The 288,358-nt window shown below is 37.3% G+C and overlaps 8 protein-coding genes, 1 long non-coding RNA gene and 2 other non-coding genes across 32 annotated transcripts in view; 7 read left to right on the top strand and 4 right to left on the bottom strand.

Moving 5' to 3' along the window:
• LOC143895184 (uncharacterized) overlaps nucleotides 1-1,028 on the bottom strand; it is a 7,792-nt gene extending 6,764 nt beyond the window's left edge. The window contains exon 1 of the long non-coding RNA XR_013256242.1: nucleotides 815-1,028. This is a non-coding gene — a long non-coding RNA (uncharacterized LOC143895184). The remainder of the gene's footprint in view (nucleotides 1-814) is intronic.
• Nucleotides 1-41,712, top strand: part of Ntan1 (N-terminal amidohydrolase 1) — a 48,659-nt gene extending 6,947 nt beyond the window's left edge. The window contains exons 2-8 of one of the 6 annotated variants that reach the window (XM_077402133.1): nucleotides 19,194-19,319; nucleotides 34,878-35,068; nucleotides 36,746-36,811; nucleotides 39,166-39,348; nucleotides 39,714-39,922; nucleotides 40,198-40,359; nucleotides 40,494-41,712. In XM_077402133.1, the coding sequence (XP_077258259.1) occupies nucleotides 34,879-35,068; nucleotides 36,746-36,811; nucleotides 39,166-39,348; nucleotides 39,714-39,922; nucleotides 40,198-40,359; nucleotides 40,494-40,619 (936 nt within the window). In that variant the 5' untranslated portion in view covers nucleotides 19,194-19,319; nucleotide 34,878 and the 3' untranslated portion in view covers nucleotides 40,620-41,712. Of the gene's footprint in view, nucleotides 1-19,190; nucleotides 19,320-30,699; nucleotides 31,361-31,747; nucleotides 31,875-34,877; nucleotides 35,069-36,745; nucleotides 36,812-39,165; nucleotides 39,349-39,713; nucleotides 39,923-40,197; nucleotides 40,360-40,493 lie in introns of those variants that run through there. The other 5 variants (XM_077402132.1, XM_077402135.1, XM_077402134.1 and 2 more) reach the window with 5 other exon arrangements.
• Nucleotides 41,713-46,297: 4,585 nt separating this feature from the next.
• LOC143895178 (GTP-binding protein Di-Ras2) lies at nucleotides 46,298-137,820 on the top strand. Of its 5 annotated transcripts, none has more exons than XM_077402138.1 (10): nucleotides 46,298-46,436; nucleotides 58,890-58,997; nucleotides 70,509-70,544; nucleotides 118,666-118,764; nucleotides 119,370-119,598; nucleotides 121,709-121,797; nucleotides 122,033-122,323; nucleotides 123,612-123,757; nucleotides 124,052-124,317; nucleotides 126,203-137,820. In XM_077402138.1, the coding sequence occupies exons 7-10, from the start codon at nucleotides 122,137-122,139 to the stop codon at nucleotides 126,399-126,401; spliced, it is 798 nt and encodes a 265-aa protein (XP_077258264.1). In that variant the 5' UTR covers nucleotides 46,298-46,436; nucleotides 58,890-58,997; nucleotides 70,509-70,544; nucleotides 118,666-118,764; nucleotides 119,370-119,598; nucleotides 121,709-121,797; nucleotides 122,033-122,136; the 3' UTR covers nucleotides 126,402-137,820. The 5 variants fall into 5 exon arrangements, with proteins under 5 accessions (XP_077258264.1, XP_077258266.1, XP_077258263.1 ...); XM_077402140.1 differs by adding an exon at nucleotides 119,033-119,208 and having other exon boundaries at nucleotides 118,666-118,768; nucleotides 121,709-122,323; XM_077402137.1 differs by having other exon boundaries at nucleotides 121,709-122,323.
• A 79-nt stretch (nucleotides 137,821-137,899) lies between these two features.
• Nucleotides 137,900-145,977, bottom strand: Bulli (regulator of MON1-CCZ1 complex protein bulli). 2 transcript variants are annotated; one of them, XM_077402119.1, is made up of 13 exons: nucleotides 145,166-145,977; nucleotides 144,855-144,900; nucleotides 140,849-141,140; nucleotides 140,467-140,772; nucleotides 140,206-140,380; nucleotides 139,967-140,126; nucleotides 139,786-139,891; nucleotides 139,561-139,714; nucleotides 139,383-139,446; nucleotides 139,077-139,296; nucleotides 138,811-138,980; nucleotides 138,454-138,729; nucleotides 137,900-138,384 (listed from the first exon to the last, which is right to left on the bottom strand). In XM_077402119.1, the coding sequence occupies exons 3-13, from the start codon at nucleotides 140,975-140,977 to the stop codon at nucleotides 138,123-138,125; spliced, it is 2,022 nt and encodes a 673-aa protein (XP_077258245.1). In that variant the 5' UTR covers nucleotides 140,978-141,140; nucleotides 144,855-144,900; nucleotides 145,166-145,977; the 3' UTR covers nucleotides 137,900-138,122. The 2 variants fall into 2 exon arrangements, with proteins under 2 accessions (XP_077258245.1, XP_077258246.1); XM_077402120.1 differs by lacking the exons at nucleotides 144,855-144,900; nucleotides 145,166-145,977 and adding an exon at nucleotides 141,278-141,415.
• A 1,113-nt stretch (nucleotides 145,978-147,090) lies between these two features.
• LOC143895022 (ribonuclease H2 subunit B) lies at nucleotides 147,091-149,240 on the bottom strand. The gene is made up of 5 exons (XM_077401777.1): nucleotides 148,947-149,240; nucleotides 148,539-148,777; nucleotides 148,167-148,452; nucleotides 147,752-147,978; nucleotides 147,091-147,460 (listed from the first exon to the last, which is right to left on the bottom strand). The coding sequence occupies exons 1-5, from the start codon at nucleotides 149,032-149,034 to the stop codon at nucleotides 147,365-147,367; spliced, it is 936 nt and encodes a 311-aa protein (XP_077257903.1). The 5' UTR covers nucleotides 149,035-149,240; the 3' UTR covers nucleotides 147,091-147,364.
• A 1,636-nt stretch (nucleotides 149,241-150,876) lies between these two features.
• LOC143895026 (protein KRTCAP2 homolog) lies at nucleotides 150,877-152,910 on the top strand. The gene is made up of 3 exons (XM_077401788.1): nucleotides 150,877-151,042; nucleotides 151,298-151,516; nucleotides 151,802-152,910. The coding sequence occupies exons 1-3, from the start codon at nucleotides 151,039-151,041 to the stop codon at nucleotides 151,975-151,977; spliced, it is 399 nt and encodes a 132-aa protein (XP_077257914.1). The 5' UTR covers nucleotides 150,877-151,038; the 3' UTR covers nucleotides 151,978-152,910.
• A 253-nt stretch (nucleotides 152,911-153,163) lies between these two features.
• Stoml2 (stomatin like 2) lies at nucleotides 153,164-155,692 on the bottom strand. The gene is made up of 7 exons (XM_077401787.1): nucleotides 155,048-155,692; nucleotides 154,857-154,970; nucleotides 154,538-154,685; nucleotides 154,188-154,436; nucleotides 153,895-154,050; nucleotides 153,481-153,725; nucleotides 153,164-153,391 (listed from the first exon to the last, which is right to left on the bottom strand). Exons 1-7 carry the CDS (start codon nucleotides 155,249-155,251, stop codon nucleotides 153,200-153,202), a joined length of 1,308 nt encoding a protein of 435 aa, XP_077257913.1. The 5' UTR covers nucleotides 155,252-155,692; the 3' UTR covers nucleotides 153,164-153,199.
• A 221-nt stretch (nucleotides 155,693-155,913) lies between these two features.
• Nucleotides 155,914-228,368, top strand: Gw (trinucleotide repeat containing adaptor protein gawky). Of its 8 annotated transcripts, none has more exons than XM_077401779.1 (21): nucleotides 155,914-156,061; nucleotides 171,386-171,435; nucleotides 171,962-172,074; nucleotides 172,854-173,034; nucleotides 173,481-175,808; nucleotides 176,183-176,541; nucleotides 176,754-177,081; nucleotides 178,768-179,292; nucleotides 179,449-179,822; nucleotides 180,415-180,612; nucleotides 181,176-181,334; nucleotides 182,264-182,710; nucleotides 182,793-183,116; nucleotides 183,311-183,537; nucleotides 183,617-183,995; nucleotides 184,113-184,440; nucleotides 221,914-222,164; nucleotides 222,543-223,362; nucleotides 225,257-225,415; nucleotides 226,525-226,781; nucleotides 227,121-228,367. In XM_077401779.1, exons 3-21 carry the CDS (start codon nucleotides 172,006-172,008, stop codon nucleotides 227,949-227,951), a joined length of 8,544 nt encoding a protein of 2,847 aa, XP_077257905.1. In that variant the 5' UTR covers nucleotides 155,914-156,061; nucleotides 171,386-171,435; nucleotides 171,962-172,005; the 3' UTR covers nucleotides 227,952-228,367. The 8 variants fall into 8 exon arrangements, with proteins under 8 accessions (XP_077257905.1, XP_077257909.1, XP_077257912.1 ...); XM_077401783.1 differs by lacking the exon at nucleotides 155,914-156,061 and adding an exon at nucleotides 169,240-169,964 and having other exon boundaries at nucleotides 183,320-183,537; nucleotides 227,121-228,368; XM_077401780.1 differs by lacking the exon at nucleotides 155,914-156,061 and adding an exon at nucleotides 169,241-169,638.
• Nucleotides 228,369-231,184: 2,816 nt separating this feature from the next.
• On the top strand, nucleotides 231,185-284,162 carry Thw (chitin-binding domain protein thawb). Of its 5 annotated transcripts, XM_077402262.1 has the most exons (12): nucleotides 231,185-231,199; nucleotides 231,886-231,974; nucleotides 232,519-232,564; nucleotides 233,527-234,286; nucleotides 234,573-234,620; nucleotides 269,764-269,819; nucleotides 273,057-273,097; nucleotides 274,870-275,044; nucleotides 275,135-275,182; nucleotides 276,397-276,512; nucleotides 276,897-281,259; nucleotides 281,898-284,162. In XM_077402262.1, exons 6-12 carry the CDS (start codon nucleotides 269,789-269,791, stop codon nucleotides 282,179-282,181), a joined length of 5,058 nt encoding a protein of 1,685 aa, XP_077258388.1. In that variant the 5' UTR covers nucleotides 231,185-231,199; nucleotides 231,886-231,974; nucleotides 232,519-232,564; nucleotides 233,527-234,286; nucleotides 234,573-234,620; nucleotides 269,764-269,788; the 3' UTR covers nucleotides 282,182-284,162. The 5 variants fall into 5 exon arrangements, with proteins under 5 accessions (XP_077258388.1, XP_077258389.1, XP_077258390.1 ...); XM_077402263.1 differs by lacking the exon at nucleotides 231,185-231,199 and having other exon boundaries at nucleotides 231,841-231,974; XM_077402264.1 differs by lacking the exons at nucleotides 231,185-231,199; nucleotides 231,886-231,974; nucleotides 232,519-232,564; nucleotides 233,527-234,286; nucleotides 234,573-234,620 and adding an exon at nucleotides 245,747-245,875 and having other exon boundaries at nucleotides 274,870-275,023.
• Nucleotides 268,053-268,125, top strand: Trnaf-gaa (transfer RNA phenylalanine (anticodon GAA)). The gene has a single exon. It is a non-coding gene; the product is annotated as a tRNA-Phe (tRNA).
• Trnaf-gaa (transfer RNA phenylalanine (anticodon GAA)) lies at nucleotides 268,215-268,287 on the top strand. The gene has a single exon. It is a non-coding gene; the product is annotated as a tRNA-Phe (tRNA).
• Nucleotides 284,163-288,358: the final 4,196 nt, after the last annotated feature.

The following is a 288,358-nucleotide window of genomic DNA, read 5'->3' as shown; positions in this document are numbered from 1 at the left end:
ATACATATAGGTACATTTGTTGTTGCATATTTTTAATGGATGTCTTTAATTGAATTTTTGTATCTCTTTAATCGGCGATTAAAGGAACTTAATGTAAAAATACAGAGTGCATCGCACGCTCGTTATAAATCACGACGGTGAATACATACGCGATAGCGTATACGATACGATCGGAGTTAGGTCCTTTTTCTCGCGGCCCCCTCGAGGGGACGATAACTCGCGTTAATTTGACAGTTAATTAGCGCCGATCGGATCGATCGTACGGTTCGCGATGCACTTCCGCGATTAGCCTTTTTTCTCGAAGCTGCTCGCTGCGTTTACTTTGCCGTTTGCGACTCGCTATTAATTTCGCCTCGCTATGACGGCCTGAGTATGCTGTAAAGATGGATGCTTAATGTGTCATGTCTACATCAGGCTTATTCGCAGATACCGCAGAGAAAGGCTGTCTTCGCGCGCTTTAAGAATTAAATCTGTTTCTATAATTAAAATTTTAAAATATCTATGTGTTACACTGTGGTAGGTCTCAATAAATTTTTAGTTTTCGACATTGCGACAAGCAATTTCCGTCTTCGGCAATCTATTTTAATTTTTTTGCTACGAAAAAAAAATTAAAACTTGAAATTTTTTTACAAGATTTATTTAAAATGGGTTTAAAAGATTATCGTATCTATTTCCTAAAATAATTCGAGCGGAAATAATTTTGGCGTTTAGAAACGGATGATGTACCTCGCACTAAAGAAATGAGAGAAAGGAGGATTTATTTCGATAAACGGGACTCTCGGCTGATACTCTTTAATTAATAAAGTTAAATCACCTTATCTGCCGGCGAATTTATTCGCTCGGCGGTGCACACGAGATTGCGAGATTTCTTCGATACGGCGCACGATACCGCCGCCGTGAAAACCGTGATGCGGTTGGCGCGCGGCGGCGCGTTATAGCAATCCTGAAAACTTCCGTCATCGCGCGCCCGCGGCGGGTATTAAGAATGTCGTTGATTAATCTTACGCGTTGCCTTTTTTTCAGTTTTACACTCCACCATTCTGTAAATAAAAGGCGCCGCCGGCGCCGGACGCGCGCGGCGGCGGATACTTGAGCCGGTGGGTGTGCGCCTCTCTATACGCGGCTCTCCATTTTCACCTCCTCGTCCCGTTTCCCACCTCGCACCTTCTTCGCCGAGAAAGCACTCCGGCAATGGGAAAGCAACGATCGCGGTTAGGATCATCGGAATTTCTGATCGGAGAAATTCCCCGGGATTATTATGAGAATAGATCAACGTTGAAACGTACGTCAGAATCCGGGATGCGTTTAATTAACCTTCGCGTCCCGCGTTGACCTTATTCAACATTGTAAATCTAACTCGATTACGAAAATTGGGGATCTTTCTCGTTGCGCACCCTTTCGTACGTTACCAGGAGGTGCGTTGTTCGTTTTAATCCGCAATACTCGGAACGCACTGCCACGGGTTAAAAGGAACAAGGTGGTTAAAGATTCAAACGCTAATTACATGTGATTTATTTAGCGGAGTTTTAAGACCCTAATATCAGCAGGATGGCAAACATGTTTATTGTTTTATTCATCGGCCCGGCAAACGCGCTCGCTGCCGTGATCGACGTTAACAAATGATACCCCATCACTGCGAAGATCAGCGTCGGCAATCCGACGATCATAAACTTGTATCATTCGATTTCGGACGTAGTTTGGATTAATGGAGGTAAATTTATGCCTATAAAGTCGACTCGACTTGAAATTATAATGGAAATCGAATGATATAATACATTTATTTATTCGATATTATATTTCATCTCATTTTGATATTATATTTCTTTATTGGAATCTCGCTTCTCTCTGAGACAAAAATTAATTCAATTTTTTCAATTTCAAGGATCGCTCTAAAATCTTTTAAAAAAAGTAAATTATTGGACTCCTCAGTTACGCATATAAGAAGTTAATAAACGCTAATTGATTGGATGATGCAGGTTTGCATTGTGTTTTTCGAATTGCAATTATGAAAACAGGATATTACATTCATTTTCTTGGGCATTCTACTTTTCGAAATGTGTTAAGAGATTGTATATAGTTATTCGGAAAATTCAAACTGGTGAAATTTATAAAAGACGCGATTTATCTGACGTATATGAACTCTGACGATAATTAATGTGAAATGGTAAACGAGTGATATCGGAAGATAGACCGTGCGTTACATGAAAAAATAAAATGTTCAGCCGTCAACTGATGGTCATTTACAAATTGTCATTATTTCCCGCATGATTCAATGTTGACCTAACCCGGCCGGCCACCCGGAGGCGTTTGTCAAAAGTTCAATCTTTCAAATTGATTTACGATTGTTCTCATGAATGTATGCCAAACCGGTTCGGGGGCCTCCAGAACACTTAGTCGGTCGGAAAGTTGATAATTATCGATTCCTTGATTTATCTCTCGTGCCGTGCGCTGCCGCGTTCGTCATCAGGAAGCGTAACGGAAAAACGTGCCATGCGAGATTAACGGTGATATACGCGGTTCGCGCCCGTGAAAAATTTTTTAATCGGCACGTACTTGTCGTCCTATAGACGAACGACGAGAGGCGCGCGTGTCTGATCGGATCTCAAGCGGGATCTCTCTCGCGACGGCAATAAAATAGGTCCTTCGACGATCCTCGGTTTGCGCGAGCTCGCACGTATCCTGGGCCTCACGAGAGCAGGGCCTCTCCTCGCCGGACAAATCACGGCTATTACTTTCCGATCACCCTGTACATCCGTCTTTTTTTATTCGACCACACTTCTACCTGCCTCGTGTTTTTATTTCGTGCACACATAGAGCCGGTCCACGTGCACCGGGGCCCTTGCATATACGTGCGCGCTTGTACAACCGGGGGACGGTAATGAACCGGGTTGCTAGCTCACTCGCGCGCGCTCGTAATCGTGTAAACTAAGAGCACATCTACACAAACACGCATACACGTGCACGGCGAAACGTGCGAGACGGTGCACACGTAGACACGATGCAAGACGAGGCTCCAGGCGCGGTCAGATTAATGAAACTCATGCGAGCAGCGGCTCTCAAGTCCGTGAGATACTGAGAAGAAAGCGTTCGTGACTATTTCTTCCTCGCTATTGCGGTTAATTTTTAACCATTGTCTCTCAAATCTCGAAATGAAAGAGAAACAGCTTTCGTCAAGAAGCTTAAAGCTCCTTACGTTGAGTTTCGGGGAGAAATGTTTCAAAACTGCAGACTTGAAAAAGAATAACAATGCTCTCGCGCTAAAAAGATAATTTTGGGAATATTAGACATAGAACTGAATTATCTATCTTTCCGAAGACGGAAGGTCTTTCTCTTTTTGAGCCTAAATGTTCGATATCGAAATTTGAGATACTCACTCGAAACATCTCATATGTGCCTCAACTCATCTTTTTTATATATCATCTGTTAACGCTTAAATAATAGTGCGCGACATAAATGACACTCTAATACACGTTCTATACTCTACAACGGAAACAGTTTCACAAATGGCCGATGCAGTTATACCGTTATGCATAAATTTTGTGACGGGACTCTTGTGTGCCGCCTCAGAAAACACTCAGATCGGCAGGTACTCTCGCGATCGCGTGGAAACCGTCGTGATCGTTACAAATCTGTACATTGTGAGGTAAACATATACTGTGTGCCGCGCGAAAACGGCGAAAAGACAGCGCGCCGTGTAGAAGACGTCCATTATTGTCCCGTGCATCCATTTCCCGATGATGTGTTACGTGCAAACGCGCCGCTTTATCTCGTCCGAAACGGGCCGGTAATTGTAATTCAAACTCGCCCGAGAGACTCGCCGCTACTCGCGCGAGCGAGTAAATCACGCCGGCGCGCTGTACGCCGCTCGAGGATTCGAGATGTTCCGGGAACGTCATTATCCGCCTCCTTATAGAACGTTTCGGCGAAACCGCTCGTAGAGCTGTTCTTGCAACGATCTGGGCGCGTTTCGCGAAAATTGCAAGCGCATCCGCAATAGCGACCGCGGTTGAAGTGCATATCAATATTTAGAAATAATTTAGGGAACGTGATCGTCGATTTAAAGCAACAAATACGATTTGCGTTTTGTTTCAATGATATTTTTTAAATGATATTTGCACTATAATGTTTACTTCTTTATAAGTCTCACAAAAGTACACTTTATATATAAGATTTATATTTCTTGTGTTATTAGATTTTTGTTGACGGAATCTTTGCGAGTCCTTCCAGTTTGTTCCTCTTTGCCGTGCCTGTTTTACCTCGATTCGGTATACAGAAACGTTCCGCTTCAATTTCGAGAAGATATCACGTTTTCAATTCCGGACAGTCTCCTCTTATCCGTAAGCCTATACTAGTGTATACGAATATGGACGCCCCTGCAACCATAACTGTATACTTTCACGTGGCCGCCGACTTTAATCGGAAGGTACTTAACCGAACCACGGTATAGAATTATAACCAATACCTCCTATTCCCATACTCGATGCTCGCTTGGAGAGTTTCCCACGACTTTGGTCTCCGTTCCTGCTCGTCGACGTTTCCTAACGAGAGACAGACGAGCGAGAGAGGTATACGCGAATTTTTTGGAATTCTATCTAAACCCGGCCAACACGAAGTGCTGGAAGCACAAGTTTCACCGAGAAATAGCAAATTTCCTCGCTGTCACGACACTCTCATCGGAGAATTGCTAAAAAATTGTCTCTTGCCATTTGGACATATATATATATATATATATATATAATCTTTTTTACATACATATATTTCTATTACTTAAGTCCACGATATTTCATCGAAACGTCTAGTCATTTGGGAAATAGAGAAGTCGCGTTTTTCACGATTTCAAAAGTCGAAAAATTAAAGCCTTTATACGATTCATGGAATTGAAATCTTACGTGAAAAATCAACGAATTCAATGAAATAAAAAACTATATGTATATTACTTTCCATCGACGTGATTCCGTAAAATTTCAACCTTCGTCATATATCACTTCTCACTTTTATAGGTTTTAAACGCTTCGCAAATAAATGACAGTACGTTTCAAACAGCGTTTCGCTTTTATCGCGTCTCGCCGTGACTTATCGGAGCGCACTTCGTCGATACTTTCTAATAAAAGAATTAAAGCATTACATTGTCGTAACGCTCCCTGCGTAATTATTACTTGTACTAGTAGCGTAGTTATTACTCGCTTATATACTTGAGTAATCTCGGTGTCAGTTAGTCATTACGAATATTGGGCGCGTTCTACCATCATAATATTATCTCCGTTCCGCCGTGATCGATAATTTATACTTACAGAGTGATCAATCGATTAATCTTTAAATTCCGCCAATCATAACTGTCCATTAACCATCGGGTGTAACAGAATTTCAGCTAATCGAAGAAATTCGCATATTAAGACGCGCTCGAACGAGCTCGAGTTCGAGAGAGAGAGAGAGAGAGAGAGAGAGAGAGAGAGAGAGAGAGAGAGAGAGAGAGAGAGAGAGAAAGAAAGAGAGAGAGAGAGAGAGAGAGAGAGAGAGAGAGAGAGAGAGAGAGAGAGAATTTGAAGTTTCGTTTCAAATCCGAGTTTGTGAATGATTGCTGCTTTTTTTTCCGCCATACAATAAAGAATCACGACTGTTTTGCACGAGACGCGAGACATTCAGATGGTTGAAATTGAGCGAGCGAGCAGAGCATCCTGTCTTTTCGCGTCTTCTTCCCGCGATCCTCGTTGGAATCCTCACGAAGTGCAGGCGTGCACGCGAGCCGCTATACGAAAGCGAAGGAGGGCTAAGCCACGTGGAACGCCCTCGATCAGGAGGTCTAATACTACATCAGCCGGGGACGAGCTCTTCCCCGGCGCTTTGAACTCTCTCGAGCCAGTCGGGGCCTAACTGAGTTAAGAGACGCTGTTATAGGGCCGGCTAAAGAGAGGGTGTTACCTTCTCTTCCGCTAGCTCACCTGCGACAGCTACTCACGCCGGGCTCTCAACGGTCAACGGTTACGCCATCGTTTTCCGTAACGTTTCAATTCGATACGCGAGCCCGCATCGCTTCCCTCGTTGTCCGCGCGCCGCCGCATCGCGAAACGCCGAATTCTTTTTACGAGGCCCCCGCGATCACTTTGATCGGCGAGTGAGCGGACGTATCTCCCGGGATGCTCGATGTACTCGGAAGCGGGATAAGCTACCGCGCCGAGTGATTGAGCAGCTCTAAAGACTTAGACGTTACATCGCTGAGCTGACGCGCGAGACGAAGAAGTGAGACGAGAGGAAGGTATGGGATATTAATTCTTCGACTGACACGGCAAACATGACAATTTTCACGGACTGGAGTAGGGTAGGACGAGCGGAAAAACTTTTTTTTATTTTAGGGAAACGCATAAAAAATCGCGCTAGATGAATTTTACCTATAATTGTAAAATTCATCAAACAGTTTTGGATATCAGATTAAAATATAGAAATTTTTTCCATATTTTGTTATTGAAATGATTGACTCGGTTTCCTTTTATACTTGTCAGTATACTTCCCTTTTTGTATTTACTGCTTTTATAGCTTTTATGTCTGAACTAACCGACTTGCCTCCTCCGCGTAAGAGAGAACGGAGCTTGTCTAAGCACGTCATTATTTCAGATGCAAGTAAGTTTGTTCACAGACCTTTTTTTCCGCAATCACCTGTCTCAGATTCGAGGCGAAGCGAACCTCCACCCTTTAATCGTCTCTAATGATTGGCTCTTTATGCTCTTTATGCGCACGTCGGAATTCGAATACGCTCGCGTGCGCATGCTACTTTGCGGCAATTGACAGGTTCTTAGATAGAGGCTTTCGATAACATTACCGGACCCGTGTTTCTCTCTACTCGTCTGCGCGCACGAAGATCGATTAACGTGCCGGCGACCAACGATGAGAACGATGATATTCCGATGAATTTGACGAAGTAACGTCCGGCGTGCACGCGTGTCTCTTCATACGTCGCAAATACGATGATTCATTGCCCGAGGAATCGCCTTTTCGCCTTACGAAGGATTCTCTCGCCACGGGGATGTATTAAATTTAAATAGCTTAGGTAATTCTTAACGTTCTCTGACGATTACGCGCGTGTAAATGGCACGTAATTGATATAATTGGAAACGAGTAACTTAGATTTTATTTAAGAAGAACACGAACGTGTATAAGATTTATTAAAAAGTTATTAATGCTTCGACGCATCTGTGAAGTTGGCATGACATTCTACGAATTTAAAAAAGATGCTAAGAATTCAAATAGCATTTTTTATAGTTCTAATACAGTTCCTGATAAAAATTAAAAAAAGTTCTGTATTCTTTATGTTAAAAAATTGAAATTGAAAAAATGTGCTCATTTCGCGAATCTAGCACGACACTCTCTTTTCTAAAAAGTACGAAAACGAATTGAGTATTATAATTTATAATATTTGACAAGAGTTCCCAATAGTTTTATTCGAGTACCACACATATTATCTATACAATTTCACCAATTAACAGATATTTCACCGCAATTAACAGTTTTTAAAAAATTTTTAACAGTTACGTCCAGCACTCAGTGAAAATGTGTCGTGTTGATGATTTTCCGCAGTTTGAACAATTATTTTCGACAGTTCTACGAGTTCTGGGCGCCGACATAAAAAAATTGTTTAAAAATTGTTGATTGGAATATCGATCTGAAATTGTATATATGTGTGAAACTTGAATAGAACTATCGGGCACGCTCATCAAATATTATAAACGCGTTTTGGTACTTTAGAGAAGAGAATGTCGTGCTAGATTCGAAGTTAGCACATTTTTTCAATTTTGATTTTTTAATATAGGCAATGTAGAACTCTTTTTAATTTTTATCAGAAACTATAGAAAAGAAGCGACTCCAAATTTCGTAACGAATATCGCTGTCTATTTTCCGCTAGCGCGGAATATCTTGTACAACTTGTGTCGGTTTCTACTTTTCAACTCGACTTATTTCGAAATCCTCAGCTTCGCGCTATCTATCGCGGATTTTAATATACCCCCTCCGTAATCACGCGAGATCTTCGTATATACTCTCGGCAAGATCGGCAGGAATTTTCGAGCCGGCGGCGCATCGACGAGCAATTTACGTTATCCGCGGCTGAATAGTCGGCATTTTAAGCGCAATGCGCGAAATCTTCCGTGTGCCGATTTCCACGTTCCGCATTTCGCGTATCAAGGGACTCTACATCGGACTAGGTTAATCCGGTTGGCTTACGAAGAACCGCGGCGCAGAGAGAGAGAGAGAGAGAGAGAGAGAGAGAGAGAGAGAGAGAGAGAGAGAGAGAGAGAGAGAGAGAGAGAAACACAGAGAAAGGACTTATATATCCGGAAGGCACACACGAGGAGAGCTTCTCTACCGTGTATACAGCGTGGAGCATGCGAAACGAACGGCCATGTATCCGCGCATAGACGTGTGTCTCTTATAGCGAGATCTGAGAATAGTGAACGTACGCGCTGTATGGACCGTACAGCATTTACGGATTCAAGCACTAGATTCTGCCGGTCAGAACAAAACCGCCATACCTCGTACCTATGTTAATTGATATAAATCCTCTGCGCCACGAAATAAGACTTCAATCGTGTAATCACATTTGTCGAAAGGCTCTATAGTTGCTTGAAATATGAAATCCTTCCCCGGTATAGCCATCTGTGTTTCTGTCTTTAATTAAAGAGGAACCCTTTATTGCATAACAAATCTCTCTCACTCGATTTCTATTTTTAACTTGAATCAATTAATTATTTTACGTTCTGAATTACTGAGACTCGTCTATACTTTATCTTCCTCTTTTCCATAGGAATTTAGATTCATTTAACTCGATGCATTATGTATAACAAAAAGTTGCAATTATGATCTCTTTGTGTCCTGATGTGATTTGCAAACATTACAAATTGGAGGCACATAAAGCAAGCGAATAAAATAATTTTATGCTTGATACAAAGGTACGCGTGATTCACGCTACTCCGATTAAATGCCTAAGGTACAACATATGATACGACGGTTTTATTTGCTCGGCAGATATATTTAACGCGTTTAACATGAGTACGACTTTAACATGGGTACGTGAACTGTCGAGGAACGCACGTGTGTATATGCGTGCGTCTACCACGTGAAAATTGTTATACAGCACGCGCGCGCGGAGAATTCACGTGGAATGCAAATCAAGGTTAAAAAATACATGGCATCTGGACGCTGCATGTGTGTCAGTAAAAGTCACATAATTCATGTAATGCAAATTCGAATAAATGCGGGGTGAAATTACGGATAATGAATTAGGTATTAATTATCTTTTACATTGTATGATTTTTGCGAGAACACATAATCAGTGGCTTTTTAAAGACACATGTGAATTTGCATTTCTTTAATTATCCAAGATAATTTTGTAACAGGAAATTACAACGTAAGTTATTGTATCTAATAACAGCAAAATTAGATATAAAATAAAAGATTTTCTTTAAGAGTTCTTTTATACTTTGTTATTAATTATTTGAAATATGAACAAAAAATCCTCGTCTATTGTGATGATTATTTGCGCCATAAAAAAAATATTTGAACGTATATTTAATCGGATTATTAAATATATAGTGATATTTATTCGAACGTTTGGCAGGAAACTTGGCCGGCTCGAGCGGTCTTGTTTCTAGCGCGTATACGTAAACTATACGTAAAGTAGGGCGTAGCGCAATAGCAACTTTAATTATTCACTGGCCTGTGAATTTCGCCGTTTAAGCCGCCACTTTTTCGACGCCGCCGTGCACCTGCGCGATGCACAAGTTGCAAGTGCATCCCCATATATAGCGAACCGCGATTACGCTATATCTTAAGTGTAAGGCTCCGTCGGTGTTACCGCAAGAATTCGTATCGCGTGCATTAATCTTTATTGTATAAACTTCGTGTACCTAATAATTTCATGTTGCGATTTGCTGCGCGAAGATGCATAAGTATAATCATGTCTTGCATTTCGCGGCAACGTGTGTATTATGTATTTACGTGTACATGCCGTGTCTTTAATACGAGACAGATAATATCGCTTCTCTTTGATTACGCGCGGCTAAAACACCAATCTTATGTGACAATCCATTTAAAACTTGTATAATATTTCAATATTTAAAATATTGGAATGCTGTAGCACAACTCTAAATTTTCGAATTCAATGTTTAATTGAATTAAGTGATATGTTTTTTATGTTGATATAAGAATAATTTGCTCTTTTAATTTGCTACATTAAAACTTACATGTAATTTATGTTATAAAAACAAACGTGCAGATTAAAGCTTTGGTATAGATTCTGACAAAATAACGAATTTCTTCGATAATACTAATATACATATATAATCTTATCTTAATTACACTTTCTGGAATTTATTGACGCGCTCGTTCTCATCGTAAGATCTACGATTACGCACACTTTGCAAACCTAGCTCATCACTTTCTGTTGCTTACAATCGTGCCGTGATATTCTCACGTGACGTATTGATCTCCTAACGAGGTGGCGTTCCAACAATTAACCATCAACCGTTGTATCGCGATCTAACGTCAAAGTACTCGGTGGAATCAGCGCGTCCCGCGTTTCGACACGCCTCAGCAAACGGTTTTCATCTCTCACGGCGGACAAACGAGTGGTCGTATACCGCGCTCGAAAGTCGCGAGCGCATCCATCCCGCGGGGATATAGAAATCCGCACCCACGCGCGATCTCAAACGCGGCTACGTATACTGGATACTCTCGGGACACTATACACTACGTACAATACATATACGTGCACACGTACATACACAGGGCACACACAGACGCGCGCCAAGTGCGCGTTTCTGCGTACTGGTACACGGTACGGTGCATGCACGTATGTAACAAGGCGCGCGTCTGTGTCGGGAGAGAAGACCTGGCAACTGGACTCCCCCCCGGGGGCCCACATAAATCAGAAACTCAGGTTCAGGCCTAGCCCGAAGCACGGCCAAACCAGAAATTTAGATGCACCGGGTGTCCCCGAAGTAATTTCCCCGCGAGGCGGAGCGAGTGGCCCCACGGAATTGGGAATTAGGACGGTACGCTCACCCCCGCGTTGTGCTGCTCATCCCGTTGCGCGCCGGAGAGTTTCGTATACGATAATTTCAACGCGCCCTCGTTGCCGGCCGTAAATCAACCGGTGTGGGTTAGACACACCCGATAGAATCGTGTGCGGTGACGCGGCTAATTTTTTTTGCTGGACATCTCGTTATTTGCGCGCGCCGATAAATATTGCTCAGCTGTGGTACGCTACACGTGTACCTCCGGTACTTATCTCATTAATATAATTAATCTCACCTCTAAATAGCTTCTTATTTTGAAAATGACTAAACATAGTTGAACTTTTTCGCGCTAAGAAAAACTTTACTTATTCTATTATTGTACGTTTGTAAATCAATGTAATCGTTGTTCAGTCAAGGATTATATCGAAGCGAGAGAACTATACTTTTGCGTATCTTTATTTTGCTGTACCGAAGAGATTGCTCGTCGAACATGTCTAACCAGTTCTCACATTCGCCCGGCTTTCCTGCGTAATTTCGCTCTCATCCGTGTTTTACGCCTGATGGCGTTTCGTAATTTTGTTCTAACCGCAGGTCGCAATATCGAGATGTTCGGTGCGACGCGGCTCGCGGCGGCGATGTCTATCTCGATTTCACGCGGCATTGATCGGTGAACGAGAGAATGAGCGTTGCGGATTTAACACCGTGGTAAAAGAAAAGCAGCTCTTTCAGCGTGTCGAAAGACACTTTCATGGGATGGTCAACGATGCTCAATGCGAGTTGTGCGATATCGACTTTGCGGATATCTAGTAATCCTAGTAAGTTCTAGTATACACTGCACACACGATTTAACACAATTCTGCAGACCGTAGCGAACAGTGTCGCACGCGCGTTTTATACCCTCGATTTTCATACATGTTTATGTGCTACGAAGTAATAAAAATTCTCATCGGTATTTTTATACAAAAAAAAAAATGATGTGCGAGAGACGTAAGTTTGATCTAGCGATATCGATTCCATTAAATCGATAAAATCCGTCGCAGCAGAGAAAAAGTGAGATTGAACTCGAGTTTTAAAAGAGGTTTCCAGCGCATTCTCTGAATTATTGATTATTGACTATATGCTACTTCCTAGTGATCTCCCGCGCGCGCAAACGATATCTCGCTACAGCGCGCGAACGAGTTCCGCGAACGCATAACATATCCGAGGGATAAATGCGGACACGTGCTATCGCGGAATATATTCCGTACCAAAAGAAGCGGGATGCGCGCACACACTCTGTTTTTGCCGGTTGCACCGCTGCACCCATCCTCGCCGCCCATCCTCTCGCGCGATAGCGTATACCGTTATATTATCGTCGGTATTGCCAATAAATGCAATTGTCTCGTGACTTCGTTGCCCTATCGCGTATCGTTAATTCGTGGAGTACCGGAACAATCTTTATTCTCTGTTACAGCCGTCATTGTTGCACCGCGATGAAGCTTCGAGATCGATTAAGCTCTCTCTCTCTCCGGGAATTGGTAAAGCGTGCGCAATTAAAATTTCTTTTTCGAAAAGCGAGTCTTAATAGCAAATTCCTCGGCAAGCAATATTGAAAATACTTCTGCATTTATCGAACATTTTTATTAAGGCATCAGTTTCCTTTGGAAGTAAAATTATCGAGCGGATGAAAATCAAAGAATGCATAGTCGTTATAGTTTTACCCTTAGGCTTTATATCATTTCGCTTCCTCTTCATGTCTTTCTGATTATATATAAATACTTAATAAAGCTAATTAAGATTTAAAAATGTTGAAAATAATAATTACGAAATGTATGCGTAGGAGAGACCGGGGCTATATGGCTGAGGGGTATGTTGTCTATGTGCTACTTTCTAGTATTTATCTTGAGAGGAACAGAGAGTGATGGATAAAAAATCGCGAAATGGATTTTTAGAATCTAAAAGTATCATTTCAGATTTTTTTTCCACTGTTCCTCTCAAGATGGACAACATACCCCATATAGCCATATAGCCTCGAATCTCGCCTATTTGTTGACCGTATACGAGCTCGAACTACAATTTTCACTTACTCACTCATTAAAAAAAAAAATGTTTGTTTGCTAGACTCTATGCTATTCTTGATATTCTTCGCCAAACATTGGTTACAATTATCGAATTAAATCGAAGTTTATACGATTATATTGAACTGCATGAAACTTCTAGGAGAGAGAGGAGAGGCTCGTTACACTTATTCCTGGGAGATAGAGCTAGTAGTTCAATCAAGAATAAATAGTGGAAACTGCGGTATTAACAGAACACTCTTGGAGGAGAGTCCGTCATCCAGGATCGAAGGGCTCGCTCGATTTTTTCGTGCGCGACTTTCGATTTCGATCGGCGCGGCGGCGGCGGCGCGGGCGCGCGCGAGCCGGAGGGACGCGAGGAAAAGAAAGAAAAGAAGAGTAAGGTAAACGGCCCAGTTATAGGCACCTTTATAGCAGCGGCCCTGATTTTCTATTATTTACGAACGCGATATATTGTTAAACCCCAAACAAACTATTTTAACACGTGCATTAAAGCTTTCTGAGTAAGATTCACCTATATTTTTAGTTAAATCATTCAGTTCTAATAAATAAATAATTATTTTTATAATGCTCGTTACTGCCGGCGTTTTTGGCACTATCGAAGTGCTCTGCCGCACTTTATGGCACCAACGGGCCCAATTTTCGGCACTTCGAGACGTCACAGTTACTTAAATTGTCCTGCGTATAATTTTAGCTGTAATAATCAATGTTTAATTACTAATTAGCTCTCTTGTAGGTATTATATTTTGCCAACCTCTATGCAAAAACTACATATAATATAAGATATATGAGATAAATTAGCTACCTTCGAAGAGTCCAAAGTCTCCATCACTTTTTTCTCTATCTGTGCTTACTCTGTTACAACAGATTTTTATATATTACATTAAAATACAAAAATAAGATAGGTGAAAATAAAACACAGAAAACAAACTTTATCTGTAGCGTAAAAAGTGTCAAAATGTGTTGAATAATTAATAAATTTCAAACAAACATAAAAATTTATTAGAATTATTTTTTTCATAAAAAATGTTTTTATTATAAATTTTCGAGTTACAAGTATCAATAAATCTACCTCAATTTCTATAATAATAAAGCAAAATTGATGATGCAACATATTACAAACTCTGTGCCAAAAAGTGAAACATAACCTTCATTACGTGACGCACTTCTTGGCATCGGGAATTTAAGGGAAAAACTAACATACAGATAAACTATTACTTATCTAATCGATAATGTGATTCGTGCTGAACATGTTCATATAACCATTATGACGTTTTAATACTTACATAATACTAAAAATCAGCAGTTTGACGTTCGCTACCACTAAGGTGTGTCACCTAGGAATGCCCTTCGGGAGCCACTGAAACGCGCGAGTCGCCCCATTCACTGTCGGTAATTTAAGTACGAAACATTTAAAAAAAAGTGTTTATGCAATAATCAACAGTAAAAAACGCTCTTTAATTTGCTTGTAATTTTTTTAATATTTGACGAAAACTTTATTTATTACAAATATAAATGTACCGTCGGTGCCGGAAACTAGGACAGTGCCTGTAACTGGGCCGTTTACCTTATAAGAGACCCCGGAAGGCCATCTCATCTTCCGCGAATTTGCCGGGCCACTGACTTCTTCTTCGTTCGTTGCATAACGCACCTTCTCACTGTCGGCGGGCAACGTCGTCGCCCATCGTCGTTCGCGGATGAGAGCCGCTGAATCGTGCGGTGTACCGGTTGTTCCACTCGTGGAATGCGGACCGGCGCGCTGTGTGCGTGTCCACACCGGTGTATGCATACACATTACCCACACAAGGCAACGCATACAAACAAATGCGTAGTGCTGTAAGCTATTCCCTGCGGTATACCCCGACTGCTCGTCCCGACTTTTGTTTAACCCCCATTAACAGCCATCGTCCCATTTTTGAAGCAAGAGTTTTGCGCGTTATGAGTAAGATAATTTTATACTGAAAGACAATCTGCCGAACGCTACCTGGCTTTATTGCCAAATCGCGAATACGTACGTCGTAATTAGAAACGATGTGCGCCGCAGGGTTATTACGCCGCTGCATATGTGCTCGCGTGCCCGCACCGTGCATACGGACGAGCGAAAGGGATGCGTCTTTCACGTGTGCCGTGGACACAAATATTGTTATTATTGTTTACGATCGAAGAGGAGGTGCATCTCGGCGCGCACGGTGCGCGCGCCGCTCGGTTCTAACTCACGTTAAGAAAGCATTGTTTGCATTTCATTGCCTATGCGCCTTTGCGTAACCGCAATACCGCTGCACGCAGGTCGGCAGCTGCTCCGACGATCCTTAATTCCAAGCGACGGAGCAATGAGACGCGAATATCGAGACGAATTTTTTGAAAAGCAAAAGAAAAGACTATTTTGTCTTTATGAGAAGATAATCATAGTAAACTGCGGTTAATTTACTTGCCCAGAAATTAATCAAATAAAATTGAATAACGCTCTTATGTGTATCGCGATATTTATAATCTTGTATATTATTCCAAATATGAATTTCAGAAATCCTACCTATATGGATATCAAATGCAATTTTTTGACTTCTTTAAAGACAAGGAAGCGAGCGTGAATAAATGAACTTGGTTCAATGAGTGCACAGTTGAAGCAAATTGTTTATTTGCGTTTGCTCGCTCGCTTGGATTCGGCTCAGGAAAGAATCCATAAAAATTATCTAAAACTGGTGTATATAACAGTGAATTAATTATAAAGATAAAAATATTTCGAAATTTTAACGCTTTTATAAACAAAGATCGCGTGTGCGATCTTTATTTATAAAAGTATAGAACAGAATGCGGTTTATTAATAGCAAGATTGTTGCAGAAATAAAGAAGTAGAGACTAGAGACAGAGTGTAACAGTGTATACATAAAGAGAAAAATGTATCTAATCTTTGCGATAGAAATATTACGGAGGGTGCCTCGGATTGCAAGCGAAAATTCCCGTACAAAATTCCATACAATTCCAATCTCTCTGCACGCATCGCGACATACAACCGGTCTGATTACGGCATAGAGCGACGATTCGATTACCGCGCTCGTAATGCTCGCGTGAATTTTCTAGTGCGCATTAATCAAGGGTATAATGTCGCAATCTGTCTTGCGGTTAGAACTTTTTTTTCGATTGGCCGCGCCGCGCCGCACGGGTATACCTACTCTCTTAATAGACACATTAACTTTGTGCCGGTAATCGACGATGGAAATTAAATCTTACGTTCCAGTTATAAATCATCCGAGTAACGTGTCCTCGGGCGCTAAATAAAAGACGCGATTATTCATCCGATGAAGCTCGGGCAAGAAGTATATAGAGTAGCGGCCGTAATCGATGAATCTCGTTCATGGAATATTCATAAACGCGTCTCGCAAACTTTAATTGATTCGCTCGAATTATCGCGTCTAAGATCATGTCGTTCGTTATCGATATCGTATTTAAAAAAATCCTTGATTAGCCACATATATTTTTTTGTATTTTTTTTGTATTATGTAATAGGGAACTTTTGCGTTTCGTGTGCAATTACGAGAGTGGGTATTTAAAAGCATTTATTTTAAATATCTTTTTTTATAATTTCATTAATAAACTTTTTTGCCTATAACGCGCACGATATACTTCGATCATTTTTCGTTTATCTGTTATATAATCTATAACTTTTGAATTTTACTTACTTTACTGTGAATAATTTATATTATTTGCCTTTGTGTCGAAATTTATCAGCGATTTCAGCGCAAAATTATGACCGTAGAATGACGATGTTACTTATACGTAGCTACAAACAATCGAAGGAAGTCGTATCTCATAAATATTACGGCGGCGAGGCCCGACAGTCAGTTGCGGCCACTGTATGCAAATTTGACCGCTGCATATTTCTATCGCTGCTTACGTTCCAATCGAGCATCCGATATAAACAACCCTCAACTAACCGTGCTGATCTTGACGCATCAAGATCTTCGATATATTTTACGATTGTTTTTAAAAATAGCATTAATCCGATTTTAAATTATTTAAACCTATTGAAGTGTCTATATTAAATGTTATTAGATTGTCCACGTAATTGATGACTTTATATTGCCCCTTATTCAAAAGTTTTTTAAATATTTATAACAGAAATGTTTCAGGCAGATTAGCTATTTCTAGCATTATATGTAGATATGTATGAATAATAAAATTTATTATGACATATTGTCATTTTAATTTTATGTCATGCAACTTTTATTATTTTAAAAATCCTTTTTGTAGTTTTGAACGCAGAACAAATCATTTAGGTATATAAATACAAATTTGAATAAATATATTAAATAAAAATGGAATTTTGCTCTATTTTTTTTACCTTTTTGAGTATTAATCAGTTGAATCGGTAATCGAAATAACATAAAATTAAATCACATAAATTTAATATGAATTGGATATCAGATATACGAAGAAACGATTTTTACCAGGTGCACGAGCGACATAAAGTGACGGATTTAAAATGATTTCAACGATTTGCGTCATAAAGGTGAGGTTAAGAGATCTAAATAAAGGGTTAACGAGTGCAAGTTCGATGCAGCTTGTGACTTTTGACACGCGAGTGTTTCGGCTTAGTAAATTTACGATTTCCTCGAAATCCGTAAAGGCGGAAGGAATTTAATTTGCATATTCAGGAGGCAGTCTGCTTCGCGTAAACTTTAATCCCAGAATATTTTGATCGTGTATTTTCTTATGCTCTTTTGTTTTTAGTTAGTAAATAGTCCGTTTATTTTGTGTGGAAGTACTCACCTAAAATGACTCAATTAACAATTTTAAAAAATTAAAAACTTTATCGAATATTAGCATGATAATCAGTTGGACATTCGGTAATATAATAAAATTGATACAAGATAATGGAACTAAAGTGTGCATATGATTGTAATCACGGAAAAAATGCGACGTACTTACATTATAGTAGTCGTAAATTAAATCGCTAAAGATTCTCGGCGAGCGAAAAGCTGTTAATTAAGGTGGTCCTTTCGCGGACCCAGCTAGTCAAGTAACAGTCCGTCATGAGGTAATTGAAAACAAACATATTGACAAACATTACACAACATCCCAATAATTATAATAATATAACATGATTTTACACACACGCGTTAATCGTATTTAATTATTTACTAATTAAAAAAATATCACAACAGTAGTGCGGTTGGACTCGATTTAGGTTAGGTCAGGCATTGACAGTACGAGTAAAGCAATATGCGCGTGGATCCACTACTTATATATTTAACCTCGTATATCAGAGCAAAACATTCGGTAAGCTCTTATTTTCAAGGTATGTACGAAATCCGGAAACTTCAGGGAATATTTTAAGACATGATTAATGTATTCATCTCTTACGCTCCGCGAACGCATATTTAGAATGACTTATTTCTTGTAAAGTGTCGGTAACCTCACTTGATTTTTCGTACACATGCCCCTTATTACTGTATATTTAACATATATCAACGTTAGGTACCTATCTAATACTTGTTCTCACGAAAGGACCACCTCAACATGGTGGACCTTCGCACCTGTTTTTGAGACAGCTGCACTATCTTTTTTGGGAAAGATGTAAAATATTAAACCTATACAATCCTTATATGAGATCCTCGAGATCATTGACTTCCCACGTCATTGTGTCAAATCGACAAAAACTGAAGTGGTTTAAGAAATATATAAATGTCACGATAAGACGTTCTTAAATATATAATCAGCGATAAGCCTATTATAGATACACGTAGTGTCGACTGTCGGACTGGAAAAGTATCGAAGGGATGATTTGTCATCGATATTTTTCTCGTGCAACCACTGGATGATAGTCAGATTTGAGATTAATCTCGCTTATCGCACCCTCATTCGCGCAACCCTCATAACTCGTTCAATCGCCATTAGTCTTTCGTCGCGAGTTTTAGATATTATTATACTAATGTATGCCAAGTTTTATATACACTATAGTTTTTTACGACTTTTAAAAAATATATGTATACGACATCCAAATAGAAATACTTCTGTATTGCATAACTCATGAATGTTTTAATGAGCAGCTTTATATTACGAAAATCTATCTACACTCGACTTTCTTGAATCGAATCTTTCCTAACCATTTTCGATGTATTTACTCTTTCAGCAGCATCCCGCGGAGCACGTGATAGTAGCGCGACGGATGCACGTTCGAAGAGGCGGAAGTACCCGTTGACCATGGCGGCGGGAACGTGCCAGTTCGCCTGAGAGGACAGTATCCGCAGAAATCCGCAAGGTGAGTCCTCTCCGGGTCCCCTGATGCGCTTCCGAGCTCGGACCCGCGACGTTATTAAGAGATTTCAAGAGATACGGGAAATAAATTAAGCGGGTAAACGAGCGGAAACCGCTAAGGCGAGCTCCGAGATAAATCGAGTGGCGGAAGACGAAGACCTATGAGAGATAAGGGAGAAGGGAGAGCAGGTCGCGTTTTTCAGAATTGCCCCGGAGTCTCAGCGTCTATCCTCGCCGATAGCTTCCAATAGCGAACGAAGATAAGCGCGGCGATGTCGCTTCGTGAAGACACCGATCCTGACCAGAGAGAGAGAAAAAGAAAGCGAACTTCCGCGATTAAGATGTGCGACGAGGCCCATGAATCCCGTCTAGATACATATCTGATTTGGCATTGTCACCGTCGATAATCTACTCGTTCTTTTTTTCGCGAGGAATGCGCCGAATGGAGATGTTAACTCTCAAATATACTCGCGTGGAAAGATACACAGATACGGCGTAAACGATCACCTCTCTCTCTCTCTCTCTCTCTCTCTCTCTCTCTCTCTCTCTCTCTCTCTCTCTCTCTCTCCCTCTCTCTCTCGCTTCCAGACGGATTTAGGAATTTAACAACTAATCTTTTATAAAGAGGAACAGCAGAAACCGGCCTCACATTATGACTCTTTTATTTTTCTTTATAAAATAATACGAGAGCAGAATTTTGCTCACACATTCGAGAACTGAATTGACCGACGCGAGTATTTAAGAATTAATGATTCTTTGTCGATGAGGGTCTTTAGATAATAACGGCCGATTGTTATGTATAGAGATCTTGAATAATAAAGATTAAAGTACCGCGCTGACCGAGTCAAAGTATCGATAATGGACATTTTATTACTCAATCGAGTCGCTTCTTAAATCTGCGCGAGCGCATTCGATATGAAGACACATCATATATAATAATAATAATAATAACGGTAGAGTATTTAACTTAACATAGTATGTTTTTTCGTCGAGATGTAAGCACGCCTCGTAAGCATTTTCACGACGGAAATTCGGCGCTTTATCGCAGATATTTAATATTTGAAAATTATTCGCACAACTACGGCGATTAGCGAATACAAATCTACGTTGAAGTAAATTGACAAAAAAAGATTATCCTATGGTTCGAGTATATTGCGAAGTTACGGCTCTATCGGTATACGCACGCAGCTTGAACGTCGATATGTATAAATAATAATTGATTATTGAGTATCTTGACATTCGCACGCGGCATGAGAGATTACGTCGGAGCAGTTCTTTGTTGGATTCACGGGAAACACGAGCGTAGCTGATAATTTGCATATTAAATTAAGCGAGGGCATGTTTTTCTTAGATACTCTCTTCAGGAAGTTAAATGAAGAGCGAGTGTCAATATTCCTGCTTGAAAATGGATTAATTATAAAGAAAATATCTAGATATACAGTTTAGATACAATCTATGCAAATATTTGCATTTTTTCACGTTTAGCTGGATTACATTGATTCGCGGATGTCAGACATAACAATACGATATAGTTGCTATATACACTATATCTTCATGTTTTTATTTGAAGCTGATTCATAATTCTAATCTAATGAAATGGAATTACAAATGGAAGAATATCTCTTTATACACTTTTCTAAAAAAAAAAAAATAAGCAATTAAAGAGATTGCGCTATATAAATTATTAACTAAATTATTATCAAATAAATATTAATAAAAATAACTGCACTCTCGATTATATCTGCGCGTTGTCTACCTGTTTGAATTTAATTTAATCTCGTCGTGGTATAATATTTTAAAAGAACTTCCTGGGTAGTGTAAGTCCCGTGGTCCTTAGACCATCGACCATGGGTAACCTTCCACGGTATGCATGCATGGGCCTCGTTTATCGCGAGGCCGTAACTTATGCGTCACCCGTTATCTGGGCGCGCTTATTATGCATGTTATCGTCTCCCCCTTCGACGAAGGGAGAAGCCATAAATTTAATAGTCCCCGCCCGGTGTGTGGAGGAATCTTCCTCCTTCGGCATGAAAATCTGAATCGACTCTCTGGGACTCGTTTTCGTTCTTGTTCTCGAATTTCATAATGTCTTTCAAGCTTATTCGTACATGACGTAAATACCTTTCAATATTAACGCGTATGATTTATACGTATTTCAGAAAAATTGTATATGCGTCTAATTCGTCAGTTTTTTTTTATGCAGTCCTTTTAATATCACTCACAATTTTTCATTTTGTCTGACATTTTCGATTATCGCGAAGCATTCTTTGTCTAGATACATTAACTTAATCATCTTGAACAATTTGCTTGCCGTTAAGAATTATTATCGCATTGCATTAAAAAATAATTTTCCGCGATAAACGGAAATGTTTCAAGCTACGGTACGTATGCGTGCATACGGTGTGTACATGCATATATGTGTGACCGCCTGTCGGCAAAACTATAGTTATCGTGCTCCATTATTTGCAACAGGGGAGCAGTTCAGCCTGCGTCGGACAGTGGAAAATTTCGCGCCGATCTCACGACTCTCGTATCGCGGAGAGGAAAACAGATAAATCGCGGGCGGCAGCGACGCCGTGTTTACGCGGAACACGAGGAAGCAAAATAAGAAATCGACCGAGAAATCAAATCGTCCGTCGCGATAACGACGATGCCGGGCAACGAGCCCGACGTCATCGGTCGGACTTCTCTTATCATCGACAGAATTCTCGGTTGTTGTGAGCGATACGGCGATCGATTTTTTATTGCCTGGGCATCGCTTCCGGGGTAATCTCGATTTCCCAACCCTTTGATGTTGTTTTGTTGGACGCATTTCTTTCTACTTCGACCGAGCAGTCTCGAGATATATTTGAACACTTTTACAGCGCATATATATTATCGTCATGTATCCCCATTTAACTTGTTTGTACAAAATACTCCAAGTCTAGTACGTCCTCTTCTAAATTCTAATCATGAATTTCTTAAATTTATAAATATAGAGCTGAATTTATTACAGATATTGTTTGGGAAATTATTGATATCAATTTTTTTTAATTTTTATATCTAAAAGCGATCTAATTTCAGATTAATTTTGCATTAAGGTAAAATTAAATATAAAAAAAAAACACTTTTACTATTTATTTATTATTCCAAACATTTTCTGCCTTTTCCAACCACATTTCCATATGAAAACCAGGCTAATTTGAAGTAGTTTTTCCTTGTCCAAACTAACGATGCAAAATTTCCTTGTTACAAAGAATAAAAAAACCAAGAAACTTTTCAAATTAAGTTTCAGGGATGAAAATGGATAAACGTCATTCTTTGTATAATTTTAAATACACGCTTCGCTTAACGAAAATACTTTAATGTTTAAAATTATAGAATTACTTGGAAAAAAAACGAACGAAAGTTAAAAGCTAAAAGTACATTGATTGAGAAGTTTACTAATGAGAAACGGTACGTTACGATGTACCTCGAATATCTTGTATAGCGGTAAGAACGAAGCTGTCTTTTTGCAAGTCACGTATTGCATGTCGTAAATCGATGCAAAGTGACCAATAAAACCGTGGCGGCCACATGCATCGCCCACATGCACCGGTAATGGACACGTGCGTTTTTCTAATTACCTGTACTCAAATCGCCCTAATCGCTCGCCGTCAGCCCGAACGCACTTGATGCCTCCTCGCCGTCTTTTTCCGTCTGGGTGGCGCAAGCGATTTGCCACGTGAATTAAACTAATAACGTAAACGGCCTTGAATTGCCCTTTATCTACCTCCAAATGCAAGGTTCTCCGTGTAAAAAATTCGACTTTTTCAATCAGCACCATTAATATTTTTTAGATCGTTCGTCGTTCGTATAATCGTTTTATCGCGATAAAAGTAAGCAAAAATATACGTCAGAAAGCTTCTAATTAAAATTAAAATTATCGGAATTGTTCTTTCTAAAAGGCAGACAGTAGGAATTGAATGAAATTATGTCGTAAATAATATTTCAATATGGAAACACGGCGCGATTTTATAGAGATTCTGGTATATTCTTATTTTCAAGCAATCGCAAAAGTCCTCCGCAGAAAAGTCTTTCCATCGGAAAGACAGGAACTCAAGAGATCGATAAATGATGTGGGAGAGACAGGGGCCCATTGATGCTGGGAACGTGTGTCCACCGACGAAAAAGAGAGTTTGCCGGACCGATGCCAGGTCGAACGGATAAAGGCATTATTGTCGATTGTCCTTTCACCAGCAGATCGGCGCGGCGGCTTATTCCGCCGAGTAAAAAACGCAACGAGCGATTTCCGTTCGCGATTTCTAATCGAACTGACGAACGGTACCGTCAGATTTCGTCGTCGAATGCGGAGTAAATTTATTAATTGTGCGATGTACACATAAATATGACGTAATGGGTAATTTTCACCGCGAATAATTTTGCATAACGATCTCGAAATGTCGACGATCGGGTCGCTGTGGCGGTGACCATACGTCGTGTCCAGTCCCCGCATACGGCGCGCTTAGTGATTAATTAACCGGTTTAATTAGACCCCTAATTACCACCAGATACGGATCTCGCCATCGGGATAATCAGGCTCGAGGACCGCGACCGCGAGACGACGTGTACGTATTATATACGGCATAGTGATGCCCGATACCGGGCATCTCGGTTACATCCGTCCGCGGCTATATCCCCTCGTGTTTCGAGACACTGGAGAAGACGTCATTTTAACGCGCATTAGAGTTTCCGCAACGTCCCCGTCCGCGGTCATCATTCACACTCTAATGAACGTGAAATCTCCGAGGCGCTATATACCAACGCGTCTCGTCCAACGAGAAAAAGAGCGTTTAAATCGGGAGCGATCTTTAATCCTTTCGCGTTAATCTTATTTTCAGCGTAAGATTTATTAATACGCACATACGTAGGATACACTCGATTTTAATTTTAACGATAGATTAAACGTAAGTCTCGCGACAGCTTTTACGATGATTAATATCCAAGCGTGTGTTGAGGCATTTATAAGTCTCGCATTTTCTACTGGATCAACAGAACACGGGCAACACGGTATCCAGAAAAGATGCCCGTGACTCTCGCGATACAAACTCTATCTTCGGGGCCGCCGGCGGAATCGCCGGCCATTAGAATACCGACATTGCGTGGAAAGAAGGTGACTCGCGAGGCATCCGTTTAATGGCTCTTTTGCACGCTTAAATAAATAACTGCGCACGGAATGTAATTGCGCCCGTGTGCGGGTACGTGGCACGAGTGATGCGTGTCGTGCGTGCATGCGTGCGCGTATGCGTGCGCGTGTATACGCGCCTAGAGTGCATCCTGCGAGTAATAGTCGCGCGAGGGAGGTAGAGGGAGGAAGAAACGGACACAAGAGTGCCTTCTGGTATGCACGGGTCTGTAAAATTACAATCTGAAAAGGACGGGGATCGCGGATAAATCGGCGTTTGTTCGCTGTCAGTCGCAGATTCGCTTGCGTTTACGCCTCTCGCGTGTATCTTCCTCGTAACCGATGGACGCGTAAGAGATGCGTGTCGGTGGATCGATGAATGTATGATGACAATCATTAGTCACGAATTTAAGACGATCCGTCTAAATTTGTAAAGACAGATACAGAAATCTTGACAGATTTATCTTTGCAGATTTAATCTTTTAGGGCTGATGTGTGTGTGGATGAAATTCTAATTGTGCACGAAGTTCGCTAAAGCGAGATACTAAAAATAGAGGCGGGAAGGCGCATTAAAACGAAATCGAAAGGTGAAAAAAAAATGCATACGAAGTTCGCTCGGATGTATCGGTTCTTCACCGGCCGCCGATCGACCCGTGCAAAAGCATCGTGAATTACCGGCGGTACGCTAACTTGCCCCCGCAGACTCTCCAGCACCTTCCCTCCCCCCTGCTTTCGATAGCGTTGCATTATGAAATAGCGTGCAACAAAGTTGCGCGGCGCTGCACCACCATTACCGCTAATTCCTTAAGTGAGCGATGCCTCGGCTCGATCGGGGGGCTTTTTCGTTGATCCTTTTGGATGAGAGTCTCCGCTCGCTCGAGGAGCCGGCATGGTGAACACGTCGATACGCGGTTATTAAAGCGATCTACTCCCGGATCATCGATCTCCTCCGCCTGGTTTTAATTACCTCGCGCTTTCCCCGCTCTCTCGATCGGAAGGATACTCTGAGTCGATCGCAATTAATTCGCGAGGATGCACCACTTCAGTTTTCTCGCCGCGATTTAAGTCTCGATCGTCGTGATTCGCCTTTATTTCCGCTGATTCAATTGGCCTCGACCTCCTTGGTCCCTTTAGCTGCGACATATTTCTGCGAGCATTGATACCTCTTCGATTGATTAGAAAGTGGAATCGGATTTTTATTTTCCGTCGAACGGGTCGTAATTGCAAAAGGATATGATAGTCTTTTTCGATTAAAAAAAAAAAACGCCAAGATCGCTTCGTGCGACTGTAGTAATTTTTTGTAGTTTGTTAAAAATAAAAGTAATATTAATTTTTTAGGCACAGAGAGCTTTTCTAATCGAATCGTAAATCGAGAAGCTATATTTATCTTCTTCGATCCCGCGGCGGGAACGTCGCGAAGAAATCCCGAGGATTTTCGGGATTCCCTCGGCGACTGGTACTGAATACGCGGAATCCCGCGTATCCCGAGCCCCGCCGCGCCGCCACGGCCTCTTAGAAAGGCCAATAATTAAGGTAATGGCTACTTTTCAAGTGGATTTCCGTGTGGCTCGATCCGAGCGGCCTCCTCCCGGTCGGCCGATTACGGTCACGAAGGGCCCCGCCATTTTGCTCTCAGGCCTCTTTCTGTCCTCTCTTTACCTTCTTTGTACCCCGAACGGGAATAGCTTCCTCTCGTCTAACTCCTCTGTCCATCCCCCTCAATAATTGTGTATACTCATCGCTGATTTTCGATCGATCAATATCGCCGTAATTCCATCCGCTCTTCTGTCGCGCCCCGGCGATTTTAAATCACGACTCGCGATTAAATCCGACGCGGATGAAATAATCTAAGCGAGGAAATTTTAAGGATCAACACATTTGTGCAAACTTTCTTTTAATTGCGTTATTATCGATATTTTAGCTTTTCTAGCCACTATAAGATAAATTTAGAAAGATATTATTTTAAGATTCAAAAAATATTGTCGAAGCAGTAACTAAAGATAAAGAACATTAGTTATATATAGCACTTCGATCTATCTGAATTATTTACGATCAACACGGATTTCGACATTATTCTGCGACACTTTTTAGCAATTTAGATAAATGATTGAGAGAGCGAATTACAGCGAGAAAGATTGTAAATTGTTTTTGAATACTCGCGAAGTGAGATAAGTTCGTTTTCAGACTAAGAATAATTGTCGCTCGCGCGTATATCTCAGAGATTCGATAAAATTCCCCCGCTGAATGAGAAGAACGAAATTTGATAATTCGCGAGCATTCGGGCTGACATATTGCAAGCTCGCCGCGAAATCGCTGTTTACGCTGACTTTTTTTTTTTAACTGCAAAGCCGATTTATCGAACCGGATTAGCCGCCGGAGCCAGTGAGTCGTCTTAACGGAACTGTATATATTTCGATCCTAAGGCTCCGCGGTGCTTATCTCTGCTCCAGATACTTGCGAGAAGACATTTATGCCCGACGCTATCTCAATGACTTTGCTTTCTCGATTTTTCTATCGCTCTCGTTTACATCGCATATGTATATGTATTATCTTCCGATGGTGCGAAGTAAAAACTCCCGGCGTTAAATCAAGCGAGACATTCAAAATAAGTGTTCTCGTTGCAGCGCATTACAATATAGAGTCTGGTTTTCTCCGCGACTGTCCCTCATTTAAAATTAAAATTAAGAAGTGTGAAGATTTATGAAGTCGTAAACCATTGAATTTTATTTCATTTCTTAATTTTAACGCAGAGAGAGTGAGAGAGAGAGAGAGAAGCATATTTCCCTTGCTATTATTTTCTATAATAAAATACGTGAGCGAAATGAGTAATGAATTCGCAAAAAAAAGAGAATCTGAACTCAAAAGCAAATGTCTCATTGCATAAAACGGTACGATTTCGACGATATGACACCGGCCATATGAAATCTGACCTCGTGTATCGAAAGCGAACACTCAGAAGATGACGGGAGGGAGATGACGATGACGACACGAGGACGAAGACGACGTAGAAATTCTACCGGCGCGGCGTGGCCGGCAATCTGATACAATGGATTTTGAACAGTGTAATTTTCGTCGGCACACAACAATGGCCATACCTACCTACCGCGCCATATAATCTCATCGTCCGCGCGCGCGGCGGTTCTAATTTTCCGCGCGTCATGGGAATCCTCGCTCTCGCGACTCGGCGCTCTCTCTCGAGTCTCTTGTCCTCGTCGCGATCGGAAGACCGCGTTTTTCTCTTCAATTTCAGGAAATTTTTACGAGCAGCGAAATCTCACTTCTAATCATTATTCTACAACAACGGTCGCATTCTATATCCAGTTGCGCGTAAAACACCGAATTCTAATGATACCAAATATCAGTTTTCATAGTGAATAATTGTAATTTGTACATGACAGATGATAAAGATCGATTGTTGTTAGACAATATTGACCAAATATAAAAAGAATTTAATTAAAAATTCAATTATAATATTTTATGGATTGTTTTCCTGATGTAACTTTGAACTTTGCACCACCAGAATAAATATTTTTTCTATGATTTATTGCCTTCTTCTTAATAAAAATTGTTATTATATATAAACATATATAATCGCGCGAATGGCATGTATTAATATAATTTTAAGTAACAATATGTTATATTGATTTGAAATTTTAATCGTGAAATTTTATTGAAACCTTTTACGCACATCTTTAACACGTACAGTCTCTAAAACATTAAAGTACCATAAATTAAATCAAATTTGATGTACAATTTTTTTTTTTCAAAATTGAAAATAACTTGGAACGAAGAGAATCAAGCATTTTCGAATCGGCTCTCATAGTATCCGATGCATCCGAGCTTCGCTTCGAACGCGATAAATTCAGTTCGCACATTTACACGGAAAAGTATACGGCCGGCATTAATCAGCGACGGCGAGTATCGAGTGTTAACCGTCCGAGAGGGTTAATATCTCCGTCCTTTCCTCGCGGCCAAAGAAATACTGCTCGACATCGCGGGGCGAGGCGAGGCGAGGCGAGGTGAAGCGGCGCAGGGTGAGAGCGCGCGGTCCTCTTGATCGTCGATCAAATCGATCCCCGCCGTAAATCGTTCGGGATCGATCCGGGGAACGAGGGGGCGTTCCGGCGAAAGAGTTGCTCCGCTTCTCCGTCCCGGTATCGTACCGGGCACCACCGCGATTCGTTCCGGCGAGGATCGCGGAAGATCCGCGCCCGAGATTCCGCGCCTTATAATCTGATGTAAAGGCATTTCTTTCCCCGCCCGTCCGTCTGTCGATCCGCGTCCGTAAGATCTCGTCGATAACGTTTCCTATACGCGGCCTAATCCCACCGTGTCGAGATGATATCGGCGTCCCCGAGGTCGCCCTCCGTCCACGTCGTTCGCGGCCTCCCTCGAGGGTGGCTGATGATTGTCTCGGGGTGGAGATCTCCGATCCCTCGATCACAGTCGCGATTACGCTCGGAAGGCTGTCGTTCGCGTTGTCACGACACTCGTTTGTACGGCAGGACTCCTCGCGTGGCAGCCGCGGTCTTTCGAAGGGTGAATCTTCTTAACCCCTACTTGGTATTTATTTGAAACGTCTCTTGACGGAATAAATTTTTATCTTAATGATCTTGTATTCCTATATTTGCGGCGGCGTCGCTTAAACTTCTTGTGCTTATGGACTCACATTAGGCTGTTTTCCAAGTGTCGTTGACGTCACGGGGTATAAAAAGGTGCGTCGCGTATTCCGAAGCGATTTTATCGACGCGCGACGGCTCGAATCGAACAAATACGGAATAAGTTTAAAAGGGGAAAGAAATTAACATAGGCTTAGGTAGACTAATGACTTGAGCGGTGCGATGCCACTGTTCAGATAGCTAAAAAGGAGAACGCGACTTCGTATATATTTGAATGGATTATTTCAAGTAGAGAGAGCCCAAGTCAACGCTTTAGAAATGAACCAACGGGGAGAAAGGGGAGAAAGAAAGCACCTCACTGCTTTTACGTCCAATACAATTCAATGCGTAAATCGAATAAATTGAATTATAATCAACAAGTTAAAATTTTATTGGGGTTTAACCGACGAAAAAATAAAATTGCAGCATTTTGCGGTAATCGTCGAACTAGACGCATCTGTTGCCTTATCCCGAGAATCAACGAAGATTAGGTAGAGTAGAGTTAGTTAATCGAAGTTATTTTACCTCAAGATCTTTCTTCGGCTACGATATAAAAAGAGTAAGAGCAAATAATGAGATAAGATTAGAATTAATCGCCGCCAGTAAAATCGAACCCCAAGCGCTCGATCAGAGGATAATCTTCTTTTTCTATTTAGACCACAGGTTTCGTTCGAGAATTTTACTCTATCACCAAGTGAGAGAAGTTGGTATTTATATCCCTTTTTATTCTTATTCCATGCGCGATCTTTAGTCCAGATTGAGTCTGCAGCTGCTTATTCAGGTCGTCCAGGTATCTCTCGCTTCTCATTGTGAAAATATATGCAAGTTGACCTCTGTTAATATATCTACATATATTCAGATGCTATCGTGTCGCCCGTTTCTCCACTCGGTCGCTTTTTCACGGAAAGAAAAGACTTTCAATACGCAGTCATCTACTATAATTATACTCGCCGGAAAGCTTCCAACGTCCAGCACCGTGGAACAATTCAGATCCTATTTCATTATTAAGTTTACCATTTCAAAATCCGTGTAAATAATTAGTATAATTTTGTGAATTAAATCTAATGTACAGACTTTTTTTGAATTTGTTACAAAATACTTTTATTCAATAATTATTATAACTTGTTTAAATGTTTGTCACCTGCTATCTTTTTCCGCTCATCAAATAATTCTACTACGTATTTTAATATCAACTTTTGGCTGCTAAGGCTAGTGAACGATGGCGTTTTTTGCGTGAGTTTGATTTGCAGTGATCTAAACTTTTCGACTACCCCGTAAACCTGCTCCCACGAAACACCGCACCAGTCGGCCGGCCACCGGCGCAAACAGAAAAAGTTTTTTAAAAAAAGGAAAAAGAAATAAAAAAAAAAGTGGGGCCGAGGCGATTTCGATTCCTAAGCCCTGCCGACAGAGCCAAACATGTTATTTTCTCGTTCGCGGAGCCCCGATATCCGATCGACCGGCCGGCCCGGATTGGTCCCTCTTGGATTTTAACCCGTCCCACCGCGTCCACGAAGCCGTCCAATCGCCGCGCCGGCTGATAACAGAGGCCATAATTAACGCGACTTGTTAATGAGCGCCGGGACAGTCGACGACGACTTAATGAAAACTGCGCGGACGAATTTAGTCGCGGCTCAGCTAGATCTTGAATCGACGCTCGTGAGATCGACGCGAGATCATCCCGTTTTGTCGTTTCGGCTGCGTCTCTATAAGCCGGAAGTGATTGCGCGTTCAAAATATCCGGCAGAAACTCCGAAATCCGGGATTTGTTTTGTCACGGAGCGTCACGCGATCGATTCACAGACAGTGCGATTGAGAGCAAATCGCATTAAGGTGCGGACCGAATGATTTCTGATTCTTAATCTCCGTAATACCGAGGATCAGCGTAGCTTAAAATCGCGATAAATCGGTAGGATCGAGATGCTTCTTGAAATGACAACGCTCGTGCAAACGTACGATGGAAGATATTTGTGAATTTGAGAACATTGCGTGAGAGAAATATCGGCTGATAATAAAAGTGAGAAAGAAAGTTGTGTTAAAATTTTTTCTCGATGAAAGCTTGTAGAATTCTAATAACGGAACGTTTCGATAGCTTAGTGTAACAAGGACTGTAAGTTTGAATAAAGAGACGCATATTCCTGCATGAAAGATACATCGAGTGCTATTTATATATTATCCCATTGCACCTGAGCGCAATCGTTACGGATAGATTTTATTAGAAGAAAATCCATTTAAAAAAGTAAGGTGAGTTGCTGTCAGGTCGTAGAATGAGATACGCAAGTTATTTACACGTCGTATAATGATAGTTTAAATAAACTAATATTTAATCTCGGTTTCGATAAACCCATGATCCGTTGATCGTTCTCGTCTTTTGTTTATCATGCACCCTAACGTATTATAAGTTATTTGATTTCGACGCAATCCGTCCGATAATCGTGTGATAATAGCACGTACAAACAGCGTGCCGCAATACGCCTGTTATTGATGCGATATCGCACCGCGAGAAATTGATATAATAATGTCGCGACATGATAATTCGCGTGTCTGAGTGGTTTTCCCTGAATAATATTCATAACATAAAACAACCACGTACATCGTGTGCACGGATGTCACCGCGCGATAGTGTCGGTTTCTCGCGAATTATGCGTCAGCATAGCCGCAGCCTCCACGTGACAGTTCGCGATCGGAACCGAGCGACACAGCCGCACGTTCGTCTCATTATTATACGAACAACCGCCTGTGACACAATTAATCACACGTAAGCTGTCTCTCCTGCGGCGTGCAATAATTACGGAGACGAGAGTATTTCGTGCCGCGTATTTCTTGCGTTTCGTTTAGCGTGTCACTCTTAATTTCGCTAAAACTACGCGTTTAAGTACCAAACGCTGCTTTTCCGGCATGATAGTCCATTTCGTGAGAAACGCTAGAAAGATAATTATCGCGTAAGCCAAAGTTTGCGAGGCAATTATTTTAAAACGAAAATATCGTTCTGACAATAAGAAATTGAGAAATTTATCCGAGACTTTTAGCAGCGAAATTTCGGCGTTTTATTTTCCGTTAATTTTACAATTTTTGCAAAGTATGCCACGTGAATGGAAGTTTCAACTGTAATATATATATCCAGAAATAAAATAGCAAATTGTAATAAAATAAGAAGAAGGGTTTGACGCTAAATGGATGGAGCTGATGTGCTTTGCATAAATCTCCAAAAATTCTAATTACCTCGTTGAGTCCGTTGCAACTCAACAACGGAGCAAATGGAGGTTTTTCACGCGGCGTATACATCACTTATGGAACGAATCGCGCAACACAAAAGTTGCTCCAGCGAGCAAGCAACGGAGCGGTATGCATCGCATGTCGCACGCCGTATAATTAAGCCGCGATATTTCCACCGAATACAAAACATGCAATTATCTCATCCGGATTACAGTACCGCGCTCCCCTAATACCGAAACTTACGCGGCTCGCGGGTAAGATACCGCCGGGCTGGTCGCTGCAATTTTCCGTTCCTTCGTTTCTAGAGCGGCGCGGAGAGAACGCGAGATATAATTACGGATCTTATACAGGGGACAGCCATTGAAGTCGAGTTAACCGCTAGCATCGCGAATGCAAAGTGCACGCGCGTACTTGGGATTTATTCCAAGTACGCATGAAACTTACGCGTTCGCGTGTTCCTTAATTAATCCTCTAATTTACGCCAGTCTGTACGTCCTCGCGGCAACCTGAAAGATTGATTGTAATTTGCACCTTCGCGTCGCGTTATGATAATGACGAACAAATAATCGCAATGCGTCGTGATTGAAGAAATAATAGATTTATTTACAGCGTATACGCGTGGTTAAATTTTACAGACATTTTTCATAGCGTATTACAGTTACGCTATGAATAAAAATTGAAAATTGTCGCGGAGAAGTGATACGAGTGGCTTTGCCGTCACGCGTATTTCTGCGCGTTCGCAGAAGCAGCTGCACGACACGCGGATCGTAGGGATCTATTTTAGTCCTTGCCACGAATCGCGCCGCACACGGAGGACGCCGCGCCGCGACGAGTTTTTGCGAAAACCTCATATTTCTCGTGGCGTTCCTTTCATTCTGCGAGCGCCGTCGACATAATTGACGATTATTCTGCATTTAAACGCGTGGCGCGCGCGCGCGCTTTTCGCAGAGCCTGTCTCGTTTTTTTTTCTTACTAATAAAAGAAAACATGTTTCTTGTCATCCTTGCGCGAACTCTTGCCAACCAGGATCGAAGGAAGATCGATGACGATCAATCATCGATGCTTTAATTAGCGAGGCGATGATTTTTTGATTAATAACACAACTCGGCAATTTATATTAATAAAAAGACATGGGGAGGGTGCGCGATTAGAGTTTTTAAAGAGACACTTGTCATCCAAGTTGTCTTGTTTGGTAATTGGATTTTGTTTTGTCGAAGATTTTTTTTAGATTTAACGTCGATATTACAACACGAAAAAAAAGGATTATAGCTGCTACTATATAGCAAATCTAGTTGTAAAATATGTATAACATTTTTTGCAGCAAGAGCAATATTTTTTTACAGCGAGAGGTATAATTTAGCAATAGTAACAAAACAGTTCTTAAAGTTTTGCTACTATTGCTAAATTATAGCTCTGCTGCAAAATAGCTAATCCTTTTTTCCCGTGAATTAATAATGTCAGTGTTATAATATCGAATAAAGCAACATAATAGATGACATAGTAAAAAATCGTGTGTATAGCGGTCCATATGTTAATTGAAATTACGTTTTATTTTTAACTGTGTAAGTTAAGTCGTTGAGGTTGAGTTTAATGTTGCAATTTGTTTAAACAACGGCATTTGCTGTCGCGATTGTTAACACTACTAATGACTGCGCCCGGTACCGACAATGCGATCTCGAGTCCGATACTTTACCCGACTTTGTCGCACAATGCCCAGTCTCGATCGTGTATGCGAGATATGCTTGAGGACCTCATTGTTAAGATCGAAATACGAGGGTAATTTACCCTCGTACGAGCGAATTTACCACTCGATAAGCCAGACGTGCAACACACCCGCCTTTTGCGTCGCGCGACGGCTACTTTGCTTTATACGGTTGCCGTAAATTGATTTTAATGATCCGCCGGTTGTGATTTATCACGCGAGATCACGTACAACCGGGCCAGTCACTTTGCAAATGACTTACAGGGAGGTGTACGCCCCAAGTAGAACGAGAACGACCGCGTTTCGATCAGAAACCTTTGATCGGCCTTAATTTTTTGACTAGACGCAATAATTTCGCCAGGATTATTGCAATTTGAAGTGCGATGATTGCCGCTAACTACCACGTTGCGAGAATCAAGCTGCGCTTATATTCGAGGCGTTGCATTAACATATTTTTTATACGATAGGATAAAGATGGGGAGAACGAAGGAGATACGTATAGACAATCGCGGAGGAATTTATGAGATATACGTTTTTTCAACGCACTTCTCGGACAAATTTGAACTTTGCCCGATAAAGAAATCTCGCGTCGTCGGCGATTTCTAAGATCACGTGCGTCAATGGAGGAATAAAATGGGAATTAAACGGCGAGGAATGGCCGTCGCTGCGGCATAAATTATTAATCGTTCGCGAGCGTATTGTTCCGCGGAATTAATTTCATGCACGTTGAACGTGTGCGCGACGTGCGCGCGCGTCGTCTTTCAGTGCGCAACACCTCAAGCGCGATAAAACGTTTGTTTTTCTATCTCGCTGTATATAATCGCTTTCGTTTCGCTTTCGCAGGATGGTGCTGGTGGTGGGCGGGGTGGTTCTGCAGGAAGAGATTCCTGCGGACAGCAGGTCCTTGTACGCGGCCCATCCGGTGTACCGCGAGAGCGCGGCCCAGCTGCACTCGATGCCGGCGAAACTCGTGGGCCCGGTGGGCCTCCTCTACGTTCAACAACGAGAAATGGCCGCGACGCTGCCGCACGACAGTAAGTGCAGCGCATCTCGATGCGCCGCGTCAAGCTGGATCCAAGAAAATGAAACAGCGGACGAACGAACAACTTGCTTCAATGAATGCCAACATCGGCCGCCGGCAAACGTTTTTTCGCGCTCTTTCCTTGATCTGGATCCAGCTTTAAATGAACCAATTTTGAGGACAGAGCAACTTAGATAAATTCAGAGACTATCCTCGTGAATTTCATGGAGTATCATACAAACAAATGTAATTAAAAAAAAAAAAAAGATTTTATGGTCAAGTCATTGCGTCGTAAAATAAGGCCACTCTTTTCATGTATTTTAAAGTAACAAAATTTTTCCAATAATTATGTTATTAAAATATGCGATAAAATTATTAAATAATGCTTAAAAGTCAGAGAAATATACTAGTAAATATACTTGACTACTATTTCAAAGATGCAATTTTTTTATATATAGATAGAAATAATGAGATTCAGCTATCATTATTCTACACCATCTGTATCAAATGCGTCTATATGGTTTTGTTCTAATTCTTCTTTTTATTTTAAAATCAGGTATCTTGCTTTCATTTTTTCCTGAAACGTTTATTACACTGTCGCTCACAAAAATGTGTGTATGACGTGCATGTAAATGTATGTAAGTGTCCGGCAGTGGCGGCAGTCCATTGAGCTCGGATCCATGGGTTCGCTAGACCCAAATGACTGCGCGGATCAGTCGTCCCTGCGCGGGAGAGAGGAACGTAATCTTCTCGAAAAATAATCTCGGTACCTATCAGAGAGAATATGTTACTGATGCAATAGTCACGCGATCTCCTGGTTATCTCTTAAAGAGATATCGAGTGTTACCGGTTACTTTTGCCGCGATATCGCGGGATTGACGCAACTCGTCAACGTACCATATAGCTGTGATTGCGCTTAATTATGAGAACAGAAAAAAAAGAAACAGCCGCGCGCGAGTGATAAATCAACCGGATGCCGGGCATTATTTTGCGCGTTATCGGACACAACTGTAAATTATAGTCCAATTTTTCTGATGGTGTAACTTTCAAAAATAACCGAGATTCGTTATTATGCTGCAATAACAACGGTGCGGTAAATCTCGTAACGAGACGTATCTTTCCACGTGCTTCGCTGGATAAATCTGGTAATGCTTCGCAATGGGAGGTTTTCTTATCTTTTTCTCGGAATGTATAATAAATCTTTATCAGCAATTTTTGTCGCATAAAAACCGACCGTTATTCTCGTGCGTAACGTAGCATAATATAGTGTAGCATTTTATGTTACAGATGTGTGCTAAATCGACAAATTGTGCACACGTAGCTAAATTATCTTAATTTTTTTTAAAAGAAGAGCATATTTTTAATTTTACAATTTTTGCGACGCGTGACGTGCAATAAACATTTGTGAAAAGATAGAAGCGATATTGAACTTGATTTAAGAATAATAAGAGGAATACGAGCAAGAACGCGTTGTTTCTTTTGCGATATCGTGAAATATCTTAATACCTTTCTCCGTAGAATAACCATCGGCAAAGGTACGTTTGAAACACGAAAAAATGTTTCTTATATAATTATGGAAAGTCCCTGCACCGTATCGCAATAATCCTATAACAATCCGCAGAGTCTTTCGAAGCACCACCGCGCCGTATATTCGCTCCTCCGTAACGATTATTCCTTTTTCCCTTCGCAGAGAACGTGAGCATCCTCGGTTCGGACGACATGACCACGTGCATAATCGTTGTCGTCAGGCATTCCGGTGAGTATATTTGAAAGTACAATCGTGCTCATTATAAAATAGCTGCCGGTTGCATATAAATGGCCGCTTGCGGCACGACAATGAAAAGAAAAAGAGGTCGGAATAACGCAATGACAAAGCGCGACTGCAGTTTGATCGGTATCGCGTCGTTGGAAAATATTTAATATACGAAACAGAGAGATCTCAGTATCACCGATCTTAATATATTTTTGGACGAAGTTGAAATCGATTTTTAATAAAGAGGGCTTCTTCTTTAAGATTTTTATGTATATTGCACGTGTTTTATATCAAAGATTTGAGAAAGTTATTACAGTTATTTGTTTAAATATCAGAAGCCTAATTTGCGCGAAGATTTTTATTTTAAAGTCAATTGTAATTCTTTGAAATTATTTTTGTTCTGGGATTTTATAGTTAAAAAAAAAATAGATTTTAAATCAATTTAAATTAATGTTAAATTATATAATAATAACTGATGCCAAAATATCAATGAAAATATAAGCATCTCATTTGGAAGTCATTTTATGAGAAAATTGCAAAACAGTTTTTATTGTTGGTATAGATTTTTGAAAGTGTTAAGGAAAGGAAATAAGTAAAGAGTCGAGAGAAAAAAAGACAGGAAATTCATTTACAGTCTGCTTGTCTCGGACTGTAAATTAGTCGCGGAGCTAACGAGCAAAAACTTGTAAAAAATATCGCTAAACGAGAACCTGACGTCCGCGATCGTCTTTGGACTTTCCGTTATATCGCTTTTTATTTCCTTTGTCCCGGCACAAAAAAGATTTTACTTCTCGTTCGCACGATCATTGACTTCTTCGTGATATAACGACTAACGTAACGCGCAAAATGCGAAACGCCACTTCTTTCGCAAAGACGAACCGTTTTAATAGAACCAGTTCTGCCATTCGAACTGGATGGAAAAAGTACTCTGATTCAGCTTACGATTCACGTTCATATTACGAAGTCATTTAAATGCCTTGCCAATCCTATGATATCAAGTTTAAAGAGCTTCGGGGAAATAATTGCGATTTATGGTTCATAAAACTAAAACGACGAGCTCTACTTGCGCAATTTTCCACACACACACACACACATAATGTCGTTTCTTAATATCAGCAATAAGGTATGTACAAGTAAGAACATGTTATAATCTCGCGTGTTCTCGTGGGCGCAAAAAATTTATTCAAATTATCATACGACTATTTTTTAAGCGTATTTCGTCACTTTGATATTTATAACCGATACAAATCATAGGAACTTCTTAGATCTCCGAACGATAACGCGTATTGCAAAGAGCTCCTATTACATTATATTATATTTCTCAACGAAACCGTCGGATAAGTTTCCCTTAGCTTTCTCCTGTTGAGACGATAGTACATCGCGACACGAGCTGGGTGTCTCCGATCGTCTTAAGGTTGCGCGTGAATAACGACCGTGGTATAGAAAGCGACTGCGAAAGTACGTAATTAAGTAACAGTTTGCGATATAAGAGTCCTTTTGTCGCGAGCTCTTTTCGTCGACTCGTTGCTTTGCCATCGTGCAACAGTCGATCGAAATTTATTGCGCTCAGAATTTATTGTTGTAAAAATTTGTTACTATTGCCTTTGTTTGTTTGTTTATTTTTTAATTAATAAATGTAGGCAATTTATGATGCGTCAATCGCATATCTTTAAAAATCTCTTTTAACATTGCAAAAACATTCTCACGTGTTTCCAATCGTTACTTTTTGTTCCATTTTGTTCTTATCCTTAAGGCGACGACCAATTGCATATCTAACGAACCGTGATTAACTCTGGAAGCGCGATGCTCTGAGAGGACTGATCAGTTTGTTTGCGATAATTACTGGCCTGGTAGCGATATTTAAACACTTGAAAACTGATTTCCCTTTTAATCGGCATGTTCTTTCCGAAAGGGAGAAGGGGTAGAAGAGTAACGAGCAGTCACAAAAAGATAATAGCGCGCAAGCGGTGATAACTCATCTCATTTGACCGTTTTAATATTTCTTTCGATTGATCTTTTCAGCAACGATAAATACGCAATTAAGCTCGTTGATCAATGACGTGAATAGTAATGATAATTCATAAAAGTAACAATACAAAGTTCATCCGGTGCATCGCACCGAGAGTAATTCGCAGGCGGATATATTCGTTATTAATATAAATATTTTACGTTCAAGAATAATTTTGGATAAAAATGACGCTTAATATGTGCCCTATTTTCATATAATAAAGAAAAATAATAAAATAGTAATAATTTTTTAAAATAATTATATATAACCGGCCGTAATAAATAACTAGTCGGTGTGCTTGGCTTTAATAAGGACTGCGAATATCGCGTTTTCGAATGTTGGATTTCAGGCTCGGGCGCCGCCGCTCTGGCGCACCTTGACGGCTCTGGAACGGAAGATGCCGCGGCGGCAATAATCCAGAAGGTAACGGAACTCGCCCTCGGATATCCCGAAGGTCGCCTGGAGCTGCAGTTGGTCGGCGGCTACTCCGATCCGAGAAACTATTCCGAGGAATTATTCTACAATATACTTTGTACGTAAAAATCTATTTCTTATGCGGCATTCCTATTATCTTAAGACTCGGAGAATCTTATTTTTAATCTACATATATAAATTAGCATAGAAATAATTATGCCTATTCTATTCCTGTTTTCATTCGTAAACACATCCACTTCAATCATTTACTTGCTTTGTTCAAAATGGACTAAAAAAATAAGCTAAACGGAATAGAACTCAATTTTCATGTCACGATATTATGTTTCCTAGAACATTCAATCAAAGTTAGACTGAAATTAATTATATTTATAGAATTATATCCAAAAATAGAACGAAATTGCCGCCTTCGACTTCGTCTATCTATATCTATATAGGATGTTAACCGACCCGATCGTCTTCTAGCCGCATTTCACAAGCAACCGGTGGAGATCGATCTAACGCTGTGCTGCGTGGGCGAGTTGAACACCACCGTGAGAGGTGGGATTCACTGGCCGTTGATCTACGGTATCGGGCTGAACGTGAAGACCGGCGAGATCTTTCCCGCGACTTTCCCCGACAAGGGTCCAGATCAGGCACTGAGGTGCGCCAGACAATTGACCGGGGGTCAGCAGGTGCGTGTACGCAACTTTGCATTAACATTAACGACACACTATTGCAGCTGAACGAGACTAATGGCTTACAATTGAAACAAGAAAAAATTAAAACTTGATAATCCCACAATCTACAAAAAAATATCAAGTACTAGTATTAAATGAAATATAATAACTCACACACACACACACACAATTGATTAATGATATTAAATAAAATATAGTCTATTAAGCGCGATATTTTATTTAACGCATTCCGTTGAGACTGTACGTGTATATTCTGTCCACGTGCACAGGTTTTGGACATATACGATTGCGCCTTGGGATTACTTAGAATCGGCCCGTTTAACTACGACCCCCTGCGCGGCGTGGATCTCTGGCTGGCGCAAACCGATCAGTTCATCCTGCAGCATCTGTCCACGTCACCGGAAGTGGAGCAACCGCATTTCGTATCGCAGGTAACGCCCGTTCGAAACGCTATGGGACATCGTTATCGTTAGTTCCTCGAGGAGATAGAAGGCATTGAGCGATAAATCGAATTGCGCCGCGTTTCCCCACGCATCGTTAAGCAGCGACGAAATTTCTGTTTCAGGTGCGGGCGACGCTCAAGTATATCCAAGACAATCAATTTCCGGCAGTCACCGTTTTCCGAGATAACAGACCTCATTACTACCGTCGGGACGAAAACACCGGTGTCTGGCAGCCGATACGATATTAAAGGTTCAACAAGCCGCAGATTCGGTTAGGGCTTGCGCGGTGATTGTTTGATGAAATTTTTTTCGAGTGACACGAAGTATAATATTAAATTGCGGGTCGACGAAGAGCGTACGGGGAGAGAGCAGGACGATCAAACCGTAGGAATTTAAATCAATTAGTCGAATTTGGTGCTGCGCCTTCTAGAGATCGCGGTGTCTTTGCCGGAGTTGTTTATAAGTGTCCTAATGAGCCCGTTTTGAAAAAAATCGACTCGCATTTACGATTGGCGAGGCAAATTGCGGAAGTCGGCGTGCAATAATTGCAGCCCCTTCGTCGGCTGGCAATTATCTGTGATCGACAAGAAAAGGACATCCCGATCGGGAGGAAGCCGTGGGATCGAGTATCGATCGAAGCGGTCGTAATCAGCGCGTTGGTCGATGCCTTAAGGCCTGCTCACACCGGAAGACGTCTCGCAAGCCGTATCGAAGCCAAGATTAACATTTGGATATGCATTACCGAATGCGATTTGTAATATTTGCAAATAAAATTATCGAAGAGCGTATAGTTTACTCTATTGTCGTGGAGTGAGCTACGAGAAAATAAAATGTGAAATGAAAGTAATTTTTCGATAAACGATTTTCCGAAAATTTTAGTATGTATTATTCTGCATTGGAACGCAGATAATGCATATTTTACTTTATCGTACGTTTTATATATACTCGATAATACTTTTTTCCAAATGATGTAATACATAAGAAATTGTTCCCGTTGTGCAATTATCGCAGAAGTTTTAGATAATTTTATCGAAATTGTTTTAGATAAATTTTTACGGAAGATTAAGGTTTAATTCTTCAATTAAAGAAGAGAAAATAAAGACAGCTAATAATAACGCGAGTCATATTGCAGATATTAAACGATTCGTTCTTTCTTAAATTTAATTATATACAAAGGATATATTAACCGTTAATTAAAGACTTTTTAATTATGGGCTATTGTAAGAAATTTTGTGAACGACAAAAAACTGCCGCAGCGCAAGCGACTGAAACAATAATCGAACTTAGATTTTGGAAAATCTTACAAAGAAAAAAAAAGAAAAAAATTTTCTAAAACATGCACATATGAACATCTTTCTCTATTGCGCACATTCACTTTCTGTATATACCTTAAAAGTAATATGCACGCATTCGCATTAGCATGCGGCACACGACAACTTCAGTTGTGAATAGGCCTATATGCGCTGAATATATTGGCATTGTTGAATTTTATCTTTTTGTTAGATGCTTACGTGGTCGATTTTTGGTCGTTATTATAAGGTGTTATTAGTCGTACGCGATCGTTATTCCATCGTTGAACGTCTCCGTATTACTAACTTTCTTCGTTGCCAGAATTTGGCGCGCATTTGGCGCTAAATACAACTCATTTCTGTCTTTACATCACATGTGCAATCGTCGTAACTAACTCGATAGAGAATCCCATTTGGTGCTAAACGCGCGACTGAAAGTACGATTCTACGTACACGCGCGAGGACGCTTGTCCTTTTTTCTCTTCCTTCCGGTTTCGTTCTTTCAGCCGGATCGCGAGAGTTCAAGCAACGAATAATTCCGTACTTGCCATAATAAAAGGAAGAAAGTTAGACGAAAGGTAGAGGCGAAGTAGAAGAGATGATGTGTATATATAATATTTTCAGGGTTGTGCCCGAGTCTTTCGGGTGAGGGAAAGTTCCTTTGCCTCGACGCAGTTGGTTCCGCGAGGGAACGCGAATCCTTCCGAAAATTCATCGGATTAGTAATCGTGTACGAGCCGTTGACGTCTCGCGGAAATTTTACCGGGAAAGAGACATCTCTTTCAACCCTTTAGAACGCTCGCAGAACATCTGGGCGATCGCGTTTAATCATTCTCGATGTAGAATAGATGTCCAAGGTAAAGCGTTTCCCCGTTGCGTCATCGAACGACTTAAACACGTGAGAGCGATGCGTACGAAATTGTCGAGATTGATACATAAATGCCTAAAATAAAATGGGTCAATTCGATCACTCCGGAGATTGTGTGAACGTCCGATATAGATTTTCCTATTTGTTGTTAGAAAGCACGGGCGTGCGATCGCGATCGAAGAATCAGAATAACGAGGCCTTCCCTTACCTGTGGATTCATCGATTAAGCCGAAAGGTAATCACCCTCCGGATAGCATTCGAGAGCACAGCTCTATGGCGAAACTAATAGCCAGTCAGAAAGTTTTCATATCTCGACACTTGACTATAGTTTTCATAAAAGAATTCAGAAACTCAATAATTCGATATTATTATTGAGCGTTCTTATCTCTTTTGAGATGAATATATATAATTTAAAGCAATTTTTTAAATAATACTTCAACAAATTCTCTCAAATGCTATGGTCTCGAAGCCTTGGAGTAGTGCGTAAAGGAAGGGTGCGTTCAATTTTCCATTGTTCTAGTGATATATAAGTTAATTGAGGTTGATATTAATAATAACGATGACGACGAGATATGATTATAAATGATACTGCTGATGATAACGATATTTCCTAGAAAAATCGAAGAGATATATTTTTACTATATTATGTAAAAAAAAGAAGAGCGAATGCACTCGTGACGACGAAGCTTTCAGGATCGAACTTGCGACCTGCTTTTCCTTTCCAATCGATCTACGCGAGTAGAAGTATGGCGCGGATAGTTTGCCACTTACTTTGTTGCTTCTGCCAGGAAAATATGCCGGCTTTCCTTGCTTGCGTCATGAAAACTTTCCCGGTGCAGCAATACAAGTTACATATATATTACTTTTTTCTTTTAAGTCCACCATATCGTTTTCCCTTCCCCTGCCCGAACCTTTTCCCTTTTTTTTTTACCCTCACCGTAGCCTTTCCGTTCGATCTCTATCGCATTCTTTCTCGCGTTACGCAGACGCAATCTTACTACATAATATTATTTGGTGATATATTTATACAATAAACGATGATAGATTATAAAGCAACAATTGTGTACATTATTTCGCAACACTATATAATATTAAACGCTAGAAATGACGACCACAACCGATCTTGATCTATCGATCGTTAAGATAATGCCCACATTCTGTCGATTTGTGTTGTTTGACAAATGATTATTTGCTGCTGATCTAATCGCGAAGTGTTTGCGAGTAGCGCGCGACTTTATGGAACCAACTTTCTGAGAAACCGCTCACAACAGAGAGGTAACAACATCGTTTAACAAAGTTGCCGACTGCTACATAGTATGTGTAGCAGTAAACTATTACGTAAGTAAACCGCCACACCGCGAGGAGAAAGCACCGTTCGCGTATTATCACAGCCTTATGATTATTAAACATGAAACACGATTATTAGATACTGAATAATTAATCGGTCAACAGAGAGAGCTTTCATTTAAATATCATTCGAGAAAACGGATAAGCTGTAATAAAATAGTTTGTATTTTAACTTTATAATGATTGAACTATAATACAATTCTTTCTTCGTAATTGTGATTAATATTGTATCCAACTACGGAAGTAGTGTAGAAATTACGTGGGAAAATAAACTGAATAACGCTAAGATAAAAGGTATGCATTGTCTTAATTATCGTAACAGAAAAAGCCATTAAAAATTTGCAGATATCAGTTAGAATATTTTAGTTACGGTATCTTTTAAAAACTGAAAATTCAACCAACATTTTCGGCAGAAATTTTCTCTAGTTTTGCATAACTTTCAAGAACATTGCACATGTAATTTCGTTCAACGTCAGCAGCTTATTACGTACGTGAGTGTGCAGCCTATATCCTGGCACTTGTACGAGGAGTTGCTTGATTGTCAGCGGGTGGAAACTTCCGCTTTCGGAAAGTTCGTTTTGAACGACTTACAAGTTTTCCGACATGCCTCACTCTAAGCACAGAATCCGAAATCTGCAACAAGAAGATAATTGCATTGGAAGATGATCATCCGGAAATAATGTTCGTGCCGAAAATTCTGGAGAACAACTTCAGGCTTTGCGAAATACGTCGACTAAGTCGTAGGAGAAGAAGAAGTCTTTGAAGCGTCTTCCGCTACTATTTGCGAAACTATTTACTTTACACATTGTTAAATTGATATAAATCGAGATTGATCGCGCGGAATAATATCGAAATAGCGTATGCATCGTGAGATTTTTGCACCTTTAAATTATACGTAAATCATGTGACGTGAACAAAGTATTTTTCTTGACGTCACTGTACGAGACATTTCTCAATCATCTGTATTACGACACCTAGGTTCACAGTCAGCCCAAGTTTTATCAAGATTTTATTTTCAGACTTGGATACGAAAGCTTTGCCGTTATCGGAAGACTGCGTTATGCACATGGACAGATGCAAACTGCACCGTTTCTTCCGCAAGTCACACAGTAATGTGTGACGCTCTTTAATATTTTAATCAATAGATGTTAAATAATTTAATACGTACTCGAGTACAGCAACGTAAAATGCACATTTTTTTTAATATGAAAATATATCAAAATAAAAACTCGTAAAAATTTGAAACCGTGATCCATCTTAGAAAAGAAAAAAATGCCAAGATATCAACGCTTCAATATACTGTATTAAAATCATTTCCAGCTCTCCTTGTATTTTCTAAAGGTTCTAGACACTTGAACGCTGCTTCAAATACTCTTACGTTCAAGATGTTAATAATACAAGTACGTTAAAAGATTATAAAATAAAAACTTATTATTCATCACACACACAAGTAGACATTCGAGTTGAGACATTGACTGTACAAACAACTTGTTGCTATAAAATACAAACTAAATAATGACGTGTGAAAGAACTCGTGTATATTATATTAGCCATCTATGACTTGTATAGTCTATCAAGTAGCAAATATAAATACAGGTAGAAAACACAGTTGAGCGACTAGTATTGAAAGCGCGTAAAACTAACGCAAAAACGAATGTCAACAGGTCGCTTAAACCTAATCGTCAATTACAGCAGAAACGAGTCAGTCTTGGTGGTTGGATCGACGACTTCATGCGTGTATCGCGAGTCTCTTGAACGTTGCGTGCACGGCATATGAGCTACAAACGAAATAAACGATTTGCACCAACAGAACTAAAAACTCGAAGAGACGAAAAGCAAAATTGAAAAATATAAATATTTTTCTCATGTTCCACAAGATATTTATAGCTATAGTTGTTTGTATTTTTGTAGTTTTTATGTTACTCTTGAACCATGTTTTACGTTCAAGATCTCGATTTTTCGTAAGTCTACAATAAAATCAATAACATTTTATCGTGCACATGCAAATATCAAAGTACAATTATAATTGACAAACAGTACTTTTGATATAAATTTTTATTTAGTTCTTTAGATAAAAGAATTTTAATGTTACGTTAAGCTACGCTAATAACATTAAAAGACCTAATTGAGGACTTAATCGGTTTATTCATCGAGACTGTGAAGAGAATGAAGGAAAATTTCTTCGTGCCGCAGAAAAACAAGGAAAATTTTTTACTTTTAACAAGAAATATTGGCGCGTACTTCCTATTAGCGAATATTGCGTGTCTTTCGAATTCAAGGAGGCAGGAAAAATGAAAAGAACTGCGGGAGAAAGTGAAAAGAGGACCTGCAGACTTGTAGAGAGCCTGTGTGGGCGGCGAGCACTAACGGACGACGCCGCGCAGACTCCTCGCAAGTGACTCGTCCAGACTCGCAGTAGTTCGCGTCAAGCACTTGGCCCGACACGGTCAGTGCCGTTTCGTCGTCGGTTCGACAACGGTCCATCCCGGGTTTTCTTTCGCGATCGCTCCACGTTTTCGGCAATTGCATTTGAAGAAGGAACTGGAGTCCTCTTCGTCACGGTGAGTTTTATATCACATTTCTTTTTCGAGCATACGATTTTCTAAAATTATCTCGAAGACCTTTCAAACTATTCAATTTTAAGAATGGCTCGTACAATATTTTGAGTGGATTCGATGGTGCGTTTTATACTGGAAAAGTTGCAACGCGACGAGTGTTAAATTAATCATTTTATTTCGGATAGTTTTATAGTAAATCGACGCTGCGATTTATTACGTTTTAGCGAATATGGGCTATGCTCTTTTTGAAGTGATGAAATCTGAATATGGGAAATTTAAATAATATTCTACAGATTTGCAAAAGAAAATCATAAAAAATTAATTTATAATATTAAATTAAGAAATAATCGAATTAGTATTAAAGATTCTGATCCTTCTTATTCTTCCAGTTATTGTTTCCAGTGTTCGCAATTTGTAAATTCCAAGTAATTTGAAAGTAAGAGAAGTAATCAAAATCTTAAAACGAGCGAACAATTTGAATTAATTACACGTGTCATAGCATATCCATATTTCACCGCAATGTTAAATTACATTAGTTTTCTCGGACTAATAAACGTGTTGACGACGGTTAACGAAAGTAATTACTGGCTCTACATTTGAAAATAATACAGCACTAAGTGTATCGTGCTCAGAGATTCGTGCAAACATAAAATATATAACTCTTATAAAATCAAGAGAAAAAAGAGATCTATTATACGTGTGGAAATTTTAATTTCCAATTTCTAATTTATTTTAATTTGCATTCGTTGCATTTTAATAATACAAGTAATACAACGAGCATTAAAAGTGTTTATAAAATTCAAAAGTAGGTACATCTATACGTCGAATTGTACGTGCGCGGCTTCAAATTCTCGTTTCTACATTTTACATTGAACGACGAACGAGTGATATCGTTACGAAATGCACGAGTAATAGTACAGTTCACAAACTCTATTATAGCGGAAGCAACTGCTTCTTATTGCAAATGAGAAAAAAAATAAATATGTTTATGACACATCAGTTTAGGTGACTCTTACATGTTGCGTTACGTGAAATATTCGTGCATAATTGATATTTTACATCAAGGTGAAAAATAAATTCCGGATTTCTTTCGATAATAAGTAAAATTGAAGATAAAAACAGAAAAATTATACAATATGAAATTAATTAATTTTCCCTTCTCCATCGAATTGAAGAATTTCTCAAAAAACTTTTTCCGAATGACGAATTTGTCAGAAAAATTAATAACTACTTAGTATTAATAACTTTATTGAATAACTATACATATATAACAAAACATTTCAAAATATATATGTCTCGTATTTCTAAGTATTTGAAATTTTTTAATATTTATTAAATCATGAATATCAAAAAGAGAATGAATAATGAAATTTGATATTAAAATGCCTGCATTCGAAAATAACTTTAACCATCCTTCCTTGAACAAGTCCTTCAGCTTGCCCTTTTCACTTGAAGATAGTAGATTAATTTCAGAGTACGCTAATAATCGATATCTCTAATCGTCCCGCGAGAAACGTGCTAAAGGGGAAAATCGCGAAAAGCGAGTTGTCGATTGCTAGCGAATCGTAATATTGTTTACCGTTGCTAGTCGCTTGGCTAATCGCGAACGTTTGTGTCGCAAGATCGTAATCGACTGACCCGATTCCTGGAAAACGCAAATAGGAAATTTATCTTAATTTAACTTTTTCTTTCAGCTGGTATATTCTCGAAAGAAAAGGTTGATGAACGAAGAGCGGTTTAAAACATGGGCGACAGGGCCGCGAGAAACGTGCTACTTTAAATTAAATAGAATTGTAAAGCGTATTCGGCAATAGCTGTATTTGTTGCACGTTTCTTGTCAAAACTTAAAGGAAAAATAAACAGTTAGGCATTGTTTCAATTATAACTCTGCAAATGCGGAGTTTGTCATAAATTAAATTTTAGGCATCAAGTAAATAACAATCTTACGTTTTATATAATTCCCAATGAACACCGTTTTAAAAGTATTTCAATTTGAAACGTTTCTCTAGAGGCAAACTACGAGTATATTGGAAATAATAAAATCACGGAAAAAAAGAAACTTAATTAAAATTTAACAGAAGAAAGGGCAGCTCTCTAGATCCAAGAAAATGTGTTATTGTTCTAAAAGATTTTATGTAACAAATAATTATACATTTCTTTAAATGCACACTTGTATCGTATAAGTTCCGAGAGAAGACTTTTATGTAGAATTTTCAAAGAAATATTACTCCCTTTCATAATTTTGCATAATTTTCTAGTGTGTTACATTAGTATAAGTTTTCATCTGATCTCGTAGTGTAAATATATGGGAATTAATGTGGAAAATTTGCGTAAAAAATAATATTTTTAACATACCGTACAAAGTGCAATCTTGAGCTAATGCAATTTCCACGCTAATGCAATCTCCGCGATTTGACGGGCGCGCGAATGGAATTATGTGTGGCGAAATCCGTATGGAGGAAGTGTATTGTGTGGATCCTGTACCTCCGAGTGTAAATCGTAATGTTCGATAACGGTGATAATTTAATAAGCCTTTCCTAAAATATATCATCCCTAAAATATATCCCATCTCTCTAAATTTGCGCGTGTAAATTTGGTATCAAATAATTTAAAACTCGAATAATCAATCCTTACTCGTAAACGAAATCGCGAACGAGAATATTGTTACAAAAAATTGTGAAAGTCTTCAATCAATGTTTTTATTAACTCCTTTATTTAACTTTTTTGCCAATATATATATTTATTAATATACTTTATATTAAATATTAAATCTTGTAAAAAAATGTTAATTATTTAAAATATTTCATGTTTGAGAGAAAAGAGAGAGAGTATATTAAATTTTTTAATATATTTTTTACATATCTTTATGACGCATTTACACAGTTATATATCTGATACGCTCTGAAAAGTTAAATAATTATTTTCCTAGAATTTTGAACAATTATTCGAGGTAAACGATTCGAGTGTTCTTCGCGAGGCACTATAAATTTTACCGATTAAATCAATCGCGATAAATATTTTTTGGTCACGGTTTGGAATCGCCTGTCGCGTAATTTACGATTTTGACCGATTTAGCACGACTGCAGAGATGACACTTTATTAAACGTCTCTTGACTCCATCTTTTTATCTGCCAGTTTATCGACGCGTCGCATAACGCGATGATCGCCCATTCTCTCGCGAAGAGCGCGATATAATTTTTTTTATCCCGGTCATCGACATTGTTGTGTATCGCAGAGGGGACGATTATTGTCGTCGACGATTCGATCATCATCGTATAAAAAAGACGTAATTCAGCAGAGTGGAACGAGCACGTTGATCCGAGATCGATAAACGGCGGCGTCGCGTTTTCCTCGTATAGTGGTCTAGTATAAAAGAGCTTGTCCGAGAATGACGTATTTAATCGGATTAAGGTGAACCTCACGGCCGCCGACTACTTTCTTCTCTCCGAGGCAGGAAGCGAGTAATCGACTTCCAAGAGCGATCTCACCCCTTGGGTTTATTGCGGCGCATCTTGTGGAGCGTCCCGTTGCGCTAGCTCTTCTATACTTCTATACTTCACCTTTTCTCAAGGGAAGAGCCAGGAGCCGATGGCGTATCAGCTGTCGCCACTCCTTGGCGAGTTATTAGCGGTCTAGATACCAATGGTAATGTCAATAAGAAGCAATAAAGAAAGACGCCACGATTGATTACGCTACCCTTACTCAATAAGTCAAGGTCCAAATATTTTTATTTCGAAGATATAAAAACGCAACATGCTCAGAAAACTAAATGAAGAGAGAGAGAGAGAAGCATTAATTAAACTTATTACATTATATTATAGTGTGTTATCTTCATTTATATCAATTTCTGTCTAACAATAAGACATTAATCTTATTTCAAATCCTTATTTCTCTATTAAAATGTCAAAATTCTAACGATCTTCGCGAGTCATGGACGATAGAAAATGAAGGCAATTTCATGAATTAAACTTCTGCCAAGTAATTATATGACAAAGGATCTTATCAATTATTTAATACTGAATGAGCTTAATTCTAATTAAAGATTTAGTCATTAAGCTATTTAACCTTGCGTATTAAGAAGTTGCAGTAATTGATGGTTTTTATCGCGAAATTTTCGGTAAAAAAATTTGCATTAATATATATAATAAATATTTGGATCAATATAAATTATATATAAACATATATGCATACGTATATTCAATGAATAAGAGTTTATTAAATAATTTATTAAAATATATTAAAATATTTTAAATAAATTCTTATTAAAATAACTTTAAAAAATAATATCTTTGAATTACTTTTATACGTAAAATAATTCTTATATTGAATTATTATATTATAAATAAAAAGGATTCCTCTTTTAATAAGCAAGCAAAATGTCAATTAAAGATTAATATCCATGATAATAAAGGGTTATATACATTTCACAGTTTATTGTGTAAATAGAATAGCTGTAATAATAGCCCTCCCTTGCAACGGTAGGGAAAGTTAAAGACACTTTGACCTATAGATCTATAGACAGTTGACTTGGCGGAATTATCTGAATTCTGGTAAGGAGGGTTTTGTCTCGTAATGAAAAGGAGTCTACCGGGCATGGCCGTTGCCTTTGTAAGGCTAGTTATAGATATATCTTAGACAGAAATTCACTTAATACGTTCATTACACTAGCATGCATTTTTTTAAAACTATTCTCCACAATCCATATTTTATTTCAAATAGTTTCATTTTATGTTTGTAATTATTATAATTATAATTATGTACAAAAATTAATTGCAAAAAACAGCGCTGTCTCGTACGTGCAATTTTGACGAATTTGTACTCTCCGAAAATGACTTTTCACGAAATTATTGCGCGCTATAATGATTCTATGATTGTCGCAAGATCTCACGGTATTTAAATACTCTGCTACACCTTCATTGCTAATTCTTTAAGGTATTGAAAAGTCACGCACAATTATTCGCGTTGTTCGAATTAATGCGCGCAATCATACATTCCTCGTTGGTCCTTTATCTCTTCTTCCTATATCCGTTTGAAGCTAGCAATCCTCAGAACAGAGCTTTTTCGGGGTTTTCCGCGATTTGCAGTAAATTGGACGAAAGCTTTGAAACTCGAAACTCGGCTGTTTTGGAGACTGGCATATTTCCCTTCTGTGATAACGGATTAAATTACAATGCCATGCATTTCGAAATTTATTAATTTAGAATATGCGCATAAAGCGCTATATAGATAAAACGCGACTTCCTCAAGGCGATTTTCAGCAAGTAAATCTATTGTACAGCGACTTACTCGTTCATAATAGACTGGCATTTGATTAAATTGTTCTGTCATGACGTCTGGTTGCTAAAGTTTGAAATAAAAAGTTAACAAAATATCTTTAAGAATCGTCGTATAGACGTCGCAAAATAAATTAACTTATTTGAATCCAATTCTACTAAAGATCTTTACTGAAGGTTTGCATACTAAATATCTATGCAATGATGAATAAATTTCAGGGCATGAACTTAAGAAAACTCACGTATAGACTGATAAGAAAATTTCATCACTGTTACAACTCAGAAAGAAGAAGAGAGAAGGTCTATTACACAAAATTTTAAAGAGAAAGCACTACGCAATATTGTTTAAAAATATTTTAACAAAGTGAAGGAAACTTTTTAAAAATGATAATAATAAATAAGATATATAGGACTTAATTATTTATAATATACAATCAATTTGAGAAAAGGCAGTTTACTGATTGTAAGTTTGGAAAATTAAACTACCAAGATTCAATCCGTAAATGGCATGTTCTCTAATTTTTTGAAAATAATTTAGCGCTGCAAATATATGTATATATTTATGTAGAAATAAGCATTGATAATCACATGCAAAATATATTCGTCTAAAGTTGCAGAGAATATAACATTAAACAATAATACGTGATACTGGGTCGATATAAATCTTATAAATAATAAAGAAGTTGCCATTTTCGGTTAGAAACTGGATTTTGATAGCCTATTATAATAATATTTTTGTGTTAATTTTTTGTATACTTTTTACAACTCAGAAAACTGCGCGTCGATTATTTGTCGGACTTGAAACACAGTTTTTTTACAGTAAATCCACATACTTAAATCTATAATGATATAATTAATTTAATTTTTGATACTTATAAGTATTTTTTTTAATCAATGCAAAAAATGTATTGCGAAAAACATCACCCAAGCCAAAATTTGAATCTGGATCTCCCTACAATCTGTAATTGAGCGTCTTTATAAATTCGACTACTGAGACATGGTCCTCGGATAATCATGGAGATAACAATCTTCTAAAAATCTTGTGAAGATCACGAAACGATATCCTTCTAAAGTTACAAATTGAGTTTTAACAAAAAGTCTTCCTACTGTGACTTCTGCGCTTTTGTCGGCCAAAGTTCTTTTATAAAAATCATTCAGAAAGTTTCCCTCGGTCTTTCTTAAGGTTAGCGGATTTCTCCCTTCAAAAACTCATATCCAGCAGATATTTAACATTTTAATAAATACAAATCGCACCCTGTCGAAATAATTACCAGAATAAAAGAATTGTGCTTAAATGTGCTACTTTCTTAAGATTTAGACAATATTACAATATTAATGCTATAAATATTATATTCAATAAAGTATAATATGGTTCTGTGTAGTACAATTGTTAAGCCAAGAAAAAAATATTCTTAAGAAAAATATTTCTAAAAACTATATATATATATATATATATATTATATATATATATATATATATAATAAGCTTTTCTAATCTATACAGTATATGTAAAAGCAATGTATAAATGCAATAAATTTTTAATTTTATAAAGATGATTTATTACAGATCTTTCAGAACAAGTGCTTTTAACCCTCCATAGTCACACCGGGTCAATTTGACCCGAGCCTCAACTTTGCTCGTAAATATCTTGCGCGTGACTTGAAAATTGGCGGGCATAACGCCCTCTAGCTTTAGTTCAAAAAACAAAAATTTTTTTTTAAACAAATTTTTCGCGAATTTTTTTTATATGTTAAAAATTCCTGAGACCCTTCTTTTCTTATAAGCAATCATCTTAGCAATATCGCAAGTGCATTCGAGAATTTTTTCAACACAATCGGTGGATAAATGGTCAAATGGCGAACGGTCAAAGTTCGTCTCGGGTCAAAATGACCCAGAGTGACTTCCTTGTTTGAAAACATAGGTGTGACTATACGAGGGGTTAAATAACTAGAAATTACTTTCAATGATTTGAATAGAATTACGAATGTACTATTGCGGCATATTTTTTCAAGAAGTTCAATATCATCTCTATAGTGCAATATATCTGCTTTAGCATAGCATGTAACAGTGTTAAAAAAAATAGGCCAGCAAAAAGAGTTCGACATTGCCTGGAACTGTCACCGCTCATTACAAGGAGATGAACTTCTTTCCCTTCGCGACAAACGAGCGCGCCGTGACAAGCAAAAAGCCAATTTTACAGAATGAACAATCATTTTTAAGGGTCAAAATCCTTAAGTCTTCCATCTTAGTCCGCGGTCTTACGTACTTTACCGATCTTTTCATTGGAAATAAAAATTTATGATTTCTTTCGTTGTGAATATAACACGATATATAAATGTCGCGAGTCATAAGGTGTTTCTTTCTATTGCGCAAAATAATAATTTACAAAGCTTGAAAAAATTTGCACATATCTTCTATTTATTAAAAAAAAATTCGTTTTTAATCCCTGAAATTTGTTTAAAATTCTATAAATATCAAATATCGTGTAAAGTTAAAATAATGAATATGTCAGCTGAATAATTCATTGCAGACAAAAAAAACCCGGGTACTAACCACATTTCTGTTTTCCAATTCAAATTTATCAATTAACAAAGACGGTTCTAAATGGAACGCCCATATTTGTTTTGTATACGATTTTAGCATATTACGTAAACGGCTTTATTGCGCATTCACTGAATGTATTATTGGCCATAAAACTCTCGCCCATTTAAATAACTACAATATTTTTCACCTACCTCTACAAAGATTCGGAATTTTATTTTAGGGAATCTCGACTTGATTGCGAGTTACATATATTTTTTTTATTCGCACATCGGTGGCTATTAGCAGGTAATGAAATGTTCTGACGCGAGCTATATCTCGTTAGATTTCCATCTATTCTGAAGCTGAGGGAAGCTATGGATAAACTATGCTTTTAACTAATTATTAACAACCGTCATAAATATACTCGAAACAGGGTAGGCTGACGTATACATGCGTATATCTAGAATCGTTCAAAAAGGTGGGCGTCATTCAACGAAGGCCATACGGGTCAGTACTAAAAAATTAGGATGTCATTTAATTTAGAGATTAATTCAACATTTTAGAGAGAAATGTAGAAAATGTACCAAGAAAAAGCACATGCACGTGTCACAATTTCCGCTTGTGACGTCATCTTGCGCTACCTCTGAAAAACTTTCTTTTTACGACGCTGTGCAATGTTTTTTGCAAGAGAGAATATTTCATCTCTCATAATAATAAAAAGCAGAGATATAATTTTGAATAATCACGAATTTGCGTAAAGGCCAGGCGATAGAGAAAGAGAGAGAGAGAGAAGCACTGGAAGATTCAAAATGTTATTTATTCGTACCATATCGCTATATTATTCAATGCTATACACGTAATGAGTAGTAACTGCATTATAATGTTTTCGCGACATTGCGCGATTAAAAGTAATGTAATTGATACGCGCAATAGCTTGCGCCGCGTAGTTGCACGAATTGCTAATTGAATCTGTATACACCATCGAAAACACGAATATCAGATGTAAAAAAGAGTCGTTACGCGGTTTTTATTCGCATCGAATGTGCGATTACGCGCGAAGGATTCACTCAAATATAATTCAAATATAAAAACATTCGAATTATTTGAGCGAGTTATTCGAATGTTGAGGTATATTGAAATTCCAGCAATTCTCTGAGGACACACACACACATACGTAAGCGGTCGCGTACGCAGAATTTTTCAGACTGACGGCGACTAATCGAGAATCGTGTGAAAGTTCTCATAAAAGAGAGCACGCCGCAAAATAAATTCCTTTATCTATGATTCACCGACCACACAACTGCCCTTTGCCATATCATTGATTTCATCAAAATCTCTGAAGTAGTAAAGTGACACCGATGTTCCATCAACATTTATCGACTCGCCAAATGTGTATGCCATTTAGGTAAAATTTATACAATATAATTATAAACATAATAGTATTCACTGCTTAATTAAATACTAGAAAGCGTCTAGAAGCGTGCAATAAACCATTGTTGGTTAGTAATAAACCACATACATATATTATTAATGTCTAATTAACGTAAGATCACCGCAATTTAGTTTAAATTTTTTCCATAATATTATATAATAAAGAGAAGAAGTGTAATAAATACGTGCAATAAAACTTATAATAAAAGAGGTATATTCTTTCGTTTAAATTGTTTCTCTTCATAAATTATTGCGAAGCGACGCTTTCAATCTTTATGAGGAAAGTAATGCTTGCAATATTTTTCTAGAAATTTATTTCTACGTAATTCGTATCTTTATTTAAAGAATTTATCGTATGTTTGCGTAAAGTACAGAGCTGCCAGCCCTTTCATATTATTCTAGGGAGCAAGGTGTTGGTTCTTTGAAATTGTTTCGAGATGGATCGAGAGCACGTGCGTCGGCTCAAAATGCGAAAATTATTCAACAGCTGCCCTGGAGGATAAAAGTGAATGAGAGAAAACGCCGGCTGCCAAAAAACCGGTTCTCCCCCGTGGGTGAACAAACTACCCTTCTGCGGATAGAAACCCGTCACCGCTATACCGTCACACAATAATGCCTGAAAGTATTTTTGAAAAGCGAAAGCTTTACCAATTTTTTTTTTATTTTACGATCAATACAAAGTGCTTTTTGTTATAACTTTTGCATTACTTTTTTTTAATAAATCGATAAGATGTGACATTTTAACAAATTGATATTTTTCCGCGGTAATAAAAATAATCAAAAAATGTTTTCAAAGTTTATTTGCTCTATATGTAACATTTCCCGAAAAAACAATTAAATTGGATCATTTTCTTAAACTGCGTGTCTTGTTTCTTTAATTACATATTATTGTTCGTGAAGTTTTCTCTCATGCCTTTTCATCATTTAATTATTCGACATTCATGCACATTCTAAATATACATGTTTCTATATTGAGGTTTCGTCCGATTAGGCATTGTGCGTCGCGGGCGAGAAAAACGCATCAATGAAAAAGTTTTTTATCCGCTTCGCTAAGCCGAGTGAAAGGCCTTATTGACGCGAGCACTTCTTCGCGACTTTCGTAAAACGCCACACACATTCAAACGTTTTCAATTAAACGTACATCGCCACATATATGTAGATCTGCCGCGTTGCCCATTTTAACTTAATAACCAATTCGCGCGTGAATCGTTTTCGATATGCATCTTCGTCTGCTGTCAACTAATTCGGCAACAATAGAAAAATACTCTTCGATCGAATTTCAATTTAATCCCAATTGAAAAGATCATCTATAGATAAAAATTGAATACATCATATATGGATTAATTAACAAGTACATACATCTATATAAAATTATGCGGCACTTTTTTTATACGTGCAGTCACTTCGACGTAATCTAAAAAGACGAAAAAATAAAGTTAACTATTTCGTCGCCATAATTAATACCGCAGAAGGCGACTGGCAGAATTCATATCTCTCATTAATATTAACATCTCGTATTACCCAGGTAGCAGAATAACATCTTAATGACGTCTAATTGACGTCTAGAGACATCATTAAGACGTTATTAAGACGTTATTTGACGTCACTCTGCGCTACCTGGGTTACTTTTCATATTTCGCGATATAAATTTATGCTAAATTTATGTTGAACACACGCACAAAATATCTGTATATTAAAAAATTTTTGTATACCTCGGTTTCTTTGAATATCGGCGATCGATTTTGATATGTGTTGAATATGCTGAGCTTTTTATATATGTTATTCTCGATATTAATATTTATATTTATTTTTCCATAATCATTCGATGTATCCAATTTGTAGAGGTTTAATCGCTGTGTGTCAACCGCGTTTACGGATGACTTAATTTCGTGTCATTGCGCGACAGATTTTTATAGATCCGACCATTTCAGCAACGATATTAGCAAGAACGTCAGTCATAATTTCGGTTCGTTTATTTTAATAGCGTTGAACGATAAAAGATTGTCGCGATTGTGTTCGTTGACCAAATCATAATGTGCTCTTAGGTAGCCACGAGAACGTTATATCGTTTTAATGGCCAATCCGTAGGCAATTTTTTCGAAATTACTGCTCGTAATCGGATAATGAGACTCGTCAACATAATTCCGACTTGCACGTGTTCGGCTTGTGCGAAAAATAAACGAGGCTGGATATATTTCACGGTAAAAACGGTAACAAAGAACGATGCATATATGTTGGCTGATAAATCCATAAACTTTGTACCGCACGGCGTTCTTTTGTAAATCCGTCCGCTCTTAATTTTAAAAGACAGTGAAGGAGAAACTTCGCGAAACTAGGAATTTTCGAGAGAAAAACTTGCGCACAAACATGAGGAGACGATTACGCGGTTCCGAGTTTCAACGAAAACGTTATATCCTTCGTTATTTCTCGGACGATTCCTTTGACGAGTTTTGTCTAAAATGTAGCTTAGCGAAAATTGTACGTCGGAAACGTATCGTAAAAAATATAAAATTCCAAAACAAAAAAATAAAAAGTAGGTAAAGAAATCATTATACTGACAATATTTAGATACATTGATAATAATAAGCTTTACTCCATTTTACTTATTTACTTGAAAACAACGACATTTTCTCGTGTTTTTTTCTCAATAATAATAAAGATACAAGAAGATAATATCACAATATGATTTAATAAGGTATTATATAATATTAAAAAGTAAAAAAGAGAATGAAAGAATGAAAGAGAAAAAAGAGAGTAACATCTGACCGCTTAAAATGAGCTATTGCACGCTAAACGCTTATTAAATCGATAGTTCGTGCAAAAAAGAATTCGTAAAGTACAAGTGATTAATGACCGCTACCGGTTTCTTCGAACCCTATGAATGGCTGCTATGGTTTTCCTCGATAAAAATGCAAACGATAATGCGATCGGGACAAAAAACAGAAAGAAAGAAGAAGGAATCGGAGAACATTTGGCAACTCGAGCGAATCTCGCATTAAAACGCTATACATTTATAGAATGAAATCAATACGCTATTATGTCTCGCAGTCAATTTTTAATCATTTCGATGGAGTTTCGTTCAGGCAATCTGTTACTTTTTTGCACAAATTTATTTTATATATGTATTTTGATATGTAATGATAACGAAACTTAAATTCTTTATCGTACTAATATAGGCCTATCTTTTACGATGGAAAAAATTATAGCTTGCTTCCATTCTTTTTTGAAGATGTCGAAACACCTTCAACATGGAGAAGAAGGAAATATACTGTTCCATTCTACGTAAACGCGACAAAGGAAAAGCTCTGTGATTTCTTAGAGAGAACAAAGGAAAAGGGCAAGTATCCTTAACTGCAACAGCGCGCAATGTCTAACCTTTAAGAAAAGATAGCGTTCGGCTTTTTGCAACGACTGGCCGCGATAAATCTCTGTGGATTATGGTCGATCGAGCTTGAAAGAAGAAGATTAGAGAAGATCCCGTGTGGCAAATGACATTTGCTCGTCGCATCGCGACGATGTTATTAAAGATAAGAAGTAAATACATTTAAAGATTGCACTATACTGTTAACAATTTTGTGATTACCTGCTACCGCCCGTAAAAAGTTATATAATCGAGTTACGTTATTCGAGAAACTACAAAAATTATTATACTACAAACTACAAATCAAATTTTTATCAAAAAGCTATTTAGAAAATCTTCTTTTACTCTGTAACATTGGTTGAACAATAATTTAAGCTTGACATTCGAAATAAGTGAAAGAAAGCTAAACTATAAACTACTTTTTTACATTCTCAAAATTTTTATCTTTCTGATTCAAGAACAAATTTTAAATAACTACAGTTATTTGCTTTGTCGTTATTAAATTTTGATATTAGCTGATTATATGTATAATAAAATTCAAGAAATATTTATTAAAATTTTCTCATCAGACGGTGCCTGAAAAAAATATTTGGAATAGTAATAGTTTTAATATCTAAACACACCGCGAATAAATTTTTTTTGCAGTTCTCGCAGATCTCTGATATATTTTTTTCGGCTAATGAGATATCTCAAGAACTTTTATTACGTACAGGCGATATTTTCTTACTCGTGCCTCTATGCTTTTCGCTCGAGATTGATAACCAAAGCACATACGTCTTTTATGACGTACAAAAGCTTTAAAATTCTGCACCGAAGACAGAAGAGAAAGCGACGGAATATAAAAACTTCCCTTATATAGGGATTTCTTATTCTCGGCACACTTTGATAGACGCATCAGCATATATTCACACGCGGTTTCGTCTGTCACTTCATCTTCTTTGATAAGTATTTTACTCATTGCATCCTTGTAATTATTATCTGAATTATCGTGATTGATACACAAAACTGTCTTTGAAATATACATATTTTCGCGAAATTATATTTGTTTCATAATATCATAATCTTCCCTTTTTACACAAAAATAATCAGCTCTTTTTTTGTTTTACTTTGAAATTCATCGACCATTAATTTTCTTCGCGTCTGATTTTGCTCTTGTACACTATTGATATATATGTAGAAGAAAAATTTCCGTCGACATTTCATAAAACAACCTTCAGTACTGTCTAGTATCTTTTGAAACGTCTGTGTAACACGATTTCACGGAAACTAGATCTCTTGAAAGTCGTCCTGAAAGAGCAAGAGTCTATTCTTTCTACCACGTTACATTTATTTTTATAAGTACTTTTATTTTACAAGCGCAATATTGTAAATTCAAATGATAATCTAACGTAGTCGTAAATAGAATTACTTTAACCAATATTGCCGACTTATTCTCAGCGTATTTTTGCTAACAAACCGTAACTGGTCAGAATTAAATTCGCAGCCGTAATGGACAGTTTTTCTCGCATCTCCGGAGAATGGAATCTTCTCGGAAAGTCTGAAAACGCATTAGCTAATTGTGAGTTTTAGAGAAAGTTTTACGGTATACATTCGATACAGGACTGCACTTTTAAGAGACGTTCTCAAGGCGTTAATATGATAGATTATATTAAGAAGTCGATCGCAAGTTAAAGTAGCAAATCGCCTCATCCGATTACCAGCCTGCGCATAAAATTCTCGGAACGTTTCACGTTTTTAAGAATAGAATACCCAGAAAAATAGCACATGTGCGAGAAGTGCGAAATAATTTTTGGTATAATCAGACAGAATAATTTGTGTTATAATGAGAAAGTTTTGTACTGTTTTTATCATGTAAAAATTTTTATCACGTTTTCAAGTAAAAGTAGATAAAAATACGAAGATATACATATATATATATGTATATAATTTTGACTTCCTTCTCGTCTCCTATAAATGTAACGCATTGCGCATTAAAAATCTGATGCAAAACGATATTTGTAATAAAAATCTGTCACATGTGAACAAATAAAACGCAATAATTAAACAATAAATTAATCGCAAACAGATGGATATTTTAAATCTGTAGATAAAAATAACCAACATATCATTTTTATCAAAGTAAATAGAGCCGTTAAAATAATTGGTTATTTGTGCACCGATGCATTAACGAGAATCATTGTATTTTATCAATTATCGCGCTAACATGAGTTATAACTTACGTATAAAACATACGGGAATTTATCTGTAAACTGTTTATTTGTAACATGGCTAGTGAAAGGAGAATAAGACGAATTTTTAATGCAAATTATTAAATAAATTGCAAATGAGATAGGAGAGAAGAAAAGAAGATGCAGGAGAATTAACATTAGAGAAAATCTAGTAGCCTATTAATACATTCTATGTCTAGTAAGTCAAATATTACAAGTTATCAATTATCTTTGCGAGAGTTCAGCTAAATCTCTCGACATTTCTCTACTTTCTGCATCAGATATGAAAATCCTTGACCATTTGAGATTATTAAACTGAGCTTCAGATATTCATGTTTTTATCTTGATACACGGCGTTTGGGATTAACTCGCGAATTAAGATCGAACCAAAACGATTGCGAACAAAGCGACTCGGAAATAAAATACATGCGAATATCGCTTTTCTCTTTTTCTCTTTCATATATAGATCATTTAATCCGTTATTATCCGATAACTCGCTGAAAATATTTTCATCGTAATGAAGTCTTGAGGGTAAATTATATTTTGGGTTAGAATTGCGTTATTATATATGAGCGTTGAAATTCCTTATACAATCGCGCGATACACCGTAATACACTCACACTTTTAAATATGCATGTTTTGTTACATTAATTATTTCTCTCGAGAGCACTGGGGAGAAGCCTTTATTAATATTCCATGTTCTTGCATAACTAAACGAATTCTTCTTATACATATATAGCATCATTTACTTCCTTTTAATTTAGCAAAATAAATAAAAAAAGCTTTAGCTTTATTCCGTTCTATCTATATGTCAAATATAAATTAAAAAATAAATAATTCAGTCCTTTATCTTATTCTTATTACATGCAATATTATGCCGTAAATCCGCTTGTGACTCATCTTTACTGCGAACGCTAATCACGCGATTTCACATGCTGCATCAGCTTGCAGCCACATTAAAGCGACGGAATAGTATATGCCAATACTGTGAGAAATGAAACGAAATATGCACTAAATGTGCGGATTGTGTTTCGTTTCTATCTGATGATGACTACTGCAAAAAGAACGGCAATATACTTATCTCAAACCATATATAGACACGCCTAAGGATAATTGTCTGTCTGTGTCTCTCTCTTTCTCTCTTTTAATCTACTTATAACACGGCTTAATAATTGAATTTAATGTTCTCGCAGAAGAGGCTGCTGTCTTCCAATCGATTAAAAAAGACTTCTTCCTCTACGAGATAAGAACAAAATAACTATCTTCAATTTAATATGCTTGTATCATTTATGAACAATATAGCAATTGCTATCATGGAACACGATTTCTTTATATCTTTATTTCATATGAGATCCATGAATTATTTCAAGGGTGTGTTTATCTGTTTAATATTCCCAGCAAACACCAAGTAACATGCAACTTGCATGCAAGTTACAATTTCTTCTTAACAATGTAAATGCATTATAACACATGTGTTATAATGCATTACATGTATTGTTGTAGGGAATTATAACTTGCATGTAAGTTGCATGTTATTTGGTGTTTTTGGTGTCAATCAGTTATAATAATAAGTTTGTATTAAGAGTTAAACTATATTATCCTATTTTATTAAGAATTAAATTGTTATCCTTTTCTCTCTTTTATTTCTGTATTTATGTATTATCAAACTGTCGATATTACATGAATTACACTATAATGTTTCATATATCTGTTTGTGAGCTACTCTAAACTAATCGCTGGATAGCATAAAACTGCGCTATTGCTGTTCATGTCACGAATCAATTTATGATTGTATATGTGCAAAATACTATCTACATACCATTACAATGCTTTAATAACGTATTCTGAAGATTAATTAAGGTAGAAAGCTGATCACGATATAAATTGACATAAAGTCAATAAATATGGATGAAGGAACTATGAAAGATTTGAGTAAAATTGGACGTTATAAAAGAAAATATGAATAATAATTAGTATCGCGTTATTTAATAAATAATTTAGAATCAATATTTATGAAGTGTCTTGGCTTCCTTTACTTATGCTTGCAACATGTACATATTTTTAAAAAACACCAAGTATTCCCTTTTATCAATTCAAGCAATATTTAACTCTGAAAAGATATAGAAAAATCAAATGCAAAACTCTTAGATTTTATATAAAAAATATTTAAGATGGAAAAAGAAGAAGAAACAAGTAATAAATTTAATAAGTAATAATGTTTTCCTGTTTATTATATATTGCAAACAATAATTTATTTCTTTATTAATATAATAACAAATATCTTGTTCCCATTTCCATCGTCCGAAAAATATGAAAATATCATAAAAGATATTAAATTAAATAAAAATTTCATATTCCATAAATATCAGTTTTATATTTTTATTTCTAACATACTATTTTCCTTTCTCATAATCTTTACTATTTCTCTAAATAATGGATTTAAAAATTTAAAATTAATTACAATAATGCATTTAAAATTAATAAAATTAATATATTATACTTTCATGACGTCGACTGTGTTCTGGAAATCTTATCTGTGGAATATAGTGTTTAGCAAAAAACATTAGAGATATTTTTAAATTTAGAATTTGAAGACAATTTAACTTTTACAAAAATTAATATATTATTATGCATGTCCTTTTTTACCAAATACACTTTAGTTATAAAATATTTTGTAATATGTCAATGTAAATGAGAAATGCAATGGATAAGCAAGAGATCTAATTCTATGAGTTTTGTATTTGTGCATTCTTCTATACATAATCGTCATATTGTTATACATGCATGTTTCGGAGTTAAATATTTACGTTAATCCCTATCCAGTCTATCCATCTCAAGACAATGAATCTATATGAGATGTTACATGCGTTTGTCATATTTACAAATATCCATTACCTTAAATTAAATTAAAAGATAAATTAACACTCACTAATACGATACAATAGCAGCAGCTTTGTTCCGTCGTTGAATGGTTCCCAGGTCTCTTTGCATTGCTTTTTTGTTCACACAAACTAATATTTGCAAAAGGGTAGTTATGCCACTCTGGTATATGTATTTAATGTTTTATAATATATTATAATGTTCTATACCTCGCATTTCGAATTATTTTCGAGGAATAAATTATTATCACATATTAAATATCTTACATACATATATACGTTTAAAGAAGAAGATTTATTCATATCGATTAAAAATGTATTTGCATGTTAAACGGATTATATACGGCATTTCCGATAATAATATCGCGTGTGTAACGTTCAATATCACGAAGTACACGAATCAATCATTATGTCATTATTATTATTAAAAAACGATCGCTGTATCACACAAAGATTTTCGTACTTGAATTATTCATTCGTTACTACGTATTATTTATTTGTTACTAAGTATTGTTAAAAAAGTAATTGGTACTCAAATTTTGTAATAAAATAGTGATTTAATAATGATAATAATGCTTATAATCTCCATATCACTTCTAATAATAAGTCAAATAAAAAAAATGCAGGGAATATTTGCAATAAGTAATCATCATCTCGATATGCTTATAAGTCGTAAATTGTAGAAGATAATTAATCGTATAGCTATATACAGTAATCACTAATTGTTAATAGGGAATAATCGCATTTCGGACGATAATAATGTTGCGACACCGGACACGCGGAGCGGACTGGCGCTGAGATATATTAAGCTATCTAAGTTATCAGAACACAAAAAATTTTATATGGAATTAATTTGCTAATTATTTGCTATTTTTTTGCTTTTAAAAGTAATTTTTTTGCTCCAGCTATTAAAAAGTACTTCTAAAAGCAAAAAATAGCAAATTAATTCCATATAAAATTTTTTGTGTTCTGGATAATTTGGCTTAGATAGCTTAATATACCTCTGTTAGTTTTCTTCTCGAAAAGAGACCGAATGATAGTGCGCAACCGATCGCTCGCGAGAAACAATGATTTCGAAATATTTAATGCTTTTTAAAGCAAATATGACTTTAGATATTCTAATCTGGATTTACATTTTTAATTAATTTTGATGTACGAGTTATCATAACACATACAGCATTTCGTTTGAATTCGTTGGTGTTGTCTAATATAATAGCTCCGTTTAGCAGAGAAAACTGCTTTGAAATTGTTGTAAAGTTCATAAATTTGATTGGTGTATACTCTTAGCTTCGGCCAAAATGAAAAGCATCCGATCAGATTCACGAATTTTACAAGAGTTTCAAAAAAGTTATTTTCTGTGCTGAACGCAGCCAATAATTAATTTTGTTTGATATTTGAAAGCGTTTTGAAATCTAATATAACTAGATTATATTTAAATTATGAACATATTTACAATTAATTTTTTAGAATCATGTAAAGTAAAATAATGATCACAATTTAACGAAAAATAATCCGTGACCTCGCTTAAATGTATTTCTATTAGAAAAGAATCATATACAACATGCGGTATTACGAGATTTACTAATTAGATTTACTAATTACCAAAAAAGTATGCAAGTAATCTAATGAATTATTTTGTATAAAAACGTGAAATTTTCAACGGTAGACATCGAGAAATATTTCTCATTGCACATTTAGCGAACATTTGATGTGAAAAAGTACGTGCTTAAAAATTTAAGAATTAAAGTTTCTCGCTCTTGCGCGTTTAAAAATTAATCCGTATGAAAATTTTTGTTCAAGAAGAATTAGTCTAACTTAATTAAGAAATTCATAAATAAAAGAATGTGCGGTTAATATACGTATTATATTTTCTCAAAAATTTTTAACAAATTGACAATTATACCTAAAAAAACAAGGATAAAACTCTCCAGATATACAATCAATTTAACAAATATCAAGTGAAAACAAATGCCGGTGGTCAGATAAAAATAAATTATATATTATACGAACAAATTACAAACGACATACGTTTCGGTCTTTGGTTTAGTAGACCCTCTTCAGTTGGATAAATAAAATAAAAAATGTATAGATAAGAATAGTCTTGTCAGACGGAAGACTATTCTTATCTATACTTCTAACTTGTTTTATTTATTCGACACTGAAGAGGGTCTAAACCAAAGACCGAAACGTATATCGTTTGCAATTTGTTTGTCCTCTTTTAAAAAGGGCATGTCGTAGGTATTGTTGTCACTTCCGCGATGCCGATTGGTTTTCTTGCTGCGCTTACTTCATTTGCAGCTGTCATTGTATATTTTGACAGTTGTGTGTATCAAGGGTTAATAGTGTAATAGTAATAGCATAATGTTAAAGCTAAATAGCGCGCGCGAAGAGCGCGCGTCTGTAGTGTCTAGTATAATATATAATTTATTTTCTTTTCACCACCGGCATTTGTTCTCATTTACCTTTTATTTTATTGTATTAAATTATATAGACCTTATATTCTTAACTATTATGTTAAACACAATCTGTTCTTTTCTAAGCTGGGATCTTTTGTCGTATTTAGATCTACGGATCTCAAAATATGCTTGACATTTAAAATTCTCCTGCAATAAGATTCTCAAATGCATTTTTCAGAACGCAATGCGTTCTTCGATGCGTTTAAAAACAGGGAATCGCGGAAATTCAATCAGTCGAACGTCGGCTCGAATGTTCATCACCGCAATCAGCGGGATTGGTCCGCCTCAAATTACATATTGTGCAAACGGACTGTACAAGCAAACTGGCACCCCGGTGATCAAGTGATCAAAAGGATCTCGATCGAGGCGAATAATAAGACGTCGATCGAAGGGGATCTTGGAGAGTGTGCGGAAGCGCATGCATGCTGCGAAATTACGGCGGATAAGCCGATGACGCATTGAAGCGCAATCACTGGTCCATTAAATTTTCGTATTACCATTTCGTACTATACCTATATAGAGTACTATATATAGAGCCTGCCTCGCGCGTCGTGGAAGACATAATCACAGCCACGAGCCGAGACATACGTCGAATGCCACACCTATACCACATCGGTTAAATACCTCCTTGTCATGTCGCGCGATTCCGTCTCTTCTTCGACAGCCAGCCGTGACGGAAGTCTCTGTACCTCCTCTTCTCCTTTTTTCGACCCTAGCTCTTTCTCTCTATCTCTCACTTTTACGCGATACATGTCGGTTATAACCGTGCGATACACAATGACGGAAAACTCGCGCGCGATGCGATGCGAACTTATAGTACGAACTTGGCAACAGCGAGTCCACGAGAGAAAATCAATAGCGCCTTTTAACCCTCTCCTCTGTGAGATGGAAAAAAAACGCCGCCGACGAGAGTGTCCGAATTGAGTTTCGTCGTTTATTGTTTATCGGTTAATTGTTCGGACTTCTTTTTTGTAATTCAAACAGATATGCGCTACGCTCGCGTGTGAAAGAGAATAGCACTAGTAATCGCGTATGTAAACGAAGCTTATTGATTTACATCCACAGTTTCAATATGCGCGTGTCAAGCATGAAAGCATAATAGAATCCGTCTATAACAAACGATGTAATGAAGTTCTCACTGTTGGTTAATTGAAATGATATTCTCGAAAACATGAGGTCCATATTTCTATGTAGCTGTCTTTAAAATATAAACAGTAAAAATTATTATAAATTTGATAACTTTTACGTATTACGGTTGAAAAAAAAAAAGAAATTACAAAGTTAATCGTTACTAGTTTAAATCGCGGGCCAAGGTGGCCCAGCGATCAAAGAAGACACGTTAGGGATGCATGCGCGAATGACTAGTAATGATAAGATCCGTGGTTCGATTCCGAACCGGCCTTTTTCCCGAAAAAATCGATCGAAAAATGAATGTTTGTCGGAACATCTCTAGGAAATAGAGATGACCCAAAGAACACGCGTTTCGCGATAAATTTTTTCGTGATGAAGGCCTGTAAACAGCAAATGAGCGAAGAATTTTGATACGTTCCACAGCTTGTTGGTATCGAGATGGTGTATTGTGCTGTATGAGTCTTTAAATATTTGCTCAAACAACGTCACACACACATATATACACATATATATATTTTTTTTGTTGATGCCGCAAAATCGACCGGCCAAGAGGCCGGAGAACTTTTCGTACGTGATGCGCAGCAGTCCATCCATGTTATCTGGGATAGACTAAGATTGGTGACGTAACACGCACGGAATAATTTAAGATAAGATCATTCTGCATGTGCTACATTAAGCGCCATTAAATATCAGAGTATACATTTACGCGCAAACATTGATACTCGGAGAAGCGCGCCCGTTCTCCGCTCGTTGATAACAGTAATTAAGCATCAGCGAAAAAGTGTCAATATATAAAAGCGCAATTTAAGCGAGATGCAAGGTTAACGCTCTGCTAACTTGATAGGCAGGGCTGCCATACTAATCGATGTGAGAAAACCGTGGCGAGGAAACGAGGGTGCGGCGTTAATTGAACGTTATCGCTGATTAATCGATGACATTCGAGAGTATGTACGGCAGAATTACGAATATACGAGTATAACGGAGAGCAGAAATTATTACGTATATAATACGTACATTACTGTGTTAAAAATATAACTTTAAACTGCATAAATGAAAAAAAAAACATATCTAATATTACGTTTATAAAACGTCATTGTACAAACATTATTTTTTGAAATTTATTTCTGAACAAAAATATAATTTTAACGAAATATGTGTTTCTGCGTCACGACCGCAGAAATAAATATAGATTGAATAATCATGTACCGGAGCGCCTAAGTCTGGTTTATCCACCAAGAAATTATAAAGCGCTCTCATATTAGAGTCCTTTAAAAGTACACGCTTATGCTCTCAACTCGAAGAATATATATGCAATTTATAAGAAATATCTAATTTTAATATGACAATATTTTATACCCTTCGCAGAATTTATTCTACCAAAGGGAAATATCATGGCAATTACATTGTTATTAGATCGCGAGCCGTTTTTTTATCGGTGAAAGAATTTTTATCTCATTTCCGTGGCAAATGCAAGCTGCCAGTAACGGCAGTTCCCAGAATGTTTATGACGTCTGCTAATTTAGATTGAATTGTCGAGACGCAATTATAAGACCTCGCCTGGCGAGTGATTCAAAATGAGTTTCTCCCTTCACGTAAGACTGTCGTGAAATTTCAGATTACACGTGCAAAACGTTTTCATTAACGCTGTTATGATTGCTCATAATTACAATTTACGTCATACACTTGATGAGTTTTTCTTTTATATAATGTATTGATTTACCGAAACTCCTACGCACACCTCTCCACACTTATCGTTAAACGTTTGCAAGCGGTACATGGGGAAACAAAATTAGAACGTTATAAATCGCTAACAGAAAGATTTTGGAGAAAAATTTCAGAGACCTCGATAGATCTGACAATTCCAATTAATTTAAAATAATAACAAATTTTATTTAAACGATGAAATTTATTTTAACGCTTTATGATCAAGATATGTAATATCGCATGTTAAAACATTGTGAAAATAATATTTAACCAAGTATCCATTTAAAAAATCGCTCTCAAATTTATTGAAAAAGCGCAATTCATATGGTGTATGTACACAAAAAATCGAGTTACTCTGAGAGAGAGAATCAATGAAAAATATTAAATTTCTAGACATAAATATGAAAACGGGGAGTAAGTTAGAAAGGAAGAATTCATTTTATGACAATGACAGCACCTGACAACAACATTATTCAACCTTGTTCGCGTAATTCGTCTGAAAAAGGAACGTTTCACGCTCAATATGTTCAAGACGTTCTCGAAGAACCCACTCACGAAAATCAACCTGTGCGCGATCGCCCCTGTCCATTCTCGGAGATATAAAGCAGAACATTGTTTTACCAGCAAATCGCGAGACAGTTTCTTTCCACTTGATCCGCGAGCTCAACCTTTCGAGGGCTTAGAAGAGCACTGCTTCTTCCGACATTTTTACAACCAGCCTGGCCCGACAAAATAAGTAACCTAGATGTAATCCTACTGTGTAATCTGGACAACATCTTTCTCGCTTTCTTTATTCTTATCTTTAATGCTACTGTATTTCGTGTATGATCTGTACTGTCATTGAATAAAATGTCATTGATCGAAAAATGATAAAAAATGATAAATCTGTTAAATTAAATGCATTAAGATTCTTTTTACTTTATTTTACCAGGATTATGAGTTACAAGATATTATAAATTATAAGCTAAATAAAAGAAGATATTGAATGGTCAAAGATGATTTATATAATATATACATAATAAATATAATTATATATATTTGGATAATATATGTATATAAGTTTTAATAACTTTCTAATATTTCTAACAATTTATTTTCTTTTGCTTACAGATTCAGTTTTCCGCACAGAATATTCTGCATTGAAAGGTAAGTTTCAACATGACTGAGAAAATAAATTGTACGAATTTAAAAACTTAAATTACTGTGTCAATATTTATAAACTCACTTTTATTAATTAGTCAAATTTGATCAGGGAAGAATTTAATAATATTGCATTTAAGAAAACATTTTAAGGAAACAATTTGTCAATGTAAACAAACCAAATATTAGTTCGCGTGAACTAATAACTCTAGACGCTTTGTTAAGACTTACAATTAGCAAAGTTGCAATTAGAAAATTAATTTGTTTAGGAATTAAAGCAATTCTAGAAAAACATCTCATATTATTCGCAATCTGTTATCTCATTCCTATCTATATATTTGCCCTTTTCTCACACCATATCTTCATCAAAGATTTATAACGGCATTCGAGCTAAATCAGTCGCCGCAAAATACATTCGCAACGGTAATCATCATTATCTCGTGTGTAACCGAGTGATCGAGCTTATTGATCACTTTTGCGTTTATTTGGTAAATATTAAAGAAAATTATCCGCTATATTTTCCGCACATATCTGGGACACAAGTCGTAAAGCAGCGTCTTCGGGATTAAATCCCATGTGCAACGTGTCTACGTGTAACGAAATTGACATCGGTCGATTCGCGCGTGAATTTCTTGACTTCGATTGGATTGCGGAGAAAAATTTTACGCGCAGTGCTCACACATCGTTGAACACGAACCGAGATGCGACGAGTCGTAACGGATGCGCGCATGAAATATGCACTGGGATATGCAAGGAAGCTGTCGAGCGAGTTCCGAGATTTCAATTTAGAGAATTGCTCGCGACTGTGCAGTTTTCATTAGACTTGATAGGTGTGTGTAAAAGTCGTTTTATTGTATTTTATTTTATAGTAATTTTATTCGTCTCTAAGCTTTAATGTGGAAAATAAAAAACTTGCCAATATATATATATAATTACCACTTAAAAAAAAAAAATAATGAACATTAAACTCTTTAAATGTGCTACTAAAATGTCTTTGTTTGGCCTGAATGTTTACAATAAAAATTTGTTAGCCAGGCGACAGGTCGAAGCACAGCTCCGTGTCTATTATTAACGGAATCGCTACTTCGTTTTCCAAACGATTGTCTAACTGCTTCTAAACCGAACCGTTCGTTCGCATCGCGAACGTGAATGCCGCTACCGGTCTGTCTGTTTCATACCTACCTGTCCAACTCCTCCTTCCCACTTCGGCTTGCTCGTCCGATAAGCATTCCGACGTGGCTTTAAAATTAATGGCTTTCAACCACGAAGGTTGACGGCGCCAGCTATTGACATCGCGCGCGCCTGTAAACGAACAGAAAGTTGTGCGCGACTCGCATGCGCGCGAAAATAATTAAACTCGAGAACGAGTTGCATGTGCGGTCGATCGATATCTTCCATCAAAACCTGCGTTTTTATAATTATCGAAACTCGGAGCGTTTCCTAATTATAAAATAGTTTTCAGTTTTCGTTTTATAATCAGCGATATAAGCAGTTAGTATTAGCATTTTCCTTTCTTTTTTTCTGAAATGCTTTTACTTTGCCGGAAACGTGTAGCAGCATTTTTTCAAAGAAATCCTGTATTTGTATATGTATATAATGCCCGAGATCGTTGGATATTTCTTTAATCATAGAAAAGAAACTAAAAAGATACAGTGGTTTCCGAGTTGTTTCAATGCCGAGGTAGCAATACTTCTGCATTATTTATGCTTAATATTTAAGTAACGTTGGCAAATTAAATATCAAGTGAACATCAGATGGACAATAGAATCAGAACCATAAAATGTTTCATTTTTATTGATTCTAACTAGGACCTTTCCTTTATATAAATCTAATTATGAAATCTTAATTATCAAGATATCTATTTCTGGAGTTTTAAGATTCATGACGAGTGATGAATTTTAACAAGTTTTTACGCGAAGGAGAGTTAACTTAAAATTTGTGATACAGCATGACTAAAGACTCTCCCAGGAATTCTTGTGTAAACTATATAAGTTAAGATCTATGAATTATTTTCCCGATCGTGAGAAACAACGATGGTAACTCGGTTTAACGAAGCGTTCGCTTCTCAGCGGACGCGAGCTATCGATATTCGCGAGCTTTGAGTGCGACTAATGGCCCGAACCACTTGTTGAAAGCGAATTTACTTGAAACGCTTGCATTTCGACGAGATCTTTGATTCACGTCCATACTTTTCGAACGGGTGAGAAAAGTTTCGCTCTTTTATCGTCCCGGCTACAAAGCAATCTAGCTTGCAAAGCTTTAAATAAACTATAAAATTAAATAATAAAAATTAAATAGTAAAAATTAAATTAAAAGGAAGTTCCAGGTTCAAACCCTGGCTGAGGTAATATTTTTCGCAATGATTTCTTTACAGTTTTTTAGATGCATATATAGCATGCATATATAGCATCAAAAATTAAATCGAATCGATTTAATTAGGTGTAGGGAGGGGAATTTTACTACTCCAACCGGAGCTGTGTTTCAAGTCTGACAAATCTAGTTGGCACGCAGTCAAAGATTGGAAAATATATGTAAAATAAAAATATATAAATAAAACTTTCGCGCATCATTTACCGCGCTGGTTCTTAATTAACTCGGTTTATTCGTATGGATTTTCCATTAAAAACCTATATACTTTGAATTTTAGTAAAAATTAAAATTAATAATAACAAAAATATATATATTTCTATATTTTTTAAATATTAATTATTTATCACACACACACACATTCAAGGAATTATGATCATTATAGTAATTTTTTAATTTGTAAATATTTATAGAAAAAGCTGTTTATATAACTAATGTGTATTCACAAAATTACAAAAATAATTTTTACCAATACAAATTGATATTTGATCGATCGACCTATCTTTGATCGAAAATATTATTTAACGAGAACTTATAGATCTTTTTACAAGCAGGTCACTTTTATCTAAAATTTTGCCATCTTATTTTCTTTACCTAAACAAAAAATGAATTTTTTAATCCAAAGAGTCGTACATCGAACGAACACATTGTCGATTCGTGAACAAATATTTCACTTCAATCGAGGCATTTGGGGGAAGCGGCGAGAATCGTGGAAATAAAATTTTTGCAATGGATCGAATGAAGGAGTAAATTGAAGTGCCACAAGTATAACGAACTACAAGCTGCCGCGTCGATTATTTGCAAATAGTGATCGAAAAACGATTCGATTAGTAGCTTACGCGCACATGGCAGTGTTGTGTCCAATGTGATTTACATAACTACGTTTCCATTGAAGCTTATAACGAATCTTTTACGTTGCAGCTGTTCAAAGTCGGTAAATGTAAAGCTATTGCTACATTACATAAACTTTCTTCCTTTCAATATAAGAGTTAAGGTCCAAAATTATCGATAACAGAGAGCTTTTCCAATGCTCTGTTTAAACGTAGCAAATGTTGAGTTACACGTCTAAAGAGAATAATAAAATAAAGAAGGTAAAAAAAGATAGCATATAAAACACTGTCCAAATCTCTATAGAATCCTACGTCGTAAAATTGAAAAAATAGAAATTTGCACTTGGTTTCCTCATAGAGGAAGTGATGCATGTCTTAAGATCACGGTCTTACATACAGGTCTCTCAACTCTGATGTGTGTATGTGCCAAATTTAACGAAATTTCTATAACTCCAGAACTAATTAACCAAATCTTAACGAATTGTATATGAAATAGGGGTAGAATTTTCCGGGGAGTACTACAGAGTGTATAGTTTTTTGTTACCGATTTTCTGGAAACCGTTTTTTTATTTTTTATTTTTCTAATTCTTGAGTAAAAAAATTAAAAAAAATTGATTTTCAAAAAATAGATAACGAAAAACTATACACTCTATAGTACCCGGAAAATTCTACCCCTATTTCATATACAATTCGTTAAGATTTGGTTAATTAGTTCTGGAGTTATAGAAATTTCGGTAAATTTGGCACATACATATACACATACACACATAAATAGCGATTTTTCGACGTTTTAGAACATTCTGAACACATTGGCAAAAGCAACTAAAAAAATTTTTTTTTACGAAAACAGCTTCCTCTATGAGGAAGCAAAAAAAGCTTTCTCGCGGAAAGAGATCTATCTCTTTCTCTTTTTCTCGCATCTGGAAATAAAATTTTCTATCCGAGGTGAAATGCACAGCGCTTGTCACCGCGTACGCGACCTTTTATGTAGTAATAAATAATAAGGTAACTCTCTCTTTGTCGCGCACGTTTTCTTCTTTCCGGCCGCGCAACGAGATAAAGCGGCCTGATATCCCAACTGCCGCGGACGAGAATAGACGACGGACATGCCGACAACTTCGCGGTATATTTTATAGGGACTGTTATATTATATCCCGCGCATTGCACACCGCTCGTCGTGTGTCGCGTTTATTCGACCGTGTTGTTCTAAACACGGTTCTCAGCTACAGAAATATGCTCTTTCTGAATATGAAACATTACTGTACTTTTCCGCTGCCGTTTACCGTGCAGTATCGTGATTGTGTAACTCTACGAGAGCAGCAGAAAAACTCGTTACTTTACTAATTTTTTAAAATTATTTTTTATCTTTCTCCTCGATTTCGTTCCCTTGCTTTTTCATTGCTTTTTTTTTTTTTTATCTTTTTGCTCATATTCAATTAGCGAGCTGTAAAATAAATGTACGACCCATGCAATTGCGTTTCTACAGAAAATACGATTCGAGCGCGCGCGTCTAACAATCGTCCGACCAATTCGAAAAATAGTTATCAAGCGTTTGAGAATCGGGCATGGTCGAGATCCACTCGACCCTTTACCAGAGGGCTTTGCCACTTTCTTTGCGAGAACTCAAGTACCGACCAGCTGCTAAACTTTTCTAAGAGATAATAATCATAATAGAAATATGTATAACGCTGCAAGGGCAAATTATTCTCATCGGTTTTTTGTACGCCTAAACTAAATACACTATGTCTATAAATAAATATTCCTTCTTTCGCTGTGATCATTGATTGTAAAACGCATGAAAGAAACAAAAAAATAGAAGAAATTATAGGATTTTTTATAATATCCACTTTAATATCCGATAATATGCGCGGATTGATTATCGAAATACACATTATCCAATTATTCGAAAAACTAGCTGTTATTGAGTAAATGAAGATTACATTAATTTAAATTAATGTTATATATGTATACTTCAGTAAACTAATTGTGACAATAATTAATAATTACTGCTACAATTATTATTATAATGTTCTACTTCAATATATATTTATTTAAAAAACGTTCGACTTCTTTTTTACACGATACATTTATGTATACCGAGTCACTTTTTATCGCATAATCAATATCGCTGGAAAGATGCTTCTGGAGTTTCTATTTTGAAGATCAACGTCGCGTTTTTCAAAGCATTACCGTGTGACGCGCAAATTCGCTCTCTCGATTGAAGCTTTGACGAGAGGCGTCGCCGACGTGCGAAATCGCCGGTCAAAGTTACGTCGTGTCGTCGGGTATCGAAAGAAGGAACCTCATTTATGTCCGTGGGGAGGCCTCGTCGAGGACCCCTGACCCGATTTCGCCGCGTCCGTATCTTTGAATCGGCGCTGGAGGAACCTCTATTAAGCTGGACCCCCCACCAGCGCAAATCAAGTTCGCACTAGGTCAAAAATTTAGTGCTATTTAGGTGCTAATTAAGTGCCCTAGTCCGAATTTTGGTGCTCGAACCGTTTAGCAGGAAATCGCGTAAAAAATGGGGGGTCCAGCTTGCCATAAAGCTGGACCCCCCCATATCAGAAAATGGTCCTACAGAGAAGATAAGTACACTATAATTTAGTGCTAATTAAGTGCTAATTAAGTGCTCTAAAAAAAAGATAAAATGTTGACAGATTATAACATTTATTTAAATATACCATTATATATTGAACACAGAACCGTCGCGGTCGACACTAACACTTAAAAAGATTGCTGCATGAATATATTCGTTACTAAAATGATCGAAAACATATATTTCCCAAATCTGAGTTCATTGCTAACAGTAAAACAATTACAATAATTAACTTAGACCAGCCGTTGGCGCTGAGCACTAAGTTCCGTCATCTGATCGTCTACGAATTAGTTGCTCGCATAATTATAATATTAAAATAATTCTCAGACATTGTACTTTAAAAGAATATCACGATTCGAATTTAGTGTTAGCAGCTTAGTGTTGAAATTAATTAATTAATCAATACAGCGCGCGCTTCGCGGATAAACTAATTAATTTAAACGCTATACAGCCAGCACTAAATTCAAATCGTGATATTTTCTTAAAGTACAATGTCTCAGGATTATTTTAAGACCATAATCACGCGAGCACCTAATTCTTTGACGATTCTGTAAGGAACTTTAGAGCGCTGCGCGCGCGCTCCATGGATAAATTAATTAATTTAAACGTTATACAGCTAGCACTAAATTCGAATTGTAATATTTTCTTAAAGTACAATATCTCAGGATTATTTTAAGACCATAATCACGCGAGCACCTAATTCTTTGACGATTCTGTAACGAATTATAGAGCGCGGCGCGCGCGCTCCATGGATAAATTAATTAATTTCAACGCTATACAGCTAGCACTAAATTCGAATTGTAATATTTTCTTAAAGTACAATGTCTTAGGATTATTTTGGGACCAAAAACACGCGAGCACCTAATTCTTTGACGATGCAGTAACGAATTGAAGAGTGCTGCGCGCGCGCTCCATGAGTGAATTAATTGATTTCAACTTTTTGCAGCTAGCACTAAATTCGAATAGTGATACTTTCTTAAAGTACAATGTCTTAGGATTATTTTGGGACCAAAAACACGCGAGCACCTAATTCCTTGACGATTCTGTAACGAGTTATAGGGCGCTCCGCGCGCGCTCCATGAGTTAACTAATTGATTTCAACCTTTTGCAGCTAGCACTAAATTCGAATTGTAATATTTTCTTAAAGTACAATGTCTTAGAATTATTTTGGGACCAAAAACACGCGAGCACCTAATTCCTTGACGATGCAGTAACGAATTGAAGAGTGCTGCGCGCGCGCTAATGAGTTAATTAATTGATTTCAACCTTTTGCTGCTAGCACTAAATTCGAATCGTAATATTTTCTTAAAGTACAATGTCTCAGGATTATTTTAAGACCATAATCACGCGAGCACCTAATTCTTTGACGATTCTGTAAGGAACTTTAGAGCGCTGCGCGCACGCTCCATGGATAAATTAATTAATTTCAACGCTATACAGCTAGCACTAAATTCGAATTGTAATATTTTTTTAAAGTACAATGTCTCAGGATTATTTTAAGACCATAATCACGCGAGCACCTAATTCTTTGACGATTCTGTAAGGAACTTTAGAGCGCTGCGTGCGCGCTCCATGAGTAATTGATTTCAACCCTTTGCAGCTAGCACTAAAATCGAATTGTAATATTTTCTTAAAGTACAATGTCTCAGGATTATTTTAAGACCATAATCACGCGAGCACCTAATTCTTTGACGATTCTGTAAGGAACTTTAGAGCGCTGCGTGCGCGCTCCATGAGTTAATTGATTGATTTCAACCCTTTGCAGCTAGCACTAAAATCGAATTGTAATATTTTCTTAAAGTACAATGTCTCAGGATTATTTTAAGACCATAATCACGCGAGCACCTAATTCTTTGACGATTTTGTAACGGATTATATAGCGCAGCGCGCACGCTCCATGGATAAATTAATTAATTTCAACGCTATACAGCTAGCACTAAATTTGAATTGTAATATTTTCTTAAAGTACAATGTCTTAGGATTATTTTGGGACCAAAAACACGCGAGCACCTAATTCTTTGACGATGCAGTAACGAATTGAAGAGTGCTGCGCGCGCGCTCCATGAGTGAATTAATTGATTTCAACCCTTTGCAGCTAGCACTAATTTCGAATCGTGATATTTTCTTAAAGTACAATGTCTCAGGATTATTTTGGGACCAAAAACACGCGAGCACCTAATTCCTTGACGATTCTGTAACGAGTTATAGGGCGCTCCGCGCGCGCTCCATGAGTTAACTAATTGATTTCAACCTTTTGCAGCTAGCACTAAACTCGAATTGTAATATTTTCTTAAAGTACAATGTCTTAGGATTATTTTGGGACCAAAAACACGCGAGCACCTAATTCCTTGACGATGCAGTAACGAATTGAAAAGTGCTGCGCGCGCGCTCCGTGAGTTAATTAATTGATTTCAACCTTTTGCAGCTAGCACTAAATTCGAATCGTGGTATTTTCTTAAAGTACAATGTCTCAGGATTATTTTAAGATCATAATCACGCGAGCACCTAATTCTTTGACGATTCTGTAAGGAACTTTAGAGCGCTGCGCGCGCGCTCCATGGATAAATAAATTAATTTCAACGCTATACAGCTAGCACTAAATTCGAATTGTAATATTTTTTTAAAGTACAATGTCTCAGGATTATTTTAAGACCATAATCACGCGAGCACCTAATTCTTTGACGATTCTGTAAAGAACTTTAGAGCGCTGCGTGCGCGCTCCATGAGTTAATTAATTGATTTCAACCCTTTGCAGCTAGCACTAAAATCGAATTGTAATATTTTCTTAAAGTACAATGTCTCAGGATTATTTTAAGACCATAATCACGCGAGCACTTAATTCTTTGACGATTCTGTAAGGAACTTTAGAGCGCTGCGTGCGCGCTCCATGAGTTAATTGATTGATTTCAACCCTTTGCAGCTAGCACTAAAATCGAATTGTAGTATTTTCTTAAAGTACAATGTCTCAGGATTATTTTAAGACCATAATCACGCGAGCACCTAATTCTTTGACGATTTTGTAACGGATTATATAGCGCAGCGCGCGCGCTCCATGGATAAATTAATTAATTTCAACGCTATACAGCTAGCACTAAATTCGAATTGTAATATTTTCTTAAAGTACAATGTCTTAGGATTATTTTGGGACCAAAAACACGCGAGCACCTAATTCTTTGACGATGCAGTAACGAATTGAAGAGTGCTGCGCGCGCGCTCCATGAGTGAATTAATTGATTTCAACCCTTTGCAGCTAGCACTAAATTCGAATCGTGATATTTTCTTAAAGTACAATGTCTCAGGATTATTTTGGGACCAAAAACACGCGAGCACCTAATTCTTTGACGATGCAGTAACGAATTGAAGAGTGCTGCGCGCGTCCTCCATGAGTGAATTAATTGATTTCAACCCTTTGCAGCTAGCACTAAATTCGAATTGTAATATTTTCTTAAAGTACAATGTCTCAGGATTATTTTGGGACCAAAAACACGCGAGCACCTAATTCTTTGACGATTCTGTAACAAACTTTAGAGCGCGGCGTGCACGCTTTGCGGATAAACTAATTAATTTCAACGCTATGCATCGTCAAAGAATTAGGTGCTCGCGTGATTATGGTCTTGAAAAAATCCTGAGACATTGAACTTTAAAAAAATATCACGATTCGAATTTGCTGCTAGCTGCAAAGAGTTGAAATCAATTAATTCACTCATGGAGCGCGCGCGCAGCACCCTTCAATTTGTTACTGCATCGTCAAAGAATTAGGTGCTCGCGTGTTTTTGGTCCCAAAATAATCCTAATACATTGTACTTTAAGAAAATATTACAATTCGAATTTAGTGCTAGCTGCAAAAGGTTGATATCAATTAGTTAACTCATGGAACGCGCGCGGAGCGCCCTATAACTCGTTACAGAATCGTCAAGGAATTAGGTGCTCGCGTGTTTTTGATCCCAAAATAATCCTGAGACATTGTACTTTAAGAAAATATCACGATTCGAAATTAGTGCTAGCTGCAAAGGGTTGAAATCAATTAATTCACTCATAGAGCGCGCGCGCAGCACTCTTCAATTCGTTACTGCATCGTCAAAGAATTAGGTGCTCGCGTGTTTTTGGTCCCAAAATAATTCTAAGACATTGTACTTTAAGAAAATATTACAATTCGAATTTAGTGCTAGCTGTATAGCGTTGAAAATAATTAATTTATCCATGGAGCGCGCGCGCTGCGCTATATAATCCGTTACAGAATCGTCAAAGAATTAGGTGCTCGCGTGATTATGGTCTTAAAATAATCCTGAGATATTGTACTTTAAGAAAATATTACAATTCGAATTTAGTGCTAGCTGTATAGCGTTGAAATTAATTAGTTTATCCATGGAGCGCGCGCGCCGCGCTTTATAATTCGTTACAGAATCGTCAAAGAATTAGGTGCTCGCGTGATTATGGTCTTAAAATAATCCTGAGATATTGTACTTTAAGAAAATATTACAATTCGAATTTAGTGCTAGCTGTATAGCGTTTAAATTAATTAATTTATCCATGGAGCGCGCGCGCAGCGCTCTAAAGTTCCTTACAGAATCGTCAAAGAATTAGGTGCTCGCGTGATTATGGTCTTAAAATAATCCTGAGACATTGTACTTTAAGAAAATATCACGATTTGAATTTAGTGCTGGCTGTATAGCGTTTAAATTAATTAGTTTATCCGCGAAGCGCGCGCTGTATTGATTAATTAATTAATTTCAACACTAAGCTGCTAACACTAAATTCGAATCGTGATATTCTTTTAAAGTACAATGTCTGAGAATTATTTTAATATTATAATTATGCGAGCAACTAATTCGTAGACGATCAGATGACGGAACTTAGTGCTCAGCGCCAACGGCTGGTCTAAGTTAATTATTGTAATTGTTTTACTGTTAGCAATGAACTCAGATTTGGGAAATATATGTTTTCGATCATTTTAGTAACGAATATATTCATGCAGCAATCTTTTTAAGTGTTAGTGTCGACCGCGACGGTTCTGTGTTCAATATATAATGGTATATTTAAATAAATGTTATAATCTGTCAACATTTTATCTTTTTTTTAGAGCACTTAATTAGCACTTAATTAGCACTAAATTATAGTGTACTTATCTTCTCTGTAGGACCATTTTCTGATATGGGGGGGTCCAGCTTTATGGCAAGCTGGACCCCCCCATTTTTTACGCGATTTCCTGCTAAACGGTTCGAGCACCAAAATTCGGACTAGGGCACTTAATTAGCACCTAAATAGCACTAAATTTTTGACCTAGTGCGAACTTGATTTGCGCTGGTGGGGGGTCCAGCTTAATAGAGGTGCTGGAGGACTACCTTCCTCAGCGGTGGGATTCATCATCACGTATATAGAAAGCGTTAAGGCCTTGGTCGAACTAGCAAACAAGCACGTAACCGCTTTTGGTAAAATCTGCGCCATCTTGTCGCGATTTCGTGCTGAGAATTCGCAGCAACAGCTCTACTCTGTCATTGTCCGATGCTTCTTCTCTTCTTGCTCTCAAGTCTTTTGTTGCAATCATATAAGCCGGCACTCGCGAAAAGAGATTTAGTTCGCGCGCGTATTAATCACTCGTTGCTATCCTGAAATATTTAACATTTTATAACATAATTTTGCGAAAATATTCTACGCCTCGCGTTTCGAATTGTTTCCGCGATAAATTATTATCATACATTAAATATCTTATACATATACATGTTTGTTTACAGAAGAGTTACTCGTATATTAATCGGAAATGTATTTATAGTGTTTATACGTTAAAATAATTTTTCATGGTATTTCCGATGTTAATCGCACAATTTCACGAAATAAATCAGTAATTATTATCAAGAAACTCTCGCCTCTCTCTCTCTCTCTCTCTCTCTCGATGTATCACACAAAGATTTTTGTATTTTAAATATTTCGCTAATTAACCAAGCCGGTAATTCGCTTGAATTATTACACGTTCTTAATCTGAAAATGGTAATGGTCGTATTATGTTTAAACCGGCGAGTTTAAAGCGACATATCAAATTCAAGAAATAATTGGGGCTCGAATTTTGTAGCAAAATAGTAATTTAATAACGGTAATAATGCTCATTCCCCGTCTATCGCCTCAACTTCTAACAAGTCGAGTAAAAAGCAGGGAATATTTCAATAAGTAGTCGTCATCTTAATATATTTATAAGTCGTAAAATCGTATAAATCGTAAAAGATAATTAATAATAGTGTTAAAATTAATTGTTAATAGGGAATAATCGCATTTCGAACGATAATAATGTTGCGACACGCGGAGCGACTGGCGCTGTAAGTTCTCTGTTCGAGCGTCGCGGAGCGAATGATCGTGCGCAACGACCGCTCGTGAAAAACAACGCGTCGTCCTTGTTTACATACTTATCGGTAGTACGGTGACGCGTGTAAGTTTGAATTAGTAACATTTTATGACTACAACGATTTTGAAATATTTAAAACTTTTTGAAGCAAATATATATGTAACTTTGGATATTCTGAACTGGTTGTACATTGGTTTCGACAAACGCGCTATTGTTTAGCACACATATAGCACTTCGTTTAGATTCGTTGACATGGTCTAAGGTAACGATTAATGTTGCTCTGTATTTCAAAACGTTTTAAAAATTGATATGTCTAATGATATGATTATGCAACAGCATCTAAATTATAAACGCTGTTATCCAATATAAGTTACGGAGGTGCATCAAATGTATACATGAGAAATAGCGAGATTAGCGCGAAATTTAGATAGTTCTCTGCGTTTAAATAATTCGTATTTCTTTATTAAAATATATCAAATAAAACGTGATATTACAAGATTTAATATAACGATCAGGGATTCAAATAATTTGTTTTTCTACTGGGAAAATATCAAATAAAACGCTTTATAATGAAATTTTGTTAGATTTACTGATTGAAGCACGTGATTGAAGCACATAAGAATAGAAAGGTAGTGACTTAATAAATTTTGTATAAAAAGTCTCGTGAACTTTTTGCGATAGGCGTCAACAGTATCGAGAAGCATTGTTCAGTGACATTTAGCAGTAATTTAATGTGAAAAAGTCGAAGTTCTCAAATATCGCGACTTATTTATTTGTTTTTATGAACGTTGCAAAATAACTTTGACCATTAAAGAAATAAATAAGTAATAATTATTTCATATAGATCTTTCGATGAACTTAGACATAATTTTACTTTAGCTACAATATCTGGAAACTTTGTAATATTTAATATTAAGCGTGATGGTAATTAAAATTTAAGTAAAAATTCCGTAAGAATAATGTATTTGACTTTAAATGAGTAATAAGGTTTTGTTATATGATCGTTCTCCAGCAGCGTAGTTTGTAGAAAGCTATTCATTTATAATCAGCAAATAACTGGAAAATTAATGATACTTCGACGTTTCAGTTAAAAGATAAATAGATGGATGGATCGAGAGAGAGAGAGAGAGAGCTATAGATTAATAAAAAATCCTATCATTAAAATTTAAGTCGATGTAACATACTGTAGATAGCCTATTTTATACTTGTTAGAGCATTTCGATTCTAATTATACAATGACACACGATAATATTGTAATGTGATGTTTGGTCGTAAAAATACCGCTAAAAGTTAATTAACAGTTGTCATCTTAAGAGTGCTTAACACAAACAAGATACAAGCGCGCAGATATAAACGGAACTTAGACTGTACCGAGAAATCTCTCTCCGAGAGATACCAGACAATGTAACAAAACGAGCTCGTTTGAAGAAGCCTCGTTATGAAGATGAAACAATAGAAAGGGAAGTCGGATGTATTTTTACCGTATGTGCAACGCTATACATCTGTCAGATTTACAGTTTATTTGTCTGATGCGTGTTATTTAACGTTCATATACAGTAGAACCATCGTGACAGGAAGGTAACATCTTCTACCAATTTGTCATTAAAAAATTAAGATTTTATTTTCACAAATTGTTCTAAATCCGTATTTCACAAAGACCGAGAATATGTTACAAAACTATGAATTCTAATGTATTCTATCTTAAACAAATAATCTCTACTTTTCAAAAATACAAATTGGGAATCTAGTTTAGAAATAACGTCTTATATTGAAACCAAATTACGGGCGCATTTAAGATCAAATATAAAGTTAAATTCGCCAATGTAGCGAATTAATATGCATTTAACGCGTTTCGCATAAAAACGGAAAAGCGCGTGTTTTATGTTAACTGTGTACAACTCTTAAAGGCAACGAAACATAAATCTAATATTCTCAAGTATTTACGACGTGAATTATTTTTACCATTTAATTATGTCGCTGAAGCTAGCAGCGGGAGCTAGCAGCGGAACGTCCCGCGGACAGGGCCGAATATCATATGTCAGTTTCTCAGGGGGTCCGAACGTATCGTAGGTTAATTATTATTAGCCGCTGGGCTTTTCTTAGATATTATTAATTAATGAAAATTAAATTTATTTATATATAAATGTTTTTTACAATATTCAAACTGTTTTTTCATCGGTTTGATATAAAAACATGTTTTAATTATTATAAATTATTCGACAAATATATATATAATTGTAGAACATAACAAAGAACGATTTTCTCCAAATTTTTAGGGAATCTCGTTCTTGTAACAACAAAACGATTCAGCAAGTATTTGGAACAATCCGCGGTTCTCCTTAATTGTTATTAATTTTTTATTGATAAATTATTCAGCGGCGACCGATCGCAAAGAACGATTCTCTCCAAATTTTTAGGGGATCACGTCCCTGTGACAACAAAACGATTCAGCAAGTATTTGGGACAATCCGCGGTTTCCCTTAATTGTTATTAATTTTTTATGCGTATGTATAATTTTACGGTCTCTTGTAGGTTTATCGCCGTGCACGCTGTGAAATTAGCGCGAGAACAATAAAATTCATAATTCTCATATAATAGTGTTCGTATTTAATGAAATAAGAGAATGCAAAAGATTACTTTGACAAATCATTATATGGTTTCCAGAATAATTATTACCCCAAAAATATAATATGTTTAATAAATTAATAAAACGAAGTGCTTCTAAAGAAATTTTAAGAGCTAATCTTGCAATATATGTCGCTACATTTTGTGTTTCGCGAGGTAGAGGAGCGCCACGCGAGGTTAGAGGAGCGCCTCGCGAGGTTAAAGGAGCACATCGCGAGGTTAGAGGAGCACATCGCGAGGTTAGAGGAGCACCTCGCGAGGTACAGAAGCACCCTCGCCTTTGTCGGGACATCGGCGATTTCGTTGTAGGTTTATCGCCGTGCACGCTGTGAAATTAGCGCGAGAACAATAAAATTCATAATTCTCATATAATAGTGTTCGTATTTAATGAAATAAGAAAATGTAAAAGATTACTTTGACAAATCATTATGTAGTTTCCGGAATAGTTATTACCCCCCGAAAATATAATATGTTTAATAAATTAATAAAACGAAGTGCTTCTAAAGAAATTTTAAGAGCTAATCTTGCAATATATGTCGCTACATTTAAGTCGTTGGGAAAGAATCTTGTAAACTGTAACAATCCCCAAACCAACAGCCCCAATCTCGCTCGGTGTAGTATTACGGATAACGTGTAGCGACGGATTAACACGGCGCGGCGCGGGGAAACTCGAGGCGGCTACCTTCGAGCTTTTCTCTCTCTCGTGGAAAGAGAGAGATCTGTGAAACGTAATAAACTCGCAACGTGGTATCCACCGGTGACGGAATTGCACGTTTCCAGAGGGAGGCGAGGTAAACGGGTAAGAGACAACCGAGCCTCCCTCTCTTCTTAAAGCGGAGCTGTCTTTTGCGTGTGCATGTCGAGCAAGAGGTACATAAGCGGATGGCGATCTCATTTAGCGCGTCATTCGCTGACCATCGCATGTGGCTAACGAGAAGAGAGAGAGAGAAATGTTTAAAGCAAGCCTTTGAATACCTTGAATCTTGTGCTGGGCATCGCGCGGAAGTATACATCTCTCTGACGCGATAAATGATACAGAAAATTACAAACTCTATTCATGCAAAATATTGATTTTTTTAAAATGCATTCTACCACTAGTTATGCCTTTAATTTAAAAAATTATAGCCCGATATTTTATACGATATTTTATCGACTCTCGAAGTGTTACGCGTTTGACAATTTGAGGCGGTCTTTCTTGACAGAACCCCCGCGTCACCAGACAGATTTTCTTTAACCATGCAACGTATTCTTCTACCTCAACTTGAATTACGCATCAGTGAGTCCCCAGCTGATGCTCGAAAAGAGCAACGAAAAAAAAGGTAATGGTTTCGTAACAATGGCTGTACGCGTCCGCGAATACTTGGCACCAGCCGTAATTTCCGTCGCAGCGTCGAAGAAGCGAAAGGAAACGAGAAAATCATCAGTAAGAGAGAGAGAGAGAGACAGAACGCGCCGAGTTCTTCTGTAAAAATGTAAAAGACACTCGTGCACATACTGCACATTTCGCTACGTGTACGTGCTGACAATCTCTTTCTCTCTCTCTCTCTCTCTCTCTCTCTCTCTCTCTCTCTCTCTCTCTCTCTCTCTCTCTCTCTCTCCTCTTCCCTACCGCCACGTTATTCTCCAGCATTTACAGCATTCGTGGAAACGACTATCGAGGCTTTCTGTACACGCACGTGACGAAAAGCCGAAGCAGCATGTTCCAGGCATGCTGCGAACGGGGCGATAGTGTAATCTCGCTCGATCCAGGTTACCTTAGCGACGCGACAAAGCGTGTGTGTATACGCGGCGTATTAAACAAAGGAGGAAACGAAATTGCATCGGAAATTGTACCGCGTCAGTCAGTCCGTTCCCAAACGAGCGCGCGAGCATTCAATCGAATATCCAGAGGAAAACACGAAAATCGCTCTGATTTTACTGCCCCGGACCCCGTCGCGTTCCCGGATCGGAATGCAATCGCAAAGTATTGTCAGATCGGTTCACAAATTCGCACGTATTTTGGAGGGATTTTAATAGGAGACAGAGTACGGTTATTCTTTTTTTCGTCATTGACGTATTACACTTTCGCTCTCAATAACCTTTGATATTTCATTGATTCTGACACGCCGTTAATGTCAGGCACTGCTCATGATGTTCGAAATAAATATTCATGAAGTTATATGGACCTGATACGATCCATTAAAGCACCGCTACAGATGTGCTTCAGACATTTCGCGCTTGTTATTATATACGGATGAATTTATTCGATTAATAAAGGGGAGAGTTCAACGAATACAACACAATAAAGCGTTGAGTATCAACCGAGCATGATAAGATGGAATCTGTGAATGAACCTTTCACCTCTAGCTGTTATTTGTTCGGTTTTTCTTCCGGATGAAGAGCAATGTCTTGACATTTGCGCATTCTGGTTGATTTATAATTTATAACTGAATCCGCCGTAAAAAGTCATCGAGAATAATTAATCCAATAACGTGATATAGATCACACTTAAAAAAATATATATATAAAAGAAGATATAATAAATAAATGTCAGTTCCAAATATACTCTTGAGTTACAATTTCTATCTTCGATATTTATATCTTACATATTTTTTAATAAGGAGTACTCGAGATCGCTCGTTATTAACGTCATCACATTATTAAATCCCGCTAGAAAAAAAGAACAATTTTAAAATACTACAAGATTATTTCTTATCGCACTGCTGTTTACCGATAATTTTAAGGGAAACATCTCACGTTCATGACGATCGTCGATCACTCGCTGTCTCGTTTCGAGTAAATCATTAGCCGAAATGACGGAATTAATGTATAACCGATGTAAATAACCGTCGAAAAATAACGATGTGTCGCGCGATCAATAGTTTCCTTATCAACATTTTTTCACATCACTGTCTGACGGAAGATACGAGGGGATAAAAGGTGGCGGTTTTATTCACTCCCCGTGTTTTCGGACGTATATCCGTCTTGTTACTCTGCCGCGTTTTCGGGGGAGAGATTGACGCGGTTCCACGTGAAAACGCGCACGCATTCCACGTCGCACCCCATCAGTCACCATTCGTTCTATAATACAATATAGGAGATTCGATGTGCTCCCTACTTTCGCCTACTCCCTTGTCAGTCAACGGGTGCGTTTGTGTGAAAAAAAAATAACACGAGAAGGGCATCTCTCGCGTGAGTATCTAAGAAAGTGGGTTAATCGTGAATAGAAGGCCTTAGATTGCTAACGATATACCAGCAACACGTAGAAATCAGAGCATGTATAGTTAAGTCAAAACCGATTTGCTAATATGACGGCTCTTTTCATTCATTTTTAATTAAACTCGAAATTCACTTTCTGCGAAATGGTTTTAATGCTCTTTTATTAATAGTTACCATTAGCGGTTATACAATTAAAGAACGATATCGGAGAAAGATATTCATTAAAATTCCGCGAATAACCTGTGTATATATCCAAGAGAAACGTAGCGCAGTAATTTTAAATTTTAATTGAATAAACTATTTTTTTAAGCAAGGCAATGTTAATTGACTCTAAATTGCGCAAGCTTGTAACGGAAATTTGCGAGAACATCGCATAACGTCTTGTATATCAATCCTCGTCAATCCTTATAAAAGGTCGATAATTATCCGCGGTTATTAATACTAAAATAGGATGTATTAACGATCGAGATCGAGAATACTCAGAGTGTCCAAACGGAAGACACGAGGAAAGACTTATTGTTGGTGAAGCATCAGCGATATTTGAAGGACGAGCAAAAATGAGAAATCAAGGTTGATACCATCGAAGGATCTTGATTTTATGCGATTTTTCGAAAAAAAAACAACGAGAGAGAGATTCTGACAAAGAGATATAATAATAGGGACAGAACGAGAGAAAACCACCGTAACGACTCACTAAAGAGAGCTTATATAGGGAGGATATCTGTGTCGTTATTCAAATCCTCTTCCTCCCGCTCACCCTCGGAGGACGAATGCGCGAAGTGAGCGGACATATCGTAAGACTCGTAAATTTCGAAACTGTCAAGTAAAACTTAACATCCGTCCCCGTGGATCTACCCTTTCTGCCACGCGGAAAGAAAAATTGGGAACTATCTCCTGACCTGACGAGGGATGCTGTCGCCTTCCGACGACGAAACGTCACAACGGCAGGATTTAGCTGCCTCATTATTGTCCGACCACCGAGTTCTCTGCGCAGTGTCATTGTTTCCAAATTGTGTAACATTAATGTTACATTACGTTAAAGCTGCGTCTCCATTGAAAGAACTTTTTGTTAATGTTCCGCATGTTTCTTAAAAAAGTTGCTGGTTGTTGCCGGAAGTTTCTTGAAGTGCCTCAATATTTCTGTTGCCTGCGACAAATGTTGCCGTTTGTGGCGTGTTTTTTTTCGAAGCGGTAAAGATGAAAGGAAAAAACTATAATAATAACACACGTCAACAAGTCGCAACAGGAACAAATGTTCCTTCAATGTGGACATTCAGTTGCCATGGACACAGTCGCGGATATGGTTACATTATCCAAAAATGTTGCCCAAAATTCAAAATCCAAATGTTCCTGTGATTATGTTGCTTCAACGTATAGAGAAAATGTTGCCATGAGTTGACATATGTCGGATTATTTTGAAATATTTAGCAGCAAAAAATTGCTCGTTGTTGTTCCAGTGAAAACGCAGCTTTATAAACCTTATTTTTTATCACGCCTACCGCGTAACACCGTGTGACCTTCTTATTGGTAAATCTGTAAGAGTCCCTGTGAGATGCCAAATTTCTGGTAAACTATGCGACTACATAAAATATAAAGTCATTAAAAATTCTCTTTATTGTAATATTAATAAAAAAAAAAGATACGTTGTTATTAATATTCTATTGTTTTCACGCAATTTGCGCCATTTCTTTATGTTATTAAAATAATTTTATATATTCAATTATTTTTAAATTAAAGAGACAACAGTTATTTATACTACTGCATCATGCATTATCCATATTTATTTTATGATAATTTTCAAAAATTATGTTAATGAACTCTTTTAATTAATTATATTTGATATACATAATAAAGACAGTCTGATTGATAAGTAGATTAGTTAACAAATCAGTCAAATACGTGATTAAAGAAAGAACTTTAGCATTATTGAAATATACTTTTATAGGACCATTAATATTTTTTTACAAATTAAGTAAATAGTGAGTTTAATTGTAATGTTTTATTAATAGGTGTTAATCAAAAGCGTCAGAAAGAGAAGTAGGGAAAGGGAATCTAATAATAATACTGAAGTTTTCTCACAATATTTTATGTAGTGCCTAACTACGCGCAATATGACATATTATTAGTAATTGTTGTGCAATTAATTTGAAGCAGCTATATATAACGCTCTGGAATATTGCTTCTGTATAGTCAACATTATTCGTCGAACGTCACTGCTAATAATTAGCCAGTCCTAATTAAACGATCGTTCGGCTACGGAGAATTCGATAAAACAACACCCGACAAAATCATGATATATTTTTCAATATTAATGAACTATCCGGAAATATCTAGAATCGGAAATCTATAGAATCGAATTTGAATGTATTTTAACGCTATGTAATATTATTATTTTTAATATCGTAAAAAACTCATTTCTGTCTATGCACACATCTAAATCTTCGGTGTTTACTACGACGTCATAAGCGGCAAACGACTTTTCTTTATTTTAACTTTTAATGAAGTGCGTTATTGAAAAATAGCATAGTGCAGAATAACTGATTTTAGTAATTAATAAACAGAAATTGTTAATCAGAACTTTTAATTAACGTCATGTTTTAGAGTAAAGAGTAATTTGGTAAATGCTCCACTTAACTGATAACATTCTGATATATTTGAAGCATAAGTAATTTTGATATTTAACTTTTAGTGGATGATAAAAGCGTTTATTAGTATCTTCCTAAATAGCTTTTATTCAAGAAAGTAGAAAAATATATAATGCTATATTTTTATGTAGAATTATATTGATTTTCTATCGTAACTTACTGCACTACGCCATTAATCTTCAAATAATCGATATCTAGAAACTTCACGTCAACTTGCTTTTCTTTATAAAAATATACGAAAATATGTTAAAATCGACAACATTATAAAGAGACATATTAAATAAATTGCATCTTTGCAACTCTTCCAGAATATCTCGTTCTCTGTCGCGTGCTGACGAACTTTTGGAGAATAGGTTGCAGCTGCTTATGACGTCACATATGCCATGTCTGACCGGGTTCCATGGCCCATGTATGTTCGCCGGCAGGCCTGCACATTCAATACGTGTGTCGGTAACAAGGACCGATCTTGCGTGAAACGATCAAAGGCGCGACAACCACGTGCGACCGAACCCGGGCTGCCTATCTATTTCTACGTCGGGCGAAGAGTTCGCCATCGTAAACGGAGTTTCGTCACCGCGTTGTGTCCTTCTGTCGCAGAACCCTCTTTTTGTCAGCCGTCCCCTTGTCATCGCACCCGAAAGATCTCAAAGCTCATTTATTGGGAAAGTTGCCGTGCTTCGGCCCTTCGGCTCGCTCGACGAATTATCAAAGCGACGGCGACGGCGCGTCATCGCTCTTCTTTGCCGCCTCCGTCCGACACGGAGAGCATATATAGAGCATATATGTGCGAAAACTTAATTTCATCTTGTAACTTGGAGCATTTTTCTCGTCGCGGAGATATGAGAATGTCAGTGATAAAAGTCATATTTGAGATAACTTAACTCTCTGTGATGGAATTTCACAGATTCTTGCTAAGAATTTCAGTAGATGATGTGTAATTAATTCAATCAATAAAATTCATATTAAATATATTCATATAACGTTGTTATGAATTTACACGTCTGACAGTGAGTCGCGCCGCCCTTGCTTATTTATCTCTTGTATTCAGCCCGTAATAAAAATTAACTTTTTTTTTTTTTATAATTCAAAAACTATAAACTTTGAAGAAAGCAGAATTCGATACATGACATTTTTATATGTGACGCTTCTTTAATAAATAAAACTGTAAGATTAAAATGTTACTGATATGAAAATGAACAATGAGTGAGAGAGATGAAAAATATAAATCAGAAACAAAAGACCATTAATAATAGCGACGCTTTTGAAAGATGTATATATACATGACTTGAAATGACACCCTTAGCTCAATTTCAACTTTTCGTGTTCTGATTTTCTCGTCAGAAACAATGCGACTACGCTCGTGTATTCCCTTGACATAAAAATATGCCGGGATGGATGAAGCGTTGTGATAGATAAGACTTGTCTTTGTAGAATCGCGTGCTTTTCGGGAGAGTGCTTCCGGAATAAAGTGAGAGTTATGAAAGACTGCCAAGCGAACATTCCATTGTTTCTATCGAAAAGAGCTTGATGGTACGAAGAATTCGCGTGCTAACGCTGCATCAAGTTTCAATCAAATTTATTGACTATCTAAATTAAATCAATATTTATTGTAAAACAGATATCTGTTTTAAAGCCCTTTCAAAGAGCGGCAAATTTTTGAAATTTTTTAATAAACGTGCAAAAAATATTAAATAACTCTTTTCTTAATTTAATGTTGAACATTCCAAGAAAAATTAGTTATTTTAATGGTGATAATTTTTTGTGTATAAACTATTCAAGATTATTCTACCTGTTTTAGATTATGCCTTGGCTTTAAATAATATTAATTTTTAAAACCAATCTATTTGACTTTAAAAACCAATAAATTGTTAATTGCATACTAAATTGGTTAAGAATACACATCAAAATATAGTAATTAATATATGTAAAATCTAAAAAAATTAAGCTTTATGGTTTCCCTCTCTTTTCTAGAAAAGGAATCTTACAGAAATAGATTGAGTATAATTCACTATCTTATAGTGTAAAGATTCCTTTGTTGTAGGAAAAATACAAGAATTATCATTAATTAAAATTATATATACATATAGAGACAATTTGATGTGTTCTATGGAAGTGACATAATAATTTATTGTCGCGTCATGTTTGTGATAAATCGTTGAAGCGCGCGAAACAATACCGCGTGATGCGCATATATTTCGTGTAGGAAATAAATACCGTTTACGCTAGGAAGAGATAAATAGTGCTCGCAATACCGGGGTAAAAACTGGCATACATTCTCCAATTGCGACATAGTTAAAAGTCCTTATAAATCACATTATGTTGTGTTTACACAACATTTAAAACATTTATACGCGATACAAGCTTTGCAGCCGTCAGCACACATATTTTTCTAATGGTATGCGGTATGCGAATTACCCATCCCTGAGTTTATTGAACAATTAAATAACAAAATACATAAAAATGTTTAAAATATTCTCTCGTGTTTTTATATAATAACAAATTATTATGAATATTAATTTTTTATTTGCAATCCAGAATGGCTTTCGGTTTTTAAAAGGTATTATATTTTATAAAATTAAAAGTATTTAAAATGATAATAATTTACATTCATTTAGTATTTATTATAACTTGCCATAAATATTTTGCTTTCTTATTTGTGAATGTTCTGCTGATTCTCTAATGTAATTTACCATAATTTGTATAATACGTAAAATACAAAATTCTATAACATTTATTTTATTAAACTTGCAACTTTACCAAAATTAATACGTTGCTGCTGTACGGGAAAGTATAGTTTATAAATACCGAATACGAAAAGAGATGGAGCTGTTATGTCGATAAATTGATTTAACTTAAATGCGAGCTGTTTTCGCGAGATACGTTGACACAATGCTGCGTTAATACAACATAACGCCACTTTTGGGATAGGGATGCAAAGCGCTTTGACAGAGTGATGAAGCTTCCTGGATAGAGGGATATACATTCGCAAGCTATAATGGAGCTGCATCGCTCCGGGGAATCTCGTTAAACGCGCGAGAAAATAATGGAATTGCTCTTTTTATATAAATTCTACCGCGCGCTAAAGGTACCTCGCGTCGCTTGAAAGCGGATCTGTGACGTGAATCGATGTGAAACGAACGGCCGGATGTCTGCCCAATTCGACAATGGTCAGCGCAATCATTATTTCTTCCGCGTCACTCACAAACGCGCGATCGTACATGGAACCTTTCCACTTATTGCGCACGATTCGCAATCATGTGCTTGAGTGTTGCATTATTATCTGTGCATTAAACGACGTCTTAAAACTGACAATGAGATCAATTCTTAACTTGAATTATCTTAATTTAGTTTTATAAGAGTGTCCTACGATTTAAGTTATAAATAAAATACGCTTGAAGAAAGATAAATAGAATATTTAAGTGATCGATGATATATGTAACTGCGTGTTAACCATATTGTTGCTAATTGGGCGGAATGGATGTGATTAATTCCATCCGATTCCACAATAACGTGTCACAGGGTGACAGTGTGTGTAGTCGAGTGCGCTTTGCGGATTCCAAATTCCGGGAATTTTCCGCGCGGATTTATTTTTCGCACAGTCCAGTACATCATTCGAGCGTGACCTTTCAACTTAGAGAGAATTCTACGAATTTGATGGACTAGTCTGTTAAAAGCACCTAAGTCTCTATATTTAATTAAGATCAAGATTTTAGATAGATTACAATTTACCATTCGATATTTTTAAAGAGAAAATTCAGTAAACATTTGACAATTGTCAAAAATATATATTAGTATATCATATACGCTTAAAGTTTTAATATTATTATTAAAAAAATATATATATTAAATATATTAAATATATTATATATAAACATTATATATATATTAATATATTATTGAATAACACATAAATTTTATCTACGAATTAATTATCGTCTCGTTGGCCACCAAATATTAATCCTTTTCGATCAAACACCGTAAAATTTATGCCTATAAATATAACCCGATAAAAGATAAATGGAATATCGAACTTATATGCTTTGTAAAATTCTAATTCTACGAAAACACGATACTTTTTAACCCCTATATATAATGAATGAAGCACAGTCGAGAGTTCCATATGCGTACTATCTATTCATCCATTGATCGTTTCTCCATATTTAATCCCCCTAAGATTGTGAAGTTCTACCCTAAATTTCGCCATCCGTCAAATATAAATTACTGACAAACTCCAAGATAAATTAAATTAACTTTAAGCAGGTAGCGAACAAGAGATCGAATCGACGAGCAGGGACCTCTGAACCTAGAAAATCGTGATACCGGGGACGGGGAATATAATGATTGATCAAAGCAGCTTGAAAGTTTTTACGCAGCCATTTCGACACATTACAAGATTGATTCGCTTGTCTTAAGACAGAGCAGACTTCTCGCAAAGCAAGAAACTTACGGCAGTAAAAAAGTGAACTGTAAAACGGACCGTGAAGAATATGAAGTTGTAGAATGAAAAAAACTCCCATATATTATAGTATTAAATTCTGTTCCGTGATTTTTTTATCGTTTTTATCGAATTTTTGTTGTAACTGATCACAGTATTTCGTTTACAAGTCGTTTACAAGTTCATAAACGTAAAAAAACAGATTTTATAAGTTGAGAAGTTACTTGTGATACATTATATTCTTTCTTCTTATTTACGAAAAACTATTTCTAAAAAATTATCCTCAAATTCTCTAAAATATATACGTAAACACATATACAATATCAAAGAAAATTTTTGTTTTCTAATATATAATGTCTGCTAATATTTTTGCATATAATATTTTATATAAATATATAAATATATATAAATATATAAATACATATATAAATATATAAATATATAAATATATAAATATATATATATATATATATATATATATATATATAATATATAATAGTATATAAGGCATATAAAAAACGGTGCCAAGCTTAATAACATCATTTTGTACAGAACACTCGATAGACACAACGAACGAATAGGCAAACCTCGCAATTATAATATTGATATACGAACATCAATATACGAGCGAGTTGTTGCGAGGATATCTGTGGAAAAACAACATCAGAAAAATCAAATAGACGACGCTCTAATTAACGAGCTCGTTACTGTCGGTCACAATTGATCGAATCAGAATTGATCAGTTCACTCGACCAGCTTCCGCATCCGTCACGAATCACGTTATATAGAACTGTAGCCTATCACTTGCTATGGCTTTCAATTAAAATAACTTAAGCGATAGTAAATCGTTCTCACTTAAGGAATGCCGCAGGAAAAGCCGGCTCGGAAAATACGTTCGAGAGAAAAAGGGAGAAAAACAGCATCTTGGTAAAGGGCACGGTCGAGCGTAAGCTATTGAACGTATAAAAACAAGTCCTAATAGAATAATGACTTTACAATAATTGAATTGATTATTTTAAGAGGATCGAAGCGCTCGATATTGCAGCGTACCAATAAAGCGTAACGCAATATTTCTTTTTCTCTTGCTTAAGAAATTGAATTTTTTAATCTATTTAACAATCAATAAAGAATTGCAGCGATAAACAATTCGTACAAAAAACAAAATCTGTATCAATATATAAAGGATTGATCAAAGATTTTTGTCCTGATAAATCTTTATTGCATCCAACATTTCGTTAAGATAAGATTCTTTATCAATATACGTAAAAAATGCTGAGTAATTGCAAGATGTATGCAATCTCAAAATAAAAATTTTACAATATTTTCTAATAATTGTTATAAAATTCGTAATGTCACAAAATTCAAATATAACTAACAATAAGTTGAAAATTAAATATAAAATTTTATTTATTTGTATTATTATGATATTTCAAAATAATTTAAAGCTTTCAGTTTTTAAAATGTTATAATGTTTCATATAAAATAGATCTTCTGATAAAAGATAATTTCGAAATTGAGCCATATTATATATAGACATTACAAACCTGTAAGACTTGTTTACCGAAATTTCACGTCGCTCTCGGAAAGATACGATTCATAATATAGATGTGTCACGATCTCCACACGGCATTCTAAATCGTATTTCTGCTACTAGCCGTTAGTCACGCTTGTCTAACTACTACGTCCAACCAAAGGGAAATTACGAGAAACGAGGAGTCGCCTTGTCCGATGCGAGTGAGACTCGCGTGAGCAAATCTCTTGTACCACTATTCACAGCTTGGCCCTTTAATGCGACTTAAGTTACATGGGTATTTGCATTTACACATGCCGGGCTTCGCTCTCTTCCCCTTTCGTAGTCAAGTAAACCGTCGCAAAATTACAGATAACATTACAAGAGAAAATATATGAACCACACCGATATGTATTTCTTTAATACTTGGTTTCGATATCTCTTGTCGCTTTAAAATGTTCGCCAATTTAAATACTATAATCAGTTATTACCATTTCCGAATTGAGAATGCATTGTAATGAACGAATAATTCAAGTATGAAAATCTTTGTGTAATACATCGATTGTTTCTTGATAATAATTATTAATTCGCGTATTCCGTATAAGATTGAACATTATGCACGATTAACATCGGAAATGCCGTACATTATTAATTTCATATGCAAATATACATTTTCGATCGATGTATGAATAAATCTTCTTCTTTAAACAAGTGTATGTGAGAGATTTAATATACGATAATAATCCACTTATCGGAAATAATTCGAAACGCAAGGCATCGAATTATACTTTATTATAAAATATTAAATATTTCGACAACGAGTGATTAATATGCGCGTGAATATATGTATTTAACCACTCTTTCATGAGTGTTGGTTTGTGTGAACGAGAAAAAACTAACAATAGGAGCAGACTTGGGAGGCATTCAGCGATGACGAAACAGAGCTACTGCTGCTGCTGTTGTATCGTATTAGTGAGGATTAATTTATCTTTTAATTTAATCTAAGGTAACAGATTTGTGAATATGACAAACACATCTCATAATTTCATTGCCTTGAAATGGACAGGTTGGGAGATTAATGTAAATGTTTAATTCCAGAACACGTATAACAATACGGTGACTTGTAATATTAAATGTTAATATTAAATGTTTTCTATTAAAATTAGATTTTCTAATTTTTCTTAATTAATGTGTCATATATAATAATTTTGATACCTTGAAACTTGACGAGTTGTAGCATCTAGTTATTATATTGTTGGCAATGTAATAACTAGATACATAATATATGTATATGTCGAAATTAAAATTTATAAAGGCATATATAAAGAACACATGAAAAATTCATCCCGTCAGCAATGCTGAAATGCGAAGGGTCTATTCGGACCTCATGTCATCTCTCTCGCTAAGCGTCATCAATCATACTGCATTTTTAGCATTACTACAACTGAAGTAACTGATCGAAGTTTATAAACATTGGTATATATATTATAATTTGACACTTATGTCACATTATATCATTACAATTCAGAGCGTTCTTATATCAAATAATGACACATTAATCGAATGGTATAATGTAAGATATTCCGCAACAATCACACATATAATACTTGAATTGATGTGTTCTGGAAATCAATTCGAGTTGAAAATCGAAAGATAAAAATACCTTGGTCATGAAACTTTCGAGTTATAAGCGGTAAAAATTATCTCGTGAAATCACACAAGATTTGCATTTAAAACTACGTATACCGATGTGTCCATTATTGATTTTTACAGTATAGGTAATACTGATTTTCATTATTCAGCTAATTTTGTCCAATTTCTTATGTGTAAATACTATAATTGTGATCTATTTTTAGATATTTTAAGATTCTGTACTTCAACTAACTTTTAGAATACGCTCTGCGAGTGTGCGTGTGCGTGTTAACGTATTGTACGATGATTGGGAGTATATAATATTTTGTAATTGATTGTATATCTATGTATTATATAATCAATTTATTTTTTATACGATTTAAAAAATATAGTAAGACGTACGTGATAAATTGGAGCGAATTAAAAAAAGGCAAAGATTAATACAATTTAAAATCTTTAAATTTTGACAACTCAAGTTTCTCAATTTTTTCTACAGATAAAACATTTAATTTATGAATAAATTCGATAATTCAGTTTTTATTTGGAGCAAAATTGTTTACGAACAATGTTGAAAAATATAATCGAAAATGATATCACATTTAGCGTCATGCAAAACGTGATTTCTCTATTTCATCTATATGTGTCCATCTTCGTTTATGCGACCGATATTTCCTCTATTTCCCAGTGTAATGTAATGTCGTGTGTCGGATACGTCTCTATCTCGACGGCAGATAGACAGTTATTTTATGTCCGCCGAGAAGCAATACTCCTTCCGTTTATAAACACTCTAATCACAATACATGTTATTCACTTGTCACGAATTAAAGAATCGTAAATTTAACAGATGATGAACTGTGTTAATATCCATTTCGAACAAAAAATAAAATATTTCACCAACCGGCGTGTATAATTTTTAGCAATCTGAAGAGACACTCCGTCTCTCCCTCCCGAGTTATATAGTTCAATCCATTAATTATCGTTTCAATCGTGTCGCGATAAATCCTGACAAATTGTTTTGAACGACGTTCTCGGTTCTCGACGTGCTCGGCTCTCAACGACGCGAAACAAGCAGGATCAGGACCGGCCAGACATAGGTGACCGCGTCTTGCAGTACAAGAACCCGTTTTCGAGAGTCACGATACATTCGAAAAGAATGGTCGATGCTTCGCGACATATCGACAAATAGTTTCACGAGTCCCGGAAGCAACGCGGTCGAAGAATACGAGCGATACTCCTTTTCCGGGTTGTTAAAGTGGCGAGTATAAATCGGGCAAGCAGACGCGGCGCCACGAAATTGCCCCAATAAGAAACTTACGGAATTGTAGTAAACTTCTTTGTAGAACTTCAGTCATAAAGAAGCAAATAGAGAAAAAGAGAGAGAGCAGAGTAAAGTAGAATATATTTCTTGTTCTGGATTAAACAGTATTCTCACAACACCAGCATTCACAGATTGCAAAAAAAAAATGTTTTCTATATGCACCGAAAAAAGGTTTTAGTTATAATAACCAAGGCTTGGTGAAATAGCTTCAACTAAAGGGTTTAGTGATTATGACGAAATAATTTGGTTAATGTTAACAAATTTGGTTAACATTAACCAAATATTTTGTCATAATCACTAAACCCTTTAATTGAAGCTATTTCACCAAGCCTTGGTTATTATAACCAAACCCTTTGTACAAATATATCAAGATATATAGATTATGTGAACGTGTTTCTTTATACTATTTACTATTATTCCGCGATAATAAAAATTTCAAACGTATACAGCGGTTCTGGGATTATTAATATCGAGAATAGCCTATAAAGTATATTTGGCTATCATTAAACTCGAGTCAAGAAAGATGGAGAAAAAGAACGGAGGCGGAGCAGGCCAGCACCGGCAAACGCCTGACGCCCCCGTGTTTCGCTTTATTAAGCTCCCCTTTCCACCAATTAATACGGAAGAAATGGTACGGAAGAGTGTCCTTCTTTCCAAGCGCCGAGCTTGATAAAGAGGAGCTCGGTGACGCTCGCGTAACAAATCGTCGAAGCGATGGCGCCGCGATGGAGGAAGCGCCTGTTCCGACGACGCGAGTAACGACAACGCGTAAAATAGAAAGGTGCAGGAATAAGAAAAATTGCATGATCAACGGGTCTGGTGCCGGTATTCACAAAGGACGCGTGCGTACCTCTCGATAAGACTAATTCTGGAGACGGGTGTGTGAAATATATACCGTTATCGTTTGAGAACAATGCACAAGGTTATATAGTTAGAAAGAGAACCGCGTCTAACAAAAGAAAGTCGAAAGTAATGAAGAGTGATTCGTGTTATGTATGTCGATTGTTTCTAAAATTAATAATTATATGTTCTTAAATTATCGCAATGATACGATTCCTATATTATAAAACTTAACATATAACTTTACATAAACATAAATTTACATCGATTTAATTTACTTTACAATTGTCGACACACTTGCCTTCAAAGTGTCTGATTAAGACTGTGTTTCGTCCCGTTTGCATTTTATGTCGTACCTACATTTCCTTTAACTCACACTTACGAAGCTCTTAATTAAAACCGACGCATAATGACTTCCTTTATGTCACTTGTAATAAATTTTCGATAAAACTGGAGAATCCGAAGCTAAACGCAGCAAAAAATAACTTTGTCGCTGAAATATGACGTTTCATTATTTTAATTATTAATTAAACAATGTGCGCGTGTGGAACAACCGTTCCAAATGATTACAGATTTTGCATATGGAACGCGCAAAGTAAAATGTGAAAGTTTCGCAGCAACTTTTCGTTGTCGCAACTTTACTTTAATTTCTTTTTTTTCCTGCAAACTGTTTTACGCGAAGCAAGTTCTTCCTCGGGGAACGATAATATCTCCGCGTTTCGTGACTGGAGGAAATTTCGCGGTTAACATAGAGGTATCCGCATCGATGGAAAAACTATCGCAATAAATCTTGCGGCGGGAAGAAAAAACGGTAGCACGTAGCAAAGTCCTAATTCTATTCATGCGCTATTTCTACGATTATACCTCGCACAGAAAGGAAAGGTCAAAGCTTTGGCACCTGAACTAGGGCTCTTAATACGTTAAGTCAAAGTTATTTTTCGAGGGACTTACTTTGATAATGGCGCGATGGAAGATGCTATCTACGAGACTCTTCCCAGCGATGATTCGGTAGAAGTGAAGAAAGAAGAACGCGATAAAATATTATAAGAACATTTTTCTCGGGTAAAATTATTCCTTTAAAAATTCAAGTTGAATTTAATACGTGTGTATTAAAAGTCGTTAAATATACTTGCCTACAGTAGACGATTAATATTATATTAAAGTAAAATGAAATTAACTCTACACAAGGATGCGCATTTGTATACAGCCTTTTAAAGAAGGCTGAATTTTTTGCTACGTTTCTTTTAACAGTTCGTGGATACCTTGACATACGTAATAAATTAACGTAGTAACTAAATATATTACTCTGTTAGTAAGATGAAATTACGCTACATATTTTCACGGAACTTAGTATGACAATTTCTAACAATTAATGTACTTGCCGTTGTCTTCAGTTGCAATTAAGAGTGTCAACATTTATATTTCTGCTTGAACTTACAATTTCGCGTGTGGATCTGCCCGTGTGTTGATTTTCACCAAATAAACGAGACAACGCGGAACTTAGTCGTTGTATCAGTTGTATGACGCACTACATCTCAATCTCTCTCTTGTAACGGTGCTACAACGATGCGAATGCAAACGGAATTTCATCTTTGGGACTTGAATAAGAACGCTCCCACGCCCTCGTTAGATTTCGCTACATTGAAATCGTATTATCGGGCGAAATTTTATGCGACTCTTCCGATCTAATTCAAACGTCAATAGCAAAATTTTTATGCGCTCTTTTTAGATGTATATCTCGATGTATATCTACCGTGATAGTCAAGCGTTGCTCAAAAGAATATTCAAGATGAAGAGCAGTTTACATACCGTAAAAATTAACAGTAAAAAATTGGTGACAACAATCAAAAAAGAATTAAACGCGATGTACTAAGATATAATATTGAAAAATATAGTAATTTTACTAAATGTAACCCATTTTTTGTTTTTAAAACTTATTACGATAAAATAAATTAGATAATATAGTCAGAATACACGGCTTGTCGAGTTGTCGAAAATAAGTAATTGTCCATTGAATCGATCATATATTAATTCAGTTTAATTCTTAAATTGAAATAGAACACACACACACACATTAATTTCCAAAATTTTATTGTATCATGTAACGAAGAAGTGTAGTTAATTAAACAATAAATGCATAATAATTTGTGTTTTTTGTACATAAATTAAATTAAATTATTTTGTATTATTGTTTTAAAAAATAATGAAAGTACATCGCGAAGTGTCTTTCAGCATATTTTCAATTTACTTAATTTTCAATTTAATCATTAAATGTTTTCAGTTTAAGTTAGATGCAACGTCATCACTGCCCGTTATTATCATTTAAAGTTTAAACAATACGCTTTTGTTCATGTCTTGCTTTTCCCCTAAGTTACGTTTATTCTGCATTACTTTCATTTCATTATGTCGCAACATCTAAATTCTGGCAGGACAACGGAAGCACAATGCGCCCGTTGTCCTCGGGCATTGCCCATTCCCCTGAATGCAACACGATAAACAATTTTCCGTCTGACAGTTTCAATATTGGATAAGCAATAGCGAGTGCATTTTAAGCGACCGAATTGTTGAAAAACATATATATGTGGTTTTTTTTCATCTGCATCCTCTGCGTTCGCTTCATTCGCGTACATCTCACGGAGACGAGTACAAGCGCTAACCTTTGTTAACCCAGAAATGCACGCGTGCGACATTCGAGCGTGTATACAGCTCGCGGGTAACTCGCAGAAGCATTCGCGACGACAAAGCGTATTTATAAATAAATCGTTGTGAAAACGGCTGTCAACCACAGAATTATCAGGCCCTCGAGACGATTCGCGCGACAACGAGAGAATGCTGTGGAACATGATGTATGGTGAACGAGATAATCAGATAAGCATACCTTGCCATTTAAAGAGAGAGGAAGAATCGATGCGTTGCAATGCGGAAAGCTGCCTATTTGTCAATTAATCTCTTTATCATTTCTATTTCAATCCTTTCGCAGATCACACATACTTACTAAATATATTGTGTCACGTCATTAATACAATTTACAAAAATAAGTTTTAATTATTTGTTTATTGAAATCGATTAATTATTGTGAATAACATATACCGATATTAGAAACATCTTATTAAGTTAAAAATAAGATTGCTTACTATGCTCGACGAGAAATATTTTTATTTCATTCATTATTTAGTTCAGTTAAGTTTAATTACACATATTTATATTACGTTCATTTAACTTACACTCATTTAGTTTACTAACACGCAAGTGAAATGCTACACGCAAAAGAATTGCTACTGAAAATGACTCCACTTTCCTCCGCTCTGCATCTTTGTAAATGAAACTTAAACCGACATTTGATATATTACAGCTTAAATACTTCAAGCTTTTTGAGATTTTCTTTTTAAGTTTTTGAAATATAAATATAAATATTTATATAAATTATTGTTAGAAATAAATACTGCGTGATATGAGCTTGCAACTTTGCAACATACACTTCATACAGAGCGAATCATCACAATATTTTTTTAAATTAAAATTTTGATGAAACGTGTTATTCGCGATGTTTTATCAAGGCAAATTGCTATTTGTTGTAAATGTTGCGTAGTACATGTGAATATCGTCTGATATCATGTTCGCGTGTATTTAAATTTCAGCAGATATCTCTTAACACTTGAAAGCATTTGAAAGAATTCTTCGCCCGCGGCGCCCACTGACCCACTTCTAAATACGCGTGGTCGATATTGCTAAGTCTAATCTCTATAACGTCTTCGCATCGATAGATTACCTTTTCGCAGATAGCACCTCTGCATTACTTACTATCTTTTATTAAAAAAAACGTCAAAAACGTAAAATATATGTATAAAATCACACGAAGATATACGTGTATATATATATATCTTCGACTTATAGATTTTCTGACGAATTTTAATCAATCTAATATCTTTTTCCTATTTCTGCTCTCTCTCTCTCTCTCTCTCTCTCTCTCTCTCTCTCGCGTTTAACTATCGCACATTCGGTTCTTATCCGATCCTCTCAATTCACCGTCTAAGCGTTCTATGCAGCCTATCGCGTGAAAGAATTTTTATAAACTGGCTGATGTAACGAGAGAAGTGAACATAAAAGATTTTTGTCCAGCAATTTTCGTTTGATGCGAGCATCGGAGATCCGATGACGCGTAATATTTCTTTGTGAACCGTGTGATCGATAGCTTTGTACCTGGACTCTCTATTCTAAATGTCCGTTTGGTACATGGAAAACGCCTCGAATCTCGAGACGTGTTAAACAACATGTCACATGCGCGCCGCAAAATGTGGATGCTCTTAATGAACCTTTATAGGATTCTTAATAAACTTATAATATATACAGTATTATATTGCAGAAATTATACGAAAACTATATGAACATGTACATGCAGCTGGGTTTTATTCTCAAAGGGACTCTCTAATAAATTTACCTTCACGAAAATGCAATTAGAATCTCTAAAAGCTTTCCAATTTCTGGTTATTTTAGGATTTTCAATAAAATCAAAACTTAATCAAAAGATTCTTTATAAAGTAATTCTTAGTAATATAATATAAAGTAAAACAACTGAAAATTTGTAGTTTTATTTCACTATATTAATTAGAGGTTGAAAATTAATAAGAAAACTAGTTATTTTCTTTTTATTATTATTTTTTCTAACTTTTAATATTGATTTTTCCATCCATTATTGGTTATATTTATTATGTAAATATAAATAAATAATAGAATATTGTCCATGCAAAATTATCAATAACAGTATATAGATATAAAATTCACAAATACTCTTTAATTACTTCTTTCGTACTCGCGATATACAGGATAAATTGGGCAGTTCGGAATGATGTATGTCACGGTAATGCGCTAATTCGCAACGAGCTTTACCGAGGCAAATAACTAACGGGGAGTCGGTTTATGCATTCCTCGAGGCGAGGAATAATTTCACGCTTGGCAATGACCGAGTATTTGTCTGCAAACAGCACAATATTCTGAAGCTTAAACGCGAGCTTCGAAACTCTTGTAACTATCTGCAGCTAAATGCTTTACCATCATTCAATCCCTTTGTTTGATGTTGCCGGAATATCGTGTCATCAGAGTTCGCCGTAGATTACTTATTAACTCGTCTACCGTGCCGTCAAAGTTGAACGACGTGATAATTTCCGAAAGAGAGATTCTATGATCTACTCATTATTAAATTGAAGTTAATTAAATCGAGAGGAAATAATAGCTTGGAAAATACTGTCCATTAAGTGCAGAAGAATGGTTTCTTTTTAATTAGCGCGTCATTTTACAATTTTACGTTTCAGATATCGCTTAGAAATGTTTCGTGCAGTTATTTCTTGGTATTTTTTTAAGTTTTAATTAAACTCAGATTAATTAAATCCAGGAGAGTGTATTATAAGGAAGAGGATCTTGGTGTTAAATATTTTCAAAAAACATTCCTGTCTTGATTAGCATAATATTTTACGATTCTGTATCAAGTGCCTCTTTAATATTACGCGTTATTTGCTTGATTTTTTTTATCGTTACGTTATTATAACCGACTACCGGAGAGAGAAAGAAAGAAAGAGAGAGAGAGAGGGAGAGAAAGTAGCAAGCTCGTTTGTATTGAATAAATTAATTACAGTCAAGTGAACGGCTGCTCAGGTGAGAACATTTTCGATATTCTTGCGCCTGACCGAATCACCACTTCCTCGGCCATTTGTTTATTGCTTTTTTTGTCGTTAGAATTTATTCGCGAGTAAACGTCGCTTCGTTTAACGCGCGTGTCGGCTCAATGGATCACCGACATTTTCCGTGTAAAACGAGAAAACTGAGTAAGTTCGCTTGGCATACATGTGCACAGAGTGTATACCATTTCGTATATCCATTCGGCCACAGTTACTTTGACGAATTTAACTATCGGTTTTCCAAAACTTTACGCGATGCCATCTTTGTGGGCTCTTTCACATTAACAAATATGCCAATGCAAGCTTATATTAAATCCTGATTGCGGAAAGATCTAATGAGATTAATTCGTAAAAGGAGATTTGTTATTTCTTTCCCTTCGTCGTTATTCTGATTTAGCTAGACGGGATACGAGGAACATAAAAATAAATTACGTTCTTTATCGTATTAATCCGCTTTATCACGCAAGATATCACGTGTTATAAAATAACTGACTGCAACAAAACAACGATAATGTAAAATTTATTAAAATATATAACTAAATTTAAGCTAGGAAACTTTTGATGGAGCATGAAAGTCTTTTTAGCAAGGGGCACAAAGCTTCGTTTTGTACCTAAAATGCTACGTGATCGCTCTCTTTATAGATGCAATTAGTTCTACAGCATCCAGAAAGAGTGCTTGAGCAAAGAGAAATAGAAAGCAAGCGGAGAAACGCCTGAATCAACGCCTGAAAAAACATGATTCGATACTGGTACAGCTTGCAATGTAATTTAAAGGAAGTGGGAAATGTAAGACAGCATCCGTGGACCTATTTCAAAAGAATAATAGAAGCAAATCCGTAAATATCAAATTTTCGATGTACAAAATACCTAACGCAATTTTGTAAATGTCTGCAAATTCTGTGCGCAAGAGATAGAGATATTTCTTTTGGAAAGTAATATTACGATTTAACCGGCCGCTAAAAAACGCAAATTTCTTGAAAAAAAAAATGTTTTAACTTTCCAGAGACATTTATCATCTTCATAAGTATACCAGCATAAAAACTTAGGAAATTATAATAATATAACATTAATCTTCAAGTTAGATTTGAAAAAGTTGGATTAAGAAGAAAAAAGAAAAGTGGATATTCATATATAGATGAAATTCAACGTTCGATATACACAGCTGGAAACACGTTTTTATTTTTAAACCGTGCTCACTTCGTTTAATCCTCAGATATTGGGATTTAGGAGAGTCCATCGTTACTTTTAACCAGGTATCCGGAACAAACCAAAACTCGCGCTAACAAGCTGCAATTGATATATATATATATATATATATATATATATATATATATATATATATATATATATATTCTGCTTCACAATCGCGTTCGAAACTAATTAGTACCTCATCTGTTAAAGCCGCGAGACCGTAACCTAACCCTTTTGCACCTGAACTTCTCGCTGCAATGTAGATACATATATATCCACAATATATATACATATATATGCTTTCAATTTTGCATGTCAGAGAGAAAGAGACAGACAGTGGGAGGATGGGAAAAAGAGAAAGATAGGATCTCTCGTTTGTCAAACCGGTACAATTAAACGCTCCGTCGAAAGCCGACGATTCCCATAACGCCTTCCTTTCGGGTACAACGTGTCGCTCCTAATTATAACGCTTGTCAAACGAAATTCCGATCGGCGGAAATTCGCGATACACGCATGCAAGGTTTTTCACGCCCGTTGTGATTCACGGGTGACGCATTTCATCGTACACAATGCATACGACCATGATCGAATTGCACCGCGCAATCTGCAAATAAACGCAGGAAAGAGGCCTTAACTCGGTTATCGTTTAATCTCGATTTTTACCGTAATAATCCTTCCTTTATTGAACGATTACAACTTATTCTATCTCCCAGAAGAGAGAGAAAGAGGAAGACTGAGAGAGACTTCTTTACATGTACAGAATTTCAAACATTTCAGATAATAAGCCACAATTAGATTATAATCCTTCAATTGAAGAGCTTAATTGCCACTTATAATTCTCGGAGTAAAACAAAAAAAATGTTGAAAATTTGTTATAACACTCAATTTTGAGATTACTTATTGCGATCACGCAACTGTGTCATAGAAATGTAATAAAATGCGAGGTTTCACGTCAATACAAAACGATTCGAAAAATTCTCTTTTTGCTGCAAGCGGTCGCATTCTGTTTCCCGCTTGTCAGCGATTGATAGGATAAATTAAATATTGACAGTCACCAAAATGCAACGGTGGAGATACTGGCCGTAGTCAGCCAGTTCTAATTAAGACCTGTCTGGTAATCGCTTTGTTGATAAAAATCGATTGTTGGTAGTTACATCTGCTTTCAATTAAAATCGTCACGAGTGCTTCATTTACAAAGTAATTATTTACACATGCCTAATTTGTTGACCAATTTATCGCTGCATTCGAGCGAGATTAAAAAGTAATTATTCATTTATTTACACGATTACGATTGTGCTGAAAAATACGTTTAACGTGCACCGTTTTAATATTTGAAAAATAATTAACATCTTAATAAGTTTGTGAAGAAAAAGTAATTATATTTCTTTTATTAAAAAACATGAAAATTGTATGTAAGTGTTTACAGTACTTACATTCGATAATTTAGAAGTATTTTGTATAACAAAAAACCTCTCTCTCTCTCTCTCTCCCTATAGGTCATAACCGATCTACATGTATTTCAAAAATGGTGATTCTTTCTTGATCCAATCTACATAAAACGAGTGTTGTAAATTCGAAACAATCAGCCAGAGCGATCTTTTCCTTTCCAGCCAGCTTCCTTTCCTTTCCATAAAGGTTTATGCATTCATAAGTCAAGCCGTGAATTTCGTGAGTTTCGTGACTTGCACACCGTCGTGCTGAACCTACGAAAACCGTGATTCCCCTTTTCCGAACTGATCGAATTTCCGAAACGTTTCTATCACTATCTTGCTTACCGCTCCATTAGGTCGCCGGAACATCGACAGGAAATCGCACGCGGTGCTGTAGGAATCGAATTTCGGAGACCTATTGAAACCTTCCTATATACACACCGTTACTTTCACATAATCGATGACACAAATGGCGAACAGGTCCGTTTCTCCCGCAAAAAAAGCTCATCGCAGTTCCCATTATCTTAAGTAAGCACAAAAAATGAGATTCGCACCTAGGAATTTTGTTCAGACGTAACATTGTTTCCTCGATGATATAAATTCCACGTTACATTTAATAAAAATAATGTATTATAATCAACGTCGTTCTGTATGCAGATATAATTAGAAAATAATTAAAACTTCCAGTTTCTATATTTATCTTAGAAAAGGAGAGAAGAAGGGAAGGAAGAAAAGGGAAAGAGAGGAGAAGAAAACAGGGTATATTGGGTACTCAATCTCTCTCTCTCTTTCTCTCATTCGATTTCGTTCCATTCCGTTTGTCACATATCCGAATTAATCGCAACACAATTTAGCTAGATTTAATATCGATTCGTGCAACTTCAGCTACAATGTGCGAATATTCGATAATTAATAAAACACTAATTATCCTCCACCGAATCAGTGATAATAATACAGTGTCTAATAAACAGTGATGCGTTTTATCAAAAGTGTGTAGTCGTACACATACACGTGTACACGTATGATTCATCATCAAATTCTTGGTAAGCTAAAGGGAGGCACGATGGAGCGAACAAAAAACGTGGAAAATCCGGGGAATGAAGTAACAACGGAGTCACGTACTTTTTAAACAATCCTCCAATTTACTTTTACGGAAACATCGAAGCCTCAACTTTTAGTTTCGATCGAGTTTATTCGAGTACAAAATGCTTGTCTTATACAGGGCGTTCTTAAAGCGTTTTACTAAACTTTATTGTATGCTACTGTATCAATACGAAAAAATATCATTTAAACATAAATCTGCACCTGCTATCTCTTTTTCTCCAAGTTACGATCTATTAGAATTGCACATCTCTTATCATTATTTGATATCCACGATGAATAGTATTTCATTGCACTCATAAAATAGTATATAATATTTTTTCGACAGTTTATTCGAAATACTGAAATCTTTTCAAACCATTTTCAATTTTAATGACTTAGATTATAGAGATTTATATTCATGCAATATTCTTTCATTATTAGTATGATTGGTGAAAGAAAAACATAGTAATGCTTAATTCATTATTTTAGGAGCATCCTGCATACAAGATATGGTAACGTTATCAGTGGAAAAGCTTCTTTCTTTCCAGTTTTTGTAATTTAAAAAGAGTGCACGTCATGTGGATCAAGTATGTACGTGTAGGATTGTGCAGTGCATATTGTAGAATATGTATATCAAGTAATCTATACATATAAAGAAAGATGTCCTGACTGACTCACTGACTCACTCACTCATCAACGCCCAGCCTAAACCCCTGAACCGAATTTTTACCAAAAGTATATGAAATAGGGGTAGAATTTTCCGGGAAGTGCCACTATGTGTATAGTTTTTTGTTACCAATTTCCTGGAAACCGGTTTTTTTAATTTTTCTAATTTTTCGGGAAATAATTGGCCGAATCTCAAAGAATTATAGATCAAATTTCTACCAAAAGTATATGAAATAAGGGTAGAATTTTCCAGGGAATGCTACTATGTGTATAGTTTTTTGTTACCGGTTTTTTTAATTTTTCTAATTTTTCTAATTTTTTGGAAAATAAATGACAGAATCTCAAAAAAAGAGAGAGAGAAAAAGAGAGAGAGAGAATGTGGAAATCTATTGGCGTAACATGTAAATATACGTTAACACTTATCTTTTTGGAAATCAAAAATTTGGTATCAAAAATTTTTCGAAACTATTTGCATGTCTTAATACACATGTTCTCCGGGGCGAAACCCGACGGGGCATGCTAGTTTGTAAGATATATCATTTATTGTTATGATACATATTTATTTATGTATTTATATTTATTAATTGGTTTGCGATTTACTGGCTGAAGAATAACATATGTAATCATTCATGGCAAATCCGAATCTCACTCCGAGTCCATAAATCGAATGCGTGTGCAAAGACTTTGCTTCTATATTTATGTTTAAACCTAACTGTGTAAAACTAGCTTAACTTTTGTAATAAACAATTATGCCATGCAGTAAACATATGCAGTACACACGCGGATTTACCTGTAAAGAGATTTTAACAAAAATAATGACGGAATAATAACTTTGAACATTAAATGACTGTCGATAGACGCTGAAGTGTAATAACTATGACCCATATAACTGCCATATATTGTAGGAGAAACGCCGATCTGATACGAGAGTTCACAAAGTGCGCGGAAGAATGACAGGTTTTGCGGCTCCATAAAATATTCATAGGATTTCGTGTTGGAAAATTGGCATGTGAGGGATACATAGGTGACAGAGGGCTCTGTTTGTATTCTGTTCCAATCGTGGCTAATATTCTGCAGCGAGAACGATACATAATGCATGTTGGACACATGTAAGCGAGTACTTTGAAATAAATAGCTCACCGTGTATACATCAATATGATAATTAAACTTGTATTTCAATTGTGATTTTTTTGATAAATAGAAGGTCTTTTTATTAGTCGAACGAAATTTATTATCCAAAATATTTTTGTAATATTACGTGAATATTTTTTGATTTTCTGAAAAAATTTTAGAATTTCAATAAAAATTTTTAATATTTTTCGTTTCATAAAAAGATAGCAAATAGAATGTCAAAAAACATTTTTGAATCAGTATAAAATGTGAGAAACCATTAATATAAAATAATAAACATGGTATATTTCTAAGAAACCCTCTCACGATGAGAGACGAGCAAACATATTGTGCGAATAAATAAAGTTCTCAAGCGGTCGGTACTTCAGTTGATCGAATAAATTCATTTTATTGATCATATGAAGCATATACGCGAAAGGCAAAATCTATCTACGTTTCGGCTGAATTTACAGATTCGGATTTGCTATACGAACGGTTACATATATAATCCTCCGCCAGCTGATAAATCGCGGACTCAACGTCAGATGGAAAACTGCCCGCGACTAAGCAACGACAGGATTAAAGAGGCTCGGAGTAAAAATGTTGTAAGCAAAAAATCTGACCTTTGGAAGCAAGCGGAGTTCTCTCTCATTACTTTAATCAATAAAAATGCTAAAGACTATCATTATATTAATAAAAAGTTTTAGGTGTTTCACATCGATTAAACTTGTTCGGGAGAAATTCTAACGCGCTTTTATTAATATCGTAAGCGTCTTTCTGCCAAAGAATTATTCTGAAGTCCGTTGCGAGATAAAGAAATAAGTATATATTTCTGCCCCAAGCTAATCTAACAATAAGCCAACGTAGACGCCGATAAAAGCAACAGTCTATATATTCCTCGGTTTATCGCTTACATATTTATAACTACTTCTTTCCAGCATCGATTTAATGAAATTCCCGCGTTGCACAATCGGTGCGGCACCGCGATCGATAGCACCATTCTAAGCGTGCCGTGAAATATAACGATTTAACGTGACGGCGAACGTTGCCTTCCCTTGCAATATGCAAAAATCTCGTAGCTACAGTTAATTTGACTTGGAAATATCGCACGTCAACCTTAAAATCGTTGCTTTCGATCCTATGTCAAATAGTTAGTTTGCGCCCTCGAACATCGCAAAGCTCAGAGGTTTAGTCAAGACGATTGATATTTTCAGACGATGATCGTAGACAATCTAAACAGTAATCCGATGAAATCTCTGCTGCTAAGATTATAACGTCAAAGGATTGTTTTACGCGTATACATAGCTACATACATTTATTATATCGCATCTACAAAATAAATTTTATCCGAGAATTTATTGATTGCATAAAGTATATTATATAAACTTATATAAGCTATTTAGACGGAGTATTTACTCAAGCCGTATATCTGCCCGATTTTAATGAACGTTATCCTATTTCTCGAGTCGTATTAATTGTACAACGAAGTACAATTCATTGGCCGTTATTTTCTTTTATTTCAATTATATATGAAACTCTATATATATATATACATATGTATCTCACGTATATCGCTTTGAGTAAAATGTTGGCGAGGGAATCATGCGCGACTCAAAGGATGAAGAAATTGCTTTGCCAGCTTGTTCGTGCTTTATAGCCCATCAACTTGCACGTTATCTGCACATGAGCCTGCCGGCAATGCGTTTGTAACGTATATTCGTAAACCCCGAAGACCGCCGTAATTACGCGCGCCACGTCGGTGGAGAATGATCGGTGCAGCTGCATACCGCATCTATACATACGTAATTCCGAAACGTGAGCGCCGAATGGCATAAGCCACACAGCGAAGCCGCAAATTACGAAAATATGTCAGTACCGATAATGAGCTTACGTCCTGGCTGTGCCACGGCTCAACAGGCATAATTTGCCAAACTGGATAGCACGCTGACACCAGAGCAATATTATTTAATAGATTCGCGACTGATATCCATCAACGCTCGAAGGGGATCATATAGTCTAGTTAACGTCGTTGTCTCCTATAACTACCCTCGATTTGCATCTGTCTATTTGACGTAACAATTTGCGCCGTGTTGGCGATAAGACAAAATTAATTGATGCTTCTCGATCTGCTGCGACTATATAGAATTTCGTTTTATTAATTAAACTTACAATTAGTTGTCTCCCAAAAAAAAGCAAGATGAGAAAATGAAATACAAGTAAAAACTTCCAGTTTTAATCCACCTTTCGCCTGGCTTAATTAATCTTAAAATATTCCAGAACTTTGAAACTTTAATTATTATATCATCGCGATCGCGGATAATTATATTGTCACTGACAATTTCTGTAACGTGTCAATATTCCATTCTGTGAAAAAAGATTAAAGCGGGAAAAGCAGTTGCGCATCTAAGGAAAATATCTTATTTAAATTTAAATGCGTTTCAATAACTAGAACGTAGTCAGTAGGAGTAATATAACTTTTCAGTAATTTCGAATTACACGTTCCTTTATCTCAACATCATAGTTACTTTATTTACTCGAACGTATCCCGAGAAGTACTGTTAGCCACGAAGTTTGCCTTGAATAAATGCAAAGGAAGGAATATTAGAAAAGTTGCAACCATTTATAATGTCGCCGATTTAAGTATTCCCTCGTCTTCGCCTCCGGCGCCTTAGTAATTACACGCGACAGGCTTCTTTTTCCTGGATTTTTTTTCTGGATTAATAAAGTCCTACATTTTAAGAATGTCGCGGTCGCGTATGCGGATGAAGTTTTTAAGAGGATAATGTTCGGTGGAGATGTGGATAAACGCCAAAGATTCTTCCGCGCCAAGAAGGGAACTCTCAAAAGATTTAGCGAAATTGAATTCGTGGCGCAGAAGTGTGCAAATACTCTTGCTTCTCGTTGCATCATAATAGCGAACGAGCAAAAATGAAAACTTTGAGCAGCACGTGCTCGCTCGAACGATCAGAAAATCTATTCTGAACAAAATAGCTATCGTCAGCTTAGCGTATCTACAGTGTTGCTTCGTATAAAAGATATACGAGCAATATAATTTTAAACATGCTCGCATTGGAAATACAAACTTATTAAATTTATAATATTAATTTTAGGAGTACGAATATGTACGTAATGTTAATTATCTGATTATTGATCGACGATTTATTTAAATTATGTTCTTGCAAAATTATTTTTATTAAAATTTTGCATGAATTAAAATATTAATACGTAATATATATTTTTTCCTGATAAAGATAAAATGTTTCTTTTGAAAAATATATTAATCGTTTGACATAAATAATGGAGAATGTACGAATTTTGTGACTCGTTGTAATTTAATCCTTTAGCAACCATAATGTAACAATGTGGAAAATATTCTTTAAAAATATATACTTATAGAGAAAGAGGGAGAGAAAAAGAGAGAAAGAATGTTTTAACAAAGATCTTGCGAAACGTGATCCATAGTGGATTTTTCCAAATAAATATCTCCCGCCTCATGAAAATAATGGAACATTAATACAAATAGAAACGAGAGACGTATTAAGAGAAAGAAGAGATCACGTTGATTTTGCACGTAGATTCCCTTACTTTCTTCTTTATCATTTTTAATACTAAAGCGTTAACGAGTAAGTTTCCGCTGCTATTTTTCCCATCAATCTCTTATTAGTTTCGATAAGGAAAAAAACCGAAAAACAAACTGAACTTTATTACGTTTTCTTCCTATCAATTGATCGAGCACATTTGATAACCGCAATAATTCCCATTTTCTTTCTCGCGATCGTCATTGCGTAAAAAACTTGACAAGGATTTGCTTGAACACTTGCAAAATTCAACGTTGACAGTATTTGATTGAGCAGAATTTCATTACGTCGAAACAAATGTATCCGATAATCGATCTTATTACAAACTGAATTGAGTTTCAATGACGCGTGTCACTGTAATTTCTCGAGAGAAAGAAAAAAGTTGTTAAGGTTAATTGAAATTAATCTAATTTCAAAGAACAGCAAGCGTTACATCATTTATTATCTTATTCGTTTTATCACGAAACTCATTAAAACATCAAATGTCCTAAATGTTGATTCTATAAAATTGAATTATTACAGTGACACATTATAGACGAAAACGAAATGCGTAAACAGAGTTAAAACAGAAGAGTTAATAAATATATAAAATCGAAACAAAATATCAATTAAATCTTTTCACAAATAAAAACATGGATTTAATGAAATATGTTCGACATATAAATATGATATTTAGATCAATAAAATTTGGCCAGTTGGGTCGCTTACAATATCTCTGGTTAAATATGATATACTTTAATAGTATTTTTCAGTCTCTCTAGTTTATTAGATAATGTTTTAGTTGAAGATAAAGTAATTCTAAAAATGTTGATCTTATAGTCTTATACCTACTTTTATTTCGCAAATGTAACTAAATCAGATAAATGAACTCACTTGAATCTGATTCAAAATAATGTCGAATAATAAATAATAACTAATAATAAAGAACTAATTTAAAATAACGTTAAAAAGATTTACATTTATCTTAAAAAAAGCAAATATTCATAATATTCCAAGCATTTAAACATATCAAACTATTAATATTTTTAAAATAGAATGCTGGAAAAAGTTAAAAGTTTTTACTTATTTTCTTTATGTCTTATTTTACAGATAATGGGGTTTTAACTAAATTAATATTATAAAATTCTCTATATACAAAAATATTTTTTCTTTCCATGTCGAAGAAAAGGGAAAAAAAGATAAATAAAACCCATAAACTTCCCGCCTCGTTTGCTCTTCCTACATGGCAGATGTGTTTCCCTGATTCGGGAGAACTTTCTTCATATTTTCGGATATCGCAATACATAACGCTTCAGTACTACCGAAGGGATATCATTCATTACGAGAAGAAAAAAAAAGGCATTAGTAATATCGAGGGAACGTGACGTGATTAGGCGAATATCGCCCATCCGATGTCTGTTTGTACGCGAGCGGCGAATTAACGACTTCAATTTTGTCAGCCGTGTCCGGGAAAGCCATGCGGGAATTTTCGGGCATTATTATGTAAATCGTTATGCTGATGCCAGCAGAAATCGGTTAACGGCCGTGAAGGTAGGGTCTAATTATTAGATTTTCAACACACGTAGATTGTCGCGCGATATTACAGAATGATTAATAAAATTTATTATTTTGTCATCTGCGGATAAATGCGCGGTCGCATTTGTAATATAATAACCCTATTAAGCGAAGCAAACGAACGCGCTCAGATAATTTCACGTTTGCCGCAGGAAATTGCGAAATATTGCTTTCGTATTCTGAATATGACATCTTGTGGAAAGCGTTATATATAAATTAAATGCACTTAGTGAAATTTAACGTAGTAAAATTAAACATAAGAAATTTTACGTGTTAAAAATATATGTGATGAAACTTGCCGAATATTAAACGCATCTCTGGATAATTTGCTGTAGATTTTTATTTATTATAAATGTATAAGAAACAGAGCAGAATATATTTTACCGTTTATTCCAAAATTTTCGTGGATTATAAAATATACATGCTGCGATATTGGACTAATTTGGACGTGTCTATTATAAATGTTTCTTTTACAGTATACTCTTGGGCAAAGCAGAAAGATACAAGAGATTCGCGTTTTCTTTTAGTTTATAGATATGTTACTGTGGTAATCATATGATAGTAGTGTATCTGGCATTATATCCCATGTTTCTTCTCAGTTTTGCAGGCTTGTATAAAATACCCGAAGTTTCCCAAAACGGGATCTATTTCTAAAAACCATTGCAAAACGAAACGAGTTCTACAAGGTTTTGCTCCCTCATTTCACCGACAAGATAGTGCTTGAACAAATCCGCGTCGCGGGTAGCTGAGAAAGTCTGCCGTTAAGCTCCTTTTCTATTTATATCTCGGGAGAATCGTATAAACGATGTTACCGTTCCCACAGCAGCCATTCAACAATAACAAAACTGTTATTTTGCGGAAAATAGTAATACAAGAATAAATTTGCACTGGTGTGTTACAGTAATTAAATATATAGTAGATTAAACAAAGTGGAGTTTAATTATATATATAAGTGTTATTTTAAATTTTATTTTAAGCTATAAAATCCGATTACGAAAAGCAACATTCGTATATTCGTAAATAATCAATATAGATTTATAAATATCTGAGTAAAGTTATATACGTAAGTTATATACCATAAAAACGCTGTAAATAGCATGCGATAATTCCCGACAGATTGCATTTACTGAAATGCCGGTATTAAAAATATACCAGCATTGTTTGATACACGTCGAATACGTTTTGTGTAACAGGAATTCGACGAATAATGCGTAGGTATACGAATGCAGGAGAATCCCAAGAAACACTAATGACGCGAATAATTATCCTAAATATAGCTCATCAGAGATGCTGCAGTCTCTCAACACTTAAAATAGGCGGATTGCGAAATTCATCCCTCTCACTCGGTTTACTCGATTTTAATTAGCTTTTGAAAAAGAATCAACAAAGCGTGATTCTTTTTGCGGGAAATTAATAGGACATATTTACAATTGTAAACATGTTTACAATTAACAATGCGATGCAAAAATCCTGACATTGATTTTAATTTGCTATTGTTTTTCTGTTACAGAATAAATTATCAGACGTCAACGCAGATCCTAACGCGAGACATAAATGAAAAGGAGCAATTTTGCTTTAGTAGCTTGCTACTAATTACGCGAAGTATATTGCAAGTATAATTATATTGTTTATTCAAGCCCTATACTTTTTATTTGTAATTCTGTTTTACTGTAATTTACATCATGAACTTTATATCTTCTCTTATTGGTTATTTAAAAAAAAACTGAGCTTTATGCAACCTTCGTTGTATCTGCTATCCATTTATAACAATATAATAAGTCAAATACTTTTTGCAAAATCTTGTACATTATTTTGATTTCCAAATTTTTGTCAATTATATTCTCAGTAATATCGAAATAATTCCGACTTATTGAAAGCGTTAAAACAGAACCGCCGTGTCGGCGAAATGTAACGACTGGAAACGTGTCAAGAAAAAGGAAGAACCATGCACGAGGAGAGATCACAACAAATATATACTTCGTGAGGTGCAAAATCTTAGACTTTGGAACACACAGCATATCCGTCAAATACTTTTTCGTCAAATTAAGCGAAAGTCAGTAATACATGATTTATACAATTGTTCATCTGACACAATCTCTATATGAACTTTTCCGCGCGAGAAGCTTCGGATCAAAATTGCGCGTGGTTGGCGCGGTAATATTTCACCGTGACGCTTAATGAGCTTAACGATTAAGGCCTTATTTCATAAAACAGAACCAGCTGTCGCCGGCACCGGTGTGTTTAGCGACAGTCTTAATCCCGTGGCGACCCCCGAGGAAGCAGTCGAAGGAGGAAAAGGAGGCCGCCGGCAGCCACCTGTGACTCCTGCCGGAAGGGCACGGAAGGGTCTTCTTAATAGGAGGAGAAGAGAGAGGTGAATGGAGTGAGATAGAGAGAACGCAAAGGGGTATCTGACTACTAGGATAAATCGCGCAGAAGCGAGGTACGCGCTCATTTCTTTTCCTTTCATAATCCTTTCGCGGACGTAGGATGCAAGGTGAATTACGACCGCGTCGCGTCGCCGCGACAGCGACGACACGCTTTTTCATCTCGCGCGGCTTGTAAATACCACCGCGCTGACCGACGAAATTTCATTACGCGTCCCATCTTCCCGCGTCCAGCCCACACGATAGAATTAAACAAAATTAACCCGTATCTCCCCACATAAATTTTCATCAAAAGAGAAATTTTGCATTTAGAGAAGTTGAATGAATCGGACGGACTTGCGGTAATCGCGACATTGTTGTGTCTTTCTGCGTTTTCGCTGATAAATCCTTTAATTAAAAAATATTTTTAAAAATAATTAATTCATAAAAAGATGATATTTTCAAAGGATAACATTTCAAATATGATATTAATTTGCGAAAATTTTTCTCTGATGAAAATTGAAAGCGCATACAATTCGCATTTAGTCATTGTAGGTACATTAATGCATTTAAATGTAAAACTACATGTTTAAATTGTACAATTTCATTAATTATCTTTTAATAACTATTTGAACATAAAATGTAATAACTAGTTAGACGCAAATCCATGCAAATTTTCATCAAAAATAGATTTCGGTACATGTATTTTCCATTACTCAAAATCTCTAAAGTATGATGAATGCTAAAGTAATATCTGTATTATTAATTGATATGTAATATGTAAATGTAAAAAAAATATATATATGCATATAATTAATCTCTATCTATACAACTTTCTCTACAAGGAAAGATAAGCATAATAGTTGCGTAAATTGGAATTAATATTGTTGTTTATCAATACTTTTACTTAGATATAATAAATTTAAATTTAAAAAACAGATTTATATAATAGGGAAAAAATTTCCATTAACGAGGGTTTTGCTGGATAATAATGGCAAAAGAGCAGTATTTTTCTTAATCAACAAATGTAACTGTATTATAGCCGTTGTAATTAATTATAATTAAAATCGCGTACTTTGACATTAAAAATTAATAAAGATGAAATAGGAGAAGGCAGAATAAACGATGATAACGAGATAACGCAAGTTAGAAGTAGAACAATAGGGATTGGTTGATAGCCGGAAAAATATTCTTGAGATCGAAATTTAGATCATGGGAGAGATATGTGCCGGTAGTGAGTTTCGTTTCATTACCACGGTATATATTCCATGCAATGTATTCATTTCCCATTTGTGTTTCCTGCAAAAGAGACGCAAAAAATCCCCATGGGGCCGCGGGCACCCGTTTGCACATTTCCGTCGAATGAACAGAATTCCGTTTCTGAGCTTCGTCAATTTCCGTAGATAATTTTTAAAGGAGAATATATAATTTTTTTTTTTAATTGGTCTATCCTTGATAGTTTGGTCGCAATTGAAACAATCAAAAAATTCATAATACACATATCTTGACAAATATAATTTTTCCGACAATATATTTCGCAGCATTACGCGCAAAGTGCACAAGTTAAATCTTAAATTATAACTGTTCAGCCTTTATTGTAGAAATGTATGCTCGTTGATTTCAAAAGACTTTCTGCTATAATTTACTTCACAAATATTTCTATAATTAAATGATACATCTTCGTAAGCAATACTTTATAATATAAACATTGATGTCATGAACAAAACAGTATTAACTTTACTTTACATGGACCTCTCCGTTCTTTCTGAAGAAAGAGGTCCATTGTATTGTCCACTCTAGTTCCTTTCTCTAGACATTATTGATATTAGATTCCGATATTGAGAAAAAAAACACTTTAGTAATTGTAATATATTTCGTTTGCTTACTGACCTAAAAAACTATCGAGACTTTCTGCTTCGATATTTATAACCGACATATCGGATTTCTTAACATAAAGCATGGAAAGCTGTGGCCTCAATAAAAGTCACTGTACTGAACGGAATATTCCAATTAGCTCGGAACGCCCATAGTAATACCATTTACTTCAATTTCCAGTTCACTTAGCGGCCCCAAATGGCGTTACACCGGGTTTCCCCCGTCTCATAATTTCATCTTGCCTTAATAAAATCTCATATTCGGGCGCGTGTAAATAATTAATAAATAGGACGATTTCTCATCTTTCAACAGGAGTTTTTAACTCGAATCGCAGAGCGGGCGAATGGCTACGATTTCCCCGAGGAAGCTGGGAGTTCCCGCGGGAGCGCAACGTAAGCGGGGTAAGTGATTGGGAAAAGTCGGTGACGTGCGACGTCGGTGGAAAAGCGCGATTTCGAAGCGACGTCGATCGGCGCGGCTGATCGATCTCGAGGAGAACTACCACCACCGACTCGTTCCTGACCGCGGTCAGGAATCACCGCAGGAAATCAAATTAGAGTATCCTTCGGACGAAGAAGGAGCGCCTTGACGGACGCGGGTGGCGGGAGGGATAAGGCGACCGTATTGGATTTCCAGGAGGTGGACGGGACTCCGATCGACCTCCCAAGTGATGCCTTCCTGAGGCGGCGACACTCTCACGGTCGTCCTCCAGGTCACCAAAGCGCGACCGATCGGAAAGCATGGCCGACCTCGAAAGGATCAGGCTGGTGGTGCTCGGCGGTGCCGGGGTCGGCAAGAGTTCCATTATACGCCGTTTACTCGGCCAAGGCTTCAGCGAACGATACCGGCCCACCGTCGAAGACCTGTACTCGCGAGAATGCGTCCTCGGCACTCTGACGCTTAAGGTCGACCTCTTGGATACCGCGGGTAAGACGGATCATTCCTTACGGAAACATACTACAGAAAGACTACTGTAATTACGAGAGAAGTACACAGAACTAATAATAAATAGTATGAAATTAGAGTATAAATAATTGTTATAGTTTTGTGTGCGTTTTTCGCAACCATGATATTAACTCTTTCCAAAGCACATTTTAAGTATAACTTGATTAATTGATAATATTTCAAAAAAGCTGAAGCGCATATACTTTTATTTAAAAATTATGTCGTGATAAAAAACACAACGCGTTTCATGTGCTGTATTTATGCAACAAATCAACACTTAAGTTAATCAAGTGGATTTTAATTAATTATCTGTTATGTATTTAGATTGTAATATAAATCTCAATATAATTATCTTTTATTATCAATTTATTATCTTAATTTAAAATTTCGTGAATCTGCGCTCATAAAAACTTTCCAGCGAGGGAAATAAGCCTCACATAAGAGGGAAATAAGTGACAAATTAACTCTGTATTTTTTTAACAGCCATTATTTCCTGAAATGTTTCTCTTTTTATTGAACTGCTATGTAGTATGATGAAAAATATTGATCAATCCCGCAAGAAATATTTAGTCCGATACGTTCAACTAAACATTAGTTGAATTAATTAATTCTTGATTAAAGAAACTAAATAAATTGTTGAAACAACTAATATTTAATTAACTAACTAAAATGTTTAATTGAACGTATTTTTTTTCAGTGTACATACATGCACACATTCTCGATGGTAAAACGGAATACTGAATGTTTTGATTGAAAACGAAGGATCTCGTCGGAATCGTGTATCAAATAAACGTAATTCAAGCATTCGATACAGTTATATATAGGTATCTACAAATGCACTCGTGCATCAAGGCATCCTTAATCTGATAGAGATTGCGCAAGGATACATCCCGATAACTTTTTAGCGAGAGAGCAACGGAGTTTGTACGTACCAGAAAAAGCAGCGAGATAAACGTGCCGAGATATATACGGAGTGACTTTTATTTCGTATGTAATAGAAATTTATCAAGAGCAACAGCATCTTTTTCTCGGTGACATTTGCAAAAATATCACGATATAAATAGTCTACTTTCAACATATTCTTTTAAATAAAAAGAACTGAAATCAAGTCGTGCGATGTCGTGAACGAGAAGTTACTTTAAATGGGCATTCTCCAAGAATTTACTTTGTACATTACGCGAGGCAACGAGATTTTTTCAGATGTCTAGAAAGATTTTTCAGTCTCGTAAAGATCCATTAGATCAAATAAGTTTTGCTTTCGTTTCTCCAGGTGACCTGCAGTTTCCCGCAATGAGGCGGTTGAGCATAGCCACCGCCCACGCATTCCTACTCGTGTACTCGATATCGTCATTACCGACGTTCGAATGCGTGAAACGTTGCTTCGAAGAAGTGAGAGAACAACGAACCGACTTTCAGGTACGGCTTATTCAAATTTGTTCGCTCGTGATTTATCTCGTAAAATTTATTGAATATTCAGCAGTTACCTCTCATCTATAATCTGCGATTTAAACTATAAATTCCTCTATCTCATATTTCGAGTAACATGAATTGAATTGTTCATTTACCTGTTACTCTCAATATTTATAACTTTGCACAATAGATGGAAAATCTGATGGAAAAGTATTATTCGATCTTTCCGATTCGATCTCATCGGTTGGACTTTATTGGAGAAAAGATAGCAACAAAGACGTTATTTTCTTTTTTCAACAGGAAGTACCGATAGTCATCGCCGGAAATAAGCTTGACCTAGCACCAACGCGAAGGGAAATACCTCTCGAGGACGTGAGCGAGTGGCTGTTTTGCGAATTGCCGAAACTACGCGCTAAGGTGATGGAGTGCTCGGCTAAGGATGACTATAACATTAAGGACGTATTCAGATGTTTCGTCACGCTTTCCCGAATCGTGCCGAAAAACCCTACTGGCGAGGCCGAGCAGTCGGGGCTTAGGAGAAGATGTTCAGCATACGGATCACGCAGGTATCGTAACGCTAACGCTATTTCTTGCGCGAATAAAGCCGTTAATACGTATAATAAAATACATGTATTATAGTACGTAAATCTTACTTCAAGAATAGATTTGTTTAACTTACAACTAATTCTTAGAGAAATCCAATCACGGCGAAGAGTTATAAATTATTATAAGAAAATGAACAGAGTTTTTCTTTACTTTTTACTTTAATAAATTTCTGATTTGAAGCTTAGCATATTGAAATATTTCATACATTAAGAAATATTAAAAATTTAAATTGAACTTTCTTCTTTCTTCTTTCCGAAGAAAAATCAAATTGGTATAATTCATTCTTAATATGAGTTCGCATACATATGTTGCAATTCTGCACTTTATGATACTTATACTAATTTGTTTAAAGGTCGAGTGCTTGTTGCTTAAATACGATGATTAAGTAAAATTTTTGTGTCATCCCTCACAGATTGGACCGTAATCTCGAAAGATACAGTAAATCGCTAAGTCAGGCTTACTTAACCCAGATAGTTGGTGCGAGCAGGCTTAAAATGAAGATTGCATCTAACGCAGTTGAGAACTGAGAATTGTGAGAGGCACGTTTCGACTTAAATAAAAGATGAAAATATGGATTTAGGGACATCGCTTAATAATAAACTTTATTGAATTTTTTTCTCCCTTTGAACTTAAAATAGTAAACGTAAGAGAAAATATATAAAATTATGAACGATGGATAAGTCATCCATCAATTATTTATAATTAATAGTTATTTCTATTTGAGAAATGTCGAGTATTTTTATACTATTATATAAAAATGTAAAAATTAAATTTTATAGATGTCTAAAATATTTAAGTTTCTTCGATATTGATAAAAATTAATAAAAATCCGAAAAGAATCTTGGCAAATCACGTACGTACTGATAACATGTACTAAACTATATTGCAACGTGATTTCTTTAAACGACATATACGAAGGTAATTTCAGCCAACAACCACCCGCCATTTGTCGCGTTTCACCTATCAACAATGTGCATTAACAAAACAGACATCCAATCTAAAAGGTTTTCAATGCACTTCCGCGTCACCAATCGCCATTGTCGAAGTAGATCAAATGTGAACATAATTGTGAAACATTCAATACCGTTTTCAATGTAGTTTCGATATCGTTTCAGATTTCGTTTCGATTACTCTTGTATATTATTATTGATATTCGATGGTACTCGGGCTTGTATCATTTGCATCGCTTGATTCTTTGATTACTTTTATTCGTTACTACATATCGTATTACAATCATTTTATACATACATATAATTACACGTGCATTTATATTTTTAATCATTGAGAAAAGAACTTTGCATATCCTGAAAAATCATAATACTAAAAAAAATTAATTTTATATTGTATCCATATAAATAATACGTTTTCTCTGAAACTTATCCAGGCTCAAAAAAAATGTCTCAAATTTTATATTTTACAGTGTCTTAACAGGAGAGCTGTTCTAACGTTTAAGTAGTTTTTGTTGCCGTTTAATTTTAATGCCATTTACGGAACTTGTATAATTAATTGTAATAGTTTAATGGAGTGCTATTATAGAGAGCTATATCACGGTAGATTACTTTCAAAAGTCTTAAGTAATATTTTACATTCCTTTACTTTTAACTTTTTGCTGTCCTTTACTTAAAATCTCTTTCTGGAAAAGTTCCCTTCTTCAGTTATTAATATCAAAAAAATTATCGATCTTTTATCCAAATTAATAAAAGAGTAGAATATTACGCGGCGGCGAAGGATAACTGCAGGCTGCCGAAAATTCTTAGGAAGGATCGGGGCATATTTCAGCGTTAATCAAGACTACAACGATTTTCTAACTGCTTTTAACTCTCATTTATTATCTTTTAACGAAAGGCCCGGCAGCCCTAACGGCAGAACCGGTAGTGCGGGTCCTGGAAATTCTCAGCAAGTGGTCGCGGCTCAGGGTTCTAGCGTCGTCGTTACTGAGGAGGTGAAGAGCAAGCCACGTAGTCGCAGCCTGATCAGGCGCACCTCAAGAAAAACGAAGCAGCAGCTTAGGGATGCTCGCTCTGATGACTGCAACATCTCCTAAATCCGCTATTCCCGATAGGGAAACGAGTTTCGTCACGACCATCAGGAGTTCGCGATTATTGCGAAGCAACGCGACAACGAGCAATCGAGTTCTTTTGATCAAGTGCATTAAGGTAAGACTCGAGCTAGCATTCGCGATTTGCAAGAAAACGAGACGAGAGTAATCTTGCTAAGGCTACATGAATATGAGATTAGCGTTACTGACCGTCTTAATCCACGGAACTCTGAGAAGATGAGAAGCAAGCGCAACAATGGCTAGTTTCAGAAGCAGTCTAGCTCGAAGCTCGAACAGATATAAATCGTCGACTTCTAAGATTTATACCAGAAAGCATGTGTATCGATAACCGAAGTATTATTATTAAAGCTTAACTTTAAAATTAATTTTTCCTTGGCAAATATTTAATTTACAAAATGTTAAATATCGTAATAAAATCTTAAATATCTTAAATTCTTGGATCAAAATAATGTATTTCTTTATATAAAGATTATAAAAAGACTAAATGATTTTTATTCAATTTATGTTAAGAAAAACACGAATTTAAATTATATCAGCATAAAAGCATTTTGTTATCAATATAAATCTTTCTTGTATTGGAACATCCCTTGTACATATACATATATTATCTAATAGAGTGAACGTGAAATTGATGTCTAATGACGGATATGTAATTGTTTTTAACGAATGGATGAATTCTTATATTCCTCCGTGTAAATATTCTTGATTTAAAAGTAAAAAAATTACATTTTTAGGGTATTATATATGCAACATTTTCTTGTGATTATATTTTTACACAATTACTTTTACGTGATTATTTTCTCACAAAGTACCCCAAAAAGTATAATAAAACGTACAAAGAAAACGATATAAGATTTTAGTATAGGTATATGGAAAAGTTTATTTAACAAGAAATACGCGGTTGTGTTCATATATAAAATCAAGAAAGCACGCATATCGCTTTTCCAATATATACATATATTAGCTCATAATTTCAAAAGAACACATGCACTAATAAATCATATATAATCTGCGAATTTAAAAGCGTTATTTCTCTAAAAAATTAAATCTCAAAATTCGAGTTTTACTCGAAAAACTCACAAGATTTAAGAATTTCTTATGATGATAAATTCGCAATATTAAAATAGAAATGAAAATAAACTGAAAAACATCAATTTAAAGATATAGCTCTTTGAAAATATGCCCTTTTTCATCACTTAAGTCAAGGAATCGAGATATACTCTTGATACAACTTTTGATACAATTCAAACAACGAATAATTGGCAAACAATTAATAATTGTTATTCAAAATAATTATCAACAAAAATATTTAACAATATTTTTAATAAAATTGAAATCAGGTACTGTCTTATTAGACACGAAAGTTTCGTAAAAAGAGGTGCGCTGCGCTTAAATACGCTTTACGACCAATTAAAAAGTTCCAGCAGTAAAGATACGTTTAAGTTTAAAATATTTTATTTTGCAATGCATGCGATGCACATCTTTGCGTAAATATTAATTTTGCTCACATTAAAGAAAGTTGCTGTCGCGAGTACTACCGTGGCGTAAAAAGAAATTCATTTGTAAATTATGGAATGCATAATAGTAAAAGCACAAAGTACCTTTTTTGCTACCTCCCTGCTAACTCTATTATCAGATATATGTTTTTTTCTTTTAACGGTTATGAAATGATGATGAGCTGTAACTTGTGCAACCTGTATTTTAATATTTTTTTCCGAGAACACATTGAAGAGCTTAATAAATACTTCATTCCCGATATTTTTTTCCGATCGAGAACACGTTGAAGAGCTTAATTAAAGATTTCATTCCCGATTCCGTATGTGCAACAACATTTTGCTTAACATAAATATTAATTAGTAATTTGACAAATTCTTAAGTTTCACGTTAAATGCTTTGGTAACTTAAAATTATTTTTAAATAAGATCCATGCTCGGAATTTTATAAAATAATTAATTCTTCATATTACTCTCAAATTATTTACTAGAGTATGTAAATTTTTTACTAGGGTATGAAATTCATAGACAAAAAAGTAAATAATGATATTTCTAAAATCTTGTATAATATATAAAATTTTTGGTAAACCATTTTATCAAAGTTTTTAATTGCGTGCTGTGCTCTAATGATTTTGAAGTTAATATTGATTGTGCACAATTAATCACATGAATTGCAGTCATTGAACGTGTTAATAACCCGAAAGTATACCGCAATATTTAGGAATCATATTATTTGTAACCTTTAGAAATTCCAGTAATGCATATACCTACGGGAGATATATCGAAGTACATTATTTTAGATATTTGGATTTAGATAGGATACCAATTATAATGTAATTAGGGACGAATCGATAGAAAGGAATCTCCTCCTTGTTCTATAATATTTTAACGAATCTCACGCGTGTTGCAATTTCTTCAAAGTATTACAATATTTAATAGAACTGTAGTTATAACATTATTCTTCCATTATTATTCATTATGTATAATATTTCTGATTTTTTATCCAACATTTCTCTTTAAAATTCTTTTTAAAATTAAATTATTATTATCATTATATCATTTAAAATAATATTATAAATTATGTATATTATTTCAGCACAGAATAATAACATATATTAACATTATCATTAGCATCTATGCAACTAGATACTCACATTATTTATGTTATAAATTATTTGTAAATATTTATCCGAAAAAAGACAATAACTAAGAAAATATAAATATCGGAATAAAAATGTTATCAGTATAAAAAAGTATTATTATCAAAACTAAACAATCAAAAACAAATGTCTTCTTGTCTCAAAACAGTCAAAACTAATGACTTTATTCATAAAGCTCAGAAAATATTACGTATGTCGACATAGAATTATTTACAGTACGCTTTTGTAGAGAGAATACACATTTTACCTCAAAAGAAATCAAAAGTAGTACAGAAAACGTATTGAAAGAAAATGTCAATATTTTGTACATGCAATTGTGCGGTAAGGAGAGATCTATCTACGTATAAAATAGAACAGGAAGGAGACTCATATGCCATCGTAACTGAACCGATGCACAAAGGGGATTGAAGAAATACCACAAACTAAAACCAGCTATTGTAACGATACTGAAAAAAAAAATACGTGAAATACCTTGAATATATATTATAACGCGTAGATCCTAAAAACGTGTGACATAACGTCACATATAATTAAGTAACTGTAAAAACTAAGGTAGCGAGAGGTATACGAATATTTCATACCAGAGATATCCGCGTGAAATATTCGCACACACATTTGAGAGTTCTATCATACAGTCATTACATAATCTCGTTAATTCGCGGTTGTAATAATGAGGAATGCATTCCCCAAAAAATTATTTTAGTAATATTTCGTATCTTGTTTTATGGATCGTAAAAGTATTAGGTTATGCTTAAATACATATATTTCATCACGGAGAAAATTTTATATTAAATTTTACTATGCTACTGCACCAACTGCGGACCACAAGACGCCCAAGTTTAAATGCTATAGTCTTATAGTAAAATTACTATGTCCATAGCATTTAATGCTACGATCATAGCATTCAATGCTATAATAATGCTATGATCGTAGCACTAAATGCTATATAGTAATTTTACTATAAGACTATAGCATTTAAACTTGGGCGTCTTGATGGTCCGCAGTTAATGCGACAGCATAGTAAAATTTAATATAAAATTTTCTCCGTGATCGAATAAGTTTATTTGAGAATATAATCGTAAAATAGGTAAGAAAATAAAGTGTCTCGATAATATTAGCTCAAATATATAGTTAGAAATTTTTAAACACAACTTGTATTTTATGGATGAAAATCAAAAAACTTTCCGTTGACAACAAAATGTAAACTAATTTAATTTGTCTTGCGATAAATTAAATAGAAGTCAGTGCAAAGAAAACTTATGTACGCAAATATTATATTACGGAGTGTCTTTTGTATAATAATGATCGAAGAGATTAAACTTTCAAGTTTTTTTTTTTTAACTGATCATAGCATAGGCATACATTTTCTTTAAAAATAAAAAAAAGATCGTGACAAATTGTTGACTTAGATAAAAACAATGACTAACAACTGTCAATCGTAAAATTAAATATAAGTATAATGGCCTAGTTTTCGCCGATCGCTTAATCTTGATACGCGTATTAAATAATAAATAACGTATTAAATAGTAAATTAGTTTGATTACTGGCTAATCAGCTCAAATATACTATTTGATACGCGTATCAAGAGATCGGTGTAAACTAAGCCATTGAATTGCAATTATAATAAGATTTTTGCAAAGTGATAATTTTATTATAATCACAGTTTATCATATTCTAATTTTTATATCCACGTTAATTGGCATGTTGTTTGCTTTAATTTTTTCGGCATTATTTTAACGTTATTCACACTTGAAAGTTTAAGCTATTTAAAAGATAAGAACGAAACAAATCTCAATGAATTTAAATGCATGGAGATTAAAGCAAGACAAAGACACAGACTAAAAAAAAAGGATCAATCGCCGCTCTGTTAAGTAATGCGACTAGATTACGAATATTAATAACCGTCCCATTAAGATATTTTTCACGCGACCAAGAGGAAATTATAAAGGTGAAAGGTATGCTCAGTGAGGTGAACTGAGATCGCGAGATGTTCCCGAGGTAAGTTCATTGTTAAAAAAAGGTCATAAGAATATGTTTGGCGCGAGTACCTCGCGAACGTTCCGTGCGAATGTATGCGTGAAATTTTGTAATTTGACATTTTAATGCGAGAGAGCAATGTATTTCTATCAGTTCTATATTGTTTGTACAAATGTGGGTGTAGCGTATCGTCGATAAACGTGCAAAAGTTTACTAAAAAAGGATATGCAATCAATTTCTGAAAACAGCCAAGATATTGTCATGTTTCATTGAATTCATTTGCACATATTTAAAAAAATGTGTGAAAGAGTTAATTGTGACACTTGTATTACTTGTAATATGCATTAGAAAGAAGTAGAAATCTTTGCAATATAAGTCCTTATTATAAAACATCAAAATCTGAATGTAATTCTGCGACGAGCAATGTAAACTTTTATTAAAATTATAATTGAAAGTATCAGATTTTAACGCTATATTTTTTTAGGTTTGATATTACACATATTAAATTTCACAAAGTAGAATTTTCCGAGCACGTTTCTTTCTATGCTGAAAAAATAAGAAATGTATTTCTTGAAATCTCAGAAAATATCTCTTACTATAATTTGAAAGAAGTACACGTGAAGAAAAATGTATACCATACGGTCGCGGAAAAATTGTAATAGAATAAAAAAGCAATTATTTAGATAGAAAAATCAGATAGATTTCAAAAGTTTAAACGGTTCGGCACAGTTTTAGTTACATCGAGTAAATTTTTCACGCTCGTCGACGATAACACAAACGCAATTTCGTTGCGGCTATTGTGGCATTCTCTCCTGTGTCCATGAAACTTGACGCGACTCTCAACGGGATTTCTTGAGATAGACCCTACCTGTCGAACTTTACTTGTACAATACTTTATAAAGCTCCCTTCAGTTCATGATTTACGCGACACGTATATCTAAATAACGATCGAACTAAACTCAATCCTCAACTAAATAGATAAATACTAAATGGACCAAAGTCTATCGGAACTTGATGGATGTTGACTCGATAAAGACTATTATCTCGCTTTGGCGCTGAATTTAAGAAATTGTAATAAGGTAGCTTTTGCAAGACGTTTCTAACGGGACAATAGTCTTTAGCCAGTTAATAACAATCAATTGTTTTCCGCAGCACCGAATATCTTGTAATTAGAGCGAGCAAATGTGCGCTAAGCTTCAAAGCTTCGTGTACGTCAAGCTTCAAAACACGAGAACGTGCAATTATTTCCTCGGATTTGTTAGTAATCAGGATTTTTGCATCTCTTTTGTATATACGAGCATACTCACTTAATCTGCCGTATCGTCGCACAGAAGTAAAGGACACGTTCCATCCTTGTTCTCTAAGCTCCGGAGATGCGTAAGCGTCCACCCACTAATTTCCAATTCCTTAAGCTTACTCTCGCAAACAAGCGGAATGGCCGGGTAATGATGTCCCTGTAAATAATTAATACCCATAACTCTCGATATATAGCTAGATATATATTCATAGATGATGATGTACATGTACACGTTGTCGGTAATCGGCGTGCCGCTGCCGTGTCTATATATAGGTACCGCGAAATTCTGTACGGAATATCTCGGGAAAGATATTGCAAAAAGTGTACGCGTAGTTTGGATATTTATTAGAATATTTCCAGTCGAGAACGCGATGTCTTGTCAGCATGCATACGTATTACTACATCAATATTACATTTTATACATTTTTCTGCTTTTGCAAAATAATTCTCGTAATATTACGGCTCTCAACGAGAGTAAAGCAGAAGCAGATTAACGGTTTAAAACTGACTGACCAAATAAAACAATGCGAAAATTTCATGGTTTAAGGATGTATCATCGGTACAGTCTAGATGTATAGGACATAATTTTTAAAGCGCTACCAAGTGGATCAAAATTTGTGAGAATGTTTTTTTAGTCTTCCTGATGTGCTACAAAAAAGTAGAAACAATTTACGTAAAATCAGTGAATTAAAATCGTTATATCTCAGCAACCGTTTAGTGGATTTGTTTCTACTTTTTTGTAAAGCACATCAGGAAGACTAAAAGAACATTCTCACAAATTTTGATCCACTTGGCAACGCTTTGAAAATTATGTCCTATATACATCTAAGACTGTATCGATGATACATCCTTAAACTCTGTAAACATTTTTTTTTTTTAATATTGCATCGAAATCGGTCAGTCCAAATTTCAATACAATATTCGTACGAAAATGATTTTTACGTTTAATTTGGACAACGTGGAAACGCGAGGTATTCCTTTCTCTGCCAGGTACAAAATTCGAATAAAAATCGTATGGATTTTAATCCCTAGAAAATCTTTTCGCATTTTATCGCTGGTGGAGGCACTTCAGACACTCCAAATAGAGTTGAAAATTATTTCGGATCCACTGACCTATATTCCGTTTTTGTTCGCGCATAAAATATGCTATGAATATCCAAAGTATACGCGTGCATTTTCGGGCAGCCTATACATATAGCGTGTAAGACGAGAAAAAAAGAGGAGGCTAAGCTAATGAATCAAAAGGGGGAAACTCGACGTTATGGGAAGTTTGTACCTAATGTCTGTCTGTAAGTATATACGGCACTCGTATACCTTAACGCCTTGCTTATCGGCCGGTGTTTATCAGTTCATTTATATGCAGGTCGCAAAATTCGCACATATAAAGTTACGGATGTGCTTAATATATCACGTTGATATAATGTGCGGTGAAATTACACACTTATAGATGTTATAAATTAGGGATAAATGACTAGAAATAGGAATACCGCGAAGGGGGAAAGTGGTAGAGATAAATTAAACAATCCCTTCCGGATCGATATCCAAAAATTAATCTTTTTTTTTTAATGTATCGCGAATATTTTTATCAGTTATTATTTTCCACTGAAGCGAAACGATATCGCTACGCAGCACAAATGATACTGACATCATTGAATCGTGGGGGTTAGCGTGGTAAAATTAGAAAAAAACTTTCGCGAGGCATCAGTTACAAGCCTGGACGATAATGAAGACGTTAAGAGAGAGAACCAATGAAATCCGAATTCAAACTATATAACTATATGCTTATGTCTATACTCACTCTCTCTCTCCCTCTCCCTCTCTCTCTCTCTCTTTCTCTTTCTTTCTCATTGCTGAGAGATGTAGCATCTCGTAGAATTAACTTACCTCTTAATCACTGTCGACGAGCTTACAGGAACGCGACGACGCGACGCGAAGAATTACAATTCGCGACGCGAATGGCACCGGACGACCGGACGACCGGACGGAACGGCGTGAAATTCAGCGCTTACGCGGACGAACTTCACGCGAAACGCCATTCTATAGACCGTTTCGATCGAACCGACGACTTTAATTTACGTATACAATACGACTATAATATGCGCGCTTCCGCGTTCATGCACTTGCGTACATTTATGCGTTACTTGTCTCGCGGCACATTTTTTCGCCATTAACCAATAACGTTACTTACATTTTGTTATAGCAATTGTATTAGACTCGAACGTCACGCGACGCGGACGCGTATATTTGGCGAGGGTAGCGTCGCGTCGGTACGAAGTGAGGCACGCGAGCGACGGCCAATCAAAACTCGATTAAATTTTGACTCGTTTTACATACCTTTATCAAGTGTGTTTCTATGACACTTATGGCCGGTATTCATACTCGGATCTTATTTCAAGTCGTAATAAGTAATGTCTTAAGATACTAAAATACAGCTCTGTGATTGTTCAAAAATAACATCTTAAGATCGTATTTAAGACGGTCTTAAATATGAGATCCGACGGGGACCCGCGGACGCGCTGGCCGAGGGTAGCGTCGGTGCGAAGTGAGGCACACGTACGATGGCCAATCAAAATTCAATTAAATTTCGACACGTTTTATATACCTCTTTGAAATGTGTTTCTATGACATAGCTATTGAAAAAAAAAAAAATGAAACATCGCCTCGTTCGCCCCCGTTAATTTCTACCGCAAAAATATAATAAACTTTTTTAATTCCGATTAATTTCTTCAACAGAAAATTTTTTTGCATTACATTCACTTTGGTGCCGAATTCTCAGTGTTCACTTTTATCGATAAATGCGCGCATATATTTCTGAGATTCTATATAGTATAGTGTAACGTATAAACTACGTGCTAAATGACGCATAATAAATAAATGCGCATTTCCTAACAAAGGCATGTTAATATAATAAAAGTGAACCGAGAATACGGGCGTTTGTGATGCGAATACTCTTTTTAACTAAGTGATCATTGAAACAAAAATAATTTAATTTACTGCCTATATTGAAATTAATAATCTCTCTCTTTTTTTTCTCTTTTTTTCTCTCTTAAAGAATGCCAGTGTAGAATTAATATAATTTACCTTTTACCTTTTCGACGAGCTTACAGAAGCTCGTAGAGAGAGAGAGAGAGAGCTCATGACGACGACGCGAATTACAATTCGCGAACTGCGCCGAACGGAACGACGACGACGCTCAGCGAACGCTCTTCCACGCGAACGTCATAACCTTTAATTTCGGCCGATCCAAACCAACGACGTCAATACAACTGTAATACACGCGTTTCCGTTCACATATTCACATACATTCATATTTGCGTTACACTTTTATGCTGTGTTAATCAACAACGTACTTACTTGCATTTTGTTACCTGCATAATTGTTAAATTAATCTTGAACATCGCGCAATGCGTATGTCGCGTACGCGATCATGAGAAATGAGAATAGCGGATACGACGTGAAGTGAGCAGCAGAGCGAGCACAGCGAGCGACAGCCAATCAAAAAAAAATCGTTAACTTATAATTTTAATCTTTTCCCGCCGAAACGTGTGTATACATAAAAATAACGCTAGTTTTGAAAATTCGAAAATCGTTTTGCTTATGTCAGTTTCGACTTCGAAATATAATGAACTTTTTAGCCCCTGATGAGTTTTTTCTAATACAGGTTTTCTAATACAGTTTGCATCACTTTTATTTTGTTATTCGAATAATTCGTTTAATGAAGTAACCATCAAAACGAAAATAATTCACTTTTCACTTATTATTAAAAATAAATATTTTTTTGCATATTGATAATTAGCTCTCTTCTACCCCTCTCTTTCTCTCTATTTCTTTCTCTCTCTTTCTCCCTCTCTCTCTCTCACACATATTTATTATGTATTACATAAAAAGGATTATAATAATGTGTTCAATTAATGTATTTATGCACACTTTTTCTACATTCTATCTATTTTTATTATTTCTTCAAACATTTTTATATTCTTTAAATTTTCTATAAAATAAAGCGCGCATAGGATAAACTTTTGGGGAAAAAAAAAAGAAAATAACATCGTTACAAATAAGATAAAATTTCTATCAATTTTTCAACTTCTTTATCGCGTACGTAAATTAAACTGAATATTTATAAATTCGTTTTTACCGTCCTAATAAAGAATCGCACGATATATAAGGATATCGAACAAGCCGAAATCAACCATGTAAATTGATTTTTAATTCACAATTAATATTATTTAATAATATAAAGGATCACTTCAACTAGCTACCTCCAATTTTATACTTGATTTATCGATTCAATGGCAGTTCCGTAAATGAGAAAGTTGAAAAGATAAAAGCGTGAAAACTAGAGAATGATACTCCAAACGTCCCAGAGTTTCACGAATATTACGACAAAACAAAAAAGAATCATTTAAATAAATCTGATCTTTTATAAGAGGACCAAAAAGTCGCGCGCGCTCGCGCGCCATAATTTATACTTTCAATCAACACAACCGAGCTTAAACAATCAAATCATTTTTCAAATCATTGCAAACGATTCCGGGAATGCTCGATCATCGTGATTAACAGATATAATAAGACAAAGTGCCGCGTTTGACCAATTTCCCAGTATCGTTGTTTCTTCGTATGCATATGTGAGCACTGTATTCTGTAATTCTTTGCACGGTACATTGAGGATTTGAGCGTTTATATAATCATCTTAGTACATCTATACATTCGATAATTACTCGATCGCAGCCACGGTTGAGCTTCGGATGACGTGGACCACAAACTCCGATTAACTTAATCGGCAATTAATTCAATCGACGAGATTGCTCACAACAAAGTTTCTAACTACATTCTAACTCATCCTCCCTAATCCAATCTTTCCTTCGATTTGTAAGAGAACGTTAGTCTATCCATATTAATTCTATTTATATTAACAAAATACACTGTTTAACAATATTACTTGATTAATGATAGCAGTTATTAATCGCCAATTAAATTAATCAAAGTTTGGTCGAAATCACCCTTAGTGTGACGAGAAAAGCACTTAAATTCACAACTTGCAGCCAGTGATCTTTCACTTTTCTTCACCCGCTTTCTGAATACCCAGACTTATCGTTAATTGAAACTGCGACGCTTGTTACTGTATAGCCCTTGATTTACTGTAACAGATTGTATTTATTGTACCTTTGATGTATACAGGATCTGATATCTTCTTCTCCTGCTGTAAATTCTATACTGTTCTACTGAATGTTGTAGTTCGTAGACTTAACCGGCGACCAATTTCTTTCACCACATTGTCAGGACGCAAGAGACGATTATTCGTTTTTTAATTAAGGAGAATCTGTATCGTGCGATATATTGTCTGAAAATACATCAAAAGAGATACGAATGCTGATATTACCGAATACTCTTCGTAAATAAGAAATTCATTATAAATGTATTACGCTACGTAAGTCTCGCAATTAAAAAAATATTAAAGAAAACCTTATACTTTGTAAGTCTCGAATGTATAATTCCCACAATTAAGAGACTCCCGCAACGTAAATGTGACAGAAGAAAGAAGAAAAGACGACAATCTGGCAGGTAAATGATTCACATATTACTTACAAATTTTTTTTCAATTTTTTTAGTCTCGTTTTGATAATAAATAATCTATAACAATATATATTTATACACATAGGAATTTACAACTTACGAAGCAGCTACAGCATGTAAATCCTCCATCAATCTCGTTAAATAAAAATAAAATGTAGGTGACTTTGTTCTATCTATCATTCTCGCGAACACCGATATTAGAATTCTACGAGGAAATAGTGGTAACATTCGAGTTCGTGTCCGAATTACATTCATTGTCCGTTCCTTGGAATAAATATTTAAAATGCTGTACGTATGGCTGACAATGTTCCCCCTTCGTGAAGGCTGTGGTGTTGTGCAGTCTCAAATTACGCTGCTCGAAGAACTTGAAAACCGAGTGAAAGAGCGTCGCGTCGTCGGTAGTTTTCGCTGCCTCTAAGAATTTTCTTGCGGATACTTGATCCGCCATTCCGACCGATCGAACGTATCTGAAGCGTAGATACATAATAAATACGTGTCCAAATATTGATAAGATCGAAGATAGCCTTCTAAATTACCGTAGGGCAGCCAATATATGTCCCTTTGATAAAAGCACTTCGATTATCTCCTCGTGTGCATTCCCCAGTCGTTTCAACATGTCCAACGCCAATTGATGCGCCGCCGGATACAAGTTTTCCAGAGAAAGCAGTAAACAAGCCAAAGGCTTCGAATCGGCGACCACATGATACTGTAACAACTGATGGAGCTGATAGTAAGCCTTTCGATGTACCAATGTCGTAATGACTAATTCGTGCAAGTAATGTTGCACCGGTATTCCGTGTTCGGCTAATGATCTGCAAAATCAACAATTAGATAAAATAAACTACTCTCGATAAATTTATTGTAAATTATCACCTATTACGATTCTTACGTACCTGATATATTCGAGTAGAACCCATATTATCATCTTTGGTTCTATCGTATTCTCGGGAAACTTAGATAATATGTGACTATACATATCGCTTTGATCGAGTAACAGTTTATACTTAAAATTTTCAGCCACTGTTGTTACATTTTTAACATTATTCTGCAAAGGCGTTCCCATCTGCAATTGATAAACGGACATATTTAATATTGCTCATTATCATATACAATACGTACAATCATATACAAAAAAAAGAGGAATATAATCTAAAATTACCTGGTTTTGTATTTCATTTTCTAGATAATTTCTGTATACAAAGTTAAGTTTATCGAATATGGTTGGCATCTCCATTAAACTTACAGGTAACTGGGTCATAAAACTCTGCAGAACTTGTATTAATATCTGCTTAGCATTTGACCGCTGCATTAAAAATTCTACTAGAAGCACCTTATCCGTGATTAATTTCACCAAAGCTTCCAATCTGAGCTCGACATACCTGTTTCGTTATTGATAAATGAGTGAAGTCATGGGCGAATATAAAAATTTAAATCAAGATGAGATATCGAAGTTAATTAAACGTACCATAAACAACCCAATTTCACATCAATTATTATATTTGGTTGAAAAACAACCCAATTAGGGGAATCTGTATAGCGTTAAGATTTAATACTTGGATCAATAATGTTAAGGTATTATTATAAATATTCAAATATTACAATTATATCAATAAGTATCGATATACTTTCTGATAAAAGGATACATAACTGGCACGGTTGATACATCTGATCGGACAAGGTCGTACCTGGCACTTTAAGATTGAAAGGCTTAATCGGTTTCGCCGTAGTTATACTTGTATGATGCATTACCGTTCCATCGCTCACGCCAGACAGCATAATGTCAAATATCATTGACGTCTACATAAAAATACAAATGTAAATTCCACATATTCTAAATCAACTTGTTTATATTCAACAGTAATACATACCTTTGATGCTTGGTGATGAACAATGATGAGATTATCAACAACATTAATCGCAAATCTACCACCAACGTCCAGTTTTAACATGTGACTCTTTTTAACAGTCATCATTCTGCAATAAAATGTAGCTGTAGCATTGTGCAGACACTGCGAACTGCGAACTATGTTCCAAAGCAATGAATCTTACTTGTGTACAGTATAGACATATACAAATGCCGTTCCCATTGAGCGGTTAGCTCCCGGTTGATGCCGTAACAAAATTATACTAGGCGTTCCATATAACACAGCCAATGCTACATCCCTTTCGGAAACAGCCAGCTTCCCTGGTTTCGTTACGCCATGTTCGACTGGAACGTCATATATCATAAACATAGAGAAAATTTTTTGCATGGTTCAATATTTAAGCACACGCTACGTCCTACTAACTTTCAAATTTAGTCAACTTGTGAAGATTGCCGGGTGTAACGTGTAACGCTTGTATTTGATTGCCAACTGTGCCAGATGACAGTAGTACCAGAAAGCTCTTGGGACAGAATACGAACCAATTTACTCCTAAGCTTAAGCATTTTACTGCTCTAACATTGCGTTTCTCTGGATTCACCTGTAATAACAGCGATTTCAGCGCTGACTGTCAAAGTTCTCTCCAAATCAAAATAATATAAAACAAACGATATGAGAATTTCTCACTTGAAACAGTTCTACTCCATGGTCCGTGACTACAAGTATCTCAGTGCCGTGGGTCCACACGAAGCCTAATATCGTGGCGTTCTTTCCTTTGCATGACTGAGAGTACTCGACGTGATCCAAACCAGAGACAGGGGAATAATTAACAAATTCCACTGACGAGTTAGTACGCTGAATCGCAAGTACGTTCATGTCGGGAGAGAACTTGATGGATATTACCGGGCCTTTGTCCTCCATCCGAAAGTTCAAGTTCTGGTCCGGGCCCTTAACGAGCACTCCTGTAACACCTCCCGAGCGGACGGCGAACACCTGTACACAGATTACATTGTTCGTCACTGTATCGATTAGAGACAAAGGAGTTTCACGTGGGACAAAGTCGACTAACTTGCTGTTTCGAATCATCGAAAAACACATTCGTGAGGCAGCTGACCGATTCGAACCTGATGGGATCAGGAGACAGCTCCAGGTAGTAATCATCGCTCTTCCCCCGATCATCAGCTTCCATGTCTGGCATATCTGATCATCTGATCCTACCAGACGTTTGACAGTTCTCCGGTGCTGCTTCTAGAGATGAAAGCTCTTTCTTCTCTCAGTACCCTTGTTTTCCCTACCTTTGTTACCGAATTTAGTTGCCTGCCCTACTCCGCAACTCCGCACTACTGCATTGCATTATCTACCTGCCACACAAACGAAGTTATCCAAGTATGTATGTATATATGTATGTATGTATGTATGTATGTATGTATGTATGTATGTATGTATGTATGTATGTATGTATGTATGTACATACATGCAAAGAAATATAAACATTTACCGATAAACGGTAATAACATAAGTTACGTATATATATTGTTATATATTTTATGGGCCCGGACACACACTTCTGCACAACGCATAATCCGTAAGCATAAGAAAATTGATTGGTCCATACACATGTGCATAAGGAAATAGACCAATCAGTTTTCTTGTGCTTACGCATTGAAACCTGAGAAAGGCCATCCCGGCCTTATCGTGTGTTGCATTTTCCGACGCGCCGCCTGAGAAAGTGCAACTCAACTACGTCGTTTCGCTCGGTAACCGCACATGGTTTGCGTCCGTGCTAATGGTTCGTGTCCGAACTAGCCAGCTGGAGGGGATATTCTGTAGAGGCCCTCCACCACCCCCACCGACTTTAATCGGCGGTCCTCTTTTCTTTCCATGTGTGTGCTTCTTTATTATTTATAATTTTTTCTTATCATAGAAATTACATTTTAAAAATTTATTTTACATTAAAAAATAAAAAATGTACAGAATTGTTATACATTTATATAAAATACAATAAATTTAAATATAATACGTTACAAAGAAATTCGAGATATTTATATACTTACATCTATATTACAAATACATATACATTTGAGATATTTTACTAATGCCAGATTACACGAAGGCGTTCGAAATAAGTATAATAATATCAAAATTTACTATTTTTAAATCAGGAATTTGATTAATGCAAAAACTGCAAAAAATAAAACATCAACTTTTGATTACTAAATGTTTTTATTATAGAAAAAAATCCGAGAAATTTCGCGGTTCAAGTCAACGATCAAATAAGAAATAACCGCCAATTTTATCAGAGCAAGTCCTTCCGCCGATGACACGCCCGTCAGTTACTGACGTAGAGACGAACGACTTTTAAGATGGAAAGAGAGGAGAGAGAGAGAGTGAGCTGAATATACCTTGATTTCTCGAGCCCCGAGAAATCAAAAGATCGAGAAAGAAAGTTTAATAATAACCCGTTGAATGTCAAGGGCCCCGCTGCAACCGATCTTCCGGATTGCCCCCGATAGCGGTCATTTCAGCAACGAGTTAACGACAGTCGTTTTTTAAATCATTGCATCCTGACCGTATTGAAATATTCTTCCATTATTAAGATGTATTTTTTTCTTATTATAATTAAAAAAATTATTTTTATGCATTGTTTATTATTACTAGATACAAACGTCATTACCGTATCTCGATATGGTGGTATCAGAAACTTTGAGAATGTACCCGCCATTGGGGTTCCTAAATCGCATAGCTATGAAAATAAATTATAAAGTGCCGGAGTACGATCTTGTAATTGAAGAGGATATACCGGTTTACATATCGATACTTGGCCTACACTATGATTCGGAATATTTCCCCAATCCCGATATATTCGATCCATCAGAGCGATTTAAGAAAAGGAACAAACGTGAGAGACCGTCAGGCGTCTATTTACCATTCGGAGGAGGCTCACCCGAGTGTATTAGAGAAGAAAATCAATTTTAATGTAGCTCTTTATATATTAAAATAGTAATATACATTTTTCTTTAGTTTTTCTTCGTTAAAATAATATAGAATATTATACTGTTAGATGTTCTGTAGATCAACGCTTCGGGCTTTTACAAATAAAGTTAGCACTGCTTATGATCTTGAGCAAATACGAAGTGGAATCGTGCGAGGAAACTTCGGTAAAAATTGATCCAAGGGTACCCATGACATTGCCGTTAAACAATGTATTACATCTCAGTGTCCAAAAACTTAATACTAATGCTATTTAAAACTTGACGGAATACTTTTTTAGACGAAGTATGTACTATTATTTTTTTTTATGGACTCAAGCAGCGTTTCGATAAAAAATCTGTGATCGAATGTAAAAATTAGTAGAAATAAATATGATGTGCTGGATATTCCAGTCTTTGCGCTCTAAAATAATTTATAAAATCAACCATTGTACGTTATCGATAACGAATCCTGAAATTAATAACTCGAATCGTATCTCAAAACAAAGATTATCTAAGTTTCTCATTTAAATTGCACGTACAAATATAACATAAATATTAGATGAAGCAAGCAACGTAGATTTAGTTTGACTTATAATAAACATAACTTTAAACTTATTTTTGGCAATGTTAAAAGTGGCGTTCATGTTTATTGAACCATTAATCGATACCACACTAGGAAATACTTGGTTAATTGTACATTAATTTTCTACCGGTGTTTAACGATTTTTCTACATTTTTTACATTTATGATATAAAAATTTAAATATTGTTTTTACGTGCCAAATGTTTTCTCCGTATATGTGGTACGCACCTTGAAAATGTATCAAATAAGATATACAGAATAAATGACGTGAGATTCAAGAAAAAAAAACTTTTCCCACAATTATAATTAATGAATAATCGCGTTGTTATAAATAATATATGCAAATCTTTATAAACTTTCATATCGATATAAATATATCTCGTTATATTTTTTATTTTCTACCAAAATTATTTTTAATATATTCATATATATATATATTACACACTGCATGCAAAATTGAGTATATAATTGTATTATACGATCACGTCTAAAATAATTTAAAAAGTTCATAGCGTTTCTCAGACAGAATATTTACAATCTCACGTCATATATTACTTGACTGGTATATAAAATCACGTTCTCAATCAAAAATAGATGGATAGGCTACAAAAAATTAGGGTAAAATTGATTAAAATAAACTTTAGTAATTAATAACCATTATATCGCGTTTTCTATAAAATAACGTGCATATAATAAAACCAGAATATTTTTTATTCGTTTTATTATACATATATCTATATATTGCTTTCTTGCATCGCGTTTTATAATATTTAATCTTGGCTAAGTATATATGGGAATAGAAGAGTATAAATAACATAAATTCTAACTAATTAATACGTTTTCCCTATCTACAGACATCAGTTTTATTTATAACACACGATCTTACTCTTTTCTCTTTTGTTCAAGAAAAATAATACAAAAATAATTTTATAAAAAATGTAAATAAAAATTGTATATTTTCAATATCATTACTTTACGTGTGCGATAATATTACTTTACTTCTTATTTGTTTGTGTTTCTCAAAAATATTTATTACTCTAATTGTAAGTAGAATTGATATCTACGTAACAAAATTTTGAAAATTGAATTTACTGTGTAATTTACTAATTTAAATTCGCGAAATAAAATTCTGATTCGATATAATATTTTATTTAAGATTTAAAATTTTATTTAAAAATTATTTATACAGAACGCGAATTCAACGTAATCATTATCAACGTACGTCAACGATAATGAGCTCTGTGCGAGCTCTATGCGTGCGAAGTGTGCGAGTATTTCCTCAAGCACAATCGCACAATACATCATTAAATAAACGTAATTATAAGTGACCAAGATTAAATATTTGCCATACGTAGTTTTAGCCCATCCATTTTAAGGCAACGTATCTACGAGATATAATAAATTTATACTATATATAATCTATTGTCATAATTCTCTCTCGACATGTACCGAGATATATTTGCTCTGTCTTTGATTAATCGTAGATTCGTTGCCTAAGTAAAAAAAAAAATTCTGACTCACCAATTAACGATGCGCAACAGGCGGAGTTAATCACGTAGCTACGATACTGTAACATACAAACATATAAAATTCAAATTAAAGAAGCTTTCAAAATGATCAATATTTCAAAAGATAATTATCTTACGTGCCTCTAATTTGTTTTTCAATAAAAATATTTACTAATACACGTATCTATTTACCGAAAAAGATCTTTACAAGAGTAAAATTTTAGATATAATTTCTCTTTTTCTAATTATTTTTAACTTATATCGAGATAAAACAATCTAAATAAATGGAGAATAATTATTAATGATGAGAAATATGATACTCACCCCAAGGTTGCTCCGTCGGTGCCCGATGTCTCTCCCAGACCTCCTCCTCCTCTCAGGACGTCCAGGCTTCCTCCTCTCACCGCACAGGACACTCGCGAGAAACACTCGCGGATAATAAATTACACGCGCGCGAGGACTAATTATCAATTAATAAAAGTCTTTCTCGCGCGATACTGTACGGCACTCCCGTTTAGAAAAAGTCCTTTAGTCCGCGTACTCGAACGGCACTCCCGAAGCAAACGCCAAGGTCGTACCCGTGGGAAGGAGAGAAGTACTACTTTACTATGTAATACAAAAGCAGCTAGGTAACAATTCGTTCCGCGTTCATCACCGCGCGTTATACATGCTTGGCGCGATACTACGCAAGTCGAGCGCGACGGTTAAATTAACAAAGGCACGCACTTGGTTAATCGAAGATATACGCTATCGAAATTAAATATCACGCTCACACAGCACGTACGGTATCTCGCGACAGTAAAACCGCGTTATTAATATGAACAACGAAGACGCGTGACTGCCGGCCGCTAATTTACGCGACGCGAGATATATACGTAGCACGGAGATTATGACGAAGCATTCGCGAAATCACTCGATACGGACACTATCGCTCACTACACTCAGCCCTCTTTTTCCCTACGAAGAGAATCGGAGATAAATCACACGACAGTCGACGCGACAATTAAATTCCGGCACAGCGTTCAAAGCACGACACGATGCGCGAGTCCCAGACATGGCGGGACGAGCGATTATCACCCGCGCGAATATCACAGCGAAACTGCGTCGTTCACAATTGCCGTGCATACTGCATACCTTCGCCTCGACGTCTCGAGCGAGCACGTCGCGCGACACGTTCATTTCGACAAACACTTGGTATGCACACTTGTAAATTGTTGAACACGCATAGCGCGTACTCGCGCAGCGCGTATTCCCGCGGCCCGCGAAACGAGGAAGCAGGAATGCCAATATTGCCGAAACGAGCGCGTTCCGAAAACAACACGAAGCACGGTGACGTCGATGACTCGAGCGCGCGCGGAGCACAAACACTTCCTACCTGTGCGAACGTCCTCGGGAGAATGATAACTGAGTCACTCACGCAGGTAACGCTACTCCGAGCCTCCGAGCGTTGACGGAAACAAGTGGCAAGTCCGCTCATCGCCAGAAACAACGTCGAAAACGCGCCGATCTTCGAGGTACGGAGCTTTCGAGTTCAACGGTCGCGCCGCTAGTACGGGTTGGTACGGACTGCGCCGTGCGCGGTGCCTACACTGCCTACTACGTCACCGTCACCGTATCGATCCGCCGCGCCGGCGGCGGCGCGGGGCGGCGGAACGTGATTGGCCAGATCCGGGGGCTCGACCAGGCTCGACTCAACGCGTTCCACCACCTCTCGCCCGACTATGTGCGGATTTTTAATTAAATAAAAAATATGAGGAAATAATATAATTAATATAATATATAATAAAATAATACAATATAATTAAATAAAAAAATACAATGTTAGAATAAGTTAAATTATTATAAATTCTCTTTTGTTACTCAAGAGTATAAAAAACTATAAATATCGATAATTAAAAGGACGTCGATAAATACCGGAATAAGTCAGTATTGTAAAAAGTAATTTTATATCAAATATCAGTAATTATCGACGTCATTTATATTCTAATTACAGACATAATTAAATTAACTTTAAATTCTTAAAAATCGACAAAGTATCAGAATATAATTAAATAACGTTAAAATTTTATTTTAAAAAAATATAAGTTAGGAATAAGAAAACAAGAATTTAGTTGCTGGTATATTCTAATTACAAACATAATTAAATTAATTTTAAATTCTTAAAAATCGACAAAGTATCAGAATATAATTAAACATATAAAAATTTTATTTAAAAAAAGATATAAGTTAGGAATAAAAGAAAATAAGAATTTAGTTGCTAGTATATTCTTTTATTAAATATTTATTATTGCATGTGCTACATCGTGCTTAAATATTAATAGTATTACATAAACTTATTAAAATATTGGCGAAAAAAATTGGTTCGTTATTACATAATTATCCATAAAATATTAAAATTTTCAACTTTGACATTAAACACACAGATTTTATACGTAGTAGTAAAAATTTTAAAACCGTACATGATATAACGACAAATGTCTATAATGCATTAATCTTTAAAAACATTCTACACTTGCTTGACATTCATTTCTTTTGAAAAAAGCTAGTAATGCTTTTAGATCCTGTCGCTGCTCTCTGCCTAGCCAATTCCTTTTTGCCGGGGGCAGCGCTTTTTTGGCTCTGTAAAAAAATATATAGATATGAATTATAAAGTTAGTCACATAAATGTACTATTTTGAAAATTCTTTATAGATTTTATAGATATTTTTCCCACGTTTATAATCTTAAATAAACAAAGCAAATACAATATTACAATATTACACAACATTATTATAATATTAAAACAATAAATTGAAATTTTTGAACAGTTAAAAATTACTAATATAAATTTTATTCGTAGGTTGATGTTTATAATATCATAGTTATCATTTACTGAAATGATTATAATTACTATTTTTATCAATAACTGACCTTTTCAGGTTTACTTAATTCTTTTGTCTGCTTCTTTGTTTTCGACACAGGGCTTTCTTCCACCGAATCTTTCTTAAGTTTCTTCTCATCCGTCTCATTTTTAGGACTGGTCAGCTTGCGTTTTTTATTCTCCACTTCGTCAGATATATTCAAACGTTGTGCCAGCTTCTTTGACAGATCTTCGGCAAGATATTCTGACACGATACCATGCGCATATTTTAAGTATTCTGTAAGAAAATTTTCATCACGTAGCGCTTTGTCAATAAATTCAACATTTGCTTGTAGATGGTGGCCTACAAAAATTGGTCAGCTACAACAGATATCGAGGAATTCTCAAACGTTTCGTCTTATCCAATGTCCTTGTTACTTAAAACCGCATCGTAATCGCGGTTTATGATTATATTGTTTTTCTTACCTGCTTCCGTACCACTTTCGTATTTAGTACTCTTAACGTAAGTGGCACTCATAGCACCTTGAGATACATGGACTCCTTTTTCTTTTAGTACGTGCGCTACCTTTTCTACCTTCTTTCGCAACCAGTTCAACGACTTCTCCTCGTTAAACTTGAACGCTTGCATCGATTCATCTCCCTTACGATCCGCGACCAACGACAGGTTCAAGTTTTCACATTGCGCGAGACGAGACGTCTCCGGAAAATCTTCATCCCAGAGACATTGTTCCAAAGGTTGCGCCAGTTGCGACTGTAAGAAAGACACGAGTTTTCCAACGACCGTCTCAAAGAAATGTCTACATATGTAAAAGGTAAAAAGTAAAGTTCTACAATTACCTTCCTTAAGTACGGCAAAGCCAAGAAGATTGGATCGATTGGTGTCGACAAGTGCAACTTGCCATCAGATTTGACATTATTATCGATGAACCAAGATCTCTTCTTTTCGTCAAAGATCAAAACCTCTTGCACCGTGAGATTTCCAGGGCTGAATGCGAATACAGCCGGCTTATCGGACGCTGGATGTCTAAGCTTTACGATCTCTGGTTGACCCCCGCTTGTGCTGTCCAGAGTATCTTCTGAAATACATACATTTTCATGGATACGCAATTCGGAGGTCGTTTTTTCTCACAAGGAACACGTCTATCCACGCGATCAATCGCAGAACTCAAATCGACGGTCGTTCAGAGAAGACTGTGGGAAATTGTGTCGGTGTGATGAACGGCAATAAATTGTGCTCGCGCTTACCCTTCATGAGGAACACCCATGTGCTCGCCGACGGGTGACAGCTCGCCACCTTGACCAGCTTCTGCGGCAAACTCTTGGCGCGCGGCATCTTCCCGCGTGCCGCGCGTCACCGTTCGGTTTATTACAGGTTAACCTTCCCGGCTGGACCTGGACGGTAGAACGCTCGACGCCAATGACGCCATTCGCTAATTCACTCGCGCTCACACACGGAACGGACGCGGGGGAGTTCAACGATCGGGCCCGTCTGCGTCTGCCGTCTTTCGCGAGCAATCTCGTTCTCGTTCTCGATGCATCACGAGCGTTAGCTTCGACCCGCGCGCGGTCTCGCACGTCCGTCCTGCACGCGACATATTGCGGCCATTGCGGGCAATGCGGGCAGACGGCGCGGTTTGAAAATTTGGACGCGTTTATTTGAATAGCGTAGCTATAAAGAACACGACAATGAAAAATATGAATTATTTAAATTTAAGATGACTTTGACGAAGCTTTGATCAATTTAATTGGCGATTGATTTATTATATATTCCAAGAAATTAAATTTTTAAGTTTTTGTTAGTTAAATATCGAATTATAATGTTTAATTACATAAAATTTTATTATATGTGGTAATTATGTTATAAAAATTGTTGTTATTACGTTATGTTATTATTATTATGTTATGTTGCTATTATGTGTTGTTTTTATTATTATATATGTTGTTATTTATGTTAGAAAGTACAAAATATCAAATAGCACATTTCAATTAAAAATAAAAAATAAAGGCAAAAGCGGAAAGGGCAAAGAATCTTATTGTTAGAAGCTTTTCTTTTTTTCTTGATTTTCTTATCTTTCTTTTTCCTGGTCGATTTTTTTTCTTAGTGTCTTCCTTACTTTTTGACTTGGTGTCTGGCTAGATGATATACATATATGTATAAGTTGCGTAGTACTGCACGAAGTGGGGAAACAACGTAAAAATTTGCGTAATCGGTTTTTGTGATTTTTACGGACAAATAAACTTCAAAAATGTACAATGATGGTTATAAAAAGAAATTTATTAGGATATATGGAGGGATAAGAACCACATAGTGGTGGCTATGAGGTGGCTCTTATCCCTCCATAGTGGTTTAAGCAATATTATTATTATTTCTTTTAATGCACTTTGCAATTTATGAAATGTAGATAAGGATTTCTTTTTGTAATCTCGTTTCTTGAAACTGCAGAAGGGTCCACTTTTGTAAGTATATATGGATCGAGGGATAAAACCCACAGTGGTGTAAATCAAATTTTTTTTAATATTTTCTCGTATGCATAGATGCAATCTGTACAATATATAACGTGCATCTATAATGCCCACGAGAAAATATTTAAAAAAATTTGACTTACACCACTGTGGTTTTTTTTATCCCGGCCTTCATTATATATACTTACAAAAGTGCTGTGGACTCTTCCAGAGGTCTCAAAAGAACCGAGACTACAAAAAAAATCATTATCTACATTTCATAAATTGCAAAGTGCATTAAAAAGAATAATAATAATAATGTTGCTTGCAATTTAATGAATACTTGATATATTAATTGAAACAAGTCTAAAAATAAAAATATAGAGATAGTAGTAAAAGTAAGCAGATAAATAACTTATAAATTGTTATTTAAATTATCTATTTATTCTTAGTTACATTTTTATAATAAAATTCTTTAAAAACAAATAATAATAACCACAATAACAACAATAATAACGAAATTAATATTTTTATCCTAATGCATTCTTTTATAATGATGTATCTTAAAAAACTCATTTTTTCTTGAGTATTGGTAATACTTTAGCCTGCAATCTGTACATGTTTTCTGTAACAAAAAAAGAAATATTCCCACTTTTAATCAATAAATTCATTCTTTGGGTAGTGGGGTTGCTCAGTTTGCTGACGTATGACGTATGTATGTCCAATGTACATACGTCCAGCACGCTACGCCGGTTATACAAACTTAACCTGAATGAATGCTCGCAGGTAGTTGCCTAGTTGCACGCGATTTCCGATTGAATTCTCGCTGCGAGAGAAAAAGGAAGGGACAGGTGTGATTGTTCCTTTGGGATTATTTCCAAATTTCTCGGCAACAATGGGTGAGTGTCGGCGCTTTGGAAGTTCTACGCCCCAAGTACTCGAATACCATACAGAAAAAAATTCGACAAAAGCTCTTCTCCAGAGCAGGCAAGCTCTATAGAGTTATCAGCTACTAAAGCGAGGAGTTATCAGTTGCTAAAGCAAGGAGTTATCAATCGTTGAATTGATATTTAAGTCTCGTTGCAATTCAATGATTTATCCGTGTCTCTAGTTACTCGTTAATATCATCGCTACGTGACGCGTTAATGTTACAGCTGTTAGCAGCGGAGTGTCATTCGTGCTGTCGTCGATAATGATGGTCTTACTGTTCTCCGGCATGCAGATGTACAAAGTCTGGCTCAGCTCGACGCAGCTGGGAACGATTCTGGGAGGATGGATTGGATCTTTGTTGTTCATTTGTACGCTGACCGCCGTGGGAAATCTCGAGAGTACTTTATTTGGAAAATCTTTCCAACAAAAATTACTCCCAGAAGGTACACATAGAAATAGTATCGATAGAGAAACCTCTTGAAAGTCAAACTAATCAAATTTTGTGAATTTTTTCAATTTTAGTGTCAGAATACAGTAATTTCATTAATTTTCTCTACTTTTTATTTCTTTAAAGTTGATCATTGGCTTGGCTTCTGAGAGGCTTGTAGCTCGTATATTGCAATCGAGTTTTACTTATAAAGCGAATTATTTAAGCGGATGGTATACAAAGATAAGTAATTTTCAAGTGGTATATGCAAGCAAACTAATGTACTTTTGTTTTGTTACAGTGGTCTTTTCATTGACTTTAAGCCTAATCGCTTCTGCTTTAATTCACCGTGTGTCCATCACGACATGTTTGATATTCTCTTTGATTGCGTTGTATTATATGAGTAAAATTTCTCAAGAAACGTACGGTGTATCTACACAGAACACAGTAATGCAAACCAAGAGACGCAATAAGTGAATAGGCATAAGGATGTTCGTATTACATATCTTTTTACTCTCTATCATGTATACCATAATATTGTACTTTCCATAAAGCTTCCAATTTATAGTACAACGTACAATGCCAACTGTGTAAGTTGTTCAATATTACTTTCTCTAGATATAAGTATGGTTTGAGATTTCTACTGAATTTTAATTACTGTCATGGTGCTACGTCAACTTTTCATATAAATATATGTCATATAAATGTCATATAAATGTATATAAAAATATATAGATATATATAAATATATATAAATTTGAAAAAGTGTTTACGTTAGTTCGTAATGCAACAAAAGAATTAAGAAAAAGGACTAATGAATTAGATTCGGTTTAAGGTAGGCGTCTCGCTACGTGCTAGTCATGTGACTGTTTGTAGGTTTTCACGTTCAGAAATATATTTCAGGCAATTTTTGCTAAGGGAAAAATAATTTTATGAATTATGGTGTAAAATTTCATACGTGCCAAAGTATGTTACTTTTTCCAAATTATGTGATTTTTCTCATTTGACTCCGTTTTGATCAGCTGATCATGCGAGTCGTCGAGAAAGGTTACAAGTGAGGTTACATCTCCTTTTCGATTGAATTTTGACAATTACTGAGAAAGGGTTTCAAAACGCATGACAGGGGTGTCAATTACTATCCAATTCGGCTAAGAAAGACGAGCCTCATAACCTGCAACTACAGTGATTAGCCAGCGGCTTGCCAAGTCTTCCCAACCTTACCTCGACCAAAGAATGTCTGCTCGATTACCGCATTTTCACTAAAATAAACTAAAAAATTAGCAGCGAAATCTCCGGTAAACTATATATTTTATGGTTGCATCGGATTCTTCGAAATCTAATGTACAAAAAGCAATGTTTTTTCTCACTTCATCTAATCGAAAAATGCGAAAAATATGTGATTGAAACCGTGATAGAGCCTTCTTTTTCTGGCCGTCTGTATGAAGTAATGCAAAATTTGTGATTTTCGAGATCGATTTTCTAGAGTAAATAGTCGGTAAGGAGCCACAGAAAAAATCGACTGCAAAGCTGATCATATAATTTGATATAAAATCCAAAATCGAAAACTTTATCTAATACATGCCCTGACGAGACGACTACCTTAATGCTTTATGATCGTAAATTATGATATTTACATTGCAAAATTCAATTGAATAACTTGAAAAATATGAAAATATTTTTTTATTGCAGGTACACATATTTATAATATTCGGGGCTTTTGTTTTTCCACGTTTTTCCTGTGCTTTTCAGCCTCTTCCTTGTCGCTGAAGTATTCAAATGCTTCATCGGATTCCTCCCTTCGAACTGAAGCACTCGATTGATTACTCGTTATTTGTTTCGTTTGTTCATCATTGTCGTGTTCCGGCATTACTCGTTTATAAATTGCCATCGCCTGTGGAACGCAACAACGTACTTGGCTTTAATAATAGTATTATTAAAATTTTAATGGATAACCCACGAAACACAGTGAGCGAGACAAACCTGCGCTACGAATGTCGGAACGTCTCCTACGTTGCTTGGCAATATTAATGTATTATTAACTTTTGCTAGCTTGTTAAACGCATTGACATATTGTTCCGCTACGCTGAGTGCCGCTGCGTTTTTCGCATCCGTCGCGCCAAGGGCATTTGCAACTACCTGTAATCCCTTGGCCCTTGCCTCCGCCACTGCTACTATTGCCGCAGATTCTCCGGTAGCTCTATTTATTTGCTCTTGCCTTGCCGCTTCTACGATCAAGCAACAATCAAGTTTATCATTACAAAAATTAATGTTCTCACTAATCGCGTGTCTGCATATACAATATTAAATTTGCTCTTTCAAATAAATTACATAAAGCAGCGTAACTTCCTCAAATTCACCGATATTGAGCTACACCGAATATGACTGGTACAGTACCCGAAGCTAAAATTTGTGCGAGTCGTTTGCCCTCGGCCACATTTATCTCAGCCTCTCTAACACCTTCAGATTCCAATATAGCGGCACGTTTCTTTCGTTCGGCTTCCACCTGCATTTGCATCGCTTCTTGCACCCTCGACGGTAACTTTATATCCCCTAGCATACAAATACAAGTACGATAAAGAATATAATTATTAATTTTAAGTAGGTCTAGTATTACTCACACACACACACACACACACACACACGCAACGCGAAACATTTATCATATAGTTACTACTTTTGCAACTTACGTATCTCATATCGCAGGCACGTTATTCCCCACGCGCCACTGGCCTTATTGATACTTTCAACAATGGAAACATTTAATCCTTCCCTTTCCCTAAATACTTTATCTAAAGATATCTTTCCTAACTCAGATCTCATGGTGGTTTGGGCTACTTGAATTACCGCAAACTCGGCATCCTCAACGCCATAAGATGCTAGATAAGGATCAGTAACTCTTAAATACAATACCGCGTCGATACTCAGAGTCACGTTATCTGAAAGAAAATTAGAACAGATGTTGATTACAAATACTGTGCTACACGCCGCGCGCACGATTCTGAAAGCTTGCATCGGACCAGCGCGGCGGCGTACCTACCCGACGTAACGGCGCTCTGCTGCGGCACGTCTATCGCCAGTTCCTTCAAAATTTGTACGTATCTGACTTTGTCGATGACCGGTAGTAAAATGTTCAGGCCTGGCTCTAAAATTTTATGGAACTTCCCCATTCGTTCCACGATCCATGCCTAAGTAAAACGCTTTCCTTTAGGCTAGTGACCGCCAAGTTAATTTCGCACGTAGTTCTTACTTGAAATAATTTAAGAACGAGTCGCAAGTCGAATCGAAGACGATTTGATAATACGAATAATCCGCAATAGCTTGACACACGTTACAAGTGTACCGTGCGTTAAACGAACCTGTTGTTGCGGAACGAACATTATGACGGTGTTTATCGGGGTTAGCGCTTTGTACCGCGAATTCTGGGTCATCGAGCTAAACGTTTTACTTCCCACACCGGCAAACGCGTGGTCCTGCAACGTGAAAAACGCTCCGTGAAACTTTCCGTGAATTAAAAATCCCTTCGAAGTCGGGAAAGGCGATACCTCACCTTAACAAATCCTAAATTTCTCGCCAGTATCACGGCACTACCGGTTACCGCGCGCTTATACATCTTTTTGTTATACCAGTTCTGAGTGAATGTACGAAAAATGTAATATAGACTGACAGATTGCGTTTTTTCGTAGGTTATACAACTGATCCGCGATATCTTCGGAAATTGAAAATTGACCCGGCGTCGGCCACCATGGAGCATCCGACGCGACAGAAACGAAACCTCTACTCCAGATATCTCGAGATAATCGAGATATGCGCCGTTCAACGGCGCGTTCGAAAACACACCTGACTACCGCCGGTGGAAAAAAAATGACAAACGACAGCATCGAAAATTATATCGGCGTTCATTTCTCTCACCAGTAAATTATAATAGCTGACCGAAAATGGTTGAATGACGGTTTTACGGTCCTAAATAAACACGAGTTACATGAGCCCTTCCAGGGAGTTCAGGGACAGTCGCGTGATCCCTTATTGCAGTGCGATTTTTAACGTTTTTAAATTTCATTTTTTTTACTGGCACAGCCAGTTTATTTTCGAACACGCGAGGTTCGAACTGCCTGCAGTTTCCAGCGAGCTTCAAGGCAGTCGCCTCGCCAGTCGCGGCCTGGTCGGGCCAATCGCCGCGAGGAGCCACAGGATTCCGCGGAAAGACGGCACGCCGCGCCGGGCCGGGCTTCGGAGAGATTGGAAGAGAAGTGGCCGACGCGCGTGGCTACAGGGGAATAACGGGTCTCAGCTCCGGAAGCGTTCAGTTCAGCACCTCAGACTTGCGACCTGCGACTTGCGACGTGCGCCATGCGCCATCTTCGAGCCGTCCGAGAAGTCCCCGACGCCAGATGCCCTATTTAACGGCACCGCACGTTCTCTGTTAACAGCATTTTCAATAAGAACACTGTGATCGTAACGAGATGTGGTTTTTGCGTGTGTGAAAAGTGTGATTTCGCCGTGTGACAAGCGAGACCGACGTTGTGGAGAGACAGGCGCCGGCACGCGACGGACCGTCTCGCAGGTGAGGGACCGATTTGGCGCGACGCGAGTCGACGCGAGTACTCGCGTCTCGCGTCTCGCGCGCGCAACGGCAATGTACACCGTTCGCAACGCAAAAATGCGACCCCGACGCGCGTACCTACGTGGACGTGCGTACGGGCGTCGATGAGACGAGGCGTCGCGTCGCGCGACGCGCGGCACCAATAAATACGCACGGGTTCGGGGACGGGATGGTTGACAGCCTCGAGGGAAGTCGGAAACTTACGTAAGGAACGGGTCCGTGTCCGTGCCGTGCCGCGCCGGTTACCATATTGTACGGCGCTGACGTTTTATCCGCTCGGGCTTCGCTTGGAGCCGACGCGACGCGACGGAGCGTCAGGTCAGCTTTCTAACATTCTGACGCGCGTCGATCTTCCCGAGGTACGCGACGACGTCGGCGGACGGCGGACCGACACATTTCCAGACGGGACGAAAACGAGGAAAAAGGGTGAACCCTCGATCGGAACGAGAGCGCGACGGAATATCGGAGCCGACAATCGATCCGTTAGCGAGTCCAGGCTATCTCCCCGGTTGCGATTAAAGTTATTATTATCGAGCGCAACTGCCTGTTTTCGGGTCTTGAGGACGTACGCATGAATATATACATATATGTATATGTATGATATTGTACTATATTATATATATGTATAATATGAGATATATACACGTATATATTTACTATATATATATTCCACATTTATATAATTTGTTCAACAATAATGATTTTCCGTTCGACCAAACTGGCTTATCTGTATTTAAAACGGTTGTCGCGACATTTCGATCATTGATTTTTAAGTGTAAATTTATATATTTTAGCTCCGCTGGGATATACATATACATATATAGATAAAAGGCGGAGACGCTGAACGGAGTAACCGCGACGATTTCGATGGCGCGACTTCGCAAAGAGCCGAGAGCCGAGGACCGTTTCACTTGGCGAGGAAGTCGAGCGCGCCGGTGTACGATCGGCGTTTTCTGTGCCCCGCAGGGACCGCCGTGGAGAAAGTCCCAGGGGCGCGCGTATTCTCGCGCACCCGGCGCGGCGTCGTCGCGAGACAGAAGCCGAGATTCTCGTTCCTAATCTCCGCGGCGCGGCGTAGGTTAAGCGAATCTTTAATAACGACGACGGAGGACGGAGGACGGAGATGGTGCACACGCGGAGATTGACCAACCAGCGTGTTCGCCCGGTTCTTCAAGTTGCGCCGAGCGCCAAGCGTCAGGCGGGGAGGGGTAGAGGAAGCGTCCGGATACCTCGTCTTTTCCTTTTTGTCCTTTAGCAGGCAGCTGCGTGTCCGACCTGCTGAGAATAAAAGAGCCCGACGTTCCAACCGGCGAAACGGACGCGATAAATTTTCTGTAACGACAGAGAGAGAGAGAGAGAGAGAGAGAATGGGAGAGCCTGTAAGAAGGTCCACGCCATTTCCTCCGTTCTTATCAGCGACGGGCATAAAAGTCGTTCTCCTTTCCGTAATGTCGAAATCCGAACTCGAATCGACGAGATCGTATCAGTTTATTCGAATTCTATTCTATTTGCTTCCCATTTTTACTTCACGGTTCGCGGGGTCGGCGAGTTTAGATTTCTCGATGCCGCGAACACGCGGTGTAAGTGCAAGACTTTTTTTTCTATTTGCTCCACAATTTGCAGCGGTGACGAAGAGTTACGCCGGTTCTTATCCCCGAAGGATTTTTCGCGTCTCTCTCTCTCTCTCTCTCTCTCTCCGCCGCTCGTTCCTCGCGTTTCGATTAATGCGCCGGAACGATAATAGTGTATACGTTCGATTATGTTACACGAAGTATACCTAACGGGTCTAGCGCGGACTGCGGAGCGTATCGCGCGCGTATGTGCGCTACGTCAGCTACGTGGCACGGTCGGAGGGCGCTTGACGGAGCTAATCGATGTTAACTGGCCGAGGAAAGGAATTGACCGTTCCTCTTGGTTCCTCTCATCGCTCTCGCGCGGCGTGGAGAACCGCGCGAGGCGGATAGATCGGACCGGAGCGGATAAAACGGAGTCGCGGGAGCGCGAGAACCGTACGAGAAAATCGGGAAGAGAGATAGAGAAAGAGGAAGGGAGAAAAAAAAGATATTCATTTGATTACGGACGCCCGGGGCTGCGGCGGCGCGTTGCGAAAATAATTCGGTCCTCTTCCTCTTTTGCCCGCGAGTGCCGGACAGGCTAGGTCGCGCGTGCGCGGCCGAGAGAGGTTAGGTGACGCGTGACGCGACCGAGCGCTATGGAGCGCTACGATGAAGGGCGAACCGTCGTCGGTCGCCCGGAGGTATAATGCCCAGGAGAAATGTTAAATTTATCTTATCGGCCGTCCGCACACCGCCGCATGGCGACTCTCGCGACACCACGATAATCTCGACGCGGTTATTTCGAAAAAAAAAAAAAAAAAAAAACGAACCTAACCCGACGACGACTCGCTGGACGCTATCTCGCGGGACGCTCGCGCGCGAGGGTTTCATATTTGCTTTGGACTTTTGATATTTTTGAATTTTGACTGGGTCAACGACTCCTAATTAAGGAATTACGTCGGATTTATCCTGTATGTAGAATTTATATGCCGAGAGAGAGAGAGAGAGAGAGAGATGATTTTTACGCCAGACTAGCGAAACGAGGAATAACCGTTATTGATTTGAAGCGTGACGCTATTGTAAGTTGAAGTATACAAGCCGATTCTATTTATATTCTATTTTATAGACTTATATTAAATTATAAATTAAATCTATTAGTAAGTTGTCCATTAGAGAAATTAATATTCTATTTATTTGATATTGAATGCGGAGACGCCTGACTCCGATTTCATTTATAATCAACGTGATCTACATTTTCGACGGTTGAATCTGACAACCCGACGGCTGCAGTCACGTTTTGCGCTAATTGTGGATGAAATATCGAGGCTGGTAAAAGTTCGCCAGTCCGCCCAGAAACAAACTGTGACACACCGCCGCATAATTGCCTCTGCAATTATAGGTACTTAGGCTCTTTTATAGATTTCGCTGCTTTGAGATGCAGGCGTGCGCGAGGGAAGCAACGGGCATATTTACGATCGCGTGCTAACACGTCGTCACAATTCCGGATCGCGAATAAAAGGAATACCCGATTTGATCTTACCACGTTACAATGTTTGCGTGATTATTTTAGACTGTCTTATTTATGTGATTCTAATCGAGCCACTTTGGAGTCCCGAAGGTTTCCTCACTTCCCAATTTTTTATTGTTATTTCGAACTACGTTGTCCACGATGTGCGAGTGTGCGCGGACAAAATTTCTTCTATCGGCATTCAGAGTGGGTCATCTAATGGCTGCCACTTACGAAGACATTAGAAAACGGCGGAAAAGTGCGAATTGCAAAACAGGATGCGTCGCGTTGTCATGCGCGTCGCATGACAGTGGCAATTTAAAAAACGAAGTCGAAGTCTACGATATCGGATATCCACGCGTAGAAGAGGAGCGGGCTAATTAAGAAGCCAGTCGTAAATTTCCCCGTAAACGTGAGACGTGGCGAGAAGGGTCGTGGTGGATTCTTCTGAACAACAATGCGGGACACCCGCGCTGGAAATAGACGCAGCGGGATTCTGAATTCTGAGGCACGCGGAAGAATAGGGCAGAGAAACGGAGAGACAGAGAGTAGACGCTAGCTTTCACTAAAATCGCTTTCGCAAACTTGTGCGTCAGAAAACTTGTGCAAACTCCGTTTGTACGTTTGTGCGAAAAGGAAGGAAAATCTCGCGGGCGTTTATCCTGCTCCCACGCTACTCCAATTATTATCTCGCAGCGGGGGGGAGGGGGGGGGGCAATTCGGCTTTCGCACCGCGCGTTTCGAATCCGTGCGGCGTTATCCTTAATTTCGCGCGGGGAAAGTCTCGGCTTTAACCGCGGCGGCGGCGGTGTGTTAAAACCGGCTTGCATATCTGAAGGGTCTTTAAAAATAACGTCGTCTCACGGGTGCGCCACGTTTATTGTATACCGCGATCGCGTGAATTTTCTAGTTTTGCATTGCTGACGTTGCAGAATTTTAGCAATGCTCTATCGCAGGCTTGTCTCGCATACAAAGAGAATATGAATAATTGAATAGTTTTTTTTTTACGATAATTTCTCTATTATTAATTCAACATATCGTTACCTCTGTGAAATTTATACAATTGTACTCGCGTGTGTTGCAACTGAAATAAAGCGGAATGTTTTCAACAAGATACATATCTTTTGCGATTTTTAATTTATCGGTGGCTATCAATACCTAAATTTCCGTTATTTTTGCACGATGACAACAGCTGACGTTATTATCGACACTTTTTGCTAATTCTTCTGCGCAACAAGTTGATATTTGCTTTTATTACAATGTGCTATACTTATATCTAACGCGAACCAGACGTTACTATCGACACCTATAAGGGAGGCATAAATAACGGGAAGACTAATAAATCTGCAATTAATAGAATTTGTTATTAATATAATCGGAAAGAAAAAAAACCGAAATAAAATTAAAATTAGACACGAGAGAAAGTAAGACTGTGCAGTGTCACAAGAAAATTGACGCGCTTTTTCTTTTAGCGACTTCCGGTACGCATCCGGAAATCTTTACGATCGAATCACCGCTGGGAACTTCAGATTGTTCGAAGAATCGTTAAGTTCGCGCCGTCGTGAGACATGAAGTTTGCGCGCGCGCCGACACCACCTTCTACAGTGACTTTCAGAAGGCGCAAAAATCCCGAGAATGACCGCGCGACTTTCGAGCGTTTCGCAAAACACTTCCCGAGAAGAAAAATGAAATAAATATCGCGAACCTCGCCGATGCATACTCGCGATTTTATGCGCGCGTAGTTCCTCAGCGAGTCGCAGAAAGGGGCCCCGATACTCGGGTCTGATCGAGCACATTGTAGATAAAATTTGCTTCGTGCGCGTTTTCTTCTTTCTTTTTTACGGAATACCGGAGCAGGGCGCCGATTTCTGCGGCGCGCGGCGCGGCGGCAGCGCGCGTTTCCTGCGAACGTGTCGGAGTCGTAATTTTCTACGCGAGCGGGTTTCAGCGCCGCGACGAGATATACTATACCAGGAGTTTCGTAATAAATATATATGCCCGGGATAAAATAGAGTTGGGGGGGAGAGAGAGAGAGAGACAGAGAGAGAAAGAGCCGACCTTGCCCCGCAACCGGCTGCCCGCGCCCGCTTGTTGCCAAGCTAACGCTGCGTGCATATAGCGGGGCGGACGCGAACCGGTGCGACGTGCACGCGCGCCCGCTTATGCATGTGTGTGTCGCGTAAATGTGTACGGGTATCCAGGGATGCTGACGATGCATCGTGCGTGTCGCGCACATCCAGGGATACTTCGGCAAGCATTGATATTTCGTCCGTCGATGCCATCAGCGTCTGAAAGACATTGTCGAAGAAGTGCTTTCGACGCCTCGAATAGGAACATTCGACAGTCCGCACGATTTATTTTTATGGCACACATTGATTCCTGTAGGTTAATTAGATGGCAGGTGTTTCAATCGTTATAGAAGCGATATCGATTGTCGCATATAATATTTAAAACGCAAATATCTCTGGAAGTTTGCAGCAAACGCGCGATAGAATCTCGATGCTCTTGCGCTTCGATTTATCGATATATTATTGCGATTTATTGATATAATTATACAGGATGTTTCTTAAGTAAGTTATACAAAAAATTAAAGGGGATATTCCGTAACTTATTTTAGGAAGAAAAGGTCTTACAAACATACACTCTCTAAACTGTTTTATTTTCAAAATGCATCTTTTTTTCTAAAATGAGCCACGGGGAATATCCCCTTCTAATTTTTTATATACTTATTTAGGAAACATCCTGTATATTACGCAGAAACGGCATCTTTTATCTCTCGCTCGTGAAAACCGATGACAAGTTCAAGCCGTTATCTCCAAGTATCTCCGATACTTCATTCAAAAATCGCCATTCTTAATTCTTCCGGTTTAGATTCCGAGAGTTTCGGAATTACAGATATCAGTTGATATAAAGCTGATAGCTGTACGCTCTTTATAAGGGTGCCGACGTCCCTCAACGTCGAACGCAATGTAGCGCAAAATCGCCAGGAAATACGCTCCCTTTTCCTACGGCGAAGCGGAATGCAAACCGATTTCCCCGGCAATTTTCACGTAACTTCGACGTGCTCCAAACCGGCCCGGCGCTGCATCGGGCATTCCTTTTCTCTCGTTCCGCGACGAGATAATCTCTTTCTCGTCGAGTTCGGGACGGGATCTAATTTCGTTCGTGCTTATTGAACGATAATTAAGATTACTGAATGCTCGCGCGAGCATCGCCGACGTTACCGGACTTTTGCGCGATGCCGCCGCATTGTCAAGCACTTCCTAACGCGTTTTAATGTATGCGCATATATATCTATGTATATTATATGTATATACATATACATACATGTATACATATGGATACGAGATACGAGTATAGTCGGCGTGATGATTCTAGCGTGTCATTTCGGAGCGCTCGAAAATAAAAATAAACCCGTTACGTAACGCGCGGAAACAGCCGTTAAAACATCGTTTATTATGTTTACCGTCGCCGTAACAGGACACGCGTGCGATCGCGCCGAGAGCAATCTATTAGCGATGGTTATCAGTGCAGGATGCACACGGCCCATGCATCGCGATGAAAATCGATTTTCTTACGCCTTCTATTTATCTCGCATTTACGCCGATTAGACAATATATCGGGACCGGCCAGAGCCGGCTATTTTTTCTCTCTCATTCGATAATACTCAACGGAGCGGAAGATATCAATCGATTCAGCCGCGAAATATTTGTCATTATTACATATGTCAAGCGAGTCTTTCATCGATAGCAGCTGCGCGTGTCTCTTTTATTCCCAATTTTATTCTTATCTCTCGCGCTCTGCATTATACATCGCGCTTGTGTTTTAAATAGAATTCCTGTCAAACAGATATACACTCAGGACCGTAACTACCTAAATAATCTTAACCGCGTGAACTTGGGGCGTACGGGGCACACGGTTCGGTTCGTGTTTCACATATCATATACTTATCTATTTGCTTATCATAGTCATTCCGTGATAATTTAATAACGATTAATTTTCGATAATAATATACGTAATAATATAACGAGACGCATCGACGCATTTATCTTTAGCTATTAGAAATTCAGAACGATCCCTCGCGTGTCGTTCGCCACGGAGAAAAAAAGTATCGCGAGCGTTTTAGCTTTCGTTATCGGTTGAAGAGCACCACAGGTTGAGGTTCTCGTCGACACCGAGCCTCTCTTATTGATCGTCCACGGTGGTGTCCGCGAAAGTTGGCTCGAAAACTTTGTTTCGCAAATGAAATCCGTCTCTGGATAGACGACGCGACGAACAAACGCGATCGTGAAATTTTTCTCTTCGCGATCGTTTTCGCCCAGCTATACGATTAGATTGGAAGGTGCTCACATTAGTTTAGGATTGCACATTAGCGTTCCCAAACCTGTAATCTACGACCTTCTTAATTACTATCTCGCGACTTAATTATCGTCGCGAGTTTTTGCCGTCGTTTCTGCTTCGTCGATTATCGCGGGTTTAACGGCATATAGCCGATTCGATTACTTCATTATTGGTAATTATGCGATATCATTAATATACATCTATGTTTTTATGATCACCGCGTATCGCGCGTCAAACTGATGCAACAATGATAATTATAACGTAATTCACGGCGTAACCGTTAAAAATATCCGGTTTCCTCTCCCCGATTAAAATTTGTTCGTTACGTTTTTTTAAGAGGACGGTGTATTTGTCGTTGAATTTTAAAGCAAGGGCAGAATAAGGTGCGGCCAAATCCCTTTACTAAAATCCGAAAAGAGAAGGGACACGATGTATCGCGGCCAACCTTCCAACTCGAAATTTGTATCGTTCTATAATTTTTTATATCTTTTATCTCCTCGAAAAAAAAACAGCATTATAAAACATAATTGAGCTGATTTGGTTAATTGATGCATTACGATTAATCGCGTTACAGCATGTGGCGTGCTTTTGTCCCGTGCTGGTTGGCAATTTTATTCGACAAATGTGATATCTCATTTGCGAGATTGGGGTGCCATTATTCGCGACAATTCGATACAGAGACGTCACATTGTGTTCGCCGATCCGATAAAATCGCTGCATCTGATCGCACGAGCGCGCGCCCACCGATGACCTTCCCCGCTAAACGTAATCGAATTAGCATGGCTACAATTAGCGTCATCGCGCGAATTAACTGCCTCACGCGAATCGCCGTTGCGCCGTGCGCCGGGCGCGAAAATTTATCTCCCTTCTCGTGTGCGCATCACGTTTATCCGCTTTTAATTCCGGACGAACAATCCTCCGGAGGGTTTTATATGCTCCGCGTTACGTTTTCGAGGGCGGGGAAGGGGGAGGGAGGGCGCTAAAAAGTTGCGCCGGAATTCGAGATTCAGAGGGAATCTCTTTGTCGCGAGAATAATATTTCGCGAGTCAGGAGGTAGGAAAGTTTTCGTTGTTAAACGCCACTTTGTCTCTTTCTCTCGGCGATCTCGAAATTTAAATAATCTTTCTCGCGACGTATAAAAGGGAAAAGAAGAGGAAGAGAGCAACAATTTCCGTCGCGTTTTGTAATTTATGTATTTTTACGTATACTTCGCGCGTAAAGAAACACGAGCGGAGTGGAGGCCAAAGAGCGTTATTAGATAAAATGGCAAGTAAAGACGCCCAAAGCATATGTCGAATATTCGGGCGGGAGCCCTATACATACGTGTATTTTCGTGAACGATAACGCGTGACCCGACGATAAACGTCAGACGCAGTCTAAGAATAATTATGAACTGTGAGTATTTTACAATATATAAAGGGGCTAATGAGTTCTCTCGAGCTGATAATAACTCCTTCGTGTCCCGATAAAAAAGACTTTGCCAACTTGCCGTGTACCGTTTGCCCTACTAGACGCTCTCTCTCTTTTTTTTTTTACCCACCAGAGGAAGGACGGTATCAATTTTCCTCGTTCTTCCTCTCTTATCGCCCTTATCGGCACGTCCTTCGGACACGGAGGGAGTGAACTTTTATTACGGCGGCCTCATTCGGCAAACAGCTCGTTATTTTAATCCGCCTTTAATAGCGGAGAGGCTTTCCCTCGCGATCCGAGACCGCGAATTTCTTTGCGAAGTCGAGTACCCTCTCTCGCGGGCCGGGCGACCGCGGTATCGCGCAAAAATGTGTGCCACGCGACTGATATTGTATATCCGTTCCAGAGATGTAGCACGTAGGTGCCACTTTCGCGATACGTTAGCACTAATTCGAGTATAGCTGTGATAGCGTTCGCCGATCGGCGAGACATTTCCTCTTTCCTCGGAGATCCGGTTCAAGAATCGCAAAAGATGGCGGCTCGCAATCGATAATGAGGGATAAAATTCATTTTGTCGTGGCGTCGGGATAAACAGGGGAGAAACGAGTTATCCGGGTCGTTCATTTTGACGCCGGGTTGGGGATCCGCGCGAATTACCCTCGCCGGTGATTCGGATCCGATGGTAGTAATGGTTACGCGCGCTCTATTATTACGCTATCTTTAGGATGTATTCGAAATAGCGGCGACACTCTCGGCAGTAGAAGGGCAGACGTGCGCCAGAGAGAACAGCGCGCGTTACTCGTCGCCGCACGTATTTACATATACATGCACCCTAGCGTGCACTCGCGCACACGCCGGCGGTTCTCAACCCCCGGCATTCTCGCGCCCGTCCGTCGCTCGGAACGACGCAGTTCCGGCGGACGCGCGCGCGCGCGAGCGTGGACGCGCGGAGCCGCGGCCGACGCGACGCGACGCTTCAACCTCGAGAATCACGATCAAGTCGACATATATGCCGCGTATATATTTTTCTCCTCGTCTCTCTGTGCGAGATTCGCGTCATTCGCGATCTGCTGACGCGAATCTTACGCTGTCGAGAACGCACTCTGCAATGTCTTTGAGAAATAGGCATTCATAGTCAGATCTTATATAAGATCGTCTTATTTCACTTTTAGATACTTCATAGCCGATGAAACGCCGCGAGTCGTACACTATCTAAAGATAAACTTAAGACGATCTTAAATATATGACTGACTTTTATGAATATCGGTCATAAAGACGCACGTCGAATCAAATTGCCGAATCTAGCACCTTAATATTTGCGGAAATTCGGCGCAATATAATCCCGCGCCCACGTGAAATTCGTGTTGGAATATCGGGGGTCACCCTCGACATTCGAATTAATCTCGATAGTCATTTCGGCGTTACTTCCCATCTGAAGTTGTCGACGTACCGAAAGATCGCGCGAGTTTCACGAGGACGATTTTCGTGAAAGAATCTGAAACCTAGGTCTTTGGGAATGCTCCAGGTTGAGAACCGCTGGCTCGCGAGCGCACACAATGACTACCTGTGTGCGCGCGCGCGTACACGCAACACACGCGCAGTGGCATCGAGTGGATCAATAATTTTTGATACTCGCGTACGGGACATTCAAAATACGCGCTCGCGGCGCATGCAACGCAGTTACGTCGCGTCGGCGACGACGGGAGGAGGAGGAGGAGGAGGAGGGAGGGAGGAGGGGGGGAGATGGAGGGACAAACGTGGGGAAGAAAAGCGCATGGAAAATGCCCCGCGGATCGCGGGAGGCGAGATGATGCTTCCTTTACACGGAAAGCGGAGTCGAACGTGTATACGTGTGTATACGCGCGCGCGCGCACGGCGAAGTCGCGTCGAATAGCGGCGCTTCGGGGAGTCCGGGGAGTCCGAGCGATCCGCCATTTTTAATCGATATAAGCCAGCCTCGGCCGTGCGCGCGGCATAATAGAGAATCGTAGATACGTCGCCTCGATTGTCCGCGCGAATTTTTACACGCGATTTTACGGAAGATACACGGTTCAGTTGCACGCGCGGGCATTTCCCGGAACGCCCTTCGGCTTCCCCCCTCCTCCCTTTATTTTTGATAAAAATACGCGACGACGAGTCTCATTGGGTAAACTGCGTTTAGATTAGATAGCCCAGCAGATCGGCATATCGATCGGCAATCGCGCGACGGTGTAGTGCTAAAAGCGCTTCTGTATCCTTCGTACGTCGAGACTCGACGGACGAGTTTTGATCTTAAAGTAAATTCATACCGTTGTTCGATTCGAAAATAATGCTGAGACCGCGATTCCGTGCGAACGGCTGCTCGCGAGGGCTCGCGCGATGTCCCTTTCCTGAGACTCGCCGATCGACGGAAGCGGCCTGGCAGCGGCTACAGATGCCTGTGGTTGAAAAGGCCTGAAACGTTCCGCGAATGATTATGCATTCTCTCTATACATATATACCCGACAGTCGAGAACGCTCGTTATTTCCGAGTAACGCTAATTAAACACACGTTTAACGTTACGTTCGTATGCGCGGTGCTTGGAAAGCCGCAGAGCAGCTTTTTTTACGGAAAGGTTTGATAAAACGTTAGGTACCGCTAGATAAACGGAATATTTATTATTCTTAGGCTGTGGTCCACTTGACGCTACAAATGCTTTGAAGCGTTCTCTTCTTCTCCTTCTTTCTTCATTAGAAGAAAGGAGAAGAAGAATGCTTCGAAGCATTTGTAGCGTCAAGTGGACCGCAGCCTTAGATGCTTAGATTCTTTGATGCTTTTACGTTTGGGGATTCGTGTAGGTATCTCGCTTGTCGGTTAATGTTTCGAATATTCTCGGAACATTTTTGCTCCTCTAAGATCATCGCACGGCGAGAAGTTTCCGTCGCTCGCGTCTCAGGTCTCAGTCGGCGCGTTCGTTCGCGATGGCGAATGGCGAAGGCGATCCGCTCGGGTTTGGTTGCGCCGCGTCGCGAGCGGCAACGGCGTCGGAAATTATTCTCGGATGGCTTCCCGTTCAAGTCGATAAGCCGCACGGAAATAATGCGGCCCGCGCGGATGCGGAATTGCCAGGTGACAGTAATGCTAAATTTGAATGATGCGCGCGACCTCGCGCGAGATTTTTATGACGTCCGTCGTCGTAACAGATTATTCGCGCGCGATATACGGTAAGAATTCTCTTATTGACGAGGGAGAAAGAGAAGGGCAGCGGGCGAGGGGAGTGAGAGGCGAGGACATGGGAGGAAAGAAGGGGGGGGGGATCGTGGAAGGAGAAGGAGAACGACAGAGAGAGAATGAGAGAAAGAGAGCAAGGGAGAAGAATGGTAGGAGAAGAAAGTGAGAGGGTAGAGAGAAGAGAAGAGGGAGAGAGGGTGACAGATTAAGATCGGTATGGCGGAAGATAAAACGCGCATACAGCGGACTTCGATTTGGAGCTGCGAAATAACGTTAAGTAATCTTTACGTAACTTTATTAGAAGATTCATCCAAGTATCGATATTACTTTCGTTATTACGGAGATAAAACAAGATAAAATTTATAAAATTTTTTGAATATCTTCTGTCTCTCTCGCAATAAGCAAATCATTTGGAGCACTCCTATAGCTTTCACAAAATAATAATATTAATGTAATTTCTTCCTCTTCTTCTTCTTTAATAGCATGAAGAAACATAAAAATTTTTTCCTCCATGTTTCATAGAAGACTGCACACAGAAAAATAATCATTCTATAATGACTTTATGGTAGATTTTGAATATTGTTTGAATATTGTTTTGAATGTAATGCTTATAATGACTTTATTGTAGATTTGCGGATTAAGTATTTGATAAGGTTAATCCGGAAATCTACCATAAAAAGTCGTTGTGAGTATTACATTCACTCAAAACAAGATTCTGGCTTTTCAAAGACTTGTGTCAAGATATTTGAAAACTATTAATAAAAAAATATTCTTCGTTATAAGAAAACTTACTTCAAAGAAATAAAATATTCCTTTCCTTAGCTGTAGAATAATTATTTTTCTCTGTGAAATCGCGCGACTCTCATCGCGCTTTTGACAACAGTATGCGCGACTGCCGTCGCGCGATTAGTGCCGCGCGGCTGCAATCGCGCGGCTTGAGCGTCAAAAATCGCGGTATTGACACTCGACCTTTAGATTTAGACGTCGAGCGACGTTTCTGCAAGAATCGTAATGTCGACACGCTCCCCGGGGAGCGATACGAAGTACGTACGTGTTATCGAAGCGGTCATCGGAGCGGCATCGACGATCCGCTCCGATAACCGACAGAAATCCGCGAGTGTGACAATCGAATTAGGTATATCGAAATCGACGGCGACGTTGCGATCTCGCGAAAAAAGTTCGTTTCTCCGATTCATCGCTTGGCAGCTCAGCGCGGCCGGGGCCTCGGGGAGAGAGAGGCGAGGACGGGTGACGGGAGGGACGGCGCGGCGGCGAGGCCGGCGAGGCGTGCATGCGAACGCCGTGAACGTCGCCCCGCTCCGCCCGCGCCGCGCCTCGCCGATCGCTACGATCGCGCGCGCGGTGCGGCGCAACGTTCGCGCTGCATACGGCGCGGCGGGGGGAGGATGGTCGCTCGCGGGAACGGCCAGCCGAGCGAGCGGACCTACGCTTCGCTATTCCGTGCGTTCTAGCGAAATAGCTTCGTGCTGATTGTGAGACTGAGTCCGTTCTTCGTGTGCCCGGGAGCCGAGTGTAAGTCCGAGGGGGAAACGCGACCGTCGTCGTTCGCCGTCGCCGCGTGCTTCGGGTTTCGCGATCGAAGGGTCGCCCGCGCGGCACTCCCCGCGGTGGCCCTTTTCTTCCTTTGCCGTTCGTCCCTGCGCGCCGCCACCGCCACCGCCTCCGCTGTTACTGTCTAACCTTTTTCGTGGAATTTATCGCGGCTACGCCGATGCTGCCGACGTTCATTCTCGAATGTGTCTCGCGGGGTGGGGGAGGGCAGGGGGGAGCATGCAGGATCCGACGTCGGCTGTCTCTTAATCGTCCCGAGTGACCCGATGTGTGACGCTCGGTTCGAGGTACGTTTTTTTTCCTCTGCGGATAAAAAAATTTTCCCCGTCTCGCTCTTTCTCTCTTTCTCTCCTTTTTCCTCTCTCTCGACTATTCCGTTCTCCGTGCTAGCATCTTTATCGTTTCCCCATCTCTATATATCTCTCTCTCTTTGTCCGTTTGGTGCTGCTCGCGCTCGGCACCTTCGCGAGGCTCCGCTCGTTCACCGGGAAGTGAGTCGCGCGTCGTGCCTCGCCAGCAGTGTGACGTTTGCTGCGCACCGCGCCGTGGCTGAGTGGCTCGGTTAGAACGGAGCGCCCCGGAGCCCGGAGCGCCGAGGTGGCATCTACGGACGTAAATAATGTCGCGTTATCAAACGATCGTACGTCGTCGCCCAGTGTTTCTCTCCGTTGTCGCGCCCGTCACCGTCGTCGGGTCGTGTTAAGTCACCGATCTCTCTCTCTCTCTCTCTCTCTCTCTCTCTCTCTCTCTCTCTCTCTCTCTCTCTCTCTCTCTCTCTCTCTCTCTCTCTCTCTCTCTCTCTCTCGCGCGCAGCGGTGACCGGGATGTCGTGCGTGCGATATTTCGGACGTTGAACAAGTTGGGGTTACACACACCGTACGGTAATTACGTCGCCGTCGTTTAGGTTAGGGGTCCTGCTTACGATGTCGTGACGTCCAGCTAACGGGTCTCGGCTCCGCGGCCGGCTATAGAAAACTTAGATTTAACCTTGGACGGATCTTTTACGCTCCTCTTTCTCGTTTTGCCGCTTTGAGGTGCTCCGATCGATAGCAACAGTGAGCCGTAGGAAAGACGAGCGTTCGGAGTAAATTTGCTAGAGACTGTGCTGCTTCTGGAATCACTGATAAGACGACGATAAAAAGACGTTCGATTTTTTTTGTGCTTGAAATCGGTATTTTAATTTAGCTATAGATTGTTTTATTCTCTTTATTTTATGATAAATTGCAGCGACTTGCTTGAACGTTAAATTGTTTTTTTGTTGCATAATTGTCGATATACAAAGCGCTCGATTGAATGAAATTTTAATCACAGATTTTTTAACAAGTTTAAAGGGAATTGATTCTTGAAGGAGATTTTCCGAGAGATAAAACGCAACAAAACAATTTCAGTGAATTGTGTCTTTTGAGTTGTAAATAAACGACGAAGATTTATCTTTTGGATAATTTGAAGTGAATTTTACTTTAACAAAAATTCTAGTTGCTTACCTCAAATGTCAGGCTAACCAATATTGAGACTCTAAAAATTGTGTTGACAGCTGCGCAAAGATCCGTTCAATATATTTTCTACGGCAATTTTTAGCGAAAAATTTTTTATTTAAACCTTGTCAAACGATATATATTATCATTTGATGTATTATTAAAAGTAAGATATTTTTATAGCACATATTTATTGCAAAATTATAATGATAACATTTTGTTTGTTTTTTTAGATCTCCACTGGCATGGAGCTAGGAGCGCACTGATAACGTTAGTTTACGAGGTATTGTAATTTTTCTTTATAATATTTTCTGTAATTCTCATTTTGTATAATTTGAAGCAATTATGATTATTAGAAGTATTATTTTAAAAAATTATATAATCTGCATATTTTGTGTACGTATATGTTTACGAGTAATTATTTTTTATAAACAATTTCCTTCTACGTAAAAAAATTTTGTTTTGTTTAATTTTATATTGATATTTACGATTTTTTATATTTTCTTCTCTATTATTATTAGCGATTACAATCATTGATAGTTCTGCAAGTCTAATTATTTAAGCTACGATAGAAATTTATGTATAGATTATTAGTAAAGTAAATCCATTTTAAAACCAGAGACTAAATTTTTGTTCGTCAGTGAATAAATAACAAGGGAAATAATATTTGACGCTGACTGGCAAAGAAGATTTATTCGTATATCGCGATATCCATTTTACTATGATAGAATTTAAAATTTCTTTTTGTAAACTACATTGTAAACTACTTTGCAAATTACTGATAGATATCTTCGTGTTTTATGTTACAGATCTTGGTTTCTATGCATTGCCTGCCAAAGAAGAACTGAGCCCAATGTTTCCACACAATTCTAGTTCACATGAGATTTCTACAGAAACAAATGCCTTCGTACAAAATTCCATGGTAAGTATTTATATGTACATTGCATGTATTTGAGCTAATAACTTTTTATACATATATCACACCGTCATACCATCATGAACCGAAAATAAAACTGTGAAATTTTTGATGTCAATATAAATTATTATTGTAATGTATAAAAGTAGTGAAATTTAAAAACAAATTAATAAAAATATTGATACTCTTAATGAAACGGTTTATAAATTTTGTATGCGTCACATATGACTCGTAAAATACTATTTATAGAAATTACTCCAATCTAGGATTAATTGCATCATTTGTTGCACGAATATCCAGATAGATAAGATTTTTTATTCAACTTTAGCTACAAAAAGCCAAGAAGTGAACTTGGTTTACGAATATATACCTTATAAACACACTCATACTTTTCTTACTACCGCGTTCTACCGTTAACATCATCCTATTTGTGATTTTCTACTTTTTGTGGCTGAGTAGACACTCATAATTAGATATCTAATTATTTGCATTTACATCTGCAAATATATTAAATTACTTTGTTATGACTTATTTGTAGATTTAGTAAGTTACCTTTGTTGTTCCTTTTTTTTCTTACTTATTTGTAATCCGTAAATCACTATCTACGGTTATAACAATTATTGAGATTTGATTTATCTTATCTTTGTACATATATAATATTTTAGTTTCACATTATTGCATCATAGCTTACGTGTTTATTTATTGATCTTACACTCATTTGTTTAAAGACAAATATTTTCATTCTGAAACAAACGTAAACACGTCACGTTTTTTACGTGTTACAGGGGGATGTAGTAGTATTAGAGGAAAGCAGTCTGGATGGGGTGGGGGAAGGGGAAGGATCAGAGCACATTAGGTACTGTGATATCGAATCGATAGCAAACAGCAGCATGATGGCAGCACCTATTAGCCATCCCGAAGCTACCGCCGCCAATGACTTTTCAACCGTCCTGCTGAACCAAGCTGGTGAGTAAATTAAATATTTTAATGATAATTAGTAATATTCCTATACTTTACATTATTTGAATTTGCATATCTTATATTTACTTAATGTTTTATGTATTAATATACAAAAATAAGTATATCTTTTAGAAATTTAGATATTGTATTTATTATTTTGAAAACTGTTGTAAAGCTGAATAAAATTATAAGCTCAGCTGACAAATACTTATAAAGAAACGTGATATTAAAAGCATGAGTAGTTAAATAATTTAATTTTTTTATATAAATATCGTATTTTTAAATTATATAAAACGTTTTGTTAAACATTTTGTTAATAAATAAAAATAAAAAAATAAAAAAATATATTTCCAATAATATTCAAGAGAATAAACGCTTATATATCGAACAAAGATATTGGAAATTTTGACGACAAATGACGTTTACAGCGCGACATTACATTCTAATTACAGGTGAGTTCAACTCAACCGGCATAGGTAAGGCCTGCCAGTCAGTGGCGCCAGCAACCACAAAATACCCAACAAATCACCCTCAAATCTGCGATAATAATAATAAAATAAATAATCACAACAATGCAGAACATAATCATCACAAGTACAGAAAGCAAAACACACCGGGCTTGCTTGGTCTGCAGCTGGGCAGCTCCGCCAATAACTCTAAGTCTACTTGTAAGACATTAAGTGATAATAAGACTAGCTTTAGTACTGTATACATTAGGGTACATATAAGGGTAAGTGTAAATTTTGAAAGGGACGAAGTGTGTTACACCGTTGGGGTACCTAGCCTAGTTAGGATACCCAAGTCTGATAGTCCCCAACGGTTGTTACGCCTCCCTAACTCTGATGACAATTACTCCTTACTAGGGTCCTGCCTTGACCTAGGCGACAACAATAAATTTAAGGCTAATTTTAGTTATGTAAGTAATAACAACTCCAAGTCTGTGATATTGCTCAGCTCAACCAGTTACAGTAACCATTACCTCCTCTTTAGTGGTGGCTTTGACAAGATAGCTGCTGTTATCCCGGTACTTTGTATTAAAAGGGACGATTCTACCACCACATCGAATAGAATGAAACTACTAGGTGATAAGTACGCCCTAGTTACCAGTTTTGCTCAGATCTCTAGACTGCTTGCAAACGATAGAATTCTGGATGATTCTAACTCTGACATCCGAGTTTCGCTGAGCTGCCGAATAGCACGACACCTCTTGAAATCGCATTTGAATGTCAACTCTCTATTACCGGTGTCGGTTTGCGCTCAGAATTTCGCGATGTACACCGCAAGTTCTTCCATTACGCTTATCGTTTCCAGAAACGAAGTAATTGACCACACTTTGCGATCTTTCCTGAAAAATCTCACACAACTATATGTACAATCTTCTATTTCTCCATTATGTAATGTCACTGTGACCGAGCTGATGCAACACATATGTGTTCCACTATTAATAATATGTAAAAGTAATGATTACAACGTTGGAAATAATTATAATGAATATTATAATAACGAGTACAGTAACGTTGGTAGTATTGAAGAAGAAATTAATATTAGTAATAATAATCCAGATGTTATCGGAGACATTGTTGACATCGCTGTGTGCTACAAGACTAGTGTAATGACTACTAATGTTAGGATCTTAGGGTCTCAAAATGATGGTATTAGTTGTACCGAAGCAACAATATATACTGTTGGTGCTCTTTTATTTCAGGATAACAATAAGCCTCTAAACACTTGTTTTAAGATTAGTAGACATAGGGGATTGGTCACTACCGATCGCGAATCTAACTCTACCATTAAGTCTGTATTTAGGTCTAAGTTCAGCGATAAGTGTAGTAATGTTAAATTTGAAACATCTCATGCCGCTCGACTTGACGAATCTGACAACAGTAAGCAAGTTAAGTTGACTGTCAACATTCCTATAATGACTACCTGCAAGCCTACGATGACGCTTACATGCCAATCAGCCACCGTCGCATCCCAAACAATTGTTGTACCTGTATCTCGGGCGGAGAGTCGCACGAACGACAATGAAATGCGATTGGAATATTTCAATATACTCCAAAATGACCAAATATGTATCCAATATATGTTGCTAAGTCATACAGATGATCTTAATAAGAATGACTTGTGTCGTTGTGACGCAACTAAATTTAAAGACGCGCAAATTTATGCTATTGACAAGCTCAAGGCTACTACAACATCGAAAGATGACGCTCAGTTGATCTGCAAATATCACCGAGATACTCTCAAATACGACCAAAGTTGTAAGAACGATGACGATAATGCCATCATATGCAACGGCAACGAAGATTTCTCTTTATCGACTACGATATGTCACCTCCTAAAGCATTATGTGCGTGCATTAGTTTCTGCTTGTCGAAGAACATACGAGACGAACATGAACGAATACGAAGTTAATCGGCGTCGACTACGATCTGTCTTGGACGTCCTATCTCGCAAATGTATATCGAAGTTGTATGAAAACTACAACGAGCCTATTGCAAGTTACAAGCAACGTTGGGGCATACCAATGGGACTACGGTTGGTAGGAGGTGGAGAGAGTTCCTTGAACAGCGGAGGAGCTACCAATTGGGGAACAACGCAAGCCACTACGCCAAATAATAATAATACAAATCAGAGTGGATGGGGCGGTACACCCGGAAACCCACCCGGTAGTGCTAATGCACCGAATAATTGGGGCGGAAATACTGTCAATCGATCTGTCACTGGTAATCCAAATCAAAATCAAAATCAAGGACCACCTGGAAACCAAAATAATCCGGGTAAGAGCATATATTGTTAAAAGAAACTTAGACTTAATATATGTATATATCCAAAGTATCCATAAACATACGTACAAATTTTTTGACATTTAATATTTTATTAAATTATTCAGTATTCAATATTTAAATAAAATTATTTTATATAAGAATTATATTTAGATTTGATTTGTGTTAAATATTTTAATTGTCAAGATTTTTAAAATATTAATATATTACAGATTACACAATTGTATTAAAATATATTACAAAATATATGAATGTTTTGGATGTGTATAAATCTCTAGAAAAAATACTTGAGCATTAGCTGAATACGACTTTTAAACTTTATTTTTATTTATGATTTATAAAGACAATTGTATTTCTTGATTTATTAGGTAATGTGAGTAAAGTTAATAATCCCAATCAACAATCGAATCAACAATCTGGTCCGCCAACATCTCAATCAAATAACCCTACCCAAGGGAATCAGAATAATAACCAATGGTCTCAGGGAAAGTCTAATAATCCAAGTGGTCTTGGGCAAAATCCATCAGTGCAAAATAATAACAGTAGTGGCGTTCAACAACAGCAATCTTCAGGTTCAAGCGCAAACAACAATCAGTCCAATAATCCTACCCAAGGAGCTGTAAGCATTGGCAACACATCAACGACTAATAATCCGTCTACGAAGCAGCAACTCGAACAACTCAATACAATGCGGGAAGCACTCTTTAGTCATGACGGTTGGGGTTGTGTAAGTAAAATACAATATATTTGATGTATGATTATACATTTTAAAAGTGTAACATTGATCTTGAGATTACCTTTATTATTCGTCTCAACGAACTTTTCATGTGAAAGAATAATAGTATGCAGCATTAAACTTTGCAGTTGTTAATGGATTGCCAATTGTTTATTTCATATAATATTTGATATGACAATATTAACATATGAATAACTGTGCAGCAAAATGTGAATCAAGATACAAATTGGGACGTTCCGACATCACCCGAGCCTAGCATAACTAAAGACGGTGTTCCGATATGGAAACCACCAGTGAACAACGGCACTGATTTGTGGGAGGCGAATCTGCGTAACGGTGGACAGCCGCCGCCTCAACAGCAAACGAAAACACCGTGGGGCCATACTCCTGCGACTAACATCGGCGGCACTTGGGGTGAAGACGACGAAACGGCAGATTCATCCAACATGTGGACCGGTGCACCAACGCAATCACAGCCGAGCGCAGCTCAGTGGACTGGTGCTGCCGGTAACCAAGCCGGTATGTGGGGAGGTAGGCTGGTGAAGGCTGGAGATGCTAGATCTATATAGGCCAGATCTATATCCAAATTTTTTGATTTTGACTGAAAAATATCTTTGATTTTTCTAGTGTTATATTAGCTGTTTGTAATGTGCCTGTTAGCGCACTGCTAACGTATCCTTTATGTAACTATGTTCAGAAACCCGAGTCTCGTTCAGTTGCTATAACGCATTTGTAGTAGAACTCTGTAGATAATATAGAAGAAAATACTATATCATACTATAAACACATTATGTCGTTTTCATTCTTATTGTTATTTATTTTTTTTTATTCTGAGCACAAAGAGATAATACCTACTTTGTTAATACTTGATGTAATTAAGTTTATTAAAATATCTCTGTTACATTCTTTCTTTTTCTCTCTCTTAACATTACTTCTGCATTGGGAAACCACTAAGTTAAAATAGACATTACTTTAAAATATTTTGCAAATATGATAGTATATATAGTGTAGTTAAAACTAAGAAAATTCTTTGAAAGTAACGCTTTTACTTAATGTATATTAATGTTTGTATATATATATATATATACATATATATATATATATATTATTATTAAAGTGCAATACACGCATACATATATATAATATAAGAAAATCATTTTTGTAATTTATATTTTAGAAGAAATCTGGTGAAATAATATATACTGCGTATTTTGCATACTGTCATTTGACCGACATTGGGGAATCCTGAACAAAGTTTCATATTCTTAAATTTTTTTAGATAAATAATTGGCTACAAACTACATTAGAACTTACACTTGTATTTGCGCAGTTGAAAGTAATGCAAAATAATACATTAATTATATTATTATGCTTTTGACACATTCAGCTGCGGCTTATGTTTAGTGAAAGTGTATGTTATATATTTGCTAGTTAATTAAATAGAGAGACTCCGGCATTCACAAAGCTTTAAGATAAAAATGGGGGGATACAGTTCAAGCGATTTTCATTTGATTTTGCATATTTGCCTTTGCAAGTGCTATCAGTTTCAGGCGATTTTTGTTACTTTTGTTTGAGGAAATGTTATGCTGTTTATATGGAAATATGCTTTTTATGTGTGTGGAAGTGCCATGTTAGATGCTTTCACCCTAAGCCAAACATATGCATAAAATTAACGACAGTATTATATTTATATTAAATATATTTATATTAAATATAAAGTATATTTATATTTTACAATATAAGTACAATAATTTCTTTGAATATTAGTTTTTTCTTAATTTTTATTTTATTATATCCCGTTTATACACGTTATGTTAATTATCTATTATAAAATTATAAATGTCTTATGCTTCTGCATATACTTATCATTGTGGATATAGAAATGTAACGAAATCAATTTATGTAATCTATCACTTGCATAATAGAATAATTTTTTTTACTGAATAATATTATATGTATACAAATTTAAATTGATGATTTTAGCCATGACTGGTTGCAATGCAAAATCAAACTATACCGATTTATAAGTAATTGCCTTATTTGTTCGTGATTATCTGTATATATAAAATTGTACATTTTTAATTGTGATGAATAGATTTAACGCAGATTTAATGAAATATGCATGTCACATGTTCAGATGAGATTACTTATAAATCGATATAATTATCGCACACGACGAAGGTAATTTGTAATTACATGAAACATTGATTGTGACAGGATCTAATTGGGGCGATCCTAGAATAGACCATAGAGATCCAAGAGACCTGCGATCTGTGGATCCACGAGAAATGCGTGATCCTCGAGATCACCGTATGTCCTTGGATCCCAGAGATCATATGCGTGTGATGGATCCTATGGCGCGCGATCCACGAATGGCTGATATGCGTGGTGATCCACGTGGAATATCAGGGCGATTACATGGCGCAAACGCCGACGCCATGTGGACTCAGCCACCTGGCCCGCCTCATCATCAGATGGGTCATCAACATCCATCTGGGCCGCCAGCCAAGATGCTTAATCCGTCGAACATGAATCAATGGGCTGCACAACCACCGAAGGACATCATGCCCGGCAAACCGTCCGGCTGGGAGGAACCTTCACCGCCGACGCAACGACGTAATGTGCCCAATTATGACGACGGAACAAGCCTCTGGGGAAATCCGGCTGCTAATCAACGTGCTATGCCAGGTAGCAAGGTTTCACATTGGAAGGATATACCTGCACCAAACTTGGCTCGTGGAGGTACGCGTTCGCGGAACGTCCCAAAATCTTTTTTTTTGTTTTATATTGTAAAAAATTGTAGAAAAAAGTAATCAATGTGCACAACGTATATAATACACTTTTCATCTTAAAGCTTTATTTAATGGTACCTACTAATCTGCGTGCTCTTTATTGCAGGCATGCAATGTCCACCAGGCATGCCTCAGAATAGAATGCCAGGTCAACCTGGAATGAAACCAGATGTAAGTAATCCCATGTGGGGCCATCCTGGGGCTCCAGGCGGACGCAATGGAACATGGACAGACGGTCCGCACGATACTGCATCTTGGGATGATCCTAAGACACCGGCTACTTGGAACGAGCCTCCACTAAATCCTGGTTGGGGTGGTCCAACTGCGCACAAGCCAAAGCCTATGGGACCTGCCGGTAGCTGGACTGATTCTGATATGGATCCGACTCCTAGCTGGGCACATCCTGCAAAACCTACTTTAACAAAAGAAGTTATTTGGAACAGTCGCGAGTTTCGTTATCTCTGCGATTTAGGATTTAAGGTATGATATCTTCAATCTTTGTCTATATTTTGCATGTATTTCTAATTTTTATTTAATTGATCTATCATATAATATATATATATATATATATATGTAGGTCCAGAGGTATGTTCCGGGACTGTTTACGTTTTTTGAAATGTACAGTCCTGGAATATAACGCATATATATGTAATCAGATTCAAAAAACTGTCCCAAAAAATGCCGTAGGACATCAATTTTTTCCAGGACAGTCCTGGAAACTGCCAAATGTCCCGGAATATACCGATATCAAAAATAAAAGTCCCGGAACATACTTCCGGACCTACATATATATATATATATATATATTTAATAATTAATATTAAATATATTAAAATATTACTTAATTATATTTTTTGCTAAAGGCTTATAAATTTAAATTTGTAGAAATCTTAATTGTTAATATAAACACATATAATTTGACTTAATTATTTTATTCAATTTTTATCAAAGCATATAAAATTAATTCTTAAAACAATGAAATTAATTCTAAATATTTTCAATTTTGCTATTAATGAATGAACTTTTCATGGGATAGTATATCGTAAAATATGTGATTATTCTATTATTTTAGAAAGAGGATGTTGAAGTAGCATTGAGGAATCGAGAAATGAATCGAGAAGAGGCATTGGAACTTCTCAATCAAATACGTCCTGTCGATCAGTGGAGACGTCACGAGACACACTCAGGTTACGATCCGACGCATCAAGCAACTACCACACCAGCCTATCCTCGATTCAATCACGTCGGACAGCAGATGTCATTCCCTCCGGTAAGCTTAATTAACGTTGTTAAATAGTTTTCAGAAAAAATTTTGTGTGATTTTAAACGATATTCTGAGATATACCCCGATTTTATATAATAAATTTTTAAATATAATCTTTCATTAACAGTGCTATTTTTGAAAATGAATGAAGCTAAGATATTTGACAATAAATAAGTTACGCGTTGTGGTTTTCGTGAAAATTGCTTAACGAGTGATTGAGCGTGTGTACACTTCGTCAGCATTTTATGAATTAACAATATCTAATAGTTGAAAGTAATGAATTAAAGTGGAATTTTGAAACCGCTACAAAATGCGGAATAGTTACTAACTGTTTTCTATGTGTATCCAACTGTTTTCGTTATATTATGTGAAATACTTGTATATTTTTATACATATTCGGAAACGGTAACAACTCAATTACCGGAGAGATAAAATATTTGAATATGAGGAGAGAGATACCAATTCTTAGTTATGATCGATGTTTGGGAAACACATTTTGTACGGCATATTAATTCGATAGAAGAGACAGAAAGGAAATAGTCTTGGGGTACAATTTGTATTTAACATAGGGTGGCGGAGTGCCTAGTGGGGCAACCAGTGGGGGAGTGGGTGGGTCTGTCACCAGTGCTAGTCTTCTCAAGCTTCAGCAACAGCAACAGCAGCAGACAGCTGTTCCGTTACAGCAACAACAACCAAGTACCAATACGCCACAACCCCCTTTCAACCAGGTGAATAAACTCATGTTTAACGAAGTTCTATATCGAGGGGTTCCATGGTTTCTTTTTATATTTATTTTTTTTTGTTACAAGAAATGCGTGATGAGATAAATGCCTGATTTTCTAGTTATTATCGCGTGAGTAGCATGCGATCGCGACAATATAAGAGTTTGTTTTTATTTATTAATTATTAAAAAAATAATAATCAAGAATTGATATTTCTTATAAATACTATATAAAAAGATTTACTCATATAGCGAATACATACAAGAAAGGTTATAGCGACAAGATTATTTTATACTAGGCATATTTATGAATTAAATATGTATCTTTATTGAATTTATAGGATTAATAATTCTTGTTGGCAAACGATGGCAATTCTTTTTCTTATATTAGCTTATATTCATCTGTTTAATCTGATTTTTGAATGCATGAATTTGCGTTTGATGCTATATTAGTCTTATGCATGTAAATCACTATTTTGTTATTAATAACGTATTACTAACTCTACGGTTAATATCATAGTTATAAATCGAACATTTATCGAACTATAATAATTTAGTTATTTATAGGATATCTTATACAAGTAGTGTTAATATTTCATAATTTTTAAAGAACTTAGTAGGATGTTTTTACTATAGTATAAAACATCTCCAGATTATAAATCGGGCTGTTTGTAATTTATTCGAACGTATATATATATAGTTATATGTATATTCACATAATATCTGAAAACATAAATTTATATTCAACTATATATTTGGTTTTAGTTTCCGACTATAACAGTACGGACATTGAATAAAATAAAATTTTATTGATCACAAAAAATGTGATCACACATATATTTGAAAACATAATTATGTATCTATTTTATTTTTTCATTCGGTTTAATATATATTATAATCGATGATACTAATGATGATAATAAAATTAATTTTCAGGCATCTCGCGCATCACAAAATCAACCAAGTACACAGCAATTGCGGATGCTTGTGCAACAAATTCAACTAGCTGTTCACGAAGGATATTTGAACCACCAGATCTTGAATCAACCTTTAGCGCCTCAAACTCTGATGCTATTGAATCAGTTGCTACAGCAAATCAAAGTCCTTCAGCAATTACATCAACAACATGCTGTTCAAAATACAATGAAGGGAAGCAATCAGTCAGCTCTACAGATCAGTGTTCAGATCACGAAGACCAAGCAGCAGATCACGAATTTGCAGAATCAAATTGCGGTACAGCAAGCAACGTATATGAAGCAACAGCAGCAACATTCAGCTCCTCCATCGCAGGCATCGGAATATTACAAATCTTCCGTGCACGATCCCATGTCAGCTCTGCAAAACAGTTTCAGCGATTTAACGATGAACAAAGAGCCTCCGGTGGTACATATCAGTTTATATAAAAGATATCAAATTCTGATGTGAGCAACTATAACCTACATTATTTTTATTTTATTTGTTATAGAGTCAGCAACAATCAAGATTAAATCAATGGAAACTGCCATGTCCAATTGATAAGGACGGCGATTTGGTATCGAACGAATTTTCCCGTGCTCCCGGAACTACGAGTAAACCGCCCGCAACTCCTGGCGGCTTGACTCAGTCACATAGTAGTCCGAATATGAATCCCTTGCTAAGTCAAGGAGATGGCACATGGTCTTCTCGACTCGGCGACAGCGGCTGGCCTGATCCGAGCAATAGCGATTCAACCGACGGAAAGGACTGGCAACCAGGTGGTGCTGCATATACTGATCTTGTTCCAGAGTTCGAGCCAGGGAAGCCATGGAAGGTAATCCATTTCCAATACTACTAATCATTACTATTTTTTTGCCATTATGAATATTCCATTCGAATGCGAGAAAATAGTGTTCGTACATGTGTATTTAGAAAAATACGCGCAAATTATTGACATGTACAATAAAAGCAGCAGAGTATTAGTATTTAAAGCTTATCCAGGTCCACCTATATTTCATTTCATTTTAGGGTACCCAGATAAAAAGCATCGAGGATGATCCTAGCATCACTCCTGGCTCAGTTGTACGTTCTCCGTTATCTCTGGCTACTATTAAGGATACCGACACGATCTTTTCATCGAGCAGCAAGACATCACCGCCACCGCAAGCAGCTAATCCTGATACATCGATCCCGAGTTTAAGCAATTCTACATGGACATTTAATCCACCAGCCACTACACCTAGTGCGTTTACTAGGTAATGATTTTAAATGTATGACGTACATTATCACATTCTCTTTTTGAACGTACATTAAAAAAAATTCAATTTATTACAGCACTTCCAAAAATACATGGGGAGAATCCGCTCCTCCGCCTACTGCTGTGACTTCGGAACTCTGGGGTGCACCGATGAGCAAAGCGCGTGGTCCACCTCCTGGTTTAAGCAGTAAAGGGGCTACGAACGCAAGCAATGGTTGGGGTGTTGGCTTAGGAAGTGTTAGTAGATCGTCTAGTTCGTGGGGCCTCCAAGCATCCACCGTCAGTAATTCGACTTGGATGTCTACTTGGCTTTTGTTGAAGAATCTTACTCCACAAATCGACGGCTCTACTTTGAAAACGTTGTGTATGCAACACGGACCGGTTCAAGACTTCCGTCTCTACCAGAATCATGGAATTGCTCTGACAAAATATTCTTCTCGCGACGAAGCAATCAAGGTAAACGGAATTTACTGTAATTTTTTATCTTAAAATTCTTACTAGTTTTAATATTTGTTAACAAATTATCTTTTAGTGGCTGAAATATTTCACGAGATTGTCAATTTTCTTTTCCAGGCTCAAGGAGCCCTAAACAATTGCGTCCTGGGTAACACAACGATATTCGCCGAGTCGCCTGGAGATAACGAGGTTACTGCGATTCTGCAGCAACTCGGCCATGGCGGACAGCAACAGGCCGGCGGTTCTGGAGGAGCCGGATGGGGCCTTAGATCAACTAACAAAGCTGGCCCGCCGCCCGATACATGGGGAGGCAGCTCTAGTCAGCTCTGGGGCGCTCCGCCCACCAGCAATTCCCTGTGGAGTAACGCGGGAATTGACAACAGCGATCAGCAACGAGCAACTCCCAGTTCTCTCACCTCGTACTTACCGGGAGATCTTTTGGGAGGTGAGTCGATGTAGAGAACGAGAGGCCATCCGCCCGAAATCTCGTCAAATAATTGAAAAATTTACTTGCTTATTACGCAAGTCCAGATATGCAGCTCGGCTGACGCAAACTTCGTGATCGAATGCATATTACTTCCCTTCTGATCCCCGCCTCTCATTTCTTTAAGATTACATGATTACATTTTGTATATCTTAGTATTATCATGTATTGATCAGTGTCTTTGGCTAAAGCGGATACGACATGTGTCTGCTTGTGTAATCGTTGATGATAGGAGAAGCTGAGCATGTGAGAGGATGAGGGAATGGGAGGGGAAGCTTATAGAGAGTGATAGACGGTGTGAAAGAGAAAGAGCGAGAAAGAGAGAGAGAGAATGAGACGGACGAGGTTTTCACGAAACGTCAATTATATTGCTAAGAAACGCAATTACTATAACGAGTTACTTAACAAAAAAAATTACTACCCTCGTATCCGCCTTGAGTAGAACACGCGTAAGCAAAAAAAATCGCAGCGGCATACAGCCAAATCGTGCGATAAATATCTAATTTTACATGACAAACTACACTCTACACATATAACACATTCATAAAGAACACTCGACAAGAAAGAAAGGTACTTGCAAATGTGAATTTTGCGGTCGCGTCATTACTTCGAGGAGATTTACGGATTGCGGAAGATCAAGTTGGACCAATTGCAACGGTCTCTTCATTAACATATTGGTGCGTGTATTGCGTGCGATTTGCCACGATGTATAACGACGAAGTGGCGTTCTCGTCGTTCCAAGCCAATCTCTAGTAGGCATTTCTAATCTGAAGATAACGTGTAGAAGAAGGAAGATGAAGAAAACAAAAAGAGAACTCCGCGCTCTCTGCCATTTTACTATGAATGGCAGGCGCTTTTCAATGAAGATTTATCGGCCGAGGGTCTCTGATCAGGTCAAAGAGTGTTCCATTTTTGCTGGACAGTTTTGAAGACTGCAGCGAGTATCAAACGTAGACTGTATCAATCTAATCAAAAGAAAGAAACCTTAAAAAAAAACAAGCATTGACGTCGCTGCCTGGTGTTCTGCCCCGACCCCGACCCCACCCCCCACTGCACTCTCCGGACCCTCCACGAATGTGGAAGAAACGAGGAATGCAGGGATATCAGATCAGCTGGGCAACGACGCAACGATACCAAATGTTATCGCAATAACGTAAATTTTATTCTATATTAAATCTAGATGCCACCTGTCGTGCCAATGTCCAGTGTGTCTCTTTACCATTTATTAACGTAGAGTTTAAATGAAGAAAAAAAAGGAAGAAATACATGCGAAAGAAGGAACGGGGGGAAAAAACGGATGAGATGAAGATTCGAAGACGAGGGAAGACCGAGAAAAGTGCTGACGAAACGGCTAATAAAGCGGTTGAAAGGTCGGGTTTACATTAAAGTAAACGTGAAGACGAGTAATGAGCACTGCGTACTGATTACCGGTACGTAGCATATTACGCTTCTCATTAGTGATGTTCGAACTCGAGGAATCACGATGATCCGCGTAAGATCGCAACGCGAGTAATGGCGATGTTACGAATGTATGGCATTTATTACGGGCGCATTGCGGAGCTCGGTCTAGGATGAATTAAATTAGTTTTTCTCTTCAACGTCAAAGGTACCTGAATGGACTGATAACCAAACGACGAACAAGCGAACCGTTATTTACTCATGCACAACAGTTTCCTTTTTATTTTTCGCTTCTCCGTGTCGGTGGAGGATTTTTTTTTTCCGGGAACGTTTCGCGAGATCAATCACTGGCGCAACCGCGAACGACGTGAAAGAGACGGCTTTTTTTCCTTCGTGAACTGAAAGATGTAGAAAAAAGAGTAAGAGAGAAAGATATATATATTATATTACATATATAAGCATATATGAAACTAGAAGGAAAAAAAGAAACAATCAGGACGCTGTTCAGCGAGACGCGCGCAATAAAAGTGAACAACTACATATACACACGCTGATCATACACGTTTGCCACGCATGACTGAACCTGCATGCTTGCAAATGTCAAACACGCCAAGCTAAGGAAACGTACATAGTAGCATTGGTCGACAATGATTCCGCCGCTTCCATGCGATCGGTCGATCCTCGCGGATACCGGACCACTATATCCTTTGGCGTATATCAGTAAATCAAAAAACATTGGGAATTTTTATATTTGTTGCCTTCCAAGGGGAAAAGAAAGAGGTGAGGGAAAGAGAGAGATAGATCACTTTTCGTAGGAGACATCATCAAAATAAAAGTCACATATTTCGCGCATTATACGACGGGGTGCATCGGTCCATGACGAGGCCGCGGGATGAGAAATCCGCGTGGTTCCGCCGGTCACGTCGCTTCGACTCTGTCGGCCAGTGTTGTCATGCGTAATATTTAATTTTAATATTTTCGTAAGATTGCATAATCTAAGGTATTCATAATTATTGTGTAGCGTAAATAGGGTTCAAGTGGAAGTGGTAAAAAATACGACGATGCGATTATGACGACTTATGTGAGCTGCCCTTGCAAAAACAATACAAGAAAAAAAAAGAAAAAAGGTAAAGTAGTGGAAGCGCTGCTTATGAGAGTCGTTCTGTACATAATTATATCGTATTTCTGAGAGAGTAGGCTGCCACACACATACACACACACACACACACACACGCAAGTCGAGAAGACGAATTTTTAAGCGATAACACACTGGCTAGATAGAGTAGTAGTATTAAGACGGTAGTATTTAAGGATGATGAAAGTAAGGCAGTGTGTGATCGCTTAAATTTTCAGATCGATTCCATCTGTTATAACAATCCATGGATAATCCATCCATGGATTTCATTTACAGATTCCGTCTGTTACGTCGCTTCTTTCAAGTTGGCGTATCGAAGACAACGGGAAATAAATTTTTAATCAAATTGACATTTTAGTTGAAAATAAATTTCTTACTGCCTTCAAGATCGGATTTATCAATGAAACTTACTTAAACGAAAAAAATCGAAGGCTGTCGAATTGATTTACGCTTCGCGAATTGCGTGATCGACTACTTTCAAGGGTACGATATAAATCTCATAAATCTCCCATTACTATGTTATATAGTAACACAGACATACCCCCCTTCTCCTGTACATACATATATGTATGTAATATGTATATGTATGGTATAGCATAACGCCTCCTTACATTTTACTTAACAAAGTTTAGTAGTGTGCGATAAGTAGAGTGGGAATATGTGGGAAAATTGTATTAGGTATAAAGATAATTATTATATGAACTTATGCTGCACGCTTATGCTACATACCCTAAATTTATGATTATGAACTATTGATACTAATAACTAAGTAACATTATAGTTGTATTTGTGGGTGATAGTTCTGACGCAAATTGACAAAATAATTCTTTGAATGAAATCTTTAAATAATTATTTTAAGACGTTTAAAAAGATTAGATTAAAAGATAGGCATTTTTAAACGGGGCAAGATATATAATGGCGTTTTAACAGTTCTATAATAGATTTTAAGAATGTAAACTTAAAATATATATAAGTGTTTGAAGACTTAAATTCATGAATGCAGGTATAAAAGAAGAAGAAATGTACAATGGAGTGAGTGAGGCAGAATGGACGTGAGAGATGAGATAACAGATGGAGCGAGTGAACGTACGAACGATTACAGTGGACGGAATAGAGGGAACATATGAACGAAAAGTAAAAGCAAAATCCAATTGCTTGCTTTCACAAAAAAGCACGGAGCGTGGTGTGATAGTGAAATAAGCGAATCATTCGTTTGCATTTCTCAATACCTGCAGACATGCGTTTTCATTACAGTTTTCTTCTTTGCCTCGGTAAACATTTTAAGTGCAAGATAGCGTAAGTTAGCACACATGCTAATTTACGCTATGGGGAAGGCTAATCGAAGGATTGAATAATATTTAAAGTATGAAGGGCCGTTAATTTTGAGAATCAAAGGGGGGGAACTTTTCTCCGAGTTAGCCAAGATGAAATCGGTCAACCTAATGCTAATTTGTTGTGATAACAGTGATTTACAGCCAAGGTATTTATATTTAGCTGTTTAGGGTCTCTTACGGTGTGAGTAACGGTATGAGTAATCGATATAATCCAATGGATTTTAATATTAATAGTACCATAAAGTTTAACGAATAAATTTCAATTGCGTACGTAAGTAATAACAGTAATAATAATAATAATAATAATAAAAATAATAATATCTCTAATAATAATGATTGAATTAATGATCAATTAGAGATCAACCAATCAGGAGTAACTGATCATATATATATATATATATATATATATATATATATATATATATATATATATATAAAGCTCCCGAAAGGTGCAAAGTGCGTACTTGTAAATGTGCGTGCGTGAAACTTGTGCGTATATATGTCATACACAATTGACTAAAACATATTCGATCGATCGTCGCGATGGAATTGTACGAGACGCGCTCTAGGTGCTGCGTGCGAGAGGATAATGCACATTCACATACATACACATGTGTATTTGCGCGCGTACTTTTTATGCGATAATAAGGTAATAAGGGAATAATATGAAAACTATAATTTTTAAATGATAAACACTAACGATACCGACGCGTGTAGCTTATCGCTTTATTATAATCTAACGCAAGTTAACTTTAATCTTTCTAACTCGTTGCCTTTTATTATTCGATACATTTTACACAAACATACGACATACACACATTCACAGATACATATATAAATAAAATACACAATCGCGAGATGATAAATAAATAAATTCGATAAAAATGGACTGACTATATAGCGGACGTAAGATAATAACTAAATTCGTTCATACACACAGACACACACGAGTACATACTTTACAAACACTTGGTACAAAACAGTTGTTTTATTGGTGGTTAATAGCAGCTAAAAAGAGATAGGAAAGTGTCAGAAAGCAGGAAAAGAAAACTGTGTTAATGGGGACGGAGAAGTAAATTATTCGTATATCATTCTGATAGTGTGAGATTCACACGCGACCCTTAATTCTAATTTGGCTTAATTTTAATTTGTACATATGTATATCTAGTACAATACCTAGCGTTTAGTTTTCATTTATATAGCATTGATCAATTTTTGCAGAAATTGAAACACGATACGGGAAAATGATTTGAAAAATCGATTTTAGAAATGCATTTACGTTGATTTTTTACGCTCGAATTTTATGCAATGATATTTTATGACATTACTATTAAAGCAAAATATTTTTATACAAACGAAATAAATAAAAAGAGGCAGACAAATCTGTAGCTCGTAAGAGTTTGTTCTGTACTGGAAATACTTCAGGATAACGAAAATGATCGTGGAATGGCAGTGCTTTTTTAATATCTCTGTTTTGTTCGTTACATTGATATCTCTATCGATAGAAAAATACTGAAAAGCGAACGTTCCAAACAAAAGAGTATCATTACTCGATGCATGTCGTATATGTGATAAATAATCCTTCAACAAGTTGTGAAGCGAAACTTGTGAAACAGCGATTCCGCGAGGATCGCGCTATCTCGATAGAAAAGAAACTCGATTTTGTCCTCCCGACAAGATTTTATCCTGTAATTTCTCAATCGTTCGTAAACAGGAAGGTTCGCATTTATATCGGAGCGACAATCGCTTCATATCAATTTGCAACAATAATGGTACAAATAATCGTATATAACAGTATTTTTAATGCCTCGTTACATCGCACGCGATTGTGTATAATATAACACATGTGCAATAGCTCGTCAAGACGCTTACGTAGAATTATAATTAATTATTAATTAGGACATATCGCACTGCCGTTGCACCGTCATTCCGCTCTTTCCGCTTTCTTTTTACGCGAATAATAGTCTTCGCTTGTGTGTGCCTTCCCTTTTTTCTTTCGAGTGTTATGTAACTATATGTAAGATCGATCATTGTACTCCTACTTGACATTTTTATAGAGCTTAACTCGTGACGATGTACGCTGTCGCTCTGATGTGATTATTTTTTTTTTTAAGTATCGCTGCTACGAGGGATCAATGTCTAGAAATCGCGCTGACGCTTATTACGACGAGCCAGTATTTCCTTCCACGCGTGACAACGGTTTCATCGCTACGGCAAATCGTTAGACGAGCGATTTGTCCATGCGATAGAGCCGCGCGCGTGACAGTCGCGATTTCCTGCAGCCGTGATCCCGAGATGCAGCTATGGTCCGTATAAGAAGGAGAAAAAGAATATCTATATCTCGTGTTCCCTGTAAGCCGGTATTCTCGTGTTATACCATACCACTTAGCGTGTACCACGGTACAATGGCAACTAGCTATCGCACGGTATTAGCTATTGTACGGAAATATCGCAATGTCGTACTGTCAGCTTACGTAACGAGAAAATCTATCGTGGACCATAATTGCGATCCGGGCTGATGGTGGCTGTAGCCAATCGCGATTGATTCGTTTCCCGCCCGCGTTGATTCTTCTTCTTAGGCATCAAGTCGTCCGAAAATTTCCGAAGCGCATTAGGAATAAAATCCTTTAATTAGACCATATATGTAGGGTGTATTGGATCAGTAGTTTAAGGGGTCTGCTTTGTCTCTCTGGTGTCACTTAAAAACCAGTCCTAGTCGGATCCACGCGCGTAATTAAATTGGAACTTCGAGCGGACGCCAACGCCGTTTAATCATTACTTTTAATTGTTTCATAAACACGCCGCTCATTACGATGAAAGCAAGCTTGGTTTTATTTTTCGAGAAGGTCGGGGGAGGTGAGTGATCCAGCTAATTCACTCGCATCAATGTAATCGTGTTTTACTTAGGAAAATACCGTCACGCAATTAGTCCCGAAAATTGATTCTAGATCGTAGGAAATTGCCCCCAAAATTTGTCTACTAATTGTACGTATCGATTCGGGTTCGTGCTTCTAGATAATTACGTCGTCGCGTAAACGTAGTTTATGCACGAGGACTATATTTGCTATATATGCTACATAAAGGTCGTGACAATATATATATTAGAGAACTGTTGTGTGTGTGTGTGTGTGTGTGTGTGTGTGTGTGTGTGTGTGTGTGTGTGTGTGTGTGTGTGTGTGTGTGTGTGTGTGTGTGTGTGTGTGTGTGTGTGTGTGTGTGTTATTTTAGTCAACTTGCTCTCGAGTATCGTATATCATTGTTGCATTTCCGCACCACGCGTTTCCTAGTAATTGAGTCACTAATTTAGTATCGCGTATATGTATGTATATATAGAGCGTCAGTGCATTTCGTTTCCACTTGATATCGTATATTTACTGGAATTTACGCCCACGAAACAGAATGCAACGAGAGAAGGAAGTGTCCTGCGAAGAGAAATCGAACAGTTTCGCATTGAACAGTGAACTGTGTTGACAGTTAACTAATTACTGAGTTAAATTCGCATTAACGAGTTATTTCGTATGTTGTTGTCTCACGTGTAACAGACGTAGGAAAGAAAACTCGTTAATCGGGATTAGCATTAATCGGTGTTAATTATTTGGCAAGCAGCTTAGAAAATAGACTTAGAAATAAGCGACTCTTCTGGGAATTCAGAGATCGATGAAAAAGAACCTTGAAAAGATTCGAAAGATGGTGAGCGGTAGCGTTTTTTTGCGTATTTCAAGCAAAGTATTCTTTTCAGTCATTGTCTTATAAAATTATCCAGGATTCCCAGTTTTTGTCTCGGGTTATTTTGATTATTGAACAACAGTATTATGCCTGGGACACATTACACACAAACACATGTACACACACATACACACATTCACACAGGACTCATGATATTAATATCGATGATCGGACTTTAAATCCGGTGGTATTAAATCCAAAATTGTTTAAAATGCTTGTTTATAGTCATATATAAACAATTATGTTCCGAAATTTCTAGTCTCGCTTGTCACATTCGCTTGTACAGAACAAAGTCCTTCTCATTTGTCTGATGGTATTATATTTTTAATATAAATTCTTATATGTGTGTGTAAATCAATGCTGTTACATGCTTACGATGTTATTTCCTGTGCGACTAAAAGACACGTGGTTAAAGTACTTATTAAAGAGATAAAGAAAAAAAGAACCACTCTCTCCGAGAAAATAGGGATCCAGAATTAGTTTAAATAGAACGTTTGAACATGAAACCTCGCGAAGCAGAAACAGTTACTTTGATGAAATAACGCTTAAATATCTTTCGAGAGATAAAATTACTAAATACTGAATATACTTATTTCGTGTGCGGACAACTGGAATAATATTTGGAAACTGGCAGTGTTCGAAATCGGGGTTGCGATATTCATTTGAAATAAATTTCACGGGACGCGTATTACATGTCTCAAAATTAATAAATTAAATTAACAACAGGAGCAAAGTTAAAGAAATAAATACTAAGAGATTATTAAATAATTATATGTCAGTGTTACAGAATTATAGGTAGTTATCATATGCGTTATAATTTTGTGATTGGCTTATTTTAATACATTATCTGTGAATCCCGGAATATTCCACATTTTCTGAAGCGTTCTTGGAGTATTTCGATTATTAATATATCGACGCACGCAAATTAATCATCAGGATTGAAAAATCGGAATATTTCGTTACCCACGGATAATGCGTTAATACCAGGTTGAAATTGTATTAAGGATTGCATAAAAGAAGATTTAAAAGTTCATATGAATATTGAGCATTCAGCATACGGCATACCAAAAGTAGCATACTGAAAAGCACACATCAATTTCTTGTTACATTTATATCATTATTTTAAAGCATTTTTATTAAATTTTACATTTCAAGTTATGTTGTAAATTTTATATATTCTTCGGCTTTCACACGATAACGAACTACACATCATTTAATGTGATATCATTGGGTTGTAATAATTTTTATTAGCTCATTAAATCAGGTACCGAGTATAATCGTGCGGATGGATGTAATGTTGCGCAATGTGTTTATTTAATATTTGTAGTAGATATATATATAACTGATATTTGTAGCAATATATATACAAAAAGATCAATTCTTCGCGTACAAAACAAACTTTTATTGTGAAACATGCGTTATTATAACTTAGATTATATATAAGCATTACCATATAGACTGAATATCCTGTGTATAAAAAAATGACCGGTAGATGCAATCCTGTATGCTGATGACGAGGAAGTGAAATAATAGCGAGTATCTGTTGTGTATCGGTATATGATTTATAACAAAAAAAAATTTAAGTTACCCTCATGGATTTTGTAAAAATAAACGTTTTAGATTAACTCTATCGGTTTTATTTTATTTTTGTTTTATCTTTGCTTATCACGTTTTTTGTCACGTATATACGAGACGAGCGTAATTCAGCTTACAAACCTCTCGCAGACGAGGGATTGAAAGATATCGAAATAGAGCGTGAAACCGTGCAATCGGTCCGAGTATTACGAGAGTCCGACGATCGACGTACCGTAAAGCCGCAACGGAAGCAAGCGACACGTTCGCAGTCCACAAAAACGTACAGATTTTTCCGATAGCTCCGATATTGCTTAAGGGATGAAATAGTCGCCGCGGTCTCTTCTCTGAGAACGCAATATTGTATATAAATCCGAAATATTATTCCAGATGTTTCGCGTGCGGAAACGAGTGTTCGCAGTACGTGTTCTATAGGAGGTCGGATACTGGGCGAGAAGCAAAAAGGGCAATAAAGGGTAAAACGAAGGCTTAAATGCGTCGTACGCAAGCGTATAATTTAATCGGTGATTATTCCAAGCACTTGTCCCCCTCCGCCGAGGGATGACCGGCTTAGAGTGCCTCGCGTGTGAACGGGATGTTCTTACGACCCATGCAGAGCCTTCCACGAAACATTACTTACTTCTCACTCGAACGCGTGTACCATTAGCGTAATAATAATGTATTTAAAACGCGTAAAAGACGGAGCGTCGACTTAAAACAAAAAAAGAAAAAAAAAACAAAATCGATCGCGATTTCGATCGAAAAGACAAAGAAAAGAGAGCAGAACGAAGAAAGAAAAAGAAATATCGGTATTCGCATACCGTATTTGCACGTATATACGCACACATCGCACGCGCGCCCATTGTCATAAGATGTAAAAAACTAATAAGGACTCCTTAGCTCTTAAGCGACGTTATTAAGAATTAAAAAAAAATAAAGAAAGAAGAGGAATTAACATACCCACATATACATACACATACACATACGTATATACATTTGCAATGTGATATTCTCGTGTCTTGTCCGATAAGACAGACGTTCATTCTAACGAGTATAGTTGGCGTTTGTCCTTCTTTTCGCGTTAGTCCTTAAGGTATATCTAGAATATATATATATATTTAAGGGGAACTCTACATATATACGTAAGAGATAATCCGGGAGAGTGTGTGTACGTGTTCGGAGGTTTTGCGGATAAAGTGAGAGAAAAGAGAAAAATGGAAAAAACTAAAAAAAAAAAAGAAAAGAAACCCGTGTGACAGAGAAAACGACCAAAAATGTGCGAAATCGAGAGATGTACAACGTAAATTTCGCGTTTTAGGATAGATAACTGTTCGGGGGGGAAACTATCGTCACGAGATCCAAGGGGTGCGTCTTCGAGAGACTCCATCTCCCTTCGTTCTTCCCCTCCCCTTCCTCCCGTTTCCACTTCTTTTCATTCTTCGGGCAAAAGTACTATGCTCTCGCGTGGAAGGTTGTAAGAGAATGCTCTCGCGCATTTCCACTCAATCTCAATCTCTTTGTAAGGGTGTAGTGAATTAGTTATATAACGCACTTTAAGTTTAAGTTTGGAACTTAAAGAGTCTTATTCTATCCTACATATCCGTGACTCGTAATTTCACGCTCGTCCGTGTACGCTGTAGCGTTCGCGCGTTTAGTATACCGCCGAGGTACTGTTTATCCTGTATCGAGATATCTACGATTGCACGTTGCGACAACGCCGCGCGCACCGCGACAGTAGCCGCGTCGCGCTGTCTTCGACCGCGACGCGCGATCGTACGGAAGATAAAGTGTGGCTGTTGAGGCAAGACCGCAAGTCAGAATTACTTGCAATTTTTCATTTATCTACCCTTCTCCGAAATTCCACGCGGTGAAACGTTTGCGACAGCCTAATCAAAGTATACATACATCATCGTTTATTCTTTTATTTCGCATTAATCCTAGCATATTCGCGCGGTTATTTAACGTGAAAAATAGTGTCTTATTCGTGCACCGGATGAGTACGTTAATTTTAGACTTCACTCTTAACTGGAGCAAACGTGCCGCTGGCACCGCTGCTAATTTTTTTGTTTTTTTTTATACTACGCTATATCCAATATATGTACGACTCCATTTATGTTTTTGCACAGAGTTAGCTGCGTCCTGCTGTGTTTCGATGTACCTGAAACCGGTGGTAAGGGTTTTGTAAAACATCTCGTAATTCTCGCGTCTCGTGTAAAACGCGACGTGTCTATCAACGTCTATTTAGCAGGTAACAGGGATTTGCGACGCGCTCCATACGCAGATCCGTGCATCGATGCCAGAAACCCCTGTATGACATCGCGCTATAAAACACCCACGCAACGTCAGTCGCGTATAGATCATCGTCGGGGACGATTTTTCCGCTGTAGATCGAAACAGTACTCTTTGCCCGTCCCCTCAATTCTCCTGCCTTTACCTCGTTTCGTTCATATTACACCGGGGGTGGTGTCTTCAGCCTAATTTCCAAAAAGAAAAAAAGACGGTTGTCGCTCCCGGGGGTGAAGAATAGTCTGCAAAATTCTAAGTGTGTCACATGCCATCTTAGTTTGTAAGCGTTCATACTTATTTTTCTATACCGTATAAAAGTATAATCGTTCTATCGTGTAGCTCGTAACGCTTTGTTAGTCGTCATAGTTTTTCGCCATCGTGTCTGCCGCGTTTGCCTTGATTCATCAATACACTTCTTCGTTTATCCGCACTTAGATCCTCATACGTTGACGCAGTGACTTAGATCGCCTAATTTCTTTTCGTAATTTTGTTCGGGGTCTCGATTCTATCGAGAGAGACCGTCGGTGTCTTTTTGGGGACGAGAAAGATAATGTTTACCGTGTGTTAATTAGTTTCTCTCTTGTTCCGTAAAAAAGTGAAATTATTACGCGTTGGCTGTGCGCAGAGCGTGGCTTCGATTGATCTTTCTTTCCACAAGTGATCTTTCGCGCTTTATCGAAGGATATCGAACGATGCTCGTTCCGCGCCATCGAACGAGAGAACCGCAAAGAAACCCAAAATTCAAACGATACGTATTAAAAAGTGCGACGTGATATTAAATTAATTGTCAACTGAAGATTAAATTAATTGTCGACTAAGATCGTGGTATAGGTCTGTAATAATTAATGAATTTTAACAGTAATTGGAAAATATCTATGTATTTATTTGAGGGCATTCAAAGGAATTCTTCTAGGAATACTCTTTTGTGACAAGGTGTTACTTTTACCTCGCGATTTTAAATTATTTCTAAGATTTTCTCCTTGGATGTGCGTGTAATCGACTGAGATTACGACCAAGATACTTGTTTCGATATTAAGCTATAAGAAAAGACGAAATTTTATTTTTTCACGGATCTCGGCGTCTTTAAATTATTTTTAAGGCTTCCGTTCGCAAAATGCGAGCTCTTCGAGTAAATCGATTGAAATTAATAAGATAATAAGATACTTGTTTCGATATTAAGCTCATAAATTCACTGGCGTGTGATCTTGTTCTGGTTTTTTTATTGACGGTTTGCGCTCAAGTTTATTTTTATAAATGACTTAGGAAATGCCTGATATACCTTGTTTTTACAAATTATATAAGGAAATTGTACATTAAATAATCGTACGGTAAAAAAAAACCATCCATATCCTCTCTCTATCGACCTAAGAAACAATATCTATCTAAAAGTAAAGATTCTCAAGAATATAATTCTTTAATGTGTAGCGTTCCCTATAATCTTAATTATATCCTACGAGTAATTGTACATTTATATATATATATATATATATATATATATATATATATTGTCGCGCGAATCTGAATAAATTATAATTTATTTTTATTTCAAGTTCCAGTATATATATATGGCGACTTTCCTTTCTATGCAATAAAATATTAATTATCGTAAGACGATTCATTATATTTACCATTTTCTGCCGCGTACACTTTACGTTACCGTTGTTCATATCCCTGATTTACGCAAGATTTAATCTCGTAACTTCGCGGACGGAATAGATAATGCTGTAATGTGACATCAAGTAAAATGTGAAGACTAAACGCTTGCGATAAGATTAAACGCTTGGCAAGAGCGATAACGCGCTTTGTGTTAAACGAGAATTTCCTGTACATATATGTTTCCGCTATTTACTTATTTATTCGGTTACATCGTAGAGACGAAGTCAACTGTATTTTATAATATCGGTAACAGTACTAATCGCATCAATTCTAGTTATTTATCGCTTAGTAGTGATTATTTGTTGTCCTCGATAATTATACTTTGTGTTCCGTAATAACAATCTCGATGCAATCTATAAGTGCCCGTATAAGCGTTATCAAGGCGGTCTCATTGTGTGTATCTACTAAAAAAGCTTATTAAATCTATAAGATAATCTCGCGGGAGCTCGTCGAAAACGTCTATTGATCCTCAATAATAAAAATATAATAATAATACTAAATAATAATAATACTTTAATACTAATAATAATATTAATAATAATGTTAGCAATAATGGTTGTCTAATTTAGCACTTTGTGTAACCTAATGGCTGTCTATGTAATTTAACGCATAAACTTCTAAAAGTAATTACTTTCCGAAAACTGACACACAATCCGCTTCGGAGGCAATATCGCGCGCGACTGATCGAATTTATTAACGCGAACACGCCCGATTGACGCCAATTGATTAAAACCGAAGTCTTGCCAATCTTGCGCGTTCTGGATCTCGAGGAAAGGAGGAATTTACGATCTAAATACCGTTACCGACAATAATGGCCCGAAAGTGATATTTGCGTGCTGTTGCAATTTGCATGCGAGATATGTATCTCGGATAAGCGATTAACACGATGCTTCGCAATATTGCGCAATAATTCCGTCGCCCGCGTAATCGATAAGTCACGCCGAAAAAAAGAACATCATCCGCGACGACGAAATTATTGTGCAATAATATCGATTGACGTCCACGTCATTTCTAACAGCCTTTCTATGTGCAAACGGCTGTTCGATATTAACGACTTTCCTTCCGTTCTTTCTTTAAATATTGTCAATTGCACCGTGTTCCCTTCCTTTCGGGTTGTCGGTGATACCTTAAGTTTACGTGTAAGGAACGTTTCGTCGTTTATCAGGATCGCGCATATTTCAGGTTTAATTCTTCATATGGCTTAAAGATAACACCTATATGATATTGTGATATCTGTCTTTTCCAATATTTATTTAAAAAAAAAAAAATTGTGCCACTATAAAGGGATGCATTTTCAAATCGGTGAAGGAGACACGAGATAGAGAGAGATATTTATATGTCTCTGCGCGCGTACGTTTCTATATGAAAATAATTACGAGCGTGCCGGATTGAATATATTGGGACGAGGGTATTTCGTGTTGCTTTCCCCGTAAATTCTCGTCTTCGCGATATCCCGCAATCTCATAGGCTATCATTAAAGTCGTTCATCGCGGAATTGAAACTGCTACTGGTGTATCGTCACTCTATTGTTATTAACGCCGCAACGCGCCGTTAGCTGTCGCCGATATTATCGGTATTATACTCTCGCTGCTGTGTTACTACTGTGTGTCACCATTACTATTTATTGCTACCGTTACTATTACTCTATCGCTATTGCTACTATTATTATCGTTATGGTTATCGCTGCTAAACTGTTGCCGCTGCTCCTATTATTACCCGTTACTAATAATCACTACTTATCACCGCTATACTTACGCCGCCGCAATCCGCGTGCGCGCGCACGCGTTTTCGTTTCCAATATGCAAACACTATTTTCTACTACTTGGAATGGCGCTATTCGAGCTCTCGTAAATTGTTAAGTACAAAAGTCAGTCTAGTTTAGGATGAACAAATTAACGAGAGTTTCTTCATTATTCTCACGGGTCGGAACAACGCTTTGTCTACCTCCGAAGCGCTGTAATAAAGCCGCGACACACTTCGCTTATTTTCTTACGGGACGCGGGATCAGCTATTCCGAAGCGGCGTGTTTTACGCATCGCGGGTCGAGTCGCGCACCCGCTCGGCAGTTACATTACCACTATATTCTTATTTGCCGACGTGTATCCAGTTTTGTACCCGATTCGCAAGACCAATCTTAAGTTTGTCGAGCACAAATCGTATATATATATAAGACGTCGGGAAGACGGGTCTATATTACTTTTTACAGAGGGCAAACAAGTTATTTAGGGTAATGCGAAACTGTTGGAGTTCCGTAGGCATTCAAAACGGATGAAACCTCCGTAATCCGAGTATTGAACGTGAACGCTACTTTTATGACGTAAAAACCAGCTGAAACGACGGTACGACGTTGCCGCAAGCGTCTAAACCGGGACGTAAATTCAACAATATTCACGAGCTCATCGTCCGTAATGTGAGAACGCGGGGGAGCTCATCATCCTCTCCGCGTGGAAAATTGCCTGGATTACCCAGGCGGTCAATTTCGGTTTCGCGAGACCGAGAGGGAATCTCCGCAACGTTCGCCGGCATCGCGCAAGCGACGCGACCGCGTCTTGAAGGACTTTACTTGGACTTTCGCTCGTTCTTCTGGATTCGCATTCCACGTTATCTTCCCTCGTGCGTTAGCTTCGTTTTATCTTGGAAAGTCAGTAGTATTTGTCAAGTGCCACCTGTCTAAGAGGCGATGTTTTCCGGGCGCATTTTGCACGCCAGTTTAGTGAATAAATTTCGCAAAACTGTGGAGCGGGGGGAGGGGGGATGAGAGATCGTATAAGAGAAATAGAATGAGGAAATCGAAGAGAGATGTGTCCGAGATCGAGGCTGGCCGTGCTCTTTCCGATTCTGTTACGCGATCGCAAACGAGAAGTCGCGGATACAACAACCTAGTCATCGACTTTCGCGAGCGTGTCGTTCGCAGCTTTTCGCAGGGCTTTCACCTAGCGATAACTTTCTCTCTCTCTCTCTCTCTCTCGTCGCTGGTCTGTACAAATTTCGCCCAGCGATTTTCTCTGTGTTCTTGCGACCTCGAGACGAGAGTTTCGAAAGAGATATCAAGTGTCTATCGCGAAGGAGAAAAAAAGAAACGCGGTGATATCGCCAGTCGCGTCTCGGTACGGTCATCTCTGGTGCAGGAGAACAGGAGTAGGTATCTTCTTTCCGATCGTCTTGTTATTCCTAGCCGTTAATTAACTTTTAATCGAAAGCGAAAAAAATTCATTAGGTATGTTGTTGACGTAAATGTTATTGGACGTCGAATTTCCTCAAAGAAATTAGGTAAAGAATACATTTTAGCAACAACATGATGAATTTTTAACCAATTGAGTAAGATCTTATAAGTTAATGTTGGTTAAGGATCAGTTGAATGTGACGATAAGTTGAATCCGCGACAGTCTTTGATTCCTAGTGATTAGATATGAAGCTATCTCGGGTCTTGTAAGAGTCCCACACTTCCTTGTGATTCGCACGATGGTGACGGAATCGATTAAGCAAGCACTGTCTATAACGGCTACAATAAATGTGCAATATATACATGTAACAGGCATGGATTTATAGTGGTATTTCTGTATTCTGTACCTTTAGGATTTATCTACGACTAGATTTTAGCTTTGCTACGTTAATTCATGCGTTTTTGGCAGTATTGTTCGACGGAATCTCTGCCGAAGTAAGAAGACAAAGATATCCGAGTTTTCGTAACGTTGTATTTTGAAAATTTGGAAAGCCCAAATGTGACCAACAATCTTCTGTTTTTCTTTTTAAAACGAGAGCAGAATCCGCGGATATAAGAGAGTCTGATTATCGAGTGGGTGGGAACGCGCGATAGAAATTTCTTTCTCCGTAAAGATATGATTTCGGCTTATGATTATGGACGTACCACTGTACTTATTCATCGCGACATACGTACTGTCCAATGTCAACCGACAGCCAACCGGCATTGTAAATCGTATCGCGTTCTTACGACCTGTGACCTGAAAGGATCTGTCGACTTCTTAATTTGCTCGATATTAATCATTACGCTTCGATCAAACCGAGTCCTCGTTCAAGAGGACGAAGGGAAAGTCGCGAATGCGCTAACGACCGAATTAAATGGCCGATGACTTCGTAAGATCGATCGCGAGCGCGCACTTACGAGGGATCAATAAAGTAACTTTGTCGATATCAATTCGCACATATTTTCGATCGTATTCTAATCTTTAGACGGAAGTTCGAAAAACGAAAAATATCGCTCTACCTAGTTGGTTCTTCTTTTAAAGAAAACGAGGAAAAAAAGACACATTCTTCTAAAAAAAAAAAAAAAAGACGCGACGCAACTGTCGCGTTAACTTTGAACACTGCGTGAGAAAACGTGAGAAACTGGAAAGTGCTTTGTGATAACGTACAGTCGATCTTGACTATACTTACTGATTAAGTTGCCGTAAATCTCAATTCGTCTCACGAACGTTATCGACGATCGACTCAATTTCGACGTGTTAAATGTAGGGATTATAGCGAACTATACAAGTGTTCTCGTTCGTTTGGATCGACGTCAAAATGACCACGAATTATTGAAGTTACGACTTGAGGGACGTTCGATTTCCGGTATCGAGCGATTCTCTCCGATACCTGGGAGGGCAACGGTCGCCAGGAACATTTCTCTCTCGCGAGATGAACATCATATACGCGCGTCGGGCAAAATCCGTGCGACACGATTGTTACAATGGTATTATAATGGTATTATACAAAATCGTATAATAATGGCATTTGTGGTGGGACTAGCTCTCTCGAATCTTTCTTTTCTGCATTTTTACTGTCCCTTCGACAGTCGATAGGATAAAATCAGAGCGAACGATTGAAAACCAAGATGTTCTTAAAAAAAAAAAAAAAATCTACGTACTAGTCAATTTCTTGAATAATTAAATACGCGTTTAGTCGGACAGAAATTATCACTGGTCAAGAATTTTTTCGTATTTTTTTTTATTTTGTACATACAAAATTTTAATACGTGTATTAAATATTGCTAAAGACTATACGGGGAAGTTAAAATAGTAAATTTATGAAAGTGTGAATACTTATCAAATTGATAATAATTAAACAAATATTACAGCTCTTTTAAAACAGCGCTACAAATATTTTATCGGGATGGACTGTTTGGTTTAGAATAAGGAAAACCGCGACATCTTAAAAAAGAACAAAAAAACGCGATGCGGCGCGTTTGCCATGAACCATGAACCATTATTGCATCAGGGCGTAAGTCTTATTGCCGAACTTCCCGATGTTGTTTACCGCGATCGAAATTTTACACGGGGGCCTTTTAAAATACGGGCGTTCTTATCCTCGCGTGGATTCCGAGCGTCTGTACGTGACATCGTGAACGGAAGAGTTATTACGGCGAAAAATTAGTTCTCCCGCTCGAAGAGAACCACGAGAGCTGCTTTTGACTCGAATTCACGGCGCGCCTCGCACGTTTCCCCGTGAATGACGGTGAAAGCTCCCTCGCTCTCGACGAACACGTCGCCCTGAATTTCCCCGGTCGACTGAGCCCCCCCTCGAGTGTACAGGGTCAACAAAGGTTAACCGTAGACTAGTCGCGGAAAATAACGCGACCGAGTCAAACGCGTCACAAAAGCAGCACGAACAAACGGAGCTGCGATTGCAATTTGAGGAAGGCATCAGAGGTCGAGTTTCGCGCTCGGGACACAAATGCGATGGAGATGAGACTCGCAATTTTTTTTCCCTCGCGTCACGTTAGTACGAAACTTTTTCTCGCAAGCGGTGCAGATCCGAAACGGTCAATGAACATCGTGAATTAATTTAATTCCGAACTCCGGCAATCGTTAAATCGCATCGCGAGAGCTTTACGGCGAACGATAATGGACGGAGAGCACTCGATTGTAAGGGCACGTAGCACGTAGGAAAAATACGAGAGAAAAAAGAGAGAAAACCCCCCCAAAAAAAAGAAAGATAACGAAGAACGAAAAGAAATTTGCGGAGCTTGGGGACGAACGAGCGGACGCATTGAATCCGTGACTTTTTTAAGGCGTAAAAAGCTATCTAAGTATAACGATAAGGCTAACACTTAGGCGCTAAGTTACTAATCTCGTAATGGTAAACTAAAGTGGCGAGTATTTTTAATAATAACTTGTAACTCTTCTAAACGAAAGACACCTAACGAACATAATCAAACGTCCTTTATGTGTAAGTTATGAATACTTTGCCTTAATATTTTTATCCGTGTGAGAAGAATATAGAGAGAGAGAGAGAGAGAAAGCGAGTGAGGAAGTGAGAAAGTGATCGAGAGAAAGGACGAGCGAAAGAGAGCGAGAAAGGGAGAAAGAGGAGAAGTCGAGATGTGTTGCGAAAAGAAAGTCCAACTTGCATTTGCTGACCACATGATTGCATTCACAGAGCGACAAATTCCTAGGGAGTAGCGGGAATTAATTGAGGATCCCTTCTCTTTTCTCGCGAGTTTTCCTTTCATATCCCTTTCCCGTTTACGAAACCGGAGTAAAAGAAAAAAAGAAAAAGACAAACGCACACACACAGAGACACACACGTATATGAGTATACGAGCGTGCGTTACATATACACGTAATGCAATCGTGAGATTTCGCGCAGCAAACTCGTCCCTCGCGCGATCTTTCAAATAGGATATTAGATCGACGAAGTGGCCTTAAGACCCCGAACATGACGATGCCCTCCCCTCCGTGTGGTGATTCCTCTTCTCGATGAAATTCCGTTTAGTGTTCTCCATCGTCGAGCGTATCGTAAAGTACCTCGACGATGCCGATCTCGTCGTTTTTTTTTGTCCGTTTCTAGATAGTGCCTCCCGCTTTCTTTACCGTCTAGCCTGAAAGGTGCACGGTGAGACGTGCATTTTTCGATATACCGTCGCGTTTCGTATCGTTCGAATTGCTTTCTTCATCCTCTCTCGTGGGGGATAAGATCGCGAAATAAATTTCGCGTGAATTTTGGTAAGTGAGAGAGACGATCCTCTCTTTTTACGTAACAGATACAGAACGTTGGCAATTGTGATATCGCTTCGTACGATTAATAAGTAACATTTTTTTTTTTCAACCCTTTGCACTCGAGAAGTCAGTCGGGCGTCGAAGCTCCCATGGCTTGTACAACAATTGCGAAAGATTATACGCGCAATATGTGATCGAGCGGTGTCCCGCGCCGAGAAATACGAGAAATACAAAATGCGGACAAGGATTATCAAATGCTCAAAGGATATATACGCTTCTTTTCGACTAATTCCGATTAATTCTCTCTGTAAACGAAATATTCTCTCTCGCGGCGCAAAGCGGGAAGAACGACGGAATATGATGATCGGCTAGGCTGCTACGGGTAGTAACGAATCGATCGACGAGCGAGCTCTTGGGTGTACTAGGCTCGGTTATATATCATCCTCTTACGACTGAAATTTTACTTTCCCGAGTAAAACCGCGTAGTTCAGATTCGCCGCGCGCGAAATATAGGCTCCCGCCGCAGATATAACCGCGAGACGACGTACATAATACAGTTCGCGGGGCGTATACATCACGCGTTCGACGACTAAGCTTTCTCACTTAGGGAATAGGGGAACTAAGTACTATTCGTAGGTGAACAGACCTTTTCGTTTCTCGTATTACGTTTTTCTCGCTGTCGTGTAATCGATGTAGGGTATTGAACGATTTAACGTTAATCGCGCGCGCACGCGTTGTCTTCGGATTAGAGCCTTTCGCCGCGACGCGAGAACAAGTCTATATATACATATATCCAGGTTGAAAGGAGAAGAATAGGATGAGGGAGAAGTCTGTAAAAGAAAAAAGGGCGTCGGCGTTTGTGAACTGAGTCAGTAGGAAGTGTGACGTAGGCGCACTAGTGTTCTTTCCGCTCTGAAACGAATCTGTGAAACGCCAACATCCCTATATGCTCTAGACAAGTACTTTTCAAATGTGACAATGTAACCGTACACGCTATATTTAAAATATGATTTTATTATTAAGTATAAGTAAATGAATTTAAACAAAAATTTATATATTATATATCTATATTGTATATATATACGCAGATATATCAATAATATAAAAGTATATTTAACCGGCGGTACTATATAATATATAAATATATATATATACATAATAATTATACATGAATGAATATATGAATATATAGATATATATTATTATTGTCGTCATTATCGTCGTCGTCGTCGTCGTCGTCGTCGTCGTCGTCATTATCATCAATCAGTGTCATCGTCATCTTACTCTATCGTTATTATTATTATTATTATATTATTATTATTTTTATTGCTATCAGCGAGCATTATTGTGAGTATAACATTATGCCAATTATACACACGAACGTGAGTATTAAATAAAGCTAGTAAAGAAAGCACCATATATAAGACATAATACACGTACGCATTAATGACGGTCTACACATACATTATAATGAAACATACACATGGATACACGCATATGTAACACTGTGTTGTGAGCATTACATTAATTCTTCGTTTGTAGTTAATTAGACTTTTAAGTTCCGTATGATTTTAATTAATTCGATGCAGGTACTCGTGCAGAGAAATGGATGAGTAGAGAAAAGGGTATTCTGTAACACGTTTTGTGTGCGTGTGTATATGTGTGTGTGTGCGTGTTATGTGTACGTGTGTGATGTGGGAGAGAGAGAAAGAAAGAGAGAGAGAGAGAGAGGGGGGAGAGAGAGAGCAGACAGAGAGACAGAATTAATAAGTCACGAACATGTGTAAGATAACTGATTGATCGAAAACGGAAAAGGAAAACAAAGAATACTGCGAAACAACGAACGAGATCATCGTAATTTTTTTCTTTTAAATTTAGAGGCTTGATTTTGTTACGTGTGTTACGGTTGCGCCAAAACTTATGTCTTTTATATCCATGTACTGAATAATCGTTGGAATTAATAATCAAAATGATTATTTATCGATTGCCATTGACGCTTAATTAAATATTCGATAAGATCGCTAATTTCAGGTAAGCGAATTCTTCAATCTGACAATTAATTCATAGCAGGATCGCGGAGAAATAATTGATTATTATTAATGTATGACACTTCACGAGACATTTAATAGTTATGTTTTTTAGTCATTAGCGGCAGATAAATGTATTATTGTCTTCGGCACATAGTTTATTTAAATTTCTTTTAATATATATATATTTTATTATATGTGTTATTTATAAATATTATCGAGATGTGCACGTCGATTCTAAACCGTATAACTTACGTTTAATCCATACGTTTTAACCAATTTTACGTTTTAATCAATGTTTTCTTTTTATAGCTAGACATTTGAGAGATTTTGTGGTTTGTATAATTTATAATTGCGGTGTGTAATGGACTTTTTGAGAGATTTGCGACGTATAAATTTATTTAAATATTTTATTTGTATATAAAAATACGTAGATCGCACGAGACTACCGGGCATTCTCTTCGACATTTTCGCTATCAATTACGGTTTTGTTTTGTCCTTATCGATTGCCATAGAAGCACGGTAATATGTCGGTGGAACGGCGAAGGGAGGGTAAAATTAATGGACAGTGTGCCAATATATACGCGACGTTAATTATTACGGTCGGTCAACACGGTCGGCGAGTAAATTACGGAAAGATCGAGGACGAGGGACCTACGAAGGGAAAAAACGATCGGCTTCCAGGCGATCAATCGGTCCGTTCAATTTCGTAAAATGCCTGCGTTGTAACCGCTTTTATATATTCCATGTTTATCCTTTTCTGTTTCTCTTTCTTTCATCGTCTGAGAGAAAAGCACACGAAGCCTCCGTACCTAAATGTAACCAAGCGTACCTAGTGTTTAACGTGTACTAATATATTATAATGGCTATTCATACGATTATCGTCTGCACCAGTTTATCATTGCTCTTCTTATTATTATTATTAATATTATTATTAATTATTATTATTAATTATTATTTTTATTGTTATTATTATTATATCGAAAAATAAAAAAAAAACGATTACAACAGGAAAATAAAATACAGACTTGCAGTGGATATTTAATCTTCCTTGACCAATCGAGAAGATTAGGCATACTATCAACGGCGATAAGACGGGGATCCATCTTTCATGGTATATCTCTAGATAAATCAGAGATAAACATGATAGATTCAATTGTGTGCTTAAACACGGACGGCACTGTAGATTTTCCGTGCGATCGGGTTAATTAAATGACAATGAATTAGAAAAGAAAACGGGATAATATTGTTTATATTTTATATATGTACATTTTATATTTGTTTATTTATATAAAAGCTAAGTTATATATTATATTGATTCCAAGAGAATTGATGAGAACTTCCGATTAATCGTGAAACAACGATTGCAAAGTAATGCGTAAAAGTTTTGTATTTTCTGATCACGAATGAAAAATTGAACGATTTCAGGATAGAACTTAAATAAGAACAAAAAATCACTCAAGCGTCGCCTCGTGCTAGAGATACAATATAAATCAGGTAAGATTTATACCCTTAACTTCGTAGATATTAATTATCTTGTCTTAAAATAATGATTGGTTCTATGCTTAATTAATTTTCTAAGTCCAGAATGCGCGACACAATATCTTCTTTCACAAATATCAGAAATTACATATATATTAAAACATAAGAGTGCATTACATAAATTCATAAATTATTAAAATTACTCTAAGAAAAGTGATTTTTACTATATATGAAAAGGGCTAGTGCAATTTTGTTGAATTGATTGAATGAAGGGTGATGCTAATTTGTAAATTTCGGAACGCGAAAGTTTATTAGATAAAATAATAAATATGAAATATTATAAAACAAGTTTTTGTCTAAATATATTTATGGAATTTGAAATAATCTTTAAGATTATTTTATTGTAAACTATCTTTATTGAATTCCGTTCGGTAGTTTTTTTATTGTAAAAAATTTCTTTAATATTATTTCAAATTATATATTAGATTATTTTATCAATCGTGTTCTGAATATTTCTTTTTGGTCAACATCTCATTAGTTGATAATTGCTTAAAGACATCGTTCGACCGAAACTAGAAGAATTAAATATTTTACACGGGAGAAGAAACGTCTCGAAAGAGATGAGCCTATCATTGTATCGTCGAAGGTAAAATGAACAGAATCTGATGAAAAACTTGCGACTTCGACGATGAGAAATTCTTGATCCAAAATAAGTCGACTTTGCACAATCAATTTTGTTCGAGAGGCAGCGTAATGAAATCTAAATGCACATCGGATCAAAAATTCTTGAGGCATTTACTTATTTTTGGCCGAAGAATCAGAAAGGAAGAAGTTTATTTGTATGATTGTTGTCAAATTTATATCTCCAAAAATACATATTGATATTATATAAGATAAGAGATTAGGGATAATTATAGGATAAAATTTGAAGTCTATATCTTAGGAATGGTTTATATATGCATATATATATATTTAGGCGGGAACATATGAAACATATATATTTGCACGCGTAATATAATATATCCGAATTTTTGCGGTAACCGAATTTTTGCGAATAGGGTGTACCTAATCTCCGTATTTTCTTAGAAAAAGATCGACGAATGCTTGTAACGTTTAATTTCTTGAGCACGACAATTGATCCTCCGTCTTAAGTTTCTATTAAGATTTATTCGGAAACGGATTGGAAGAAAGCTTTTGTCTGCCTGCAATGAAAGATTAATTCGATGGAATTCAATTCAATTTTCGGTGGCAGACAACACCTTATCTAACGTGTTATCACTTATCAGGCCAGTTGTGTGAACTTGACCTTTAGTATTTACGACATAAGAAAGAATTTAGGTTTCGCTCCGTCTTGATTTGAACGGATATTGAGATTCGTGTCGCGCACATCCGGCTCGGACCTGATTAGGTGGCTTCACGGCGCGCGAAACGGATTCCCATCTGTGACTTTTTTCATTACGCATTACGTATAGGTATGTTAATGAATGAAGCGCGGAACGTTGCACACGCAGCACATCGCCGCGTGCTGACGCGCGTCCGTGTCACAGTATCCTCCCAGAGGAGTTGTATTAGAAACGATAATATGAAAGTGCGACGATCGTAGCGGAATTCCGAGAGGTGGGATGAGTCGGCGCGGTCTGCGGTTCGACGTATACCTAAATAGGCGCATATATCGTACGCACATATACCGACACATGTACAAATATGTAAGCATTGCATGGTCTTAAGTGTCTCTGTATTAAATGTCTTCGCTGTGTAATTCTTAGAGCGTTAAGAGTAATAGTCGATATAATTGAGCAGCAGTATTCTCCTACCTCGATAACGTATTGAAGGGTGGTACGAGAGATGCTGGGAAGGCGCTGGAGACGCGAGACAATGCGTTATCGCGCCCAAAGTACCGTAACAATAATGCGGGGCGTGTTAAAAGGGGCTAATCGAGACCGTCGGATAAATGGGACAACGCAATGATTTATCGATAATAAAATTAATAATTATAAAGTTAATAAATAATATGTTAACATTGTTAACTATATACCGAGGAATTATCTGCGTGCTATCGAGAAATTATTATCGATTTTATTATTGAGAAACAGTTGCGTTATCCTTTTTAGGGAGTATACAGCTTTCTGGTATGAAGTAAGTCGAGAGGAAAGGGTGGATGCATGTGGGGATGAATCGTGTTCTTCATAGCATGTATGTGATTAACTTGTGCCACTCGTACCGTAAGGGGAGACCTTTATCGAGATACCGATGTCGCAATGACGTTTGTGAGAATTCCACAATTTAGATTAGAAACGCCGTATGAGCAGAATTAAAAAAAGAAAGAAAGAAAGAAAGAAGAGATATCGCTATATATCATCAGGGTGAGAAATCGATTAATCTCTCGAATTAAGAAGGTTGCATCATCTTAAAGTGTTCCGACACACTTATCGCGGGAATCATAGGCAGCCTTTGAAATAATCTTCTCCGTAAATTACGTATATATAAACGAGAATTCCAATAATTGTCGCTCGATAAAGTATCCAGTATTATATAGCTTGTTATATTTTACTTGATTATAATCCTGCTCGGTGAATTTGATTTAATTAGATTTTGGATATGCGTTTTCACGGCCTTGTAACTCACGCAATCTCGAAACGTTTATCAACTAATAAGCGTAAAATCAAACCAGGTGTTATTCAGTCCATTTGTCGCCCGACAAAACAAGCAGCATTATTTCGATAGAGAATTTTAAGTAGCCTTGAAGTATTAAAAAAAAGATTGGGAGCTTTTTATTTGTAGATACAGCGGAGGGGGGGAAGGAACGTGAAGTTTTTAAAAATTAATTTTAAATAAAAAAAAATTAGTAGGAGGGAGGGACACAAATCCGCCAGAAACGAGCTGTTCAGACACTAATGCCGAATGTAAAATCTATGTTCTAAATGACAATATCCATAATTAAACACACGCACATACACACGCGCGCTAGCTGTCAAAAAGCGTCGAAAAAAGGGTTGTGCGAAATTTTCACGGGACAGAGTGCAACGGGACAACGACGTTGCGCAACGTTGGCTGTTTATCTTCTTCTGGAAATCGAAAGTAGCGAAAGTGATGTTGCAAGAAACAAGAGCGTCGGATGCTGCACACGATCTTCCCTCCTAATCGGCGATAGCGTCACTCGCCGTTCGCCCATTCTTTACTTCGGTTGAAATTACAATCGGACGGAGCGCGCGCGCTTCGCGTTAATTCGCGTTTGAACTATGAATTTCGTTCCCTTTATATAATTGTATTCGGTGTGAAGCTACGCGATGGAGCTTGGAAGAAGCCGCGTGATATTAAAATATAAGAGTTATATCGAGTTGCCAATTGGACTTGAAACGCACCGAGCAACATTGATCTTATCTTGTTAATACTTGAAAATTATACGTGGGTTAAATTTGTATCGATAGGAAAAAAATGAGAACAAGTTCTCGGTTTAAATTCAAGTCGTAGAAACCGATTTGTGTTCGTGTGAGTGTGTTTCTTGCGCTAGGTCGTATACGATGTGTAAAGAACAGCGTTGGCTCGACGGAACAATACGGCAGTATTGTCGCTTTAAAGCGGATTTAATCTGGGATTGCGATGTGATTAACGACACGCGAACGCTTTTGCATTTTTGATTGCGCGAGGGAACGTATCTCCGAGGCATTTCTCAAACCCCTCGGAAGATCATTCGTATTAGGGAACAATTTTTGGAGAAGGAACGTCGGATCGTTTTTTCTTTTCCAACGGCGATTTTGTGATTAATCGTTATCTCTCTCGTGCGGCAATTACGAAACCATGCATTTCGCAAAAGAAACAATGATGTTCCCGCGCGAGCTTATATGACGCGCATAAGAAAGGGGAGATTCGGACGTTAACGTTAATCTAACTTTAAGTCTTACGCTCGCGCGCATAGGATAAAGCTAGCGAGAAGAAACGACGATACTTAATCGTTGACTGATATAGCAAAAAAAAAGTCACGCGGATCTGGTATGGTGCATTGCTATATTTTCCCCGTATCTAAAAAAAGAAAAAAAAATGCGAGCAAAAGATTAGACATGTATTTTTTAAAGATCTCCTTGACCCAGGGAAAATAAGAAAGCGGCGAAGAGAGGAGAGGTAGAGACGTTCCCGTTAGTTAGGGGCACGATGAATTTTATAATCAAATTGCAGATTGGTGACATACACAACTCCAGCACCGTACCAGCTTGGTTGCTCTACAGGGAAACATATTAACTCAGACACATTTTTGATAGATTGAGATTTATTTGTCTCGGTAAATGTATTTGCGTTGCACTGTGTTTTCTTATATACGGTATCGCTCTCCACTTTCCTTATATCTCCGATGCCCGCTGTAGCTGTAAGACTATATTATAACGAAAATACATAAATTGAAGAATCCATTATGTATTGGATTGTGATTATTATGAATTATTGGCTGAGAACACGTACATTTCTAAAAGGACTTTCTTCCTGTTGGCTGACGCGGCCTACAGCAACACAAAAAAGACAACAAGACTTATCGAAACAATTTCATAAAGAGTACACGCAAAGTAAATATAAGTAAAGTGTTACACGCATATATCTTTTTTAGCGGGTGAATCGCGCGTACGAAAGGCTGATGGGTGATCGAAGATATTTCATCCCGACCCACTTTTCAAGCGGCGGCACATTCGGAGATACACACCGACACAGATAAAGGCGAGAGCTTTCAGACGATGAAGATCGCCTGCGAGGAGTCGGCGCGCGATGAAAGTGGCTCGCTCGAGAAACCCGGGCGATTCGTTATCCGCGTGAAAATAAATGAACGTCGATTTTTACGGGGGAATCGATCGCTGTTTTTTTTTTCGTAAAACGGTCGTGCCACGGGGTTAAGGGTTAAAAGGGGGAAGGAAGTAAAAAGAGAGGAAGGAATGTGCGGCGGGCGACGCGGAGAGATGGAAACACCGCGCGCGGCACGTGCCAATAATAAGAAACGACACAAAGAAAAATATACGCGTACGTGAGAATCTTAGGGTATATACAAATAAGTGTTCCTTTGACTCGGCGTGTCCAATCCGGGAAGAGAAAAGGGAGAGAAAATGGAAAAAAAAAAATAAGTATCGTTGCGAGAGAGGGACGAAGTAATTAAGGAATAATTGTAAACGCGACGCGTTTTCACGTACGGAACGGATACGTGAAATCGCACGGGAGGAAAAAAAATTTCGGTGATAGTCGTGTGCTTATCGTATTAAGCGACCGATATTTAATCTGGTAATAACGCGCAAATACTATTATCGTTAAGCAGCTATTTACTGGATAATGTTAAACATAAGTAAATCGAGATAACGGTATTCTAAATAAGCGATTATCGTCCGTATCGAGACGGGCGACGAATTAACGGGGAGACGAGAAGAACCGCGAATCATCGCCAAGGGGGAAAACGAAAGTGAAAAGCCGGATGGGTTGGTCATTTTCGTGTGTAGGCCTCTCCGTGATTAGATTCGGATGCGTACCGGTGGACAAGTCCGACCGCTAACAGGTCGCTTACAGGCTGTTCTGAAATTCGCCGTTCAGGATCGAGGAAGATGCGATTTCTCGCGCGAGCGTCGACGATTAATTCCCGACGCGTTTTCGGGAGCACACTTGGATCTAAACGAAACGCTTCAGTCTTCTCGCGACCGTCGAGAGCTCCGCGAAATGTAACTTCGTACAAAGTTATTTGTTCGAGTTTGATTTTACATTATTCCCTTTGAAACCTCCACTCGCTTTTCCTTCATGGTGGCCTCGAGAGGTCTCCGTGCACTTCTGCTCGTTTGTTATTTGACAAATAACGTACTCCGAGCAATCGGAGCAAAGTGGTTCTCATTTGATAAAACATGTTAGCACGTATCGAATGTGCCATGTAATTTACTCTGAGAACACTTTCGTTACATCGATTCTCTTGAAATGTGATTCGCGAGCTGAAGTTAAAATAATTTCGTCAATTGTTCGCTCGAAAAAAGGACAAAGAATGCTGTTATGCCATAACGATTCTTCGGAAATGATTAACGTAATATTGTAAACCAATGGCTTTACAAAAGCTACGTTCGGCTAACGGGATCGATCTGTTCATAATTAATTATCTCATTTATATAATATATAAGAAAGTAAGTACCTGTAAGAAGTAAGAAGTAAAATCAGTCGTAGAGTTCATTTTATTACACTTATATCATACGTGAGTAATGAATCATATAAGCCGATATTAAACAAATATTTATATTAGGGTGTAATCGACGTTAAAGTATCTCTATATGAAAGCACAAATATACATCATCGAACGATAAGAGGGAGATGATTATGAGCAGATCGAGAGTTTTCATTCTTCCAGAATTGCTTTAAGCCCCTCAACTTTGGATACAGCCAAATACAAGTGCAATCGTTACCTCGACGCATTTACAAAAGAAAAAAAGAACTGATATGCCAAGCAATTATCAAAAAGAAAGAGACAAGATAAATTAAACATTAAGTAAAAGAATTTAACAGATTAGAGAAGCGTCGTCGTCTTTTATCAGCCACCGGCGCCGTCGCAATACATTTCGATCGATCGTAACGATATGTATCGCGATGATGTATTATAGATTTTCCGCGGTGATTGCAAACAGGGTGTTAAAAAATTCCAAGTTCGATCGGCGATAAGCCGAGGCTAATTTGCGGCGCGACAGGGCGGATCGTGACGCCGATTTGCTTCGCGACGAGAAAGCTCGCGTGACAAAATGTTATTTCCACTTTCGACTTTGCATCGCATTTCGCGAGAAAGCGCAGCCGAGTGCACCGCGCGCGCATTCGTACGCGAGCATTATTTTAAAGTGGTGCAATTCTCTTCGTTTCGGACGACGAGGTCGAAGCCGAGGAAACGGCGAGAGCTTCGCGAGTGGAAGGAGCTTCCAAATCAAAGTTTTTATCAAAGAGGCCTACTAAGTGGAATATATTTCTTCTCGTACTCCTGAATTTTTGTTTGCTTCCTCGAAGTTTTTAATCGACTACGATCACATCTCTCAAAACGGAGGATATGTCCGCCGAGTTTTCCCCATGAATGACATATCAATGAAAGTTTTTGGTCGACGATTACGATCGGCTGTGACGTTCGACGAGCAAGCGGCGGTCGCGGGTGTAAAAAAGGAAAAAGAAAACGAAAGCGTTGACGAGTCGCTGTGACGATGACGAATTTTAGTATCGAGTATAAAAATAGAAGGAAACAATGACGAGGTTCGATCTCCTCGTGTATTCTGTTCTGCCTGATGTCGAGGGTAGTGAAGAAGTGTAACGCCTATACTCTTTCCAAGTGTTTCTTATTCGAATTCAGCAAGCCGGAACTCGCAACGAAAGTTACGTCTTCGTCCTGAAAGTCGCAGATCGCGATTCTTGTTCCATTTAACGTCCTTTCTTCTTTTCTTTTCTATAGTCCGCACACGCATACACTCACACACACATACATACATCACGAGTTATGCCCACGTAAAGTCCTACTCTGTGCGCATCGTAACTGCTAGGAGTAGCGTACGAGCTATATAGACTTAATCCTTTGCACTTGGTGGACGTCGGTGTTAGGCGAATAATATTTTGTATTGTTGTGATCTAGTTATTACACCCGAGAAACTCTCAAGTCAACGAGTATGTTGTAAATACATATTATACTGACGTGTGAAATCGACGAGTGCTCTCGTATGATTCGTTAGAACGTTGTCGCTGCCGGAAAGATTATATATTAGCACCGATCTCGAATTCCAGGACTGGTTCAGGAATATAACAGATACAGTTGGCACAACTATTCTAAATAGGATTATTCTTTTACTTCTTCCTTTTAGACAAAATTTATGCGAGTGTTAACGGGTCTTGTGCTTTGAAATATTTTTTGAACACCGTCTTGTTGTTTGAGATATATCTCTTGAAAAGCAGTGCGGTGATATTTTTTATTTTGTTTTTGTGAAACATACTTTTGTGTAGTATTTAACTCAGTTCTGGAGTCAAGAATGATATCTTTGACAAAGAATTCGAGAATCCTCGCATCTTCTCGATCCTTTGCTCGCGCGCTTACCTCTTCCCCAAATTGCTCAGATACGGCGGGAAAACTCTAAAAAGAAAGAAATTAAGAGAAAACAAATTTTGCAAAAAAAAAGTGAGAAAAAGAGAAAGAGCACTCGAAGGATTTGAGCATCCGTTCGTAAATAGTACGTTCTCGAATATAATAGTTAATAAAGCGTCGGGGCGAAGAGTATTTTTTCTAGGAATGTTAGTGGACCATATGGCAGCAGGAACATTAATATCGTAAAATCGCGGCGAATTTCATAATTTATAAATTGCAGGAAAATCCCCCCAAAAAAGAAAGAAGAAAAGAATGCAAAATTGAAGCTGTAAGTAACGGAGGAAAATTACGCGTACGGGAAAAATAGAAACGTCGGCCATCAACTAAGGGGAAAGCAGTGGGACTTGTGAGGCAATTAAATGATACTTGAATGATAGTATAAATGCAGAGTTGGTGCAAACAGTAAAAACCTTTTTTAGACGTCCCGGAGAGAGAAAGAAGAAATGAGTAAAAATGAGAGAGAAAGAGAGAGAGAGAGAGAGAGAGAGAGAGAGAGAGAAAGAAAGGAGTGAGAATGTGTGTAAGTAAGAAACTAAAGAAATGAAAGTTGTAGGAAGAATGTGAGAGTGAAAAAGAAAAAGAGAGAATGGAGAGAAGTTGAGAAAGAGAGGCATTAACAGAGGTAGAAAAACAATATGAAAACGATAATATTATAAGCAACAAGAAGTGCTTTTATGAAATACAATATTATTTATACCATCCTGATGACGCATATATATATATATATATATATATATATGCATATATATATAATATATATAAATATCTATATATATATCTATATACATTATATCTATATATGGTAAGTGATAACGTAAGAAAGAGGAATGTGTATTATGTAACAACAAGGTATAAATAAGTATATTAATATATTACAAATACACTTATAAGTATACATATAAATATACACATATATATTAAAAATTATGACCTATTATGATTATGATAATATTATTAATATTGTAATAATTCGTAGTATTATATTGTGACTAGTACAGCATTAAGTAATAAAGGTTGTCCTGTATGTGAACATGGGTATATTATCAAAGGTACATGTATTGACTGGTAACTCTCCGCACCATATACTTCCTCTCCAGTTCCCCTTTCTTCACTATATTTCTTTATCTTTGTTTATTTTGCGTTATATTTTCCTTTGATTTCTGCCAGCGGTGACGAAGGACCTATTAAAACAAGCGTGAAGTTATAAAGGTAAGTTGCGCTGTTAAAAGTTTATAATCGATAAAATTAATAATTTATATTAAAAATTATAGTTTTTTCTTGGATAGTTAACCAGTAATATATAGCTCGATAAAACTATCAAACGACCTTGCTAGTAATTAAAAAATACGAATTGCATAATTAGGTGCATTATGCTTGTTTATTTCCATAAAAGCAGATACGTCATTGTATTGTTAATTATCAGGAATACATTTTTGTCAAGAACTATTGATAGATTGATATGATACCGATAGATATGTTATCTGAGAATCTTTGTAGTAAAAACACACGTCGGCTGTATAGATAAATTGATGGTTACGCATAAAATTGTAATCGTTCAGTTGCACAAAACCCTCAATCAAAGAAAAATATAAATAAGATATTACTCAAAATCACGTAAACGTATGTAATAACAGTATTGTATTAAAATAAATTGAAAATTTGTGTATTTATCTTATTAGAAAGACCTGCAATGTTCAAATAATTGGTATCTAAATAATTGACCCTACTATACACATTCGGACAAATTAGTGATAATTGTTTTGTTAACTTTTATAGGTTTTATTCATTAGAAATGTTAGTTGCGATAACATTTCTGATACAACTGATTTGTCTTTGATTTATCTCTTGACTTGCTTTATCGTACAGACATGTGACTTATCTTTTTCTCCTGATAAATTTTTAATTTCACTTTATCTCGCTCGCTGACAATTAAACTAGGAGATAAGATCATTAGCAGCAGGAGAAACAGAGAGACTCCGCAAGAAGATAAACGGAGATGCTCTATCGAATCTCTCAATATCGCAAAAGCAAATTCATGCGACAAACCGAGTCCATACTCGATCCTGATTGCATAACCGTGTGTAAGTAACGTTATAATACAACCTTACGTCATTTTCACGCGTTTACGTTCCAAGTAAAACGACACGTGCAGAGGGGCATCGTCGTATTGAGCGTCGGTCCGTTCTTCTGTGATGACCGATGTTGCGCGAGCACGAATTCATAAGCCGTATATAATAACCAAGGCCTGTACGGACGTGATCAGTGAAGTGATACACATCAATGATGGAGAACGGATCGTTCGTTAGCACCCAGTCTCCCGAAGGTATGTAAAATCTCCGAATAAAGTCCCCCCGTTGCATTAAAAGAAAAATTCTTTTGCAGTTCCACTGTCGAAAAAAGTGAGAAAGTTAATTTTCCAATTCGTATAATATATTCTTTTATGTCTTAATCTAAAAAAAGTAATTATTACACCGCCATTTTCTTTCTGAAATTTATTTACTTCTGATTAAAACACGATGCAAGATTTGTTTTGAGATAAAAAACTTTATATTTTATGTTTTATAATTTTATTATTTAATTTTACAATCAAATTATTACTTTAATTATGTTTTATACCGGCAATAGAATATATAATAAGATGAAAGTGATCAGCATCACGATGACAAGAATTTATTATAAAATTGCGGGAGTTATTTTGATTATTACTATATATGATGAAAAACCGTTTATAAAATTTACAAATCGTGGTTTTGTAAGCTAATAAAACGTTGATCTTAAAAATTGATTATTGATTTTAAAAAATATATATAAAAGAAGATTAATAATTATAAATCTCATAGCTTCCGTAGCCACGCAAACACAGTATTTTCGCATTAAGTGAATAAAATTTAACCTTTTCACTACAGTGCTGGCACAGCTAAAAGCATTGTCGACAGACAAAAAATTTATTCAAACGACGTTTGCAGAAAATTTTATAGCTCAGCGATATGTGAATATATCATGCGATTACTGTTACTATGCTACGTTAACAGGAGCATTTTGTCAATTAAACGATAAACGTGTCGGGTCGAATGTACTTAGGGATTTAAAAAGGTTTTGTCAAGAAAAATTGTCGTGTAATCTTGAACCTCATTATCACATCAGTAATCTAAATTTATATCTTCAGAACTATCTCTTTGACGTAAACATAGTCAAAATTGATATTTTTGTGGTTGTGTTTATTTCTACCCGCGTTGTAAAATAAATAAATGTTATGAACAAGAAGTTGTTTTTGATACATGTGCTTTGCAACGTAAGAGATCGTCATGGCGGCGGATTTTAGCGTAAATATAAGTCTCCAAAAAGTTTTCGAGAGTTTTTTAATAAAATCTTATTTACGCAAAAAACTTTTTTATGTGTATTATATTATGCCTTTTTCGGATTGCATGCTTATTTCTAATTTATCATAATAAACTATTTACACTATATTATATATATATTAGCATCAAAATTATCAACGTGGAATGTGTTATTTAAGATAAAGCCAAGCTATATATATAAACACGTGGCACGAGATACTGTCATGTCTCTTGATAGCTTGACTTTAATCTTTGGAATTTGGTAATTGTCAGGTTTATAATTATTTACATCCGTAGCGAAGATCTATAAATTTGCAACTGCTTCTCGCAAACATTGCATCTTTGAGCAATCACGTTTTCTATTAAACTTTTGACAATTTTATATAGTCCGTGCTCTCCCTATCTCTTTATAATAATTTCGTAACTGCTTGTAATATAGCTGTGTAATTTTTTATATTAAATATTTTGGCAATTAAAAGCTTAATTAAACTGTTATTGAAATAAATATTGTTTGAAATTAATCGAAACATTATAATATTAAAATGAAGATATAGAGGAAAGTCCCCTATTATGGGACACCACATCTATTTTGCGTGATTGCCGGAAGTTCATGTGCAGAATTTAAAAATGTAGTAGGCGAGTGCACGCACGATCGATTAATGAATTTTCCACTAAACAGGTTTTACTCTAAGGGCAATAAGTTCACGATGGAACCAACAGATAGAACCAATTAATTTAGCAGAAACCTCGCTATCGCATATTAGGAGCCTATCTAATATAGGGGACTTTCCTCTAATAATACAACGAAACGTTTTCGATTTAATAAAAACATTACAATTAAGTGAAGAAATGTATTTAAAGGGCGTAGCAAAGACTTTGCATAATTTCAAGGATCAGTTTCTACATTTTGCTAAAATATATTACATCATTGTCAATTCGCTTATGACTATAGTTTATTTTGTTACTTTACAAGCACATGCTATGAATAGGGTCAATTTAATTTAGGTATCGCGACCATGAAGTAATATCAACGAGACTAATTATGTGTCATTGAACAAATACATATATACGGATGTTTGTTCTAATGCAATGCGTTTTATCTTATCTCACATACCTACTTCGAAAGTAAAAAAATTAGAAATATTTGTAATGTTACCCGCAAGTTTACACCCCAAGAGAATTTTTCCTCATCTCTCCAGGTGATATTATTTTGACATGTTTACTTTTCAGACACGATAAAACAGTTCGAAGCTTATCTGAGAAAATATGAAAACGATGACAAGTTGGTGATTCTGGAGGCCGCGGAAAGGCCAGGGTCAAAACCCGGCGACAATTACATGTCGATTATGATCAGAACGAAAGTCGTCGGCACACGCGGAGATGGAAGTCGTTAGTCTCGTTACTTTTATTTTTAGTTTTACGTTTACAAGAACAAACGAAAATTATCGGGTAAAACCGGTAATGTTCGATTCAAAACTGAATAATTTTAATTGACGTAACTTCAAAATCACGTTAGAGATAGAAGAAGGCAGAACACAATGCTGTTTTATTACTTATTTTTATATTAATTCCGAATAACGTGATATATGAAGAAAGCATATATGTACCTAGGTAGAGGTAAAAAATCGCGTTTCCAGTTTTTGTCTAAATGGAATAAATATATTTTTCAATATAACAGAAGCTTATATATTGTAAGCTTATAATGGTAAAGCGTCCATTATTACTAGTTCTTAAGATACAATGTTTAGAAATAGTCATATTGAAAATTTTTATAGTGCGTGTTATTGGCAGTTGTACTACTAAACATGTCAGTTAAATTACTTTATTAAAACTTAATAAATCAAAAAAATTGCTACTTTTATTTTATATTTAAAAAAATATATTGTTTCCCTGTTTAAAACTTTAGACCCTGTTTCCTCTGAATTTATAATAAAAATGGAGATACGATTCATTGGCTCGTATTCTCAGTTCACTTTTATTGATAAAAGCGCGTTTTTATTTCTGAAATGCTATAGTGTGTGTAACGTAAACTGTAGCATCGCAGAAATAAAAGCGCGCTTTTATCAATAAGAGTGAACTGAGAATATGAGCCTTTATCTTTAGGGTATATATATATTTTATACTTTTATATTAAAAAAAAAGAGTTATTTTTTACAGATAACAAATATTAATGACTCACATTGTGTATTTGATTAAAACAATATTGTGGATGGAAGTAAATTTTATTAATTCTTTTAAATTTTATAAATTGAATTTGTCTCATAGTTCAATAAATTGTATCTCCACTGATAGTTTTTTGTGATCTGAACATATTGTTTTGGTAAAAATTATTTTTTTGTATTTATTTATATAATACGTAGAAAAAAAATATATTAGTATACATGAATATATGCATACATGGATACGTTTCTTGAATTTCTTTTCTTATTTGTGCACAGCATATGCCAAGACTTTTATGACAAAGAAGATTCAGGAGAGCAACATTTCCACATTGATGGATCTTTCCGATTTATTCCGTATGGAGGCACATGCTTATACAAAAGTATTGCCCATTCTTGGACCTTTTGGCCCTCGATGTGTACATGCCGATCAAAACACTATAATAATGGAAGATTTGGCGGAAAAGGGATACGTCACCTGCGAGAGGCGTAACTTACTCGACTTGGATCATACTGTCTTCGCCTTAAAGGTACGTTCCAGCAGATAATTCGATCCCGGAACGTGCACTGCTTATCTTATCTCGATTCTCTGCGATATAAAAAAAACGCAACGGATAAAAAGGATAATAAATATCAGAGGATAATACTAACTAATGTATTATTTATTAACTAGTATTATCCATAGAGAGAGAGAGAGAGAGAGAGAGAGAGAGAGAGAGAGAGAGAGAGAGAGAGAGAGAGAGAGAGAGAGAGAGAGAGAGAGAGAGAGAGAGAGAGAGATGGAGATAGAAATAAATTTAGATTTTTAGAGATATTTACATTTGTACAAACACACGTTTTTATTTGCCTGAATTTCACCTAAATAATTCACTTGAATTAATAGCATACTTTTTTTATATTTTCTGTAGAAACTTGCCAAGTTACACGCGTCGGCTCTAGCTCTAAAGATCAATGATCCGCGCAAATTTGACACGTTGAACTTGAATATAGAAGAAATAATTTACAAGGACAATTCCCAAACGTCGGAAATGAGGAGATGCACCGAACTATGTGTGAAGTCGATAGTAGAATATTTGGATAAGATACAGCCACGAACGCAGGAATTGCAAACTATTAGAAATTACTTTGCCACCTGCATCGACAGAACTTACGACGCGATGCGTCGAATATTCACCGCACCGAAGAAAAAGTACGACACGATCTGCCACGGTGATCCGTGGGTCAATAATTTACTCTTCCTGTATGACAACGATGGCAGGATAATCGACCTAAAGATGGTAGATTACCAGATAATCAGGTATACCTCGATCGCCACGGATATCCTTTACTTCATATATAGCAGCGTACGATCGTCGTTGATCGAGAGGAGTTTCGAGAGCTTCGTCAAGATCTATCACAAAGAGTTTCTCAACGCACTCCAGCAATCGGGCGTTACAGACGAGAAGATTTTGGCGGAGCTCAGAATGGAGTGGCTGGAATCGGAGTTGCGAACTTACTCGTTTTACGGACTGCTCATTGGATGCTTTTTGATAAATCCGATTTTGGCGGAGGAGGAGGACGTTCGGAAATTTCAAACAATTGAACTTGGTGTGATGAATCCGGTGTATCAGGCCGACACAAGTTCCCCGATGGGCCAAAAGAAAATCGATCGCGTCAAGTGCATGGCGCTTCATTATTACAAGAGATTTCATTTGGGTATTATTAATGACGATATCGAACCGATTACTGGTTAGTACTAAAATTGCTCGGAGATTACGATAACGTTTATTGTCTAATCGTATAATATTATCGTCTAATGAATGACAGTAAATTTTGGTGTTTACCGCAGGAGTAAAAAAAGCAATCGTAATTTAATCCCGTGTTACGTGGATGTATAGATAAAGCACCGATGTGTACGAAGAAAGAGGGAGTTTATATTATATGTATTTTATACCGAAAAATATAATTATTTTTAGAAAATTATTGAAGAATATTCTTTCTATAATTACTTCAAACTTTATCGATTTTCGAATGTAATAATTAATATAAAGTGAAACACACATAATTAGCTATGATTGACATTGTAAACATACGTAATCATACGTGAGAAATTAACTACAGTTTCAAAAATAATCTTAAATTTAAACTGTTTTACCGAAATACTTCGACAAAATGTGTTTTTAACACGTATTCAATAATTTTTATAATGTATACGTAATTATTCAAATATATATTTTCGATTTTTATAAATGATAAACTAAACGTGTCGAGTCGAAAAAATGTACTTAAAGATTTAAAAAAGTTTAGAAATGTCGAGAAAAATTGTCGTGTAATTTTGAACCTATATCAGTAATCTAAATTTATCTCTTCAGAATTATCTCTTTGACATAAACATAATCGAAATTGATATTTCTGTAATTGAATGTTGGTTTCTTCTCGCATTCTAAAATGAATAAATGTTATGAAAAAGAAATTGTTTTTAATGCTCTTTGCAACGTAAGAGATCATCATCACGGCGGATTTTACCCTAAATATAAGTTTCCAAAAAGTTTTCGAGAGTTTTTAAATAAAATCATATATATATATATATATATATATATGTATGCAATAAACCTTTTTGTGTACTACATTAAACCTTTTTTCGGATTGCATGATTATTTATTGTTTATAATTTATTATAATAAGTTAGTTGTTTATCAAAATATATATTTATAGCCAAGCTATAAACAAGTGGCACGAGATACACTGTCATATCTCTTGATAGCTTGACTTTGATCTTTGGAACCTGGTAATTATTAGGTTTATAATTATTTACATCCGTAGCGAAGCTCTAAAGCAACTGCTTCCCGCAAACATTGCATCAAAATTATTGAGCAATTGCGTTTTCCATTAAACTTTTGTCATTTTTATAGTCCTTGCTCCCCCTCATCTAATAATTTCGTAAAAGCTTGTAATAAAGCTAGGTAATTTTTTATTGATATTTTGGTAATTGAGAGCTTAATTAAACTGTTATTGAAATGAATATTGTTTGAATGTAGGTAATCGAAAAATTATATTATTAAAATGAAGATATAATAATACAACGAAATGTTTTTGAATTAATAAAAGCATTACAATATTAAATGACGAAATGTATTCAAAAGACGTAGTAAAGACTTCAAACATAATTTCAAGGATCAGTTTCTACATATCTTGCTAAGACATATATTACATTATTGTCAATTCGCTTACGACTACAGTTTATTTCGATATTTTACATTATAAGGACATGTTACAAATAAGGTCAATTTAATTTTAAAATTAATCAAAAAATTATAATATTAGAGTAAAGATATAATAATATAACGAAATATAATTAATAAAAGCATCAAAACTAAATAACAAAATATATTCGAAAGGCAAAGATCTTGCATAATTTTAAAGATCAGTTTTAGCTTTTACGTATTGCTATAAGACATGTTGCATCATTGTCAGTTCGCTTATAACTACAGTTTATTTCAGTACTTTACAAGCACATTACAAATAAGGTCAATTTAATTTAGGTATCGCGACCATGAATGTAATTTTATCCGCAAGTTTACAACCCAAGAGCATTTTTCCGCATTTCTTTAGGTGATATTATTTTGACATGTTTACTTTTCAGACACGATAAAACAGTTCGAAGCTTATCTGAGAAAATATGAAAACGATGACAAGTTGGTGATTCTGGAGGCCGTGGAGAGGCCAGGATCGAATCTCGGCGACAATTACACGTCGATGTTGATCAGAACGAAAGTCGTCGGCACACGCGGAGATGGAAATCGTTAGTCTCGTTACTTTTATTTTTAGTTTTACGTTTACAAGGACAAACAAAAATTATTGGTAAAACCGGTAATGTTCGATTCAAAACTGAATAATTTTAATTGACGTAACTTCACAATCACGCTAGAGATAGAAGGAGACAGAACAATGTTGTCTTATTACTTATTTTTATTAATTCAGAATAACGTGATATACGAAGAAAACATATCTGTACCTTAGAGGTAAAAAACCGTAAATATCTGAGGTTTTTGTCAAAATGGAGTAAATATATTTTTTAATATAACAAAAGCTTATATTGTGTAAGGTTATAATGGTAAGACGTCCATTATTACTAATTCTTAAGATACAATGTTTAGAAAAAGTCATATCGACAATTTTATAGTGCGCATGCCTAATTTATAAACAAGGTACAGCGTGTTAATATGGCAATTGTATTATTAATATTAAACATATCAGTTAATTACTTTATTTTAAGAACTTAATAAATCAAAAGGCGCTACTTTTATTTTAAATTTTAAAAGTATATTGTTTACTTGTTTAAAATTTTAAACCTTGTTTCCTCTGAATTTGTAATAATGGACATACGATTCTTTGGTTCGTATTCTCACTTCTCAGTTCACTTTTATCGATAAAAGCGCGTTTTTATTTCTGAAATGCTATAGTATATGTAACGTGAATTGTAGCATCTCAGAAATAAAAGCGCGCTTTTATCGATAAGAGTGAACTGAGAATACACGAGTTTTTATCCCTAAGGTACAGATATATTTTATACTTTTATAAAAAAAAAAGTTATTTTACAGACAGCAAATGTTAATAACTCATATTGTGTATTCGATTACAATTAAAAAAATATTGTAGACGGAAGTAAATTTTATTATTTTTTTTAAATTTTATCATTTTTTTAAATTTTATAAATTGAATCTGTTTCATAGTTCAATAAATTGTATCTCCACTGACAGTTTTGTGAAATCTGGACATATTGTTCTAGTAAAAATTGTTTGTTTTTTTTGTATTTATTTATATAATATGTAAAAATATATATATATAGTATATATATGAATATGCATACATAGATACGTTTCTTGAATTTTTTTCCTTATTTGTGCATAGCATATACCAAGACTTTTATGACAAAGATGACAAAGACTCGGGAGAGCAACATTTCCGCATTGATGGATCTTTCCGATTTATTCCTTATGGAGGCACATGCTTATACAAAAGTATTGCCCATTCTTGGATCTTTTGGTCCTCAATGTGTACATACCGACAAAGATACTATAATAATGGAAGACTTGGCGGAAAAGGGATACGTCACCTGCGAGAGGCGTAACTTACTGGACTTGGATCATACTGTCTTTGCCTTAAAGGTACTTTTTCCAGCTGATAATTCGATCCCCGAACGTGCACTCTTCTTATCTTATCTCGATTCTCTGTGATGTAGAAACACAACATAAAGAAAGGATAACAATGACCAAGGGATAATATTTATCCATATGACTAGTATTACGTATAGATTGAGATAAAAATGAAATTTAAAGATTAATTAACGTGATTTGAAATTAATCAAGTCCGTACTTTTAAAACTATATCGATTTTGAGAGATATTTACATTTGTACTTACAAACACATGGTTTTATTGGTATGAATTTCACCTAAATATTTCACTTACCTAAATTAATAGCATATATCTTTTATATTCTTCGCAGACACTTGCCAGGTTACACGCGTCGGGTCTAGCTTTAAAGATCAATGATCCGCGCGAATTTGACACGTTGAACCTGAATCTGGATGAAGTACTTTACAAGGATGACAGTTCAAAGACGTCGGTAATGAGATGGATCACCGAATTAGCCTTGAAGTCGATAGTACAATATTTAGATGTGATACAGCCACGAACGCAGGAATTGCAAACTATTAAAAATTATTTTGCTACCTACCTCGACAGAACTTACGACGAGATACGCCGAATATTCACCGCACCGAAGCAAAAGTACGACACAATCTGCCACGGTGACCCGTGGGTCAATAATTTACTCTTCCTGCATGACAACGACGGTAGGATAGTCGACCTAAAGATGGTTGATTACCAGATAATCAGGTATACCTCGATCGCCACGGATATCCTCTACTTCATATATAGCAGCGTACGATCGTCGTTGATCGAGAGGAGTTTCGAGAGCCTCGTCAAGATCTATCACAACGAATTTCTCAACGAACTCCGACGATTGGACGTAAACGAGAAGATTCTGGCGGAGCTCGGAATGGAGTGGCTGGAGTCGGCGTTGCGAACTTACTCGTTTTACGGAATGATCAGTGGATGCATGTTGATAAATGCGATTTTGGCGGAGGAGGAGGACGTACAGAAATTTGAAACGATGGACTTCGACGTGATGAATCAGACGTATCAAGCCGAAACAAGTTCGGCGAGCACCCCCAAAAAAATCGATCGCGTCAAGTGCATCGCGTTTCATTATTACAGGAGATTTCATTCGGGTATTATTAATGACGATATCGAACCGATTTCTGTTACAGGATAGTACTAATATTGAACAATCATGATAACGTTTATTGCCTAATTATTGTATATAATGTTATCGTCTAATGAACGGCAGTAAGTTTTGGTGTTTACCAAGAGTAAAAGAAAGCAATCGTGATTTTATCTTATGTTACATAGATAATACTCCTGTGCGTACGAAGAGAGAAGTATTATATGCATTTTATATCGAAAAATGTAGCTATTTTTAGAAAATTATTGATCAGAATATTTTTTTATGATTATTTTGAACTTTATTGATTCTTGAATGTAATAATTAATATAAAGTGAAACACGTAATCAGCTTTGATTGATATCGTAAACATACATGATCAGAAAAATTAACTACAGTTTAAAAAATAATCTTAAATTTAAGTTATTTTATCGAAATATCTCAACACAATGTATTTTACGTATTAAATAACTTTTCTACTGTATCGTTCAAATATATATATTTTTTAAAAAGGGTTCCTATAATTATTTCTTGCGCAGTGTACTATGCGTTTTGAAAAGTTTATGGAGATGTTGCGCACAAATAAAAATAATTTAAGAAATCGTATCTTATAATGCGTCGACGGGACATAAAGGTGTAATTGGTATAATTTACATTGACTCTAAGTTGCATAAACCATTTCTTAACAAAGCCGTTGAGTAATGATGTTCTAAACGGTGATTTGTGCAAACGGCGTCTTTCTCACAACACAATTTCGCCGCCGAACTCGTGCCGAAATTTATCCGCGACGCCCATCTATTTCATCGCTGCGGTATTATTCCATTATTTCATAGCGATATTCTACTGTGATTATTGTTACCGACGAGACCGCATTACAGACATCCTCGGAGTGAGGTAATCCATGATGTTTATTAGCTTCATTATTTTATATTACGCGAGTGAAGCGTAAGTTAATAGTGCTCATTTCGGTAAATTCCGCTTAAAAGGTCGTAAAAATGGAATCGCGGTCAGGCGATATCATCTTTATCAGAATTATTTCTATTTGCACGCAGATTATACACGCGCTATATACAATATATAAATTTATATCGACTATAATAACGACATATCAGCGTTGGTCACAAGCATCCCGCATGATTAATTAATCTGCACAAGTTTAATCGCTACCTTTAAGAATCAATTGAGGAAGAGGACGTAAAAAAATAAATGTCTAATTGAATTTTGTGTGTAACCAAGTGCCTGAATACAACAGAGAGGTGAAAGATCAACGGAGAAAGCGGCAGTAATATATCGAAGGTTAAAATCATCAGACGCCGTAAACCTATAATAGGACTTCGTGGTATAAAATTAATCGAGAGGCGAGGCGAAGTTCTGTCGTTTGACTAGGACGGATGCCCACGATAAGTTAAGGTGTCAGTTTCGCAGCTTGTGCAGCGGGCCAATGTCCCAGGGCGTGGGAGCGCGTGTCGCTTAATTGCCACACTCTTCTCTTCTTGTCCCACCGCCACCGTCGTCGGCGCGGTGTGTCGCATTGTTCCGCGCACAGGCACGCGGAAACACACGCGTGTAACACCGAGAGGAATATTAAAATGCCGGAAGGACGCGTTCTCTCGCGCCTCTCTCGGCGTTACGTCGCTCCTGCTTTACCCTATTGTTCGACGACGCCGCGCCGTCGTCGCGGTGTCCTGGGGCCGCGTGTGGTAGAAAGACATCGATAAGGATCCACGATCTCGCTGGCGGATTAAGGCCCCGACGACGTAACGTTACGTTGTCCCACACCGAGGAATAGGAACATTTTTAGAAAGTACGAACATCGACGTTGGGCGATTATTATCTTCGTTCTTAATTCTCGCTTGCAAGTTGATCCTTTTTTTTTCTCTCGCCACGTTTGTCGATCCGTATATTCATTGGCGACGTTTACACCCAGCGACCTGATCGCGGCCTGACCTATATTATGACCCGAAGTAGGTCTAGTCATCATTCGTTTACACCGAAAGAAACCTAAAAAAAGTTAAAGTTAAAGTTAAAGTTAAAGTTTGTATTAATTACAAGCTGATAATCAATAGACTTTGCTCAATTAATCGTTATTTATTTATATGTCCACCAATCTCTTATAAGGAATTATCTTCGATGAAGCGCGCAATGTTTTATGTACCGAATACGCACTCTCGCTATATTTCTCTTTTACGCAATGCAGAGAAATCCGAGGTGAAATCCCTTTTCAACAACTGTCTTTTCTTGATCCTCCTTCATCCGTCGTTTTTTCCGCTCTTTTTTATCCCTCGTCGACAAATTTTTCTATCGCAATTTCCATCTTTGATACTGTTTTTCCTTCTTCGATATTGCTTTTGCTTCTCCGTTTTCCTTTTTATGTGTCGCCGTTTTATTTTCTCTATCTTCGACAAATTTCTTCTCGCGTCCTCGTTCCAATTTTTTCTTTTGTTCTTTTACCTCGTCTAATTCTCTGCAATGTTTCGCCGAGAGATTCTTCGCGAGTCCTCTTCCACATTCCTTTCAGCTCCTCTTTCTTTTTCGATTTTCCTTTCTTTTGCAGCGCAATCCCTTCGTCTCGTATTCCTTCTCTTCGATAAATACTGCCAAAAATAACTGGCGGTAATTAGCATGCGATTTTCTTGCTTTAATTAGAATTTTAATTCACGATTTTCTTGCTTCAATTAAAAAAATTTAGATGTTAAGTTGTACGCAATTTATAAAAGTTCTGGCTATTTCATAAAAAATTCTAGTTCTTGCTACGTTTGCAAGAATTCAGACGATTAATATTCAAAGCGATAAAAGCAAACATGAGATACTTTGGGCACTCTTTTAGTTTTTGTGTAGAAATTTGCAATTTGTAAGAATTGGGTCAGAACGATTATATTGAGTTAGCTAATGCTAATTGGAGATGTAAAATATAAATACCAATCGCAGAATGGAACGAAATAATCGAAAAAAAGCCATGGTTGATTATTTAAATATAGTTAGTTATTATGTTTATTAATATTATTTATTAATACAGTTTATTAATAAATAAACTATAAATTAACTAAATTATTAATATAACTTTTTTATATACAATATTGAATTGACCAATCTTATTATGATTATTTAATATATTCATTAGTCGTGTGTTAATTTGACTCGCGTCGTATCGCGCGGTACCAGGCTGAAGTTGCCGGCGCGTCTTTGAATTTCGCTATTTAACGGAACGTGGGGGTGGGGTGACACGGGAGCGGGGAGACGACGTCAGACGAGAGACGAGCCGGGACGAGCGGCGCGCGGCGTCACGTCTCGTTCGATCGGTAAGCAAAACCCATATTAACCCTGCCATTTATCGCTTATCAATACTTAACTATCGCGTAATATATCGTAGATTCGGCGCCTGTATTCGATATTCTGTTAGAGTTTCGCGATATTTCACACGACTCGCAAGTATTTCGCAAGGCTCGTCCGGCCGAAGAATCTATCGACGAAACGACGATCATATTATTTCGGCTGTCGCAATAAGTGTCGCGGATCTCGGTCTGCAATTTCGACTCGCGCATTTATGTATAACTTGCGTTACACATAAATAATTGACGATAAGGCAATAACCGCGCCATGAGAGACTATTACCGAGCGTATATTATTTGTCGCGCATTCTAGAAGTGCGTTCGAGAACGCACGAACGCGAAATTAGGAGCAACAGGTGTAGCACGTAGCGTCGCTGCGTCACTCTCGGGCGCGTGAAGTTGCCCGCGCGTCCTCGCCGCCATCTCAGACGCGTTCACGCTTCACTTGCGTATATCGTCGCCGGTCGCCAGTATCGAACCCACTCGGCACTCCGCACTCGTAGTTTACTGGGTACTAATTTTCCGCTCTCGCGACGTGATTAACTGCGTGTCGCGCGCGATTAACATTGAGCGCGTCGTGCAAAGTGCCGCGCGCGATCGTTGCGTTCGAGTGATTAGCGTGCTTAATTGTAACGAACGTGTGTTTTCGCGAACAGATATGCCAGTGTCACGAAGAAGTGGCAACGGAGAAAGGGGCGGAGGCGGCGGCCAGGGGTAGCGGCGGAGCAATCGCGACTACCGCGAGGTGAGCAATCAGAGCAATGTGTGAGCATTTCATAACCTGGTTCATTATTCATATTACTGCGATGGATCAAGTAATCACGTTCGTTTGCATAGTAGAGATCCATTGTAGTTCGCTGTATAATATAATGATGTAATACATAATAATAATAATAATTTTATAATATATATAGCATATTTTAGATTATTAAAAATTGTTAATTAAAATTTTTCTCTAATATTAAAAAATTCGAAAGAATTCAGTAAAATATTTATTAATAAAATTTTTTATTAAAATTCTTCTCTAATATTTTTTAAAATTCTTAAAAATATTTAGTAAAATATTTGTAATGCAATATTAATAAATATATATGAAATATTTCAAAAAGATTTTTAATTGTCTAAATTATATCTATTAATGTTAATTGTATAGAATTTTTCTTATCAAATTCATTCTTTTATTAAATATTTGTCCAAATTACACAAAAAAATTATGTCTTGCACGCAATAATTATTCTTTGATTTATTTTGGATACTTTTTTATTTGAATATATTTGTACATATTACAGATCAATGCAGTACGTGTTACAACTGCGCTACTGTGCATCGTATCCGGTAAGTAAATAAAATAAAATATCTTAAAAAAAAAAATTAAAAAAAATATATATACATATATGTATATAAAAATATTTTAATAAAATATCTTCTTATTTATAATTGCATAGTTATAAACTGCTTGACATCTGAATTTACTAATTGTTTCTATGATTATACAATATAAAAGATAAAAAATTTTCTAGTAACGCAGCTGTCAAGTTACGTGCAAAAAGTACGCGCGGTGTTTTCATGTATGATATATGCGATGCGCGCCAGATTTTCAAAACGCTGTAACTTAATAAAAAATTGACTTGTTAGCGACATGCGACAAAAACTGATTTTCTGTATTTTGCATTTTGCAGATGCTTATATTAAATACCTACATACTCTCTTTCTCATAACACCTATATACATATACAATGGAATAATGAATAAAAAACAGGACAAAATATATATAAAATGTAATAAGAATACAATTTTTTTATATATTGCATAGAATCTCATATTGCCGGTACACATAAATGATTTCTTTGTCGAATCAAATATAAGTGTGTTATTGCATAAATTCACATTAAATTTAAACTCTTTTTAAATCGAGTAATTAAGTAACTATTTACATTTTCATTAAAACAAAAGGATTAAAAGCACTTTGCGTGTGAAATTTATTATTGGTATAATATAAAAATTATTATTACACATTTATGCATATTATTTTAACAAGATATAAATATTATATTAATATTATACACATTGTATATTAATAGATTTATATTAATCAAATTGCGTATTCGTCGAATTAAGGTGTAAGTTATAACGTGTCCATTCTAAAACTCTTAATTGAATAAAATTAATCGATTTAGATGACGCTATAATAAATCCATAAAACGAAATTCGATATGCGATAGTTATATCCGCATTCATCGAAATTTAAAGAATAGAATATTCGGCATACATTGATTTTATAACTTTAAATATTACAGGTGGCACAAGACGGCTGGCACGCGGCATCCCCCGGCGCTTGTTTTCGTCACGCACACAATAGACCGCGTCATACTCCGCGCCCCGCTCCTCGCAGCCCCCGCGCCGTGTTCGCGGAAGGTCGCCGCGCTATCATTCTCGTCCCGACCATCGAATGAACAGGCACCCGTGCATGTCGCTCCGTGCGTAGAGTTCTTACTTTTCGAAATGCGATGCGATATGTACAAAGAGAATATTACACGTATCAGAAAGATACTTCGTTGTTTATAACGATCGAATTCGCTCACATGACTGAATGATTTTCGAGATTCACGCGTCAATGTTTCGAGGCACTGGTCATTCATTGCGAAATCTCGCTCGTGTCTCGCGCGAGATTTATCTATTTAGAGATCGAAACGAAGAGAAGATCCAAATTCCAAATTGATGTTTCGCCGCGATTTACTTATCGAACGATGATTATTGCTCGAATTCAAATGCATCCCGTGTCGTGTTCCGGTTTATTCATCAAATTGAAAATAATTTACGATCGCTTAACACTTTCAAATGTGCGGAACGATATGCAAATCATGCGCGAATTATTGTACGTGATTTAGATGACGGAACCGTGGTTAATTAGTTTCACGTTTGATCGTGTTTTCGCGAGTGTTGTCTCGTGAACGTGCAACGAAGCCACATGAGTTCTACGAAGCTGATAATCTGGACAATCTGAGAGGAGGAGGAGGCCTAGGAGGAGGCATCGGGCGCCGTCGGAGCAACTTTGCGGTGAGTATTATTTCTTATTTGTGCAAAATTAATTGTTCTTTCTTAAGTTTGAATTGTTTTATTTCGGATTACAAATATTAATTAGAGGAAAAATTTTATAAAATTTTAATGATCAAAATTTGTAGTTTATTCTGAAAATATTTTTATGGTTCTTTTTCAAAATTATTTTCGTAATATTTGAATATTGAAGACGAATAAAAGATTCAACACTTGTAATAATTAATGTTTGAGGGATTGATTATTTAGAGCATTATTTTAATGTAAACGTTATATTTGCTTGTTACAGAATCATCGTAGCGACGTTGCAGATAACTCCGTTGTTGCGCATCGGTCGGTGAGTGAGAAAGCATGCATTTTATTATTATTAAATATAATCATTCGTAACTTTTTGATAGGAACCTATTCTTTTTTGTACGAAATTAATGGGAGACTATACTTTTTTGCGTGCGAATTTTTATTTTGTGTATATACTTAACTAAAGAATTAGGATAAATTAGATTATATATTAAAACATTCTGGAATTGCATAATATTTGTAATACGCAGTTAAAGAATAATACCTAGTCGTTAACTGGTTAACTGGTTGTCAGAATAATCGCTATCGGAAGCAGTCCGGAAGATTCGGGATTTGTTCTCTTCTATAACGAGGTCTTTAGTGTTCAATGGGTCGCTTAATTTTCTTTCGCGAATTGATTTCGTATAGAAACGACAGAAGCAGAGCACATTGAACTCACTCTCCACTTTGAGGATCATTCTTTTCTGTATCGGATACTAATGTGTCACTCGATGGACTTTGATCTGGTCAAATTGTTGGACCAGTTATACTTTATTGAACGTGGCAATAATACGCTCTTTTCTCACGATTTTTGAGGCTCGAATAAATCCTATCTCGATTAAACATAAAAAGAGAATTAGACTTCATATATATATGTGTGATTAATTATATTATTAATATATTATACAATCGTGTGCACAGATGCGATTGCACAAGACACTTCATTTTCTGTCAAACAATATTTATTGCAATATTTATAGAAAAATAATAGTTATAACTGGAACTTACGTTGCAATGTGAATGCATTATAAAAATTACATATTTCGCAATTGAATCGGACCAGGAGTATAAACAGATTTATTCGTCGCGTGATTTTCTATTTAATCATTGGCTTATAACGAAACTTTGCGTATTTCTTTCGCGTGTTGCATTTTTTCTGAAAGTTTCGCGAAACGTAATTTTGTACATCAATAGTTGGCGAACTCTCTCCTTTTAAAAAATAAAAATATTGCTACATATGTATATTGATAAAATTAACAATTTTCTTGGTCGCGGTTATCCGCGTTATCTAAGGCAAAGTATAATATAAACCTTATAATTATTACTTAATAAAATTATCAAAAAAACATATGTTATATAATAATCATGTGTCGATACATCGCATCGGCATTGCAGCCGTATGTCTTACATCATGAGAATTTTATGTTATTGTATGCATTTCGAATGTTTCGTATATAAATCCGCGTTAAAAAGAAATTTTATATATGTTCAATCTTTGAACAATTTACATTGTACCTTTTATTTTGTAATTCTGTATTGCGCTTTATATTATGCGCATTATATTTTGTATATTTTATGTGTATATTCTTTTTTATATAATTCTTTTATGATAATATAATGTAAAATGAATTATATGAAAAGTAATGTAGAAGAATTAAAAGAAAATGCCTCTAAAAGGAAAAGACCAGTGATCAGAATCTTTAAAGAATCTTTAAGGATTGATTCGTTTTTACTGAATAAAAGTTTGATTTAACCCTTAGTTGGCACACTTCACCAGAATCACATAGCTGGCACATTGGGACCTACTATAGGTAGCTTAAATTAAAGCTTAGTTAAGGGGTTTAAATTTGAGCTGAACTAGACTGGGGCGTTCAATACCCCGCAGTGCCAGCTAAGGGTTAAATCTAAAATTATAAATGTAGGCCAATTTAGAAAAATTCAAGGCCAAGATACATATATTTTTCAAATAAGGTTGATTTTGCTGTGCGATATGGTACAGTCCATGAAATTGAAGTTAATTTGAAATGCAAAGTTAAAATGTGCAAGAATATATTCGGCGAGAATTTTATTTTGTAGAATGTTAAATATTTAGTGACGAAAAATTTGCTGGTATACGGTTCTCGGGATTTGTTTTTTTTTCACTGTGTACGCGCTATGTTTACACAAGGTTGCTATATGCTATCGTTTGTTGCGCCGAGATTCGAACGGACTGGCAGCAGCATGATATATATATATATGTCGTTAATTCCCTTTCAAAGCGCATAACTTTTTGAACATCAGCGATTATCGACTCGCGCAATTAATTAATTTGAAAGTTTAATAATTCACAAGTATAGGGTAAATTCGGGCAAGATGACCATAGAGGAAATATGGCCAACCCATGTTCTCTCAATCTAGCTCGCCATATGAAACATTGAATGAACATGGGTTGGCTATCTTTCTTCTATGGCCATCTTACCCAAGTTTATCCTATGCAACGACCATTTTGAAATTGATATTCTTTTTGCACGTTTTATTTATCTCATATTGAAATTGAAGCGATAACAAGTAGAAATTATAAATTATTGTAGCACGATATTTTCGGGCAATAATTATTTTTCTACGACACTCGGGTTTCTTCACATAGCTTTTTGTACTTTTTACCCATTTAAACGTGACGTTTGTGTATTATTTTCGAATTGCGAGAATATAATAATGCAAAAATCACTGTCTTGATTTTCAAGTAACGGAAAGCCATGAACATATCGATTGTTCATTAATGATATTTTACGTTAATTTTACGTTAATGCGTTTTCGAGATTTATGCGTTTGAGATACATTTAGTGTGCAATGTCGATTGTTCGCGCCGATTTATTGCACATTAATTAACCATCGATTCGACTTTATTAATTATATCGTATCGCATAGTATTAACGTGAAATATTCAAGGGCTCACAATTACGAGCACAGGATTGGCAATCCCGCAGTATCCGAGCTATTCGATTATATTCTCAATCCTGGAAAATGTAACCAGATTTTTCTAAGTTGAGAGAGAGAGAGAGAGAGAGCAGCGATAAAAGGAAAGTGTCATACTTTGTGTAATTCGTGCTTCTCTCGCGTTATTTTCCTGTCACAATATGTAATCAAATGTACGTCTTATAATCAAAAAATAATCGCGTGCGATTAACGTCGCAAGTGTCGTTTAAAGTGCCGCGCGATCATTGTCTTGTGGTGATTAGTGCGCGCACGATCATAATTAACCGCGTTTTCGCGAGTGAGTATTGTGCAAATGACGTGAAAGAATAAGAGAAGAAGAAAGGAGGGAGCCTGGGAGAGAGACATCGGGCGACAACGAAATAACCATGGGGTAATCTATTATTTAAATTTATTATTTAATCTGTATATACATATATATATAGATGCACGTTTAATTTTTTATCGAAATCTAAACTATTTGTATGTACGTATGAATCGCCGCACGAGCAGTATAAATCTATACTTATAACCCCATTAATATATTAGTATAGAATAATTCTTTATCAGAATACATAAAATAAAAAAACTTTCGCGCATGTTTTTAAAGATATTAAACGCGCAGCACGAACACAATGTGTGAAGATTGGAGAGGATATTCTCAAGAGATCGTAATTTCCGTTGTTTCAAAACTAAACATTTTTCAACTAATTCGCACTCGTAGATTATCTGGAAAGTAAACTATCGTGGAGATAAAAGGATTGCAGCACTTTTTCTTTCAATGAATTTTGGAACGCGCAAAAATTGCAAGGTCAATCTCACGATTTTTGGGCATTCCAAGTTTCTCAAATTGAAACTCGTTGAAAGAAAATGTTGCAACCATTCTGTCCACGGCAGTATATTCGTGTCGGTTGTCGGTTGGGTTGGTTGGTTCAGTCGTGCACAATGAATTAAAAAAGAAAAAGACCGAACACGCTTCAAACCTCACTGGCCGGCAATTACCGTGTACATCGACATGATGCATCTCGTAGGATCCGTTATTTCCGTCTCCGTTTGCTCGATCAAGATCCTCAATTCCCTTTCAACGGATCGCCGTAAGATTGATGTGACGGCGATGAACTTTCGTTAGCGATCGGTCGCACCGGCTCTTGTCGGTAATATCACGAAAGGGCGTCCTCTTTTCCGTGACTCGAGGAACGTTAGTAAGTAATACGCTTTTTTTCCCCTCTTTCAACGATGTTATCCAATCCCGCGCAGTGTCCTACGAGAATCCTCTCGGGCATAATGGATGTCCTTCCATCCATCGGTGACATTTCGCCTCGAGGATTTGAGATTGGCTAACAAGTCGTAATAAGTTTCACGCGGAGATCATTATTCTCTTATTAGACCCCCGTCTGATTGTTCTTTGTATTAGGAAAGCGGACGCTTCGACGCAAATGCATATAATAATATCGCTTTATGCTATTATCGTCTTAACTCTTACCGCGAGGTTGTTAGAAAAATCATATTAACTTTTATAGAAGTAACTTTACACGATAATACAAATCATTATGGAGTTTATTCTATTGAAATATTAATCCTAGTACTTCAAAGACGAACAAAATATATATATATATTATTATTTATAAATATATTTATATATGTATTATTATCATATATATAATAAAATAATCTACAAACTTTTGTGATTTTCATATCACTATTTAATAGGGAAACTGGATTTGTGTGTGTGTGTGAGAAGAAAGTAAAAAGTTTCTTCGTAAAGAAAGTTTTAAATTTTTTATTCTTTATAAGATAATACAGAATTGTGATAACATAAACCTACTTGTACAACTGAAAAAGTATTTGAAATAATTAATAAAACAGTATAATTTTAATCTGAAATATGAAAAGAAATTTATACAATTAATCACGCTGAAAGGAACACATTCATGTATGGTAATTATTACATGTTCATCGCAGTCCGTGCTTACTGTTGTCAAAGATTTCACTGCCGCCCGAAAAGCTTTTGATCTCTCAATTTTTAATTTTTCCTTTATGCTTATGCTTTCATACGTGTGCGAGTAGCATGCTAGCCGGCGGTGTACTGTAAATGAAAAATTGAATATTCAACCGTAACGTTTTATAGATGCACCGTCAAAGTGTTTGCAACGATAGGTTTTCCGTGCATTTTCCGGAGCAGTTTCTCACGTCGATAGGAATATTTAAAAGCCTTTTAAAGCCAAGCGTTTCTCGGTGACTGTTTTGCTAATATGTACAACGTGTTCGATGAAATATGTTTTAACGCGCACGTTGTAACAGCCGAGCTATTATACGATACTTAAGCCCGTGTAATACTGATCACTATAGTCGTTTGATTTTACGACATCACAGGTGAGAAATCATAGATAATTTTCGTTTGCAGCGCGCGTTGAAATAATTGAGTGTTTTTTTCGCCATTACTCCCGCTTTCTACAGATTAACTTGTAAAACGCACCGCAAATTTTCTTTTCATCTCTCATATTGACAAATGACTATATAATTTATTTTGAATATGCCTTGTGGGGATGAATTTTTTTCACAGTTGGTTAAATTTTTTCATTAATTATTCACAAAACAAAGAAATGCAAACAAAGAAAATGTTTTACAACTATGTTCTATACCGCAAGAAGAAATTACACACGATTTCTTGCTACTGGCATCATAGATTCAATATGATTAGTCCGGAGCCTTCACTCTCTGACGGAGAATAGTAGCTTGAGTTGAGATGATAATTTCGCGTTTCGCTACAGTGTGCTATTGGATCTCTGAAATTACACTTTGCTGATTTGTTTCCCACATCTGACATCGTTACGGCGTACTATACATTCTCATACAGCCGTGAAAATACTTTTTACGCATCATAAAGTGGAATGAAATACCGCTGCTGTGTGTAGAGTGTTTAAGAAACTAATCAACAAGTTTCAGTCGCAACGAACTCGAGATTCTCGGCGTTGCTCGTTGATTGCTTTCTTAGACGCTAGATGCTTTTAGCTCTTAGGACCATTTTTACAGCGCCTTTACCTTACCGAGTTGCACTTCTCTTCATGATATTTTTATAAAAAATTTCTGGTATTGTGAACGTGAATGATTTGACGTATAACTTATGATCTTATATAGTATTTTTTTTACGATAAAAAAATGGGTTTAAAATATTAAAAATAACATTTTTTTGGTTTTATATTGTATATTGTATAGGAGAGTATCAAAAGTTGCTAAATTTCCATTAATTTTATCTTTTTTTCGGGAAATTTTTAGCTTAAAATTTTTTTATTTCATGCTTAATGGGATAAAGATAAGACATTTTATGTATATTAAAGTTTTTTGTCTTCCAAATAAATATCGATGTCGAATTTTCCTGAGTACCTCGTATAATTTTTTACTTCTTACATTGTTAATGTTTTGCTTTGAATATATAAATATGAAAGAAATTTGAATAAATATGAATAAATATGAAAGTACGGTTTCGTCGAGTAGTACAACACTAGTAGAACACATGATATTAATGTTTCTTGATTAATTAGAAAATTAGCAAACCGCTTATTGAAATACCAGGTGACGAGCTAGGCGTAACGAAAACGCGAAGAAGCGGGAGGACAACGACCGAACAATTAGTTTGCATCATGACAGGGAAGAAAGTATAAGTCCTCAGGCTGGCTGATGCGACGTCAACAAAACTGTTGGCTGTAATTTATAGCGCGTGATGAATAATACTTGATTCTATGGTCGCGAAGTTGAGACACGCCGCTAACTTTCCAAAATGGAATTGAATGTTTAGTCAAGTTAACGCAATGCAACGCGTAAGGAATCTATTGCGAACCAAGTCGCTTCTAAATTTTTTCATAAAATCAACAGTGTATTCAATAAGGATCGGTATTGACAACATCATTTATATTTTATTGATAATACCACTTAATATTATTGATACTGTTATATCTTTGATAATATTGATAGCAAACGCGCCATTAATGACTTTATATTACATTTTTTAGGTTTATATAATGGCTTTATTAAATAGTAATTAATTTGAATGATATCAAAGATAATAATTATATTTTTTTAATTATTTGTATAGGGAGATAACACAATGCTTCGTGCCGTTTAGGTAATATTCAATTAAAATATATAATATTAATTGAACTCTGCACCGCGACCTTTGTATCAATTAGTCAGAAAGAAATTTTAATGCAATCGGAAAGTGCTTTTTGGTTTAGTTATCACTGTTATCAGATATAGAGCAGTTACGTCAGTCTTATATAAGATTTATTTTATTGCGCTTTATATTGAAAAAAGCGTTGAAAAGTAATATAGGTTGTATATAAAAAAAAATATAACACACACAATTTTGTTTTTTAATCCAAAAGTTTCATGGTTTTCCCCGGGGTGCGAGAATGCACATTTAAAAATATCCTTTCTCATACTTCAACGCCTCTTAAGTACCGTCTAGCTTCGTCGTTACGACGCGACGCAGCGTAACCACGTCCGCATACGTTATTCAAGAAAAGTGCCCGCCGTGAGCTGCGCCGGTATTACCACTGTTATTTGACTTTTTTGCGAGGGGTATATTTTCTCCCTTTTTTTTCAACACGTGCTGCTGTTATTACTGGCACGAAGAAGTGCATCGGGAGACAATGGTGCGCAGCAGTGTAGTTTCGTTTGCATGTACAATATACCGCGGAAAAAAAGAGGACAATACAGGATTAAAGCGCAAACATTGTCTTTCATATTCTCCGTCACCGTCGTTCACAGATCATAATCACGTTAAATAGCTCGTAATAAAATAGGAAAAAGCGTATCTTTAATACCATTAAACGCAGGATCGAACCGTATAAATCACTTAAACTACCGAATAGTAATTTCAAATGAATTCAGCTCGCACGCTCACAGTGCGGAATTTTATTTGTTCAATCAGCTAACGTATTTCTTTTTCCAATTTCGCGATTAACACAATTTAACATTGACGAACAACATTTCTTTGCGTAACATACATCGCGGAGACACGCGGTGTAAAATAAAATATTTCTCGCGAAGGAAAGAAACGCGTTCCTGTAATTATTTACCATTAGATTTCCCGCAAAAAATCTTTTTTCATTTTAAATTACGCAGTACTTTGCTTGATCTTGGATTATAGTCGTACAGAAAGTCGCAATAACGTTTCGCTCAGCGCTTGGAAGATACATAGCATTTTATTTCTTTCCTATATTGGCTCGCATCGGTATCAAACACCCTCACTGATTAATCGTCCGTTCGAGGACGTTTATAGATGCTCGCAGGCCTCGATCGTGTCTCGCGCGAATCGAAAGGCGAATCGCCTTGCGCCTTCGCTCGCCTTGGCTCGGCTAATATCACAGATGAAAGTGAGTTTACTGGCGCGACGCGCTCATCAGTAAAAGGATGCGCCCGCAAGTTACCTCTCTCTTCGCCGCGAGACTTCCTCTCCGCCTCGTGCGCAGCCAGAGAGAAGACGAATAGAGAGGCGTGGGAGATCGTGTCATTCACTAGGTAGTGCTTACTATGGCGCTATCGGTACGTCGCATCACGAGAAACGATCGAAAGTTGCGCTCTCCGCGCGGTTACTTTTACGTTTCTGGCTACGGTATGGCACACGTCGTGACCCTCACGACGATTCGTAAAACGTTCCGCGAAGCATCTAGCCGTATGATACATTGTACCGCCTCGAGGCTTTGCCGCGCTTCCGCTATTATCCTTTGGTGTATCTGAAGACGATCTCTTCCCGGCCAAAAAAAAGATCCGATTCACCATCTTTTTGTTTGCAAACTTGGGATTTTTAATATTTAATTTCTGGAGCGAAATGACGAATTAACATTCGAATTAGGACAGCGTGTGAGGAAGAGGAAAGTAAGGGAAAGAAATAGAAACACGATTATTAATTTTTAATTGAATCGTTGAATGTGATTCTCGGTGCCTTTCTGGTGAAGTTATCCACGCCTTGACATTGAAACGTACGCTATAGTCTTTTTATATCGGCCTACATTACTTGCCGGGTCGAGAGAAAGTGCCCGGTATGCGCGAGATCGTATATCAACTGTTTCGTAAGATTTGCATCAATCTTTAGACTTTAGAGACGTCGCGTATCTCTCTGATGAATTTGGAGGTGATGAAATTTTTTTTACGCGACTTTTCCATGCTTCAGGATTTTATCTTATTTTGTAACGCATTGTAATATCAGCCGATGACGTAAGAGGATAAAAGATCCTTAGTGAATTAAAGAAGTTGAATATGTCTCTGAGTAATAATGAGAAAAGGAGAAAGCAGTGAAGATCAATTTGGTGAGATTAGGCTTTCGATCTCGAAGAGAAAAATGAAGATTGAAAAGAATGGAATTTACTTTTGTTTCTCATCTCTTCTCTTCCCGCCTCTGGAATTTCTTTCTTCATCTTCCTCTGTTTGATATTGCAAATCAGTTATTTCGTACAATGTTATTTCACATTTTACATTTCTTGTTTTAAGTTTTAGTACTCAATTTAGTACTCAATTCAGTATTCAATTTACGCTTTCTAAATATTTTTACTCACAAACTGCGTAATCGCCGTTTCTATTGCTGTAGTCAATAACGCGATTGAAAATTAGCTAGCTGAGTTTGAGTCTTCTTGTACGTAATAATGACGATACGTAATAAACGGCACAATCCTGGAGAAGACTCTCAGATAAGAATCAGTGAGTCGTGACACCGAAAGTTCATAGCAATAGAACGCGCGCATCCTGAATGGAACGTTATAGCTGGATATAGCCGCAAGAACGTAATAGTAAGGATAGATATATACTAAGACCAACTATTACGACAGCGTTTTATCGGTGAATAAACATTTACCTTGCGTTCAAATATTTGGTGTTATCTTCATTGCGCGCGCGTTAAATTCGCAAAAGCCAGAGGGTAGTTTTCGAAATGAGATGAGCGTATTATATAGTTTCAAACGAGCGCGATTCATGAAAACGATAGAATTCCATGATGTAATGCGTGCGTGACCGCGCGGGCTTAGCATTATTGTTCTGGTAAGTTAGACATTATCTTAATGATTGAGAAGGTTTTGATTGATGAATCTATTTAACTTTAAAACATTGATGAGAATTTTGATCGATATTACTCGAACAATTCGATAAGTTTGAAAAAATGAACTTTATGTATATTTTGACATAATTACAAATACGATTTTCCTTTTTTGCGATGGAATATCGCGATGGAATATATTAAAAATGATTTGTTTAGAATCCATCGAGGATAAAACATAAGGATATTGCCAATTTGAATCATAATTAATTTCCTTGATAATATAAGGTTAGCTTCTAATTTATTATTGAAAATAAACGCGATGACTGTGTGATGTGACACTAATTACACTTATATAGACATCCATATAATCAATACCCCTTCATTAAATTCGCTTCTATTCATTTCCATTCCTTGCAATTCCAATATTGCTTAAATAATTATACGGTCATTTAAGTCTTAAGTTATCCGTACATCTTTATAATTAACGCAGATTAAGTGATTAATTCTATTTGCAGCAACGTACAAAATCATTTATCTTATCTTATTTGAAAGTGGTTTACATAACAAAGCCTATGTTTTCGAGCGATCACGCACAGCTTTCTCTATTAGTTCAGTCCCAAAGATTGCCTAGTTTTTTTCGCCACACAATCGCACAACTTTTTTAATTCTCTCCATCTTAACTTCATTTAGGCCTGTGTGTTGCTCACGTTTGTTCACATCAACTGTTGATGCTAAACGGTTGAAAGGCGGAAAAAAAATCTAAGAACGGGAAGTATGACGTAATAATGAGTTCATTTCGCAAAGGAAAAAGCCTGAAACGTATTTCATAGAAGAACCTTGTCATTTTAACGTGATAGGTAATTATTGGATACTTTCGGATATTGGATATCCGAACTTGGGGGCGTTTCTGTGAAATTAAAATTTTTTGGATACGGCGTTCCATTTGCGGCGATTCGATAGCTCTTGCGGTTACGCGTTAACCCGCGCGCGTACCGGACGTTGAGTACGCGAGCAATTAATCAGCCCTTTACGCGGGAGACGAGATCGTCTCGGGATCGCGACAATCCACCGTTGATCAACCGGCCCTGAATATCGGCGCCGCGCCGCGCCGCCGGGATCGGTGGGGATGGAGATCCTGGCGGCATGAGGTCCGCGCGCCCCACGGACGACCCGTCAGTATCGTGCCGCGACTCCCTCGCGACGAGAGAGCTCGCTCCAAAGTTCCTTCGGCCTCGGCTGTGTTCGCTGCTGACTCTTCCCTTTTTTTCCTCTCCTTTTTCTCTTTTTTCTCTCTCTCTTTCTCTCTCTCTCTCTCTCTCTGTCTTTCTCTCCCTTTTCTTCTTGCCGATTGTTCACGCGAATAAGAATCGCGTCCGCGGCGTTCGCGCGCGTGCGACGCTTCCCTCGCTTCGCTCCGGTATCGTTTCCCGGAGCCGACCGCGTGTGTACCACGACTTTGGAGATTTAGAGGATCTCTGCAGCCGAGGATCCAGGATAGTATTTTCGCCACATCGGCGATTGTTACGGCGGGCGCACGCGGGGTTTAACACCAGGTACGAGGTTGTCGTATACGTTGTTTTGTGAATAGCTATACGTGCGTCATTGATAGTACGATATTTGAGAAGCGACAAGTATTTATACTTGTCTATTCTCCTATCTTTTCATCTTTCTACGTTTAAGACTAATTAACTATCTTTCTTGAAATATCAAAATTAAACCAATTGGAATAAATATGTAATTTTTTAATAATAACTGAGATAACCAATATAGATGTTACATATTTATACGTATGAAAAAAAAAAGAATATTTAGGTGATAAAATCTCATTCTGTTTAATGGATTCGAAACGCAAAACAATTTTGCGTTCTCACAGAGAACTGAAATTTGGCCTGATACAAAATAGTTCTATACAGAGCGTCTAATAATTTCGTTTAAAATTATTCGGTTCAGTTTATGTATCTTGGGTTACGAAGTTGTTATCTCGACACTCTATATTATGCGTGCCTTTAAACGCAGATAAAATTACGATTTCTCGTTTAAATGTTTTATCGATCTACCAGTTTGCTCTTTGTCGTTGTTTAGCTTAAAAAGTGCTTTCCTCTCTTTAAAGTCTAAACATCACTTATATCGGAAAGAGGATTTCGCGCTCGAAACAGCTGATTACGCTTGTAAATACCGCACTCGCGCAAAAATGCAGTAGTAAATTCAACCGAAATTTAAAAGCGCATTAGGTACGAGAATTTTCCGACGCGTCTGGCTAAAGGGTCATCGTCGGGCTGGGGCATTTTTGGAGCCGGAGATGTAACGCGCGTTGACGCGGATCGATGGAGCATTATTTTACAAGAAAGAGATATTTAACGAGTAATTCTCTTAACTCAAATAAATCGCATTTTTGGCATTTTGCCGTCAGCGAAATACACGTATTTGCGAAATCTGCGTGAAGTATACACTTCAGGCTTGTTCAGTTATGCGGCTTGTTTTATTATTAATTTAGTCCAATAAGGTAGAAATTTGGCATTATATTATCTTATGCAATAAAGATAGACTTTATTTATATATATACAATTATTTATTTACAAATAAAATTATGGACCGTGCATATAAAATCGAAAATACGAATGCAAATAGAAAATACATAAATGGATCTTGTAAAAATTTTTATTGTATACGTATACGATTTTTTAGTAATTAGCAACTACATTGTATAAATCAAATTTTCAATGGAAATTTAAAATAATTTCATCGAGCTTGTTTCCAACATTTCACCACTTAATGTCGTTATGTTTTACCCGAGGCTTCTACCGTCCCCGAGGGTTATAAACGCATCAGGGGGTTGCCGTTGAATCGAACAAACTTTGGCGCGTTTCCACGCGTCGCGTTGCCCCGCGTTCATGCAACCATTTTTATTATTCTCGTCGACACCAGGAAAGGCGCAGTTTTTCAAGCGTGCATTTAAATAGCGCGACCACCCGGGTCCGACGTCATGAAAAGTATTTGCCGCATGCAATATAATTTCTCGTTTGTTTTCGGCGGATTATTTCCCGTCGTTAACGTTTGCAATATTGTTAAGGGTAATAAAAAAGGGAGGTAAATGAATTACTTGAATTTTCTACATTTCTACGAACTTTAATTCGGCGCACAGTTTTCAACATAGATAGAACAAACTCAAAATTCAAGTACATATCTCGGAAGTCATGTGAGTTATTAAAACAATAATATACGGTACGCTCAAGATATCACGTTAAATTCCAAAATGTATCAAGGGATTAGTTTAGAGAAACAGCTCTGATATGTCAGGCATTTGTATTATTTGTAACGTTCAACATCCGCCGTTGTGCAGTATGTGATATATAAGAGAATATCAGGCACACCCCGATCTTCCTCTCTCGTTCGTCGTGCAAAACTATGGATATGGAATATTTGCGGCGTAGGTATCGCAAACAAAGATTGAAGATCCGCGAAGCATTCGCAATGTGAGATGTCGTGGTATCAATGATACTAGGTTCCCGGAGTATCATTATCCGTCGTCGACATACAGCATACAGTCAACTCGGTGGAATTATTTACTGAAAGGTACCCGTGCGATGTATAAAGGAAATTTCGCTGCTCCATTATCGCGCGAGCAGACTGACAGATCCTGGCCGCTGAAGCCTTTAGTTTTCGCTTTGCTGTCAAACTTCGTACTTAAGTTGAGTACCAATGTTCCTTTTGATATACTATATCCTTGCGCTTATTGTCTATTAATTTTCTCATTCGATTTACATTAGCAAATTAGTAAAATTTACAAATTGTGTTTTGTAGGTATAATCTTTTCTACTAATTACTTTATTTTATTTTAGTTTAATTATGTCTGTAATTAATATATAAAAACGGTTACTATATAATTATATTATAAAAATTATTAATTATTTTTTTTCCCATTTAAATGATATAAATTAACCCTTTGTCGTCTGTACTTTAACAGACAGAAATAGGTAACGCGCTCTAGAATAACTTGAAAGATAGTTGCGCGATGTCAGGCAAATTTCATTCCATTAGGAGGTTCTTACATGCGGACAGAGTAGACCCAATTTGCCCTATCGTGCCGACGAGATCCTTCTGAAAGTCCTTAACTTCTTGGTAAGAGGGGAAACGAGCTCTATATTCAATATTGCCGACATCAAATTCAAAAATGCTTAGCTAAAATGTCTTTATTTCTTTTACGACGTTATATAGTATACACTTTTGTATTTTATATTAATATTGAAGACGCCATTAATTGTATTTAACAAGTAAATGGTGAGGCGGTTAATGGTACAACGAATGACGTTATTATTTGTTTTATAAAGTTTATGTAATAAATAATAATGTACAGCAAAACTCCGTTATGCTTGTAAATTAATTAACATACGTGTAAATCTAATTAGAGTGGAGTCTTTGGTCATGAGAACTAACTTCTTGCTCGACTCGATGTCGAACACGACGACAGTAAAGCGGGATGTTCCTAGGTCGAACTCGTTGAGGTCGCCATAATTAATTAATCTTGTCTCTAGCTAATTAATCTGCGCTTGCCAGTTAGGTGAATGAGGAGCGCAGAATGCGATGTCGGACAAAGCGGTGGATCGTTAAGCAATACGTCATAACGAAATGTGTGCCTGACCCATTTTTGCACGCGAACTTCCACAGGCACGCGAAGTGGCCTGTGGAAATCTCGCTCCTGTCTCGCGCTCTCCGTTTCTCCCTATTCCCTCTCTTTTCGTTTTGTCTCGGTCTGAAAAAAACGTGGCGCAAAAGAGTCTCACGCTGTGTGGCCAACATCGGTGTAATTATACACGCGAGTGTGTAACACGTCGCATGGCACACTCGAGCTTCTGGGCGCGCGAGAGCTTCTCTCGCGAGAGGGAAGCAATGAAACATTGTTCGTGTGTTAATAAAGCAATAAAATTTCTTCATCCTCCGTTAATTCTTGCACGCGGCATTTGGTATTCGGTCGTTTCCATTTCTCTCTAAAAAGGATCCACTCGAAGGTATTTCGCTTCGTTGGCACGATCCGCTTGAAGTTTTCGTTCGATGGAGAATTTTATTAAACAGTCGAACTCTCTGTGTGTACGGAACTGTGAATTATTTCAAGCTTGTTACATCACATCTAAGCTGGCTTTGATAAATATTGAATGGATTTCATGAAACGTAAAATAGTGTCCATCTTTTCTGCTATATTCTACCGCTAATCTTAGTCAATTCTTCCTTGTTACTAAAACAAGTATTAAGATAATGGCATGTACAGAATGTACCTCGTGTACTCCGGCTTTAAGATGCAATTTATCTCATTTCGTTAAGGTGCAGAATGTTCCACTTTTGTAATTATGTAGTTTTACTTACATATCTCTGCCCAGATCTCGCACTTGCTTAACGCTGTTTAAGGAACTTATTATTTATATAGAGAGAGTTACAGAATTACAAAGATCAAGAGCAAGGGTGTTATTATTCTTATACAAGAGCGTAGACATAGATTTGTATGTTGTTTTGCATTAAATCAAAAACTTAATTGCTGCACACATACACACACACACACAAACGCATATGCAGAAATGTCACTGAATACATTTGATATCATTTATGTGTAACATTGTTGCCTCCATTCGTCTTTATGATTGTCATCATTTGGTACAAGTCAAGTTTCCAATTATTATCTCTGATTGATCTTGGCGGGAATCTCACTCGCTACCAGCATGGCGGGCGCCAAATTACATCCGGATTATTGTGATTAGTTCTGAAGTCGATTGTATCTTAGTTCCGAAACGCGTGTGTGCATGATATCTACGAAAACCACAAATCCTAAAAGTCGTAAGTCGTAAAGCAAAGTGATTCAATGTCAAATCGGCTATTTAAGATATCAGAATAGCGAGAAGTAATTATTCAGAATTACGATTAATGTGATCAATAAGAAAATAAATTTGTCGAATGTTCACAACGTTGATGATAAAATTCGTGTATTTATATCGTATACGATACAAATGATACACGATATGTGTGTGTGTGTGTGTGTGTGTGTGGGGGGTAAATTGCTAATTTATTATTTTATTGGATTTTGTTTCAACGTGAAATTGTATCGCGATACGAGAAATTCGAGTTCCGAAAATGACAAATCTGACGATAAACACAATCTGCATATTATGACGATAGAAAGTTTTTCAACGACAACAAAATATCGCATGACAAAACAGGGATTATTTCGCAATTTAATAATTTCTCTTTGCGCCGGGTACAGCAATTTTTCCTCCCATGAGCGTCCTTTCAATTTCAGGGCTAACGATATCAACGTAATGTTGTGACATTATGACCGCGATACGACGGCCCAATCACAAACGCGATAATCACAAACGCGTGTTTGATGTAATTTAATATGTAATAGATGGATATTAATTCGGGCCGCGACGTAAAATGACGAGCTCTCGGGTCATATCGAGGTTCAATGCATTTCGGAGCGTGTGCTTTTGCGCAACGCGCATAATTCGCCTTCACCGAGTGACGTTAATCGCGCGCAATGTAAATGCTCTTGTTCAGCATTACGCGGCGCATTAAGCTCGTTTTGCGACAGAATAACGGTGGTACATGGTTCGTAGACGCGAGAGAGATTTATTTAACAGCTCTTTTTTTGCTAGACTGATAATTACGGCATTTTTGGTATTTACCAAAAAAAAGATTGACGTTTTCTGTATTATAACTGTATGAGTACGTGTGCATATAATGCAGCGACTTTCTTGCTTTTTTCAAATTATTTCGTGTCATCGCGACAACGAACAGAAACATGTCGTATGCATTTGTGTTCCACGTTAATTTAGTGTTGAATTGAAATAAATCACACGGATAAACATTCGCGACGTATTAATCGCTCGCCTTTTTAGAAATTTCCTCTACGAAAAAATAATATCGCGATGGATTTGCATTACCTTTGACTGCATGTTGCGTTCATACTTAAACTGAACTGGGAAATGACTCCGAGCTGGGGATCGGCGGGGCTATATCGAAGTTTCGATATTGCCGTAATTCCCAATTTGCCGAAGGTACCGCGCGCGGAACCGTGGACCGTCCACTAATGCGATAAACGATCGCTGCCGGACGCCTGGTTTCTGGCTATACTACTGGCAGCGTCCGACCGGTTTCCACATCAAAGCGGTCCCTGCTGCCACTCCCGCGGACGAGTCGCGCGGTTAACGTAAATCCTATTATCGATAAAATGTAATCACTTTGACGTGGACGTCGAATATAATGCCGCACGACGAAGTCTTTTTCTTTCCATTACGTAATCGTGTGTAAAAAATAGTGAAACATATCAAGTATTTGTTATATTTCTAATAATGGATTGAGCGTCTAGGTCAAGTAAATTCGTTAATTGTTTCCTCTACTATTCCAGGATGCCTTTTTAACTTCGTCAAGCAGCTGCTTAGCGATGAAACGTTCAATTGAAATATTACTAAAGCAAAATTAACACAATTCAATATCGAACTTCTTCATCCATTTGCAGCTCTATAGTTTACGAAACATTTTTAATTACGATCTCCTAGCTTAATATAAAGACTAATTAAGCAATACAGTAAGTTCATAAGAAATGAATTTATTAAAATTTTTGCATATATACGCGTGTATAAAATACGTAACAAAATTCATAAATCTAACTTATATTAAGTACTCCACTTTTGCAAAAGCGATTGCTGTCTTAAGGACCTTTCCTACGTTACCAGGAGATCAACGTCTCTCTATTAGGCAAGACGTAAATGAACTGCAGCACTAAATTTATACTTCAGCTGGTGCACTATGTATCCTTGTCTAAAAGTACATTTACAGTACTGCAGAAACGGTATGGGTGTGTAGGACATATTAATAAAAAATTATTATTGAAAATCTCATAACTAAATTGTGTGTGGGTGCGTGAGTGCGTCCCACAATATAAGTAAATATATTTCTATATATACAATATTTGTATACGTATTCTCCAAAGTTTGAAAAATATACGCGTTCGATATGACGTGTCTCGAGAGAACAATTAGAAAGAAAAATGGCGTCGTTATCGCTGGTGTACGAATCCACTCCGATTTCAATCGGGAGATACTTGATATTTCGGATAACTCAAAAGTTTCGGCGAATATCGAAAATGTGATATGCCCTGCTGTTTGATATACGATGATAAATAACTGAAAATAATTATCCAGCAATGTAATTTAATAGGTGTCGGATTTATTATTGGATTCTCCAAAGTTTTTCTTAAACGGCGTTGTTTTTAATCTTGCGTAAAATACTTAAATATAATATTTATAATATAGAAATCTTGTTTTTAAAAAATAATGCAATTATATTTTAAATGAATATATATATATATATATCGTTAACAAATGTCTTTCATTTTTAAAACAAATTAAATTGAAACTTTATATGTTCAACAAATATTAAAAATATTGTTTTTCTACTATTTTCAAATAAATTTTAATAAAAATTTTTTTAATTAATTAAATAATTTAATTTAATTATTACAATATTTAATTACCACAATATTTCAATATGTATATTATTATTGAAATGTGTTTGAAATTTAAAAATTACCGTATAATCTTTAATTAAAAATAGGAGTTGCAATGTTGGGACAATTTGCATATTTTATCCGGCTTATTAAACTAAAGATCTTTTATTTATTAAAAAATATTGAGGAACTATATATATATATATTGGAGAAGCATTATTGGAATTGTAAACAAAAGTTCGCTGTTATTACTTTTTCGAGGTCTTTGAGACTCGCGTATTCGACATAGTTGAACGACGGTACAACGACCAAAGTCGGAATCGATCGACATCTGTGTTCCGATGAAGGTATATCGGTGAATGTTCCAAGATATCAATCTAATATAGCAGCAGAGAGCGTGCTATATAGAATCCGTGCACGCTCTGCGCCCCGCCGCGATTCGATGTCGCGCGTGCGACCATATCGATATCGATATTATACCCCGCGGCATGTTGCACCGCACTTACCCTGTACTTTGCTGACAAACAAACTTTACGTGCAATTTTTTACCTCGAATTCGAAAAGTTCGACGATAAACGTCATCGCGAAAATACATCGCAATTCTGAATCGCGAAATTTTGAGGTTTGTCGTGGCGATGAAATGCGTATTCTCCGGATCACGAAGAGAGCGTATATGGATCGGATCACGACAGAGTATATATATTTCATTTACGTTATTTATTTATCAAACCGGAAATTTGCGGTGCTTGGAAATAAATTTGATCAGTACATTAATTCCGTAACAGTTCCGCGGCGTAAATTTCTGTTAAATTATATCGATTGCAACGGCATTGACATATCTCTCTCATTATGTTTTTGTAAAATTCATTAATTAAGAACTTGGCTTGTTGTCAACGGTGATTTTTTAAAATTAATTTCAATTGGCCTATAGCTGGTTTTTTAATAAGATTTTAAGTTTGAAGAGTAATTTGACGTTGAAATTTTTGATCGAGGTTTTGCGGACGGAAAAACGATTTTATATGAAGCGTATTATTTAAATATTTGTAACATAGTGGTGCGCTTTATGGAGTGTACCTTTCGTACAGATTGACGTGCGTCAATTTTCAAAAGATAGAATGATATTTTATTCGACAAAGTGAATGGAAATATTCAGTACGCATAAAATCTCCAAATCGGCCGGCCGTTTGAAGATTATTCATTTACTTTGAACAAACGCTACCGATTTTTCGATGCACGTGTTTCTTTCCTCATACTTGTACTCCTCCGCTCTCTCTCAGCTAATCCTGTTGAAATAATTATCGAATTAGCATTACAAAGAAGGAAGGAGGTACGTACGTATGCGTTCTAAGTTAAGATGCCTAGCTTTGCTTCGTTATCTGGTTGCCTTTGTTCCGACATCGGACTTCCCTCCTGAGCAGCGACTATCGGAAACGTGAAACTCGTTCTCGTTGTGCCCGAGAGTCCTCCAGGCTGCTGTCACATTAATTAAACACACGATGTAGTATAACTCGCGTAAGACAGCACTCGACCTGAACATTAAACCGTCACAAAATGTCCTAGAAACGTGCACGTCGAAGGAAAGGAATAATTTCAATCTTAGGAACAAATATAATATTGAGATATGATTGACTTTCCAATAATTGGAGAGATCTCCGGTAATTACAAGATCTAAGGATTCGTTATTGTGTAAAAACTCCAGAGAAAACAAAAATCTGAAACTAAATTTTCAGCTTTATTGTTAACGATAAATGAAAGAGTTAAGCACAAAGAGTTAAGAGATAACTAATGGGACGTTAATAAATTAAGACTCGAATTAGATTTTCGTCGGGGATATTAGAATGCAAATTAGTTGCGAAATATTTTCTCCTCGTTATACGGGATGTCCTTGATGACCCACGGCGCGTCCTTTTCCATACACGTCAACAGCCCTTTAATTAATTCAAAATCGATTCTCCAAGAGAGAAGGCTCTTACTTCTTTCTAAGCACGATTTCAATCCATGATACCAAATTACGCGAAAGTGGTAGTAAAATGTGGAAGTTTAAAAGTAAATGACAATTAGTACGGAGTTTTTGGCGACCGTAATTTTAGAAAAACCTTTCGAAAAATACTTTTCTAAAGTGGAAAACTTTCTTTCCTGAATTGCTCTTGTTTGCGCAGTTTTATAATGGTTAATTTATTGTTAAACTTTAAAAGAGGCAAAAAAGCTCGCTCCCTGGAGTTATACATCGTGAATAGCGGGGTGTGCTAAAAGGAAATCGCTGTTGGTTCGAGATTTCCCGGAGCTCTCCATCGTCCTATTATTATGGATTTTTACGTTTAATTAACCATAAAACAGACGACAATTTCGATCTTATTATAAAATATGTACAATATGTCGGAAAAATATTATCGTGATGTAATAATTCATAGTTATTAAACTATTATATAACCGACGGATTTATAAGTTAATGATAGTTTTTTACGACATATTTATTAAATTATTCAGCGGACGTGTGAAGTCTATTTACAATTTTTTTACATTTACATAATTATTAACAATTGTGTGCGTTTTGTGGTTTATTTATCAAACCGGGAATTTGCGCGGAGCTTGTAAATAAATTAGAATATATTATTTCAATGCTAGAACGTAAATACATTTTGTCATTATTAAATAAACAAACAAGTAATTATATTATTATAATTTTAACAAATTTATTTAGTATAACTTAAAAAATTTCTAAGCAAATGGCATTAATGATAATCGTTACGTCAGCACATATGGTGACGATTTTAATCGTGACAGATACGTTATCGATATATATAGGCAACATGTCAAAAGTGAATATGGAGAGTAGAGAGAATTGCAGCCAGTGGCGCTGAAAGGAGTAAACGAGAGATCCCGCGAAGTTATGTGGTGTGCGAACAGAACAAAATCCTCGGGCGATATCGCTGCCGCGACGCGCGCGCGCTGAAACTCGCGGCAGATGATTAGAGTGCATCGGGGGATTTTTCGAGGCGAACGCGTGGGAAAGAAAGTCTTTTATTTCACCGAGAAAGCGGGAAGACCGTATCATTATATGCGATTATGGTACGTATCTGCCGCATGTTGAACGCGTTTCGCGTTACCGTTCCTCCTTGTTTGCGCCAGATCAACGGCACATGTGCGCTTCGTTACACGCCACGCGAGTGCGAAGCCAAGCGCCACGATGATACTATTATATTACAATCGTGCGTTTTCCCAGATAAGGGAAGGGCCAGTAATTTTAACCGCGTTATTCCAATCAGCTGTCAGATAAATTTAATTAGACGTCAATCGAATCGATTGGACATAATTGCACGCCGTCATTAAAACGATGTAACTATTTTTGCAACTAGTCAACCAATTAGTCATTAATTTTGTTATCTCGTGTGGAAAGCGACCGACGTTGCAAAACGTGCGGCGACAAATTGGGTCACGGGACTAAACTTTGGCCCTCGTATCCTCGCCGCATGCTAAATGCGGCTGTTTCCCATCTCGTACTGTCATTTAAGCATTGCCTCTCGTAGGCTAGACAAATAACACTCGAAATCGGGGAGTTACATGTAGCGCTAAATGCAACGCTAGGTAGAGACGGAAATGCAATAGCAGTCAGTGAATCTTTGGTTTACTGCTCCCGAAATGTAAAATTTAGTGACAAATGTGACGATTTTATCTCGTGTCAATCGTGTTGACACGAACATTTGGCGTACGGATAAAACTCGAAATCGGACATTTACATTTAGTGCTAAATGGAGCGTGAAACAGAAGTGAGTGAGAATAGAATCACTGCATCGAATTACAGTTAAAGCATCGTATCCTTTAAATTTACATCGATGATTTGCAACTTTTACTAATCTATTATTTACATTAAAAATGTATAATCCCGAAGAAATATGTTACAATTTTTATCTTATATCTTAGATTTCATTCAAAAATGCTGAAACGCGAGAATAAGCTGTTGAAACAAGCATGAAATATTTTGCTACGAATTAAAAACGTGCAATGCGATCGTCAAAACAGATTTAACCCTAACAATTATGTACAATTCGTTCTAATTTTTCAACGTACTATTTTATTCGCCATGTGCTTATCTTCATTAATTGCTCATTTCTGCGATATTTGGTATCGCAATTGTAATTATGAGATTATCCAAAAGCCTTATCTCGTTACCGAGATGCAGCGATCCCTCTCGAGGAAGGAGAAAACTGAGATCTCACCGACGACCGAATAATAGCTTCTCGCATTATCTGTCTTTCTGATCCACTGATGCGAATTTTTCTCCGAAGGCGAAACTTTCATATAATTTCTTGGTAAGACTTGGTATTTCGAAAAATTTTGTGGCGCGGCCTTCCACTTTCCTTACTGGCGATTGCGTCATTTCCCTTAATTCAAAACATGAGATTACACGAGTCCTCCGCAGCTTGCGACACAGTGACTCAATATGAGAAAATGTAATACCCCCTGAGAGTGAAAATTGGCAGTTTGAAAAACAACGACCTTATAGACTCGCGTGAATGGCGCTCGTTGAAACCGCGATGGTATACGACAATACGCGCATTCCAAAAATTTTGCGACACGTGGGACAGGTAAAACGTTCGCATTCATATGCAGTAGCGCTAATATTTCTTTTTGTTGATGCAACTTGTTAGGAAAAATCCAGTGAAAAGTAAAGCACTTTTAGTTATCACCCGCATTCAAACGATGATAAATTTAGATCGCGTATAAAAGTGTTCAATACTGGAATAACGGATAAACGGCAGTCACGAAACCGGATTGCAGTGGCTGTGAATATTTTATTTCTGCATTTGTGCAGTCAGCAAAGGACGAAAAACGAACGCAGAGCTGGAGGAGATGGAAAACGAGAGGAATTTTCTCATAATTATGATATTTTTTCACACGAGAAAATTGCAATTTGGTACGAACGTATTTTAAAATTTCAGAGTTGATTGACAGAAATGGCCATTTGATTGAATCGCGGTATTAAAATTTATATTAAAATTTATATTACCATGAAAATGATGCATCGCGTACAACTTTTATGAAACAAATGTGAACATTTACAATCTTTGCGCCGCAATTTTGTACTTTGTTCAGCATAAACAATGCAACGCGCTATTCTTTAAATATGTACGTAATTCAAAGTTTCTTCGTTTTAAAGATTTTCGAAGAAAACTGTAGACGCGGAGGAAAGTTTTTTCTCTGGCGGTTGAGAAATTAAATATTTTGACGCGTTCGTAAAACCAATTGCCCATAATTATTGTGCTCGACGGCTGTTCCGAATCAACATAACTATCCTATCCTCCTGTTGAGGAGAGGACGAGGAGAGACGAGAGACGAGGCGAGGCGGGACGTGGCGCAGCCGACGGAGCAGGGAGAGCGCTGGTATTTGCATAATATGGGAATCGCTTCTGAGGCCAAGCCATTGTTCCGAGCGCGTCTATGCGCGTGGTGTAGTATGTGAGAAGATTCGACGAGCGGAAGAACATCCGAATACGTAACCCGGCGATAATAATTACGTTCCTGTTCCACGTATCGCGCGGTGTGCTGCTTGGGCAACGCTCTCTTCCTTTCTCCCACACCGAATTGACTGCACGAGGGGGGGGGGGGATTCGCCTGGTACTCTACTTGTTTGAAGACCTCGTTTCGTCACCGATTGATCCGGCGATCTGAGAAAGAGAGCCGCGGAGAAAGGGCGGAGGGAATCGGGGGAGGGGGAGGGGGAGACCGTTTCTCGCGCTGAAGAACGGGAAAGCGGTTCGTTGACAAGAATCCTGGCCAGTCGGAGACAGAAGTTAATGAAACATTCCGGAATGCTTCATTAACTCTGGGACGATCATGCGTAAACGTCAATTGCGTCGGCTCGAACTTATATGAATAAAAAATGTGAAATCCATAATAATTGATTATAATACACCTCGATTTACTAAATTAATATCTTGAGCTAATCAATAATTCAAGGAAGTTGATGATTTTAATTGAAATTAGCTGAAATTTTATCCAATGTCATTATTTATCGTAATTTTGCAATCTTTAATATTAATTATTCTTGTGTAATTAGGGGCTTTAGCATAAATTTTTCGTTTCCATTTCTGAATTCGAATACTCAAAATCACACAACTGACCAGTGGCGTAGATATTTACATCGTGTATCTGTTTAGGCATGTAAACAGCTTCTATTTGCTGGTGTTTTACATTAGATACTAGTATTTGAACGTAGATTCAGGTGTCTTTGATGGCAATCTGTACATGCATTCCTGTGTGGATGCGTGTTTAGATATGCGAATCAAGATGCAACATGGTCGGTATCGATTCTAAACAAGTTGCTCGACACAGTTTACATCGGTGTTATTTCGGCATTCTGTGTTTCGACTGTTGTATCGGGTTTGATCATCTCATGGCATCTCTTGAGTCGTTCAACAGGCATCGTACTCTTTGATTATCTATACAGCATAGCGACGATGTTACTTCGATTGATTGATTTACGAGAGATATTATAAGATATGTCTTGTTGGGAGGTACTTTATAGGATCGTTTAGAATATCATTATGTCACGTATTTAAAGCAAAACTAGTCTTATTATTAAAATTTCAAGTATACAACTCCATTTTTGTTATCTTGCTCGAGCAAAACTTTGCCGTAATAACATAATTATACGGTACGAAGACAGAATTTAAACAACTTGATGAATTTTTTAACTATTTCAGAGTAAACCTTAGGTACCTGGCTTTTAATAATAAACACGATAATCTGCAGTTATTTAAATTTTTTACGGAAAAGCTTTTGAATTAATATTTGAAAACGTCTCAGTCGGTGTCAAATGGATGCCAAAAGCCTATAAATATTTCCAACAGCTAAATATTTCTCCAAAAAGTTAACTGTTCCGTAAACCGCAATAGTAAACCGCAGAAGTTTCTACGTGTGTACGTATTAAAATGTTAGATACATTATTATTTCTTAAAAAATGATTATTAAAACATTTCACTTAATATCAATTTTAACAATTTCTCGTAAATATTTTCTAGTTCTACAATATAAAATGTAAAATAGTATTTAGAAAAATATATTTTAAATTTTACACAGTCTTGGAAGTATGTAAATTATTAAATAACGTGATAAGAAATAATCAAACTTTGATCTTTGCTATCTTGTTTAGCTATTATTTAGCGCTAATTAATATTAATGCAGCCGGTAGTAGGTATGACATATCTCAAATTCTAGCTACATGCACGTAGTTTCATGGCAAGCTCACGACATCTGGGCTAATAACATCGGTAATAGAATGGCTCCCAGCACGATACGTCTCCGTCAGTAGTGCTAGCTACCGATCACAATCCATTAGTGAAACGGCGTCGAGGTAAAGATAAAGAGAGAGAGAGAAAAAGAGAGAGAGAGAGCGAGGAGGAGGAGGAGGAGGAGAGAGAGCTACCGATATGATGGAATTAAAATACTGTTACGATTACAGGTTTAAGCAGATCGTAAGCGATGGCAGAAGGTCCGCGAATCCCAATTACGGTGACCGGTAGCGCGGTAACATAACAGCAACGGTTACGAAAGCGAGCCGGTGATTACGGAACGAGAGGTGCAAGGATCTTCGGATCCCATCGTGACTCGTGGTCGTTGTTGTTAGTTCAGGTGATTTCGGCCCGACCGATCGCTGACCTTTCGCCATGTCATAATCACACGAGACGGACCCCGGGTATCGATCTGTGAAATTGACGTCGCCCCGCTGGATTCGCGACACGCGAATTACACGGTGCGCTTGTAAAATTCGGCGCTACACCGCGCGAATAATGCCTTATTGCCTTGAACGGGGGATCGCTTAAGGCTTGCGCGCGCGCGCGATTATTTTCTTTCGAACGACGAAATGCCATGCCGATCCCAGTGAAGAAAACGCCGCGGCAGTGCGCGGCTTCTTCTTCGGTTGTTTCGTGCCGGTCCTCCGGTGAGGAGGCATAAAGGAAGTAATCACCCGCGCTGATTGCGAAAAACTGCCGACCTGACGCCTAGCCTCGTCCTTTTCACGGTTGCTTGCACGCGCGCCGCCATCCTCGTCTGGTCGCTTCTTTTTTATCGGTGTGCATCATGCAGGAAGGTAATCGATCACTTATATTGTATCGATTAACTTCTCTGTGGGATCGAGCGTTCCCCTCCGACAAAAAGAGCTTGTATTTATTGAAAACAGACCGATATATATAGTATCTTTGCATCATTTTTCTCAGACATTTATTTTTTCATAAATAATCGATAGCGATTTACAATCTTTAAAGTTAATAAAATTTTAGATTAGTTGCAACGATAAATTAAAATTATTTTGCATGCGGATACAAGTTTCGCTAAGAAAGAAACAAGTTATTTTTGTGACTTTTGTCACTTTTATTTGTTTGCATTTTTCTTTTTATATATTTACCAGTTTCTGTATCTTATATATATATATATATATATATATATATATATATAACAATGAAAGTAGACTGTTTTAGCAATCATACACATAAAGTCTAATCTTCGCCGCCGTAATCGCGAGCTCTGCAATTAGTTCTAATAAAGGAGCGATTACCATTCCTTATTGCTTTAATTAAATTATGAAATTCACTGATATTGGTCTCATTAATATTGTTAACCGATACACCAACATGCAAATACAACTTGTTTATTTAGTTAGAATTACCAATTTTATCTCGCTGTTTTGTAACGTTCTGTTTAATTAATCATTTCTTTTTCGAGTCACTGTAAGTTATTAAGTATGTGCTTCAATAGAACCGTAAAGCGAGTTATCACGGGAAAGGCGGTGTAAAAATAAAAGTGCGGGAGACTGACCTGCCGGTATTCTTTCCCAATCGCTATTCAGCGCGCGGAAGACCAGATGACGACGATAAGCGAGCGAGTGCATCGCGTTGGAGAAACGCATGGACGAACTGAAGTGTAACCTCGTAAACACGGGAGAAATGTGCCGCGACAAAGAAAAGGAAGACGCTTGAAAGTAACGCCACGCGGAAACCCGGCGACGTAACAATTATCTCATCCGCGTCATTACTTTCTAAGTTTCTAATTAACCACGGCGACTCTCCGCGTACGCAGCATTACTTATTAGACAGGTGTTAAATGCGATTACGGGCCGCTGCTTCGAAACCACGAAATGTAATTTCTCGCTCAATTTTAAATTTAAAATTAAGATTTAAAAAAATTTGCTCAACACTATTTATTTTTATAGTAAACTTTTTAAGCTAACAGAAATTTTTTCATGTTTTTACGTCGAATATGCTATACGTAACAGCGAATATTTCTGTAGGTACTGTTAATTTACGATAAACTGTTTTTCATCAAAAAGTAAAAACATGATGGCAGGTATAATATTTATTGTGTACTGCCAATTAATGTTTCGTATACTTTACGTGTTTATAGAGACCAGAAAATATTCGATTGCATCAATTTCAGTTGATCGTTAGACCGAAACGATTAATTTGAAAAAACAGTGACATTATTTGGTTTATCGAAAAAATCTATACTAGTCAGAGCGTGTACATCCATATCGCGTATTAGCTTGTATTGGAACATCAATATCGAAATTTCGACATGTACACAATTTCGCCTATTAACTGTATAGGAACCACTTGTTCCAATTACAAATCAATATGCGCATATTCCATTTTTTATGGAGAGGTGAGGAAATAGCAATAAATGTAAAGTTTTTAAGTTTCGTGAAGTTTAAAATTTTTTTAAAAGTCTGACACTTTTTTGGAAGAGATATAGTTGCATGTGAATCTAACTACGATAAATTTAATTTGTGTACGTCTGTTTTCTTTTCTACATATATATCTCAATTGTGGCATTAATTTAAAGAATACATTTAATACATAATTATATAGTTATTTAATTTTCAACGTTTAATAATTTTGTATTTAAATTTGATAAAGGTTTTGTACGTTATTTATGTAAAACATCTTTTTATTGTTTATTAAATGTATCTTGAATAGAATTCACGCTTCAACGTTGAAACAAACGCCATTATTTTTTCAATATTTTCAAGAAAATTTTTTTCTCAAGAGAAAGTGTATGATTTCCGAGACATTTGCATTCATATGCATCTACAATATCTGCGCGTTGTATGCGCAATACATCGAGCGCTCCATTAATGAGCGACGAAGCTGCAGCTCGTAAGCCGAGACAGAGCATCGAACGTTGCACTTTCCCGTCTATTCGTGGATATTCGTCTCAATGTTCTCCGATAACCGGAGATCGAATCGTTCACCAAAGTTAGGAATCTCGCTTTCTTTCTCTCTCTCTCGCCGTGGCGCAGGGAAGGTGAACGCAATCTTCGCGACTCCTCCGACCCAGAACGAAGATGAAAACTGGTGTAACTTTCGACGTGTTTAATTCTCGATATCGCAGAAAATGTGCTCTATGCCAATTGTGCGGCGTTTCCATTATCATGACAATTTCCCCCCCGTGGCTACAGTGTAAAACTTCGAACTCGCAGAGATTATACGCCGCCGGTACCGAACGTCGCCGACAATGAGCAACGCAATTAAAACGTTTATAAGCGCTTATAAGCGCGGCGCTGAAAGTACGGCGTCGATTCGCCCGGAGCGACTGCGAGCCGCAGGCGAATTAAAATAATAATCGAGCGCTCGTGAAGTCGCGGATAATCCGAAATTCCAGTCCGCCCCTAATGACGGTCCGCTCGCAGTCGTGACTGCGACAAATGGACTCTCCCGTCTTGGCGAAAATCTTAGTCGTCGTCTGCCTCGGCTAATCACAACGCAGATTATCGGAGAGATTACGTGCGGCCGTCGATGGTCTTTAATATTTCGAATTAAGTGGTTACTCAACGGCGCGGGGTGCGTCTCACTGATTTCACTCGGTGCTCCTCAGATTTTGCATAGCTTTTGAGAAATCGCGAATAATCGTGTGTACGATGTAAGATGTAAGTATAGTAATGCAAATAATATTACGCAAAGAATAAATATTAAAAAATATCGATAGAATTCTGAGTAAAGAAACATTACAAAAATATTATACTTATATTTTATGCAATGTATTATTAAAATCATGCGAGGTTAACATTGCGCAGTAAGAGAATAATTTACATGCAAAGAGATATCGCTCGCCGCTGTGATAGCTATGCTGATCTATTCTCTGAAGCAATAAAACAAACACAAATCAATATCCAAGCGAATTCTTCGTTTTCAACGATCTAACATTTTCGAGTCGCATAAAGTAAGATAATATTCGTAACGTTTACGTCAAATTTGTGAAAATCTGATACAGAGAAAGAACCAAATACGCGCACTGCCAATAAAATTTATTAGTTTGTATTTTACACGGAGTACATGCCTTTTGATTATTTTATTATGAATTTAGTGCATTTTAAAATATTAATACGTTTCTCTCTTATATATCTCGCAGTAGTAATTTCGAAATTTATCTCATTTCTCTATTCGCGGATGCAGAGAAGCAAAGGCATGAAAATGTATAATCCTTTGTACATTTTTGTTGGGATAATTTTGCGTGTAATATCTCTTTAATTTCGCTCACTTTTCGTTAATAATTAGTTAATTAATAATTTTCATCAATAATTTAGTCGTCGATGTGATAGGTCCAACCGCACTTGACCCGATTATTATCTCTTTCCGCTAATTGCATATATTATTATTCAATTATCGGATATTTTAATTAATGAGTTATACATGTTACACGATCTCAGAGGAGAAGACCGGGAAAAAGGAAGTGTATTATCACTAATAACAATTTATTTTTTTTATTATATTACATTTTATCGTATTACGTCGTGACTTTATTTTGTTCACAACAAAACGCTAACTGACACACAGGTGTGTCTGTCAATCATTTCTTTTTACAATTGCTACAAACAAACTTCACTTTACTCTCTATACGAGAGCGACTTTTATGCTGTTATTTTATCGATTCGAATGGTGAATGAACGCACGGATGTCAAACGCAGGCGTTCGTGCGATAGAGTTTGTGCGTGCGTGTACGCTTCGCAGGCCTGCAAAATGGCTATGATCTCTATATGTTGATATTCCAGTTATTCGGTGAAATACGGTTGGGGGCCGCGAGCACGACCTGCGCTGGAAAACACGAAAGCGTTTTCGCTCACGGCAAGGATCGTTCTCAAGGATGATCGCCGCGCTCGCGCACGAGCTAGCCTCGTCGCCGTTTAAACGCGAAAAGGTGAAAGTTGAGCGAAGCGTCGTACTAGAGGCTTTTCATATTTAAAGGTCAACAACTGGTGGCCGACAATAACTACGATGTTTCTTCCGCTTGCGTGGCAATTTTATGCCAATTTTGTCGCTACGTGACGGTATCGAAAGGCGGGGATATGTCGGAGGAACCTTTTTAATTTTTTAACAAAAGCGGCGACGAATTCACCGCGGTAACGATCTGAATAAAACAGCAGCGTTAGAAATAATCTAACGAATTTTTAATCCAAAGCACATTCGTGAAAAGTTTTTAAAATTCTCGTTGTATTAATATCTATCTAAAACTCCTCCCAAAATCGATATTTTGAAACTGTATTATTAATTACAGCTTTAAGGCATCGATAAAGGATTAATACTTTATTTAAAGATTTGTATTACGAATGAAAAATTATTGATAATCTTTCTTTGTCACATCAGCAAATTATTTATTATTATTTTAATTTTTACCTCAATTTGTTATTTATTAATTACAATTTTTTATTATCTAGACATTAGTCAAATAACTGTGTATAAGATTTTAATTCCCTCTTAAAATCAGATACTCAATTTTAATATTTTTAATATAATTTCTTAATCCCCCTTTATAATTCAATTCGTATTCTGTTATTCCTGCAAGTTTAGTAACATTTGCATGAAATTAATTATTGATGAGCAAGACGCGGACTAAAGAAAATCTCGGAAAATGACGTGAGGAGACGATGCGCAGACAGCATGATGGACGGTGTGTTGAGTCGCTCGCACGCGAATGCCGACGGCTTTAGAGACGGTTTCAGCTTACTTCGTCGGCGGAGAGAGATTGTGCATTTCTCAATTTTTTCGTGTAAGGGGTCCATTAATCGCCCCATATCCATTCGCTGAAAGGGAAGCCTTAAAAGCGTCGCGCGTGTGAAAGAAATATATATACATACATATATACGCGTAAGAGAGCGTCTGCTTTTCCTCCTTTTTCTCGCGCCAACTTCTTTCGCCGGAGAGCGGATTTTATAACGGCGCGCATCCCGACCGTTCGACTTCGCGTATCTCGCACGATGCTCTCGAGTCTCGCGGACTCGTTAATATCGTCGAACGAAAGTAAAAACTTTCATTCGCGCGCGCGCGCTGCTACTGACTGATGTCGTGTGTGCTTCCTAGGAAGAAGATCCCCGGCGGCGCGGCGTTACGTATTCGATCGCGTATGTGCAGCCTGTGTACCAACCAGATATCGCGCGACTTTACGATACGCTTGGATAACGCTCGACGTATACTTTCGATATGTTACCATTGCAGTTACGGTTATTCGGCGCTCTGCCAGCTACGTTTATCGGTATCTTAAATCATTGATAAATATCGCTTGCTACAATTACGGCGGTATAGACTGACGCGACTCCGTGTATCTCGAATAGGTAATTTGAAGCTACAATATTTTACTTCGATATCACAGTTTTATTTTAATATTCTAATGACGTGATGTTTTTTTTAAATAAGATATATCATTAATGCAGTATAGAATTTCATGCTATTGATATTTTATACATCTGATTTTCTGCTCGCATCCTTGCGTGCATCTAGAAGCGTTCTATTATGGTAACAAGGTTCCTGAATTGCCTTCGAGGACGTGATGCATTAATATAGATCTGCGTATCCATATGTATATCAATTTGCACATGAACGTGAACTCTGTTATAAGTAGATTGAATGCGCGCATCTGTGACATAAAAATTATTATTCTAAAAACATGTACCTATATACTTATATATAGGTAATCTTCTTTCCGTGAGTGACTGTATGGGATCACTCTCTTTATAATCTCGTAAATTTTCATGGATGGAAAGTTAGAGTAGAGCGGGTGACCGGTTGTTGCCCTACATCGCTTCAATTTTCTTTTGTTCCCTAATGCAGCTCGTCGAGTCTTCTCTGGGGGTTTCTTGCCCAGGGAATTTGAGTGATTTGCCACGATTTCCGCAGAATTCCAACTGAGTTGATGGGGCTCGGAAATACCTCCCCGAATAGATATAGATATATAGATGTTTAAAGGACCAAAAGAGAGAAGATTAGCTTTTGGTCGGTGAAAGTGCGTCATTAAGACGCTCGTCGTGATCGTGTCGTTGTACTTTGCTTAAATTGCATTGGAAATGAGATGCCCATCCGACGATTTCCATGGTAATTATGAGCAACAAAAATCATAGGCGGCAAAATCATTGTGGCGATTGTGGTGACAGAAAGAAAGCAAAATTATGGAGAATAATTTCACATTTCCTATAATCCCGCGTTAATCGGAAGCTATTTCTTGAACGTTAATAGGCTGTAGATTGACTCCCGGTCGCGCGCTTGGGCAACATTGAAAATAAACAAGAAAGTGTCTTTTCCATAAGATGTTTTACCCGCGTATCGAAATTTGTGATATTATTAACACATATAATATTTAAATTACTTTTTAAAAACATTTTGTTGTTAGGTCTATTAATATTAGTAACATTATCAATATTACGCTTACACGCGGTTAATTAACATTGCCAGTTAATTAATATTGTTAATCGATACGTTTTCGTTGAAAATTTATTTTTTAATAAAATAAAATAAAAATTGATCAATTAAAACTAGAAAAACAATGACTTATTGTACTTTTTATTTCAAGAGCTAATTGCAGAGAGAGAGAGAATGTACAAAAGATAGATAATAATTAAAAAAATTATTATTAAAATGAATAATAAATTAGTGAAAAATATTTTATTGCTTACGTATATTATCTTAAATAGATTAGCTATTTTGATTAAATCTTTACATTTCTTCGACATAACATTAAGTTTAATACAAACATTGATCTGTTTTTCTTGATTTTTTCAAATTTGATGTTATAATTAGTGAAATATAAGCTTTTTACTTTAGAGATAAGCTAAATAAAAATAATTGTTATTTATTTCTTACTTTATCTTTTCTTATAATACGGGATGGCTGATAACGCAAAATTGATAATAAAACGTTATCATTATTTACATAACTTCATATCATAGTATTGTGAGAGGACACATTATCGTAGCCGAAATAGCTCAGTTGGGAGAGCGTTAGACTGAAGATCTAAATGTCCCTGGTTCGATCCCGGGTTTCGGCATCCCTTTTTTGTTTTGTTGCGCGAAATCCATAGAGAATACGGAGAAAAATCGGTTTTATCATCGTTTCTCACGCGGTAGCTCGGCACAAGCCGAAATAGCTCAGTTGGGAGAGCGTTAGACTGAAGATCTAAATGTCCCTGGTTCGATCCCGGGTTTCGGCAAATTTCTTTTTTTATTAGATGTGATTTACAGGAAGAGAGATGCACCCACAGAGTTTATTTTTATCGTGAAGAAATTCTTAATTAGGAGCATTTTATTTTATTTTATTTTTAGACATATATATGTTTTTTATTATACTGACAGCAACAAATTGCTTCAATTTTAAATTATCTTTCTTAAGATCTGCAATTATGTTGTTACTAAATATGGCGTTGAAATGTTAAAGGGATCCGCGAAGGATTCGATCATTAAGTAATAGATAATTGTGAATATTTTCCTCCCCTTAATTAATTAATTTAACCTTTTAGTTAAATATATCCTTGATATGTACTTAAGTAACGGTTATTATTAAATTATTGCATATACGGATCGAAATTCTCTCGATTACCCATGAAGCCGTCGACCTAGCCCCAGGCGACGATCGTATCATTCGCGTGAGTAAGGACGCGATTATATCGATAATAATGGCTCTCGGTGTAAAAGTCAGCAAGCGTAATTCACGATTCAACGACCTGTTCATTGAGCATAAACCGGCGAGTTCGTATGTTTGGCGTAACTGCATTACACGCACAAATTGTAATTATATACACGTTCATCGCTTGTTCGTGGTGAGGCAAGATATTTGACACGGCTGACACATTATACATGTCGCAATCCATTGTACGTTAGAAGTTAGAAGTATTAGCGTTAAACCTTTGGCGTTTAACGGATTATTTATTACAGAGTATTTCAAAATCGACGTCGCGCCTCTTCCATTGCGAATCCATCGCTATGACATCTCTTTTTCCCAGTGCAGTCAGAGGTACTTCTTGAAAGTCCTCCCTCTTTCGAAATACGCAAATTGCAAATATAAATTACAGTTTATTAAATATAAAATTTGAGATAATCTCCGAGTTGATCGCGCGTCGAAGGACGAATGTTTGTTGCGAAATGTCGACCATCGTATCCATCAGTCATTTTCGTGATTCGAACTAGAATGACTGCTCCATATTATTACCTAACGCTGTCGCATATTTATCGCAGCTAATTATACGCCCGTTCTACATTTGGGTTCTTCGATCTGTCTGTGAACCAAACGCGCACGCGTTTTCCTCTTGAAATTTCAGCGATGCGACTGCCTTCTCTTATCTACGCTTATCGACCGATATTGCCTGCGGGATTCCGAAATATGATGCGCTTCTGGAACAATTATCTCTTAATTAGATTTCTGCTCCGGGAGCATATACGTTTCATGGTGCTTTTCTAAGCATCGCATCGACGAGCTGTATCTCCCGTTTCCGTTTCGCTTAACATTTCGTCTGCTCCACTGGGAAATACAGTAACCGATATTTCTATGTACATTGGTAATTCGTTCATTTATGAGATTTTGTTTCTTTTTATTATGCTATTTTAGAAATTTTTGAGAAAGCAGTTACCTATATGCTTGCCAAGTAGTGTTATCGCCATATCTCGCTTAATAAATTGTGTCTTGTTTACAGAGTCGTGGTTAACGATCTACCAAACATGTTACGCCTCATGGTTCTTCTGCTTCTGTGTAAGTACAGTTCAAATGTCTATTTCTATAAATTAATATCGCAGACATATTTATGATAAGCCAACACTATAGAAGAACATTTATTTTAAATAATCCTAAGGACAGAATATAGTAATGCAAATAATTAATAATATACAGAAATTTCTTAATATTATTATTATTTTATTCTATATAATAATAAATTGTTTAATTTATTACATATATAGTATATAACAATACAATAGAAAAATTCCTACATACATTGTGCGGATTACAAAGAATCGCGATAAAAAATAATGTTTTAATGATACAATCTTCTCTTCATAATCTAAATTTTCGGTATAGTTGTGCAAATATCCAGTTTATTTAGCCGATTTATCGGAAGGACGGCGTAGTGACGTTAGTGGAGGCGGCAATGAAAGAACTTCATCGATAAAACAAGTGTATTTCACAGCCATGTCCCTGGCGATTCGCGGGCTTCGCTCTTCAACGAATCAATTCACTCGCAGTGAATCGGAGAATAAAAATTCCTCCTTTTGAGCTTGCACGCGTTGACGTCGTTCTCCTTTTATCGTTCTTTATCTTCCACGGTCTGGCATTTAGAGGATCGATGAGAATACGGGAATACAATCGGCGAAACTCGCCATTAACTGGCGCGCCATCCTGATGGTCATCGGCCATCAGCGATGGACAAAACGATTAATCTCCACTGGGCCGCCGCTGTGTGGGAGATTACTCAATATTTTTATTTATTATTTCTCTCTTATCGCCGCTGTTCATCCGTGTTGCCGGCCGATAATTACGGGCCAATCGTAGCTATATCTCTGGCTAAGCGTGGGAGCGCCGTGGCATCCTGTCGCGCGGATAAAGTCAAGGATTCGCTTCCGCGGCGAAGGTGAATCTGACGTAGGATCGCTCGGCCCGCGGGATTTATGGCCGTTTACTCCGTAGCTTCTCTTTTGCGTCGAGGAGCAGGGCACAATCTGCGGTACAAGAAGATCGATGTTGTTGACTCATCGACCATTCATGCAGCATTTGTCACCGCGCTTGTCGTTGCCTCTCATCGTATAGAAATATGAAAATTTTATTTTGCTTCAAAATTTTTGCTTCTCGCGCAATTTGCGTATAAAAGTTTTAGGGATACGGAACGCTTAAGTCACGTACGTTGTAGAAAAGAAAACCCTATAAATAATGATTAACTTATATTTATTAATAAGCTTTGTCGTGTTCTTGATTGAATATTTATATTGCTGTTAGGAATATATAATGCTGTTAGCAATACATCTAATTATAAATTATTAATGAAATATCCTATTGATCTCCAATTGATCAGCGTTAATTTTTTAAGAACTGATTTTTAAATGACTATAATTTTAGCTTATTTGTATAATACAGGTAGAAATTTAATTTTATCTATGTGGAATGTACGTAGATAATTAATAATTATTTCTAGATAATTAATGATTCTCTCGAATAATGCCAGATAATGCAATTAATCATAAATGGACATATTTTATGCAAAGAAGGAATAGTTTATGATAATTAAAGGATAAATTCAGAAAGATATAGAAGAGAATATTAAATCTAATTAATGACTCTCTGAAAAACTTTAAGCGCCGTGTTATTGTCGCGAGCTCGTCGTATCTATATAGTAATTTATAGCGAAATGGAGAGATACATTGGATTAACTGAACGAGCTACTGAATAACGTTTGAAAAACCTCTCAACGTAGCGAGGTAGAAAAGTTCACTACTTCGTTGGAAACGCGCGATTCGATATCCGAGACTTAGTGCACAAGTATGCGCGGAAAATTTTTCATCGCCATGAAAGTTTGTCGCTTACTTTCGTGAAACTTTGCACGTTTTCCACGATGTCATAAAGAATTTCACGTAGCAAGTTACGATTTCGTCCGTATCACTTTTTATCCATCTTTATTACTCTGTCCCATCTCTTTTTCTCTTTTTGCATTTTCCAATAACGTTCCGTATGGCTTTATATTCAGCGCCATTAAGTTTCTTTTTTGGGATCGCGGAGTGTGTGTTAACATTGCCAGAATCGATAGACAGACCCTTAATTTCTTGTCCGAAAAAAAATTACATTTTACTCACGATCAGATATTTCTATAAGGCACTCAAACAGCTCGTTTCCAATAATACCGTGCGAACTTCTAATATCGGTACGTCAATCACGCAAACAACAAAGTGACGATCGCCCATCGACCTCTGACCCCATCGAGCTTTTACACTTATGTAATGTGTCATAGGTATCACGCGCTTTCTCTCTCAACTATAAATTTTTTGATGAATTTTCCTGCAGCTGTTTGAAATTTGAAATCATAATTCTTAGCATTACTGGCAATTTTCAGAAGCGCGTATTTATAATCAAAATTTAATTAAAAATTTTATTAAAGGTTAATTTACAATTAATTAAATGAAGGGAAACGTGATTGTAATCGAAAATTATGATCAGAATCTTTCAGAAGAAATAGTTTGTTCACTAAATAGGTTTTTTGAACTTTTAATAGCAACAAAAATTTTTCAGACGATCAAGACGTATTATCTGAAACTTTTAAGATATAAAAGTATTGAAATATTATCGTAAAAAGTTGTCATATTTAAACATTTCATGTCTTTTACTTTTCAAAATTATTTTTCGTATTTTTAATATTTTATATGTGTTATATATATAGTGTTTCCACGTACAATATCACCCTCGATACTCCAATACGTATTTAAGCACTCTTGAACAGAAAATTATTCCGCTTTCCGATACATGTATAAAACGTGTTGTTCTCCATCAACAATAGAATAATGTTACTCATAATCCAAAATAAAGTTTGACAAGTTCAATGTATGTTCTCGATATTGATATAGCTGTAGTTTTATTCTACCGCGCGACTACCTAGCCTACCTATACCAAACAGCAGTGAGAAAAAAATCGCGACATGTACAATTCTATCATAATACCCACGGGATTATACGGGCGCATCGACCGTGCGATTCTGCCCGGTATGCTTGTCGTTGATAAAGCTTCTTTATTCTACAGCGAAAACAGCCTGAATGGTTACCGCCGCTCGCATATTTTCACAACGTCGCGTTGTAGCGCGAAAGCAGCTATACAAATATGCCAAATGGATCCAATAGAACGGCTGTAGAACATTCGGATTAGGCGGCTGCGGCGCCTCGCTGACCTAATTTCCTATAGAGCGAGACGCATGATTGTTTAATCCCAACTCTAATCCGCGCTTCCGACTTTCAGGTATCGCTGCTACTTATACGCCCGGCCGCTGCGAGACAGGGGTGAGTGTGCTCCCTTTCGTTTTATTTCTTTATATTATTTATACAAAGAGTGCTAGATTAAAAATAGTTATATAAGTCTTCTGGTCTTAAGACGTAATGTTATTTCTCCTTTAAATTTGATTAAAATCGAAATTAATCTGAAATTAATTTTGTAACTAGTTTCGGTTCTGTGTATATAACTTTCTGTGCCGCTCTTAATTCCATAAAAGTGTCATTTAATTTATCACGCAGTGATAATTTTGGTACATTTTCTCTTCGCAATTCTCTAAGTTTAATATTAAGTTCCCGACTTATTTCCCGTAAAGTTGCCTAGCTGCACACGGACGATGAAGTCTTTATATCAACGAATTTATCCTTCTTGGTGCTTCCGCGGATTCGCCGGACGCGGACGCGAGTAAAATGTAGTTCAGAAACGTCTTGGAATATTTATCGCGGATTTTCTTAATTCTGTAGAAGTATAAGTGACCGAACGATGCTCTCGTATAAATATTCAAGCGCGGCGCTAATCTCAAGACCGAGCGGCTCCAATCAGGCGGCACTTTGGACGCCAAAGTTAATCAGCGGCTAAGTAATTAAAGTCCCCGCGGTCCTTATTTCAAGCAACGCAATTTAACTTTCCGTAGAATTCCGTACGGACGGTGTACTGCGCGACGGTTTAACGCTTTGCGAGCAATCGATTCGAAAGAGGTAAAGCACGGTCGGAACGCGCCGCGCGCTTCGGGGCGCGACGCGAAATTTCCAACCGCGAGCGTGGAAACGTCGTACGTTACGAACGCTCTTTTCTCATCTTCGCAGATGTAACGCGGATTTTAATTTACGGGAGCGCGAGATCTAATTACAGTGTCATGAGTTACGCGCGCGCGCACGAGCAAGCGAATTTCGTTCCGCAGTGCCGTGAAAAATCGCCCGAGTGAAATTACAATACGCTTCCGCGAGCGTCGCTTTGAAGTCGCCGTTAACGTTGCTGATAAATGCCGGCAATGGTCAATACTCGCGATGCACCGTTTACCGGTTAACCAGTGATTTACGCGACGCGTAGGTGTAGGTAACGGCGACGGACTCCCTTCCGCACCCCGCGCGTTACAGCGAAATTTAATCAAACTTTCGTTTGCCCGGTGGGATGCGAGTTGCAGTATCGAATTTCAACGTGTGCGGGGATAACGCAGCGACGAGCGGTTCGTTTGCATTTTGTGCGTCGTATCGTCTCGCGCACGCAAAATCAATAGCGTTTAATGCACTCATCGCGGCTCGAGCGTACGAATGCATAAATTGATTTCCCTAATTATCAAGACTTCACGTATGACGCGTAAAAAAAAAAAGGAAACAGGAAATTTCACGGTAAATTGACGAGCTGTTGGAATATAATATCTCTTCCGTTAATAGAGCTTACGACTAAATCCTTTGTTTCTCTCGTTTTTTGCGAATTGCGATTACGTCGTTTGGGGGGGAAAAAAATATTACAAATATTGGAATAAACTGATAACTGACCGCTCGGCTTTGTACGTTCTCGATTAATCCCAAAATACAGTAAAAATATTGTACTTTTTCTAAACGACTTTGCATTCAACGTTATCCAGTATCATCCGTAATGATGATTGGATTAGAAGATAGTATCTAAAGAAGATGCAAGCGTTGGAGGGAAAAGTAATTCAGCAGGAGCAAGCTGTAGGAGTTGAAAGTAGCATATCTTTCGAGAGACCTGCGGAAGCTCGCTATCGCGCGAGCTCTTTTCTGGAAGTGGTTCTACATTCTGAGAACGTATTACGTTGCAGGCATCGCGAGATGTCGAGCATGCGAGACTGCCAGAGTTCCTCACGGAATTGGACCTGTCGAGTCTCGAGGCATCCGAGGAGGACGTCGAAGCGCTGAAGAAAATCGTGAAAAGGCTGGCGCCCGAAAAGAACGGCGAGTACCAAGTTTACCAAGGTTCTTTCACAGAATTGTCCTGTACTAACCTCGAGATACTAACTACATCGCTAATCTCTTTTTCTTCCCGTGACTAAAACGATTCGCTTTTTTCTCCTCCCCCATTGCCAGTCTTCTTCGGTAACGAGGACCTCCTCAAGGAGTGGCTCAAAGGAGCGGGTATTATAACTTAAAGCGTTTTTCTCTCTGTGCATGTCGCATCTCTTTGATGTAACCGTTCTTATTCGAGCACTGGACTCTTTTATTATCTACTCTTTTATACACGCGTTTGCAAAATAAACTGTTTAACATCGCGTTTAAACTTTTTGATATAAAAACTGTTTTTATAAAATTATCCTTTAAAGAATGGAACTTTTACAAACTGCTATTTGTAACTTTATTTCACGCTTATTACTTAATTGCTTATTAATCCCAAAAGTTTTGAGTGAAATCGCAGATAGCCAAGAAGACCATAAATACGAATAAAACAAGTTATGAATAAATATTTCTTCTGCTCGTATTTTTTATCCAGGCATAAAAATAATACTCGCTTAATCCAACTTTTCACTCCCTAGCTCTTCACGTATTATCTTTTCTTATGTATATATTTGCATTGTGCATGTGTATATTTGTCTTTCGCATGTAGACATAACGTGCAGTCATATGCGAATGCACTTCTGCAAGTTGTGCATCTGCGCAAATATTTACCGGAAGCTTCTTCGGTAAATTCGGAACACCCCGCATACATTGCGATATCTTACGCGTGCAGAAGCACGAAAATGAGAGCATCGGATGTCTGTACATGTTACTTCTCCAGCCGTCTTACCGAGGCGTCAGATATTACGTAAAGGCTGTGCAAGCGAAAGTCATTGAGTGCGTGCGACTATCTCGGGGCGATCGGACTGCGTTTCTGCTTTCCCACGAGGTGCAATTTTTCGTTTTACGATGATTGTGCGCCCGGCGCTTCGTGACTTTCCACTGAAGTGACAGACTTTCTACGGCAGTGCTATTCTAGCCGATCTGCTATTTCTCCAAACGTGACGTAATTGCATTGTTACGTTCGGTAATTAAATTTTCGAAACACGCCGCGTACGTTACGCGTATTAGCAGATTATCTATCGCTTGTTCATCATCTTGCGCACGAAGCGATATGATGGGGAATTTAAACGTTCTGTGTCACTAGTCTCGGTATAGTTATCGGCTCGCGTGGAATTCTTTATGCACGGAAAAATTAATGGCATAGCTCGCATGGTTCGCGAAGCTTCAAACGATTATGTTGCGATATTTATATTTTAGAAGCACGACCGCGAAAGACACGGGGTGAATGTCGAGTTACGCCGCGTTGATATAATAAGCGCTATATAAAATTTAATAATACTCCACTTCGTACTCAGGCGTGACGGGGCAGCCCGGCGTGGATTATCCAGCCCTCACGTCGATCCCAGCCACTTCATTCAGCTGTCGCGGTCTGAGAGGGGGATATTACGCGGATTTAGAAACAAATTGCCAAGTAGGTGACATCGATATTACGTATCTCGTTCGGCTCGAGCAAAAGTCACGCGGATTGATGCTCGATCCTGTGGTTGTTTAGTTACGGATTATAAAAATTCTGACATTTATAGTGCCCGTAAATAATAGAAATATAAATGCTGAATAAAGAAATTTGAAAAATAAAAGAAAATTAAGACCTTTCTGAAAAAAATTTTTATTATACCTCAAGTTCCTATACATATAATTTATGTACAAAATTACTTTAAAAAAAATTAATTATATATATTAATATTATATATAAAATGTATAATATAATAAAATTATATATTTAATGGCATTTGTAGCGTTTCTATAGAGACCTCTTGATAAACGCACTTGTCACCGAAGTTGAATATAATTTCAGGTATTCCACATCTGCGACAATGGACGTAAAATCTCGTTTCTGTGTCCCAACGGCACTATCTTCCAGCAATCGCAACTTATATGCGACTGGTGGTTTAAAGTGGACTGCAGCAGGTCCACGGAGTTGTATGAGCAGAGTGCGGAGCAATTGGCCGAGGAAGAGAAAAAACGTGCGGAAGCGAGAAAGATAAAGTCCGAGTATCATCGCACGGAGCAGCAAAGTAACGCGGATTACTACGATAACGTCGACTACGACGGTAGACAAAACGGCAGAACGAATCCGTATGGTCAGTCCGCCGCCAAGCAGAATCAAATTCCGGAAAGTCAGGATGAATCGAAATCCAACCAACACTTCAGACCGAACAACGTTTTCGATAACACTCGTAACTCTGGTCGCTATTACCAGGAAAACAATGCGAACGCGTTACGGACTAACGAGAAAACGACGCCCGAGAACTTCGACCAGTCGCCGAAACAGCGACAACATGATAGCGGATCGAATTATCAGACCAGCAGGCAGAGAAATCAGCTGGATACGCAGAGTGGCAAATTCAATTACGAGCACGGAAATAAGTTACAGGATAGTCGGCAGAGCAACACGCAGGATCATTATCAGAATACGCCGCGCAACGAGAAGCCGGCGTTCAGTAACCAGAAGTCGCGAACTTCAACGCGAAACAATCTGTTCAGTTCCAGCCAGTCGCAAAAAGCTACGCCGACGTACATGGAGACGACGACTTTTAGAACCACAACCGCGGCGCCTCCGGTAGAGTATCAGCAGTTCGCGGAAAGCGCCGCCTTCGTGTCCAATCGTGGAGGAAATCGCTTCAACTCGGGCAAATCCTCGAACACTCGACAGTATTATTATCACTCGTACGATTACCGAGATCACACCACTGCTGACTATCGCGGTCACGAAACGACCACTTTAACGCCGCAGAAGAACGAAGAGGCGGAGACGGTGTCCTTCACGCCAAAAACTGGTGCCCCGCCGTACCCCGGGCCTACGTACACTCCTATCTACAAGCCTAGGACAACGACATTGCCACCTTACGAAACAACGTTGCAGTACACGCCGACCACCGAGACGTCTTACTACAGTACTCCCTATTACAAGCACGGCGATATTCCGGAAACTACGTACGCTAATACCGACACCGATGCGACTGTGACGTCGACTTCCTCCGCGGAGGAGTACCCAACTACGTCCTTCAATACGTACAGCGATCTACGGACTCCTCCCGCCATAGGGAGAGTGCCACCGGCCCCCGCGAATTATCAAACTCAGCGGTACGTTGATAATAGGGTGACCGAACAGAGAGAAGTTGATATTTCTTTCGCGACTACGCGTCCGTACGTGAATACAGAGAGCTATCGGCACAACGTTGCTAACGTCACCTCAACCGTCAGTCAGAACGTGTCTCCTTCGTCGACGCCATTTTACGGAGACGCTCGTGGTCAAACCCATGCCAATTATCAGAAAGAAAACAGTTTCGCGAATACCGTAAGCAAAGGCACAACGACGGATCCTTGGCGCGCAACTTTGCAAAGTTTCCAGCAAAATTCGATCAGCTCGACCGAGAAGCCGTTGAGAAGCACCAACGTTTATCAGCAGAACAGCTCTACCAGCAAGACCTTGAGCCCTTACGACACCAGTTTTACCTACAAACAGGGGAAAGTGATGTCCACTTTAGGCCCATATGTACCTTTCACTAAAAATTACGTCTACTCCACGATGACCACTACTCCGACGCCGAAGCCGCCGACCACCGTGCCGACGTACAATCCCAACCTGACAAATTATCGCATGACCGCGAGCAATCTGATACCGAAAGTGAAATCATCGCCTCCGGTAACGAGCAAGCCCAAAAGCAGAGCGACCTATTTACCCGAGGTCAGCAGCAAACCACCAACGTCCTTGGAGGATAGACCGTATGCCGAACGAGAACATGCGCTCAGCATGTTGCATTCTCTTCAAGGTCTAGAAAATGACGCGGAAACTTTGAGCGAGATTGACGCAAAAGACGAAAACGGTCGAAACGGGCCCTCCGCGCTCGGTCCGTCCACTTTGCACTCGTTAGCTCTGTATTTCGCCACGGCCGGCGACAATCTTGACTCCAACGAAACCATCGAGTCCACCGCGAGTGTCGAGGAAGTCGAGGGTAAAGAAGGCGGTCATTCGCATAATTCGTCCGTCGAATTACCGACCAGTATTCTTACACAGCACACCATCTCCTCGTACATCGAGCTGTTCAATCTGAACAACGCGCTCGAGGGAAACGCCACGATGACCGAACTCACGTCGGAAGCCGATGACGTTGGCGGCGAGGTAGATGACGATCTAGAGCTCGAGCAGAGCGAAGGTCCGGTGAACGGCGCGCAGAGAGCGAACAACACCAAGCTGCGCGAACTGGCCCAGGTTTTCACTCACGCTCTGTCGGCGTATCTGCAAGATCCGGATACCTTTAAGAAAGTGCTCACGGAGATCAGACCCACGCAACCACCGGCAACGACCGTCGACGACGATCAGTTCGAAGTGACGACGTTATATCCGACCACTGCGGAAGAATTCGCGTCGGTGACAAAGGAGAAGGATGAAGTTCTGGATTTTTCGGACGATACCGACAGAAGACGCAAGCCATCCACCATATTCCCTACCACTTTACAGCCGCCCGTCACCACCGACAGATCGTATTCGACTTACTACTCGACGCCATATGATGAATATTACGCAACAGAGAGCCAAACACGAAGGCCAATTTACTACCCGAGCACGACGTTGTTACCGCCTAGCGCTTTGTCATACGATTCGGGGGATTACGTCGAATCATCGACGCAGGGTGGTAATACGTTTGCCTTCGAGGTGAATCGCGTTTTCACCACCACCATGAACGATATTCAAAATTACGATGGCGATACAAGAGATTCGACAGACTTGTCACCGGTCTATGACAATTATTTCCCGTTGGACGAGGACGGCAGTCGAAATAAGATCGGTGGCTTCCATAATAACACGGCGTCAACCTTCCAACCTTACGGTAAAAACGTCAAACCGATCGGCGCTACGCCTATAAGCAACTACGTGGCGTCGTCGACGGTGGCGTCTTTTCAGAATTCTGGCCTAGGAACGACTGCGCCTACTTGGGGTAGAGGCTCAGCTGGTGATAAACCTGTTCAAAATCTCACGCCGCCTCATTATCATCGTTTCGGTAATGTGAAGAGTTTCGAGGTGTCGAACAGCATCCTGCCGAATCAGGCGGTGCGGTCGACGACGCCCTTGCCGAGAAGCAAATCCAGCTACAAGACCGCCAGCAGCACCGTTCAGCCGTTCAGGATACGTTACTACGATTCAACGACAGCGCCACCGGAATCTCTCGCTACAGCTCGTAGCTCGTACGCGAAGTTCAGGAACAGTTACAAGCCGGAAAGCAATCGCGTAGAAGGCACTCGCAAACCCGCGGCGACAACGGCGGCGACGACGATTCGGGACGACGTCGGGACTCTAGATCCCGTCACTGCGACCGTCAGCGATGTTACTCCGTATACCGCGACCGTTATTCGCGCTACCTCCAGCAATCCGGCGAACGCGTCGACCACAAGACACTCCAGCCTGCCGAACAACGATCATTGGACTTCCTCGCCCATGGTCACTCAGCTCTGGGAGACAACGGTGTTCGTGGATCCTCGGCACATTAATCACGGTCTAGAGTCGAACGTCGGCACCACTCAGTCGCCCGACACAACCGGTGACGCTATTAACGGAAAGTCGGAACACACCGTGACGGCGAGCACCACGAGATCGCCAACGTTGTCCACTGTGGATCACGACGTGACGACGGAACCGCGGACCACCAGCACACCGAGTCCTTGGCAATGGGCGACGAGCGACAACAATTCGCCTGTGACATTCACTCTGCTGCCAACGACCTTTTCGGAAAAGACGGCGACACCGACTCCGATCATCACAACGCGGTCCAGCATAACGACCACAATTACCTCCTCGGTGACGTCGACCAATGCCGTCCCCCGAGATAACCTGGCCTCCACTCTGCTGCCATTTACGACAGGCAGCACGTTCAATGCCACCGAAAATGAAGTAATCAAAGCGCATGAGATGTTCGGTAATCTGAATGAGACTAGCACGAACACGTTGATGCGAGTGATGAAACAGGCCGACAGCAACGCGATGGTAAGGCAATTGGTGCTATTGCTGATAAATCATTGCAACGGGCCCAAAAACAAGACGATGGAGCAGGAGAAGGAGCAACTGTTAGACGCACTTCTGAGGATGCCCGTTAACGAATTTACCTCGGAGGAGTCGCGAGAAATCGTCGCTAGCATCAACCGACTTAATCTTCCGATTTGTACGTATTACACTGTATTTATTAAAGTTAATATTTATTTATAGAATATTTTATGCAAACATTAATTTTAATTGGCGCTCTAGTTATCTTTTAAAGTTATGAAGATGCTTTATTTGGATAAACACTATATATTAAGAATAGTGAATACTGTCGACAATTAATTTTCGTCGTGTACATAGTTGATGTAAGTATTCTGAGATGTAATCAATTATGTTTTTTGTTATCATTTTATTAATGAACGGATTATTTTCAGCGTAATAAAGTTAATTTCATTAATTGCTTTAACATGCGCGATATAGCATTGTAAGAATACAGGATATCTCTGAAAAGATAAAAAATAAGAATATTTCTTTTTTTTATAATTTTTTAAATTTGATATTAATCTTGCCTTCTTAATTCACACATTATTATTTTTAGAATGCCTTTGCAACATATGATTTTATTACGAAATAAGAAATTATTTATTTTTTTCAGTAAAATTCTTTATTCCTTTAAAACAGTATTCCTTTATACTTACAATGTAATATTGCATATGTAAAAAATACAATATCACCAATTTTACGCAACAAATAATATTATTTATTTCTTCAGCTTATATTTTATTAATTGTTAAATAACACAGATTTAATGTTTTGTAGTTAAATCACGAGTGGCTGCTTCGACGAATTCCACGACAATGAGGACTCCCCGAGCGTCATCCGTGAGACCCACGCCGTCAGCACCATCCATCACTACGTTTCGCAGTAGGACGGGACGGAAATTCCGTACGACTACCGAGAGTGCCAACGTCTTCTCTAGAAGATCGGACGACGCTGTCTCGGAGACGAATAATTCTTTATCGGAGAACGAGGCCACCGCTTCTGACAGCCGAGCCCTCGAGCTCCTCAGGTCACTCTACACAATAGCTGCTAAGTGGGGCTGAGAAGCCGCATAATCGACGACCGATCGGAACTACGCGCGCGTCGGAAGACTCAAGAGATGAAGATCTCGCTGGAGTTATAAGAAGACGTCCACCTGTCGATACGTCGGAGTAGATCGTTGCTGTCACCCATCACCGTGTCACTCCATCTAGCCTAAATTCGAGGGTTCAAGCTCCGAACGGTGAATCGGTTTTGATCTCGGCCCATGAGTTGATGCCCATCAACAAATATAGGAATCTGCTTTACAACAAGCGTTTCTTCGCGAGAGAAACAAGAGAGAAAATGAGAGAGGACACAGTACATCGTACTTCTTGTCGAATATACCATTATCAGAAGTCGACAACATTTAGTTATTATTGATTCTGGAATACTTACATTATCAAACTTGACTGAACTGTACCATTACATTTGCATGCGGTACTCGGAAAATTAGATTTGAGCCGAGAGGATTGGCTTCTTCGAACTTAGATCGATAACGCCGCTGCGAAGTTTGATTTAACTTAGGGCCGAGATTGACATCTGCGCTCGCGGATATTAAGCAGGTCGTGTAACGATCGATCTCTCGGTAATGTAAATCCGAGCCGCGGCTGCTTGATACCCGCGACCGAGCGTAACTCGTGTCGGTTAATATGCGGAGTCCCGATCGATCATCGATGGACAAGATCGCAATATAATAATTAACCGGCTGTAGTCCGACGTTAAGATTATGTATTGCTCGCCGTCCTTTTTATTAAGAATAAATCATCGATCGCCTCGAAACATCGGCAACTATTACTTGAAGAAAGAAAAAAAAACGCCTGCCATACTTCGTCCCTCTTTGTTTAGCTATTTTGCGTGAACGCTACACTCAACTTTACTCTCTCTTTTCTATAATCAAAGAAGTTCGCACATATTAAGCAAGGTAATTTTATACGTTTCACTTATGTTTATCACGCAATGATATAACAACAAAGTTTCTCTAAATGTTTCTTCTTTATATAATTTTATAAGTCTTTAACTGGCTGTCGTATAATTGCGTTGCACAATCATCGAAGTACCATATATATAGTAACTGTGATTAGAAAAAATTGATTTTATTGGAAAACAATTTGACAAAACTTTATATAATCTTTTGATTTACATCTTCTGGATGTATAGACATATATGACTATGTATATTTGAAATAAGAAGCGAATTTTAATTACTGATATAGAATATGTGAGAGACCTTCTTTACATTAATTTTTTATATTTCTAGTATATGTACTCGTGTAAAAAACAGTGATTGTCTATGCATGCCAACGTAAAAAGGGAGTAAACATTTTGACACGTTCACGCTCCTCTCATAATGTTGCCAGGTACATCGTCAAATTGCAACTCGTTTTTGTTGAATTGCATGCATGAAATTGGTGGAATGTGATGGCACGTGGTGAATTGCACCATGTACGCTTATGGTTATTTGTACCGGTCGGACTCTACGTGACACAATTTCAACCCTTTCCCCCCGCGTATCTTCCCTCAACGAGGTCACTATCGTCCTAGTTCGAAATACGCGTCAACTTCTGGGCGGTATTAATTTTTTTGCCGGCAGCATTGAATTGAATATTCGGCGAAATGTACGCGTCGGAACTTCCACTCATTGTCAGTCCAAAACTGACCGTCGAACTGTTGTTCAGTATTACAAAAAGACTCCCTAGAAGGGATCCGTACGGTTTTTCCGGCGGATCACGTGAAATTATTTATTCGCCTTCGCTGTGTTGCGATTCCTACGTACCTACGGCTAACAGTAAGTTATTCATATAATTGAAATTACGGTGTTGGTAACGTTCTCTTTCGTTTGGGCAGTTTCGAGGTCGGCGATGCGCTTCCATTACGATCCCGAAACGATCCAAATGGGGTTTCTAGGTCATTATTTAAGTACGCGATTTAGCGTGTAGTTGTGTATCGACTTTATGTAATATACCTTTGTACAGTATGTGAATAAATATATACAGGGTTTTGTTTAGCTGTGTTCTACTTATCACGTACACGTACTTATAATATGTCCCTTATAATATTATACTTTTATAAGGACTTTAATATTTTTATTAATACTTTTTATTCTATAATACGATTCAGGTGTGTACGGCAGTTCATATTATTACTAATATTATTTAAAAATATATATATTATATATATATATATACACACATATATATATATTTACTACAGTAACATATTCTAAATAATTTATTATAAATAACAATATAACAATATGTATATATAATTTATTGTCTATTTTTGTGTCTTTTTGAATGGTACATCAAAGGTATAGAATTAAGGTTTAATCTTGAGATTATAATAATGTGATTGGAATATTGTGTTACGTAGATTATTGACACATGTAAGTTAAATATTATTATATTATTAAATTGGTACAATTAGGTATATATATAATTGCTTTTACGATATTTTATGTTTTAAAAGCTTTGATATTTTTAGTGGATAATTTGCCATGAAAATTTAAATTCGCTGAAGTGAAAACATCATTACCGTCGAAAGTAGAACGCGAGCTATAAATTTTTAAAGAAGTCATTTACGTTTGATATATGTAGATCGCTACACATGTCAGCGCGGCAACATGTTAATAACTCACGCAGATTAATGCTGAGCGTCATTAATGTTTTTGCGACGGTCCTCGGAAGAACGAGCACGAGGAAACGACCACCGTCGTCAACGATTGCACAAACACCCAGAAAACAGAGGGAATCTTCCTCTTTATCTGCTTTGTCGCGCATGCACCTCGACATTCGGTGATTCAGTACATACGTTCACAAAAGTATATTTTCTAGAATCTCGCGGCCCGCGAGCTCTATGAAGGCTTAGATGCTCCGATTTAAAAATAAAATTAACGCATATTTCGCAATTAACAGATACAGACTTTTAACGGCGTCATAAAAGAGTAGTAACGAGATTTCCGTAACGCGTCATAAAAATGCCCGAGAGAATACGCATACAATTTCAATCGACCTAATGAAGAAACGCGAGAGAAGCGATCGTAGCGAAGATTCGCACTCAGGTCGGAGGCCATTGCACAAATGGCTGATTAATATTTCTAAGGACGTACGTTTGTAGATCTTAAGGATCTTAAGCGTCGTAAGTAGATACATACAATCTTCTATTACATGGTTACAAAACTAATCCTACAAGGACGGCATTTTTTCGCGTCACGCTTTGATCGCTCGTTCGCCCTGTGGCTGTTGCCAGAAGCGACAGATCGTGAAACTTTTAAGGAAAAAATATGACGGAGATGTAATTAATTGGGGTAAATAATTCTGCAAATATTTTCTTTATATGAATAAAATAAATGTTATTTAAATTCTGGCTTATACATTAGCGTAGCTACACAATTTTTTAAATTTTTTACAAATGGTATACAAATAGTAGTAGGTATTTTTCCCCCAAAGTAATTGTGTTTATAGTCTTTAAATTAATTCTTATCGTAAAAATAATTGTCGGAAAATTTCAGGTCTTTGATTAATTATTTTTTATATTAGCTCGGCAAAGTAGAAATAATTTTTTGACGATAATTGCGAACGTAAATCAATATGAAAGAACTATATCTAAGTTGGCCAACTTTTCAGGCATGGAGTCTTTCGGATTCAGATACCTCGTGGCGCAACTTTTGCCTTCGCTACAATGCGAATGGACATCCGCCTTCAGCAAGACCGAGATCGATTCGCCGCCTCGACGCAACATATTCAAATTAATGTCCGGAGATCGGTATCCGAATGAAGAGTTACAAGAGGCAGGAAGAAGATCGTTATTCCTTCAACATCTTGCTTTTTCCGCAAATGTAAATGAAACTACCCGATAATTATACTTGAACGAACATCATATCCACTCGCAAAAGTGTTTAACACGATGTAAAGCTGTACAGGATATCTTAGAAACAATCTTGTTTTCGCACATGTACCTATATATAGAGTGCTTTTCTTTACTTCTATAAAAAAAATCTACTTTTTCTTTCTTTTTTTTTTTTTAAGTTAATGCATTATAATATGTTGCATTACCGAGATATTTATTTACGTAATTATAGCCTGTCAGGATCATCTTTAAAAATCTGCTAGAGACCGTCGACTGTTCAGATAGTCGCAAGTGCACTTAAACTAATGCTCCAAGGGACGTGCGTTCAGACACTATGCAAGATCCAAGTATTAAGTAATGATATTCACTATCGGTATAGTAATTTCACGTAATAGGCGATAACATCGTGCGAACACGATGCAGATCTAATGACGGTACACGTCACAAGTTGATTCTTGGCGACACCGCGGCACGGGAAAAAAATTCCATATAAAATGAGCAGAACTGGATCGATATATAATCTGAGTTTGTCGCACGACTGATTTGGAAATCCATCCGCGCGATAGAGAAGGCCAAGATTATCTATTTCCGTTGGAAATGATGTTGTCTCGTGTCTACATTATACGCTGACCTAGTCCTTTTCCGAACAGTTAAAACTTGCGTAAGTATTTCACTGCGTAACAAATATGCACGCTTTTGTGAAACTTGAGCATTGTTTAATGCGAGCTCTTCTTTTTTTTTTCCTAGAAGTTATAATTAATTTTAAGAATTATAATTTTATTATTCGGCATTTTTTCGAAATTCTTAGAACCAAATTCTTCAGGGGAAGTTCTTTTCTATTTCACTCGTTGTGCGTTTTTAATTGGCGTTGTAATCAGAAAGCTATCGAGATAGGAAATATAAAAAGAGCTTCTTACATTGTTTATATAAGAAAAGATTAAACATTTAAACCGTGCGTTTTGAACGACGGTAAAAAATGATGTAAAAAGTTTTTCCTCAAGTTTGCTATCTTTCGAGTCTATGTCTTTGTCGACAGAGACTTAAATAAATTACCTGAATAAATCTCGGCAGATTTTTTTCGACATTGGGACGATTTTTAGATGATTCTCATTGTACAGCCCGAACGGGACACATCTGGGATCGAGGCCGGTCCGATTCCGAACGTGGATCTCCCGTCTGTACAATTATCTTCGCGCTCTACTGGTGAGGCGGTAAAAGGTCGCGGTTGATGCAATCGGCCACGATATACTCTCGCAGAGTACGCGGTTAGATTACGGCGCGTTGGCCAATTGCCAGGAGCTCAATTAAGGCTTTTTAGTTTTACGAGCGCTTATCGGCTCCCTTGTAACGTCAAGTAGCGTGTGGATTATTGTTTAAATATTTATCGTTGACTCGATCGCGCGCCCCGAAACATTAAATGTTCACCAATATATTCGTATAAACGCACATACTTGCATGATAACCGTGTAAGAAACGTCGACAATTAGAATGTTATTTACTGCATGTTCTAAAGAGAATAGGGAAGAGATACCAAGCAGTTAGAGAAGTTACTAAGAAATTTTCCTACGAAGAAGAGGAAGGCAAGGTGCTTGTACTATTTCATTTTTTACATTTTAAGGCATTTTATTTTTTCTCAAAGATTTCTCGAGTTTGATTTTTATACCGTGAACGGTATATCTACATGAACAGTATCTACATGCGCGTCTTGCCCTAAAGATACTAAAGCTCGACTAATTTTTCATTTAACATTTCTCGTGCGCTCGTCGCATTTATCGCGTGCTAAGTGAGCCAAAAGGTTAAAGCTTGCTAACCGGCTATTACACTTAAGAGTATACACAATAATTTTTAGATAGAAAGATTATGATTTGCTACATTCCTATCGATCATGAAGGAATTATCGGTTTTAACCGGTATTTTACTAGCGGGACGTATTCACTCTTCGACTGGTTGAAAAATTGCCATGACAAATAGAGCTAATCGTTTTTTTTTCTGCAAAATTATGTTAACATTCGTATATCGAGGCATTTGCTTTTTTCTTAGAAAAATATGCGAGGAGTGAAGAAAAATATGCGGTGGTTAATACCTCGTATGCTATCGTAAGTCGTTATTACATCGTTAAAATAATTATAATAATTTTAAGAGGTTTTATAATTTACCAAATTACGACAAATTTAATTCAAACTGCATATTCGCGTAATCGAACCGAAGAACACATTGGATTATTAATAACGATAATCCGGGAGCTCAATTATGCGCCCAAATGATATACTTTGCAATGGACCACGTGGCCATTTCTCCGACCAACAAATTATCGAACGCTTTCACCAATCACCGCGCCAATACTTGTTGCATACC

This window comes from Temnothorax americanus, unplaced genomic scaffold (assembly GCF_048541705.1).
Source record: "Temnothorax americanus isolate GAGA-0224 unplaced genomic scaffold, ASM4854170v1 Scaffold15, whole genome shotgun sequence".
Classification (NCBI taxonomy): Eukaryota; Metazoa; Arthropoda; class Insecta; order Hymenoptera; family Formicidae; genus Temnothorax; species Temnothorax americanus.
This window is presented reverse-complemented; position numbering and strand designations above follow the sequence as displayed.

Excerpts from the sequence above, each read along its gene's own strand:
- LOC143895178 (XM_077402138.1), top strand. The coding sequence starts at position 122,137 with ATGGCCGACCTCGAAAGGATCAGGCTGGTGGTGCTCGGCGGTGCCGGG. Across the intron at positions 122,324-123,611 it reads CGACCTCTTGGATACCGCGG|GTGACCTGCAGTTTCCCGCA; the intron begins GTAAGACGGATC and ends TCGTTTCTCCAG. Across the intron at positions 123,758-124,051 it reads AACAACGAACCGACTTTCAG|GAAGTACCGATAGTCATCGC; the intron begins GTACGGCTTATT and ends TTTTTTCAACAG.
- Bulli (XM_077402119.1), bottom strand. The coding sequence starts at position 140,977 with ATGCCAGACATGGAAGCTGATGATCGGGGGAAGAGCGATGATTACTAC. Across the intron at positions 139,715-139,785 it reads TTCATCACCAAGCATCAAAG|ACGTCAATGATATTTGACAT; the intron begins GTATGTATTACT and ends ATTTTTATGTAG. Across the intron at positions 138,981-139,076 it reads AAAATGAAATACAAAACCAG|ATGGGAACGCCTTTGCAGAA; the intron begins GTAATTTTAGAT and ends TATCAATTGCAG.
- LOC143895022 (XM_077401777.1), bottom strand. The coding sequence starts at position 149,034 with ATGCCGCGCGCCAAGAGTTTGCCGCAGAAGCTGGTCAAGGTGGCGAGC. Across the intron at positions 147,979-148,166 it reads CGAAAGTGGTACGGAAGCAG|AATACTTAAAATATGCGCAT; the intron begins GTAAGAAAAACA and ends ATTTTCTTACAG. Across the intron at positions 147,461-147,751 it reads AATTAAGTAAACCTGAAAAG|AGCCAAAAAAGCGCTGCCCC; the intron begins GTCAGTTATTGA and ends ATTTTTTTACAG.
- LOC143895026 (XM_077401788.1), top strand. Across the intron at positions 151,517-151,801 it reads ACAAAAATTACTCCCAGAAG|TGGTCTTTTCATTGACTTTA; the intron begins GTACACATAGAA and ends GTTTTGTTACAG.
- Stoml2 (XM_077401787.1), bottom strand. The coding sequence starts at position 155,251 with ATGCTCCATGGTGGCCGACGCCGGGTCAATTTTCAATTTCCGAAGATA. Across the intron at positions 154,971-155,047 it reads GAAATTTAGGATTTGTTAAG|GACCACGCGTTTGCCGGTGT; the intron begins GTGAGGTATCGC and ends TTCACGTTGCAG. Across the intron at positions 154,051-154,187 it reads GTGCCTGCGATATGAGATAC|GGGATATAAAGTTACCGTCG; the intron begins GTAAGTTGCAAA and ends TTTGTATGCTAG.
- Gw (XM_077401779.1), top strand. The coding sequence starts at position 172,006 with ATGTTTCCACACAATTCTAGTTCACATGAGATTTCTACAGAAACAAAT. Across the intron at positions 223,363-225,256 it reads CGATATCGAACCGATTACTG|ACACGATAAAACAGTTCGAA; the intron begins GTTAGTACTAAA and ends TTTACTTTTCAG. Across the intron at positions 225,416-226,524 it reads CACACGCGGAGATGGAAATC|CATATACCAAGACTTTTATG; the intron begins GTTAGTCTCGTT and ends ATTTGTGCATAG.
- Thw (XM_077402262.1), top strand. The coding sequence starts at position 269,789 with ATGTTACGCCTCATGGTTCTTCTGCTTCTGT. Across the intron at positions 276,513-276,896 it reads ATTTAGAAACAAATTGCCAA|GTATTCCACATCTGCGACAA; the intron begins GTAGGTGACATC and ends ATATAATTTCAG. Across the intron at positions 281,260-281,897 it reads CCGACTTAATCTTCCGATTT|TTAAATCACGAGTGGCTGCT; the intron begins GTACGTATTACA and ends AATGTTTTGTAG.